The sequence below is a fragment of the Lathamus discolor genome, chromosome 3 (genome assembly GCF_037157495.1).
Source record: "Lathamus discolor isolate bLatDis1 chromosome 3, bLatDis1.hap1, whole genome shotgun sequence".
Lineage (NCBI taxonomy): Eukaryota > Metazoa > Chordata > Aves > Psittaciformes > Psittacidae > Lathamus > Lathamus discolor.
Window position 1 is genome coordinate 21,069,398 of NC_088886.1, and position 260,681 is coordinate 21,330,078.

General features: G+C 46.1%; 7 protein-coding genes and 1 long non-coding RNA gene across 27 annotated transcripts; 1 reads left to right on the top strand and 7 right to left on the bottom strand.

Annotated features, from left to right (window-relative positions):
* Positions 1 to 1,233: 1,233 nt before the first annotated feature.
* On the bottom strand, positions 1,234 to 13,894 carry VAMP4 (vesicle associated membrane protein 4). Its single transcript, XM_065673977.1, has 8 exons — positions 13,788 to 13,894; positions 13,325 to 13,436; positions 11,381 to 11,427; positions 10,974 to 11,024; positions 3,599 to 3,699; positions 2,947 to 3,026; positions 2,753 to 2,804; positions 1,234 to 1,689 (listed from the first exon to the last, which is right to left on the bottom strand). Exons 2-8 carry the CDS (start codon positions 13,388 to 13,390, stop codon positions 1,661 to 1,663), a joined length of 426 nt encoding a protein of 141 aa, XP_065530049.1. The 5' UTR covers positions 13,391 to 13,436; positions 13,788 to 13,894; the 3' UTR covers positions 1,234 to 1,660.
* Positions 13,895 to 13,979: 85 nt separating this feature from the next.
* Positions 13,980 to 16,853, top strand: MYOC (myocilin). Its single transcript, XM_065673964.1, has 3 exons — positions 13,980 to 14,862; positions 15,399 to 15,518; positions 15,649 to 16,853. Exons 1-3 carry the CDS (start codon positions 14,364 to 14,366, stop codon positions 16,431 to 16,433), a joined length of 1,404 nt encoding a protein of 467 aa, XP_065530036.1. The 5' UTR covers positions 13,980 to 14,363; the 3' UTR covers positions 16,434 to 16,853.
* Positions 16,854 to 23,994: 7,141 nt separating this feature from the next.
* PRRC2C (proline rich coiled-coil 2C) lies at positions 23,995 to 102,425 on the bottom strand. 19 transcript variants are annotated; one of them, XM_065673931.1, is made up of 36 exons: positions 102,277 to 102,425; positions 85,140 to 85,307; positions 83,769 to 83,946; positions 80,659 to 80,765; positions 74,813 to 74,950; positions 72,748 to 72,983; positions 72,286 to 72,365; positions 71,249 to 71,382; positions 71,079 to 71,166; positions 70,661 to 70,802; positions 69,506 to 69,580; positions 68,130 to 68,763; positions 67,112 to 67,281; positions 66,235 to 66,481; positions 61,960 to 62,173; positions 58,847 to 61,210; positions 57,340 to 57,548; positions 56,575 to 56,729; positions 55,762 to 56,101; positions 55,201 to 55,286; positions 54,054 to 54,242; positions 53,862 to 53,906; positions 51,078 to 51,329; positions 46,290 to 46,379; positions 44,471 to 44,572; positions 40,147 to 40,363; positions 39,342 to 39,545; positions 38,490 to 38,611; positions 37,768 to 37,904; positions 35,593 to 35,827; positions 35,010 to 35,132; positions 33,352 to 33,570; positions 31,245 to 31,348; positions 29,412 to 29,538; positions 28,163 to 28,399; positions 23,995 to 25,884 (listed from the first exon to the last, which is right to left on the bottom strand). In XM_065673931.1, the coding sequence occupies exons 2-36, from the start codon at positions 85,252 to 85,254 to the stop codon at positions 25,618 to 25,620; spliced, it is 8,382 nt and encodes a 2,793-aa protein (XP_065530003.1). In that variant the 5' UTR covers positions 85,255 to 85,307; positions 102,277 to 102,425; the 3' UTR covers positions 23,995 to 25,617. The 19 variants fall into 19 exon arrangements, with proteins under 19 accessions (XP_065530003.1, XP_065530000.1, XP_065530006.1 ...); XM_065673928.1 differs by having other exon boundaries at positions 67,112 to 67,278; positions 72,748 to 72,998; XM_065673934.1 differs by having other exon boundaries at positions 56,575 to 56,648; positions 72,748 to 72,998.
* Positions 102,426 to 102,916: 491 nt separating this feature from the next.
* LOC136011711 (dimethylaniline monooxygenase [N-oxide-forming] 4-like) lies at positions 102,917 to 114,104 on the bottom strand. 2 transcript variants are annotated; one of them, XM_065673960.1, is made up of 11 exons: positions 114,016 to 114,104; positions 112,294 to 112,366; positions 109,488 to 109,679; positions 108,132 to 108,269; positions 107,638 to 107,826; positions 107,108 to 107,270; positions 106,559 to 106,704; positions 106,025 to 106,224; positions 105,493 to 105,845; positions 105,105 to 105,174; positions 102,917 to 103,779 (listed from the first exon to the last, which is right to left on the bottom strand). In XM_065673960.1, the coding sequence occupies exons 2-11, from the start codon at positions 112,294 to 112,296 to the stop codon at positions 103,392 to 103,394; spliced, it is 1,842 nt and encodes a 613-aa protein (XP_065530032.1). In that variant the 5' UTR covers positions 112,297 to 112,366; positions 114,016 to 114,104; the 3' UTR covers positions 102,917 to 103,391. The 2 variants fall into 2 exon arrangements, with proteins under 2 accessions (XP_065530032.1, XP_065530033.1); XM_065673961.1 differs by lacking the exon at positions 112,294 to 112,366 and having other exon boundaries at positions 114,016 to 114,096.
* LOC136011723 (flavin-containing monooxygenase 1-like) lies at positions 110,003 to 125,947 on the bottom strand. Its single transcript, XM_065673979.1, is given in 13 exon segments — positions 110,003 to 111,060; positions 112,293 to 112,366; positions 114,016 to 114,026; positions 114,028 to 114,366; positions 114,903 to 115,027; positions 115,030 to 115,073; positions 115,076 to 115,085; positions 115,411 to 115,553; positions 116,855 to 117,029; positions 117,109 to 117,297; positions 117,449 to 117,609; positions 119,006 to 119,377; positions 125,574 to 125,947. Coding segments are annotated over 11 exon segments (1,587 nt in total). The 5' UTR covers positions 117,575 to 117,609; positions 119,006 to 119,377; positions 125,574 to 125,947; the 3' UTR covers positions 110,003 to 110,709.
* Positions 125,948 to 127,018: 1,071 nt separating this feature from the next.
* Positions 127,019 to 138,898, bottom strand: LOC136011725 (uncharacterized). The gene is made up of 3 exons (XR_010611446.1): positions 138,781 to 138,898; positions 134,350 to 134,535; positions 127,019 to 127,666 (listed from the first exon to the last, which is right to left on the bottom strand). It is a non-coding gene; the product is annotated as an uncharacterized LOC136011725 (long non-coding RNA).
* A 19,687-nt stretch (positions 138,899 to 158,585) lies between these two features.
* Positions 158,586 to 199,327, bottom strand: PRRX1 (paired related homeobox 1). The gene is made up of 4 exons (XM_065673980.1): positions 198,766 to 199,327; positions 165,174 to 165,349; positions 164,390 to 164,571; positions 158,586 to 159,691 (listed from the first exon to the last, which is right to left on the bottom strand). Exons 1-4 carry the CDS (start codon positions 199,004 to 199,006, stop codon positions 159,553 to 159,555), a joined length of 738 nt encoding a protein of 245 aa, XP_065530052.1. The 5' UTR covers positions 199,007 to 199,327; the 3' UTR covers positions 158,586 to 159,552.
* A 24,584-nt stretch (positions 199,328 to 223,911) lies between these two features.
* On the bottom strand, positions 223,912 to 234,836 carry GORAB (golgin, RAB6 interacting). Its single transcript, XM_065673982.1, has 5 exons — positions 234,482 to 234,836; positions 232,745 to 233,093; positions 230,229 to 230,330; positions 228,273 to 228,413; positions 223,912 to 225,676 (listed from the first exon to the last, which is right to left on the bottom strand). The coding sequence occupies exons 1-5, from the start codon at positions 234,543 to 234,545 to the stop codon at positions 225,205 to 225,207; spliced, it is 1,128 nt and encodes a 375-aa protein (XP_065530054.1). The 5' UTR covers positions 234,546 to 234,836; the 3' UTR covers positions 223,912 to 225,204.
* Positions 234,837 to 260,681: the final 25,845 nt, after the last annotated feature.

Here is a 260,681-nt window from a genome sequence, read left to right on the forward strand (position 1 = left end):
CTGGCAAGGCTGTGGAGGAAAGCCAGCTCTTCCAGGGAAGGAGCCTGCTGCCTGCACTGGGCCTGTTCCAGTGCTGCTAGTACTGAAGGATAAGTCCATGGTAGCAGGCAGGCACAAGACAAACAGTCCATGGTCAGGTGTGCTAACATTTTCACCTGATTTTCTACGGATCCAGGTCAGCTGGAAACCACTTGTGCCTTTCTGAAGCACCACAGTGCCAGGATGGTGCTAATGACAGCACTTTTGGGGGAGGATTGGGGGGGGTGTGTGTGCTAATGACAGTGCCTGCACTGATGAGAGTTCACTACCTAGAAACTCTCCCTAAAGACATACTGCTGACAGAGATCTGTCAAACCCAGCAACAACAGGACTTGGAAGGCATAGCAGCAGCTCCAAAATTCAGCATCTATAAGCAGTTCTTTAATACAGCATGGTTGCCGTGGAACCTTCATCCTACCAGTACCCTCAGACATATGCAAAGCAGGACAATGCTTCTCTCCTCAGAAAAGAGACAACAAAAAGAACCAGGAGAGCCTGACCTCAGCTCAAGAACAAGGGTGTGAAAAATAAAGGGCAAACAGAAATGCCACCAACACCCCAGATAAAGGCTGGAGACAGCCCAAATGCAGCAGTACCACCCATGGATGGAGGGGCTCAGCTCCTGCTTAGTTCAGAACAGGGGCCCCAACATCTCTCCACACATGTGTCTGGGAACAATCCCCACCCCACAGGGCAGAAAAACAGGCTGACATTCAGAATCACCACATTAAAGTGAAGAGCTCTGAATATGAAGTGGATTTGTTCACTGCAGACTGCTTTCAGGAGAGTTGCTGTCCTCCTGCTGCATCTTTTGTACAATCGAGCTGGGCTTTACCCACTCTTCTTGCTTTTGGTTAAGAAAACACTGAAACGGCCCTTTCCTCAGGACTTCTGGCAGTGGAAAGCTCTGAATGTCCTCCAGAACTTTATAAAGATATGCAAGAACTCCATATATACAGTCAAAAATAGGTTTACTGGAATGTCTTTAGTCACAGCTGTAAGCAGCAATACTGAAAACACTGAGCTTGTGCATTTCCATAGCAGGACCAGAAAGTCTTCTGGACTGTAAAACCCCTCCCTCCCCCCCCCCCCCCCCCCCCACCTTTTTTTCTTGAACAACAGAGAAAAAACACCCTTGCAGTTCTCCACAGAAGGGTCAGTTCCCTGTAACATAATGGTATGCTTCTCTTCAGACATTTTTTCCCATCCTTTATTCCAATGAAGGGACAGTCCCCTTAGCCTGCCACAGCAGGCAGCAGGGAACTGCTCAAGTGGTATTTTTATTATTAATATTACAACTCGACCATATATACAGATAGACCATAGTGGCAAGTAGCCAGTTCCAAACCAGAGCCTCAGAATTCCACAAAACTGGAAGTTTGGAAACAGAATCTTCTGTTATATATAAAAGAAAAAACGAAATCTCACAGCAGGAACAGGTACTCAACCAAAAAAGGGTCATTTGGCAGTTCTTAAAACACTGTTAGAACTGGCTACTTGCCACTGCCTCCTCACTCCTTGGAGAAAAACAACTTCAAAGATATATACAGATATCTCACTTAAATTACACAGCAGTTTGGTTATCCCAGAGCCAGCTCCACCAAAGTCTCCAGCTGCCTGGTCAGGTATGGTACTTCAGGACTATAGGTACTGGAAAACAAAGAAACAAGCTCTCAGCCACACACCTTTGCATGCAACAACCCTCCCTGCTAGAGATTCCCCTCCATTCCTGTGGCAACAAACAAACATCTGTGAGGGAGAGTGTGTTTCCAAGCTCAAGCTAATGCAATCTGTGCCTGCACACATGCTAGACAACATTCCTACCACCTTCATCTCCTTCCAGCTTCCCTAACTGAAACCAGATGGGATTTTCCATCAGTCTCTCACTCTACAATGCTCTGGCACTGCTGCCAGCTCTGCCTCTCCTGCTGCAGGCTGTGTGTCAGCAGGACAAACAGGCTACTAGAGTTTGGCTGAAGTAACAGAAACAGTTACAGAACTGCCCCCACCCACAGTGGGCGAGAGGAAAACCCTCCAGACCCAGTAGCACAGAAGAGCTGTGCTGCCATGGAGGGCTACTGGGATCCCTATAGCACATCATTCTGCAAGCAGAGGGCTGAACTACTTCTGCCTGGAAGAAACATGCTCTGGTTGTTATTACCTATTTGGTAGGGAAAGCAGTGGCATCACTGCTCTGGGGAGCTCCAGAGAGACTGGGAAGGACAGAGGGCAGCGGAGGGGACCAATGTCAGACCCACAACAGCTACTTGCTGAAAATTAAGTGCAGCAGTTTTGGGGTAGAGCATGTGCACGGAGTAGACCCATTGCAAGTTGGCTGATAATATGTGGAGAGGTCTTTGGAAGCCACTGCTCTGGTCTGAAACTCTTCCACCTACTCCCACCAGCCTCAGGATCTATGGGTGCCAGCCCTGGATCTGTCCAGTGTTGCCTAGGCAGCACTGGCTTTCTTTAGCTACAATCAGCAGGACTTGGTTTGAGCCTGCCACTCTGCATGCACATTTAAGCCTTGCAGAAGAGGAGCACAGAGTGATCTACAGGCACCACTTAGGACATGTTAAGGCAGAGCAGGGCCTGACACAGTGGCTCAGGTGCTCTCCCACAGGGACAACAGCACTGTGGTTGGCACTCACAGTGTGGAGTGCCACGGGTAGTTCTATGCCAGACATGGCTGAGGTGACCCGGAGCTACTCACCAATGATCACAAGCAGAAGAATGACTGCCACCAGTGCTATGATTGCCTTCATCTGCAAGAGGAGCACAGAGGCATGTTACACAGGGTGCCATATGTAACTGCTCTGACCTTAAAGAAGGCCTTTGCCTTCTAGCATCTTTTCAGCTAGAAAGCAGAGCTTCTCCATCCCCTCTGCTGTTCCTGTTGTTGCTCACCTTGCAGCCTCGCCACCACATCTGTCTCCGAAGCTGCTTGGCTCTGTTGCTAAAAGCTGTGGCATTGTCTGATAAACTTTCTATCAAAGGAAAGAAAAGAGGTGATTCAGTGGCACACAGAGGGAGTTGGAGCATCCGCTCATTCTACTGACTCCACTGAGTTTTAAGCAATAAACTGCATTAGTGGAAAAGACCCAACCACAGCGTGATTCACCAAAGCCACAGCAGACGCCAATGTGACGCCCTTTGCTAGAGCACACACAGACCTGCCAGAGTCCCACTGAGCCCCCTTTGTACTGGCTGTCCTCCGAGGACAGGATTTTGATCTGCTAGCCAGCAGGGGAGCAGACAGCAGAAGTGCTCCAAGCCATTGTGAAACAGATCAATCTACCTTTGCTTGAAGGACCAACCATATCACAGCACCCAAATGCCTCCAAACTAATGCCCCTATGCAGAGCAGCAGAAGGTGGAGGTGAAAAGGGAATGTCAGCAGAAAGTCAGATCTGCGGCCAAAGGCTGTGATACACCTCTCCCAGGAAGGGCAAACATACAAGCCCAGGTCTGTCATTCTGAGCTGAAAACAGGTAATCTGGCCCAGCAGCAGGGAAGAGATGTGGGGAACAGATCAGCAGAGCCACATTTAGCATCGCACCTGATTTGTCCTGCAGGTCATCCAGCCGCTCGCCTCTTTCAATCACCTTTGTGATATTCTCTTGCATAACGTCAATGACTTCGTCCACCTGATTCTGGACACTAGAGCAGAGCAAAGGCAGCATGAGGAGCAGAAGCAAACACCACCAGCTGTACTCTGCAGCACCAGCCCTTGCTCAGAGCTGCCCAGGCTGGTGGGATCCCTGAGCTCACTGACAAAAAAACAAGGGGACGACACTGGAGGGAGGTTGATGGGATGCCAGAAAGCAAGAGGTATGGCATCACCTGGGGTGGGTCTCTGGCAACCCCAGGAAGGGTGAGGGAACACAAAGGGCTCAGAGGGTACTGGGAAGTCAGTAAACGCAGGGTACCCTCTGTAACATCTTCAACACCCAAACGCGGTAAGAAAAGGCACAAGTTGCTGTTGGTGGGCACCTGTGCTGCAGAATAGCTCACAAGAGTTAAAAAGAGTATAAAAATTATACCTTATCTTTCCAGATTTCAGAGAACCTTGCAATGCACCTTTGCTAAGTAACCAGGGGAAAGTAAAGCAAGGTGCACCCATGCCTCTGGGAACTGATTTGCTAAATGAACCCCATTCTGCCAGGGGTGTCAAGAGGACAGTAAAGAAATTGGGTGATATGAACTAAACCAAGTTATTATAATTCATCTTCTCATAGGTTACGCAACTCTGTGGGTAGCTGCTTCAGTGAACAGTAGCCTAAATCACACCCGCAGGGTTATTATAAATGCATTTATTCATTCCATAAAAAAAGTCACATTGGTAAGAGAGAAAAATTCTCCCGGTGGAAAAATACTGCTACATTCTGGTTTGTATTTTGGAGCTAATACACTTTGATTTTCCTGGAGATAGAAATAAGAAATTTCTTGGGGCCCTAGGGAGACAATACATTGTTTGAGACATACCGTTCCCAGAAAGTAAGTGGCAACAGTAATGTATTGGAGGTAACGCGACACACACACAGGGCAACAAACCAGAAATAGCTCCAGGCCACTCACTCTGCATAAGTCTTAGGTTTGACAGCTTAGGTTGCCTCGATTAAAAACATTTAAGCTCTTTAAACATATCAAAATGCATCCAGGATTTGCTAAATATGCAGCACAAACAGGCCACTTCAGCAGCATTCCACATTATCATAAATACATGCCTCCTATTAACAGTGTGGCACTGGTGTCCCCAAGGGAAAGGACTGCCATCACCTTGTCTTTAGCACCTGCTTAGCATCCACAGTCGTGCTCCCCAAATTATCTAGTCACACCACCCTCTTCACAGCATACAAAACCCTCTCCTCCCCGCTGCCATCTCACAGATGCAGAAGCTCTATGTTTTTTGCCAAATCAGGGTTTTTACAGCAGCACTAGACCCAACCCACCACTCAGAGAGCCATCATCCAGCACCTAAGCTCAGAGCACTTGATATGATGATGACAGTATTATCCTCCACCATGGCGCAGGAAACCAGGGCCAAGAGAGGCTCAGAGCAATTTGCCCATGGCCAGTCAGTGGGGCACTGCAGAATCAGGAGCAGGGCTCTGTTCCAGCCACCAAACCACTAATTAATTAACTAGAGACATAGGTTCACATTGACCTATTTCTCATGTCTCCCTATCAGCTACATGCCTCTCACGGAGCAGATCACAGAGGAAGGTGTAGGTGTTTGTAGGAGGTACAGAGCCCCCAGGTTCCAGTGAGATGCTTGCATCAAGTGATGAGCAGCTGCCACAAGCAGTAGTGGTCACAAAGTAAAAGCACATGCCTTGCTCACATTGACTTATGATTCCAAACACAGGCAAGGAATATCATTAAAAGGCTTTTTTTTTTTCCCTACCCAAAAGCTCTAGAACAAGCTCCAGATCTTTGAATATGAAGGGGCTTCCATCTTAGCATTTTAGGTCAGGCTCTGTAGCACCACTGTGGCTTCCAGAGCTGTAACAGTCAGGCAACACCTCTGAAGCCAGTTTCTGATTTAACAGCCCTCGTGGCACATGCTGGATTCCAGCAATGCATGTGAAAACTTGCTTTATTTAGGATACCACAAGAAAGGAACTTGCCTTCCCTGTGCTACATCACAGAGTCTGTGGGAGCAGCATCTCTGAATCCACCTACACTGTGCAGTGGCAACCACCTGCCAGGAGTTTCTTATCTGGAGGGGGAAGGCACAGATAATCCCCAAACACCTCTCAGCAGGAGCATGCCCTGTGCCCATGACCCTATCCTGATCCTTTCACAAGGTAGGAGGCAGAGCTGCCACCACTTAGAAGGCATAGAAAGTGGCACTGAAGATGCAGGCAGATGCTGCCTGGGAAACATGTGGTGGTGCCTGTAGAATAAAGTGTTCACCACACAGAGGACACGCACAGCCCTGTGGCCCTTTCCTGGGGCAGCAGGTGAGGACATGAGTAGGAGGCATGCTCTGCAAAGGGGGTTTCCTTACCTCAGCATAATGGACAAGTCCCAGCTCAAAGCTGCCAGCAACGCTGCTATAGCTTGGGGTGAGAGAAGAAAAGCGGAAACATCTGCTATTTTGCTTGGCAAAAACTAGAATGCTTTAAACATCACTTTCACAGGCAGAAGACTACATCTGCAGTATGTAAATGTTTCTAGAACAGTTTACTGGCTGCAAAATAAAGAGATTTCCTCCCACAACAGATTTGTGACCAAGTTATCTTGGTACAACGATCAAGTGGGAGCACACACAGTTACGATGCATCTAGGAATGTGCTGTGCAAGGCACCAGCCAGTATGCCTCAAGTACAAGTCAGCATCTGGAGAGATGCTTCTGTGGTCCTGAGGCACCCCAAAGTGTTCAAGGCAAAGTGGGCAGGTATGTAATTTGAAGCTGCTCTGGTGCATCAAGCATTTGGAAGAGACCTATGGAGCACAGACCCTACTGCCCAAGCTGCATCTCAGCATCCCACCTCTTTTCACTTGAGCTGCTGGCAAAAAATGGTGTGCCTCTGCTACCTGCTCATAGCCTGGGCATGCTGTTAGCCATCCCCAAATGAACAAAGCATTTCACAGATGGAGAGTGAAAGCACAAAGAAATCAAGGCTTAAACTCTCGCAAATATTGAGATGTTTAACTCCCATGGAACACTGACACATTTGAGCACTCCAGTACTTTCTGGTGCTCAAATCAATCTGATGCAAAGAGAACCTGGAAAATAGCAAGGAAGAAGAGACCAAGCCAGGGAATGAAACTTTGTTCTCCACACAGTGCTCTAGCCAGACCTTAGGCCAGCCCTTGCTTTCTGCTCTTTCCCATCCATCACTGCTGCAAGACATGCTTCTCCGGGAGGGGTCTGAAAGGTGCCCAGCCTATTCGTTAGCCCTGCAGTTTCACAACAAACTCAGAAATTCCCATTCGTTTGGCATGCTTAAGGTTGGAAACTCAAGTCACATCAAGAAGAAAATATTTTCTTGTTTCATTTGGCAAGAGAGAATGAATCTTCTAATACGAAACCTATTTCCTGTTAGGGAGATACTGGCGTTTGACACATGTATTTCATGTGCTCCACTCCGGCCAGATTTCCACGAGAAATGAAGGAGATTACCTGCCAGGAAAGAAAGCAAGACTAAAGCATAAAATATGCCTCCCATGACCCTCCTTCTTACTAATTGCTGCATATATGATGCTTTTAATAAGGACAGCAAGTGTACACTATCAAAGCAACAAGAGACTCAACAGCACTCATCTTGGTTTAGGCTCCTCTTTTCTTAATGCTTTGCTGGGTCCAGAGTGGGAGGAATAAACCTTCCCATTTTGGCTACTCCAGGTTAGCTACTGAGAAACTCCCTGGGATGGTCACAGTGTTTGCCTAACAACAGTGGCACATTCTTCAGACACCATAAACAGCCCATGCACGCACCATGGGATGCGCTGCTCAAGGCTGCTTCTTGTCTCCAAGCTGGCTGTTTACAGCTAGCATGACACACTTATATTTTCCACCCCAGCGATATTAATAGTGCTATGTATTTTGGTGCAAATTAAACCCAAACATCCCTTGCTGTGGCAGTAACCCAGGGAAGAGGGAACAGGACGGAAAGCCAAGCCGGATGGACAGGGCAAAGGCACAAGGCCAGCCGAGCACAGTGTTCTCCAAGGCATGTCTCTCTGCAGAGAGGCTGCCCAGCAGAAAGCCCTGTTGTACCCAACAATGGGGTATCAGCACTGAACCATGCCACAGATAACCGGGGTTTTTTTGCTGTTTCATCCCAGCTGTGAGGAAGACAGCAGCCAATGCCTCCCTGAAGCCTTCAGTCCTTGAAAGGATTATACCTAACAATAATGCCTGTCAACATGGTCTCAGTATCACCTTTAAATGAAAGCTTGGACTATGGCTGGGGTCCACAGCACAGCCAGCAACCTGTGATAAGGTTGCGTGAAGACCTCATAGCAGCCTTCCAGTATCTGAAGGGGGCCTATAGGGATGCTGGGGAGGGACTCTTCATCAGGGACTGTAGTGACAGGATAAGGGGTAACGGGTTAAAACTTAAACAGGGGAAGTTTAGATTAGATATAAGGAAGAAATTCCTTCCTGTTAGGGTGGTGAGGCACTGGAATGGGTTGCCCAGGGAGGTTGTGAATGCTCCATCCCTGGCGGTGTTCAAGGCCAGGTTGGATAAATCCCTGGGTGGTATGGTTTAGTGTCAGGTGTCCCTACCCATGGCAGGGGGGTTGGAACTAGATGACCTTAAGGTCCTTTCCAACCCTAACTATTCTGTGATTCTATAAGCAGCCAGGCCCTGTGAAGCTGCTGTCAACTCTTGCCTTGAAACCATTCCCCAAACCCTCCCGCTCCTCCAGATGTAACTTAGAGACAGACAGAATCACTGAGGCCGAGCTCCAGTGCTGGCCACCCTCAGCAATACAATCAGGGAACCACAGGCTCCTGGGGAACCATGGCAGCATGCTCAGCCTCATCGCCAGCACAAGCAGGGCCAGCAGCAGTCACCTGAAAGCAGAAACATCAGCAGTGTAGGAGGTGAAGCAGCACAGCAAAGGGGGTGTTTTTAGTAGTGTTTTTGAAAATATGACCTGCAACACAAGGCTCCTGTTCTGAATAAAACAGGTGGAAGATGAACATCTCGCCTTCCCTGAAAAGGCAGTAAGAGCTCTCATGACACACACTCAGTACTTCTCACATAGCCTGGAAGCAAAAGCAAGAGAGATTAGCTCTCCCTTACCTATTCTTTGTAACTTTTGGGAAAAGGATAGAAGCCTATTAAAAGCTGCCTTTCATCTCCAGCTCTCCCCAGGGACAGCAAGGTCTCAGAGGGAGCCTAAGGAACCTCATGCAGCCACTTAATTACCAGGAGTGTCTCCCCCAACCCAGCAGCTGTTGGGACAATAGAGCTTGAACTTCCAGACACATCAGGACAAAAATGCAGCACAGAGGGGACTGTGACACTTTCTCCTGTTGCTGGCTCTAAATCATCTCTTTCCCCTATGGGATTTGCAGTGTTCCCCACCATCTCTTTCTGCAACTGAGCCAGCCTTGAGGATCTCTGCTGCCAAACTCACCACCCTGACCCAAGTCCCTTTGCTGCCAAGGACAATTAGGAAAAGTTTCCAGTCTTGCCTCACATCCAACATATTTCACACCTCTGCTCCCATAATCCCATCAGCTTTTCCTCTACCCAATCCTGCATCCAGTTTCCCTTTACGCCTGTCTTCACACCTTGTTCCTCCAGACACAGCTAGTCTCTAGCTTTATCCAGCTATGCCTCAGCTCTCTTAATGCTCAAATTCCTCCTTAAAATGTCTTTTCCTTACAGTGTTTCAGCAACAACTGAAAGCCAACCCTCCTTTTCCTCCTCTGCTGAAACCAGAGCCAACTGAATTATTCCTCTACCTAAGCCCCTCCTTTGGAGGACAAAGACATAGATGTCACCCCCTCTATACCTTTTTAGGGGGCAGAACCCCACTGATAAAACCAGATCTCATCCCTCTCATCCACTCCAGATCAGCCTGGCCCTGACCTAGAGGGAGGCTTTATCCACACTGGCTTATCCTAAGGACCAGCTCACCTCTATCAACAGCATCCTCACACCCTGGAAGGAACAGAGACCTCCTGAAAACATCCATCAAGGTAACGTGGCAAGCGGGCACACAGGCAGGCACTAACACTGACACTGGCAATGAGTCATCTCAGAGCTTGCTCTGGCTTTTTCCTGGCATGAAAAAAAATCCCTAATGAAGAGCAACACTCAGGCTGCACACAGGTCAACACAGTCTGAGTAATGCCTGGTCATCAGTCCCTGCATACATCTCTGTTCTGGCCCCATGAAGATCAGGAAAGGAAACAGTGCAACACAAATCTGTGAATATCTCCCCCTCTTTTCCATTAAATCCTACCATTGCATCCCTCATAAGTAAGAGCAGGACAAACTGGAACCCAGAACAAGCATCATCCAGGAAATGACCCAATAGGAGGGGGATCCAGAATGTTCACTCCTTCCTTCTTGCCCTAATACAGTCAGTAATCCTCCTCCAGCCATAATGGTTTCCTGTTTTCCAGCTGCTTTGACCCCACTGAGTCATTGCTTATCTTCAGGTGACCTATATCAGGTTTTTAGCTTGAGAAGAGGCCAGAGAACAGCTACTGTCCAAAAAACATGGTCTTGGCATGTTCCTGACCACTTGCTTTCTTGTAACACTGAGGAGCAAGTTACAGGATGAAATAAAAAGCAACAAAGAAAAAAAAAAAAAAAGTGGTGCTAGCAAAGGTTAGAATTCAGAGTTAATGCTCTAGAGAGTGAGCCTCGCAAAAGCAGGAAACAGATCATCACCAGAATACAGCAAGAGCTTTAGAAACTCCACTGGCCTACTGCAATACAATCCTATCCCTTTGCCTCTGTCAATGCATGCCTTCTTGGTAACTTGGATCAAATTTGAGATTTCCCTTAGCTGTGGACATGTAGGGAAGGAAATGCCCAAAGAAAGCAAGTACAAGCCATGTTCATGTTCTAAATTACAAAGAAATACATAGTTAAGACAGCGCAGGAGCTCACAGTGCCAGAATAAAGTATTATTTGTGTGACACTGAGGGCTTTTTTCAGTGATATCCAGTGATAGGACAAGGGGCAATGGGTGTAAACTGGAACATAGGAAGTTCCACGTTAACATCAGGAAGAACTTCTTTACTGTAAGAGTGACAGAGCACTGGAACAGGTTGCCCAGGGGGGTTGTGGAGTCTCCTACACTGGAGATATTCAAGGCCCGCCTGGACAAGTTCCTGTGTGATGTACTGTAGGTTACCCTGCTCTTGCAGGGGGGTTGGACTAGATGATCTTTTGAGGTCCCTTCCAACCCTTGGGATTCTGTGACTCTGTGACTCTGTAACAGCAACTTACTGCCTGATCTTGTCATTCCTAGGTCCAAATCTTGGTCCAGAAGGCCCTCTCCTGCAGGCAGAAAAGAGCAATCAGGATGGAAGGTACAATGAAAACATGTTTTTAAACCAGACTCAAAAGATACGGAACAGAGAATCAACGCCTTGTGGACAGAGGATTGTTCTCATACCTCCCATCAGTCCCTCCCAGGTCTTAGGATATGTGGGACACCGCAATCTTACAAAGGTCACACCTATTAAATCTAATTTATGCTCGATGCCAAACCTCATCTCAAAGGAATAAAAGGGCTGGATTCCCAAGCCCCCCCTACAAGGCAAGGGAGCAGCTTTTGGTATTAGACACCTGCAGTCTTGGAGCTTAGGCAGTTAAGACATTGCATTCCCTAAAGCAGCCATTCAGAAACTCACAAGAAAAAGTCTTCCTCTTCATCTGAATCTTCTTCCAACAGGTTCCTCTGCAAGCACAGAAAAGAGCCAAACCACATCAACAAGCAGCCACCATTTCCCATGCACACTTCCAGCTCTTAAGACACAATCAGCATCCTCTGACTGCAGGTTACATGCAAGTTACATGGAGGGATTGACAGTAGTCTTGTTTGGAGTCATTCTGTTTCTCTCCCGTTGTGACCAAGGTCTGAACTGGATGTCTCTGTGCTGCTATTATCACTTTGGCAGTGTTTGCTAACTCTGCAAGCACGGACTGATGCATAGCTCTGCAGCTCTGACTCGGGACAACTTGCACCTCTGCCGCTGAGCCAAACTGGATTTATATCAATGGCCAGTTGCCTGCAAAGGTTCAAATGCCGATTCCAGGGATCAGTACAACTCCCTGTGATGCAGAAGCAGCCAGTGTCAGCAAGCAGAAAGCAGAGCCCCTGCGCAGGCCAGCTGTGGAAGGAAGCTCCCATTTGTTCACGGGACAATCTCCAGTGCTGCACTTTGTCAACGGCAGCTACTCAAAGAACATCAGCCACCCTGAAGTGTCCCATCCACGTGGGAAGTTGGATTCACTCCGAATGTGGAGGACACTGGGAATGTCTCCAGCCATCTACTGGCAGCAGATGTAAGAAGGATGACTGCAAGGAAACACGCTGGGCTCCCTGTAAGGTACGTCCAGAGAGGCTGGCCCTTCCAAACCCTCAACTCAAGCAAAAGCCATGGCCAGACTGGAAAGCAGAATGGTCTTGTAGCTCCTCTGCTTTGCACCAAAGGGCTCCTTCCTGGGCTCAGATTTGCTGTTCTGCTGTACTGCATCAGACAGTCCAAAGCCTGATTTCTAAGAGCAACCCCACAATCACAATCAAGCCTGACAGTTTCAGACAGACAGTACTAGAGTTCATTCCTCATACCAGGGCAGCACAAACTCTCCAATCGAGCCAAGAGCTCCCTAGAACATCTACTTAGGGTCAAAAAAAAAAAAATCAAGAGTGGGAATGGCACACTAAACATGTGGGTCTAGGAACACACTGGATTGTCCTTACGGTATTGAGAGCCGCTTCCTCTGTGCATAAGTTGCAGCTCCCACCTGAAATGCAGTGCTCTTATTTTAAAGCTCACCTACATTTCCATCCTTGTCACATTTGCTTAAGCAACTTCAGCAAGCAGCAAGACAACGAAATAGTTTCAGCCACTGCCTCCCTCAAGGGCTGAGCAAACTGCTCTTGGCAACACAGAATCCTCATCTTGCTGATGGCTGTCATGAACAGCAGCAACATTTGAGACTACAGTCTAAACTCAGTTTTAGCACAGTATGACCCCAGGACAAACACATCACATTCAATCCACTTTGTCTAAAACAGGCAGCTGCACCACTCTGACCCATATTCAAGGCCTGAAACATCAGGGGAACTTGGTGACAGGGAAAAAAAATAATGACCTGTAAAGCACAGGGTAACTTCCCAAGCATCCTTCAGCCAGTAACATGTGGAGGAGAGCTGTGATGCCCAGGCCTAGCTGTGCAGAGGCAGGAAACTGGAGCACACCAGGATCTCAGAGCCTAAAGGAATTGAATCAGGCTCCCAACACAGGATCTCCAAGTGAGGTTTGTTTTAGAACACGCAGATGAGGCTTGCTGCACAGACAGTGCCCCCACTAACTAAATGTCATTATCGACAGCGACCTGGGCTTCTAGGCCCCGTAGCTACGGGACACGGCAGCAGCAAAGGGAGCTGTAGCGCACCTTGCACCGGCCGACCCAGCGGCTAACGGCACGGGCACTGCGGGGGCCTTAGGGTGCCCAACGGCGCGCTAACAACCACCTGCCCTCCATGCGCGCCTACCCCGGGCACTGCTCCGGCCCATAACGGCCAGCAGCACCGGAGGGACCGGCCGCCCCGCAGCGCCGGCACTCACCCGCTCGCTCTTCACCGATCCCGTCACCTCGTCGTCGTTCAGGTGCCGCTTGAATTTCGGGGGCATGGTCTCTGCCTGCGGGAGAGGCGACTTCGTGCCCGGGAGGAGAAGCCTGCCGGGGAGGTGCAGACACGGGCCGGGTCAACCCCGCTGCTCCAAGACTCAACCGCGCGGCCCAGGCCGCTCCTGGCCAGGCCCAGCAGGAAGTGGCAGAGCCCGGCGGGCACCCGGGGAGCCCCGCACGGTGTCCCCGGAGGGGGAGAGGGAAAAGGGGAAAAACGGAACAAGGACGCAAGAGCGGCAGAGCAGGGGGAATGCAAGGGCAGCCGGAGCCCGACACCCGCACTTTCACCCGGGCCCGCCGTTCCGGCCCAGCCCACCGCTGCCACCAGCAAGCCAGTACCCAGGCAGAGGCACCCAGCCCCGCGACGAAGCAGGACCCCACCACGGCAGCCGCACTCACCGGGCTCCACTCCGGGCCGGGCCGGCGGGAAATGGCCGGTGCTCCGGGTGCGAGTCAGCTGTCCCATCGACCGCCTCGGCGCTCCGCCCACCGCGCCGAGCGCCGAGCAATCGATTCCCGAGCCGAGGGAGGAGCCTGGACAGTGCCGGGGCGGGGCCTCCCTGGGGGCGGGGCCTGGGGCGGGAGGTGCCGGGCCGAGGGGCGGCCCCAGCCCCAGCCGGTACCGCGGGAGGTGGCCTGGCACCCCGGGGCTGGCCCGGCCCCGTGCTATGCGTCCCTGCCAGCAGCTGGGGGGTCCGGCCGCCCCGGCCCCCGGCATCACCCCTGGCACACGGCCCCGGCAGCGAGACCGTTGGCGGCGGCCGCAGGCTGCCGGAGTTCGGCCAGCGGCCTCGGGGAGTCCGGGCGGGGGGGTGCCGGCTGCCGCTGGGCGAAAGCCGCGGCCGCCGCCACAGGCATCTGGAAGGTTCTGGCTCGTCCGTCCCCCCTCCGCCCTGGCCCTCTCCCCTCCGCCCTCCTGCCCTATAAATGCGGGCGGCAGCACGGAGACATCGACGGCATCGATAGTGCGGGGTCATGTTGGGGGCTTGGCTTGTTCTCTTGGGGGGCCTGGCACTGGGCTGCTGCGGCGAGACAGCCTTTCTAACGCGTGCGGATGACAGCACCGGGCATTGTACCTACTCCTTCACGGTGGCCAGCCCCGTCGAGGCCGCCTGCCCCAATGCCGGCGGCGGTCCCGAGCTGCGGGCAGAGCTGGCCTCCCTCGCCGCCCGCCTGAGCCGGCTGGAGAGCCGGGAGCGGGGCGCGGGAGGCTCGGGGCCACGGGGGGTTGAGGCGGGGGGAGCACGGGACTCCCAGCAAGCGGCCCCGGCCGGTGGCCTGGAGGACGCTTACGGCGAGCTGCTGCGGGCCAAGTCCCGGCTGGAGGAGGAGAAGGGGCGGCTGGAGCTGGAGAACGCAGAGCTGAGGAGGCGGCTGGAGAGCAGCGCCCAGGAGATCGCCCGGCTGCGGGCCACCCGCTGCTCCCCCGGCGGCGAGAAGCCCGACCGCGAAGCCCTGCGTGTCCCCGGTAAAGGTAAGGGTCGGTGCCGGGACCCTGTGAGCAGCCCTGGCACCGAGTCTCCGCAGAGCCTCTGTACTGCCGCCCGTGCAGTGCACCCACTGCTGCCCCGTTCTTGGGGACCCCGGCAGGGCGCTCCTCTCCTGCAGGGCTCAGCCGGGGGCGTCACAGCCCATTGCAGCAAACCCCCTCCCATCCCTAAATCAGGGCTGGCAGCCCGAGCCCACTCATCCCACCATCCGCCCTGCAGCAGAGGGGGGAACGCAGGAGACTGTGCTCGTCTGGGGGCTTAGGAGATTCCCTGAAGGAACGTTAAACTCCAGACCTGAGGGATAACAGCATCAGCGGCTGCAGAGCAGCACCCCCATCAGCGGGTCACAGATGTGCCCCACTGCAGCAGAAGCAGGCACTGGGCTCCTGACAGAGGTGTTGGTGTTGTGGTGGGGGGGGCAACAGTCCATCGTGGAAACCCTCAACGGTGGGGAGGGCAGGTGTGGTGGTGAGGGGAGCTGACTCAGACCCTGCTCACATTGCACCTTGCCCCACCACAGCCCCTCGCTGGAACCCGCAGCCCCTCACGTACCAGGAGCTGCAGTCGGAGAGGACAGAGGTTCCCGCATCCCGGATGCTGGAGGAGACTGCACTCAGCCGCCCGGGGACCGAGGACTCGGGTACTGCCACCGGCACGGGCGGCCCCATGCTTTGCCGCTAACAAACACCACCTGGTCCTCCTGAGGGGCTTACCAGGCGCAGCTACTGCCAAGCAATAACCCCTTTCTCTTCCTTCCTGTTCCTGAGCAGGCTGCGGTGAGCTGGTGTGGGTTGGGGAGCCTGTTGTCTTCGGCCGGGCAGACTCCATCGCTGGCAAGTACGGTGTGTGGATGAAGGACCCCGAGCCCGTGCCCCCCTTCACGCGGGAGACCACCTGGCGCGTGGACACGGTGGGCACGGAGGTGCGCCAGCTCTTCCAGTACGAGGCGGCCGAGCAGCTGGCCCAGGGCTACCCTGCCAAGGTTCACATCCTGCCGCGGCCCCTGGAGAGCAACGGCGCTGTCATCTACCGCGGCGCGCTCTTCTTCCAGCCCCGCCGCTCCCACGCCGTGGCCCGCTATGACCTGCGGACAGAGGCCATCACCGCCGAGAAGGAGATCCCTGGTGCCGGCTACCATGGACAGTACCCCTACGCTTGGGGGGGCTACACCGATATTGATCTAGCCGTAGATGAGACAGGGCTCTGGGTGATCTACAGCACGGAGAAGGCTCGGGGGGCCATCATCCTCTCCAAGCTGGACCCCGAGACACTGGAGATCCGGCAGACCTGGGAGACCAACATCCGCAAGCGGGGGGTGGCCAACTCGTTCATCATCTGTGGCACCCTCTACACCATCAGCAGCTACTCAGCACCTAACGCCACCATCAACTTTGCCTACAACACAACCACTGGCACTGGCCGGGCCCTGAGCATCCCCTTCGAGAATCGCTTCCGGTACCTCAGCATGGTGGACTACAACCCCACTGAGCGGCAGCTCTTTGCCTGGGACAGCTTCAACATGGTCACCTACCCCGTCCGCCTCTCCCAGGTGTGAGCTGGGGCCATGCTGGCTCAGCCCCTCTGACCCCTGTATGTGCCTCAGTACCCTGCTTTGCTCCCCTGCTCCCCCCAGCCAGCCCTAGGCAATGGTGGGGGCCACATGCTGATCAGCTGCACCATTATGGGGCCACCAACATCCCCAGTGGCACCTCCGGCAACAGCCCGCTGTGTGTGAGTGCAGTGGAGAGAAATTAAGTGCTTCTCTAGAGCCTGGTCAAGCCAGTGGAGCGTCTTTCTGGGTTTCGAATGAACCACTCCTGCATCCTCTGGAAGCAGCCGTGCTGACCCCCCTGAATCTGAGGAGGGAGGGCTCAGGCACAGTGAAGACTGGGCAAGGCAGTGGTGGAGGTAGGGAGAGGCTGTCTGGGAAGGTCTCACCTTATGAATAAAAGCTTTCCGTGGCTGCAAGCAGCAACCTCCTCTGTGGGACCAAGGTTTGTGTTTCCAGGCTCTGGCTGAGCGTGAGCACCACTGCTGCCCCCCAGACTCCCCTCAGCAGCAGCAGTTTTGGGGTGGCCTCCGCAGTTCATTCCAGCCTTGCAGAGGAGAGCAGCATGTGCCCACCACCAGCAGCCCTACAGAACAGAGCTCCCTTGCTGAGAGCCCGTGAGTCCTGCTGCATCCCACACTGCAGATGCCTGGGGCATTCCAGAGCTCAGCCACCTCCAAAAATTACCTGTTGGGATCAAATGCAGCAGGGAGTATGGGCACTTGTTGCACAACCCTTGTTTCACTGGGGAAACAAAATAAGCCAAGACAGCAGTGGTGAGGAAGGCTGGCAGAGCATCCTGCAGCCGAGCAGCCTCGTGGTGAGCCCAGCCCCTCTCAGCCATGTGCTTCAGGTTAATTGTCCATGCCTGGCCACCTATGCACTGTGGCCACTATAGCCCCACTCCCCATGCCAGGCCAAGCCACGCTCTTCTATTTGTTATAGAAAGTTTGTAGAAGGCTGTTTCTCCCTGCTTCCCAGGCACTCGGGACAGACAGGACAGCAGCAGCCCCATCCCTGGGGGGTGCACAGGTTGCCAGCCCAATAGATGCCCACCACCACCGCTACCTTGCACCTCATCTTTCCAAACCTGGGTTTTCCTAGGGGTTGGTGGGCCAGTGCCCCCCTTGATGTACCAAGAGGCTGAAGGTGCTGGGAGCAACCAGTAAAGCTTTGGCCAGGAAAGCACCACATTTGGGAGGCAGCTGCTGATGCAGCCAACCCCAAGAGCACCTTTATTTAGCGTGCTGTGACATGACCACAACATTGAATTGGAATAAAATCTAAAGCTTCAGCACTAACCCCCAGAGATTTACCCCATGGGGAAGATTAGTGAGCTGCAGGTGGCTGGGGCCGGGGGCAGTGTGGGGTGGAAGGGATGAGGACACAGCCAGTGCTGGGGGGTTTGGCTGCTCACCAAAGGGAGGGGCCCTGGCTCAGAACCGACCCTGTTCTAGAAGGGCAGGAGACAAAGGGGTGCCAGGGAGGCAAGGCAGCAGATGCCAGCTGCAGGCATCCCACCTCCTCCATTGTGAGGGCTGTCCTGGTGAGTCCTGTCGTGGTGAGTTCTGTGGGGGGACCTGGGGGAGGGCCCTGCCAGACCACTGGGAGGGGCTGGGGAGGTTGTGGGATGGGACACATCCCGTGGGGTCTCTGTTGTGTTTTAAACCCTGCTGGCAACTAAGTACCACATGGAGCATAGCCACCACAGAAGAGACAGTATCCAATATTGTACACCATCATACAGCATCATAGCTTAATTCATTGGCCATTCTCACCCAAAATCAGATCTCCTTGAGGTACACTCCAAACTTCCCCATCCTCCCACATCACCCACCAAGTGCACCCAGGTCCCGAAGCAAAAGCAATCCCATAAGTGAGTTTGACTTTGCCTGAGGCAGGAATAACACAGACTGGTTTCCCCAGCAGATTCTTTATGTGCACCACAGGAACTTTATCCCTCTCTACAGTGTGTAGAAGTTGTGAATGGACTGGGCCAGCCCTGTTTCCAGATCCTCTGGTGTTGACCGACCAGGTGGCCTTTGCCAAGTGTGTATGGATCCAAATGTTTGAAGTCCCACCACCCTTTCCTCTGGGTGGTCCATTTTCAGTTCGATCTTCCCAGAGGCTGGTGCATGGTAGGGGATGTGATATACCCACTCGATGCTGTGCTGTTTGGCCCAAGTGTCCATAAGGTTATTCCAGAAATTAGTCCCGTTGTGTGATTTTTTTCTGGTGTTTTCATCTCCCCCCACAATAATGTCATCAGTGCTCTGGAGCTTGCCCCTGCTCCAGTGCAGTCTGGATCAGTGCATGGCGGACAATAGGACTCTATTTCCACCCCTGGGGCGGTCAGTTCCAAGTGTAGTGAACAACTTCTAAGTAAAAGCAAACTGTGGCCTGCACTCTGCTGCCAAAGGAATTGAGAGAAATGCATTGGCAATATCAATGGTGGCATACCACTTGGCTGCCTTTGACTCCAGTTCATACTGAAGTCCTAGCATGTCCGGTACGGCAGCACTCAAGGGTGGTTTGATTTCATTCAGGCCACAATAGTCTACTGTTAGTCTCCACTCCCCATTAGACTCTCCCATTGGCCATATGGGGCTATTAAAGGGCGAGCGGGTCCTGCTGATCACTCCTTGGCTCTCCAGCCTACAGATCAGCTTATGGATGGGAATCAGGGAGTCTCGGTTGGTGTGATATTGCCGCCGGTGCAGTGTTGTAGCCGTGACTGGCACTTGTTCTTTGACCTTCAGGAACCCCACAATGGAAGAGTCCTCTTTCGCTACACAAGCTGACATTAGTGTCCACTTCTTCCATATAGGGGTGATTGATAGCAGCACAGACTGGTCCTTTGTTTCATTTGCAGTGCCTGCTACTGGGGTTGGAGTGGCTGCAGTGTCTCTTGACAGGGCTGGAGTAGCTTTGGTGTCTATTCCTTTGTCATCGAATGCAGAGACCTTCTTTTCTCCTTGAGGGTACTGGATAGTGTTGAGCAGGGCTCTGTAGGCACGGGTCAGGCCCCAGCACGCGGCGGTGATTTGTGCTTCTCTGGCGTTGCCAGGACAACAGCATACTTTTTCCAAATGTTTTACTAGTTTTTCCAGATTCCACACTTGTTCAGGGATGAAGTTCCAGAGCACTGGAGGGGCCCACTCGCCTGGGTACTTGCCTATATTATCCCGCACACCATGCCACTCATAAGTAGCCAGCCTCGGGGAAGATCTCGGGGGGTTATTCGTAGATAGTTACTTAACCTTAAACAAGACCTGAACCACACGCAGCAGCACACTGGTTCCTGGCAAAAGAGCCAGGTTGGTTTCAAGGGTACTCAAAATGTCTGAAAATCTCGAATGCTGCTGTAAATAGGCTGGTGTGGGAGGAGAAGCTGTGGGTGAATGTCTCCTGCAGAGGCTGGTCCTCTGAGAAGGAAAGGCAAAAGATGGAACTATTCATAGTTCCTATTACGTGGCTGCAGTGCCCAGTACAGGCACCGCCAGATCAGTTTCACAGCCAGCAATTCTATCATATCAGAAGCCATTATTAAAAAGTACAACAAAGTGAGAGCCTTAGCTCAGGCCCCATAGGTGACAAACATCGCGGCAGGGAACACACACTGTGTTACACAATGTGACTCTAAGAGCAAGTGCAACAACTCAGAGAGCAAATAAATCAACATTGTGACAAGCGACTATTAATGCAAAACAATGGAAGCTTATAACAAGCTTTTTTGACACACTCTGGTCAGATCTGTCATTTTCTCAACCCTTCGTGCCTCACGTTGGGTGCCGAAAGGGACTGTCGTGCTTTAAGCCCAGCTGGTAACTCAGAACCACACAGCTGCTCACTCATATGCCTCCCTTCCCCGGGTGGGATGGGGAGAAGAATTGAAAGAATGTAAATCCCATGGATTGAGGTAGGAACAGTCCAGTAACTAAGGTATAATAAAATACTATTACTAATAATAATAACCATAAGGGAAACAACAAAGAAATATAAAACTGAAAGGGGAAAAAAAAACCCACCACCAAACCAACAAATGCAAGTGATGCACAGTACAACTGCTCACCACCTGCTGACCAGTACCCAGCCAAACCCGAGCAGTGATCAGTCCCTTACAGGTAACTCCCCCCAGTTTCTATACTGGGCATGACGTGCTGTGGTGTGGAATACCCCTTTGGCTAGTTTGGGTCAGGTGTCCTGGCTCTGCTCCCTCCTGGCTCCATGTGCACCGCCTCACTGGCAGAGCATGAGAGACTGAAAAGTCCTTGATCAGGGTAAAGTGCTACTTAGGAACAACTAAAACATAATAATACAGCGTTAGGATCAGACTAAATCCAAAACACTGCACTACACCAGCTCCTGGGTGAAACCAGGACAGGGACCAAGCTGGGGCTGCAGGCTGGACCCCAGCACATGGAGGCAAGATGCTGAAGGACCCTTTCTTGCTTCCTGGCAGGTCTGGTGCAGGGCTGGGACACTCACCACGAGCCAGCACCAGCAGAGGTGTCCCCACGCCAGCGATGCGCCCTGGCAGATGCCACGGGGCAGCCCGGTGGCCCCAGCAAGTCCCCGCTGCCCTGCCAGCGGCCCGCTCCTGCTCCGTCTGTGCTCCATTAGCAGCCGCGCCATCTCAGCCACAGTGCTTGAGCCATGTGGATCGGCAACACCTCCCGCCAGCCGCCATCAGCCACGCCATGTTCTCCAGAGCCAGGGGCCCCATGCCATGCCAGGAACCAGAGAGCGTTTGGAGCTGCATCACCTACATGCTGCAGCGGGTTGTGTGCTGCACCCTGGATCTCACGGGCTGTGGGACGCTGCTCACCATGCCCCAGCGTGACTCCAGCTTCCTGATGGCGGGCAGCCGTGCCTCCACTGTTGACCGCAGCCCTACCCCTGCCATCTCAGCCAGCTTGGCAATGTATGAGGACAACCCAGGTCTGCACTGAGCTGGGGGCCCTGGTCCTGGTGTGGCGAGAGAGCACCAGCTGCCACCGACCGCAGCTGCTGCAATAAACTGGTGGTGCCTTATGGGCTCTCTTGGCCCCAGAAAACATGGGTGCATAGGCCTGCCCTGGGGAGCAGTCTCAGCCCTGCAGCATCCCTCTGCCCTGCAGCAAAAACCCACTCGGGAACAGGCAGTTAGAGAGGAACAAGGCAAACAGCAGGGTGATATCCAGGGCAGTGACGCTGGGGGTGGGAGCCAGCTATAGGGGTCACCCAGGAAAAGGTAGGGGCTGTCATGTTTCCACTGGGGCCAGGAAGAGCAAGGCAGGCAGCCCCTGCCGGCACAGCACTGACCCCAGCCAGCCAACACGCAGAAAGCCTGCTGCTGAGGGTGGCAGAATGACAGCTCTGTCCCAGAGCAGGATGGGAGCAGAGGCTGGAGCCCCACTTTACCCCACAGCTTCCCAGAGGCCAGACTCGAGCCCCAGCATGAAAGGGGGGGCTTGTTCAGAGGTCCCTGGGGAACAGGAGCACCAACAGCTTCTCCCTGAGTGGAGACACCAAGTGCAGACAACCCCAGCCCTTCCCACCGTCCTGTTCTCTGCCAGCACCAGGGTCTTTTCAGGCTGGGAAGTCCAACGCTTAATTAACTAAGCCAATGTACACAGGAGCTGCAGAGCTGGGCTGGAGCTGAACAGTGCTGAATACATGGCTCTACTTAACAGGCTTTGCAAAACAGCCCCGAGAGCTTCCCCCCTCCTGCACCACAGCAAGAAGCCAGCCTGGGCCCAGGGGGTTGCTGGATTCTGGCCCAAGACACATTTAACCCTTGCCCTCGGGAAAAGTTATCGTCTTTTTACAGACTGAATATTATTAAGGGGGGGAAAAAAGGTGAATTCTCTGAACAAAATAGTTCCGTAAGTTGTGGGGGGTTCAGCACAATTATTTGTGAAGGCCAGAGCTCTGGATTACACACAAAGTCCCACTCAGATTAAAAAGGCAAGATCTCTCTCAGTGCAACTGGCCAGTTATCTAGTTAAACGGCATACAAATATTCAAAGAACCCGGGTCAGTGACTAAAAGCTCAACCTGGTCTTACAGGCAGCTAGAGTTTGCGGCTGTTTAAGAGGCACCCATCAAAACCGAGTTATTCAGATGCAGAATATGCCCAATCATTTGCCTTTCATGAAGTTTCTGCGAAACCATTATCCTTGCTCTGCTCAGCACAAGAAACAGCCGATAGCTTGGTATGTTCCCACAGCCGGCTGTGGGAAACGTGCCTGACTTTGCCAGTAGCTTTACTGGAGAATTCAAGATTAATCCTTTCAGTGGCATTTCCTTAAATGTCAAATAGTCTGGTGGAGGATATCCCATTTTTAGGATGTCCTTCCACGATGAACCAGGCTAAAGATAGCCTCAAACCAGGGAAACATCTCAGTTACTCTTCTACAGCACATTTGTAGATCAAACCACCATCTATGACTGCCAGCTCCCTTCATCCTCCTCTCCCTGAGAGCTTACTGTAGTTGTGTTTGTGCAGCTCCTGTAAAAACAAAAATCCTGTAAAAACAAAAAAGGTGCTTTACCTGTGATGGCACCTACTCAGAGGCTGCATCTGCCCACTGCTCCGGTTGTGGATTATGGCTCCTTTGCTTACTCCATAGTGCTGCAGTTCTACCCCTTGACAGAACCAGCCTCAGCAGGACACTTGCCCCTCTGAAGCCCCTTGAACCCAGCCAAGCACAGGCAGCTCTGCCTGCTCCCACCCACTGCAAGGCTGGCAGCAACACCCCTGAGCAAAGGTGATCTGCACCACAACCAGCGGTGCTTCACAGCCACCCCTGGCTGCCTTCTCCTTCCTTTGCTGACATGCAGCACCAGCTAGTACCTTCTCCCAAGGCAGGAATTACTTCCCAGAGACCACCAAACAGTGTTTCTGGTGTTTGGTACCAGGTTCCCTCTGGGGTCCAGCTGACAGCATCCTGCTGCTCCTAACCCCACAAACCCACGGCAGAAACCTGGGATGCTTTCCCCCCTGCAACTGAAAGACTGAAGGATGGTCAGCCCTCTTCCTGCCCCACACTTAAGGGCTTGAGTCCATAACCGAATGTTCTGAAAATGTGGTAGTGAGTGTACATCGCTTGCGAGCTGGGAAGGGAGCAGTTCAGGAGCAGCAGCAGAAGGAAGCCTCCTGCATCCATGTGAAGGATCTGATTAAGGCTCCCTCCTGCAGGAAACCTCTTGCCCCTTACTGTGAGGGTTCAGCTGATGCCTGTTGTCAGCCACCAGCTAAAATGAGTAACCAGCTGTGCTCACCCTCATCTCCTCTGGCCAGCGGCTCTTCTCTAGGAAGCCAGCAGCTCACCAACATGCCGCAGAGGTAACATCTTGCAAACACAAGCTGCAGGTCCTGTCCAGAGCTAGATGGAAGCCACATCTCTTTGCTGCAGGATGAGATCAAAAGCACCGGGGAAACAGAAATAAGCCGTTTCAAACTGGTTTTCCTCAGCAGTCTGTTCTCCCAAGCTGTCACGCACACTCTTCGCTCGGCACACGGTGTTCAGGCACTCTCCGTGCATCCTGCAGCACTGCGCTAATCACGAGATTACCCGGGTGCTTTATTTAGAGAATACTTTATTAGTTTCTGTAATCAAACCCATGTAAATAAGACCGTACATATTTCATACAGTGCGTTACCCCTGTACAAATGGAAAAAAAAAATTAAGTTTAACATTTCTAGACCAATATGGCTGTTAATTTCTGTACAATGCCAACTCACACTACAAGTGGGATACTTTTTTCCAAAGTTGACATCACAGCTAAGTTTCCAAAAATTCAAATTATATATATATTTATATAAAAAGATAACCAATAGCGATTCACTACGCATCGATAGCAGCAACAGCCTTCCCAGCTTCTGCAGTCATTTGAACAAAATTATACACATTAGACTCTCACCTCTTCCTTCCAAAACATGTAAAAAAAAAAAAAAACAAAACCAAAAAACCAAGGAAAACAAAAAATCCCAGAAAAAAACCAGCAAATTCTGCTACTGATGTGGTACCTGGTGCTTTTTATTAGCTTTTTTTCAATCATTGTCTGGAAAAAAACCTCTAGAATAACATTATTAAAAACAGCTCCAGTATAGCACAGTCACTACTACATATCATAAGCAGGTACAGGGTATCTTACATTCACAGAAGTATCATACAGTACTGTCCTACAGCTATAATACTAGAGGATACAATTAAAAAGGCATTTATTTGACTTGATTCTACTTTCCAGCACACTGTGGGCAAGGAGGTGGTGCGATGTAGCTCTGATATAAAGAATGCACCTTGTAGATTAAACTCTCTTTAAGCCAATAAGGTTTCTTTTATTCTCGTGGCACAGTTCGAAGTGCTCGCTGCTGTATACAGACATAAACTGGAAACCGTTTAGAAATCACTCGCATCATATAAAGATAGCTGGACAGAGGTGAACAGAACAAATCTGACTATTGATGCAATGAACCTTTCAATTCCAGAGGTGAACAACCGAGGGGGCAGTGGGTGCAGAGAACAGGTGGCCAAGTAGCATTTTCATACGGTGATCTAAATGAAATATATTTTCATCCAAGAAGCAGCAGCCAGCAAAGCACTGCCTTCAGACGGAAATTCAACATCATCAGCATTACTCTGTGTTATGTTAGGTCACACAGCAAAGGCAATTTTGCCAGCTGTATGAATCCCTCTCTTTCCTACAAGAGAGAAGCTTCTTAAGTCACTAAAAACTTAACACATATTACTTGGCCCAGCACCATCTTCAAATCTGCATGTTCTCAATTCATGGGTTTATAAAAAGATAAATAGCAGCTGAAGATCAGAGCCTGAAGAAAATATTCATCTTGTCAGCTCAGAAGCCTCCCTGACCACCTCCCCGCCGTTACTACTGCTCAAATTTTTTCACTTTGGGAAACATACAGGTGTGTAAGCCAGTACATGTGCACACGTGTAGAACGTGCACACACCAAAAGCAGCCTCCATGCTGTTAGAGCAGACACAAGCCCAAGGAGCCTAGAAGCTCAGCTGGATATGCAGCAGTTTGCATCCGTAACTGGTGAAGGCTTCTATGTCACTTTACACTGTTCAGAGCCCTGCAGGGAGAGAACACTATTGTCTCTTCCTTTGGGCTAGAAATTCATGCTGCTGTCATCTCTCCCACCCTCCCCTCTCCCCCCACCTCCATGGAAACACAGCCTCTAAGATTTTGTTTCTTCGGTTTTGATTGCCTGAGGTTTGATTGGTCCAGTTCTAACAGGTTTTGTTGCTGTAGCAGGCGCAGGGGCGGGCTTTTCCTCAGTTTTGTCCTGGCAGCCTCCTGAAGAGTCAGCAATTGCCTCGGTGGGTTTGCTCCCATTCTCATCCACTTTCTGCGCTTTGCCTCCTATGGGTTTGCTCTGTTGCTGCTGCTGCTGCTCAGAAAAGAATCTCTGGGTGGACTGAAGTACCTCTGCTCTCTGCTTTGCCTTAAGAAAGGGAGAAAATATGTTTACTGAAGAGAGGGCATTGGAGTAAGAGTGACTTCACAAAAGTATCTCCTAAATGAAAAAGGAAGGACTGACTGCAGTGGCAACACTTTTCTAGAAAGGCAGCATCCATCCAGCTGCTTCCTAGATGTCACTACACCTGTGCTCTTGGCTCCTCAGTAGTAGCTTAACATCATGCTGAGGTTTCCCTTGCTCTTCCTAATCATCAACCCAGAAAAGAGGATCAAGGACAATAGTTTGAAGCATTATCTAACATCTTTTTATGACACTATTGTTGCACAGTTCAAGAAGTGTAAGCACTACCTACAGCAGGCTCACAACAAAGCTTCACTCCTCAGTGGAAGTCAGACATGACTAGAAGGCATATATGCCTGCACACTGCCCATGCCCCAACACTACCGTCAGCACCGAGGGTCATGCCAGCTGTCATTTCTGCTGCTGTGTGGCCTGGACTTCTTGAGTGCAGGAGCTGTGTATCACACCAGCAGAATCTACACTCAGCACCCAAATTCCTCCCCCAACACATGTCTCTGGACACAAGACTTCAGAGTCTACAACAGGCATACAAGTGAACCAGGTTCAAGGTTGTGTTCTGTGTAAGCTGGGGCCTTATTTGCTTCCCACTCAAAATGGGCATTCATCCTAGGAGCACGAACTACTGCCTGGCTTATTTCAAATTCCTCCTCTGAATCCTACCACTAACCTCAAATTACACCTGTGAAATTCAGGCTTTGTGACTATGTGTTTTATTTGTAGGTTTTACACTGTGCTGACCAGAGGCTTCAGAGATCAAGCACTTCGCTTTCCTGTCCAGGCTTAAGCAAAAGCAGGAGTTGCAGTAAGAGGTCAGTCTTGTGGAAGCTGCACAATTAAGTCCAGTGCAGTCAAATGCCTTTTTAAAACTAAAAAGGTGTATTTTAATACAAGGAGACTCCACTACAATACAGTCACTAAGCTTCCACATACCTCTCCAAGTATTTTATGCTGTTTTGCAGAAAACAGGGCAGGGGGGATGACACGCAACAGGGGGACAAAAAAGCAAAAGCCTGGAACAAGAGGTCTTGGCTTTCATACCGTGTAGTTGCTCCAAGTAACTCAACCAGCAACAGAATAGAAAAACTGTGAACTCCGGTGTGCAGAACTGCACCAACAGTCTGTTTTTACTGGAGCCAGATGGACACCTGAAATCTTCTGCACACATTTCAGCCATGCCCTGAAGGCTAGAAGTCTGGAGGAACTGATCACAAGTAACCAAGTGTGACAAAATAACTCAGATTCTTTTGAGCAGTGTTTTCAGGGAGATTTGGAAAACAGGACTGTATAGTCGTATTTGCTATGACTGTCTAAATTAAATTTGTAAAATACTCATCAATATACTAAGCATCACCTGGTAAGCATACAGCTAATAAACTGGTGGTAGAAAACCAAACGGACCAAGTCCCTAGAATTTAAGGAGTAATCACCTGTCTGGGGTAACTGTTCTCCTAAAAGCAGACATAACCAGGAAAAAACCACATTCCTTTGCTTTTACACCTGAATGCATGGGTTGTGGCAAATGACAGTAGATGAAGGAGCTCCTTAGCACCATCTATCTGTACAAGCAACTTATTCTGCAGCAAACCTGTGAAGTGTACAATGGTGTCCTTGCACAGACACCCCATATGGCAGTACTGCCTTGGTAAGAAGAGTTTGCCTCAACCTGAAGGGTCCCAAAGTGCTTTAATTCATCACCTGCTAGTGAAATGCAGCCACCTCTTCTGTGGAGCATACCACGTTACTGCATTCTACCACAGACACTTAATCACAGGCATTTCAAACCACTGAGAGTTGAATCTCCAGAATCACCAAGTAATGAGGCTGGCTGGAACAGTGGGGTTCAATACTGGTGTTCAGAGCTGGGGAAGGAGATGTGAAAAGATAGCTAGCAGCAAGGTTTGCAGGCTTCATCACTTACTCAGAAAATCCAGGCTCTTGAAATCTAATTGTCAGATTGCCTTTGACAGCAGTGGCAGCTTCACAACTGCTGACCACAAGACCACTAGAGAGAGGAAGCTCCCTACGCTATTTTCAGTCTAAAGTTCTTATTAAAAAAACCCCCAGGGCTTAGAGGAGGTCTCTGTTCAGGTATTAGAGGCCCAGCTTTACCAGCTTTGGGTCCAGAGGCATTTTACTTATGACATGATTTGCAGACACATTCCTGCCCTACAAGCTGTCAAGACTGAACTGGTGTTAACAGCACCGCTGTCCAAATACTAACCTTCATGTCTCGTTCAGCCTTCATCGCAGCCTGGGCCTGATTGCCTCTGGCTCCAGATACTGATCCACAAAGACCTCTGGCCACACGCGGTAAACGAGGGTGGCTCATAAGGCCTGTGGTCATCTGAGACGGCATCTGACTATGCAGTACTACTGGCAGCCTCTGAACAGGCGCTGGGAAGGTGTTAGTATATGGGGCTCTTACCAATGGAGGGAGCAGGTTAGGCTGAGAGAGAATCTAAGTGGGGGAAAAAAACAACAAAAAGAGACATTTTGCAATTAGAAAACTGCCAACTAGATTGCATGTTGGCATTATTTTAAATGGGGAAAAAGGTGCTGCTCTCCTGTCACATTCATGTCAAGAAAATAGGCTTTTATGTTAAGAGAGGCCATGTTTGAACTCCAGGAAAAAACAGCCCTGTAGTGCCGCTGTACCTGAAAGTAGGACCAACTTCCACCCAGTGTGTAATAAGGGAGAAGACCCATGCCAGGCAGTGGAGGACTCACTAGTGAAAGGCAGCCCTGGAAAGGCAAGGTAGTTCCTGCTAGTGGCAATCCAAAAATCAAATCTCGAATCCTACAATCAAACACTCCAAATGCTGAAGACAGACAGAAATATCCTACATTTTTAGAGAGGCTGGATTTCCCTAGCAGCCTGGCTACAGTCACTTGTAACAGGGATGCACCACCCTTGTAAACTGTGCTCCCTGGAACGCCAGAAGCAAATTAAATCCTTTGTAATCAGCCCTGCTTTGTTTGGACTCCAGAGATCCTTTCCAACATCAACTGCTCCACCAATACTTTAGAAATGCATCTCAAACAAACAACTGCAAATCAGCTTTGTCTTCAAGCATTTAAAATATGCACTGGGACCCTTCTGAGACACAAAGCTGCTCCCCTTCCCCAACCAAATGATCTGGTTTTGCAGGATGAGGAGCATTACAGCTGCATGGGGAAGCCAGCGGAACAACAGTCTGTTCTACATGATTCACAAATTGTATTAAATTCCTCAGTGTGCAAGAACTCTCAAAATTAAACACACCACAAAACCTGCACTACTAGTTAGCAAGATCAGAGAGGGTTGTTTGTTGGTTTTTGTTTTTCTTTCATCTTGAAATCATGCCATTTCATTTTAAGGATTTAATTTTGTATCTCCCTATGATAAAACCTGAGAGAACACAGCCAAGTTAAAGAGTCACCAGGTCATACAGAGAAACGGATTTGCTTGTAAGAAGCCAGCAGTCACCTACCTGTGGTGCAAACTGTGCAGGAAACGGCTGTGTCATTCTCACAGCAGCAGCTGCTGACTGAAACTGCTTCTGGTAGACGATGCTGTTCATTTTATTGGACTGATTGTTAGGACTTGTAGAACTGGCCCTAAAGAAAAAACACACCAGTTAGAATCACACTGCTCTCATTCAGATGTTTTTGCTTTTAGTTACACCTTAACTAGGAATTCAGCATCGGACAGAGAAAAATAAGTCTCTTGGAGAAGCTGGTATTAGATAACCTTCTGTATCTACCATTAATTTAAAATGCAAACAAAATCAGAACTTAAGAATGCAAAGAGAAAAACCAGACATACTAGGATATGGAAATATCCCAGGGTACAAAAGAGACCTTTCTCAAAAGAATTCGTAACACACACTGATGTCAAAAGTGTTGCCCTTCCTATCCTTGCTACCTTATGTTTAGTCCTACCCATCTACAATGTTTGCTCTATTGTGCCAAGTTCAGAGCTTGTCACAACAGGCATTAAGCATGTGCAGCAGAAGCTCTGACCTGCTGTCTAACATTTCAAAACACACTTGAAACATTTCAAGAATTCAGGGAAAACGCTCTCCCCTTTTCATCTGGCTAAGAACATGACCCTCCATTAAAACTTAAGAGGTGCTGAATCTCTGTGAATTAAATAAAACCTGAAAGGTTATCTGAGGGAAAGGCACTGAACAGCCCTCAGAAACGGAGGAGCGAGCAGCCTACTTTAGGAAATGAAGCTTTTATCTGCCGAGTGTATGGGTGATACTTGTAATGTAAAATGAGCAGCGGGGCTCCAGTGGCAAGGAAGCCAGCCATGCTCAATACACACCAACATTTTATAAGCTTAAAGAAGTCTTTGTTTAGTTTTCACTTCAAGCTCTTGAGATCTACTATGCTTCTGTCGATCTTCCCAGTACTCTACACTTCAGAGCAAAAGCTTATGTTAAGCCCTGCTTTGACTGCTAGGAGAAGAGACATCTCATGTATAATCTCTAAGATATATACTATCAAGACAATTGTCTTAAATGCTGACTAAACTTGCAAATCCAAATTTCTTCTCATCCCTTCACATTTTACTCAGGTAAAGTATTGGAAGCATGACTTGAGCACTGAGTTCAAAAATCTCATTTCCACCTCACTAGAGAAGCATGAACACTGTCAGTCTGCTACAGTGAAACCCATCAAACATCATTACTATGCACAGGAGCACAATTTTCAAGAACAGAGCTATCTTGTAGTGAAGCTTTGTTTTCAAGTTCTTTCAGCCCACTAACTTAATCCACAAGCAGCCCAACAGGTCTACCATGAAGTGCATCTGTGTACGAGCAAGATACTACCAATTCTATTGATTAACCAAGCGAACCTGCAAACAGCTTACTAATTTCACTTGTGAGAGGCCTACAGATCTTGCAGTGATTCTCAGCTAACAGAAACCTTGCCACAACTGCAGTGTAAGCCTTTAAGTGTTTTTACCTTGAGCAGTGCAATTAAGATAAACTGTCGTAGTTTTACACCAAACTACATCTTCTCTACCATGCCTATAACTTTCCTGGTACAATCCCAGGTAATTTTACATGCCTTGTTTAGTGCCACTTAATAAAAAAAATATTTTATTGTTTTATTTCAGAGCAATGTACTTTTGGCCAACTACAGCGTATCTGATGACCTACTGGAATGCTGCTTTTAAGCTAAGATTAAGCACTGCGTTTTTGTATTAGTATTAGTACCCCCATACCTCATACCTTTCAGAATTGTCTGCTCATGCATGACTAGGTACATTTTCTAGCTCTGATTTCAAGGAATTTTGAGCTTAAGAGATTTACCGGAAGGGACTGGAAGTTGGAGTAGTACTTCTACCAGTAACTGGTGGTGTTCCAGGTTTAACATCAATGCCACCTCCAAAAGCCTTCAGGTCCATTTCTGATATCTGAAAAATAACCAACATGTTAATTCTAATTCAAAGAAATACTATATTTACTAAGAAACTGTTAGCTTACCTCACATTTTTCTCAGTGAAAACAGGTCATTTAAGGGGAGGTGAAAGCCAGATTGCAAAATGGCTTATTATTACTAAGACAGCTCCAGCACCACAAGCACCTCTGGGTACAATTTTTCTGCACTATTTGGCACTTCGAGCAATGGCAATGACTTTCTAACTTGATCTTCGTGCATAATGAAAAGGGATTTGTGACTTACTTATCTGGCCCTAAAAAAGTGCTTCAGGGTTGGTATTTCCTTCCCCATCTCAGGTATCACATGAAAATTTTTAGGTATAATCCTGAAAAATGCTGAAGACTGACATAAAATAATCCAATTTCATAAAAGAATTAAAAGCACAGCAAAAATGGAGCTGTCATTTATGCAAAAAAATCTCTAGACTAATTGGAGCAATAAATCTTGTATGTTATTTTTGCAAGTACACTCGACAGAGTAAGTTAGTCTCTGGGACCTTTCCGCACACAGCCATAAAGCATAACAGCAGCAATAATCAGTTAAGTACAAGTGGCTGGTTTAAGCTGACTTTCTTCAGCAGGAAGATGATGGAACCCTTAACAGGCAGGGAAGTCACTTAAGGCCACCATACCACTGCAGTCCTTTCTTATTTCTTGTTGAAGTGTTAGTTTTCCAATGACAAATTACTGTCTTCCAGCCACAGCAAGAAACACGCTGCTGCTTAGACAGGCTCATAAAAATTACAGAGGTGAAAATATTTGGCCAGATCCTATGAAGGTAGAAAACTGCATGGTGCAAAAATCTCCATATACTCTGGTGGGTGACAGGATGAAAACTTCATTTAGGTCATCTGGAATTCTGTTTTCCATTACTGCTGAAGAAATGGAATTAACAACTTCTAGAAATTTTTCTGATCACAGCTGTAAACCATTGGGACAACAGGGTCATTTTATACTAAAAAGCACCCTAAAATGTAGGCCACGAGATACAGGGATTTCAGGTGCAAATCCAGAGTTTATTCCCTGCACTGGTGAAAGACCTTGCTGTAGCTGACAAAAAACTTAGCTGTGCTCATGTCCACTGTTGCCACCCACTGCTCACCTGAAAGCATGCTGCAACTGCGTTGTGCTGCACACTATCTGAAAATCCCAGGTGCCTGTAAATCTGTGATTCTATCTAAGACAAGAGACCTTGATTGGAAGCCAGCACCATACATCCCCTCATTAACAATTACCACAGCAGCTCCAGACAAAGGCTAGGACACGACTCCCTCCTAGATATTCAAGTTTCTTGCACTATTTCAGTGTTATCTCCTTACTGGAGCTCTCACTCAAAAAGAGTTTTCTTCAGCTGCAAAACCAGCCTTCTACATATCAAAGGTCCTGCCTTTCATACAATGCTGTGTTCTCAATATACACCTTGCTGTGCTATTCGGAAAAGGAGGCCTCCAGTAACATTAGAAAAGTTTAATTCTGGTTTAAGGTCACAGCTGATACAGAGTCCATTGAAGCCCCTAAAACTTCAGTTCATTGCACTGGAAAGACTTTATTGCATACAACTCACTCCTTTGTGAGACCAAACAATGCAATAAATACATGCACGACCAGAATCATAAGCCAGCCCTAACAGTATAATGCTGTTTGCCTGCTGCTCTAATAATGGCTCTGTACTATCCTCTGCATGGTTTCTACATGAAATATCCTACACAGAATCATTATCAAACTAGATATTCCTGCAATGCAAATGGACTAGTATCAGCTTAGCTACAAAAACCTCACCTAAACCTTTACAAAATGCACAGACCCAGTGACTAAGGACCTAACCTTGACTGGCTTTTATACCTTCCCCTCCCTACCTTTTAAAGTGAAAGCAGATTTTTAGATGCAAGGTCAGCATGGGTTGCCATGCCAGTTCTGTAAAACAGGATACAGCTGTGCTTTGTATTAATTTTTGTACTGTAGACACCAATACTGTTACCTTTCCAGTTGCAGCAATCATGCTGTGCTGAGTTCCTGCTGGGATCAACCCTCTGAAAGGCTGGGTTACTTGTGCAGGTCTGCTTAGATTCTGAGCCTGTGCTTGTGGTGGTGTGTGCTGTAGTGGTGGTTGTAAAGATTGGGGTAGGGCAATAAGTGGCTGTGCTGTGGATCCAAAGTTGGGCAAAGAAATTTGTGATCCTGGCAAAGGTACCGTCACCTGGAAGAAAGTACAAAACCAACAGTAACGTATACACAGGAGCCATTATTTAACTTTACTAGCTCTATAATTTCTTAATGAGTTTGTACATTTATCCAGAGAGCTGTGAAATGTTTAGTCTGTCTTTATAATCAGTTTTAATGGCATTAGTGTCTTTGCTTTTCAGAAACAAAGTTGCATGTTAGTTCTTAACTCACCATTCAACACGATTTCATTGTATCAAGAAGTAAATTTATTTCAACTTAAAATTTACTTCAAATACTTTCAGTCATCATAAGGACACACAGTTTGAGATGAAAACTAGATTTTACTTTCCCGGACTCCCAACAACCAGCAGTCCCTGCTTAAAGAAAGCCACCACCAAACACCATGCTGTCCCTTGCTTGCATTAGCAGGGAGTGCTGTGGGCTCAAAACACCACAGAATGGTAGTGATAAATGTGAAAATACCACAGCAGTGACCTGACTGACAGGAGTTACTGCATTTCCTAGTATGACCATCAATCCACAGCCTGCAAAATTATATTCCAAGTGCAACCAGAAGAATGATATTGTCCAGATGTGAAAGACTTCCTACAGTTCTGAAGGGTAACATATTAGAAATACAGAGACACACAAGCTTGAACACATTAAAGGCACTAACCTTTCTAAAATATCTTTAAAATCTTATGCTAGATTTCCAACAGAAATCTTACCCTTCTAGATTTGTTTTGGCAACTTTTCATATATATACATATATTATAATAAACCAGTTAATCACAGAGCTTCTGATTTCTAAGGCTACTTAAATAAAAATTGCACCAGAAGATGCAAACCACTCGACAGCATCCTGTGAATACAAGAGACTCCTTGCACACATCAAATCAGCAGTTCCTTCACAAAAGAATAAAAAAAAAATTATTAAAATTCACTAGAGTTTATTTTACAAGCTTCCTGATGTAGGTTACTGGTTACTGACTTGGCTCTTGTGTTTGCATGTATGAGCATCTGTATGCTTTTTTTTTTTCCTGCATATTTGGTATCATTGCCATATGCAGCAGCTCTAAAGTTTCATCTCGGTCAGATTTGATGTTAACAACTAGGCTGCACTAAGCATATGGAGTTTGTCTGCCTCTTTCTAGATGCCATCACTAATACCTGTCCTCATAAAGGCAGTATATGCCTCAAGCAATTAGTGACATCACTATACCAACTAAATTTTTGCCTGTCACTGGAAAATGAACTATTTAAGAGAAGGATGCCACAGACAAATGATCAACGTGAACTTGCAGGCCATCCAACTTGCTCAGCAATTCAGTTTTTTAGTGCTGCTGTAGTAGCTCTCCTTAGCTATCAATTTTGGAAGAATTAAAGATTGTCTCAGCCCCACATCCACCCCCATCCCACGAAAGCCACCATCAACAACATGCTTTTAAGAAGAATACAATTTAGGAAATTTACCATGCCACAGTTTACCTGCTGGAGAGCACTGGGAGACTGTGCAGTGTTGTAGAAATTGCTCTGGCCAGGCTGTTGAACTTGCCCAGAGTACAGATTTGAAGCTTGAGTGAGTGTAGCTCTGGCCTAGGAAGAGTGAGACACACCACAAATTAAGAACACTCAGGAGAGCAGTTCTGAGACAACATGGCACATCATTCTGTGTTTCAGCCAGTACAGCAGAAACCACAGCACAGGAAGCTGACAACCTGAAGGTTTCAGTGTGTGATAAAGCTCTCATTTGCAAATGGTATAACTGCCTTTTAATCATCTGCTGTAACAAAAATTAAACCCGAAGCTCCTGTTAGCAACTGAAATGCAAGGAGGTATGTAGTTTGCAGAATAATCCTCCATTCAGAGATTATGCTAATACACCATTATGAAATTAAATGAACATTCTCTTTCAACCATCTTAAGTTTCCTGCCACCTTGACTATCATGTAATTACCATAGTTGAGCTTATCCCACGATGAGCAGTAACTGATCTATTATTGCAGTATCTGTATCGAACTACTGCAGAAGTTTTGCATTTTGGAGCATTTCCTACCTGGAGAATATGCGTATCAATCAGCTGTGAGCCTCCCAGTCCTGAAGCTTGACTAAGTTGATGTTCATATAAGATAGGAATAGGTTGTGTATTAGAAGTCTGTTGAAATGCCAGGCTTGACTGTGCCTTAGCAAGCTCCTGGTGTTGTACTGCTGGGAAGTTGTGTAAGGCTGTACCAGACAGAACTACTGGCGATGGCTGAGACAAACCACTTTGCATAAAAGCTTGCTGGGATCTGTAGGGAATTGAAGTATTACACATAAAAACGCAGACAGAGCTCAACAATGAGCCACTAAAAACTGAAAACACAGGTTATATTCTTTAAATGGAATTAAACCACTTAGCTCTATTGAACAGATTTTCACCTGAGAAAGGTATTTTTTTTTTCTATTTACTTTGCACACAACAAAATAATGAATGCTACTAAAGCCACAGGAAACAATGGCTAGGCTTTTATTTAAATCTTAAAGTACACTTGGCTATTTAGATGTGCATGCTAAAATATTTTTTGCATAATTTAACAGTAACATAGAGAAACTACCAGTTCTTAGTTCCTCTGCTGTAAGGTAAGACTGTGGGGAAGTACCACGTGAGTAGTTCCACTTAGTCATAAACTGCTTTGTTCACTTCACGTATCTTGGTAGACCAGCTTTTAATATTTACAGGTTAAATCACTGGATGATGACAATTGTAGCTTCCAATGTTTTGACTTAAAAATAGTAGCACAGACAACACAGCCTTTAATTTTAACCAGATATTCAATTCCCTTATCGCCACCATGAGGAAACTGCTGTTTGTTTAACCCCCCCCTTTCACCCCCATACAAGGTACAGCAAAGCACCATAAATAGGTCTGGTTTTAGTTCACCAGAAGATCTATCCAAACATTTCTTTTAAGAGCCTACTGAGCAGCCACTTTCAGACTGAAGAATTAAGTTTTTTAGTAAGTGGCCCATTCAAAACTCTTCAGCTCAGAGTAGAGTGTTTTTGATGGGAAAACACTTTTCACTTTATCACTTAATATGCATCAGCGTTAACACTGGTCCTGTTAATCTGCTACCACAGTGGCTACATATTTGCTCAACGGAACATCCAGGTTAGCTTTGTTCCGTGCCTTTCCTTAATTGCGGAACAGCTGCACTCTGAGCACTGGAGAAATTTTCCCAGAAGGTATGCAGGGGCCTCTTGTCAATGTAGCCAAAAAGATTCTCTGAAGCCTTTCTTTATTTTAAATCCAGTAACCTATGTATCTCAAAGCTTATCCTCCTCTGCACCTTTAATGATGTTGGGAAGTATTCATACTCATAAATAGCACAACCCAAAATTCCATTAAATACTGGGTTTGTGTGTGACCAGATCAGCCAACATCATTTATATAATCTGGACCACATGCCAGACTGACTGTATTTCTGTAACTAGTCAACTGCTTGCAACAATTTCTGTCAGCTGTGGCAGGACAAGCAATATTTGGTCCAAAGTCAGCCAAGCACAAAGTCAGGATACACATGTAGTCAATTAAAACTTCTGTGGCTTCAGCCTTCTGCACTGCAACAAGCAGGTTTTTCTACAGCACATGCAAAACCCTGTAATTATATTTTCAAAGAACCTTTCTCAAAGTAAAACTAACATTTGTCAGAATTACACCACTGTGAATCAGAATTGACAGGAACTGCAAGGAAGCTTTTGGAAAGGCCATTTCAGATACTTGTCTTCCTACTGTCTTCTGAAGCAAACAGAAAACATTTATTCTAAAACATACCCTGAACATCTGAAATTAAGTTTCTATCACCTATGGGGTTCAAAGTAGGATTTCAAAGTGTTTCAAGGCTACAATGTTTGTCTGATTAGAAAATAACAAAGTTTTGAATTAAAGGGACAGATTTCCCCCCCCCCCTTTTTTTTAATTCTCTTCGTATGACTGACTGATGCCTTCAACTTTTTAGCTTGGTTTCCTAAAGGTACAAAATATCATGTGTAATTCTTGAACCAATGATTTCATAACTACATCTGCACATACAAACTAGCCAGACAACCCACATACAGAGTTCTCGGCCAGACAAAAGGTATTTTGGGGAAAATGAGAAGATGAGGCAGCTATTGAACACAGGTCTGCAGAGAAGTGAGTTCTATAAATTCTGCCACTCAAAACCCAAATAAATTCATATATGCTACCTACCTGTAAGGTTGTAAGGATGAGTTGAACAACTCTTGGGCTTGTGATACAGCTGGTGCTGCTCCCAAACTCAGCTGAGCTTGATGCTGTCCTTGTAGGGGTGCATAGATGGGGATGGGGATCTGCTGAACTGAAGCAGGCTGCGTAAAAAGGAAACCATTAAATATCCCAAGGACAAAAGTAATGCAGAAAAGCTACAGTTAAATGTGTGCTAGGATTTGTGTAACATACAAAGAAAACAGAAAACTTCAAATCCCAAAGCTGCAAGCAGAGCTGGCATTGCTCCCATTCAGAAAATTACTTTCTAGTCAGATTTTACACTTTTCCTTGCAAATAACCAGCAGAAACTGAATCAATCATTTAGATTTGTACACAAAACAACTGCACAAGATTACATGCAATTTTGTACTACAGAAGTTGAATAAGCCTGCACTGACACGGCCAGATAAACACCTCCTTTGAATATGTACTTTTACATAAAATGTATTTGTGAGTGAAAGCTTGTTCTCTCAACTTTCATGACAAATGCTTTCATTCTCAGGAACAGAAGAGATCAAACACTGCCTGCATGCATCAAAATGAAATAGCAAAGGTAAGCGTGACCTCATTTTAGCAGCCTTTAGTCCCAACTCTCCCCTGCCCCAATTAACCTCATTAGTAGAGCTTTAAATGCAGTATGGACAAGGAGGGGGTATAAAAAAAAGAAGTAAGATATCTCCAAATACCTGAGAAAGGCCTGGTTGAAAGCCTTGCTGTTGAGCCAGAGAAGGTGGTGCCAAACGTGCATGTTGAGTATTGAACAGATGACTTGTATCCATATAAAATGCTGGGATTTGAGCTGCAGTACCTCAGGAAAAGCAACAGAGTTAGTACCTGATTCTAAACATCTCCCTGCTACAGAGGTTTTTATCAAGAATTAGTGATGCAGCTACTGTTGGCACTTCCCAGTGTGACAGGTACCAGACAGACTTGGAGAAGAAACACAACTGAAGACCTAGGCACCTAACCAGCTTTGGTATCTTTTCAGATTCACCCCCAGGATCTATTGGTCTTGCATATGGATCTCCATCTCCCCCCAGGATCTATCTGTCTTGCATATGGATCTCCATCCCCATCCAGTTTTTGGGGGATGAGCACTAGCTCCTGGCCAAAACTGGCATTTGGGTGAAGGAATGGGAAGAACATGCTAAATTACGTGGTCACGTGATTTAGATTAACGATATGCAGGGTTTTCTTTAAAGAGAAAAGCCATGATTCTAAATTATTGCAGCACTTTAAGAAGTCAAGACTAAATCATTCTTGGTCTTAAAAACAGTGATTTACAATTCTGGGACAAAAAAATGCTACATTAAAAAGATTCAAACTTACTTTCCTCAACAAACTAACAAAACAACATTATATTTACCAACAGAACTTGCACATTTAGCATAAGACACAATTAGTGAGTATTTGCTTACAGAATGTTCTCCATCATTTTGTTTTTACTGCAGATGAAACCAGAACTAAAGTCAATTTTCAAGCTTCAAAACTCAAAAAACCCCCCAGATTCGTGGCTTCTTAGACACAAACACTATTACCTGCTGCAGACTGAGACACATAGACCTGGGAACTTTGCTGTTGCTGGGCAATGAGGGATGGCATGCAGCTCAGCTGGGAAAAGTGACTGGCAGAAGCTAGGCTGCTTGTCTGCAACTGCTGTGGTTTCACTTTACATATATTAGGAGGGTCTGAGGTGCTTGCAGTCTTTGTACTCAGTGAAGAGGTTGTATATGTTCCAGCTCCTAGGAGAAGAGAAACAATAAATCAACAATAAATTCTGATAAATCACAAACCAGCTAAAAATATTTCAAAGCCTCATCTTTCAGCAGTCATCATCTTTTGTTTGCTGTGAAGAACCCAGGTGGAAACCAGAGCTACCTGCAAACAGCAGCTGGACATTTGCTCTGCCTATTGCATAGGGGTTTTGATATGAGCTGTCAAAGCTTTGACTCCAAAAGCAAAGGCACAAATGAAAGTAAGACTGCTATTAGCTGGATATCAGAACTACCATGTGCTTGAAAAATCAACTTGCTTGCCTTCATTCAGCTGAACAAAATGAAACAAATAAGACAGCCAACAGCATAAGTTTACCTCCTGTTTCAAGTCCATATAAGTAGTATAGGTGGAGAGATATCTTAATATTCTACACAGCTGACTGAAACAGGTGAATTATTGCCTTGTTCAAAAGGTTTTGGGGAAGCTGCTGTTCAGATCCAACAATTCATACTAGCGTAAAACTTTTGTTAGCTTTGCATAGAACATAATTCCAAAGGGAATCTAATCTCTTGAAAAACATAACCAAGAAACAGTACAACAGTATACTATAATCTTGACTTCTGGTACCTGAAAGCGAAGTTGTCGGTGTGACTGAGGCCACAGGAATAGGAGGCATTGATGCACTAGAGAAAGAGCTGTAAGTACCAGTGCCTGGCCCAGTGCTGCTGCTGCTGTTGCTGCTACTGCCGCTGCCACCAGCAATGGGAGATGCTGCTGAGGTCACTGGCGAACTCTTATCCCCCATGTTTGGGGAATTCTCCCATGCTTTGCGTGCAGACTCCATCTGTTTAAAAGAAAATAAATTTCCCCATTTATTAGGAAGTTTCAACTAGTCAAACAGTCATCTTTTTAACAGTCTTTCTTAGTACAAAAGGCAATTCAGGCTTCATGCGAGCCTCTTTTTAAAAAGTCACCATGATCGTGCAACTCTGTTCATGCAAAAAGCATACAGCCTTAAGCTGGAGCTTCTTATCTGCTCCAACTGCACACGTGCACAGTTCAATGTCTTAACATTCAACACTCAAAAGAGAATTCACTCACACTAATTTGGCTTGGTTTTGTTTGACATGAAGAGCAAAAGACACAGTCAGCAAAAGAAAGGTAAAAAACCTCTAAATATTTCCACTAAGTCCTTACTTACAAGTTATTTGGGCCATTTAAATGAAACAGCCCCTCGCTTTCTCGGTAAATCATCCACTTTGAGTGACCACCAAAAATATCTAACACTTATTTCAGTAAACATGAGTAGTCAAGTTTATATTTCCAAAGCATCTGCTTGTTCAAGTAGCAATGAGAGGCTGACACACCTTGTGCACAGTGCTTTACATGAATGCTAAGAATGCTTCATGCTCCTTATTTCTGCAATCATTCTGAGTTTAAGTCTTCTGCGACAAGGAAGATGAAACTTCAATTTAAGTATTTTATACACAATTATCTTCCACCAAAAGTGGAAAGAACTACTGGTTTACTGCAGCCAATAACCTAATTATTGCTACATTAGACAAGCAATGCCAAATCTGAACTGAGACAAAGTTGAATGACTACTGAAAAGCAAATATTAATGTTCAGACTACACTCACTAATTAAAGGCTCAAACACTGTCCACGGACTTCTCTACAACCTTCAGCTGCCCCCAGTTGAAGAAAAGGTTTTCCTAGCAGAGGTGCATGTCATAGGCTAGAATTCCTCATGTGGCAACTATAAGCTCCTCAAGGCCAGGTTCTGTCTTTAATGGTATATGTAAAGGGACAAATACATACTCACCAACAAGTCTGACCTTGGATGAACAGAGGCCCCTAACAGAGATTTGCAGTCTCTGAAAGTCATACTTTTAACCTACCCTGTTTTATGTGAGTTAGGCACACGGACAGACCAAACACGACTTAGGATATTTGTGTAGATGCTTCAGAAGTTATAAGAAAAGTAAAGCTATCTCAAAAGAAGTGGGTAACAGGTGATCAGTACTTTTCCATGCAGAAAGTGGAGTTCTGTATTCCTCAAGAGAATAAAGAGTAAGGAGGAAGACTTTGTTACACATCAAAATCATTCTCAGTTTCCCATGCACAATATTTTCCTCCAAACTGGTTCCAGTTCTTGCAGACAGGGCAAACTTCAGAACTGATTATTAATCTGTTGAATTTTGCTGAAGGTGGAGTACAGGCAAGACTACAAGCTCCTTTCTGAACATCACAGGCTCTGGCAAGACAGGGTGAAGTGTACTGCACTAGTATTAAGAGGAAGTGAAGAAATAGCTGAGAATGTCTGCACAGAGAACAAGTGTAGAAGCTTCTATTATGTTGAATGAGTTTCATGATGTTCTGGAGAAATTATTCATAGTACAAAGTTAACCTACACACTGCCTTTTATCTTCCATTTTCAAATTTTTATTAAAGAGCATATAAGATGGTCCTGAGTTTTCTAACAGCTCTGCTTTCAGAGAACTCCTTAACAATCTCTAACTTCTTATGCCAGAAAAAAAGATGTAAAAGAGACCAGTACTCTAAGAGTGCCTATGCAGCACCATCTACAGACCAGATATGGAGTAAGAGGCTTTAAATTAAGTGAGGCTGAGGACAGTGGTGTAGTTTCACTGTTTGCTTAGTTATGGGAAAATAAGAGCACCAGTTGGAGATCACAGTTGCTTGAGGCTTCTCTTCACCGTTGACCCAGTGGGGCCTTCACATTGCAATGACAGTGCAGTATGTATTACCCCAAAACTTAGCTGGAGACAAATACCAATATGCACATCCTTAAGTATGACAAAGTTTAAGTGACCAGAAAAAGAAAGTCAAAACATGTCAGATTCTGGACCAGATTTGTATAAAGGAATTTAAATGGAACCTCAGAATGTCAAAGAGAGCCAAGCTGCTCAGCTTAAGATTGCTTTGAATTTAATTTTGCTCAGCTCCTTACCTACCAATAGCCCCATCAGCTAAGTCCTTAAGAGGATGTCTGCCTTGGCGAAGGTGTGTTTAGCAAAGCTACTCCAAGGAAGCAAGAGATCTCAACAAGCCTTCCCATGAGACTGCCTCATACCTACACGCTGTCAGAATCATGCCAAGCAGTGGGAGCAACTGGGGCTCAGTTCTCCTGCTGAGTCTCCTCACTAGGAGCTTTCCATGATAGGGTACTGAGGAAAAAGGAGGGTCAAGAATTACTCCTTTATGGAGGCAGAGCCTGGAGATTTGGCTCTTTTAAAAGAATGATGGAAAACCTTTCCTCTCTGCTGCACCAGAAGTATTTTTTAAAAGAAGCAACCATTATATTGAAGAGGAAAACACAAACAGCAGCTTTGCTCTGTCTAGACCAGAAGATAGTCTTGGTGCATGCTTCAAAACAAGATTTTTGCCTTCAGTGCCTGCAAAAAGGAGGTAGAGCTCCAATGGCTGGAATAGAGAACTCAGAGACAAAGCTGCTTCCAAATGCCTTTCCATTCACATTCTGGTCAGTGTTCTTCAAGGCAGCCTCAAAACACGGATCTTTGACATACTTTGTTAGCACACATCCAAGACCTGTCATTGACTGAGAAGGCAATCAAATCAGTGACATCAGAATGGCAGAAACTGTAGGATGAATGACACATACACCACGGTTTGCTTTCTAACCGAGCAGCGTCACATTCTCTGCAGGATCATGCTATAGTAACATTCCTACCTGTATTACATGTGAGCCACTAGTTAGAAAGTGCTATTTTCAAAAAATGCTTTCAGGCGCCAGAAAGTCAGGTTATGGTAATTTCTTAAAAAGAATGCAATAGAAAACCAGTTTTTTGTTAAATTACTTGTCCCTCTCCAGCCCTCTCCCATTTTTGCTGGTCTACTGTTTTAAAGTAAGTTGTTTTTTTTTTTTTTCAGGAAATAAAGTGTTAAAAAAAGAAAAGCAAAGATTCAACAAGAGATCATTAATAACTATAATCTGTAGAGAACACTAGCAAGCAGCTGTCAAATCATGCCAGTGAGACAAGTCTCACTGGGACTGACAACCAAGTTTCTCCGAAGTGTTAGATCTGTATCCAATCCCTAGTTTCATTTCCTCTTTTCAAAAATTAGAGAAACTAAGCTCAGACATCACTCTTCCTCAATACTAGAAGCAGCAATAGTATTTCTACTGGTTCAGTCACCTGTGGTCACAATCGCAAACAAATCTAGGACACCAAAACAAAAAAAACCCAAAAGGACCAAAACCTTCCAGAGATACAGTAGCAAAGCTAGAGTCCAACTCTATGTTAGTGAGTTATACGATGCACACAGTCCAAAATCCAACAAAACAGGAAAATCATTCAAAATATTCTACATACCTGCTCTATGCTGGAGAGCAAAAAAAAGCATAGCACAACAAAACACATTCTGACTAGCTGATCAAACTGCCCGTCATAGACACCAACATACCACCTACATCTCATTACTCAGAACTTTGGCCATTCAACTCAATATCACATTAACCCTGCACCAAAATCTTACAGCTAATAGAAATCAAGTTCAGCTTACCAAGCAACTCCTTACAGCCTTCAATGCTAAACCAGGCAACTTACTTTCAGCTAAATTCTCAAAAACCCTCAGTCAGATTCTGATGGTTTGTCATGAACACTATGGTACAATGCTAAAATACTAGGAGTTTCTTTTTTTAAGGCATTTGGAGCCAAGATTGGTTGAGATGCCAAGTGTTAATGCAAAACGGGGTTAGAGATTTATAATTTAAATGCATCCTTTGATAGTCTTGTGTTCCAGCCATCCATTTATATGCAAAAGCAGTTCAGCAGAGGAAATAAAAGGAAGGCTCTTGAGAGGGAAAAAAAAAAAAAGAAAAAAAAAAAAAGGTTCACCAGCAAGTTCTCCATTAACTTTTTCCCCTGCATGCAAGAAAACGACCCTTAGAGGGATGTGGTACATACCTTGAGGGTGAGGTCGACGGTAGCGGGAGAAACTGGAGTTAGGCTGGAGCTCTGTTGTAGAGTCTCCCTCCTAGGGAGGGGAAGGGTGTGGGGCAGGGGCACCTGAAAGGCAGGCAACACACATCACATTCTAACTATGTCTACTACAAAAGCCCCAGAAAAGCAAAGCTCAAGCTTTATTAAGTGAGCTACAATTTCTTCAAGGCTTGAGCAATTTGCAGGGAGATTTTGATAAAATAAGGTAAAAAACTGGTAGGTGGGGAAAGGCCATTCAGCAGGTTCTGAGATGCTTGTCATCTCTCTTTAAAAGGCTGAATGAAGACTAAGGTTCTAAAATGTCCATGTCTTCTGCATAAACAAATACCAATTTTCTGCTTTGGGATTTAAAGTATAATTTCAGTTTACTGATATGAAAAATTTTTCAAGCCAGGTTTGTCCCCTTTTGTACAAATACAGTACATGGGGCGTCATGACCTTGAGTTCCGAGATTCAGTTTCTGAAAAGAGGAAGCTATAAACCTCCAAAGTCACAGGACCATGAAACAAACAAAAATGGATTTGCCATCCAATAACTGAATTCAGTTATCTTCTCTTTCAAAAGATGAAAGACATGAAACTTAAGGAAATAAATCTGACATAACGCTATTGCTCTCTTTGCCTAAAAAAACACTTAATGATTTCTTAGAAGTTTTAAATGAAGTGGGTAAAAAAATACTCCCGTGGCCAGTCTGTTACTTCTAACCATTTCGTTCTCCATTCAGAGCACACCTAATGGACTTCCACTGGATGAGATAAGGCTGATCCAAAAGACACAGAAACTGAAGCTTTGAAGCAGGTAATAGCACAGATCCTATGTGGCCAGAAGCCCCTATATTCTGTGCTGGAAATCCAACTCCAGCACCCCACAAGGGAGCACACACTAACATCACTAACACAAAAGAATTCAGTCTTCCACACTAACCACCAAAGGCACAAACCACAACACCACCAGAAAACCCAGCAGAAAAGTTCAACCAGTATTGCTTCCAAATGGCTTTAAAGGATGCTGCAGTAAGCTGAAAAGCATCTTCATAAAAACCTGAGATCCTACTGTATGATTCTTTCTCTCCTCAATCAACAAGTGACTCAACTCTGAGCTGTAATTCTATTTCTGCTACTCAAAACAACAAAAATCACAAGATCCAAGCTCCCTGACATTCCAGCACACTCAAGACAAACTTGATTTCACTGCAAGTCACAACCCAGCTGGTCCTCTCAATCGTTACACTATGCTCACAGCCAGGATCATTGGTTTTATGAGGACCATGAATATCTCATCTCTATAGCAACAGAACAACTGAAAGCCTACTGTCTGCTTTCAGAAACCATGAAGCTGCTCCCTTTACATGCAGCTGCTGTGACTTCAGGCTACAGTTCAGAACTGCCCTGTTTGTAAAAGCCTTTCTTCAAACTCACCTACAGGGCTTTGCTACTGGTACTAGATTCAAGTCCCAAGTGCTGCTGAGAGCACACTTCCTCATTTAGGCCTACCTTTTAGCCTTTTTTTTCTTTTGTTCAGAATTGCCCCTAGAAACATCTCCATTTTCTGTGCTCTTTAGCCCATTTTGGCTGATCAGAAGGCAAGAAAATACCTGAAGAATTCCAGAACAGATACTAATCAAAACCAAATCCGCTTCAGAGTAAGATTACTGAGCAATGCAAATCTAGTTAATATGAAAGAAACCCTAGTGACTTGTTTACTGAAGGCACTATTTTGTGCTTTAAAGTGTGAAAATATTTTCTTGTCTTCAAAGTCAAGATGATCACTGCAATAGACTTACGTTCGTCACCAAAGTCTCCTCCATTTTTGTACTGCTAGTAGCCACTGTGTTAGGATGAGAAGAAGGTGTAGTGTAGTCTGTTACAGACTCCTGTGAAGAAAAATAATTCCATTAAAATATCTCCCTTACCTAAATTAGAGTTCAATTTCTTGGACAGATGTCAGCCTTTCTACAGGAGGAGTTCACCAGGCAACAGAAGATTAGAATTTCGTACAATTTTTTTTTTTTTCTTAGAAGGCACGTCCAGCAATTTTTATTGCTGAACTGCTACTGAGGTCAGAAGAATTCTTGATAGATTACAGTTTGCCTCATGACCTCATAATATATGTCTGGAGACAAGCCAAAATACAATCTGTAAAGCAAGAATATACAGAGTGAAGTACTGCCTGGACACTAGGCACTGAACTGTTGTAGTATAACCAGCTAGCCACCTTTAGGCATTTCTAGCCTATTGAAAAAGTAAAATGTATTAGCGGAAAGCTTTCTGCAGCTTAAAATAAGAGAAATTTCATGGGTAAACCAATGACAAGTAAGGCCTTCCAGATTAAAAAGAACACACGGGAATGGCTGCAATTTGCAAACAATTTTTCTTCCTTTAAGTCTTCTCTCTGAAAGTCACAAGTCACAGTTTCTCTGGATGGTGAAGTGTGCCTTCTGATTTCTGTACTGGGCAGCGCTTCCAAGAAGAAAAGGACTGAAGCTTCCATTCTACCCAGAGGCTTTCCTTGAAATTTATTTGTCACTAAGTGGACCTTAATGTGCTCAATGAACAAGTTCCAGTTTCATGGACGGAGCTGTAGCCAGTATTTCAGCTGCAAGTATAAACTGCCTGATCAAAGTGTCTCACTGATAACACTGCCAGCTATCTAGAGAATGACCCACAATGAACAAAAAGGCACTGGTACTTCTGCAAAGTCATCTCAAACACTGGTTTTTATTTCTTATCACTAGGTATCTACTGAGCATATTCTGGACAGGCAAACAGGTGTTACCAGAACCTGACCCAGAAACTCTGTTAGACAGTGTGACCCTGAACTAGCCAAGATCCGCTCTCTAGAAGCACTGCAAACTCCAAAGCTTTTCATGTCTGAAGTCCAGAAAAGGCTCCACCATTTTTACAGAATCAAACACCAAGAAGTAACTGAAGAACAAATTAGCAGCAGAACTGTTGATGAATGCCTGGACTTTCCAACACATGATTCTGAAGGCACAAACCACAAAATGCTTAATTGAATCCAAGCAGTATGATGGAAAACCACTAAAAAAGAATGCACTCAATTTACTGCTCAAGTCTAAGCCAATGTCTCCTAAAAGAGCAATTAAAGCACTAAGATTCTAACAAAGAATCTCCCTTTAAAGGATGAGCTCACTTTGGTAAAAGAATAGGACAAGCTAAACAATTATTAAAATTCCTTCAAGGTCTGGATGCAATTTTTACAGGGTCTCAGCACCAAGATTCCTTACAAAAGAAATCAGATCAAAGTACTGCTAACTTTCTCACATTGGAAATGTACAGCACAAAACTGCTTTTTCAGTATAATTAAAACCAAACCGCCATATCAACTCTGACACCTTTAGAAGTATATATACAATGCTGAACCATCCTGTAAGGATTGCTCACGTGCAGGTAAGACAGTGGTTTAGCCACCAGAACTGTAGTTTAACAACAATCCTTCATTTACTAGTACATTATGTCTAGGAATCTTTGTTAGATATTGTTTATCACCATAAGCTTCTGTAATTCAATTAAAGTGATTCTCCTCTACAACTGTTTTACTGAAGAAACCAACTGATTATTATAAACCAGTAACAGTAATAATAGCTAGAACAAAAAAGCTGTACATGCTTTTTTGGAGTTATCTGCAAGTTACTTGTACCTGAAGAAAAAGAACAGGCAAGATTTTAGTAACTACCTAGTCTGCCCCAGAAAAAGAGATCACAAAACCTGAAGTGACTTTATGAACAAAATGACAAGGCAGACCTCAGAACTGACCTTGCTATAAAGGATCAGTGCTTTATATGGTATTACTTAGCTATTGATTTGTTCCCGATTTACATAAATCATCCAAGACAAAGTTTACTCTCAAGTACAGCCTTTGTGCTTTTAGAAGCATCTCTGCAAGACTGTTACAAACTCCCTGTGAAACATTTCATTGCCATGTCTGTAACCAGGTATTCACTGTTCCTGTGATTTGAAAGATTCAGACCCTTAGGCATGGTAGGGTGGGAAAAGGCATGGGGTAAGGTGTTTTACTCAGTTCAAAGACCTTACACATCAGATTGCTGTTACTGCAAAACATATTGCAAAACCTAAGAGACAGCTGCAGTTGCTTTGGAGCATCATGTTTATGTTCTGAACTTAAACATCTCCCCAGTATGGGCTGATTTCAATTTATACAGTTGCTAAGGTAAAGCAGTTTTGTAAGATTAAATGCACGTGATTTTAAGATGTTTGTTCTGGGATGGATACAGTTCTCTTACAAAACTTCTGCTTCTGAAGGAGGACAGTTGGCTTGACTTCTACAGACATTTAAATCACCAAATACACTAAAGAAAGTGTGCCTTCCTGAAAGCTGAGCAGCAGTCTCCAAAAAGAGCATTGAAGGGTGTCAAAAGAGAAATCATTTAGGTTTGCTAAAACTTCAACACTTGACATTGGAACATCAGGTTGAAGATGTCATCACTTCTTCCCTCATTAATGAATGCAACAAAGACAAGAGAAAGCAGCTGTAATACAAATAATTACAGGAACTCCAAGGCCAGAACAGTATTTGCACCCATTTTAGAACCCAATTTAAAAAGTAGCAAGAGTGGTTTATACCTGCAGTTTGTAGATGAAGCTTATCTTATCCAATAAATCTGCAGGTTGTTGGTTCAACTTCCATAGAATACAAAATACGACCAACCACCCAAATCTTTCGTAGAAAAAGACTTGCTGATGCCCCAGGAACTACTCATGACAAATGAATTCAAAAGCAAATCTGAAACGGTCGAGGCAGCAATATTTAGGCCTATTATTAAGTGATTCTATTAGCAACCACTTAATGAAGAAATTCCTGGGGATTTTCATGCCCAGCACAAACTGGAAGATTTCCTTTCATTCTGGTCTTCCCTCCAGAAGACAGAAGCTTGGCACTTTGATCCTGTGGTAGTTCTAAGCCCAGAAAGGCACAAAATCCAGACTTCCCTTTTGAAGATCTCATACTTTAAAAACACAACTGCAGTGTGGAAATTATGCTGATTTTAGCTGAGCTACTGTATATCAAGTTAGCCTGGAGTAATCAACAAAGATGTTTCCTATTCTGTATGTGACTTAGAAGAAGCATCTCCTCTGATCTTGAGCTCTGTTAACAGGAGCTTGAAAGACAGTGAGAAAGAACATGATACCTACAAAGAGCCCTGTTACCAAATACTTGAGCAAGCTGGTGTTGACAGCTCTACATTTCTGATTCTGCATCTAAGAGGGGTACTTTATCTGTTTCCGGTACCAATATAAACTCTTCACATCTACTTACAAGATGGAAACTACCATGAAAGACTGGAAATCCCAGCACTGAATTTTTTTACATATTTGCCATTCAACTCAAAAATCAAGTCTGCACCTACCGCACTGGGCACAAGTATGTGCCTTAACACCTGCTCTGTAACACTTCATTGAGATAGCATCTTCTGCTTGCATGACACCTTAGCAAAAGAAAATCCAAAACTTTCCTCCCCCCGCAATGACAAAGATAAATTGTAAGTGATCTGCATTTCAGACTACTTTAACAATAAATGTAACTTCTGCAGAGGATCAGTTTTCCTAAATGGCATCAGGAAATTTCTGCTTAAGACTAGGAAAAGGAAGATTGAGACACCATGCAGCAAACTCAAGCCTAAACTCACAAAACTGCTTTAAAAGCACAAAAGCAGCATTTTTCTTTTGCCAAAGCAGATGTAACTATTAACTAGTAGCTAGTCAAACTGTAGTTTCTTTACATTCGAGAGATGACAGCCATAGTTCTTCTCAAACACAATGGTGCTGCAGTGAAGGCAGTCCTTGCACAGGTCCTTAGGCAAAAAGTAGAGCACCTCTGTGGATGTTTCTCAGCCAGTGCTATCAATGCACCACAGCTAAAAACTGAGCTGTAGAACAATGAATCCTGACAGCAAGTCACCATCTCACTGTTGAGCAGTTAGAGAAGGCAAGGTAGCTCCATGCAGACAACTATGATGAGTCTTCAAATCCTGAAGGAGTTCTGCATGTGGTACCTTAACAATATCCAAGACAACAGGAGCTGACATACAGACCTTTTAGGTAACCAAGCAAGCCTTATCCAAGCCTTTAGCTTTACAGATTTCTTTTTTTCCACAGAACAGCACTTAATTCACAGCTTCAATTCACCCATGCACTCAGCCAATGATTGCACACACTACTCCAGTTCTGTGCTAAAAATCAAGCACTCATCTTGCATATATCACATACATGTGAATTTACAGAATCTGCGTATACCAGGCTCCAGCACTACTCTCTGCAGTACAGCTCAGGACAGAGTTTCCACATTCATAAGGCAGCAAAAAAGAGTTTTAAAACCTTCCAAGCTGATCTTTATACAGGGGCATGAAAACAGCACGTCACGGTACAGCTTCTGGCAAACTGTTTAATTCAAGCAGTACCACTATGTTTCACATCTGCTATTCAATGGTCTCTGCTGTCCAGGTACCACCAGCAGGCAACCAGATGTAAATCACATCACTGTACTAACACTTTATATATAGTGCTCAGTAATTTGTCCGTACTTCTCTTACCTTTGTGTTTGTTCCAAACTCTGGAGCAGACACAGATATCATCGTTCCTATTTCCGTGCTTAGTTCACTTGCTGCTTTGGTTTCCTTTGTAGTGACAGGTTCTGGACTTCTGACAGAGGTGGGAGATGGCTTCTCCTGTCCCTCAGGCTCTCCCTGTTGGGCATCCTTCACCTTCCTGTTCTTTAAAGAACGCTCTTTCCCAATAGGACCAGGTTTATATTCTTTGTTTTCTACTGGACTCAAGTCTGGAAGCTAAGTTAGTGTTAACTTGTCAGTTATTTCTCCCCCTCCGTGTCCTATTCCACAAGAATATTTTAACATGCTTAAAATAATTTTGTTTAACAAAACTTTTCTGAAGAATAAGGATTTTCTAACAGATAAATAATTTGCGGCTAAGGTAGCAATACGCACATGAAATGCGTTCATTTTGAACATTAAGAATCTAAACTCTTGTTTACAAACAATACATGTTTCTTGTGAAGTGACAGACTTCGACTAAAGATCTAGTTAAAACCTATAGCAGAAAGCCAGCTTGACTCTCCTTACAAAAAAAGCACAACAAAGTATAAAAGCCACAACACTTCATACACATACAGGTTATTTAAATTTTCAGAGAATCAGATTTTGCAGGGCCCCAGGAAAACTAGAACAGAAGACTCTAACTTCATTTAAAGATATCTTGATGTATGGATGTTTGCAACATTTTTTCCTAGGAACTGAGCTCTAAGGGAACAGCCAGGAAGCATAAAACACCTACACGCAAGTGTTGCCTGATATGGCAGAGACACCATGGCTGGAATAACTGTTGCAATTCAGTAGTTCCTTTTTGTGCAGCTGAATTAAAGCAGAATGAAGGGCCTCAGGGAACCTGAATGCTCTGCCACATCCTTTCTGGCAGAGACTAGTCAGCCCTATTCACTACAGAGCAGCTCAAAAATTCCTTAAAGGCAGTCCTTAAAATCTTATTCCTTTGACAGTGGAAAGAGCAAAGCTACTGGCGTATTGTCTCCAGAAATACAGCGAGCTGCATCAGGAGTCAGACGAAGACTCTTTACAATACAGTGTCTTTGGGGCGGTTGGAGCTTCCCTGGAGTTATTTGGTACCCTCAGGAGGTCAGCAGAGACTAGCTTTCTGAGGGAAAGAAGAAATCAGCAATAAGAGCAGATGCCTGAGCTCTGTGATGCAGCCATCAGGAACATTAGACCCACCTAAACCCAAGTATTTTTCGCTCTAACAGTTAGCAGAGGCAGAAATCTCTCCAGACACTTTAAGGTCATACTTGGAAAGATAAATTGTTTTGTTTCACGTATCATCCTCTTACATTGCCTGTATTAGTTCAACAGTACTCCAGTCTCGAACATAAACTTGTACTTAGGCTTCATGGAGAACAATATCACAATGAGGGTGGTGGGTGTGTAGGAACTGTTTGTTTGTTGTGCTTTTTTTTCTCGTGAGCAAGACAGTTAAAGGATTACAGCCCTCTCATTCAGAAGAGTGCACAAAAATATTAAACCCCAATGAATTTACCATTTAGTAACACATTTGTCTTTCAACAAAATCTACAGGAGTCTTAATGAAACAGAAAAGAGGAACTTAGTGTAAACTCTCTATGTATTTAAATTCAGGGCTCAGCATCTTTTAAGTGATTTCATAGGGGTAGTTTTAAGCATGCTGCTAGTATATCTGAGGTATGGGGTTTTAATGTGCTGGGTTACTACAATTCACCAGCAGTATTAACTACTGCCTATTTCCCTGCAGTATCAGTTTAATATTTTGCAATAAAAACCATGAAGTGTAACATACCCACCAAGTGCCTCATGCAGAAGTTAAATTCATTCTGTATGTGACTGCACTTTCAGATTACAGCTTTTTTGCTGAAAAAAACCCAACCCAATCCAAACACAACCAACAAAAGAAACACCCAGTCTTCTAGAAAAACTAAAGAAAGGGCTTTAATTACAGGACTGCTGCCAAATCTCAGATATCGAGAAGGATTGAAACAGCTAGTTCTTTAAGTCCCCAGCCAAGTTCATCTGCTATAACCATCTCTTTCTGGGAGTAAGAAGCTGGTGCTGTGTACTAGCAATGCATAGATAAATATGCACTGGAGGTAGAAATAACGAAAATACATTCATTAACCTGAAAAATCACCAAGTGTAATCTAAATGACAGGAGGAGAAAGTATTACTCCTTATGAATGTAACTGAAATACAAGATGACGATAACAATCAAATGGAGTGTCTAGATCTCTGAAGGGCAAGTGACTTTTTTTTTAGGTTGAGATAAATTTGATCAACTATTTAGTCTTCCTAGATTAGCTGCAAAAAAATTAATTAATTATCCAGACACTGGCATTAGAATTTGAGACTTCAAATTAGTGCCCCCACATTCTTCCCTTTCCTCAAAGCACGACTTTTCCTGTAACTTGATGTATTACTTATCTTGGTAACCTGGCTACAAAACTAAGCTGGGCCCCATGCACCATTTGGAGAAGGATGAGGCAGGCATGGTGGCAGGAAGAAACAGAGAAAACTGTGTAGATGCAGCCAGGGCAGAAACAGGATACTTGCTTCAAAACTGCTCTCAAAGCCTGAGTATAGTAAACTCAAGAAAACACCAAAAATCCCAAACTACAAAACAAAACTGTAACACTCCACCACATCCACAGTCTCCCAACAAAGCTATTGCACATCTGTACTCCCAACCCTGTTCTAGCCACGTCCTTTTCTCCAAACACAGAATCAACGGACAAACTCTGCTAGGCAAGGATATTGTTTACTTACACCTGCTTCTTGAACTGAATTTCCTGTCTTCTTTCCAAGAACCAACTTGTTGTTTTAGGAAATATAAAAGGGAAATGCAATTTTTATCAGTTTAGTCCTAACTGAAGGAGTACTCTATTCCATTATTTGTAACCTCTTTTCGCCTGAACTTCTTGAAGTTTAAAGGTTTGTACCAAAGATAGGACCTTTTACCTTTTGTGCTTTGATGGGTCCAGCCCGAGGCTGTTTCTGTCTTTGCTCTTTTGGCTCTGGTAGCTTATCAGTGGACTTCTCAGAAAGTACAGGGACAACTTCATTGTCACTGCCACTGGAAGCTGGGGCTCCAAACTGAATAGTTTCTATACCAAGATCAACTCCGCCTTCTTGCCCAGGCTTTGTTCCCTAGTTAAAAAGTAAACATTAAACACATTTTAAAAGTTTTCTAGATCAGTACAATGCCAGTGGTTCAGAAAAGACCACAAAATATACCTGTCAAAAACCACTAAAAGGGTACTTTTATATTCTGCCAACAAAAGTATTATCTGTAATTGCAACACATTTGTATGAGTAAGCAATCTATGAATGTATAATTCCTCCTCCTCAAGTTCCTAGTGTTCCTACAGCTCAAAAGTAAGAAAAAAAAAAGCAGTGAAGAAATATGTAAACAAGATCAAGCTAATGAACTGATAGAGAAGGGGGAGAGGGACAAATGCCATATAAAAATGTCCAGATTCGGGTTCACAATTCTCCTGAAAATGCAAGAATTAATGTTCAAGAGGAACAATAAGAAATTAAAGGTTTCCAGATCTCCTTATGCAGTTAAAATGGTCTCCCCTAAGAGCTATGTCACATTCTTACTCAAACAAAGTCATGACCGAAAAAGCCCAACAAAACCACAGGACTTCAAATGTAAATTTAGGGCTATGCAAATTCCATGGGATAAGTAGGGCTAACATAGAAGGAAAGCATCTACTGCTTCTTGTACCACTGACTTAAGAAGGGCACAAAAACATTTAGTTCCTTGGAGACATCCTGCTTCCATCTACATTACTGAACTGCACACAAGTGTTCACATGCAAACTAAGCAATATTTTTACTTAAAAAAATGCACTGAATAACAGCTATCAACAGAATGTGTGAATGGCTAAGTTTTCATTACAAAGAAATGTTTTTCTATGCTGCAGTCATAGGAGTACTAGCCTGTATCCTGTGTTTCTGTATTATCTTCCAACTTCACGGAATTCTACACATATTAGTTTAATTAAGTGCACGTCTCAATAAAGGGACAATCTGTACCCAATCCTAGTGAGAAATAATTGGGGTAAACTTCATATATAGCTACTCTTCCCTTCATTCTTACCTCTGGAGATGTGGCTGAACCAAAAGATGTCAAAGGCTTGTTCCAAGCACTGACGGAAGGTGGCTGAGGTGGGCTAATGGGTCCCACTGACAATTAAGAAAAGAGAGGATTAACTCCACCCTCAGTGTTGCTAAATGCTTTTGACTAAAGTTATCAATTGACTGAGAATTAAATTATAGATGTGTTTATTAATAAGCTTTGGTGAAGAAACTGTTAACCTATTTAGCAGTTTACAATATGCTACCTATTTAGCTGTTTCCAAGTGGGGCAATCATCATTGTTAGAAATACAACCAAGCCCAACAGAACAGATTTCTGACAGGAGTGAAAGCTGCTCATTCATAGTGAACAAAGAAAATACTGTAAAACACTGAGTAATATTGTACTGCAAAAATCTCTTTTCAGAGTTATTCACAGGTTACAACACTGCACTTGGGAATGCTGCCCTCTTATTCCCTGTGCATGATATAGATAGAAATGAGACATCAACAGAGAGAGCTGCCAATCAGCACTCTCTAACTACAGTGCTTGCCCTATCCCAAATCTGAAAGACACCACTTACATTTTTTGGAGAGGTCATTTAGAACTGCTGAAGGAGGCACCTTGTTTTCCCATAATTCAGCTCCCAGACCATTGTGAGCCTGAGTGTTTTGCAGAACTTTGCCTGACACTGTGTACTCTGCGCTGGCAGTTCCTCCTGCAGCCTGGTTTGGTGGCTGAACAGAAGCTGGTGGCTGACCTGGAGTCTGCGTTGTACACGGAGGCTGTGCCTGAGCTTGTGCCTGAGCTTGTGCCTGCTGTGCAGCTGCGGCTGCTGCCTGTTGCTGCTTTTTGGCAAATCTGGGTGGGAGCTTGGAATTCTGACCTCGGCCTTTTTCACTTGATCCTTTCTTGGTCCACACCTGTAAGCAGAAGCCAATTTTATTCTTACAACTGATAACTCTGTACAGACAACCAACTGTACATTGTGTTGTAGCAAAAAGCAAACTGATTAACCCTGTCTTAAAGAGCTTTATTTTTTTAGGGGTTTTAATCACAGGGGCAATGATATCTCATCCATTTTCCTCTTAGAACCAACCAATATACAAGCAATAGTATAAATCTTTATCACAGTATGAAAAATTGTGTTTTCAGTTTGCCAGTTCCACCTGCCTGTCAGTGCCCAATCAGGAAGCACAGAACACAAATATGACTAAGTAAAAATGAATATTATTGACTAATTTACTTAATTCTGAACAACTTCATATTAATACAAGTATCTAATTATATTTTATAAGTTGAAAATACAGTTTCTTTGGAAGGAAGATACTGCACACTTCACAACATTCCCAGTAGTGCAAGGAGCTCTTCCCCACTATAAATGCTGGTCTTGTACCTGCACTGTTTGTTCTTCCTTCTTTCTACGCTCTTCATCTTGCAGGCGTTTTTGTTGCTTCTTAGACACCACTTCTGTGAAACCATCATCATTCAAGTTAGATTGCGAGTCTTCAACTACTGTCACTTCAGGGTGATCATCAATGATCACAACACCTACAGAAATATAAGTAAAGGTATAGATGCTGCTGTCTTTTAACGGCTTCAGATGCAGCGCACCAAGCCAAAATCTGCTTTAGAGTGGAAGCTATTTCCCCACAGATATTGGTCCTGATTAGAGGTAAGCTTCTGCTTGCCAGAATGCTTTGATGTTGAGCTTGAAGATGAAGAGTTAATCCTTAAGAACTGAAGAATTGGAGGTTCCTGCACAAGACTCTCCATGAAGAAATAAAACATAATAATGAAAAGCCTTCCTCGCATATTAGCTATAAGGGATATCAGTGATATCCACTGCCTTTGTTTACGAAGGTTAAGCAAATTAAGAATGTGGTGGAAAACGGTACGAATGATACAGTTAAGATCAGGTGATAGAACAAAATTGTTCTTATCTTTATTGTTCATAAAAATACACAATGAGATTTGCCACTTCAGAGGCACACACATTAATTAGATATGACAAAGGTACCAGTACTCAAGTACATAATTATTTTGGTATTAAAAAAAAAATAAAAATAATCACTTTCCTGTAAGTTTTCAAACATCTAGCTCTGTATGCAGCAAATCTAGCAGGATTACAAATTCTTGTTAGGATATTGCCAATACATACTTGCGTAATTATTAAGATCAAATTGAGACAAGGCATCCGCTTTTTCCTTAGGCTTCTTTGGACCAGCCTTAGGTTCTTCTCTTTTTTTGCTAGTTGCATCCTTGGTGCTCTTTTGGCCTGCAGCAGTAACACCTCCATCCTCCTGATGCAAAGAGTTGCTGTTGGTGGGATCGACACTAGGCACAGTTGCTGTCTGCTCTTCAAATGGCCTACATTAGAAAAAAATTGAGAAAATTAATGATCAGCCATACAAAACACTCAGGAAGGAGCTAACAATCTAATGCAGATCCTACTGTAGGGCCGTGCCTACTGTGCAATTTCTTAGTAGGCTCCAAGCTTTCTACTTTCAACTCTTCAATGGGAAGCAGTTGAACAGCAAAAGCTGTTCTGGGGATTTATCAAATGCCCTGCTGCCAAGAGGAATCACAGGAAAAAACCCCAAAATGTGATTTTAAGGTCACCTCTGGCTTGATCTATGTAATTAGAGGTACCAAAGCTCAACAAGGATGCAGTTCAGTATACTTCAACTGCAGTAAATCCTTCCATGAAAAAAAAAAATAATACAAAAAACCCCTCACCCAAACCAAACCAAAAACCAACAAAACTAAATCAAACCCCAAACAAACTAGAAGCATACAGTATGCAATGTGAGCAAATATAAACAAGGTACAATATACTTACTCCACAGGCTCACTTCCCAAAAGCTATGTGAATCCACAAGTCAGACTTACAACATTCTGTCTTTACTGTGGAACCTGGAATACCCACTTTTTGCTTTAATGTCTCCATTAGGTGACTAGCCAAAGGAACTCTTAATAGATTTAATTTGGAGGTAAAAGCACTGATCACAAGTTTTTAAGCTCAGGCAAAACCTGAATTTAAGACTATAGCAACCTACAAGTACAGAAGTCTTAAGAGTACAGGGTAGGCATTCAATGGAAAAAGTTCTTGTCCTGCTTCCCACTTACCAGACTACCATGCAGTGTGGCATGAAAACGATGGGCAAATAGTAGCACTAGATAATTACCAAGTGTCAGTCAAATTTAGCACATAGGAAAACAAAGTTTAGTCTCAATGGCAAGCATTTCTCAACATGTCTGTTTATGTTAAGTGAGTGATCTTAAATGCAATGCAGCAGTTTATGTATCAGCTGCCAAACCACACACATTACCATTCTAGCTTGCATCCAAATCTTGAAAAACATAGCTCAACTCAAGCAGCACTGCAACGCTGATTTTTAATTCGGCATTTTTAAACACTGTGCATACAAGAATACTTTGCTCTTAGCTCCATGTTCCAAATGTCTGCATACAAAAAAACCCAACAAACCCAACAAAAAAACCCCAAAACTACACAGCCACAGATGCATGTGTTTCTTACTCTTTTCTGCCATTCTACTAATTATTACTAAGATTACTAAGATATTACTAAGATTACTTATAATTTTGGACCACAAGAGGACAACAGAAGACCTTGACGATGTATGCTAACAGAAGTTTGTGCTCACCCTCTTTTTCCACTTCTGGGTGGAGGACCACTCCGCCTTTCACTCCTCGGCCCTGAGAAGTTCCTCCCTGGTTTAGCTGGCCCATTGTTGCCACGTCGGTTTTGACGGTCTATTCCAGGCCGCTGACTAGAGAAACTTCTCTTGGCTATTTCCCTTTTTGGAGCTCCAGCATTTTCTCCTGCCTTTGCAGCCACCTGTGCTGCTGCATCTGCTGTTTTCTTCTCATCCCTCTCCCGTCTCTCATTGAAGTCACTGCTTTCTGAGGCTGTTTCCCACTCTTCATTTGCCTGGTCTGAAGAATTCTGGTTGGACAAGTCTGGTGTCTTACTTTCTGACACATCCAGAGCGGTGGTGGTGGGTTCATTAACTGTATTACTAACTGTGGCACTTGCTGATGTGCTGGTTACTGCCTCATTTATCTTCGATGCGGCCTCTCTTTCTTTTAGACGCCTAAAGCGTGGTGGCTTATCTTGCCTTGGAGGCCGAGCAGGCCTTTGTCTTCGTGGTCTTTCTCTATTTGGATCAAACTTTCTCTCAAATTTTGGAGGTCTTTTATCAACTGGTATAGGACCATAATGTTCGTTTCTTCTTGGAGGCTCCCCATCTTCTGGTTTAATGATCTCTGTCTGCCTAGGGTTCCACTGATTGTCTCTGTAGGCTGGTCTCCTTATTGTGGATGGACGTGGAGGACGCCCACCAGGATCCCTACCACCACGTCTATACATTCCCCCTCTGCCTCGTCTCGAAGGCTCTCCTTTAGGAAGAAATCCTGGTTTGGGTTTGTTATCATCATCTCTAATATATGTTTTTTCTAGTGATCTGTTGTCTACTCTGATACTGTTTTCAGGTTTGAACAACAGAGGCTTTGGAAGCTTCTTGCCATCAGTTCTGTCCTCTCTTTTTGGGTGCTTGCCTTTGATTAAACTGTCTTTGTCTGAAAGCAGTGTGTCACTTGCACTTTCATGAACTTCGCTGTCAGAATCTGTCTCTGAACCATGCTGTCGCCGCCGTTTTGGGATTACTTCAAAGTCAGAACTCTCACTGCGAGTTTCACTCTCTTCTCTTTGCCTAACAGGCCCTGAAGGCACATGGTCTGATCTAGGCTTAGGATCTCTGTAGTGTGGGTACTCTCTATTATGGCCTCTATTGCCCCGACCACGTCCTCCGTAAGAACCCCTGTAGCTACGACCTCTAGAATAATACTCCCCACGACCTCTGCCTCTGTATCCCTGATCTGGGAACCAGTCTCTATCCCTAGCCTCTTTCCAGTATGTCCTAGGGGGTAAGCCAGGCTCTCTTTTTACTGGTCTGGTTTCTAAGCGTGGTTTTTCTACACCCTCTTTGCTAACCACCTTCTCAGTCTGCTTTTCCTCCTTCACTGCAGCAGCTGGCTGCTGAACATGTGGCTGCTGCTGTGCTGCTGGCTGAACTGGTGGTTGCTGCTGTACTGCAGGGGGAAGCTGTGGGACAGCAGGCTGGGCAGTTGGTAGCTGCTGTGGGACTGGAGGTGTGGCTGTCTGAACCAGCGCTTTAGCTGCAGTCTCAACTTGACTCCTCTCTTGGCTTGCCAGGGTCACAGCAGTATCCTGGGTTGTCTTCTTAGCCAGAGGAGTACCACTGGAGGCAGATGTCTCTGGCTCAGTCTGAGGCAGTGGCACTTGAGGTGCTTCCTTTCTGTCACCTTTTTCAGGCTTGCTAGATTTCTCATTAGTTGTCTTTTCTCCCTCTTTCTCCTTCCTCTGCTCACGCTCTTCTCTCTGTTCACGCTCTTCCTTCATATCCCTAAGCACAGGTTTTTTAATAGGACCTGATCTTCTTACTGGTCTATCACCACCTTCATCTCTCCTGCCATAACCTGGCCTAGGACCCCATCTTGTTTCAGACTTAGGTTTGAAAGTTTTTTCAGGTTTTAGTCCTTCTAGTGTTCTACTATTGATCAAAATTTCTTTTTTAGGCTTAATCTCAAGTCTCTCAATTGTCTCTTTTGTCTCAAGAGGCCTGTTATTTAATTTAGGTATATTTGTTGCTGTCTCATTCCTCTGGTCTTCTGATTTTAGAGAGTGACTTGAACCATGGGAAACGCTTCTCTTTAGTGAAGAGTGACTTTCCCCTACAGGCACCAATTCTTCTGGAGAGCTACGTGTAATTTTCTCCTTCACTCCTTCAAAATTAACTGCTGTGTTAGATGTGTCAGTTTGGAGAGGTTGTACATCTTCCAAAGGCCTGCTTGGGAACTTTTGTACCTCCATCTCTCCTGATTCTCTGAAAAAATCTGTCTTAGGATGTGAGTCCAACTGGTTGTGTTCTACAGGATAAGCAGTGGCAGGGACAGCAACTCGTTCTTGCTCCAAGTGTGCCTCAGACCTAAGCAGCAAACAATTAAGAACATTAGGGTGAAGGAAAAAATTTTACTCATATTTACTAAAATAAATCTTCTGTTTCAATGAAGGATTAATGTCAGCCCTAGAAAATAACAGGTATTAGTTTTCATAGTGGCTGCCAGTTGTAGAGGTCAATCCTACATTGATTAAGAGTTCAGTGCCACATGCACAATCAGCTATGCGAGTCTCTTAGTGTTAATGGTCATATATGCAAATTTTAAATGGAGCCCCAAAGTTAGCAGGCAAGTATCACAAGTATTACTCAGACAGCAGTACAAAAAAGAAAATTCAGGGTACTTTAAAGATGCAGAGGAAGCCTTCCTGACCACGCATCATGCAACAAATGTCAAAAGTAACTGTCTTGCTTTATTTCATTTGTATTTAACACACCACTTCTGAAATTAATATACATCAGACAGAAGTTCTCAGGTATGGGGAGGATGCAGGGCAGATAGAGAACAGGACAACCTGTAGAATTGTTCTACAAAACTGAAAATTCAAAATATCATGGGGTAAATTGTCTTTCTACACCCTACTACAGAGCAGGCATATCTTCTGGTTTATACAACAGCACCAAGAACACTGCATCACCAGTCACAACTCCTTCTGGGCCAAGAGCAGCTATAACCCAGTAAGTTTAAACCGCGTTTTGCAACCTAAGTTACACAGCCAAGCGCGTAAATATGTATGGCTTCGAGGAGTGACATGCAGGACTACATAACTTAGGCTTACCTCAAATTGTCAGGCTCTTCTAACACTTTGGGAGGAGAGCTAGACTGCTGAGGTTCTGCATGGGGATATGGGTCTGACCCCCACATCATGCGGGGCTCTGACAAAGGAACGGTGTGCTCTCTTGCTGAGCGAGCTATATGTTCAAATGAATCTGAACTAGTTGCTGATCCCTCTATCTGGTCTCTTCTCATCAGTGGTTTTGGAGGCATAATTCCTGTGACAGATATAAGTTCAAAAATCAAAACACATTTAACATTAGCAAAGAAATCTACCTGAAGACAGACAAAGCATATCAGAAGGTACTGGAAAACATTATTCTCTCTCCTCCATCTCCTTTCCTTCCACTGTCGAAACAAAATGTTTATTCACTGCTAGGTGACCTCTAAATTACTAAATCATATTCACCACTAGCACCCTACATGCCAACAAAAGGAAAAGCTGTCTGCTTCTACTATAAGGGAAAGAACCAGGTCTGTAGACTTGTACACTTGCAGATGACCTTTCTGTTGTAAAATCTGAAAGGCAACATGAGCATACACACACATGCTCTTTTGTACTGTAGGCCCTTTTTTTTTTTTGGTGGTGGGGGGAGAGGAAGGAAAGGGGTGTAGCATTTTAAATTCAACAATTTTCACTGTCTTTGCTTAACCTGCCACTTCCTCTGTTCATCCCTTGGACTCATTCAGGGTATCTCATGCTCATTAGCTTGATAAGTTATCTCCATTACATTACATGCCAGACTTGTATTATTTGTGCACAATAGCTTTCCTAACTGCACGTCAGACAGCCATTCCACAAATTCAAAAGGACTTTTTAAGTGCCAAGAATCTGAAGACACAAATCTAGTAAGACTCTAGAGGTGCTCATGCAGAATCAAGTAACAAAATTTCATGGATTTTTGATATTATTAAAATCTACTTTCTCCCAAGCGATGAAATAATGTAGTTTTAAAAAACCCACTCATTCTCTGTCACTATACATAGTGTATAATATGTATACAGCTGTTTTGGTAGGAGGCTTGCCAGGCTGGTCAAGAAAGCTTTAAACTAGATGTGTTGGGGGAGGGGGGCATCATTCCATCCCAACACACCCAGTCAGTTGCCAGCACCTACAATAAATGCTCAGAGCAATGTAGAGATAATCCAGCCGCTCCAGCCAATGAGCCAGCTTCAATTGGAGCTTGGCTCAGATGCCTCTATACAAACACCTGTAGCACGGGGAACAAACAAGACGAATTATAGATGTGTGCACATCTACGGGTGTATGATAAAACAGGCATCACAGAAACATGGTGGGATGGCTCTTTAGAAAAGACAGGCCCAGCAGATGGGGAGAGGGAGTCGCTATTTATGTTAGGGATAAGATGGAGAGTATGGAACTGTCTGGGAACAGGTGAGCAGTCAACAGAGAGTTTGTGGGTCAGGGGGAGAAAAGCAATGGGGGACATTACTGTGGAGATCTGTTACAGACATCCTGATCAAGAGGAATCTGTGGATGAAGCACGCTATAGACACATAGGAACAGCCTCACGCTCGCAGGCCCTTGTCCTCATGGGAGACTTCAACCACCCTGGTATCTACTGGAGGAACAGTACAGCCCGGCACAAGCAATCCAGGAGGTTCCTCGATTGTATGGAAGACAACTTCCTTCTGCAAGTAATAGAGAAGCCGACAAGGAAAGATGCCATGCTTGACCTCGTGCTCAGCAACAGGAAGGGGCTGGTTGGAAACGTGACGCTCCAGGGCAGCCTTGGTTCCAGCGATCATGAGATGGTCGAATTCGAGATCCTCAGGGCACAGTGAAAAGAGTGTGCAGCAAGCTCACTGCCCTGGACTTAAAGAGAGCAGACTTTGGCCTCTTCAGGAACCTGCTTAGTAGTAAGGTTCCATGGGAAACAGCCCCAGAGGGCAGGGGGGCCCAAGACTGTTGGTTGATATTCAAGGATCACCTGCTACAAGCTCAGGAGTATTGTGTCCCGACTAGAAGGAAGTGCGGCAGGAGAGCCAGGAGACCTCCGTGGATGGGTAAGGAGTTGCTGAGGAAACTTATAGGGGAAAAAAGAGGCTTATAAAAGGTGGAAGGAAGGACAGGTGGCCTGGGAAGAATACAGGGATGTTGTTTGGGAAGCGAGGGACCAGGTTAGGAAAGCTGATGCCCAGTTAGAATTAAACTTGGCTAGGAATGTTAAGGATAACAGGAAGGGATTCTATAGGTACACTGCCAACAAAAGACAGACTACGGACAACATGGGCCCTCTCTGGAAGCTATCAGGAGAACTGGCTACCCTGGATTTGGAGAAGCCTGAGGTTCTGAATGACTTCCTTGCCTCAGTCTTCAATGGCAAGTGCTCTGACCACACCACCCAAGTCTTGGAAGGCAGACGCAAGGACTGTGAGAATGAAGGCCCACTGTAGAAGAGGATCTGGTTCGAGACCATCTTAAGAACCTGAATGTGCCCAAGTCCATGGGACCTGATGAGATCCATCTGCGGGTCCTGAAGGAGCTGGTGAATGAAGTTGCTAAGACACCGTCCATCATATTTGAAAAGTAATGGCGGCCAGGTGAAGTTCCCGACGACTGGAAAAAGGGAAATACAACCCCCATTTTCAAGAAGGGGAAAACGGATGACCCAGGGAACTACAGACTAGTCACGCAGGGAATTACAGACCAGTCAGTCTCACCTCTGTGCCTGGCAAAATCTTGGAGCAGATTCTCCTGGAAGGCATGCTAAGGCACATGAAAAACACCAAGGTGCTTGGTGACAGCCAGCATGGCTTCACTAAGGGGAAATCCTGCCTGACCGATTTGGTGGCCTTCTATGATGGGGCTATGGAACTGACAGACAGGGGTGGAGCAGTTGCTGTCATCTACCTGGACCTGTGCAAAGCGTTTGACACCGTCCCACATGACAGCCTTGTCTCTAAATTGGAGAGACATCAATTTGATAGGTGGACCACCCAGTGGATAAAATACTGGCTGGATGGCCCCACGAAAAGGGTTGTGGTCAATGGCTCAGTGTCCAGCTGGAGACCAGAAATGAGAGGTGTCCCTCAGGGATCAGTGTTGGGACCGGTCTTGTTCAACATCTTTGTCGGTGACATGGACAGTGGGATTGAGTGCGCCCTCAGCAGGTTTGCTGATGACACCAACCTGTGTGGTTCAGCTGATACGCTGGAGGGAAGGAATGCCATCCAGAGGGACCTCGACACGCTTGTGAGGTGGGCTGATGGCACAGTTAAACTTCATGAGGTTGGCAAGTGCAAGGTCCTACACGTGGGCTGGAGCAATCTTAGGCACAGCTACAGGTTGGGCAGAGAAGAGATTCAGAGCAGCCCTACAGAGAAGGACCTGGGGGTGCTGGTCAATGAGAAAATGAACATGAGCCTGCTGCAGTGTGTGCTCGCAGCCCAGAAAGCTGACAATATCCTGGGCTGCATCAAAAGGAGCATGACCAGCAGGTCAAAGGAGGCGATCCTACCCTTCTACTCTGTTCTTGTGAGACCTCGCTGGGAGTACTGTGTGCAGTTCTGGTGTTCTCAACATAAAAAGGATATGGAACTGTTGGAACAAGTCCAGAGGAGGGCCACGAGGATGATCAGGGGACTGGAGCACCTCCCGGATGAAGACAGGCTGAGAAAGTTGGGGCTGTTCAGCCTGGAGAAAGAAGGCTGCGTGGAGACCTCATAGCAGCCTTCCAGTATCTGAAGGGCGCTTATAAGGATGCTGGGGAGGGACTCTTCATTAGGGATTGTATTGATAGGACAAGGGGTAACGGACTGAAACTTAAACAGGGGAAGTTTAGATTGGATATAAGTAGGAAGTTCTTTATTGTGAGGGTGGTGAGGCACTGGAACGGGTTGCCCAAGGAAGTTGTGAATGCTCCATCCCTGGCAGTGTTCAAGGCCAGGCTGGACAGAGGTGACATGGTTTCGTGTGAGATGTTCCTGCCCATGGCAGGGTGGTTGGAACTAGATGATCTTAAGGTCCTTTCCAATCCCAGGCACAGCTATAGGTTGGGCAGAGAAGAGATTCAGAGCAGCCCTGTAGAGAAGGACTTGGGGGTGTTGCTCAATAAGAAAATGAACATGAGTCGGCTGCAGTGTGCACTCACAGCCCAGAAAGCTGACAATATCCTGGTCTGCATCAAAAGGAGCATGACCAGCAGGTCAAAGGGACAAACTGCAACTATTCTGTGATTCTGTGATTCTATGTGTATACATACTTCTATTTCAAAAGCAGGAAAGCTCAATAATCGAAAATGCTGCCAGATTTTACCTGGATGAATAGGAGGCATATCCATTGCAGGTCTTCCTGACATCATTCGTGGGTCCATGTAAGACTGCATCATAAGCCACCGTGGATCAAAGCCCATTGAAGCTAAATGCTGAGGATGTGGCTGCATGGGCTGGTAAAGGGGTCTATGCTGGGGTGGCGGGACAGGGCCACTAGAAGGCTGTGAGGGAGCAGACTGGGGAAGGACACCTTGCTGTTGTTGCTGCCACTGCTGCTGTTTCATTTGCTCCTGTGCAACAGAAAGCAGTATTACAAGACTTTTAAAACAAAGACTTGAGGAGAATTCAAATAACCCCTGGAAACCACAAGTATGGCTATCTCCAGGACACTAAGCATTCGAAAAGTTAACTGCAAACACGCATCAGCATGAACTAGGAGAAAGGGGAGTAAACCAGGCTAGACAACTTAGAATAGCTACAGTTCTGCTGATGTTCAGCTGAGACATTGAACAACCTATGCTTCATGCGTGTCATGAATGCTAAGTGCTCTTCAGACCATAGGATCCAAGTCAAAATTACATTTGTGAGTTTCACAGCTTTTAAAGAAAAGCTGCAGAAACAATGATCATCAGACCCCAGGTTCCACAGACAACCACAGAGCAATGCTCTACTTCCATCAACTGATGCTAAAACTGGCCAGTTTCAAAAGCCTCTCTTGCTTTCTGCTCACTTGCGTATTTTGCAAGTGACAAAAAATGTTCCATGCAAAACAAGTCCTGCCAAGGCCATAGATGTTACAGAAGCTGGAAACCAACAGCTTAGGCTTTCTGAAACTCCTATGGTCATGTTCTTGCTAAGCATAAGGCTGAAGACACCATTGTTGTAATGAGCTTCCTTCTTTTAATGAACTCATTAGTTACCTGCTGCCTCTGAAATCTTGGTGGTAATGATTTCTGGAACTGTTTAGAATAGCCTGAGGAAACAGCAGGACGAGGCTGAGATCCTGAATCTGGCTCACTCTCATGAGTCACCTGTGAAATTTCTTTCTCATTCCGACCACTATCCTGTCGGGTAAAGACTGCCTGATCTTCTGAAAAACAAAAACCCAACAAACCCACACGTGGGAGACAAATGTGAAACTTTAAGCTATGACAATTTCACCAGAATGTCAGATAAAGGATGTTGTCCTAAAATAAAAAGTCTGCCTGCTTAATCGTCACAGTCTTAGTTTCCAAAACTAAAATAAAGGCAAAAAACCCATTGAGAACAACCCCTCAAACAGGACAACTGCTGTTAGTACATCTCCCACTGCCCCTTTTAAACTCAAACACACTGGGTAATCAAACACTAGCATTTAGGTTGTAACTATCAAGTGATTAAAAAAAAAAAAAGGCAAAAAAAAAAGGCTGTATCACTGCTATCATATTATATTTGAATTAACTTTTTTTTTTTTTTTAATAAGAACCAAGGTTTGGTTTTACAATCGCTTTTACTCATTTAGAGGATAACGCAACCTTATTAAGCACAGTTTAGTTCTGCTGTGACATTTAAGTTCCACTACAAAACTGCATCAAATTTACCTGCTCTTTATGTCTACTTCTCTAGGCTTGCTGAAAGAACAAATAGCTCAAATAATTTACATCACTTTCTAGCAACATGAGTTGCTGAACCTCCTTTACCAGGAAAAGAAAGCCTGTTTCTCTTTCTGCATTCCTCAAAATCCAGCCTAAATCAATAAACCAAATTTTTCCTTTAACATTTTGATGAGCTGGGTAAATGGGTCTAGCTCAAAGTACAGTTAGCAGCTGTAATATGCCAGGGAAATAAGTGATCTAGATGCACTGGGTTAATTAGATATGCGAATCAGACTCCCAGATTACAACTATGCTCTGTGGTTCAGCTTTAAGGCAGACAACTCCTACTTGTGTGCAAACATACCTTTTTCTTCCTTGTTATTCCTGTTTTCACTTTCTTGTTTTTCCACTACATGTGCAGCCACAGGTTCTACAGTCTCAGGAACCTCATGTGCTGGTTTCTCCTCTTCTTTTTCCTTCTCATTCTCCTTCTCTTCTTTCTTTATCTCCTTTTCTTTCTCTTTTTCTCCTTCTTGCTCTTTTGCCTTCTCTAGTTTTTCTTTTTCTTCTTTTTCCTTTTCCTTCTCCCTTTCCCTCTCTTTTTCTTTTTCCTTCTCCCTCTCTTTTTCTCTCTCTCGCTCCCTCTCCCGTTCCCTCTCCTTTTCCCGCTCCCTTTCCCGCTCCCTTTCCCTCTCTCTTTCCCTTTCCCGTTCCCTTTCCCTCTCCCGCTCCTTCAGAGGGTCTTCCCGGGAAGGTTTTGTCACACAGCCAAATTTCTCATTTAACCGTTTTAGCTTTTCAGCACAAGCTGCTTTGCGCTGTTCTTCCATTCTTCTTTCTTCCTCTTCTCGCCGCTTACGGGCTCGTTCAACTGCAGCAGATATCTCTGACTGCTGTCTTCTCCTCTGTTTCCAAATTTCATCTTCATCTGGCACTGGTTTAGGGGGAAAGGGTCCCTGCCTTCCAGGTCCTACCTGGCGATCAGGGGGAGGAGGGTGCTGCAATATTAAAATCAGTTGAGTCAAGTTGAACATGTGTTACATAAACAGCCAGCTGAAATACTACAACTTAACTATTTATCAGCACATGTATTTGAATGACACCTTAAAAAAAGCAAGATTTGGAAGAAAAAGCAAGCCCTCACCTGCCTGCTCCAGTTCAGACTCATGCAATGAGCTCAGAAAGGAGAGGTAAATATTCACTGGGCTCATGTCACTCCTCCCCATCACCATCAGACAGCAAAGATAAACACCTTTTAGATTTGATTATAGGCCACCCTAAATCACAGAAACTCAAGACAGGTCTCAGACTAAAGTTTCCCAAGAAGCCAAAGAAATTCCATGTAGCTCAGGATAAGAGATCTTAATAAGGACTGTTAAGAATTCTAAGAAACTACTACGTACACATTTTATCTGGGACTTCATCTCCCCATCTGCCTCAGCAGACAGCCCTTCAGTACTGCTCCTAAGCCCCTGTCCTCTCTAGTTCTCAAAAGGGGTTGGATAACTGAAAGCATTTGAAGCTCTCATGCATTTCAGATAACTGCTGCTTTACACAATTAGCAGCACAGTTGCGTTGGGGTCCCATTTTTACTGGCCAAGTATTACAAGCATTTTTCTTGCTAAAGAAAAAGCTTATCCCTACGTGAAGCATATTTTTACTTTTGTTAGACTAAACCCCTCCAACACAGCATTAAAGAATTTAACTAAGGTAAATAAAGACAATTCTAATCTCTCTTACCGGTGGTAGAATAGATTTTGGATGAAGAGCAGGACCACCTCTTTCATGTAAAGAAGGCTGTGCTGGACCCCGATCCTATAGGAGCAAACACAGCACCAGGGTTAAGCAAGCTCTTAACAGTCAAGCTAACAAATTTTAGATTTACTGTTTTCCACTGCATTAAGATACCACACCTAAAGAACTACCTGCACATGATACAAATTACCACGTAAAACAATGGCAACAAAATTTCCATGTTATGTACTGATCACTAAACAATTACTTTAAAAATTCACACATCCATATTCCAGACTTCATGTTACTGCACTATTTTTCCTCAGATTCAGCGTAGCATCCAACCCTGAAAGACACATTCTTTATATAGAGAGAAAGCACAAGTAAAAACAACTCAAGATCCCCCATCTTCGTTATTACTGGTGTCAAGAGAATACATTACTGGGAAATTTTCATATACAGCCAATGGCAACTTTTCCTGGGGGAGAGAAAGTGGAAATAGATTTAAAAGAGGACTGAAGTAGGCATAAGCTGAGGTGGTTGTCAATCTTCCTCTACCAGAGAGTAAATCGAAAACCAAAACATTTGAGCTGATGCATTCTACATGGTCTGTATAAAAATCTATCTGCCTGAGACATCAGAAGTGAACTGACACATTCCTGCTAAGTTGCACTGAGGAAAGTGGATCATGATACAAAAAAACAACTCCCCAAAAAATAACCAAAACCCCACACCCTGACAAAATTTGTGGGTCAACTGGGTGCTATTTACCCTGTGCCACTAATAAAGTATGATGACACCAGAATGGCTTCATTCACAGTTACAGGGATGGACAGACAAGAGTACTGAGTTAAAGTTTATGAGTTCAGTCACACTGGCACAAGTTGAGTTCAGGCACACTGGCACAAGTGTTCTCACCCCCTCAAAACTGTGAATTAGAACACACTAGATAAAGACATGCTATTTTTATTTTGTGACCAGAACCAGCTAAGTTGACTTTGCGGCACCTGATCAGTTACCAGTCCTCAAATAATTCTTTCAGCAGCTAAAGCTTTCACTCATGTTCATAACTTTAACTGACCTGACTGTTTGTAAAGGCACCTGAGCTGGACCTTTCCTTATGAGGCTATTGCCAGAAGAGCTGAAGAGAAGAACACAAACCTGATCAAGCTGAGAACTTTTGCCGTATGACCCTTTGGCTGCTGCTGTGGAAACCTGGGTGGCAGACTTAGCACTTGTCTGGTCATCTGCTTCCTTCTGGCCATCAGGACTCTGGGAATCTTTTGATGGTGTTTGTTCATCACTATGTGCAGAGAAATAAGAAAAATGGAATGGGTACTCCACACAGGTATTCGATGGTTTATCTTCTATCCTCCATGCTTTTTAGCAAGAGCAAAAGCTCCTCACAGCAAGGAACACTACTACATGCCCACCAGCTGACTGTAGTCTGCAGGCAATTAAGCGATTTAATACAGTATTCAATTACAGGAATGTTTTTGGAATGAGTACTTGCACTCATTTCACTCAACCTTTCCAAACACTAAGTGGCATTCACACCTAATTGGCAACACCGACTCACCCACTTTCCTTCTCTTTTTGACTACTTCCTTGCTCATCATCATCACTGAAGTTCAACTGTTCAGTGTAATCCACTTCACTCTGAGCACCTGATCCATAAGCAAATATTCAATTAATCTTTAGAAAGATTCACTGTAAAAATAACAAAAATCATTACTCTGATGTTCTTACCTGCCCAGCCTTCATCAGCCTCAGCATCTAGATTATCAAATTTATCAAGTTCTTTAAGTTCACTAGCACTAAGAATGGATGGGCGCTCAATAGGTTCTGAACACCATGAAGGTGGTCCTCTTCCCCGTGGCCCTCTAAAAAAAAGGAAAACAATGTCCACTGTCATTATTTACCCACATGACTAGATAAATGGTCAGCTTGTATGATGATTATTTGAAGTATACAGTACAGTTCTCTCAATACAGTATAAATGTCATCCACATGTGCGACTGCTGTAGTTCCAATAACTACTGCTACACCAGATGGTTATTTAAGGAAGAGAAAGATTAGATGCTATAGCCTTACTTACTTCACAAACAAGCCAAACATCAGTTGACAGTAAAAAATCAAATGACTTGTAGCTTTCAAACAACACACCACATTGATCTGATATCTTTCTTGACACCAATTAATCCACCTCAGATATATTTCTACTTTTCAAGCTTTCCCACTGTCAAAGATTCTGCACCTTCTCCCTACTCCTACACTCAAGTTCTCCCAGCCAACCCTCTCAGCCTTTCTGTCCTCTTCCTGATCCCACTCAGTTTGTACCCTATTGCCTATAGCATTCCCTATTTCCTCATGCATGTGCACAGCCATCCTCAGCTACGGAGAAATGAAGAAAATAAACTGTTTAACGCATTAGAGTTCTTTAACTGGAAAGCAGTAGAGTTGAGAACCAGGAACTAACTACTTGCAAGGTAACAATGGAAGTGTCCTTTTACAGGTGAAAATACTGGCTGAAGTTTTAAAGGTGTTCCCAAGCGACTCCTGCTCTTTCTGTAATGTGCAGAATTCCCTCAAGTTTCATAGCTGAGTTGTCAAACACAAATCACTCCATAGTACTGCTCCACACAAGCCAAACTTGAGACTAACCAGTAGCAGTTCTTATGCAGTGCATGATCATAATCGAAATAGTGCAACTTTTTATTTTTTTGTTATTGAGTCACTAACAGAGTTCATACCCACACAACAATAACAGTTGTAAGGTTTCTTACCTGCTAAGCTCAGAATTGGGAAACCTTGTTGGACCTTGCATGGAGGGAGGATATGCCATTCTAGGATACTGATTAAACATCTAAGAAAGGTTTAAAAACAGGAACCATTCATTAAAAATTGTAACTACATTAAGCATACTGAGACCATCAAAAGAATCACTATGGAAGTAAAGCAAGACTCTTGAATTTGCTTAGTATCTCAAGTGTGTGACATTAAGTCACCAAGATTGAGTGATTACAAGTGTTAACCAACTACTGACAAATTGGAACTCAGTGTAGCAAGTGGCAACAGGCAGCCACATCCTTTGAGCAGTTGGTTGCAATCCCAACCTTCTAGCAGAACTGCTAAAGTGTCCCATGGAGGAAGATGAAAGGAGGGAGATGAAAAGGAGCATGAAGAAATTACACTAGCCAATAATCAATCCCTGCTGCTTTAAAACCTTCCATGTAACCATCACTTACATAAGGTGGCATCATTGCTCTGTACTGAGAAGAGACAGGTGGTTGCTGCTGGCCATTCAGCTTGGGCTGAGGGACCTGTGGTAACCGCACATCTCTCTTCTCTGCTGCCTTCTGGCCATCACTTTGTTCTGTTGGTGTAGCATTACCATCTTCTTGTCCAAGGGCCTTAGCTTCTTGATCAGTTGGAGAATTGGGTGAGTTGCTCTTATTACCACCTTCTCTCCAATTAGTAGCATCTGCATGGGCAGAATCAGTACGAGAAAAAACAAGAACAGACTTTATACTACAGATTTACATACAGGCATAATAAAAAACACATTCTTCCTTACCCACTTTTCAGTAACACAGCAATCAGTGCAGACACACATTCATATCTAGTACCGAAATCAATGACTGCTTGATAAAACAGAGGCTGTTTTCTAATCCTCTTTAGCCCTACATTCAGCTGTGCTCCTGAAGTGTAAGAGTTAAATTTATAGACCGCTCTAGTCATCCTACTCTACCTTCCAAAACACAGCACAATTTAGGAAGGATACCGATAATAGCACAGAATAGAAAACAGATTTAGCTGTGGTAAGTGGGCCACTGTTGACTCAGTGTGAAAATGCTGTCAAGAGAAAGATCAAGCCTCTTAAACAGCAAAGGCCTACCATGAAACACCAAAGCAGCTCAAAATGACATATACCTGTGCATTATCTTTCTAAGTGAAAACAGATATCCAGAGTCTGGCTTGTATCTCTGTCTGATAAGGATGAAATAGAAGTGATGAGGGCTGTGCTTCTGGGTGTGAACGTCTAGCAAAAAGTCCAGGAAAAGTAAGGTATTTTAATGACTTGTGCCAGGTAGTCCATTTTAATTCTTTTTACAGTTTCTGCCTACAGAGCACAGGTCAGGACAATAAAAACAGTAAACTTAACAGCAGTGCTCAGATCCACAGGGACCAAGAAAAATTCAGACATGCTCTGTAAAGACTGTTCTACTAGGGGCACAATCCCTTTAAGTGGGGTTAAACTATGGTCCTAAGTATCCATTACAGTTCTTCCACTTATCTTTGCTGGGGAGCACGGCTGCTAAAGGGGCAGTACTCACCAAGTTCATCAAGCTTTCTCCTGTCAAGTCTTGTAAGAAGGGCTTAATACAGCATGTACAGTGCTGACCAATACTGTAACTGCCTGTAGGAGGCTGGAAGAAACACACATAGCTATTTCCCTAATTTGGTGTTGGACATCTCCCCAAATTTCTTGGCAACTCATTCTCTATATCAAAATCAAGTAAGGACCTTAATAAGCACAGTGCCCATCTTGCCTATCACTGGCACAAGAAAGTGCTACCTACAGTGCAGGAAGAGATCCCTGGTCCACCAAACCTCATGGGAAATACTTTTAAGGAAGAAAGAAGTCCTGGTTTTCACTGGAAACAAGCACAATCCCATATGCTTTCCCATTAAAAGGATCTGGGGAAACAATACATATTTCTTCACTGAGACATATAAAAAAACAACACTGTTATGGTTGTTTTCACTAGATCTAATCCCCCACAGCTGAAACAGATCCAGCTAGTGAGAGCACCTCAGTCATGCGCTAAAGATGCGAATACCTTTCAAATTACAGTCCACTCTTTTGGTATCCTGTAGATTTAACTTCCTATTTGGAATTTTTCAGGCTACTGAGTACTAACCACTTGGAGACAACTCTAATGATGACTTCTATAATATTTAGAGAGTTCCTTAATACATATTTTAACTGTTGTGACCCCTAGCAGCTGGATTTAAGAAAATGACAGCATTGTGCAACTAACAAATGTTCCTCAGAGCACAACTGAAGTACTGACTAGGGTAGGAAAATGGAAAGTGAACTGCAGAATAGGATCAAATACCTTATTTTCCACATACCAGGAACACAGTAAAGCAAAAGAAAGTTCAAAAATTTGTTTCTTCAGTGTAGGAGTATGTTGATTAAAACAATCAATGAATCAATTTCTTTCGTACGGGACATGAGTATCCTTGTAATGAACAAGTTCCACACAAACCCATGTGATTTCACCAAAATTTATAGCATATACTTACTTTGTGGCCTCAAGCTGGGTCCTGATCCATGAAGTTCTTCAGGTGTATCTTTCTCTTTGCCTGACTTTTCCTGATCCCCAGCTGCCGGCAGACTGGGAAACTCTTGCTGGAAATAACTATTTACTTGAATAGGTGGACCTGCAGAATAAGATAATCACAAAGTCTCAGCTTTCTGTAGTCGAAAGAGTTCATAAAAGTGGAAAAAGCCTCATCATCCTTAAAAAGGGAATGTTAAAGCCACATTAATTTACTGGTAGCATTATTCACAAGAGAAATACTTATAAAGCATTCCCATTTGCTACCAAAGTTGTTAAATTTAACAGGCCAACCATCTCACCTGTTGGGGCTAAAAAAAAAAATCCAGAAGCACTGGAGAGCAGTGATGGACAACGGAACAAGACTTAACATGCAGAGTACCGAAAGTTTCTCAGCTCTGTTAATAACCCTCTTCCCCAACAAAGATTTCCCTTGTTTTTACTCTTCAACTATAATCGCCTCAAGAATAGGCAATGATGTTATTGCAAAGCCCTTAAGATTAATTACTCATTCCAATAACTAATAATTCGTCAGGACTTTTAAAGACCAAAGCATTTGTATTGTGAGTAAAGTATCAGAACTGTAGCACTTAGATTTCTACAATCCATCAAGACCAGAATTTTCAGACTTCTACTGCATCTGGGAGGAAAGCCAAATATATAGTGTTCTTATTTAGAAGATTTTGTTAGCATATGTTTTGAACCAATTTCTCACCACCACCACCTCTTCATCTACTGCATATTGACCTATATTCTACAATTCTATTAGGTCAGTGGTACTCTAGTATCAGATCACTGATAAGCTTACAGAGGGAAGACTTCTATTCCAACAGCCTGAATAACGCCCTGTTCTTACACCTGACTTAACTACTGGCTACTATAAGAGACATTGTATTAGGCTACACGACTACAGAGCAAACTCACAATAAAGGATCTGCCTCCCAATCCCCATTATATACCTTTTGTTTTAAGATAACAGCTAAACAGCTTTTTCTCTTTGAACTGTGAAAGAATCCTCTAACAATAAAACACAGGATCCTGGTGGAGTTTTTTGGGGTTTTTTTAAGATTAAGAGTCAAGCACAGGATAAACTACCTACTCTTTGTACCTTCTCTGTAAAGGCATGACAGCAAACACCATTATTTATGTATCCTAAATTCATACATATTGTGCCTACAAATTGCCTTGAAATATTACAATCTTAATTGTGACTTCATGTACTACAGATCACATTGTTTGCTGTTAATGGACACTGGATGCTGGGTGTTCGCAAGCAGCTACATCCAACGACTCGCTTAAAGGGACTGAAAGCTGCAGTCACTAACCATATGGCCTGTTAGGCAAGCAAGCCTCTTCAGAGGTCCTGTGGCATGCTATACTAATGAATTTTATGAAACTTGAAAAACGTTTTCTGCTCAGACTTCAGCAGCAACTGCAACGCAATGGCATCCTCAGTGGTCAGTCTGACTGTGCTTTAGCTATCAACCTGAAATAGCCAGATTGTCAGCCAGCAGTTCAGAAAGCAGTTAAAGAATTCGAAGATGCTACGTTAGCAATTAACTTTAAGCCAGTGCATAACCTTAGAAATAGACGCTGCCATTACATTTTAGAAGTCTCTGCTTTCTACATGGCCACCAATGTCAGAGAAGGATTCATTCTTGCCTTAACCAACTGAAGTCTTACATAAAAGCATGAGGCGGCTGGCTGAACAACTGCTGGAATGCATACAAGGCATCTGGAGAAACTAGAAGTTGTACCAGCACCAGCCAAGTGAAGATGAGGAAAGCATGAGCACAAAAGGTATATCCTGAGTTTCAAACTGAGGAGGATAGCAAGCAGCTGATGCCAATTCACATTCCATATTTCTTTTTCAACCAGCAAATCCACTACTGCATTAGTTGAATGAAATGAGGGCACCATCTGGGCTTGGCATACAAGCTGCCATGGCAACTACAAAATAATTAGCTAAATGCATTTTGAAGCCACTGAGCTGAATCACTATTTCCTGTATCATAGAGAATATCTTATCAGCTTATGTAGAAAGGCTGGTATGCAGATCACTTTGCATCAGTATTAATTCCTTTTTCTTATGCTAAAAAAATCCTGGAAAAGCTTAAAGGAGGAGAGCTATCATAGAATCACAGAATAGTGAGGTTTGGAAGGTACCCTAAAATCACTAAGTTCCAACTCCCTGCCATGGGCAGGGACACCTCACACTAAACCATGTCACCTCTGTCCAATCTGGCCTTGAACACTGCCAGGGATGAAGCATTCACAACTTCCTTAGGCAACCCATTTCAGTGCCTCACCACCCTCACAATAAAGAACTTCCTCTTTACATCCAATCTAAACTTCCCCTGTTTAACTTTTAACCCATTTACCCGTTGTCCTATCACTACAATCCCTAATGAAGAGTCCCTCCCCAGCATCCTTACAGGTCCCCTTCAGACAATGGAAGCCTGCTATGAGGTCTCCACACACTTTATCTCCTCCACGCTGAACAGCCCCAACTTTCTCAGCCTGTACTGTACACAGTACTTCAAGTGAGGTCTCACGAGAGCAGAGTAGAGGGGCAAGATCACCTCCTTTGACCTGCTGGTCACGCTCCTTTTGATGCAGCCCAGGATATTGTCAGCTTTCTGGGCTGTGAGCACATGCTGCAGCAGGCTCATGTTCATTTTCTCATCGACCAGCACCCCCAGGTCCTTCTCTGTAGGGCTGCTCTGAATCTCTTCTCTGCCCAACCTGTAGCTGTGCCTAGGATTGCTCCAGCCCACGTGTAGGACCTCGCACTTGCCAACCTCATGAAGTTTAACCGTGCCATCAGCCCACCTCACAAGCGTGTCGAGGTCCCTCTGGATGGCATTCCTTCCCTCCAGCGTATCAGCTGAACCACACAGCTTGGTGTCATCAGCAAACCTGCTGAGGGTGCACTCAATCCCACTGTCCATGTCACCGACAAAGATGTTGAACAAGACCGGTCCCAACACTGATCCCTGAGGGACACCTCTCATTTCTAGTCTCCAGCTGGACACTGAGCCATTGACCACAACCCTTTTCGTGGGGCCATCCAGCCAGTATTTTATCCACTGGGTGGTCCACCTATCAAATTGATGTCTCTCCAATTTAGAGACAAGGCTGTCATGTGGGACGGTGTCAAACGCTTTGCACAGGTCCAGGTAGATGACAGCAACTGCTCCACCCCTGTCTGTCAGTTCCATAGCCCCATCATAGAAGGCCACCAAATCGGTCAGGCAGGATTTCCCCTTAGTGAAGCCATGCTGGCAGTCACCAAGCACCTTGGTGTTTTTCATGTGCCTTAGCATGCCTTCCAGGAGAATCTGCTCCAAGATTTTGCCAGGCACAGAGGTGAGACTGACTGGTCTGTAGTTCCCTGGGTCATCCGTTTTCCCCTTCTTGAAAATGGGGGTTGTATTTCCCTTTTTCCAGTCGTCGGGAACTTCACCTGGCTGCCATTACTTTTCAAATATGATGGACGGTGTCTTAGCAACTTCATTCACCAGCTCCTTCAGGAGCCGCAGATGGATTTCATCAGGTCCCATGGACTTGGGCACATTCAGGTTCTTAAGATGGTCTCGAACCAGATCCTCTTCTACAGTGGGCCTTCATTCTCACAGTCCTTGCGTCTGCCTTCCAAGACTTGGGTGGTGTGGTCAGAGCACTTGCCATTGAAGACTGAGGCAAGGAAGTCATTCAGAACCTCAGGCTTCTCCAAATCCAGGGTAGCCAGTTCTCCTGATAGCTTCCAGAGAGGACCCATGTTGTCCGTAGTCTGTCTTTTGTTGGCAGTGTACCTATAGAATCCCTTCCTGTTATCCTTAACATTCCAAGCCAAGTTTAATTCTAACTGGGCATCAGCTTTCCTAACCTGGTCCCTCGCTTCCCAAACAACATCCCTGTATTCTTCCCAGGCCACCTGTCCTTGCTTCCACCTTTTATAAGCCTCTTTTTTCCCCTGTAAGTTTCCTCAGCAACTCCTTACCCATCCACGGAGGTCTCCTGGCCCTCCTGCTGCACGGGACATAATACTCCTGAGCTTGTAGCAGGTGATCCTTGAATATCAACCAACAGTCTTGGGCCCCCCTGCCCTCTGGGGTTGTTTCCCATGGAACCTTACTACTAAGCAGGTTCCTGAAGAGGCCAAAGTCTGCTCTCTTTAAGTCCAGGGCAGTGAGCTTGCTACATGCTCTTTTCACTGCCCTGAGGATCCTGAACTCGACCATCTCATGATTGTCGAGTTCCTGAATTTGATAACAAAGGAAACAGTGAACATAAGAAAGGAGAACAAGAAGTAGATAATTCAGAATTTTCACTTCTAATATTTATTGAGAAAAAAAAAGAGGCAAAATCATTAGATATGTGATGTTAACAAACTCCATATAATGACCCAGAAGTTACCACCATGCAATTCAGATTTACTATCCTAAGATCTCTATCCAGAAGAGAGCTCACTTCTTCAATCTGAAAGCTAAAACTGTATTTTAGAGCCAAAGAAAGCTTTTAAGTCTCAAATGTAAGGAATAAAACAAATTGTAGTTTATTTTTTATAATAGAGACATAGGAAAGGAATTCTATGTAACCGCTCACTCAATAAACATCCTGGCCTGTATCAGCAACAGCACAGCCAGCAGTGCCAAGGCAATGATCATCCCCCTGTACTCGGCACTGGTGAGGCCACACCACAAATCCTGTGTTCAGTTCTGGGCCCTTCACTCCAACAGATATTGAGTTGCTAGAGCAGGTCCAGAGAAGGGCAACAAAGCTGGTGAAAGGTCTGGAGCACAAGTCTTATGAGGAACAGCTGAGGGAACTGGGGGTGTTGAGTCTCCCTTAGTCTGAAAGGAGGTTGTAGCAAGGTGAGTGCTGGTCTCTTCTCCCAACTAACAAGTGATAAGACAAGTGATAATGGCTTCAAGCTGCACTAGGGGAGGCTTAGACTGGGTATTAGGAAAAATTTCTTCACTAAAAGGGTGATCAGGCTTTGGAACAGACTGCTCAGGAAGTGGTGGAATCACCAAAACCATGTAGATGAGGCCCTTAGTGACATGGTTTAGTGGTGGATTTGGCAGTCTTGGGATACAAGTTGGACTTGATGATATTTAAGGTCTTTTCCAACCTATTTGATTCTACAAAAATACTCAACCTAAGGTTCACGCTGATGGAAACAGTACTCCAACAGTTATTAAAAAAAAAAAAGCAAACTCCAAAGTCCACAAAAACCACCACCACCAAAAAACACCCAGCAAAAACCCCACCACCACCACACCTTTAATGCTTTTCCTACTTGAACACTATCGCTTTGAAACCAAAATAAGCAAGGAACCTATAAAATAAAAGGGAAAAGTGATGCTGTAGTAGACATTTAAATAGAAGCAAGACTACACATATTTTGCACAAAATGATCCAAAATTATGATTAGAATGACAACTGCTTATGGTTAAACCCTTTCACATCAATATTGTATGCATAATAACTATTGACTGTAATTTTCCCTCCTTATCATAGCCACGTTCAAGAGCTTACACTGTGACCACCACTTCACTGTCAAAACAAATGAGGTGATGATACCAGTCCTTTAGAAGACAGTCAGACCTGCTGCTAAATGAGGCTGTAGCTCACTTTAGTGACAGGGGACCATTTTACCTTCCCGCCAAGAATGTTGCTTCCACAGAATTTGTAGTCCCAGTTGGCCCAGTCAAGGTTCAAATTATTGCCAAGTCTGAGGGTTTCACAGCAGCATTCACAGCCTGCTAGGCCAGTCAAGAACCCTCCAACCTGAACATCACTTACCATCTTGTCCACCTGGTTTGGTGTTGGCCCACGATTTGGCAACAGGAGCTGCTTCTGGAGGAGCAGGAACAGCAGGTTTTGGCTGTGTCTGCGGCACGTCTGGCTGTCTGGAATTAGAGAGAAAGCACTTGTGAATATAAGAAGGTGGGCACAGACTAAGATCCTCAAGGATTACTACTGCAAACAAGTGAATGAAATGAGGTAGCTATGCAGCTGAAGAACCAATAGCTACTTTTCTGCAAAAAAAGCACGGTCTTATATAAAATGAGTTGTTATAGTTACAGCTAAAATTGGAATAAATTAGCCAATTCCTTCATGAGTAGATTACTCAAAATGGAGAGGAATGAATGAAAATGGCTGAGCAGAAAATACAGTCAGGCATGAACAGAATTTTAACTTTTTAACTAGTGTATGAACAATTAAAACCCAAACAATCAACAACCACGGAAGGGAATAATTTATAACAATATTCTCTTGCCTTGGGAGTTAGAGGAAAACACTTAAAAACCACTATGAACTGAGAGAAAGAAGGCAAATACATGTTAGAACTTAGGAAATAAAAGAAGCCAATAAAGAAAGCTAAAGACACTATAGCACCCATCAGTTTTTTTCATGAACTGGAGTACAGAAGCTTAAGCTTAGTAAGAACACTCTCAATTTTACTATTTTAACAATGAAGAGGCAGACAGAAGCACTCATTTTCTCCAATATAAAACCCAGTCATATTCTTGAAGATGATCTCGGTAGTCTACAGATTCAGTGATATTGTTTAGTTTCTTTCAAGTACAGCTATTTCCAAAATCCGCATATTCAGATAACTTAAGACTCCAAAGCGTTACTGTCTACAAGTCAAGACCTCCAGCTCATTAATAGTAATTTTTGATTAAACAGGAATTATAGGACAAATCCAGTATACGGAATGACTTTATTATGCAAGTAAAGACAAACATAACTAGTGCAATATAATGCCAGTCAACTTATAGTAAACAATTGCAAATGCTTTAAATAGATCCTGAATTCTAAACTCTGAGGACTGCCACTGAGAAGTTAGTTCCATTTGGGTTCCGCACTGATCAACCCAAACCGCTACACAGTAGTCTCAAAACTGACACAGAAGTAAACCTCACCAAAAAAAAACAAAACCGAAAAGCAGCCCCCTCACCCCTCAAAAAAAATCGTTGCTGGGGAGAAACAAACTGGCTTCTCACAAGGGTAACCGAATACAATTTTCATTTGTTTTCACAGATAACCATAAATAAATAAATAAATAAAATTCTCATCTTTTCAGTTTCCACTTAGTTGTACCTCCTTACAGCTGCACATTTTCTAAGCAGACATTGCGGAAGTTGTAATCTACATGGCTGTACTTTGTCACACACAAAGTGAAACAACGAACAAGACTGTTAAAGAGCTTATTCCTTGTACTTCCACTGTTTCAAATTCTAAATGCGCTTGGCTTTGAGTTACCCAAACATTGTCCTATAGATGTGCGTACTGATGTGGGAAAGAACTCAGCTAGTGCTACATGAATTCATCAAACCAATATACAACAGGCCACACTATGCAGGAAAAAGGAATACCCATAGAAAGAGTAACAGCTTGGGAAAGCAGCAGAAAAAATATTCTGGAATTATAGGAAACAAGTCACTCATGTGAACTTCAGTGCAGCAACACAGAAAAAAAAAATCCCCCCCCAAAACAACCCAATGATATCAAACAAGCTGATATCAAAATGTTACCTTTATCCACAACACCTGTGAAGGAATACCAGTACACTATACATGTAAACAGTAGCATTTATAAGCATGTTGGAGAAATACAGCAATAGTTACAACAATGTTCGGAACACTTGAGCAAATGCATTACATGGCCTGCGCTTAGAATTTACTTGTCACATGGCCATACATACCTGTTCCTGGGAACAAATCCCCCTCCCCGCCCAGCTTTACCTGTATGTGGACTTCGAGGCCTTTGTCAGAATAATGCATATGAAAATACAAACACCTTCCACTTGCAGGCAAGTGATAGCTATTTATTTGATTTTTAAGCATAACATCAACTACTGGAATACACTTTTAACACAAGCAGCAGACTATGGAAAGGCAGATGAAAGGGTGTTTTACTCAAACAAAGTAAAGGCTTAACTCAGAATTAACCAGACAAAGGGTAAGTGGCCTTGAAGTACAGGAAGATTTAAAAAAAAAAACAAAACAAACCAAAACCACACACCAAAACCATACAGAACACTGGGCAGAAAACTGTAAATTTGTAATTTCATGAGCTTAAAATAAAAAGCTAAACACAATACTGTACTCCTAAAGTCCAACAGCTTTTTGGAGACATGTCAAAAATTGACATTTAAATGTAGTAATGTATACAAGGAGAAATAAAGGGACAGCAAGAAGGGGGGAGAAAAAACCCCACCCTTTAGTCATCTTTTGCTTTCATAAGTGCTAGTGACATGCAATCAGTTCCTCTACCTGCAAGTGGTTTTCAGAAAAACTGGTATGTCAAAAAATAAACACTTAAAACGCACTTGCACTTTTATAGTGAATCATATCCCATTTAAAGTTTTTATGATAAAAACTGCTTTAAAATACTTTCTAATTAAATATTGAAAAGTTTTAGTCTCTTCTTTACCTGACCTGCTGTGCAAGTGTGAAAAACTCAGCAGATGACATTGCACTTAGCATAGGAAATCGTACTATCCACAGTATACAGCACTGCATCAACATCACTATCACTTCCATTTTGTCTGTATCACATACTGGGGAGTCTTAAGCTGCAGTAAAGTTTAAGATCTTACAAAAATGTGCTATAGTATTTCACTTAAGCAGCCATCAGAATGTACAAAACCATGTGGCTAAAGGTACCTGATACCCCTCATATGGAATTGATAAGCACACTGCTTTCAACTTAAGTGTGTGTTTTGTTACCCATTTTGTTAACTATCAACCTAACAGAAAGAACCTTATGAAAATTAACAGCAGTGCTTTTTCCTCCCTTTTTTTTAGGACAGTCAAGTTCAGCCAATTTCTTCTCAGGCCCTGCCCACCCCTGGCTTTAGAAATGGCACAGAAAAAAACCACACATCTCAATTGGTCACTTACTTTTCTTCTTCGTGCTGTTCTTGTTTTGAAGCCCATCCTGTGCCATCTTTAGGCACAATGTTCACATTAGGGTCATTGCCTTTGTTCTCTGCTTTAAGACTGGGGAGGTTAGCTGGTGGAGGCATCCTCCTTGAAATAGCAACTTTTCCAAGACTTTGTAATCCATGGCGTGCAGCAACTGCATGTGAAAACAGAAAGTCAAAGTTAACAACACTGTTAGCAGGCAGCATTCATACAAAGGTACCTAAATCAACAAAAATGTTTCTTCAAGAAAAATTCAAGAGCGTTAGAATTAGAAATTCAAAGTTCTTTATAATTTACTTTTAAAAAACAGCATTAGAAATATTTGGTCTGAGACAACTTGTGTACTCTTAGAATAGTTAATCACTAGGGTTGGCCTATACCAGAAATGAAAAAGGATATATTGCCCCAACTCTATACACACTGCTCAGTGACAGGAAGCTAGAGAACTCATTTAAAATGTGATGCTGATATCCTAATATCCTTTAACACGTTGTCAAACATCATTCTCTCACTCCTCTTGGACTTCCATGTACTCTAATGAGTCCAGGAATACCCACATGGGTGCAGCCCATTTCTTTTTTGCTGCCAGTTTCAGTTGGCAGACACCACTCTTGCAAAAACATTCCTACAAATTGCATTTACTCCAGACCACAAGTATGAAAAAGCAACATGAAGCCAATGCACTACACAAGACATTCAACCTACCAACTAATCAGGTGAACACATACACGATACTGCCTTAGACGTTGTATCATTACAGACATCTCAGTTTTAGCCTTTAAAACACATCTCTTTCACCCCCCAATTTAGGCAATATGCCAAATCAAATTCTAAGCCTTCAGAGTGTCATTCCCTCCTGATTCTCAATCCAATTAATCCTGAAAAAGGTCCACAGTAAACTTACTTGAAAGGTCAGTGTCAGTTTCACCCAGTGTTTGTCTGCAAAACAGACAAAGCACCTGATACAAAAGTGAGCACTGCCTTCTTGTTGATCAAAAATCTCCAGTAGCACAAATGTTAATATGGTAAAAAGCACAGCTGGGGAATGCCATGTCATATGCCGGTAACAAATACAGACTGCAGCTATAGAACAGTTTTTACTTACCCATATTCTACTTCCTACTAGACTGCAAATGCTGTCTGCCTGAACTGATACTCTTGTATACAGCTAACCAGATACTGTAATCAACACTGCTTTACAGAATTCTTCCACTTAACTGTTGTATCAAGCAGTTAAAAAGAAAATAAATCTCGCTGTGGTTAAGTGCTCACATACTTCGCACTCTTAATTAATACAACAGCAATGATGAAACTGAAAGAATGCAAAACTGAAGTCAGATTACTCACCTGTGGTTTTCTGAGTTTCCAGTGACTTTCCCTTGTAAGTGTTAAACAGACTGAGCGTTGCATACTTCGTTTTTCCATCCTTTGCTTTTGTACTCTGGCCTGACTTTTCCGACATTTCGATGGAAACTCATCGAGTCTGGTACCTACTGCTCACCCCTCAAATTTTGCCTGAAAAGAAAAACAACAGAAAAGTAAAGCAATTTGAATATAAGCCAATATTTAAAGAGACAGTTTATAGGATGAAAGTGGACAGCATATTTAACACCATTAGCACTGCTTCATTTAAGCATACTAGAGGTGCCATGGAACACATTAGCTCCAGAAATCCCCAGCTTATGTTAACATTTGTGATTTTCAAAGTACTTCCATCTCTACAAATTGAATGTCACGAGATCAGGAGTGTCAGCATTTAATTAATAGCAAACCCTGTGGAAGTGGTAAATCATCCATGATTTCACTAAAAAACAAAACCAAACCAAACCCCCAACACCTAAACAATAACAACACAACAAAATACAAACCCAAAAACCAAACATGCAGTTTCCACCAGCAGCTAGCTCCCCACTGGGAAGCTCAATGACTTCACCCACTCCTGAAGCCAAGTGCTGAGATACCATTACCTGTAGTAGCATTTCTGGAATCTGAGTTTGTGTCCCCTTCCTCCCCTCCCCACCCCCTGAAGTTTTCTTTCCCAAAACTAGGAACACATGGTATGTTCAGACAGAGAAGGGAAGAATCTCTTAAGCCAAGAGTTACGCTATTCTTCTTGCAGCAGTGAATTACAGGGCTGTTAGAGAAGGTCATCTCTCTCCTCCCAGAATAGCAGGACTTCAGAAAAAAAAAACCCCTAGTAATTATCACTGACACTCTGTTAGTAGTACTTAATAGGAACTTGCCAGATTTGCTGCTCATCATCAGGCAGGAACACAATATATTTTAATATACTTTCATATGAATTCCACAGTAGTTATGTATGTTCAAATACTCTTGTGTTTTATTCTAAAAGCAGAGAGCAAGAAGCACGACAACCTGTTTAAGCCCTCTTGTTGATGATCAACAAACTCCCTGGTCAAACTCAGAGCCTCAGATTATCTTCTGAAGGAACTTGATTCACATGCAAGGCGCTCATGTTAAGAAGAGGCTGCATGGACAAGCTTTATAAAGAATAAAGCATTTATTTGGTCATGACAGACACTAAACAACATCAACAGATTGGGCGGTTTCATTTATGATAACATTCCCACCTTCTTCTGTCTTCTACCTCAATTTATAAGCCACAAATGGAAAAATTAAGAAATAATGATGGCAAATAACCTTGGCAAGGTCCAGCTTCAGCAACATTTAGGCCAGATGCCATTCTATTGAAATCCATGCAGATTGTTGCAACAGGAACAATATTCAACTTCAGACAGGGCCACATACATGCCTAAGCAATACATCCTCCCCTCTCACAAACAGAAAGCAACTCCCAGAGTTTTTGCCAGACTGGTCAGCATTTGGCTATTTCAACAGCATGTGTTTACACCAGAAGTCATTCCTCAAATCATCCAAACCCACAAAATACAGGATGGAAGCAGGGTGAACCCGGCCTACCAAGCGGACCATGTAACCAGAACAGATTTCAGATATGGCTGTTGGGCCATTCCTTCCTTATCTATCAAAAAAACCCCTACATATAGAGGCTGCAAGCTTTCACTGGAAACCACAGCTCACTACTCAAGCATCACTGCAGGCACAGGAAAGAAAAAAAATCAGCCAGAAACATGAATTTAGACAAGCTTATCTTTGCAGCTACCAGTCACGATTTCAAGCAACCCTTCACTATTCCGGGTAGCCCTAATAGTTATTTGTAATTCAACAACATGTCAAGCTTTGCCCATTAGTATTATTCACGGCTCACTTTCAGCCAGTCTGGAGATCTGAATCCAGGCAGACTAGTTTATCAAGCTGGAGGCTAAGTCAGACATTAGCTTCCTCTTCTATGAGGAAACTCAGTTTATCGTAAATTCTTCAGTAAAACATCTGTGAAACAACCTGGCAGATTCTTTGCCTTCAATTCTCCAGTTACCCTCTGCTCCCAGACTTGTATTTATGATAAAGAGTCTACCACAATCATCCTGGAGCATTAAACAGAAAAGGTATTGGTCAGACAATTAGAAGCAGCACATGGGTAGCAAACAAGCCCTCTGGTGTGTATATAACCATATCTAGTAATACACTATAATTACTTGATACTTAGCTATGCTTGGACACTCTTTCAAATGAGAATAACTCATACAGTTTTAATTTTCAGCCCAAGACTCATCCCAGCCCCAGATTTCCTAAACAAGAAGTAGCTTCACAATGGTGAATAATGCAAAAATTGGCAAACAAAAAAGGGGGGAGGGGGAGAACGCTGTAGGAGAAAATTACTCAGGTAATTTCTTAGCTACTGTTTAATTTCTGCATACAATAGGTTGGCAAGTACTAGATTCACCAAGCAATTCCCAATTTGCCCTACATTGAATCTTTCTTGTTACCAGTTAAGGTGCTGTTAGTTTGAACTCTATTAGTCAAATCCTTCAAAGCGAAGTGCTGCTGTCCCCCAGGTTTAGACTCATTGTCATATGAGTAAGAACACAAGACAGCTGTAGACCTCTAAAGAACAGCAACATATAAAAGATCTCAGAACTACTTACCAAAGTTAGTAACTACTATGATAGTGAGCAGGACAGGCAACCGTACAAGCAGTAACAGCAGCTGGCAGGGTTCACTGCACTATTAAGAAACTTAAGCAAGTCAGCAGTTCATTTTGAATGACTACAGTTACTATTATGCATAATTACAGAAGGTGCAATGCTTCCAAAATTCTGGAGCAATAATTACCTTTCAGCTGCTCTGTAGCATTATCAAGTAAGTTAACTGACCTTCATTATGGCATTAAGATCTTAAGGTTAAAATTATTATATTAATTTCTGTACAAGACTATTTTTTCAGAGTGCAACTAGCTGGATTATTTAAATGCTGCAATGAACTCAGAAGTATGTGTACAGAAATTAGCACAGTAAGTAGCTGCCACAAATTCTAGATACCCTGGTCCTCTGTTAAGGAATATTTACTTGTACCTTCTAAAATACTTATAGTTGGTAGAATTGCAAACAGAATGCAGAATTATGTATTTTAAATAATAAAACCCCAACAAACAAACAAACAAAAAAACCCCAAATCCAATACCTACCACACAGACCTTTTCCACTAAGTTCAGTTCTTGCTATTGCCATGGGAAATAACTATTCTTTCTGTTATGGTCTTCCAATTAATATGTTTCCATGTACCTCTGAAGCATAGCATCCACCATCCCTCCACTATGGGAGAAAATTACAGAGAATTACTATTCTCTGTATTTTTCAGACATCCCATGCTAGCTGATGTAAGCACAGATGACTTCATAGCAAACTGTAGGTCTGTATTTTATAAGCTGCATTTTCAAACCATCGGAAAAAAAGTATTTTTTTACATAAGTGTAACCATGTCAAAGAGACAGCAATATTTCAGTTACCTTTTATGCAGGCCTATCATCATAAATCCCATATCCCACGCCTATTTAGCCTACAAGCACACAATCAGATAGGACAAGTAACCTGTTTTTTAGCTTCCTGGGACTCTGAAGTCTCAACAACAGTAAGTAAATAATTCCCACATTCCATATTTAACACAGCTATCTAGTCCCTGCTACCTCCACTCTGAAGGCTATATTTTAGCTAAATCTGGAGAAGGATGACCTGGAATGATTTAAGACAAAGCACACCATTCAAGAATCAAACCTGCTGAAGATTTGCTAGAGCCTTCAAATCTCAGTGCCTCAAAAACCCATCCATGAAGTAGGAAATGTCATAAAAAACACTACACAAAAGTTTAGTCATAACTGGGACACATCAGCAGTTCTCTCAAAGGAGAAAACAAGAAATATATCCAAGAAAGACGTGCTATTTTAAGCACTCTGAAGAAAGTGGTTAAGGGACAAAAAGCATCATATACAAATTTATCATTTGTATCAAGTCATAACTCTACTTTTCTTAAAATAGCTTTGTTCCCGGCACACTGAAGAACATGGTTCTACTAAGTTCTGGAACTAAACAATACAACTGGAAAAAAAAAACACCAAAAAACAACCCTCCCCCCCCCCCCTTTTTTTTTGCCACAAGCCTGGTTAATGTTAGAAGTAGCTATTTCCAAATTCTGTGTTACTAATTTCAAAACACCACTGTGATCAATAACCCAGATAAGCAGCATGGCATTAAAGTTTCACCTAGAAAGGAAAGGTTTCATTTCACCAGTAAGTCTGACGTATTCAGATTCGAGAACATCACTGAAGAAGTTGCCTCCTAACTGTAAGATCTGAGCATAATCTGCAGCTGGATATTAAATCCTGAAAAAATGTGTGATCTTCAGAAAGAAAAAAGAAAGACTAATTTAGACCATCTACAGAAATAAAAAGCAAATTAAAAACAAAGAAACATAGGATACTGTATTCAATGTACCTGGAAGCCAAAAAAGCCTTCTTCGTGCTTCATTAGTAAACCATTAACAAGGAACTCAGTTATTTTGAATGAACACTCAAAAACATTATGTAATTACTGAATCCATGATTTTGCAGAGAAGGTTGCACGTAAAAAATTAATTATGATTAAACATACTGACTTCACTTCTCTGACATGGGTATTTATGAACAATACAATATTTTCATTAATGACCTTCTATTTAGAGCTCTCTAGTGCCAAAGCACCATTCTGGACTGAGGTTCTCTGGATCAATTATTCAAAACCACATTTTGGCCATTTATCCCACTACTAAAAATTCGTAACAGCTTCAGCACTAGTCAGCTTAATGACAACATGAAACAAGCTTCATAAACTTCCACACTTAAGTAGCAAAAGCCTCTATCAAATAAAAGTATTTAATAAAAAAAAAATATTTAATAAAAAAAAAAAAAGAATCTAAGGTCAGGATTTCCCTCCCCTGCCAAGAGCAGTTTTGCAACAGGATTCATTGTTAAGTAGGTTCTTGCAAAGAAGTCTGAAAACTGCAGTAAAGACTTTGTGAACTTTTGAGCACCTCAGACATGGCTTTATTATCTGCAAGAATAGAAGCTCTTCAGATCTTCAAAGAGTTCTGGGTAGATTTCACTACAACTCATTTTTGAATAAGATCTATACTAAGTTTTATCTATACTTAGAAAGCCAAGCTACTACACATTTCCATCTCCATTTTTCTTTCCCATCTCTAGATTTTGGGCTCACCAGTTTTCAGCAAAGATTGAAAGAGGGTACACAATGCAAAGATTGCACTGATTCTATAAATTCTGTGAAGGCAGATGGCTGGGTAGGAAAATAAAACCCTTCTAAAAAACATCTCTTCTGCATCCATCACCTCAGCAGAATAAAACTGTAGCACAGGCTGAGACACTAGATAATCTGTAGAGCATTCTTAACAGACACCAAAAGGAAAATCAAATTCAGTTTTGCTCCTTAGAACCAAAGCACTGTCATGAGACAAAGCTGCAGCAAAGAAGGCTTTTCTGGTTCCATCATTCTTCAAATTACTTCCCGTTAAAGCCTAAGAAAGTCTTTACAAAACACTACCAAAACTAAATATGATGAGTTGAAAACAGATCATGACAGAAGAAAGCCATTCTAGGTCATTATCCCACAGATGCATCTTCTAAAAATGTATTCCACGGATGCCAGAAATGAGCACCCACAAATGTATCTGCATCAGTTCTGAGACACCTAACAGTCTAAGTAGAGCTACTAAGCTAAGCAATGACAAACCACCTTAATTAGCCAACCGCAAAAAGTCTACACAGAAACTAACTGCACCACAAGGCATATGTTAAACTAGCAATGTATAGAACAAGCATATCTTTTGCTGCCTCAAAGAATGCAAGGCACCTTCTTGAACTGTCTTCTGTGAGAAATACCAGTCACCTAGACTATTTCTTTCCAACAGGACAACCAGTGACAAATCGTATCTCAGGGAACTTGTTAAGAGCATCTCAAGTCTAACACGGCACTAATAGCAGTGACTAACACTTTTAAAATAAACTTTTAAGATACATCCCATGGCAGAAAAATATTAGCACAGATTGAAATAATCTGTCAGTTCTATTCATATTTTTCCAATGCATTCTTGACAGCAAAAGGAAAAATTACTTAAGAGCATCTGGCTGAAGTGAAAAACCACAGATAAAAGGACAGCAACCATGCAAATATCAAATTTGTCTCTATCCACAGATTTCAATATAAATTTAACTACATATGCATGAATATTTTACTTAACATGCACAGAAATCACATTTCTGTGGAACAGCCCTGCCAAAAGCAGCTTGATGCATAGGCTCAATCATTATCAGCATGTCTTTTTGAATGTCCCCATATAACAAGGGATCAAAGAGCCACAGACAGGATAAATGCACACTGGCAATAAAACTGTCAAAAACGCTTAAATATTTTTATATGTCACACAGACTTGTTCTTTTAACTAATATAATTTCTGACACCTGTGCTGTTTATGAAATCTTCTCCTTCTGAAGTGACCTCAGGTAACAAAGAGATTATGGTCTCCTCCCCTCAAGAGGCAGAGGGGTGCCAATGCCGTTAGTTAAGACTCTGGGAAAAGAAAGGACAGTTTTCATTTCATTTAGCTTGTGGATAATTTTTTTGCATGTTTTTATTCAGAGTATAAAATAATGCTGTTCAATATTTTGACAAATGTTATCTAAATATTATCTATGGCAGTACTCTTACCCAGGGATTCAACGCTATCAACACTTACGTATATTGTTTTCTTCCATATTTTATACCAGTGGCTCAGTTTTGGTCTCCCACTTTCTAATGGATAAGAGAAACTATTCATCAACACAGCTCTTGAACTTATTTTTGCCTTTTACAAGGAAAGAGATAATGCAAAAAGCCAAACATACTATTTTTATGAACAAAATGCTGAAATTATAAAGCATGTCCCTAAAAATGTTATTCAGTTCTCAACTATTGCATATGCAATACCTCTGCCTACTTCAGCTTTATAATTACACTTTTCAGTACTCTTCTGGCTATAGATTCTTCCACATTTGAGACATAAATACAGTTTTATCACTAGAGGAGGTCTAAAATCTAAAGTGCACAAAACACTATCAATGAAACATTTAAAATAAATGGTGTAAGACTGGCTACAGAAGACGTTGCAAATTCATAGAATGACATGATGGTTGGTGTAGGAGGGAACCTTACAGATCATACAGTTCCAACCCCCTGCCATGCGCAGGGACACCTTCCACTAGACCAGGTTTCCCAAGGCCCTGTCCAACCCAGACTTGGACACTGCCAGGGATGGGGCAGCCACAGCTTCTCTGAGCAACCTGTGTCACTGCCTCACCACCCTCACAGTAAAGAATTTCTTCCCGAATATCTGATCTAAATCTACCCTCTGTCATTTTAAAGCAATTCCCCCTTGTAAAAAAGCACTGGTCTCACTGGAAGAGGTCGACGCACTGAAATTCAATTTCAGTTTAAATTTTAGACTAAAGCCACAGTGCTTCCAATCTATTTAGGCATCTATCTCCTGCTACAGTCGAGAAGAGTTCAGTTCCTACATGGTGTGATTTGAGCTGAACTCAAAATAGCAGAGTGGCTGGTACCTTTTTAGGGGTAGTTTCACTGTTACCGTTCATAAGCTCACCAACAGCCTGCAACGTATTTTACTTTGTACTACTAAGATACAAACACTGGGGCTTCCCAAACAACAAACAAGATTTGTAAGGGAGGCAGCACATCACCACAGGAAAGGAGACCTAAGAAAGAAACAGATGCTCCCAAGGAACAGGCAGGCAGTGAGGTCTGAAGTGCAATAACAACTAACAGCAAATGAACAGGTGACTTACAGAGTTCAGGACCAACCACCATTCAGCCCCTGCCCTTCTTCCCAGCAGGTAAAACACTTCCTCAAACTACTGCTGCTATGGCTTTACATTATAGTTTTTCACTCTTCCTAGTCAGTTTTCTAGAAAATTTACATCTTCTGTAAAGGAAGGACAAAAGCTTTGTATTGCAAAATTTACAACTAAAATAGATTTTATCATTTATTCAGAATTTCAGAATGAAACAGTAGGAGAATAGAATTCTTTCATTTACCAGAAGTTAGAAAATGAAAAAGGGCATAATTATCACACCAGAGTTTAAAAATGGAAAAGAAAGAAAAAGCCTCTATTATTTTCTACAACTTCCTAGTCTGGAATTTCACTAGACTTATCACTACACCTCCATTTCCATCACTCACACAAAGCCACACATACTCCCCCCCACCCCGAACACCCAAAGTACAGTTAAGTAAATTGAAGCATACCCACATAGCTTATACTAAAGTGAATATATAATACTCCCTAAAACTCATTCCGCTTAAAATATCAGCATCACAATTCTTCACTTAAAATCCAACATCTGCTATCTCCAACAGCAGGACCTTTAGACACAAAAGACTGCTACAGAAATCCCCTCCCATACTTACTCTAGCATTCAAGTATCTTCAAGAAGTGAAACATGCAGTGTCCAGACTCAGCTGTCATTTTCTAATCTTCTGTGTAGCCTCAGAAAACGGATGACTGGCTTGAAAGACGTTGACAGAAGTGCTTGTAATCTGGCTTCTGAGTTTAGAAAATTTACTTTGGACATTTTCTGCAAGCTGCTTTGCAAAATGAGGCATAGCTCTTTACGCCAAGATACTGATGGCGTTTCCACAAAACCAAATAATAAAAGAGAACAGACTTAACGGCTGAAGTTGTACACCATAGTTGCATGTGTCACAGGTACCATGAAGTGATGAGAATCAGAAACCCTGTATGTGTCAATAGACCAAATACACACTGGGTTCAGCATTCAACTCCACTGGAATGGACCAGAACAATCTTGGTGTAAAAGCACGCCAATCTCAACACTGATCCAGAATATCTTGCTTCTGTCCTTACAGTCATGATTTTGGAAGGTTGCCTTCATCCCACATAGCTTCCCACTGATGACTGAAGCAAACATGGACTCATGCTTAAAGAAATAGTTCTCTGTATGTCTGCTGGCAAACTCAAATAGTAATGACTGACAGGCTAGCGGAAGAAACTTACTTTTAAAATTCCAACTCAAAATTCACAGTTTAGATTGAGGCACAACAAAGCAGCAACACAAAACAAATCTTGTTTTTCACTGATACAGCAATTAAAAGCTTCCAGAGTTTGAAGAGACTACAACCTGTATTATATGAGAACTCCACAGTTACTACCTTCACAGTGAGGTATTACAGTGACCACAGAAAACATACTACAGCCTTCACTGGTATTATAAGCATCTAATTCATATACTCTACATAAGCCAGACTAGTGGGAAGAAATTAATACCACCACCACAGCTCAAGTAAAAATGATAGACTGATAACTACTAACTGTACTGTATTAGCAGCATTACTTCAAGACCCAGCCCTTCTTCAAGTTGAAGTATATTCAAACAGCTTCTTTGCCAGGATTTTTCGATATTCCAGTAGAGATTGACAGTTCATGCCGCACATAAGTGAGTACTAACACACCATAAACCTAATGCACTAACATAACACAGCTATTCTTGCCATGTTCTGATAATCCTCAAACATAAATTACAATAATTTAGATGTTTTGCAAGATTACTGAATGCATTTCAATTAAAAATGTAATATTCAAAATTTCTTTAGAGATCATGTTATAGGCAGGCTATTTTATTCCTTCTTAGTGTGACAATTTCTTTACAAGTCTTTATTTCTTTTTCACTAATCATTAGAGTGAATTTTTGTAGGACAGATTTTTTGATTTTCCAGTTTCATGCATATGGTTAAGAAATTTCATTAAATTGCAGTATTTTAATTGTGACAGAAGTTTTGAAGTGCTGGGAAAAAGCCAGGACAGGGATGGGAGAGTGAGGGAAAGAACAGTTTCTATACAATTAAAGAATTTTTAAAAAGCATCATAATGATATGCATTCTTGTTACTTCTGGGAACAGAACAATGCAAGGGCTTTCACCCAATTAGCTTTTCAACTTGCAGATGCCAAATGAGACTTATTCTCAAGATTTGCAAAAGCATTTATTAAAGAAATTTCCATTATTTAAAAGAATGAGAAAATGTCAAAGCTCTCAAAACTTAATCGCTGTCTATTTGAGAAAAAGATAAGGGAATAAAGGCAAATTCCTGCAGAAACAAGCTATGTACCTGTGATTAAAGTACTGTATTCAATAGGTCGGTAGGCAGCACTTTTCCCTGATTACAGAAAACTAATGTGATCTGTTTTACCTATCAGAATACTTCTTAGCTGAAAAAGCTACAACTATTCACTTGGCTTCTTACAAACTAATTTAGGTCAGTTTATCCCAACCACAGACACTCTAAAGGCATTTGTTAAGATTACAAGCAGTCCCTTAAAAAAACTACAAAGCATTTAGCATTCAGTCACAAGTACCACTTTGTTTCTTGCTTGCACACCATCAGTCAGAAGCATGGAAAGGCAAAAGTTAATAGCATTTCCACTCTTGTCACACACAGAGAAAGTGATGTGGGGAGTCTCCTTAGCAGCATCCCAAGTAGTGGTTGCTCTGTTAGGCTGAGAACAGGGAAGCAAAAGGGAAGTCCACAACAGAGCTGCAGAAGAAGCTACACAACTGATGATATACAGATGTCTCCACGTCTGTTCCAATGAGAAAATATTCCAATGGTCAGCACTTGTCCATACTTGTTACTTTTAGATATAACTGCACGGAAAGAATAGTCAGACCTGGTGGGTCTGATGATGGTGGGTTTGAGGATCTATTTGCAAGAATAAAGCAAGCAGAACTTCTTGCACGCTATAGCAAAAAAGGTATGAGCAAAAAATCTCCATATATTACTGGATTTTCTAAGAAAAAAAAAAGTCAGAAAACTACTGCAGTTCCCTTCTTCCCTTCTGGCTGTACTTCAGCAGATCTGATTCCAGCTGCAGGCTGAACAGTGCTCGGGATCTGCTCCTCTGCAGGCGGCTGTCTGGGATAAGTTACCAGAAACAACAGCTGAGCTGAACAAGTGTTGAGTCCTTAAGTCAGTCACAGTGCTTGGTGCAAAACACTTCCTTTTAGGAAGCTGATGAAAGATAATCAATAGGTACATAAAAATAGACCAGATTCCCAAGAGATGAGCAGCAGAAGTTGCAGCTATTTAAAATTACCCATCTCTCCACTGTTTCGTTTTTCCCTTTCATTTTAATACTCTTATTGCAAAAGACCTCACACTTCAATGCTATAAAACAATGCCATTTAAACTGATGGCATACTTCCAACTCTCTCCACCCGCCCCATGTTGAATTGACAGTGCAAGAGGGCAGGACAGACTAAGACAAATGTAAAGCTACTTCTTGCTGTGAATAACTTGAAGTACCTTTTTCAAGACTTCCATTTCCTGTTCCTTTACCACAATTTCCAAGGCTCACTGTAATAATTAACATTTCTTGACAGAGGAAGCAACTTGCAGTTTCCTCCCAAGGAACCACAAGTCACTGAGCATTTCTCTCCTTCTGCACCTTTAAAGTATCCCTGACCTTAGCTGCACGTAAGTAAAACTTCTTATACAAAACCTTGCTTTTCCAAAGCCCCTATTAATAGATCAGTTCTTAAGTAACATAAATAGTTACAGCTAATGTTTTTTACTTCAGGAAACAGTTAGATGTTTGGACAAGCTGTTCTGTTCATGAGCTCTTTCCGAATATTTTGGAAGTGTGTAAGAAGCACTCTAGGACTACAGCCTTAAGGATTTTCACTCCTCTTTAGAAGAGATGTGCCAAAATGAATTCCCTCTTCTCTAGCTATTTTTTCCAATTTTTTTCTGTTCACCTTCTTATGATACTTTTGTTACTGAAGGGTTCAATCTGAAGATGGAAGTACACTCATAAATGGTAGAAATGTATAGAATAAACAATTTTATACAGAGTTTCGTACAACCTTAGCACAATGAAAAAACCTAGTTCAGTTACTCTAATCACTTACGTAATGACTTAAAGTGACTTGTCACCACCACCCTCAAAACTTCTCACCTTGCTCAAGAGCCAGATTTCGTGTTGCCTGTAACTCCTACCATATTTCGAACCCAATTCATGTACATCAAAAAATGATCATAAATTCTCCTCTGTATTAAGAAATATTACAGCATATTTGTTTTTAAGGCTTTTAAGATACTCCCACTGTGCTAGTGTGAGCCAGGACTGCCAAATGTGCCAGCGTATGACACACCATTGACAGCATCAGTAAAAAAAAACCCTTCTCACTTCTGTGCATACAAAAGTGGTAGAATTTGTTCCTTGGTCTGATCCAGCTTGGGGAGAATTCATAGCTGCTCATAGTCTCTTCTACCTGCTGCCTGCCATCCTCCAGATATCTGGTTACATGTTTTTCCCTGTGACTTGCTAGTTTCTTGGAACGGAGACCATCTCCTCCTTCACTGAAAGGATGCCCAATGTAACAGATGCAGATACACTGAACAACAGCTCTGACAACACAGGTCAACTTCAGCCCTCTGCTTTAGACTGGATTCAATCTTTTTTATTTTTTTAACAAAACATAAGATGAGCTAAATCAGAAAAGCCTTATCAGCATACCAAGATTTATGTATTTGCCTTTCAGCATTATAGAGCTGATTTTCTATAGAAGTTAAAGTGCACCTGCCAAATGGCTAGAGATGAAGTTTAACATCTTCTGTTGCTTTTGTTCTCTGTTTATTCTTCAGGATAAAAAAAACCAAAAACCAAAAGAACAAAACCAACAAAACAAAACCCCACAAGTCCCTTGATACTTGGCTTTCAAGATGCAGTAGGTAAATAATTAAGGCTCAATATACTATCAAAATACTTATCAAGAAACCTTGCCTTATCTAAAGCTTAGTGCATACTACAAAGATCTGTGCATGCCGATAGCTTGATCCTGTGGCATGAGAGACATCTCTTAAGGAAGGCAACTCCAACAAATTAACCAAGTAGCTATGTCACAAGCCAAAGGCAAGTTTTTCTTACTTGCGTCTTTCCTACAGATTATTTACACATATTGGCAAGAGAAGGTGTTATTGTTCCTCCTTACTAGAGCACTTCTGCTGTGCACCTATATGTACACCTAGATAAACTCGTACAGGAAGCACAGGCTAACCTAAACATCTTACAAAACAAGCCCTGTAAATACAGTAACTGATTTTTTTGCAAAATGAAGCAATTAATGCATTGATCTTAAGACAGTGAGGTGCTTCAGTCAAATATACAGTTACTCTGAAATAGAAGAAATACATTAAGTCCTAACCTGTATCAAGGCTTAAATTGTGAGAAAATCATTGGCCTCTCAAACAAAATGAAGCTGTTCCTGCACTTCCGCCTTAGCTGAGGATTCAAAACGGTTGAGTAATTTTTCTGTCACCAGGAATAACTTAAACGATTACCCCTACAAATACAATTTACGTCTACAGTAATTTTGATATCTATGTTTAAATTTACAAACACCGAAATCTAGGAATATTAAAGTCACATGCTCACAAAATATTAATCTTAAAACAATCTGTAGCTGTTTATGTGATTCAAGAGGACAATCTAAAAAGCTTTGATTTTGTAAGTAGACAAAGTTTGATGTGCTAGCCTAAGCAAGCACTGCAGCAAAAAAAAACCAACACCCTGGTAACCTAGCCACTGCTGGTTTTACTATGAAAAGCCATTTGACATATCTGAGCATGACAAGCTATGTCTTATATCCCAACTAAAAATTGAGTAAAGCTGCCATTTCACCTGGGAATCAACTGTACATTGATTAGAGAAATATTTAATAGAACCCTCTTCTCTCAGTCACCCAATACTGGGTGATGCCACATTCTTCAGGCACTACTTGTGCTTTTGATGTACCTGAATATAAAGTGCAGTAACTCCCGTCTCTGATGCTATAAGCTACTGAAAGCGTAGCCTACATTATTTTCAAATACGCATCAGCTAAAATTATCACAATCGTACTTAGAAGGTATATATAATGTTGATTCTGCACTATAATTTTACTGTTAATCAAGACAGTGTCGGATATATAAAACCACAAACAATGTGAACGATATACAGCTTCTCCTTTTGATGTGTTTGTAATCTGTAACAAACTAACTCATTAGCATTTAGTTAGAATGTTATGTAATGGCTGAGGTATTTGTAATAAAAACAACATTTATGTTAGCGTGTTCTTCACAGATATAAAAGCTGTCTTCATCTGATTTTATTAGGATTTCATCTTCCTCTGCTCTTTATGCATTTTTTTCTGTGCAGTTTTCATGTCACTAACACACACAGTATTATTTCCGCCCACCTCCTCACAAAAATCTCAGCTTTAATTTTTACACCTGCTTTCACCCATGAGAAGTTTCGATGGGGTTTTGTGAAATCCAGACCCAAAAAATCCAAGGGCATGAAGCAGAGCGACAAAAAAATTTCCTACAGAAGATGAACAACTGGTTCTACCAGTAGAACACCACTGGCAGTCCCGTCATTACAAGCCCAGCATCCATCCCCAACTAGTGGAAAGGTGGTGCATTTTCAGGGCGGAGGTGTTTTGTGGTTGGTTTTGGGTTTTTTTTTTGTTTGTTTGTTTGTTTTGTGTTTTTTTTTTTAACTCAAACTCTCCATTACTGTATACAGCCTCTGAAGATACCCCACTCTTCCTTCAGCAGAAGGAAGAGGAATGTTTCTTTCTTCATTCACATCTCCAATATGCTAAACAAGGGTTTACTCTTCGCAAGAGCTCACTATAAAGGGTTTAGTCCTTACGGAAGTGCTACCTTTTTCTTTTTATCTTCACATCTAAGCTTCTTATATGCAACACCCTTATATGGTACTTAGACCACGTTTTCCACCCTCTCTCCGCTTTCACATCATTCCCATTAGCCTGGAAAATATTCTGGAACAAAAGGCTTGCACTTTCAGTAACCTGGGACACCTGGCTGAAGTCAACCCCATACAACATACCCACTGCTCTGACTTTTGCTTCTTTCTCTTACTGACATATAGCATTAATTCAGACAGAACAAAACCTACATGACAGCTCCCTTCAGAACTGCATCATCTTTTCCTTGATTGTTGTGGCCCATTTCACTTTCCCTAGTAGACTTCAGGATGTGGGGAAACAGGACCTACAGAAGATGCATACAAAGACTCCAGCAACTAAGTTAAAACTGTAGAGTGATGCAACTATTCTGCGCTACAAAAAGCTAGGGTTCCTGTTATGAAGTCTAAATGACAGTAAAGATATCATAAATTGCTACTAAACTGCAAAGAGACAAACTATTTATATTACTAAGACTCACAGAAGACACTTTGCATTTATTTATACATATTTTATAACCTATTATTTACCAAAACAATAAAATTTATGCAGGAAACATACACTAAGGCAGAGCTCTAGGTAACAGGCACACACACAGAGGCCATAATCCTAGTCTCCACACACAAGCAGTGGCCTGAGTGAACTAAGTTCTCACTTCAGTTTAAACAGATGCCTCTTAAGTACACATCTCCACCAAAGCAGTTGTACTCCTCACACGCTGAGCACAATGTTCTGAGGAACAAATTGCCTTTTCACTGAACATTTCACCAAGTTCAGAGAAGTCCCAGAACTTTGAGATTCCTTAGTCCCAAGAAGACTGTAGTAGCACCATTGCACTAAACCACCCCAAAATTACTGTTGAAGAAAAAGGCTCTAGACTATGTAATTCAGAAAAAAATGAGTTATTCAGCTCCTGGCAGTCAGTATTAAATGATAATCCTTTTGTTTCTCACTGATGGACAAATGAGATCATGTCCTGTTTCCTCCCCCCTTCAAAAGCAGTTTCTTGTCCGAGCAGAGCTCTTAAGACCAGACAATGGGTAGGCCTGATGCCTCACTGTAGAACAAACGAAGCTGTTAAAAATCTGAATCCTGTTCCTTCTGTTGGAAATTATGCTAATTTCTAATAACCTACCCATCTGACCCCTGTAATCAAAAAACAACTAGGAAAAATGATCCTTCCTTAATGACACAGTCCAAAAGCTTTCACAAAGCAACAAGCTTACAAAACACGTGTGAGAAGCAAAAAAAGAAAGAAACAGAAAAAAAAAAAACCCGAGTGTTCTGCTCGATGCCCCCTTCCCCATAAAGAGGGCCTGAACTGGAAAGTATCTGGGCCATCTTTAGCCCCAAGATTTTCAATCTCTGCATTTCTCTGTGATGGCTACCATTATACCCACTGCAGACTAGCTGCCTGAATTTCAGCAGTGTCATCTAACCATGCTCTCACCATCCTTCAAGCACTAACCATAAGAACACCCCTGACCCTGCTCACTCTACCCCTACAAATATCGCCCCTAAGAGCAGAAACAGTACCTTCCTGAACGGTGCTTCACCCAGTCCCACATCAAAACACCCAGGAATAGTACATCTCAAGAACTGCGGATGAATACTTCAGAGTTAGAAAACCAAAGCGCTGCGCGCGGCATGTGCCTGCAGCACCCCGAAGGCTCCCCTCGCCCTACGTTTCTGGAGAAAGAATCACAGCCAAAAATCGTGAAGGCAAACGCACGAAAGGAACGGCACATGTCTCATGTAATCGCCCCAGCGACCTGGGCCGTTAAAGAAAAAAAGGGGGGAGGGGATGCATCACGACACGGAAGAAAGGAGGGAGAGGGGGAGAAAACCCCAGCGCATTCGTTAAGAGCTGCCCCCAGCCGCCCCGGACACGGCAGCCCCCTTTCGCTGCCCGCGGGGGAGGCCCGGCGCGGGCGCGGCCGGCCGCAGGCGGCGATGCGGTGAGGCGCGGCCCAGGGGCGCGAAGCAGCCCGGCCCGCGCGCCCGCCGCGGGCCCAGCGCTGCGCCGCCCTTCTCCGCCCGACCGCGGCGGGCAGGGGGATGCCGACCCCACGGTGCATCCTCTTCCCCGCCGGCCGAGGCCCCGCGCCGCCACCAGGCCGGGCGGAAGCCGCCCCCGCCCGGGGCCATGCGGCGCAGGCCGCTCTCCTGCTCCTCCCAGCGCCGGTCCGCGCCGGGGACTCACAGGGCGCTGCGGATGGCGGAGGCGCCGCCGCTTTACCTGGCGCGCAGCGCGGCGGGCCGGCGCTCCGGCCTCCCAGGAGGCTCCCGGACTCGGCGAGGCCGCTACCGCTCCCGGCGCCGCGAACGCCGCGCCTCCGCCGCTTCCACACAGGGACCAAGATGGCGGGCGGCCAAGCCGGCGCCAACGACGTCTGACCTCACCGCGCCGCGCGAGCGCGCGCAGCAGCTCGCCGGCTCCGCCCCCGCGCCGCGGCGCACGTAGCCCCGCCGTGCCGCAGTCCGGCGGGCTCAGCGTGCGGCGCGCCCCCTGGCGGCGGGGGCTGGTGGGCGGGGCCGCTCCCTGGCTCCCGTCGCCCGTGGCGCGGCGCGCGCGGGGGCCGGCAGCCCCCTTGCGGGGCGCGGCTGGGACAGCCGGTCCCGGGGGGTGCGAGCGCCCAGCGGCCGCCCGTGGGTTTGCAGCAAAAGCGGCCGGTGAAGGCGGCCGCGGGTGCAGCGGCAGGCTCTGCCTTCGCCCTGTGGGCTCCAGGGTTCCCACGCAACGGTGGGCCCGCTGGACCATCTGGATTCGTCACTGTATATACAGGTTTTAGGCTGCGGCTGTGCCCTCTGCGATGACTAGCAGCACTGGGTCCACCTGACCCCTCCGCTGATAATAACCCATTGATAAAACCACTAGAGAAGACCAAATCCATGAGGTTTATTTGTGACTACCGACTTTACCTCCCAAAGACATACAACAGACGCATAAAAAGACACATACAAAGATCTCTACATCTAATGTTTCAGAAAAATCTCAAGGTGGCGTGGATTTTGATGAAATTTCATAGAGGAAGCTCTGGATGAGCAAGGAGGAGGGAATGCTGGCCCCATGAACACCAGCCTGTCCCAAAATACCTGTTCCCAAAAGCCCTCTGGAGATCCAGCCTGGTGCTAATGCAATGTGGGCACGGATTGTGGCACGTTTGGGGTAAATGCTCTGTACGGCCCTTGGTGGGTGTGAGACACTGTTAGCAGGAGGCCAGACAACAGACAGCACTGGCGTCTGAGCTCCTGCGACACTGGGTCAGCTCCAGCCACCCTGACAGCACCCAGCAGCAGCACAGTTTAGCACCATCCACAGCTCACCCAGGACTGGGTCTCACCAGGTTTCTTCTACAGCTGGGGACCTGCTTGGGGGCTCCAGCACAGCCGAGGGTACTTAGAAAAGAGGAAACCTGCCATGAGAGCCGCTGGCAGGACTAGGAGGCACATCCAGTGCCAGCTGGAGGAGCTGTCAGAGGAGTCATCCACCACCCGAGTTCTCAAGGGCTTCAGCGTCCGCTGCCATTGAGTCAGGATGGCGTCTCTGGCCCCTCTCCACTTCCCCTGTCCCACCAGTCTGTACTGGTAGGGTGAGCATGGGCCGAAGAAGATGGCCAGGGCCAGCCGGGGGTCCGTCAGGAGCAGCTTCAGCACGTTGGGCTTTATGCCAGCACATGAAGCAATTTCATCAATGTAGCTGATAAAACTCATCTTCAAGTTCTTCCTTTCAGACGGATTACTTCAATTGGACATAAAAGAGACAAAATCAAATAGCACCATCCCATCTCAGTTCCCAGTTCCGTGAAAAGCAAAAGCGCTGGGCTCAGACACTGGCCGAGCCCTGGTGTCCAGGGCTGAGCTCCCATAGCCTCAAATAAACCTAAAGGCACTGAAAGAGCCTCTGTGGGGTTGGTCCTCAGTAGTTACCTGGAGCAGGGAATAAGCAGAAGCTTGCTCTTTCTCTGCAACCCAATTGTGGTCTCAAAAAACTGTTCTCACATGTCACTGCCATCATTGTAATGCCACAAATGCCCATGCTGTGTCCTTCACCAAGGTCCACAGGTGTGGATTTGGCCAATTTTGAGAGGCAGAAGAGTAGACATTCACAGCTAAGACTGACAAGGGGACTGGGAGAATCTGGGAGGTGCAGAAACCTTCCCATACTGGGAGGGACATCCAGGATTTTTCTGCTTGAGGCCTGATCTCCCTTGCAGGAGGGAGGGCATGTGCTGAATCTACTTCAGCAAGGCTGGGACAGCCTCGACATTGCCTCTGTTGCACCTTAGACTCTTGTACTTCTGTGTAACAGCATGGCACCTGCAATAGCCAGGGCTCCTGGTGACAATCCCCATGCCTCTGTTTTCTCCCAGACTTTCATCAGTGTCCTATGAGCCAGCTCCGCCTTGCTGGCAAACCTAACCCAGCCTGCACCCCACCTGGCCTGAGGCCCTTCCTAGCTCCTGAAAGCTGCTGCAACGCAGCATGTCTACCATCACCTTTCCCACATCACACGTCTCCACCTCCTGTAAAATCCAAGCGTCAACAGGGCAGGATGGTAGCTTACATGTACACGATGGATGAACAAGTTCCAGCCTTATCTAATACTCTTCTCGACCTGTCAAAAACTGCCACCAAAGTGTCCTCCACCTGCATAGCCTGACTCTGATGGGGTTTCTAGGTAGGGCTTCGCGCTGACCCCACTGCTCCCGGCTGCCTGGATTTGGGAGGGAGAAGCCACGAGATGGCACCCTTGGTCTGGAAGAAACCAAATCTCCATCTTGACATGATGAGAATAAGGACATGGCCTGGGGACCTAGCGGAGGGGATCTGTAGGTCCTGGGTCTTGCCATGAGCTGCTCCAGAGCACTGTACCCTTGGTCATCCATAAAGGAATCACAAAAGTATTTCCCTACCTCGCTATGAGTGGTGAGGGAATAAATGCATCCAAGAAGCGCTGGGTGACCCAGGGGTGTCCTTCACATGACTGCATTGAGTTCCCCCTTTCCTTGGGTTAACCCTGGCACATGGTGCCCATTGCACCCCAAGTGCAGAAGTATCACACACCTTTCGACCAGAGGCTTCTGCTTTAAAACATCAGCCATCATCTTGCTGGTGGGAGGGAGCTTGTTCCAGCCTGGGAAGGGCACAGAAACCAGAGACTTACAGCAGCACTTAAAGCTGAAAAGTTCACCCCCTTTATATGCTCCCAGCCCCTTTACTGAGTGTTCAGTCTCAGTAACTAGCTTGATGGTTACAGCAGTGTGTGTGGAGCAGCAGGAATGCGGGGATACACTTTGGGGGGGGGCAGACACTAGCGTGCTACTAATGCCCATGGCTACCATGGGCACTGTGACAGGAGCCAAAATATTCCCTAGGCTCAGAGAGAGAAGGTCAGGCTGCCCCAAACCTCCCACCCTAGAAGATTACCCCATCCTTGCACCCTGTCTCCTACCTGCAAAGATCCCTGTCACCCAGCGAGCCTGCATTTCTGCTCCCACCATCACAGAGCCGGTCAGCTGGATTAAGCCAATGATGGCCAGTGTTGGCTTTTCCAGCTGGGGAGGAAAGATGCGTTTATAGAGGGAACGGTTATCATCGAAGAGGCTGCGAACTGACTCTTCAAGGAAAGAGAACGGGAAGATGTAGCCTGTGGCAAACAGCACCACGTCAATGTTTTCTTCTGTTGTCCCATCTTCAAAAACAGCAGAGCTTTCAGTGAACTCCTTCACGTTTGACTTCAACACAATGGTCCCAGAGAGGAGGCAAAACGGCAGCTCTTCATTGGTAATTACCTTAAAGTTGCAGCTTGCAGGTGAAAAAGAGGATAGCAGTGTTAGCATCCGGGAGGGACGTGAAACATCTTTTGTGGCCACAGTTCCCCTCCAATGGTTTGCTATTCCACAAATATCCCCTGAACTTCAAAACCGAACATTTCACACCATTAAACCCCCCTGACTAACCAATGAAATAGTTAGAAAAAACACCTTTTGGTGGAAGCCAATCCATAGTTTGCATGGTTAAACCATGAACTGAACTTCCGAAACCTGATCCTCCTCATGAGTGCTGATGGGAGAAGCCAGTCAAGAAAGTGGTTGAAGCGGGTGGTGCTGATCATGTCTAAGGGGAAGCCTTGGTCTGAGAGCCGGCTGACCACCCATGTGCTGCTCCTGATGCTGAGGAACACCTGGAGGAAAAGGCAGCTCTCAGCCTCTTGCCCAGACATCTCGTTGCCATTTTTGCCTTGAATGGCAAATCCCATCTCCTGCACTTGGGAGCCAAGAGGGTTATCCAAAGGGAAAAGGACAGCATCCGGATGAACCGAACAGCTCGTGGTGGCTTCTGCAAAATTCCAGCATCTGCTGAATGGCCACTCCTCAGGTGGCCCAGACTCTCCAGGAATTGCAGAGCTTCTTCAATTGCCCTCAATTTGAAGTGCTGGTTTTTGCTGGTGGGAAAAGCTTCCTGCTTGTACCCTGAGCCATCAGCTCTTCTGGCTGAGCACCATTGCAGAACTGTACCTTTGCAGCCACATGGCTCAGCTCCACAGAGAGGTCACCACCAGTGTTGCCAATGCCGACCACAAGGACCCTCTTTCCCCGGAAAGCCTCCGCATCTTTGTATTCCCGGCTATGGAGGTACTGCCCTTTGAAGCGAGTGTCTATACCTAGGCAGAAAGCAGGGAGCATCTCCTATTGCCAGATACATTGGCTTGCCCGACTCAGCTTCATTCCTGGACCCTTTGCAACCCCTGACCCTCCACCACCCCCATCTGCTTGCAGCTGAGAAGCTGTAGAGATCTCAGCTCCCGGAGTGATGCCACCCTCCTGCACAGTCCTGCTTTGCAAATTCTCACGTAGGAGCCTAGCTGCGCCTTTGTGAGGTGTTTTTCCCAATCCCAGGAATGCTCCCCACCATTTCTATGGGGTGAGGGTCCCACCTGCCCCAGCGTGGAGGCTTCATGGAGCAGGCAGGCTTGCAGAGGAAAATGCAGCCAAGTGACCCATGGCTGCTGCATGAAACCCTGGGGGAGAAGCCCCAGACCCCCTTCCTGCTGAGGCAGGACTTACCTGGGAAAGAAGCCAGTGGTAAGTAGGGCTCCTGGAAATGGCCAGTGCAAACCATGACGGCATCAAAGATTTGCCGCTTCTGGACACCGTCGGTCTCAGTGACCACCTCCCACTGGCCTGAGGTGGCGAAATCCGGGCGCTTCCTCACACTGAGAACTGTTGTCTTGCACCAAAGCCCAACAAAACAGCAGTCAGGGACTGCACTGCATTTCACAAAGGACCATCCTGCAAAGGGTGGGGCTGGCAAGGACAGGCTGGGTCCCTGGGGAGCTGCATGTCACCTCTGAAGCTGTTAAATCCCACACTGCACCTTTCCCCTGGTGACGGCATTGAAGGGGGGATGAACCAGGCAGCCCATATTGGAGCGGCCTAATTTTAAACATGGAGCCAAAAAGTCTGTGTTCAGGATGCAAAAGGGACACAGACCTCAAGGATCACATCTGGCATTGCATTATCCCACCTGGGTGATGCCCTGGTAACTGCTGCCACTGGTGGCTCTACTGCCCCTGATGTTTGGGGTCCCCACTCACCTTGAAGTGTATGTGCCGCAGGAGGTCAAAGTGCCGGGCATACATCCGAAAGTACTCCATGAGGAGACTGTGGGGTAGGTAACTGGGAAAATACTCTGGGCAGGGAAAGTCGCTGAAGCAGGACATCTCCTTGGAGGTGTTGGTAATGACCGAGCGGTACACGCTGACTCTTCTGCTGTCCATGGAGTTCTGTGTGAAGCCAGCAGTGCCATTTGCAGGTGTATGGGGGAGGAGTTTCTCCCCCCAAAGTACGTGAGTATTTTTCCTGCTTGTATTTGGGTACAAGGAATAAACCAGGATTAGCACCTGGTGGCCATGCCTTCCACTCCCTCTGTCTCCTGCTCCACCTTGGAGTCAGGTGGAGCCCTGTGCCTGGGACAGCGACATTCTGCAAGGTCATGGCCACATTTTCCCCTTTGCAGCAAAGCAAAATACATCCAAGGGAGGGGATAAACCCAGGGATAATCCTCCCCATTCTCACAGAGCCCACTGACCGTGTAGCGCCAGAGCCCCCCGATGTCCTCACTCCTCTCGAAGCAGGTGGGCTCCAGCCCCTCATCCAGGCAGCATTTGACAGAGGCCAACCCGCTGACCCCGGCCCCGATAATGGCCACGCTCCGCACCATGCTGTCCTGCAGCGGGCAATAGGCCATCATGCAAGCAACTGGAAATAACTCAGAGATTAGCAGAAACACCAGTCCCTTCCTCCTATCCCAGCAAAACATCCCTGGTCTTCTCTGCCTGTGGGTCTCCACAGAGGACAACTGTCGTTGTAGAAAGCCATTGCCATTTCTTGGCTTAAGCATTACAGATGGACATTGCTCATTACCCTTCCTGCTGTGCTAAGTTGCACTGACGGCCCAGCAATTCCCCTCCTGCAGGTGGGGGAAAAGGACTTTTAAACCTCGCTGTGCTGCTGCTTCTATTTATTCTATTTCCTGGATCAAACCAGGGCACACAACGACGGGGAAGGGGCTTGCAGCTATCTGCTTCTGTTTGCACAAAATTATCCTCCTGACACTTTTCCAGGAAACAATCCAGCTAAGCTGGCTCGTTTTCATGCTTTTCTTTTTTAACTTCCCATTAAAGGACGTTTTCTCATAAACAAAAAGTTTGTGGTTTTTTGGTTTTGGGTTTTTTTTAAGTGATGCCTGCCTGAGCAGGAGCGCAGCTCAGTGATTCAGAGGTTAGACAGCACTGTGAAAATGTGGCTGGGATTACAGAATATACAAAAGATAAGAAACCCAGGAAACGCAGGGTATAAATGGAAGGAACTCAAAGCTCGGGTAACTGTGTAAACTGAGCTGTACCGAGCTTCACTGGAAACCAAGAAAACTGGGAAGAAAATGACCCCATGTTAGCTTTGATTAGATAACAAACACTCCTGCTGCAGACTCTGAAGAAAGAGTTATTTATAACTTTTTCCGTATCCGTTTTGTGTCAACAAGTACGTTAGTGTAAACAGGAACTGGAAGAAACTGCAGAAAGCCAGGGGAAAATGAGGGAGGAGCAACAAAACCCTTCTGCATCTGAAAGCCTAGCCTGAGCAGCCCCTTGATCTGCAGAAACAGGGAAGGATGTGCCACCCCCCCCACCCCCACCCCCCCCACCCCCGTTTCTGGAGCCTCCCTTGGCTTTGGCAAAAGGCAGCGACGTGGCCGGGATACTAAAGTCACCCCTCTTTTCCAGCGCTGCCTACAGACAGCTTTGCTCTGATAGGTCCCCACAGCACCACCATCTCCCCCCACCAGCAGCAAGGCGAAGCCAGCGGCCAATACCAAAACCCGACAGAGCTGGACACCCGCTTTTAAAACCTACAAAACCCAGCCAGAGAGAAGTGAAGAGCAAACCTTGCAGGGCAGTGCTGTGCCTTCAGTGCTTGAACTTTGCTTCAAGTTTCTCTCGCCGCAGATTTGAAGGAAAGGCTGAAGTTCGAGCACCTCGCTGCACCTCTTGCACCACTGACCTTTACACTCACATTCCCCTGCTCTGCTGTGCTTAAATGCGCTGACAGAAAGTTCACAACATCCCTGTGGCAGTGCCTGGTAGAAACATGCACTGTAATTACAAAGGGGCCGTGCTTGCAAGGACTCTCACACTGCAGCTCACTGCTGCCCCAGCAACAGACTGGGGTTGTCCTGATTCATCCCCCATGTGCTGCTTGTGCTGGACAGGGGCTCACTTGGCATCCCTGGGAAATCAGCAAAACACATTCTCTGTGACCCCAGGCAAGCAGTGGTATGGTGACATAGTGCACACTGCAGCCTAATTTTGGTTGGTCAATGAAAGTTCCTGCAGACCCAAGCTTGTGGGCTGCCCACAGCACCTGCTGGCATGGCCCCAGCCCACGCACGGGGACCCCCAGCTCTTCCAGCGCACAATGAATAATGAGGCGGCAGCCTAACATGCTCCTGCTGCAGTCAATGAAGTTTTATTGATTGAAATACTCTGCACATACAAAACAAAGTCCCAGGATTGTCCTGAAGGTGTTGGGGAGCACAGGGAAGCAGAGCTGGAAGTGCTCAGCCCTACAAAATATCAGCCTTGGTCTCAGGGGTGACAGATCACCACAGCCAGGGCTCTTCTGCTGAGAAGTTGCACTGATTCAACCCAAACAGGGATTTTTCAACAACAGGATTTAAGGTTGGAGGAAGGTACAGCCTGACCTGCAGACCCAGCCCAGAAAACCCCTTGCTGGACTAAAGACCCCAACTCCCAGGTGATTTGGGGCAGGGCTAGGCACTTGTGGTCCTTTCGATCTGTAACACCTAAAGCTGTTTTCAGTAGTCTTGTCCTCACTGCATCCACACCAGCATGGTCCCAGCACATCCATACTCTGCTCACCACAGCAGGTGGGAGAGCAGCAGAGGGGCAGAGGCTGCTAGCCCCAGGTAATCAGGTCTGCAAAGCTGTGGCTGGGAGGGAGCTGGAGCAGAGAGAGGTTTTGTGGTGCTGATTAAAAGTTTTAATCTGTTGTGATCTGCTGAAGTTCCTTTCCCCTTGTCTCATGGCACACTGTGGGGCTGTCTGACCTGAAATAACATCCACAGGCACAAGACAAGACCCTAAAATCTACTGGAAACAAAGCAACAGGGCAGCCATGAGCAGGAGGAAACCCACCACCATCAGGAGAGAAGGGAAGGGGTTGGAGATGCCGGTAGGGACTCGTGTTCTTGTGGGCTTCAGGGTCCGGTCCCACTGAGTGAGGATGGCCTGACGTGCCCCCTCCCAGCACCCGGGGTCCCTCAGCCGGTAATGGTATGGAGTGCAGGGGCCAAAGAAAACAGCAAGGGCTAGCTGGGGGTCTCTGCAGAGCAACTCCAGCATGCTGGGCTTGGCACCAATGAAGGAGGCAAGCTTGTCTGTGTAGACCAGGCAATTGATTTTGAGGACAGACCAAACCTCAATGAATGGGAGAAGAAAAAGAGGTGAGAGAAGGATTGGTGTCAACAGGGCTGAAGGGAGCTGAAGGTCAAATCCTCTGCACAACCACTGATATTGCAGCCAAGCACAAACGGGCTCCTCTTAGAAAAGCAATAGGTGCATATGCAGTGCAAACCTGGGTCTGTCTGGGCCTAAATTGTGCCTGTGATATAGCATGTGTAAAGTGATGCTGGATCAGGTATACACTTTTCTCACATGCATTAGCCGGTCTTTCATTTCATCACACAAAGTTGTGTCTGGTGTCCCCTTCATTTTGGTGGACCTCTTTGTCAAACCAGTTGGTTTGGGGTTGTTGGTTTGGTTTTTTTTTTTTTTTTTGGTTTGTTGGTTTGTTGGGGTTTTTTTGGTGGTTTTGTTTGCTAGTTTTTTTGGTTTTTTTTTTTTAAACCCTGGCTTTCCCTTTGCTCTCTGCAGAGAAGTCACGTGCAGCATTAGAAAGGCAGCACTCTGGCACCCTTTAGTTTCTCTCACATTCTTTTCCATCAAGTATTGCAAAAAATGCAGGGTAAATAGCAGAATTGCTTCCAGTTTTCCTTCTCTGCAGAATTCACAGCTTCATGTCCCACCTTCAGTGGGAAAAGAGCCATGTGTGTTTAGCTTTGTACTGTAGAGCAATCATCCTGTGCAATTCTGTATTTTACTCTTCTATACCTTTTCTGTTGTAGCTATCTAGGTGAACTATGGATTGACATATCACTCATTTTCCTAGTTTTACCTCATTCATTTCCTTCTGTTTCTTAGCCTTTTATTCGACCCTTTGCCTACCCATGAACTACATGCCAGTGTGCGTAGTTCACAGTGAGTCATCTCTCCATGCTGAGAGGTGAGGCAATTTGTATGTACACCTCAGGTAGGAGGGTTTTTTTTCCCCAGCTGAATTACTTTGCATTTATTACCATTAATTTCTCTGGCATTTTATCTTGCAGTCCCTGGGGAACCTGGCACACTTCCCCAACTCTCAAGCAAGTTTTAGTTTTGACTACCCTGAATTCATATTTTCCTGATATCAACAAGCAGAATATCTGTCAAATCAAAGCTTACATTGGGTGAGTGCAAGTAAAAGGGGTGGCTGGATCTGGGCATCTCTGCCTTGTCTCTGCTATACATGTGGGGAGCAGCCACAGAGTGTGAGCCTGCATGTTGCTACCCCTCAGACTCCAGCGGCTTGTCAATCCACTGAAAAAAGTTTCATGGCTCTGCTGAATGGCTTACCATTGTACTTGGTTTTTGCTCTTCTCATGTACTTCTTTCTCCATGACAGGCTGAGGAGGCAACTGACACAAGCCTAGAGGTGAGAGGAGAGCATCCTGCAGAGTTTAACTCCTGGGGGAACTTGTGCACTCATTCAGATACAAAACATGGGAACCCCTTCCAAGGGAGGCAGGAAAGCCTCGTTGCTCAGATTTTGCTCAGCAGTAGCAATTCTGCCAGAGGCCAGCCCTCCACAGTGGTACAAATTCACCTGGACTTTTTCCTGCTCTTACAGATTTGTGCTGTCATAGCACAGGCAGATGATGTGGGGTGAGATGGGTTGTGCAAACCCTGGAGTCTATAGAATTATAGAATCATAGAATAGTTAGGGTTGAAAAGGACCTCAAGATCATCTAGTTCCAACCCCCCTGCCATGGGCAGGGACACCTCACACTAAACCATCTCACCCAAGGCTTCATCCAACCTGGCCTTGAACACTCCCAGGGATGGAGCATTCACAACCTCCCTGGGCAACCGATTCCAGTGTCTCACCACCCTAACAGGAAAGAATTTCCTCCTTATATCCAATCTAAACTTCCCCTGTTTAGGTTTTAACCCGTTACCCCTTGTCCTGTCACTACAGTCCCTGACGAAGAGTCCCTCCCCAGCATCCCTATAGGTCCCCTTCAGATACTGGAAGGCTGCTATGAGGTCTCCACACAGCCTTCTCTTCTCCAGGCTGAACAGCCCCAACTTCCTCAGCCTGTCTTCATACAGGAGGTGCTCCAGTCCCCTGATCATCCTCGTGGCCCTCCTCTGGACTTGTTCCAACAGTTCCATGTCCTTTTTATGTTGAGGACACCAGAACTGCACACAATACTCCAGGTGAGGTCTCACAAGAGCAGAGTAGAGGGGCAGGATCACCTCCTTCGACCTGCTGCTCACGCTCCTTTTGATGCAGCCCAGGATACGGTTGGCTTTCTGGGCTGCGAGCGCACACTGTAGCCGGCTCATGTTCATTTTCTCATCGACCAGCACCCCCAAGTCCTTCTCTGCAGGGCCACTCTGAATCTCTTCTTCTCTTCTGTTCATCCCAAACAGAAACCTCAGAGCTTCCCCTGGCTCTGTGGAGGAGCCTTAATGCAGCCCTACACACCAGCCTAGTAGGAAGTTATTTTTATAAAACAACAAAACAACCCCCAGTGGTATTTTTCTCCTTACACCAATAATTACAAATAATTCCTTTTGTGGGGCAAAGGGACTCTTCCTTTCTGGTAGCCACAGTGGACAAACAACCCTGTCCCTTACAGAGCAAAAACTTCTGCCAGAGTGGACCCACCACAGTATCTTAAAGACAACTCTTATTTATACATCCAGGTTTAGATATCCATCTCTGTGCTCTGACTTCTGAGATATTTTAGGGAAAAAATATTGTCTTCAACAACATAGTTTAGACTGCGGTTTGCAGACTCAGGTGCAGGACTGCACATCAGCTGGGTCACAGTGAAGAACAGAGCGCACACTCCTGGCTAGCAGCAGGCAGGTACAAAGCATTAGCTTAGAAACATCAACTTAACTGGTAAAATAAAAGTGACTTAAGGGACGTGTCATGAACTTGCACGTAGCTTGGACCAAGCATACACTCATGTTGCTATAGCTTAGCTGAAGTGAAATAACTTGGGAAGTCTGAGCCCTAGAAATGCTCCCTTGTCCACACTGAAGAGCTCACATTAGTTCTCCTACCTTTGAAGACGGGTCACCCAGCGTGCTTGCATCTCTGTCACAGGCATGATGGCTCCAAGTGGCTTGATCAGCCCAAGGATGGACAGAGTGGGCTTCTGCAGGTGGGTTGGGAACACATATTTGTAGAGGGATGCGTCTTTGTTTTCCACCTTGACGACTGCTTCTTCTAGGAATGGGAAGGAGACATTGTAGCCTGTGCAGAAGATGATGGTATCAACGGGCTCCTCCTCAGGACAATTGTAGAAAACAACTGAGTTGTCCTTGAACTTCACGCTTGGCTTGATGGTGATCCTCCCTGTCAGGATGTAGCTTGGAAGGTTGTCATTGACCACAGGCTCACGCACCAGGCGGCTGTGGAGAGCAGAGGGGCTCAGAGCATTGGAGACCATGAGCAAGCCCTGCTGGTGCCCCTGCTCCTCATCCCCTCGGCCCTCCAGCCCCACAACCTCTCAGTATCATTTGCTCAGAGCAGGCAGCCCTGCCCCTCCCTTCTCCAAACACTGACATATTTCACCCTTGCATGAGTGCCACCCTGTCCCACAGCCTGAGTGACTCATGGACATCTCCTGCCTTCTTCCTCCATTCACTCCATTACCCTTTAAACCATCTCTTCACAGAGCTGATCCATGCTTTAAGCCTCCTCCTCTTTTCTCAGGGAAAACTCCTCTGGTCCTTCCTGGACTTTTCCAGTGTGCTCCATCTCCTAAGGGGGCACACCTAAGGGTGCTACAGCTTGTCTTCTCCTGCTAGGCTATAAACTCCCCAGTGGAGACCACCCTAGTCTGGGTGCTGATTGCTGCATTGGTTGATGTTGGTTGCTGGAGATCTCCCCGGCCCACATCACAAGCCCTGTGATACCACATGGGATGGGAGACACCAAGAAGTACCTCTTCTCTGGTTGAAAGCCATAGTTTTCATGCTTGAACTGCTGGTTCACCTTGTAGTTAATCAACACCCATGAAAAGGGTCTGGGGAGGCTATTTCTGATCAGGCTCATAAGGCGAGTGTTAAAAAAACCATGTCCCATGGGTATCCATGGTTAAACATATGACTGAGCAGCAAATGGTCACCTGGGAGAGAGTGGAGAATCAACAAGTTAGGTGATGAATTTGCCTTTATAAAGCAATCCGAGGGGTAAAGCACAAACAGCTTTGTAATGAAAAAGCAGCAGCCGCATCTTTAAGAACTCTCGGCAGCTGGTGATGGAGGTTAAACAGGAGAGAAGAAAACAACCAGCTTGCTTTAAGGATTTTGACCAAGAAATACAGATCCAGAAATACTGTTTGGACACTACACAGGGTAAACCTAGCTTGCTTTCCCTGCAGTGATGGCAAACTCAGCTCTTGCCTCTCACATCACCCTCCCTGAACTCCTGAGGTGGCTGGGTGGTTGTACCTTTGTGGCTACGCAACTGGCCTCCACTGCAATATCCACTCCTGAATTGCCCATGCTGACCATGAGGACGTGCTTTCCCTGAAACACATCATGATGCTTGTACTGCTGACTGTGAAAGTACTGGCCTTGAAACCTCTCGATGCCTTGAGGAAAAATTAACAAAGCTTTTAACTACTCAAGCATTTGTAGGTTTTGTTAGGAGACCTGGTATAGACATAATCCAGATGGCAAGAACAAGGAAGTGCAATCCCTGGCCAACGGGGATTTGGGAAGGTACAGAGCCCCCATCTCACACACATAGAACTGGTGCTTCCTCTCCAAAATGAGGTCTCATGCATCCATGCAATCCAGTGAGCAGTGGCACGTGCTGGATGGGACTTGAAAGACAGTTTATGTGAAAGAGCTGTGCTGGTGCAGTCTCAGGATTCAGCCTTTACAAGATGAAGATACAAAGATTCAGAAAAGGCAGTAATCCTCTTCCATTCTGTGAGCAACTTCAGAAGCACTTGCCAATGCTGATGACAAAGCAACCCTTTCTATCCTGACAGCTGGCTAGGTTCATCACTGCAGTGCTGAGTACATCTCTGTCAAAAATGACGGAGCTTCGCTGAGAGGACCTGTCCCATCTCGCATACTGCGCAAACAGTTTCTTCTCTCCAAATTATCCTATCTTAAAGGTTTATTCTGAAGTGCCAGTGCCTGCAGAGACAAAGCTGCTGAAGCACAGGGTGTATTGCTGTTCATTCCAGGAGGCTTGAAAAGCAGAAGCAAGTAAAGGAAGCCTTTTCCCCAAGGAATATCTAACCCTTTTACCCCCAGCCCGTAGAAGAAGGTAACCACAGTGTCGTGGTTTAAACAAAGTCAGCCATAAAATCATGCAGTCGTTCACTGACTCCCCCCCTTCTTGCCCTCCCCCTACACCCAGAGGGATGGAAAGGAGAATCAAAAAGAATGCAACTCCCATGGGTTGATATAAGGACAGTTTAGTAACTAAGCTATAACACAAATCACTACTGCTACCACCAGTAATAATGATGCTAAAGGAAATAACAAGGGAAGAGAATACAACGCCTCAGCACCAGCCGACCGATCACTCGCCCAACCCCACCCGACCGAGCACTGACCGATACCTTGTCCAACCCCGCAGTCCCCTCACCTTCCGGGTAACTCCCCGTTACATCCTGGGCATGACGTGCTGTGGTATGGAATACCTCTTTGGCTAGTTTGGGTCAAGTGTCCTGTCTCTGCTTCCTCCCAGCTTCCCCTCCTCCCTGGAAGAGCAGGCTCAGAAAGTCCTTGGCCAGAGCAAACATTTGAACAGCAACTGAAAACATCGGCGTTATCAGCACTGCTCCCAGGCCAAAAATCAAAAGCACAGCATTGCACCAGCCACTAAGAAGGAGAAGAATTACTGCTACTGCTAAACACATGACACACAGGCAACCAAGTACTGTATCAGGAAAACAGTGCAGGTGGAGGGATGGCTCATAGAAATTGCCACTGCAAACCATAACAGCATCGAAGACATGTGATGTCTTCTTTCCATCCACCCTCATGACCACATCCCGCTGTCCTGTGATAGCAAAGTCTGGGCATTTCTGGATGCTAACAATGGTGGTCTGAAATATGGAAGCAGGGTCCTCACTAGCAGTCAGCATGTGTGGGAAGCAGGGCAGTGCCAGGGCACCCACCACGCACCTCAAATTTGATGTGCTTCCAGAGGCCAAAGCGCTCGGCATAGCGCTGGAGGTAGTCCAGTAGCAGGGCATTGGGTAGGAACGCTGGGAAGTCCTCAGGGTAGGGGAAGTAGGAGAATTCTGCCATCTCCTTTGAGGTGTTGCTGATGACTGACGGGTAGAGGCTTGGCCGGCTGGTCTCGGTGTGCTCCTGGCATTGCACCCCAGGGTGCAGGAGGGAGAGTTCAGCGCCCAGCAAGCTCGTGCACCCCTTCCCCACTCGCTGGAGCCCAGTTCAACCCGCTCCCCAGCCTGCAAAGCTGCAGCTCCTGCCAGAAGCAGAACAGGCACTGCTGACTCACCGTACAGTGCCAGAGCCCCCCGATGTCCTGGCTCCGCTCGAAGCAGGTGGGCTCCAGCCCCTCATCCAGGCAGCACTTAGTGGCAGTGAGCCCACTGACACCCGTGCCCACCACCGCCACTCTCATCCCTGCTGTCTTTGCTGGGATCCCAGGGACTTAACCTAGGAGAAACCCCGCAGACAGTCACCATTCTCTCAGGGAGCAGCTGCTGACATACCCCCTATATGGGAATTTCTCTACATGCCACCCCCAAACCTTCATTCCCTCTACCAGCATTCTGGAGTCTTCAATTAGAAGTTTAAATCTTCATTTTCTCATTTTCTTCCTATTTTTTGGTTTTATTTTAATAAATCCATCCACTTTTACAGTGCACTCACCAAGCTGCTTCCAAAACCCTGCAGCTGCGCTGAAAACTCTCTTTGAAAGTATGTAGTCAAGCCACAGGTTCCTGCCAATATTTATTTACAAGCTGTGTTTAAACTATGCCTCCTTAGCAGTCTTGCAAATATTTGTATTTTATCTTTGGAGACCTGCCCCTGCCTTTCTCAGACAAGAAAACAAAATGCACACCAGGACTACTGAGTCTCCGCACCCCTGACTGAGCCCTGTCCTCTATCCCCAGGGAAGACGTTACTGACTGACATGGCTAAGGAGGCTGATGAAGGGCTGGGAGTATAGCACCGCTTGGATTTAGGGCTGCTTTTTTTGTCTGTCTCCCAAAGTCAGCCCACTGGGGATGTCAGGGCTGCAAATAGTTTAAAAGACAGCAGCCCATGGCTTGATACCTAGCCCCATGAGGGTCACAGGGTAGAGATGATGGTGGACCCAAAGCCCTCTTGATACTGCCAGGCAGTGAAACTAGGGATGATGGCCAGGCAGCTCAGGCTGGACATTGCCGGAGCAAGGACCACCACACAGTGCCCTCATCAGTCTTTGCAGCAGCAGTCCCTGGTTTAACCCCAGCACCATCAGGTAGCACTGTGTTTGACTGAGTTAGTTATTAACCTGGTGCACTGTGACAGCACTACAGCTTGCTGGCAACAGCTCTTCTGCCCCAGGAAGCAGTTTCAGCTTCCGTCAGACACAGAGGATGGTGTATCCATCACAAAAAACCATAAAGTCCTCAATAGAAAAATGGGGTAGGACACTATTTTCTAAACCCCACCAAATTCCCCATGAAGAATTTCATTTTTCAGTAGGAAGGCAGCACCTAATGAATACTCCACTTTCCAAGGTTGGAATGAAAACTGAACTTTTTCCTTTTTCAGTGAAGAAAGTGATAGAATAAGCTGCTCATTGGTAACTATTTTGCGGGAGTGTTTTTTGCATAGTGTGAGTTAACTTTTACCACAGACATCTCCCAGCTATGTATGCTATTTAATTCCCTACCCTTCTGCAGAGAAGCTAGAAACAACAATTAGGAAACACCATCTCAGCTACCCCATGCCTGTTTCTGCCACACTGTCTCTGCAATTATGCGTAGTAGCGAACCTTAGAGCCTCAAGACGTGGGGCAAGGAGGGATGGAAGGGCTTTGCAGCCACCCGGGAACACTTACCTCCTAGCTTGGCTGCCTGTGCTCTGTCTTGGCCGCTGCAGCAGGGAGAGCCCCCTCTCGCTCCTAGTTTGTAGGTGAGACACGGCACTTTGGCAGAGGCAGGGCAGGGCAGGCAGCTCCCCTCGCACAGGCACGGTCACCCCACTCACACAGCGGTTGCACAACCGGGGTTTGCGGTGGGAGGAGTGGCTGTGCAATTCTGCTGTTGTGCAGAGTGAGCCGGATGGCCCGGCTGATGATCCCTGGAGGGGTTATCATGTTGGTAGGAGAGACCAGAGTGGTCCAAATGTGTTCCGCAGTCATGCAAGAAGTATGTATGTGTGTGCAGGGGTGACTCCAGCTGTGGGATGTTTTCACTTGCCTCATGGCTGCCTTTCAAAAAGGAGACAAAGCAGTTAATGGACAGCAGGTTTTTGGCATGAATTTGCCCCTAGAGCATTCTTCAAAAGAAAGCAAACGAGTGGTCATTGCTCCCGGGCATGAAGGCTGCATTGCACCATCAGCCACAGGTATTGCTGCTGGATGTGGGCAGGAGGCTCCCCACACAGGTTGGAAGAGCATGAAATGGCCACAAACACTGGTGTACCAAGGTCCTAAGCACAAAGAAAGTGGAAATGTTAATTGAAATATCAGTGGAGGACATAGTACCCATCCAGGTATCTCCCAGGGGTAAATGATCATGGAAATGCAGCAGACAAGGGTGGCTTTGGACAGGGTTTTGTTCCCAGCTACTCAATATATTTAGGAGTGACTGGTGAGAAAGTATGAAATCTCTGCAAATGAATACAGCTGGACACAGATGCCATGGAGAAACAGTTGATAGAGGACTGGGTCTTTAGGGAAAACAGCATTTAGAAAAAGACATAGTGATATTTGTGCCATGGGGGTGACAGCAGATTGCTTACTGGGGCTCTGCAGTGTGAGTGCAGGGAACATGGTGAGAGCTGATGGCCCCATCAAGGCATCACCTTGACAGTGACAAAGGCACCCCCAGAGCAGTGGGCCAAGATTTTATATCAGCTCTTTAAGCAGTTTGAATAACCAAGGAGGCTGCAAGGAGGGGCAGAAAAAACCATTTGAGGTTTGCAGAACAGAGGGTGGTAAACAAAGCAGCTCCATCCAACAGAGAAATCTGTTCAGAGCCTGCTTTCAGATCTGCAGAGGCACTAGATGAGCTTATACCTGAAAGTTGAAACTAGAGGTGGAAATAAGATGCATATTGGTAACAAGGAAGGTAATCAGCCATAGGAAAAGTCTGCTGAGCTCTGTGGTGAACCCAGCCACTTGAACAAAACACCTTTGTTTTGTGGAGGACAGGACTGACTGCTGCTGTACTGGGGCGCTGCTGGGAGTACAGCAGCTTGGGCTGCCACTCACCTGCAGCACCCAAAAAGAGACATCAACCTTCTTTGGCTTCCCTGCCCCAGTGTCTGCTGCTGTTTCTGCCCAATGCCTGGCTCCCGGGACTGCACCAGAAGCATACTAGGTTTACAGTATATGCCCAGTCTGGGGCTGGCTATGCCAGGCACGCTCCAGCACAGCGCAGCAAGCAGTGGCTGGGAGCGATGCATCTGCAGGGGCTGGAGCCTGAGAAATCAAACTCATTAATTTGAGTTCAGGTTTCAGACCACTGTCAGAAGCATGAAGAAACATTCGGATTTTGCTGTCCCAGGCCAATAGGACACAGTTATGGAGGCAGATGGGCAAACAAGCCTTGCACATCTTTGATGCTGCTGGGATTTGCATGGGCTATGTCTCCCAGCTCTCCCTCCCACTGGACTCTTCTGCAGATGCACTAAACCTTGCACCTGCAAAGATGCTTGCCAGCACTCAGCAAAAAAATATTGTAAGCAAATATAAATAGGCAAATATTTTGTTCTTCACATGCTCCTGCTTTTCTGAGTTTCCCAGCAGGCACTCAAGTGACTCACAGTTAGGACAGTGTGATAGCTTCCCAGGAGTGGTGTTAGTGCTTTTGGGAGGGCAGTTCAGGGAAGTTTTCTAAAAGAACAAGCTGTATTTTGATGTAGATGAGCTACTGGCATAGAAACGGGGCCAGATGCCTTTGCTGCAGCTGCTTACAGTAGTGGCAGCTCTGGCCATGCCTGGTGGAGAATCTGGTCTGGAGGTGCAGGACAAGATACAGTGCGTGGTACCTCATGAGTCCACGGTAAAAACACCTCCATAGCCTGAACACCCTGGGATTAAAAGTCACTTTCCTGTCACCTGCCCCAGGTCAGTGGCGTTCCTTTCCACAAATAGCACTGTAATGGCCTGGAAAAGGTAAGCAGAATAGAGTATTAGTGGAGATGAGCAATGTGATAGCAGGGAGGTAATTACTGTAATAATTACACATAAACATGCATTCCCAGGACACTGAAAAGTCCTTGGAAACACAGGGGACTTCTGGTTGCTTTACTCAACTCTGCTGCTGGCATGACAGTGGATGGCATCCTGGGACACATCTCACCAGCTTATCTCCAGGAGCAGTCTGTGTAGAGCAGAGATAACATGTCAGTGGGTTTCTATAAGTACTCAGGGTTTGAAAATGTCTTCATGGCCTGGCATTCAAGCAGAGCATCTCTTTGTACCCTCAGGCCAGTCTCCCTGAATTTCTCTCGTTGCGAAGACAGAAGAGGACACAGAGGTTCCTGTCCCCATTTCTGAGCAAGTGAGATTTGCTGTCACCCCATCAGGGAGGGAAGGGGGGCCCTGCCATTACTACTGCACATACACAAACTGGGGGGGAAACTGGGCTTTTCACCAAGGGATGGTGTGAGGCCAAGTGAGGGCATGTAATTTGGGGAACTGTTTTACCACCTTCCCTCTACCCAGCCTGGGACACCAAAAAGCTGGGTCTGTCCACATTCTCACACACTGGGGGAAAAGCCCTGCTAGATGCCGGGGGTGTATCAGTCATGAGGGACCATGGGGAGAGCCAGGATAAGTAAACTGGTGGTGGCTGAGGACAAGAACTGGGAATAGGATGCTCATGCACCTGCCTGCTGGTGACCCCCTTCTCCCCTAGAGAAGTAAAGCTCTCTAGTACCGTGATGCAAGCCTGGGCGCTGCAACAGGCTTTTTTATCCCTAAAGCAGAGGGAAAGAAAAACTTAATATGCCCATTTAATCTTAATCAGATGGGAAAGGAACCTTCTTTGCAAAACTCTGGCACCAGTTTTATCATCTCTGTTTAAAATAGCAATTTAAAACACGGAGGGACAGATCTATGTGTAAACAACTCTCAGCACAGCCTGCTTTGCTGTTTAATAGACTTGTGCCAGCAGCTTTTAGCATGTGTCATGGTGAAGAGAGACAAGGAAAGGAAAGAAATAAGGCGGAGTTTCTTGTTAAGCCTGTCTCTAAGCAAAGCAGGGAACTCACTGTCAAGCAGCTACTGCTAAACGTGCTCAGGAGCTGATGGGATGTGCAGTCTGGATTCATCATTGAAACACTTAATTTTCCCCTCTGCAATATTATCACTGCCTTCCCTTGCTAAACAGGTGGCTTTAATCCCCACTTCTTTACTGCACATGGAGGTGAGGCTGCTCCATAGATTGCTGTTGCTTCCCACTACTTCTTGTGAGGCTGTGTGATACGGGGATCCATGAAGTGAACAGAGGCTGTAAGCAGCTGCTGGTGGAAAAAAATCCCCCATCCCTGCCTTGCATTTCTTAGAGCCTGAATTTTGGCCCTGAAAAATTTGCTTACTCTTTGGCCCAAAGGCCAAAAGGCAGTTTCCTGCTTAAAAAATAGACAAAACTCTTCATCAGGGACTGTAGCGGTAAGACAAGGGGTTTAAACTTAAACAGGGGAGGTTCACGTTAGGTATAAGGAAGAAGTTCTTTACTGTGAGGGTGATGAGGCACTGGAACAGGTTGCCCAAAGAAGTGGTAAATGCTCCATCCCTGGCAGTGTTGAAGGCCAGGTTGGACAGAGCCCTGGGTGACACGGTTTAATGTGAGATGTCCCTGCCCATGGCAAGGGGGTTGGAACTAGATGATCTTAAGGTCTTTTCAACCCTAAACATTCTACGATTCTACAGTAAAACCTCTACCCCAGGCAGCAGGGACTGTTTTCCTATTAACTATTCCCAGCACATAGAGGACACTGCCAGTGACTAACACTGGCAGGACACTTCTGTTTCATTTTAGTCAGAGCTAGGTACGTTAAATATCCTGAACTCTTCCTGAATCCTCTTGAGAGGTATTAAGGAGAGCCAGAGGCTGTGCTGGAGCAGACATGAGCTATAGCAGCTACTATGGTAGAGGGATTCGCTTGCTAGGCAAGGAGGTCTCTGTGTGGAAGGCACAAATGTTTTACTCCAACATACTTGGCAAACTTTAACCTGATTTCATAATAAACTACCATGTTTTGCAGGAATGCAACCTGTGAAATTTGTTTAACAAGGGCTACTGCCCTTGTTAAATCTGTTGTGTTCAGAAAGCCTGGATAACTGCAGTTTTTAACTTCTTGGTTTTGGAGATCTTAAAATGTACATTTAAGAGCTTCCCCAGATAACTGCTTAAAAATCTTCACAAGAGCAACCCTGATGGAAAAATACATCCTACATTGCTTACCATGTCTTTGTAGCAGGACTCAAAGTGGATAAAAACATATGCTCCCCAAGTCCTAGGGGAGATGCACCTAAGTAACATGCAGAACTAGGAAGGGCTTTAGACCCTCCTCAGCTCTTCTGAGCCAAACCTCAATTTTAAAGGGTCTCTCTCTGTTGTTTCACCAGTAATAAAACATAATTACTGAAGAGACTATCAGAGGAAATTGGAGTTACAGTTAATGTAGCTTGTAAGAAAACAATTGTAAGAAAGGGCTGTCTGGAGAGCACATGGTTAGGACATGCACAGGCCAACCTGAAGGTTCCTTCCTACCACCACCACATGAAGTCATCCCTCAGCCATCAAATGTTTTCAAATATTCATTCAGCACAGCTGACCCATTTCTGTAAATATTGCCCACGCTGCCAGGCTGCCGGCCAGTTTGAATGGTTTCAATTCCTGCTGCCTCTCTGAGAGCATCTTGAGGGCCTCCCCTGGCTGACATTCCTGTCCTTCAGCACAGGCAGCATTCCTAACTTGGACAGAGGTATGTTCTGGCACCACCCCAGCCTCCCCCCTAGGAGCACTCTTGTGTATTTATTCCCAGAAATTGGGGGTTTTTAAGAGGACAAGGTAGAGGAGGAAGGTGCTACTCTTAGACCACTCAGCAGTACCTTGCTGAGGAGCCAGTATAGACATTGTGGACCTGTGTTAGCTCACATTTACTAGCAAATCTTCTTTCTCTTCTGATAGCTTCACCAGACCCTAGGAGACAGGATGGGAAGGGACCTCAGGAGCATCCAACACATCATCTCCTCCAAAAGCAACTCAAACTGAAACTGACCTTTTCCACCTTGTTTATGTCACCTCTGCTAAAAACCTCTGGTGATGGAGATTCCAGCATCTCCTCCATAACTTCATGCTTGCTTTTAGAGTGGCCATCAAGTTTTCTCTTATCTCCACAGCAAAAGCAAGCTGCTAGCTGACATTTGGAAATAACTAAGAAGATTTTGCAGCACCACCTCTCCATCCGTTTAAATGGGAACTTTCAGGATTAAACTGATAGAGGAGCTCTGATTGGCTCATGCCTTGGCTTGGTAATGGTTCTGAGAAGCTACTGAGCAGTCACAGGTGGTCCTGGGGCCTTAGGGATGTTCAGCACCACTGATAATTAGCCCTACAGGACAGTGTTTCCTATTTATACCATAGAATGTATTTTTTATGATGAAATTGTTCTACAGGGGTCGGAGTATTGGATTATTTCTGCAAGAGCTTCACCCAGCTAATGAGACCAGGGTTGGAAGGAGTTAGACCACTGTGGCCAAGGTAGCCAGACTGCAAATAAGCAAACGGACCGATAGCATGAGAGTATAGGCAGGAGGAGGAGAAACAATGGCGCAGAGGAGTGCAGAAAGGAGAGGTGATGCTGATAGGAGAGCTTGTAAGCTAAGCTCTGCATCTTGTATCCCCTCTGACTGAAAGGAAGGGTGGTAAGAAAAGAACCTGGGACCTCTAGTTTAATCCATATAACGTAGATCTAGAAACAGGAGCAGTGACAGGTGAAATAACCTGGCTGTACCTGCTCCTGCTGAATATCTTGATCTGAATCAGACCTGCGACAGCAAATCCTAAGACCAGCCACCCCATATCTACCTTTTCCAAAGCAACACCAGCTCTCCAGCGCTTCCTCCCAACAGCCCAGTCCTCCCCCTTCCTGAACGGCTCCCATGCTTTCGTTGAGGTTGTGAAATATGTAATCAATTCCACAATGCAACAACAAAACATCCTTTTTGGTCTGGAAAGATTAGTGTCTGGGGAGTAAGTAAGGGGTTGGTCAGGACTGGAGACAAGACTTGTCCCTTGTCTTCCCAGGGATCAATGCCTCCATTCCCAGCACTCAGAAATATCTGTAGTGTGGGACTGGAGCACAGTCCTTACGGTGAAATCACCTGCTTGTAAGTTGTCAATCACAAAGCACAACAGAATTCATGACAGAAAGTAAATAATAAATACCTTTTTCTTTTCATTTAAAGTGTGGCCCAAAGAGGTGTTGGTCTGAAGGATGCAAATGCCAACATCTTCATGCTGCATGGTTCATAATAGTTCTGTGATTACCACCACTGTATATTCTCCCTGAAGAAAGGTTGCAGCATAGCAAAACAGAGCGCCAGCTCCAGGAGGTGATCTTAGTGTGTACAGACCACCCAGCAGGGACTGTCCCCTCTGCTCTGAGGGGTCCACTTCCTCCTTGACCTCTAGGGAGAAGCCCCATTGTGATGTTCAATCCCAAATTCCCCAGACCAAATGCCAAAATGGTCTTCTTCTCACAACCCTCGTGGGTCTTGTGGAAATGCTGGCCCTTAAACTTCTCAATATCCGCAAGGAGAAGAGATGGAAAGAGTGTCCAAGGCTCCAGGAGCCTTGAACAGCACAGCTCTGGGTACACCCTAAAATCCCAGGGTGCTGGGACCCAGACTTTGGTGGTCGTGACATTGCAGATTGTATATACTCAATCAGGAGATATAGGAAAGGTAGGCAAAGCCAGGGCTGAGCTCAGGGGTCTGTTTCGTTGCCTGCTTCAGTATCAGTGCCTGAAGCACCAAATACACCAGCCTTTGCCCAAGCTCAGATGCTTCAAGAAAAACACATTCATCCTTGAAGAAGAAAAAAAGGAGCTATTATATTGCTTTGGTAAAGAAGCAAATGACTGTAAGTTTCCTGGAAATGTTAAGTTTCCAGGAAAGCATGTAAAAGACCTGTAAAAGCTATTGAAACATTGTCTTGCTGCTACTGAGACAGCAGGAAATGGGAGCTGCTGTGCCAGAGCACCACTTTATTTTTTGGCAGATGCTTAAAGATGGTTGAGGGAGGTGAGCTGGGAACACATGCTCCTCTCTGACAACTCCCCTGCAAAACATAGCATCACACAATGATGGGACCAGCTTAGAAACGCAGTACTCCCCACTGCCCTCTTCTCCCTCAGATAAAGACCCCAAGCTCAGAAACTGTCTCCCAGTGCCATGCTTCCCTACACCCCACACAGGACTTGCACAGCACTGCTACTGCAAAATGGCAGGGACATGCATGGAAAAAAAGCTGGGCTTATGAACAGTCTTTTTGCAGTAAACCTGGATAATACCCCCTGCCTTGCCCAGGGGGTGGGGTTTTGCTTGCATCTCCAACAACAGGCTGTGACAGGGATTTAGCTGATAAGAAAGCTGGGAAGCAGGTACAGCGGCCTCTTCTTGCAGCTAGCCCTTCAAGACAGGCTGACTTCTGGAAAAGCGTGTGAGCAGCATAGTAACCCATCTGCGGACCATGGGTCTGCATCGCCTGCCTCCTGCTTTGGCTCCCAGTAAAAGCTACACAGTCCCCAGGAACATCGCCAGTTCTGGACTTTACTAACGAAATCAGAAACAAGCACAAACAGCTGTGATATTATTTTCAAAGTTCCAAGTTTCATTTTGTGAGGTGTAAGGGAGGAGTAATCCAAAAATGGTGAATCATCCATCTCGTGCCACGTGGCGTTTTTGTCAACAGCCAAGAACAGTCACTATAGCCCAGCTGCAGCACTGCAGTGCTGGATGCAGCACCAAGGTATTGGAAGAGGATGTTGCTGGCTAAGCATTTGGGCTGTTCCCCTGCTTTTCCCCAAACCATGCAGGATTATGTCTTTCCAGCTTTGTAGCAAATTTCCATTTGCTTCCAGCCAAAGACAGGCTAAAAGATTTGGGTTCAGCCCCTCCAGTGGGGCACAGGCTGCATCACAGGCACCAGCAGTTCTGGCTGGCTGCAGACAGGCCAGCTGCTTCCCTGGCTTCCCACCTTACAGCTGTGCGGCCGGTATTATTCTGCATATAACTTCCCCATCTGGTACATATGCAGCTTGTTAACCCTGCTCCTAGTTATGTGCCTGTAGCAGCACTCTGTAAACAGCCTTTACCTCAGATGAGCACCAGCAGGACACATGGATGTATATGGCAACCAACACCAGCCATCACAGCATCAAAACCGGCCAGGTCCTCCTTCCCATTAGTTTCAGTGACAACTTGCTGGCAGAAGGTTGAGAAGTCCTGGCATTTACTTTTTCAATCCGTATGACCAGTCTGAAAGAAAAGCATAGCAAAAGTATCCGTAAGTGGGTCCCCACATGCTGTGTGATGCCAATGCATTAAAGGCAGAGCTGGGCACTCAGTTGCACTTAGCATCCTCCCTTGTCCTAAAACAGCAAAGCCAGTGAGTAACGGGTCAGCTCCGGTCCTACTGGCTTGTCCTCCTTGAATTGGTGGCGGATTTCTGGAAAAAAAAGTATTTATCAACTTTCAATTAACAAAAAAAACCCCAGACATGTAAGGATCTTGAGTGGTTTTGACTTCTCCCCGTGATGATGATATTCTGGTTTGAAATTCTCCATTATAAATACCAAAAAATAATGCCAAACTTTCCAGAGGAATTTACTGGAGCCCTCCTCAGAAAAGAAAACATGTGGTCCATGTTTTAACATGAATTAAACATTTCAGATCACCTAGAACAACCTTTTTGCCCTTCCCCTCTGCCCCAGGGTTTAACTCACATGGGCAAAATTCCTTTCCCTAACAACACCCTGCACTGCTCCTGCAACTGCGATCATACTGCAAACCATCCCCTTGGCCCCAGCCTGCCAGCAGGCATGCAGCACAAGATGCCTCTGGATCCAACTCTTTAATTTTCCTTAGGGCTCCATTTTGGCTCTGTGGTGGACAACCACTATGTAAAAGGATGCCAAGAGGTACCCTGAGCAGCAGTGAGTGCTCCCCAAGTTGGGGTGACTGCTGGCAGCCCTGAAGGGTGACTTTTGCATGGCCTGTAAAACCTGCATTTCAGAGTTGTCCCTGTCTCCATGGTTTTGAGGGGTACAGAGGCCTGTCCTCAATGCACCCTGAGGGGTTTGCAGCCCCTTAGCTGGGGAAGGCAGACAGTTCCTCCATCCCCAAAGGAAAGGGACTGGCAATTTCAAGGGGGCTCAGCTCAGCAAGGCACGGGATAGTCAGGCTGTTCTCAGGTTACAGGAAAGTACCTGTATTGAACCCTCCCCACAGGCAGCCGTCTGAGCAGAGCAAGCGCATTCAGGCATGCAGGCAGAGTGCAGCCTCCCAGCCCTGGGGACACAGATTTCCCCAACCAGCCCTGAAACCAGGCAGCCAAAGCCTCTCACTGTGTAGCACCAGAGCCCCGTGATGCCCTGGCTCTGCCCAAAGCAGGTGGGCTCCAGCCTCTCTTCCAGACACTTGGTGGCTTTCGGCTTGCTGGTACCTGCACCCACCATCACCGCGCTGTCCTGCCTGTGGGGGGAGAGCAGAGACTGGCCAGGCACACTCACCCAGGAGGGTCTGCAGTCCCCAGCAATGCCCCATGGGACCAGTCCTAACCGCCTCCTCCCCAGCACAATTCCCTCAGCTCTTTCAATAACCCAGAGGGTTTCTTGCTGATCCTCACTCACCTGGTTCTCACACAGCACCTAGGCAGGTGCGTAGGAGTTTCAGGGAGAAAAGAAGAGCTGAGACTTTCCCTGGTACCCAGGGGCTCTCAATGAAAAGAGCAGTGGCTCAAGAGGAGCTCCCCTAAACGAGTAAAGCTTTTTTATGCAGCATTGCTCCGTAGGGCCCACAGAAAGGGGTTGTTTTGATGACAGTCTTACGTTGTTTGTACTTTAGCAACCCCTGTGCCCACGAGGAGGAGCTGCGGGCACAGAGCTCCTAGGCTAGGAAATGAAGTGTTGTGGACTGAAATGATTGCAAGAAAGACTCCAGGGCCAGTGAGGAGCAGCAGCCACCTCTGACCATTGGGAAGAGCAGCATCTCCCATACGTGTGTTCACTCACCCCACCCCCCTCTCCAAAATGGCATGGGAATGCCTGTGTCATCAACAGCAGGTACAACGAGGCCGCACAGTCTTGACCATCCTTCCACCCCAACACTGCAGGTACTCCCCTACCATCCTTCCACCCCAACACTGCAGGTACTCCCCTACAAAGAAGGCAGCTAGCAGTGCCACCCCAGGGACAAGCCATCCCAGCATTGGACAGGTTTCTGTACAAAGTGCCTGACCACTTTCTCCCCACTTCTAATAAATGGGACTAGTGTATTTCAGAGGACATCCACAGGCAAGTACAGAGGAGTTTGCCCACAAATCCCAAACCATGTCTGCACGTTTCATCTAAGTCTCATTGTGTGAGTTCATCCATGAAATCCCTGCCTCCAGACAGGTCCCGGGGAGAACTATTCAGCTGCAAACACACCTGTTTGAAAGCCTACAGTGTGCCACTGCTGGAGCCTCGAAAGCTGTCTAAACTGGGCTGTTAATTCATGCTAAATTTACTTGAAATAAAATGGAGCAGAGAACACCAGAAAAATGGTCAACCAACCAAACTGAAAAGGAATGAAATGGCAGATTTTTTCCACTATCTGCCAGATTGGTTGGGCTTTCCAAGGGATGAGTCATGGTTAAACTGCCTTAATGCAAATAAACTGCCAAGCTGGCTTTATGGATTCCCAGCCTAGAGAAGGTGTGGATCCTCTCCTGCAGGATACAATCTGGAGGATGACTTCTACGGACTGAACCTTCTGTCAGAAAACAACACCCAGGAGCAATGTGCAGTGAGAGAGCCGCCTGCTCTTCACCCTGGCATGGGAAAACCAAGGCAGGAGGTGGAAACAAAGGTGCAGGAATTTATCATTTATCTGGAGTGACACAGCTGTCAAGCATCTGACAGAGGAAAAGGTCATGGGCCTCTTCACCCATTGTTTCCCAGCTGCCACTTTCCTCAAAGGAAAAAAATAATATAAAAATTGGACTTCTTTCCCCCCCAAAAAAGGGAAAACAGCTGGAAGGAGAACTGCACGTGTGGGAAGGCAGAGGAAAGGAGAACAGTTAACGTTGTTCAAAAACCCCTGGGGGAGGGGAAATAAAATAAATCAAAAGTTTCAACATTTTTAAGGGCACTGGACACTAGAGGTAGTTCTGCTCAACACCTGCAAACTCCTGTTTGACTTTCTATCATATGCTACAGGAAAGGAGGAGCAGAAGAGGGCTCCTAACCTCCAAAAGAACAAGAACAGTTGAGAAAAAGCAGTCTCTGCTATAAAAATCTGCCTTCAAGGCCAAAGCTGCTTATCACCAGCAGCACAGCTGAGGCTGGATGGGGTGGCATTGCTCAGAGGGTGCCACAAAAGGACAACCAGAATCCTGTGACAGGATTCTGTCAGTGACAGGAGCTAAGAGAGGCAGATGGCACAGTTTGCCTTGATGCGTGCCATGACTCTGGCCCTATGCACAGCTCTCATGATTGTAGCTCTGTCCTGACTGCCATCAGGGCTGCTGATCTGCTGCGCCAAGAGACACTGTATTCATTAATCAAGGGCTGGTGCAGACGGTGGGTAGAGCACTCTGGCCAGTAGAGCTGGTCTCATGCAGTTAGAATCATAGAATCATAGAATAGTTAGGGTTGGAAAGGACCTCAAGATCATCTAGTTCCAATGCCCCTGCCATGGGCAGGGACACCTCACACTAAAGCATCCCACACAAGGCTTCATCCAACCTGGCCTTGAACACTGCCAGGGATGGAGCACTCACAACCTCCCTGGGCAACCGATTCCAGTGCCTCACCACCTGAACAGGAAAGAATTTCCTCCTTATATCCAATCTAAACTTCCCCTGTTTAAGTTTTAACCCGTTACCCCTTGTCCTGTCACTACAGTCCCTGACGAAGAGTCCCTCCCCAGCATCCTTACAGGCCCCCTTCAGGTACTGGAAGGCTGCTATGAGGTCTCCACGCAGCCTTCTCTTCTCCAGGCTGAACAGCCCCAACTTCCTCAGCCTGTGTTCATACGGGAGGTGCTCCAGTCCCCTGATCATCCTCGTGGCCCTCCTCTGGACTTGTTCCAGCAGTTCCATGTCCTTTTTATGTTCAGGACACCAGAACTGCACACAATACTCCAGGTGAGGTCGCACGAGAGCAGAGTAGAGGGGCAGGATCACCTCCTTCGACCTGCTGCTCACGCTCCTTTTTTGCCCTTAACCCTCCCCCTGGTAGCAGGAGCAAAGCAGAGAGTGAGAAATCCTCCAGTTTTGATCCCTTTCCTGCCTGCAAAGTCTCCCCGAGGCAGCAGCCGGAGGGATGCTCAGCGCACACTGGGCGGCAAGCTGGGCAGTTGCTTGCCCATGTGTCACACCACTCATGGCACAACACACAGAGCAAGAGCCAGATGCTTCTCCAAGGAGAGTTTCAGTTGAAACAGCTGGGAATATAAGATCCCTCATTGTACCAAAGGGGAATAAACCCCAGTGCAGCACCTTGACCCAGGGCCAGCAGGCACCATGCCAGCCAGGAGCAGCCTCAGGCCTCAAGGAGGGAGCACACATTGCCCAGGACTCCTCTGATCTTGCTGGAGCATGTCACCACGTGCTACCATGGAACTGCAGCTGGGCTCCTGACTGCCTTGGCAGCCAGGGATGAGCCAAAATTGCCGGAGGCGCTGCTGGCCTGGCTGCAGAGCAGTGGGGCCTCAAGCCCCACAGGCGCCCATGACTCCCGTGGGGCCCGAGATGGTCTTCCTCTCCCGCATCCTTCAGCCCTTTGATGTGCAGCTACATTGTTCAGCCATCTTTGAAGTGTGAAATGAGAAACACCCGGTGTGGGAGGCTGGGCTGCGCCCTCCGGAGCAGCAAACTACGCCACGGCAGCCGCAGGGACAATAAATCCGCAGTTGGAGCTGCACAAAGCAAGGCACTAAACAAAAACATGCACCTCACATTTGCTCTGCACCAATTGCCTTGGGGCGCTTTCCCAGCCAGCTCTTGTCTTCCTTAAACACAGCTAAAGATTCATTTGTCATTTGCTTTTCCACACCCTTCTTCTCCATTTTTGTTTGCAAGCAAAATCCCTCAAGGAAAGGGCTGCAGAACCGTTCCCATTAGGTTTGTGGATGATGTATGAAGCACCCCAGGGGAGCCTAATGCCTTGAAACAGCGTCTCTTAGCTTGCCTTAACCCTCTGTCAGCCCTGAAAGCTGGCTTTGCCGTTCCTTAGGGAGCTGTTCTGATCCTCAGCCTTTCAGTGGAGGTGGGAGCCCCCAGTGGAGCTCACCCTCAGATTCACAGCTCACTAGTCACCTTCCCAGACGAGGACAAACTAACCTGAAAACCCACCATGCCTCCTGTGAAATCTTTTTTAGGTACAGCAGTTGCAACAGAATAACACATCTCACTGCATCTATCTCAAAGACATCTTTCCTCTAAACCCTTTTCCCCTACACTACCATACAGCCCTGGAACTTAGTGTCTCCTCATACCTCCAGTCCATCTCTGTGTCTTCTCTGGGACAAAAACATCTCTGCCTCCCTCTCCCCTCCTACATTTTTTCTCCTGCCCATGTGCTGTTTTCTAGAGGTGCTGTCCAGATGCAGGCAGGATGCTTACAGCACCCAGAAACAGATGAGAGCATCAGGGGACACCCCATGGGAAGCCACAACCACTCTGTTGCAGCGTAAGCTGCTTGAAGGTACCTGGCTTTCAGAATATCACACCAGATCATCCATTCCTTGGGCAATCACCTGGCGCGAAGTCAACAATGCTTACTTGGCTTTTACTCTGCTCCAAGCCTTACACAGCCTGGCAGGGGACAGCAGACATTCACAAGGACACGTGTGTCAAATGCCTTCAATGCAACCCAGGCAGAGTATCCTTCCAGCCACTGATACCCAACTCTTGCCATGCAGAGGGCTACTGCCATGCTCACAATGATTGCTGCTGCTCGCCTGGGGCTAGAGGTGCTGCAGGCACCGCTAACCCATGGGATGTGCTCCCAAATGTGGGAGTGTTCCCAAGGGCTGTTATTCCCTCAGGTAAACCACTTCCTCCTGATTGCTTCTCCTGTGCCTGCCCTGCCGGTATTTTGGCAGGGACCTCCCTAGGGAAAGGGCTGTCCCTCACAAACATGCAAGACTCGCTTGGAGTCCCAAGACTTGGTGACGTCCCAGGCTGGGGTTGCAAGGTCTGAGCTGTTTTTCTGCACACCTCTGCCAGGAGAAGGAACAAACACAGCCCTTGTTCAGCAAATGGGACTTCAACAGCTGAAGTCTTACAGAAAATTGCTCTGGGGTGCTTTGTGACCAAACCTGTCTGGAACAGGTTTTGTGGCTATAACAATCACATCATTCCTGTTAGTTAACCATGCTTTCACTTTCATCCTTGGGAAAGGGGTACCCAGCAGAAGGCATCTGGTTTAATCACCTTGAAGCAGGAAGGCAGACTACCCCCGGAGCAAACCTCCACGGGCACATGCTCATCCTCATCTCATGCATTCTAGCTTTGGTGTGAAGAATGGGGTTGGTTGAAGAACAGGGTTAATTGAAGAATGGGGCTGATTGAAGAATGGGGTTGTAAATAAGTAACTTCAAGGACATTAAGCTTTGTTAGCAACTATAGAGATAAGGAAATGGCTCAGATAAGCAAGAACTGGCCAGAACTAGCCCGGTGGTTACTGACGTGACAAGGATCCTAAAACAAAGTGGTGAAGAGGAAGATGATGAAGAAGTAACCACCAGGGGTCCCAAAGCCCGCTACCACATTTTAGTGCACATGTGGGAGGAATTCTTTAGAAGTATGATGTAATGTAAAAGTAACTCAATGAATATGTATGTAATCTAATTAATATGTATGTTTAAGGACAATATAATCACAGCCTGGTTGGCGCTTGGAGGAAACACGCTAGAAGGAGCTCCCGGTCTCCCGGTGCCACAGTAAAGAATACCTGCTTGTCAACTTTGCTGGCAAGTTCCTGGAGATTTCTCTGAAACAGGTAGCATGGGTGAGTTGCAAGTTGCCATCCATGCGATGAACCACTGCATTCTGTGCAGCTGCCTCATGTAAAGGCAGGGATCTTCTTGTTTTGGTGGAGAAATCTGCCAGTAGTTTAGGATGTTCAATGGGATGAAGGCTGCAAAAGAAGGAAGGCTAATTAAGTTAATCAATTAACAGAAGGAAGGCTAATCAAGCCCAGCACATCCAGTGCCACCTTTCTACACTGGTGGCTCTTGTCTCATGTCCTGCAGTGAAGATCACAAGACCCAGAGTGCAGGTAAGTGCAAACCCAGAGTTTGCAAACCCTTCCCAGGATGCTGCTATCACCAAGGGCTGGCATGATAAGGTGCTGCTCAGGAGCCAGAGAAGGTGAGCTCTTGCAAGCTGAACATCTTCAATGCTAGCCTGGCTGCTTCCTCTAAGGCACAGCAGGAGCAAAACATCCACCCAGGTCCTCATGCTTGGCTCTCCCAGAGCAAAGCACAGCACAGGCTCTCTTTTCCTCTTTGTAGGCATCACTGCTCCCCAGCAGCAGGGAATGAAATTGCCTCAATGTGGTTTTAGAGCTGCTAATTGCCAGTTACAAGAAACCCACCTGAAGAAGTTATCCTTTCTCCATGCTGAAAGGCTGCTCCAGCCCTGAGGACATGCCAAGGAGATAGTCTCTGGGTGCAGCAGCCTGAATCCACTGCACCACTCTGAGCTGTGAGCAGCAAATTTTCTTCACCAATTTCACCTCTCTGTGCACAAATCAGCTGTCGACATGGCCATTTGTGAGGGATGCTAAGGAAGAAGTCATGCAAACCCTCCTAGAAGATTCCAGCTTGCAGCAGCTCACAGGGTGGAAGGAGAGCAGAAGCGTGCAGGTGGGATCACATCCCAGTTCCCCCCAGGCTGGGAACAGATCAAGTGCCAAGGCCTCAGCCTGCCATCGGGAAAGCTAGAGGGGTGTTCCCAACACGGAAAGCTCCTGACCCAGCTGATGAAAAGACTTTTTAGCCTCTAGAGCTGCTTGGAGCAGAAGCCAGGAAAAGTGAGCTCCTTGAAAAGCCAAGCCACAAGTCTTAATCTAAGCAGACAGGTACTTAGTGCTTTGTTTGCAGATGGTCTTGAACTAGATGGGGAGGAAAGAGCCTCAAGCAGGGCTGCTCAAGCCCCATCTTCGGGGCACAAGCTGTTAAAGCGGAATATCAGCTTTAACAATGGAGATTTCAGCCTTTATGCCTATTGTGAAGAAAAAAATATTGACCCTCTTTAATACCTTGAAGAAAAGCCTAAAGTTCATCTCTAGCTCCCTCTTGTGACTTCTGTACGCAAGCTGCTTTAAACCTGTCTTGGATAAAGCGGTAATCCTACTGTCACTGTGGGAATGACTTAAGCAAAACGTGTCTAAATGCTTAAACGGTCACTGCCATCACACACATGATCCAGTTTGTCTGGTTTCTATGCCAGGCAGCCTTGGAGAAACTCTGAATCAATAGGTGAAATCATGCTGCCTTTTACATGCAAAGTCTGGATCACACAAAACCCCACTTGCATTCTGTCTGGCTCTGTCTTTTCAGGATGTTAAATCACTGCTGCCCCAGGGAAGGCATCCCAAAGGAACCTTAATGTGCAGCCTAGATTTTATTTGCCCTGTAGATTGCTTTCTCCAAGTTGTATGTGGTCATGTACCCTTTGACTCTGAGCTGGTTTATGTATTTACCTATTTTATAATGTCCCTGTATCATACATTGAAAAGCAATATCCCAGCCACTAAGATGTCTCTATGCTTGTATTATTTATTCTTCTCACCTTTGCACATGATCTTGCTTATACTTGCATGCCCTTCCCCAGATAGTCCTAGTAACTAGATTAGTTTTCAAGTGAAAGTACCAAATTCCTCACAGTACAAGGCAAAACACTTGACCAGACATAGATGCAACACAGCCCCCCTGCTCTTCAGGACATGCATTTCAACACAGCTACATACATACTTCTTCCCCCTTTTTCTCCACTGCATATCTAATATGAAGTTGATGGTGGCTTTTGAGTGAAGAGGACACATGGCTGTCACTTCTCTCTATGTGCTTCCCTGCAAGCAGACCTCTGCTCCATGTACTCATAAGCTACATACAACCTAGGAAGCTGGAGAAAAACATCTCTGCATGGCAAACCATAGCTCAGACTCTTTCTCTGTATCTTGCTGCCCCAAAAGCTCCCCTGTACCCAGATGGATAAGCAATTCTGTTGGCTAAGCTCATCACAAGCCCTGGATCTGTAGGACTGATTTCCTCCCCTGCCAATGCCCATTGTCTTCTTGCCATTACTCTGCCAGTTGCATGAAGCTTGCAGAAATAACCTCAGAACAGTTTCTAGCTTCCCCTCTCCTCCCCTGTAGGGGTATTGCTAAATCATATTATTCTTGCTGTCATGGTGGGAAAAAATATATCCACTTCAGTACAACCATTAACCATAATTAGTGCTCAGTTACACAGACAATCAGGAATGGGGGGATCTGATCTTCTGCTACCAGTCAATAAATCTCTCCAAGTACACAGGGAGCAGACAGCAAAGTGAGCAATCACTCATTTCTGCTCCTGTAACTACTTTAAAATGCCCCAGCAAATAAGCTCACAAAGAATATTTTCCACATTTTTTCTGTACCATTAGTCTCTGTTTATAGCCAATGTCTCCTGCCTTTAGATTTCCCTGAAACACCAGCCTGAGAGACTGAAAACCAAGCACTTGGGAAGCCCTAACAGATGCAGCCCTAAGATGCTTGGGTATCTGGGGGAGAAAAGACCCCAGCCTCTTAGCAGGCTGCTCCTGGCCCAAGCCTGGACTGCTGGGTATATGCAACAACATGACTGTGACTCAGTTCGTGCTGTAACTCACTGGGCTGCTGCAGCATCTTCCCAAGGCTACTTCCTTCCTAGCAGACCCTTTGTAAGGCTGCAGAGCCTCTAAAATCTCTGGCTCCTCAGTAGCTGGCTGAATAAATAAATAAATAGATAAACAAACAAACAAATAAATAAAATCACCAAAACCCAAACCCCTCCCCCCCCAAAAAAACCCCCAACCAAACAAAACAAACATAAAACAACCAACCAAAAAAAACCCCAAAAAAACCCAACCACACAGCCCTTCTAAACCCTCTCATGACATTACAAGACATTGCTCATACTGCTAATACTGCCACAAAGACTGCTGCTCCCAGCTCTTTATGCAACACCATGCAGGTTGGCTGCATGACAGCATTACATGCTGCTGCAGGTGAAGGGCCTGTATTCTGCAGGGGTTTTAAGGATCTGATGGAAGATGCTCCCTCTAGGGTTGAGTTCATCTGTATTAGCATATCATTTAACTTACCTGTTCAGTTTTCAAACCTGCTTCTGGACCCTGGTTCCCTCCATAAGTGGTGTAGAAGTTTTTCTTCATAGTTTGCTTTTCCCACATTGCCTGGACTGTGTGCTGGAACAGCAGGGCTGGTTGCTTTCCAGGTTAGCACAGGCCTTTGCTAGGCCTGCAAGCATTCAGGTTCAGCCAGTACAGCGCTGGAACACATATCCAGCCCTAGCAGGGGACTTCACGGTGCCATCCAGGCTGAATTTACCCAAAATTCCAGCTCACTTCCCTTGGCTTGGGGAGGCATCCTATTCCCCAAGAAGAAAAAAACCCAGACTCAGTAGGAAGGGTGTCAAAACACAGTCTTCCCTACTTAGAATCTAGTAGAAACAAATGTTAGGAAAACAGTCAGGAAAGGGATGTTTGCACCTGAACTTTCAAATGGAGCTTCTGGACACCTGGCAGTGGATGTGTGTCTGTGTGTGTGCAGGGAGTTCCTGGTGAGGCTGCCTGGGACAGTTAAAGCCCATTAGTGCCCTCAGGACCTGGATACTCAGACTGATGAGGTCAGTTCCTTCCTTAGGTTTAATCATAGCGTCAGTTAAAGAGCAGGTGAGAAGTTATTTCAGTGAACCAAATCCAGCTCCTGTCCAAAATAGCCCAGATGCAGCAAGAGGTGCTTTTGGCAGAGAGGGTTAAGAGCCCCAGACTCTTTCAAGTGTGGATGCAGTCACCTTTCTACCCCAGCTCCAGTGATCCAGAGCATGTCCAGGGTTCCTGGTGCTTCCAGAGCTGTGGGCCCCAGCCAATGGGTAACAGGGCAGTTCTGCCCCTAACCCCCACCCTTCCTCCAGCCCGGGCAGCAAACACGGGTCGGTGGAAAGCACAGGGAGCATACACCCGTTTTTCCCTCCCTCCTTCCTCCACCCGCAGGCACCAAGCACTCCTATACCCCGGGTACAGCTCCTCCAGCAGCCCCTATAACCAGACTCGCACCGGTACATCAGCACCCGCCGCAACCCACGGGGGAAGGTTGGGTGGTACCTAACTCTACCTGGATTGCTCTTCAGTCCGCCCCGTGCCCCGGCGCTGGGCTCCTCGGGAGCCGAGCGGGCACTGGAGACGTAGCGGCAGCCGCGGACGTTCAGCTCCCTCTGCAGGCTCCGCCACCGCCGCGGTCTCGAAAGAAGCTGCCCACGGTCCAGCACGGAGCTGCAGCATCCGGGCTTGTGCCGAGGCGGGAGGCTCCGGGTGAGCCGCCGCCCCGCTGCTACACTAGTCCCGCACCGGAACCCATCACCGTGTGAGCTTGGGGATAACCCCACGTCCTTTTGCGTGACAGCATCACCCAGCCCCATCATCCTCACAGAAACAGAGTTTCTAAGAGTGCTAAGATTTAAAGCCCTGTTTAAGTGTAACAGTGCTCTTTATAATTACCTGCTGGTGCTGCAGTGACAGAGTTCTGTTTTGCCTTTGCTGTTGTAAGCAGTCTGTGCAAAACCTCACAGTCTTGGAGTCCAGCTTGTGTGCCAACCCCAGGGCTGGGAAATGCCCTATCAGCCGCTTGCTCTTACCTGCTTCCCTCTTGCCATCTGGGCCTTTAAACAGCAACCTGCTTATGCTGGCATTGCTCAGGCTTGTGCACTGGGGATGCGGCATGGCAGCTGCTCTGCTGCACATCACCTGCTCTCCACCCAGAAAAATCCCTCTCCTAAAGGCCAGGTCCTCACCTCTGAAAGATGATGGTGGCTCTGGCCAGTGGCTCATCGCTCCCTCTTTGTAATATGACCATGCAGGTTTGTAAAAACACCCTAAATGCAGGTCCTTGTATGCCAGCTCCATCCTACCCCAGAAAAAAACCCCCATGTCATCAGCTCAAACTGCCCTTAAAGTCCTGAGTTTTCGCTTCAGAGCAGGTTTCTCTTTCCTTTGCATCAGGTTATGGTTGCAGCCCTCGTCAGCTATTGACTGCATTGCCAGCCTCAGCCTTTCACAGAAGACACCCGTGTTCATCAGCAAGGACTGCCACAGTACCCGTCACCTGGGGGTGAAAAGGGGATGGCACTTCTCCACCAGCCCTCATCCTCGGGGCTGCTTGGATGTGCCCCAGCTCCAAGGTGGGGGAAGAAATCTCAGAGAGATGTTTCTGGGGTAATTAAAGTTAATTAGCTCAAATTATGACTCTGAAGGGAAATGTTTCTTATTTCAGGCTCCCGCCAACTTGGGCCCAAGCCTGGTTTTCATAAGGCCAGTAAATGCAAACAGATAGGGCCCTTTCATTGGAAACAGGCAGCACAGGATATAATCAAAGAAGTATGCACTGGCATCTCGAAGAACCGTTTTCAATTACTGCTATTTCAAGAGGATTAAGGGGAAATATTTTAAACAAGACCACTGCAAAAATAGATTTCGTTTGTCATTAGCTTTGAAATAATATTTGACTTACAGGCTGAAATTTCCATATGATAGGCCTGCCTCTCTGGTGGCACTTTCCCTAAGGGCTGGGAAAAGGGTGGGTGATTCATAATGGCATGGGAGCTGGGCGCAGAGCTCCCAGTGTATGGCCCTACTTCCATGTGGGAAATACCCTCTTTTTTCCCTGACCAGTTTCCTCTGACCGTTGTGATTTGTTGCTGTATCTCTGCACAGCATGAATCCGTAGGTGTGAATTTGGGCCGGTCTGTTCTGCTAGTGGCCACAGAGGTGGCCTGGAAGATGCTGTTTTGCCATATTTACCACAGTAGCAAAAAGATGCTACCTTCAGCCTCCCTGTGTCTCTGCCTCTCCTGGCTCAGGCTGTACGTTCAGAAAGAGAATGAAACTGGAGCTAATTGCAGGAGGGCAGCAGCATCCGTGACCCTTTACTGGGCTGCATGTGTAGAGCTTCTGCACAAGACTAGAAATAGAGCCAGAAAGGATCAGATAGGTTTGCTCTACTTTCCCTCTCCAGCTTACCCATCGTGTAGACAGGACACGTGCCTGGGGTGTGTGAAACCCATGGTCACGTGGGGCAGAAGTGGGCAGCAGTCACACTGTAAGCACTGTCATGTTCCCAGGTAGGATGTGGACCATCTCACCCAACCACAGACATCTCTGTGCCAGCATTTTTTTGAACACCCTCTAAGATACGTACCATAGGACAGACAATCAGAAGTTGATTACTATTCATATGAAAGGATCACAGACCCATACCTGCAGGTTCAACTCCTAGTTATCAGGCAACTCAAGTTCAGTGGGGGTCTCCAAGCTTTATCTGGCACGTGCACTTTCATCCTCCCTCTGCAGGGCTTGACTTCCCAGAGGAAAGAGCTGATTCTAACAGCACCTGGGACAGTTGGGCTCCTGGCTCCTCAGGGACTCCTGAAGGCATGTTTGAAGCCAACAGCATAGGAAGGGCCTGGCCACAGAGCAGTGAGAAGTGCTCTCCACTGACATTTGCCCAGGGAGTTTATGAGGCTCAAGCAACAGAAACACTAGTCCTAGCAGGATCATGAGAAATAATTTCTCTGAGCTATTTACAGCAACCAAGGACATATTTTTCTTCTCAGAAACACCACAAGGAGGATGTTTCTCATGGCTATTGAGAAAGAGGGGTCCACCTCGGGGAATAGCATGGGTTGGGGTACATAAGCTTGGAGCAGCAAGGCAACAGATCAAAGAGAGCCAAGGACACCAAAAATGGAGTTTGGCCACTTCCATGTCAGAGTGCAGGGCTGTTGGCACCAGCTCAGGCTCTTGCACATGGGAGGAGTGTCAACAGGCTGCAGAGACATCTAACGAGCAGAGGCACCAGGAGATGGCTCCTCTCCATGTGCATGAGCAAGAGGCATTTCCAAATACATAGCTGTTGGGTCCAGGGTACACTTGACAGCTTCCCTATCGCATAAAGCAACTGATGGACTATGAAAAGGCTGTAAGCGGTGGGCTTCCTGCCATGTGAATGGTGCTCAATAACAGGGTACCCAAACTGATTCACATCTCCTGAGCTGCAGGCTTCAGGTGGTGTGAGAGGCTCAGAGGGCTTCATCTCAGCCACGAAGCTTCCAAACACACCACAAGAACTGGTGGAAGAGAGAAAATAGCATACTGAACCAGACTGGGTCAAATAGGTCTAGAGCCATGGAGATTTCACATTGTTAGCTCCCAGCCCAGGAAGCAGGTACCAGGATATGCACCTTGTGTTGTGAGCTTAGAGTGAAATTAGAGCTACAAAGACCTGCAAAAATAACATCACCCAGAAGACAGAAAGCAGGAAAGGAGGGCATATGTAGGAGGCAGTATGTCTGCAAAGATGGGGAAAGAAAATGGACAGTTCAAGGAAAAAGCAGCATGAGCAGAAGGCTGAAGAAATGCTGCTTTTCCACATGCAGTATTCCAGTCCCTGTAAAATCCAAATGTATTTCATCATTAGAGCAATCAATTCTCCTGTGGGTAATCCAGCATCTTCTAATGTAGCCACTTCCAGTGATTTCAGGTCAGCCCTGTGCCCATGCTGACAGGCAGCGCAGCTGAAAGACACAGCAGGATGGCAGCCCTTCTACACAAACCTCACCCATGCGCCTCATACGCTGCTGGGTGCCATCCCACCCCATCAGTCCCTCCTGACGACTGGTTTCCAGCAAGCCAGTAAGTCTCAGATGGTAGCTCTGTGGTTTCTACTTCTGCTGCCCCCTCCCAAGAGTGCAGGGGCATGGCCTCATCCTTGTCCCCATTTCCCCATCTCTATCCCTGTCCCATCTCTATCCTCCACACATTCCCCCTGTCCTCTCCAAAGAGCTGTTGTTTGACCTCTCTCCTCCCAGCTCTCCCATGCATCTCTAGCCATTCCCACTGCCCCTGTCTGGTCTTTCACCATCTCTCTTGGGGTGAGGCAGAGCCAAGGCTGCAGTACCAGCCTTGAGAGCTGCAAGTCCATGCACAGGCATTGGCCCATGATCCTGCGTCAAATCCCAAGGGGTCACGCGCTAGCAGGGGAGGGAAGGACACAGCTGGACAGGCATGTTGTTCTTCCTCACTCTTGCCCACCTTCCTTCCCGCTTGTACCATGGCTCCTCCAGTCCCTCTGAATCACAGCAAGGCATCGATCGGCTGATAAATGTGCTCTGTATGATAGCTGGCATGGGCTGAGTCAGTCCTGGTGCTTGCCAACCATTTATAAGACAAAAAAGCATCACCACGATCCCTGCTGGCACTGATTGCTCCTGCTGTGGGGATGGGTGGCCTCTCTCAAGACTCCTATGAGCCCTCCAGGAAATATCCTGCGGAGAGCAAAATTAGATGTCAAACAGCAGAAGCATTTCAGTTCCAGCTGAGCTCTGGCAGGTCCCCAAAGCTGGGAAGGAGAAAAGTGTTATGAAAACACTCATCAGAAGGCAGTGAGAAATTAGATGTAGGTCACCTGAACTCCAGCCCTGAGGAAAGGGGTCAAGCCCCCAGAGTAAAGCCCAGCTGGATGGGAGGAAGCCAGAGAGTTTTTTGGAGAAGGAACTGCTTGGTTTGTTAATTTGATGACATTCCCTAGGCTGGGTTTTCCTCCACTTGGGATTACAGGTCTGGACCCAAGTGCTCACTCCTGCTTGGTGGGGACAGCAGTGCCTTTCCTGCCAACACCATGAAGCAGCTCATGCTCATGTGTAGCGCTTAGATTTTGGTCACAGGCCACCCAGCTGGCAGCACCATCAGGTGATTTTACTAGACAAAGCACAAGAGCTGCTTGCCTATATGATGCAAACAGGTTGAGCATTAACAACATGGTCCAGCCCAAGAGACAGTAGGTCTGGTCATACTGCAAGTGGCAGTATGATGTGAATTGCCATTTAACACAGATTTTTGGGATCGAGGAGTGGTTTTCTGACTGCTATTTGACACCTTTTGCAGATGCCAAACTTCCACTTTCAAAAGCAATTGATTTTCAATTGGGACTTTTTTTCCCAAGAGAAACTTCCTTTTAAAAACAGTCTCCTAAAGCTCTTGGGACACTTACAAGATACTTTGCTTTTATATTACAATCTTTAAAGAGCCTTTAAAGAAGGATGTGGGACAATGGATAGGACCCCATGAACAAATTAAGTTATCAGCAATCTTTGGGGTATTTTATGTGGAAAAATTCCTTTTTTCACTTTCAAGCATTTAGAGTGGCTGCGTGTACCAATGGAGCTGAGAAAATGGTTCAATTACCTGGTCTTGCATATTTTGAACATGCTACTGAACAGATTAACTGATGGGTTGACCTCCTGAACTCCTCCAATAACATTGTAAATGTTTTTAGAGGGAAGCAGATCATCTCTGGAGATGAAAGAGAAGTATTTATTGGTTTTGATGACTTGCATGTGTGAGTACTCACTTTGAAATCGTTGCCTTTTGGGGATGCGATAGGTTGACTACTAATAGGATGCTGATTTCTACCTCGAGACATCTTGAGTGGATGTTTGGACCAGTCCCGAATCTTCCCCTGGGGATTCCCAAAAGACAGCATCTTCTCATGCATCCCCCAGGAGGTTGCTCTATCCAGGTCCATGCAGAGCTGATCAGCAGGTGAGTTTATTCTCCCTCTGCTTCCAGCTCCAGCTTACACTAGAAAAATCAGCATGCCTGCAAGAGCTGCTTCTTGAGAGATTTATAGCTTGTCTCAGCAGCCGTACACAGTTCAGAGTTTGCATAAATGCTGGGCACAGTCCCAGCACTGGGTGCTGATTCAGGCGCCCACCGATGCAATGCTCCAATGTCACTGGTTCTAACAGGACTCTTGGAGCAACTGTACTGACGTTTCACACTGTCACAGACTGTAACAGTCAGTGGAGTGGCCAAATCACAGGGCTTCACGTCCTGGAGAGAAAGGGCTTTAAATTTCCCCCTCCCCATCCCCTGACCTCAAGCAAACAAAAAAAAAATGGGTTGCTCCATTTGGCCACAGGTTTGATTCTTATTCCTGCAGGGAGATCTCTCTGGATAGTTGGACAAAGGGGCTCCATGGTCCCAGCTCAGTTTCCAGTGCCTGCAGATGGATTTGCTCCTGGGAGCCCCCACCACAGCCCACAAGAACCCTAACCAGGCACCACCAGCCCTTAGGACACAGTCACAGGTCTTTGATGGTGGCTCAGGAAGCTGATGCATTATAACAGTCTCACCTGTGTTTCTGGAGGAAAATAATCTCCACTGCAAGAAAAAGCAAATTGTGAGAAGCAAGAGACACTCCCAGGTCAAGGGAGAAGGGCACTCTTGCTGCAGCTGCTGGAGAAGAGGGTAACAGAATAGGATACTGCAAGCCCCCCTCGTTACAGAGATGCCCCCTGTGACTCTATGGGCAGATTCATAACTTCCAGCCTGGGTGCTGCTGTTACAGACTCTGCTCCAGCTCAAGACAGGGATTTGTTTGCAGCCCAGGATGCTAAAATATGGCATAAAAAGGCTTTTTTTTCTTCCCCCTCCCCTCTTCTTTTTCCTACCCAAGCTGTCAAAAATCTCCACTATGTGTTACTTTGCCATAACAGTACCTGGTATTTAATTTCTCAATTCACATTCAATACTCCATTTACCTGGAGTATTGTGTGCAGTTCTGGTGTCCTCCACAGAAAAAGGACATGGAACTGTTGGAACAAGTCCAGAGGAGGGCCACGAGGATGATCAGGGGACTGGAGCACCTCCTGTATGAAGACAGGCTGAGGAAGTTGGGGCTGTTCAGCCTGGAGAAGAGAAGGCTGTGTGGAGACCTCATAGCAGCCTTCCAGTATCTGAAGGGGACCTATAGGGATGCTGGGGAGGGACTCTTCGTCAGGGACTGTAGTGACAGGACAAGGGGTAATGGGTTAAAACTTAAACAGGGGAAGTTTAGATTGGACGTAAGGAGGAAATTCTTTCCTGTTAGGGTGGTGAGACACTGGAATCGGTTGCCCAGGGAGGTTGTGAGTGCTCCATCCCTGGCGGTGTTCAAGGCCAGGTTGGATGAGGCCTTGTGTGGGGTGGTTTAGTGTGAGGTGTCCCTGCCCATGGCAGGGGGGCTGGAACCAGATGATCTTAAGGTCCTTTCCAACCCTAACTATTCTATGATTCTATTCTATGATTCTATGATTCTATGATTTTGTATCTCACTGGTTTTCAGAGCTACCCACTTCTGAAGAGTGCCCCTCCTCACCCGGGCATGTGTATTTCTCCCCTCCTGGGAAGCCCTCCTCTCTTTCCAGAGGAGAAGCTGCGGATCACACAGCACCATCTGGCTGCAGCAGAAAAATGGTCCTTCCTGCAGCAATGAGGCTCGTGCTCCAGCTCCTCACCCTGAATCTGAACAGACCCTCCACCATATCTACTCTTCCTGGCTATATCTCCATTCCTGGAAATTACAGGCACAGCCAAAAGCCGTAGACCTGTTTATGACTTGTTGTACAAATGTGATAAATGGCTGCTCAGAAAACATTTCATCTGTGCTGCTCCTCATGTGCTTCTTCGTGCATTTTAATAAGCTTATGTTTGGCAATAGTTAAGTAGCTGTCTTGACTTATTTAACTCGATAGCCACAGATATTTTATTAAGTTGATGCAGGATTTATGTCTCAATAGTGCAATAATGTAGTAAGCATTGTGGTTTTGGGTAAATTTATGTCCCATCAGCAGTCTGAGAGGGATTTACAGGGCCTGTCAGAGGTAGAGTTACAGAGGGTGCCATCTGAGAGACACCAAGAGTGCTGTGTCTTACTGCTTCAGGGCAATTCCTTGGAGAGAAAAGTCCTGGAGCTTTGTAGCCTGCTGACATATTGTGCCACTAATGTTTTCCATTAATAAAACCAAACAGCTAAGGGAGCTGCCTGGTGTTGGAAAGCATTTTTGTAATGTGTTTCCCTTGTTCCAGCTCTGTAACAGGTAAGGAAGGATGGTAAGGAATCTGCTGTGACCCAGCCCCAGGAGAGAGGCCATCTCCCTCATCTAGTATGTGCTCTCTGAGAAGATGGCAGTGGTGACTGTGCTGCCACCCTTCAAAGGGTCACAACCACCCATCGAGAGCCTGGGGACAGCAGCAGGATTCCTGGAGCAGGAGCAAAGTCCAGGAGGCAGCAGAGGGGCTACAGGACACTCAATTCCAAAAAATGGAGAACGACCATGCCTCCCAGTCGCACTTCAAACCAAACATTTCACAACACTGCCATTTAAGTGCAAACCGTAGGAGTTGGGAACAAGCTGCATTATAAGCAATTGTAAATTTGGTGTTGGCTTTTCAGAGCAGTCATGGCACAACAAATCCCCCATGTCTGGGCTTTCCTAGAAGATTCTGGCTAGGAAAAAAAATCCTCATCTCCAGCAAGATCAGGAGATCTTTCTCTCTGCTGGGACAGCCTACTTAGGGGTTTTATTTTTTGCCTTCAAGAGGTTTGAATGGTATCTTTGCAATTTCCCTGCCAGAAATCAAGCCCAAGAGATTCTTGAAAGTATAAAGGAGGGGGGGGCTGGTGGTGGTGGTGGTGGGGAATTCCTTTGTTTAGAAGAGCTGGCAAAGTCTGCGTAGACTTCTCAAATTGTGTCAGACCTACGAGAGGCTCAATTGCAGGACATGAGCTCTGGAGCATTGCTTTTCTTTAAGTCCCAACAGCCAATGTACTTCCCAAGACAAATTTCTTTGGGTTGAAGTTGCTCCCTCCTGGGTCTCAGCCTAGACATACATCATCAGCAAGACTGACATAATTAAAATAACTATAATAGAGTGATTGATTTTGCAAGCAGCAGATGCCAGAGGGAGAAACAAGGCTCCAGAGCAGAGTGTTGGAGCTGCTGAGCTGAAGGACTACAAGGCTGGGTGCTGCATGGTCTTTGCTTTCCAGCTGTCATGGTCACAGAATAAAACACGTCAGGTTTGATGAGAATGAAACTAGCTTTAGATGCTGTTTTACTCCTGGCATTTATTAGGAGTTTGTGTTATATTAGGAGTATTATATTGTCAGGTTTTACTTCTGCAAAAAACAGCATTGATTTTCCTGTAACAGAGAAGCATCATGACTTGTTCAGCCTCATCAAGAGGAGACCAGGACATGCTTTGGCTACTCTGTTCAGCAGCCATTTGGCTTGAGCATAGCATTTACTAATTGCAGAATTGTGTAGATACCTAGACACCCTTCAACCAGAGCTCAGCTGGGAGGACAGAAACCTGTTGTGTGGTTGGATACATCCATACAACATCAGGATGAATACATCTCATCCTGAGAGGCTGAGACATGGAGCAGAGCAATTTACACCTCCTAGGAATGACTAAAAAAAATAAAAGTAAAGGGTATAAAGAAAAAAAGCTAAAAATCTCCTTCCTTGCTGGCCAGTTTTTGATCAATTGCTCCAAACAGGCTCTGGCATCAGAAGGAGCTGGCAGTCCACACGTTAGCAAGCCAGCACGCCATGCCTTGAAACCCATCTCCTGCCAGCTCATCGTAACATGGGAATTGCCATTATACACCAAGAGTACGTTTCCCTGTTACTCATTCATAACAAGACATGGACAACCATGCTGTCATTCTGGCCAGCACACTGACATCTTCAAGCTTTGTTTTCTTAATGACCCATACCTTGAAGATATCCCAGGAAAAACATGCTTACGCAGAGTCACAGGGTGTCAAATAAACCATGAGTGCTAGAACTCACTGTAATAGTGACATTTGAGTACATAGGAGTTTTGGAGGGGGGTTTTACATTTTTAGTCTTCTTTTGAAAGATTTTGGATTTGGTTGCTCAATGTAATTTTTGGCCAGGAAAAACATTTTATTTTTTTTTTTCTTTTCTAAACAATTCCCTCCAACTCTGCTTGTTTGTTTTTTGGGTTTTTTTACTAGGAAAGATGAACAGAGTGACATAGAGAGAGGTAAGCTTTTCAGCCACATTAACACAAACACACACTTCCTCCCTTCCAGAAAATGAACATTTGGGACGAAAGACCCCATTGCACAAGCTGGAGGCAGGGATGGAAGGGCTTATGCCAGCTGTCTCCAATAGAGTCCTCTAGCCCTTGCATGGTCCCAGCCTCAACACACACCAGACCCTCTCTCCAGGCCCTGCTCACATTCATCATTCATCCCATCCCTCTGTAGACCTACCTTCTTTCCATCCCTTTCTCTTCTTCCTATTGCTGCCCCAGTGGAGCTGTACTACCTGTTAGTGTTTCATGAAGAAAAGGGCATGTAGGGTGGCCAGATCGGAGAGCAGAGCCCAGACCATCAGAAGGCAAGCACAGGCATATCAGTGCTGTGAGCTCTCAGATGGAGGCAACATCACAGCTCTGTTTGCAGGTCCACATACAAACCAGCCCCCATGCAGCATGTAATGCCTGCACTCCACTGTAAATGCACTGCTGAGGGATGCTCACAGTGGCTCATGTCCTTGGTCAAGGTCCTGCTACAGGATGAGAGCCTGCTGGAGAGAAGATATGTAGACCAAACAAATCAAATCTCACCACTGCTGTTCTGACTCTTAACACCTACAGCTGCAACTCTGCGTGTGGCGCAAGCAAACATTAGTTGCATGTGTGCTGCACATGCAAGGCACATTTTCCAAGCACATTTGTGGGCACAGACACCTTCCCACTGCCGTTCAGCATGTGCTTTTCCCTGTTGGTTTCAATAAATCAAATTCATGCAAGAAAATTAGCTTGAGGTTACACACATGCAGCAACGCCATCTCCTCAAAGCTATTGAATGGGACCCACCTTTGCCTGCACAGCTTCCTCAGGTTGTGTGCAGAGGGCATGCACATGTGTGGCCACATTTGTGCTTATACCCTCTCTGTGCCACCTCAGTCTCCTCTGTTGGGACATCAAGGGCTGAAGCCTGACCACAGTGAAAAGGCACTGCCAGGGCTTCCATCCAGCAGAAGGAGAGCAAATGTCCTGGCACCATTAGTGGCCTATGATGTGGTTTCTTAATTAGGAAAATAACACTTTGACTTTTCTATTCTAATCCTGTCCCATTCTCGGTAATGGCTCTTATTGTAATAAACAGCATCCTAGCCCAGCCTCGAAGGCTGATGACTGTTGATGGGAAATATTTTGTTTCATAACAGCGGCTGCAGCCAGCAGGGCACATGAGAACATTTTTTCAGGAACATGGAAGAAACTATTTTTAACTGTTCTCCACCATATTTATGGTGTTTGAAGGGAAGATGCGCCAGTTTAAACATGTTGCAGCAGTATTCACCACTTAACTCTATCTGTGCCATGGAAAGAGGGTGTGCAGAAGTCTCAGTCTAGTGGCTAGGCAGTGGGACCACCATGCTTATTGTAGGCTGGTTTCCTCACTGTCAATCCATCTACACCATGACTATCAATCACTACCAAGATATGACATGGTGCTCTATTCACTGACACCCAGCACCAAAATGCACCTTTTGGTGCTGGCTTGGGGCCAGCAGCAGGATAAGAGCAAGGCCAGGTTGTGCTGAGCACTGCAGAAACCCAGAGCAGGATATGAGAGCCTGGGCAGAGCAAGAAATGGCCAGCAAGGACGATCATCAGGTAGGTGCAAGTTGCCCAGGTGTCACCCAATGCATTCCCCCCTTTGCTGGCATCCTTCTGCCCCTCCTGAAGCAGGGAGCAGACCCCATGCCTACTGTCTTTCCCACCCAGCCTCCTTTGGGATTACAAAGCCCCATTCAGCATCATGGCCTTCATTCCTTACTACATCACAGACACACCAAAAAGACAGAGTTGCTGAGGCTGGAGAAGCTCCAGTGTGAGGCTCCAGTTAGGCCTAAGAGCTCCCAAATGGGACATGAGTGATGTTGCAAACCCAACAGCATTAATGTAGACAGAAGCGGCAAATAAGAGCCTAGTCAGTTGAAACCATGTTCCTTGTGTCCAACAAAAATACATTCTTAATAGTCAATGGAGCTAAACGGAGTCAACCCGGAGTTATGATTTCCTTTAAGCAGATACTTCATCTTTGGGCTGTCATTTTCACTCAGGCCATGATTAAAACAATAAACCCCAGAGAAGCCACCCTGCCCCCCATCAACAGCTGCTTCTCCTCCACACGCTGGAGTGGGAGCCGTTCATCACCAAAAAAGAGGGAGGGGAAATTCAAAGACAGATTATCATCATTTATTATTCAAAGCTGCCATGTTTGGCCAGCAAGCTCTCCTTGGTAAAGGGAGAGTGGCCATGGCTACCTGCCTTGCAGATGTTCATCAAGGAGGAGAAGTTGGCCTGTGGTGTAAGGGGCATGTTACTGCTCCACAGGCTCAATGCCTGGTCTCATTCAATAGGCAAGTCTTTGTATGGGAGTATTCCCTGTTTACCTCTGAAAACTTTGTTGGACATTTACATTCTATCAGCGGAAACCCACCTTGACAAACAGCTTGCAAAAGGAAAAAAGTCAAGTATTCTGCATTGTCAAAATAACCAAGAAGTGCATCACTGTAGCTCCTGGCCTCGATCACCATGATTTTGGGCAGCCTGTTCTTCTGGGTTCTATACTTCCCACCCCATGTCACAACTTGGATGGCACCATGGGGTCCTCATGGCCTTCAGAAGAGCTGATGGGGAAGGAGCCCGCATTGTCCTCTGAACCTGCAACAAGGTTCTGTCTGTGCATGCAATTATTGTAGAGATGACAGGCAACATCCAGCCAACTGCGCTGACCACAGGGTTCGTGGCACAATCAGAGAAGACACTAGCCCATGGCAGAGTTGCTAGAAAAAACACATCCTGCCAAGCTCAGGACCTGAAGTGCCCCACTCAGACATTTTACCTAGGCCACAAAGACAGGCATTGCAGAAATGCAACCGTTCTCTTTGAGTTTCTTTTCAAAGGCTCAACATGCTTCATTTTCAGTAATGCTGGAAAATCTATCCTGTTAATGCTCCTGCCATGCCTGTGCATATTTGCATTTTCCTTGCAGTATTTTCAGAGATTTCCACTCCTCGGCCTGATTTGGGATGAAGTCAAATATGTGAAGTCTTGGAAGCTGCCACAGGAAAATAAACTCAACTTTTCAGCCAGCTTTAGATACAGCCTTCAGTCACGGCAACACATCTGCCAGTCTGGAGAGCTGCACTCGCCTCCCAGATAAGGGCCTAAATGTTGTCCAGAAGGTCTTTGTCCCCCAGCCAGCCTAGGGAGGTGCTGCCATCCCATCCGTGGGAGGATCAGCAGAAGCTTCTCACAAGAGGCTCCTTCTCTGATGGGAGGCAACAGCAAGAGAAGCACATGGCAGAGCTCCCTGGCTCCTTGTCCCATCAGCCCTCCCAAGCCAGATGAGCAATCTCACTGTGCTTCATCAGCCCTCCTCCAAGATATCCCCATTCCCTGAGAGTCCTGTCTATACAAGACTCACATCTTGTTGCTGAGGTAGTGGAGGAAATTATGGTGCTGGCTTGGAAGAAGCTCAGTTCCCAGCTCTACAGAAGGACCAGCCTCAGCCATGTCAACCCATATGTCCAGTGAAGACTCCCCAGTGCAGCTCCTCCAGAAACCATTTCTACCTGCACTGCTGCAACAACCAGGCAACTTCATAGGGTGTAGACCTATAGTCAAAGCACCTGCTGTAGGAGTAAACACCCTTCACTGTGAGATGGACCTGGTTCATCTCACTGGTCGAACACATGAATTTCTGATCCGCACCAAGCAGCACGGCCCTCATCCGAGCTTGCTCTCCTGTGGAGAAGGAGAACACCCTGGGCTACGTTCACAGTCCTCCTGGCAGGGGATGAAGCAGGTTGGAGCTGCATTAATCCTGCTTTCATTTCCAGTTTGACCACAGCGCATGTGTTACCAGGCCAGTCCCAAACCCGCACATCTGCTGGAGAGAAAGCTACCGTGTTAACTCAGCAGTGTTACGAGTTCCCACCTCAGAACCATGGTGTGAGCTTTCATGCCCAGGGACTGGCTTTGCTGAGAGCACCCACCTGTCAGCCCCATGGTGGGGATGGGAGGAGTTGGCAGAGGGAAACCCACACATCCCACACTCACCTCGAGGAAAGCTCACTACCTCCTGCACTCATCGGGGTTGACCATGGAGGAGTGCTCATCTCCTTCGCGTGCAGCTGCTTCTCAGGCAATCAGGACTGGCCTCACTACCCAGCCACCAAAATGGGGTGTTCTGGGGTGTTGCAAGATGCGGTTATAACGTGGCTAATTTTAGCACCTCCCATTTGCATGGAGGGCTCCATCCAGCCTCGTACTGAAACCACCTCTGGGCTGGAAAACAGCAATGTTGAGACAACATCTGGCACCACTCGGACAGGCAGAGGCAGGAAGCAAAGGAAAACAGCATCTATCCAAGGCTGCTGAGGGACTCCAACTAGACAGAGAGCAGAATTTGGCCAAGACACTGGAAAGAGTAACTCTAATCTTTAAAAGTTATTAAAAAGTGTAAAGGATGAGACTTTTTAAGATGCTGGTTGCTGTTTGTTATCCATCCTGCAGTTAACTCCCACCACACCTCTCACTGCCATGACAGAGATGTCAATGCTCCTGCCCATCAAAATCATTTGACGCTTCATCTTCACAGCTGGAGACCTTGGTGCCCCATCCCAGCATTGCTCTTGGGACCCCAGCACATGGGCAGGCAGGTTGCAGGGGAAGCACAGGGCAAGGTCCAGGCATCTCCTAGCCCCATCTTGAAAGGGGACAATCCCTTACATTTCAGCTTCATTTCAAGATCAACACCTAGCTCTCGGATGATTGACAACTTTGCCAGGGTTCCTCCGGTTGGGGCACCCCAATAACAGCAGCCTCACAGATGCCCTCCTGCCCAGCAGCAGACACCAGGGGTGTGGAAGAAGGGTTGGGCACAGTATATGGTCCTCTCCAGCCCCCAGAGAGTGATTGCTGGCCAGCTTTCCCTCCCAGAGACCTTTTTTCTTTCTGTAAAACTTAACTTCTGAACAGCCTTGGATGCACACCACGTATGTTAACTGCCTGTTGGTAGGAAACACTGGTGCTCCAGGCTTGTGAAAGGCGCTGGGGTTTCCCCACTCCCTCTATTCTGCTCAATTTCGCCACTTCATGTGATTTCATCACGTTTGCTGAACATGCGGAAACATACAGGATAACCCACTTGAGCCACACTTGGCTGAAAGGCTTAAAAAGATGACAATATAAGAGGTGTGTTTTAGGAGCAATAGGGATATTTCCAAGGATGACTTTTAGACTGCAGGAGTCAAAGTCACTCAAGCCTCTTTGAAAAGCTTTGTAAAATCCATATACTTCAGGCTTTGGGGCAAATTAAAGTGCAAATGGGGATTATTTAGGGGTAATATGTCCATTTTGTAAAGTAATTGCCAGCAAGAGAAAACAGAGACATGCCTCCCCCCAAAGCATTGCTGAGCACTGCCCTGGTGCCAGGGTGCCCTGCCCTGGCCACAGGCTCCAGATCTCTCCTCTTCCTCTCCAGAGTCATACTTTCACAACTGCTGCCTCCTGAAGACAGCACTACAGTCACAGAGCTCTATAGCTGCACATCTTTTCTTCATTTCACTGATGTTTTAAGCATCTTCCCCTTTCCCACCAGCACAGACCAGAGGAGGGGAGGTTATGGGCCAGCCTCTGCCCTTGGGTAAAGCAACAGCCACTCCAAAACCTCAGGGCCAGCTCTAACCCTCTGCTAAACTGGAAAGGTTTCACCCCTCCTCTTCACAGCTCTGCAGCCCCTCTGCACTTCCAGGATGGTCAGATGTCCAGGAGATTCCTGCAGAAGCAGTATGTGGCAACCTCCATACATGCATGCACCTGCTGCTGTGTGCAGGGAGGCTGCCACACACTACTTCTACCATAGCTTTTCTGGTTCTGTTAGGAAATCCAGGCCAAATTGGGAACTGGAGCTCTATGGGGCAGTAACTTCTGGTGCACTGGTGACTGGCAGCCATCAGGTCAGCAGCCACAGCACAGCAGTGCCAGGTGGGGAGGAGGACACCTGCCCAAAGACTAGCTCAGATGAGCCAGTTGCAGGTCCGGATATCTGAGGCTTGTTTCAACTCAGTCCAAACCACTCCAGTCTCAAAATCAACTTGGAAGCTATTCTATTTGCGCATGTACTTCTTTTGGCAACCAATAAATAATAAGGAAAAAGCTAATATTATTATTATTTCAGCTTCAGAGGGGCAAATAATCAGCTTTGTAAGGAATGCAAGCTTGGCTGACTGCTGAGGGCTTTGCAGAGATACCTCATTAAGGGGAGATGGGTATCTCTGTAGGCTGGACTGCTGAAATTTAACTGCCCCTTGCATCCAGCCTGGTTAGCAACCCTAGCACACAGTGCCCATGGAGGGTCAAAAGCCAGATCAGCAGGGAAACAGGCAGCTAACCCAGACACACTCCAGATTCCCAACCTTTGGCTCAGATCTGAATGAATCGCTTACAGACCAATAAGAGAAGTCACAGAAACTCATCAGACTTAGACTCCCAGCATCTCCTTCCCACCCCCAGCAGACACCTGCTCTCTGAAGCACAACTCACCAACTTGATGTCTTTTCCCTACAAGAAAAAAAACCTTTCCCCACCCCTACTTTAATAGCCTACACCAATTAGCCCTCGTTAGCCCCTGAGCTCTTTCTGACCATCACCCTTGCTTTGCAGTTGGGTGTTTTCCCTACTAAGCCCAGCTCTTCCCCCCCAGCCCCGCAAAAGTGGTAGGATTCAACCCTTTCCCTCCCGCTGACTCCTCCCTGCTGGTTACCCACATGGGGATGCCCAGCCCTCCCTTCTCTTCTTCCTGAGTGAATACCCTCCCTGGACCCTTCCTGCCCCACTTTAAGCCCCATGCTGGAGTCTGGCCAGCCTGGTGGGGTGTAGGAATCTGGGGGCAAAGCCAGAGGTGCGTCTGGCCTCTTCCTGAAAACCACCTCATTTCGAAGTCTTTGTGGATGCTTCCTGCCTTACGCTCCTGCTGAACTTGTTTGCAGCTGCCTGTGTTGACAGGAGGATCCTGTGGCTCAGGCAGGATCTGGACACAGTGTCCGTCTCTGCCTGGCTCACTGTCCGCCTTGCACAGGTCACGCTGCAGAGGGGTCCCCATCCCCACTGGGGTCTCTCTGCAGTCCTCCCAGCTGTCTGCATGGCGTTCCCAAGATAAGCCTGCTGCTCAGGCAGCCCCAGGCCCTGCTCCAAGTGCCCCAAGCAAAGCTCCAGCATGTTCCCAGCCCCAGCCAATGCTGTAGGACACCTCAGGGCAGCAACACGTGACACATGTGTGGCAGCTTATGGAAAGCATCGGGGAGTTTTTCCCCCTTTTATTGAAAATGATAATTTCTATTCTAGTGCAAACACTGTACATTTTACATCACAAAGCAAGAGATAATTTACAGGATACACTTCCGTCTGGGAATACCTCCCATGGCTTCATGTGTCAAGCTCCACCAGCCTTATCAATCATCCATCCCTGTCATGCTCAATAATTCCACTTAGAGTGAATCAGCCACATATTTCCGGGGTGTGGGGGAGGAAGGAGGGCTGAGAAAGCAGCATTCTTACAGAGCAGCCATGAGAAATGTGCCTCAAGAGCTTTTTCTCCCCTGCATGGTACCTAAACTCGATGATAACTGGGGTAACCATTGCAACTTCATGGAGCTGTAACTGAAAGTGTTAAAACCCTGGAGAACTCCATGCTTTCAGGACAAGGCCCTTAATTTGCACATATATTTACATGGTTCAATAAAATACAGATTAAACATATAGTCACAAAATTTTGCTTTGGCTTGATAGACAGCTAGATAGACACTGCCCATTGGCTGAGATCATCAGCAATTAAGAAACAAACAACAAAACCTGTCCATTCACCCAGCTGGACTCAGCTCAGCAATCCATGTAAGCAAAGCAATATTCTCTTGGTTGCTCTTGATGTCACCCAGCTCAAAGGTGGTGTAAAGCTCTCATCTGGACTGACAACAGCCGAGTCAGCTGTGATGGCATTCCCAACCAGGAAGCCCAGCCCAAGGCAAGACCCAACTAAAACTGGAAGTGCAAAAGCTTACACAAGCTTCCTGCAGGAGCAGCCCCATGCAAGTCAGTTCAATTCCTCACACAAATAAAGTGAGGAGGGTGAAGAAAGGTTTGCACAGGCATTTATGTGAGTCCCTCCATGTAAACATCACAGGGTGGGGGTAGGGATTGGTATCTCTGTCCACAGATGAATAATGGGAGACCAGGAGCTCCATGCTCTCTGAACCGTCTCTTTGTTAACTTCAGAAACAGATGCCTGAACACAAACACCAAGGAAAGTTGCTCAAGGTGATTTTAATGCTGCAGAAAAGGTGAGCAAAGACTAGGGGAAAGCCACTGGCCACCAAGATGCTGAAGGAAACAGCTGAAACATCGAGGATGAAAACTCAGCGAACTCTGGCCACCATATGGGAGTTTGTTCAGGCTGCCGTCACTGCTGCGATGTTGGTGTTCGCATAGGAGGGCAGCAAGGCAAAGAGAGGAGAAAGCACCAGGCTAAGGCACTCATCAGCTTCTGAATAATGTTACATTGCACTGGGTCATTTTTGTTTCTGATCGTGCAGGACATGTTTTTCCATAGCCTTCTCTGTTTGTGTAGGCACAGAAACCAAGCGTGAGTTTCTAAGTGAAGGCTGAGTTTTCCAACATGATCACTTGGCTTTAGAAGCTGGAACCACACTACTCATGATAGAAATATTTTGGTTTAGAGACCTTAGAGACATTAGCTTCTCCAGACTACGGAAGGCCAAAAAAAGGGATTAAAAAGAACATTATGGATTTCATTAAATGTAGTGCTTGCCCAGCCTCACTTCCCTTGCTGGCGTTCTATCTACAAGTGTGATGTGTGATCTTTAGCTTTTTGTCCTGATCACAATTAAATTTATTTCCTCCCCTCCCCCAAATATCCATACAGGGAGAAAAAAATAATCAACAACCCAGGAGCAACCCAGGAGCAACACACAGTCACGAATGTAACTTACACTAGTTTGGATTTGGGACTTTTTTCTCAATGTTAGCTCAAATACTTTGGCTGGATTTCCATTCATTCTCTGCCAGTTTAATTTTCACCTTCACTTTAAATTTATTTATTTCTCATTCCCTGCAACGTGCTGGTTTAGCCTATCAAAGCCCACTCACAGACATCTACACATGCCCAGCGTGTCTGCAGGAAACACCATGATGGAAACCTAAGCCACTCTACCGGAAGTATCCTTCATGACTGCCCTTCACTATCCTTCCCCTATGGTCCAGCCTGGATCACAGAGTAGCTCTGCTGCCTTCAGTGGGACTATTCCATGGCAAAATCCTACTCAGTCTGGGCAGGTCTCCTGCATAAGCACTGTTTGCAATGAATATGTCCAATTATCCCCCCAAATTTGAAAGAGGCAGGCATCACCAGCAACATGAAAGATCCTCATTTCCTCAGGGTGCTTGAAAAGAAGAAACCTCTTTTGGGTTGCATTGGGTCTGTTTTTATGGAAAGAGGGAAATCGGCTCCTAATCAGCTCTGCAGACTCCAGAGGGAGAACAGCAGGTAAGGAGGACAAAGGACAGTGGTTAAGACTATAGGACAAGTCATAGTGGGCAGTGTTATGGGAACTGGAGGGAAATACGGTCTTCATGTGGGATGCTCCCTGCCGAGACATCACTTGTCCTCAGAGGGGCTGGCTGAGACTTTCCATGGGGATGTCCTTGAGTGTTCTCAAGAGCCACATGAACCTAAGCAACTGGAAAGGAGATCCTTGTCTTATTCTATAAAGCTGCAAATTTCCATGGGGAAAGTCTGCAAAGGACCATGGCTCCCTCCAATGCCATATCTTTGGAGTTTCTCATGGGAAGATGCGAGGTGGCCATTTCAAGTGCTGCTCAAGGCTACAGAGAAGAGCCCTGACAAGGGCGAGAGTCTGTGGCTGGAATTTCAATGCACAGCTCCAGGAACCTGGATGCAGCACAAACATCCCAAACATTTTCAATGGATTTTATTTTGTTTAATAAAAAACACCAACCAAGCTTGCATGTATTATCTTATATATATAAATATATACAGTATATATAAAACAAATGCATCTGGACAACGCCTTTCCCTGTGGCACAAACTGTAAGGCATAGAAAGGAGTGTCCTAACAGTCCTATTCTTGGCACTACAGAGCGATCCCTCCGGAAGGCCCCCCTCCCACCTCACACCCATGTTGGCTTTTCTTTCTTCTTTGGCTTTTTGAGGGAACAGTGCTGGGAATACTCAAGAAAGCAATCAAGCGCTGCAAAGCCTAAGGAGGCCTTCCTCATGTATCAGACTGGTCCAGGCAACCCGGGCAGAATGACCCCATCTCGTTGCACTAATGGGTTTCTTGCAGACTAATGGTAACGGTGCTGCCTCTGTGGCACAGGGGACTGGAGGGATGGAGGGTCAGGTGGATACAACAGAAAGCTGTGACCAAAAAAACTTCTTCTTCTAGGGTGAGCTGGGGCAGGGGGGAGAGGAGCAAGCTTTGTATCTCAGCATGACGGTGGGTGGTATATGTCCATGGGCTGAGATCAGCAGAGGTTTTTTTTGCAGTCCCATAAAAAATGGAAACCAACAAGGGTGAGACTGTCCTTTACTGAAGAAGCTCATAGTATATTGAGCAGAAGCAATAAACCTGACAATTACAAGAAAAATAAAAATGGTGGCATTATCCCAAAAGGAAGGAGGAACCTTGTTACTCACGAGCGGTTCAGTTTGCTCCCAGTTTGGTCCCCATGTCAGTTCTGGGTTAGGGTTGACTTTTTTTAATCTTTTTCTTTTCTTTTTTTTTTTTTTTTTTTTGCTTTTTTTGTGTGTGTGTGTGTTTTTTTGGTGTGTTTTTTTTCTCTTTTAGCACAAAAAAGTTGCAAAGCAGGACGGGTGCTGTTGTATTTTCTCCTTCTGCAAAGCAGATGCCTCCAGTCATTAATTGACTGTGGGCACTTGATTCCTCTGTAAACTATATTCCTTTGCCTTCAGTCTCAGGTTGGCAATACTGTTGGCCATATTCATACCCTGTGCTGGGCTGGCATTGGTACACGTGGCGGAGTAAGTGGCCATGGCACTGTGGGATAGAAAGAGAGAAACGTCATGTCAGATTGGTCTTCACACCATGCAGAGAGCAGACATGCACCAGAGTGAGGTTAAACGCTGGGGTTTCTGTACCTGCAGGATGTGAGCAGGAATGATCACTACTTTTTATTTAGCACCCCTGTAAATCTCTCCACTGCAGTTCACTTACCCAGGGATAGCCGATGCCAAAGCTGGTTGAAGTCAACAGGAAAATTTCCATTTCCTATTTTCTAACCCAAAAGGTTTACAACAAGGTCAGGGCTCCCAGCCCGCCACTCAGACCATTGTCCTTATAAGTATTCCTACTGGAGGCAATGTCTTTTTGATGAGAGCAATTGCTGGTTTTATTGCTTGTGAAATCACGTCACTTCTGAAACACATGTTACATTAAAGAAAAGCTCTGGGAAAAACCCCTTTCAACAATTGTGATGCCTTTTGGTTTCAGCCTTTTGGAATGAAAATTTCCACATTTTTTTCCTTCAAAACTTCAGCTGATCATAAAGAACATGCCCTAAAGGCTGAGGGAAAAAAGAAAAACCAAAACATATTTTCTCCCTTCAGATCATGACTTTATTCATTGAAAACATTACTTTTGCCAGTGGAGGCTGAACAAAGATCTGAGTTCTTTCTTATCCTACCAAATATTTGCCAATCTGCTTTCCAGACCACTAGAAAACTTGTTTAACCAGTGTGTCCCAGGTTTCTGGGAAAAGCAACCCTCATCCCCCCAAAAAGCAAACTATCTGACCCTGCTGCATTTCCTACACAGGGGTCCACAGATCAAACCCATTTGAAAAACACTGCATGAACCAGAGGTGCCCATTTAACACAGCCAGCATGTTCCAGAGGAAATCACAAATCCGCTCATGGAGGCAAGCTCAGCTCTGCTGCTGACCCCTTCCATCTGCTTGCCTGGGTGGCTCCCATCTCAGGCTCAGGGAAAGGCTCTCCTCCACCCACAGCCTAAGAAGACCTTTTTTCTTTTTAATATGCTTTTTACACTCTTTTTTTTCCAGCTCTGACCTCCTCGACTGGAAGAGCCTTTGCAACAGCAAATATCCCTTGAGGGACGTAGGCATCTGCTGCACAAACAGATCCAGTCTGTGGGCATGAATGTTTGCTCCAAAGCACTGCTGGTATCTCTTGACTTCACAGGACAGAGCTAACCTGCCAGGAATTTAAATGCAACCCAGTACTGTCTGAATCCTCAGCCTCCAGGAGATCCAGATCACCTAATACTTGTAGGTCCCATCTCAAGCCAAATGACTCCTATTTTTCACTTTAGTATCAGGGAAAAGAATATCTTCAGGGGAAACTGTCATCTTTGCTTCAAGACCAGTGGAAACACAAGAGCTCACGCACATGGGAAGAACAGGTAAGACCCGTACATATAAAGCTATTTATACCTATTCAGGGGAAAGCACTGAAAACTCCACAGGGAAGCAAACATTCAGGACACTTTGAGAATCTCTAACAGGTACTAGAAGGACACAGAGATATTAGAATGCACACATCAAGATACAGGCTTGACTCAGCACAACTTGGGGTGCATCAGCTGCATTTTGCCAGGGTCCAGGACGTGATAGATCAGGGTGCCTAGAGCCCTCCCCAGGCAGCTCTGCACCCCCTCAGTTCCCTCTCTGTGGCTGGGTTGGTGACTTTACCCTCTCCTCCCCCATAAGTCAGCAGCAATGTGAGAAGAAGCCAAGTCCTGCCTGCAGAGGCATTGCAAAGTTTCAGGTGCATAGCTGATGGCTGCTCAAGCACCCGTTCCCGCCTGCTTACCCAGGGTGCATCCCCACCATGTTCTTGTGCTGGAAGAAATTAGAAGAGGCTCAAGGATACTCTAGATTAGATACAATCAGAATTTTCAGTCTTGGCTGTAAACTGTCCCCATTCAAAACCAGACTGCTACCCAAGTCTGGTCCAAAACTCCAGGAAGCCTCCGGCTCTCAGCCCCCCAGAGGTGTAGGGAACATTACAGTTGTCCAATGAAATCTCTGCTAAACCAAAAACCTCCAGAAACACTCTCGTTTAGCAAGTTATTCCACAAGGAGCACTACACAAGAAGGCTGTCTCCAAACATCGGTCTAGCTTGATGGTTGCTCCGGAGACTCTCCAGGTTCTAATAAGGGTTGAATTCACCCTCCTGCCCCGCTCCCTCCACCCTATTCAGGCACAGAAAGAATCTCCATCCTCTACTCAGCTGCCTGCTGTCATGAAACACAGAGGAACATGATGATCTTAAGGTCCTTACCAACCCTAACTATTCTATGTTTCTGAGGCCTAAAATCTTTCTTTCAAATTTGGGTTTCAGTGGCCCATGGAGTCAAAGGCTGTTGGAGTGGGAAATGCAGGCTGACAGCACGACTGCTAGTCTTGTTTTCTTAGGAACCTATGCTAAAAAATGTCTAAGCAAAACATTTCAACTTCAAAAAAATAACAGTATCTACTTGGCTATCTATGTGTCACGGATCTGCAAATAGCTTTGGTTGACCTGTGGCTGAATGTATTTGGAGAATAAACACAGTGATTGAAAACTTTCCCCAGATCTAAGAGTAAAACCAGCACCAACCACGCAGCACTCAGCCCTCTCTGGGACTAGCTGTTAAGTCAAGGGCTGGTACAGCAGCACAAGGAAGGTGGGGAGGGGGCAGAGGGCCATGCAAACACTCTGCGTGGATGTTTTTCTCCAAGTGTCCAACACTTTCATAACACTACTCAGTTCAAAGCTTTAATGAAGCTGTGACAACCTGGCCCAAGTGCCTTTGAATACAAATGTGATTGCTAGGAGATGACCAGTAGGATTAGAAAGCCTAGGGAGCATAAAGTGTCTGAGAGTCCTGACCAACCCACAGCATGGAAACCAGCTTCTCTGCTCCTCTGCCAATGCCTCCTACTCTCCTACCCCTACTCTCTACCCAGTGGGAGGGTGACAGTCCATCCTGATTTGTCTTGTCAGCCAGCAGGGAAAGCTGTAAGCTACAAATGTTTTTGCTGAAACATCTTGGCTTAAGACAAGATATCAAGACTGTGAGGATGCATCTTCACACCATGGAGAGAAACAGCCAGGTCTGGACCTCAGGGGGAGAAAAATCATCCCTAAGGCTTTCCATTCTCTCTCGCTCTCCTTTCATACATCCCAAATGGCTTGGGCTTCTCATTGCCCAGAGTGGACCCAGACAGCCCAGAGAGTGTGCCCCCAGCAGTTACCTTTGCAGGGTCTTCTCCTAGAGGCTGCTATGAAGCCCCTTGTGTAAACAACATCTTGGGAGGGACGATCTATTTTTAAAAGTGTGAGAGGTAGAAATAAGTCACAAGCATTCAGTAGGGACCTGGTACTGGGACCAGAGCAGTCTCTGCTGGGTGGGGAAGGCCCTGTGCTTCTCTCCCCTGCACTCACCACCCAGACTCCTCTCTAAGAAGCTACACTAAGGAGCAACTCACAGAGTGAAACCTTAACCCCAAAAGGGGGATTTTGCCAGACAGCAGTCCTCAGCTAAAATCCAAAGGATAAGGGCCATCTCTAAGACCACATTAGTGGTCATCAAAATCATCCTTTTCAGTACCTGGAGTGGGTGAACCTATGACTTCTTGTTCTGGGTGGATGAAGACCACCCCACCTCATGGCACTGAAGCAACCAAGGAAGAGAGGTCCTGGGTATGGTGTGACTCCTGAGCTAGTGGGAAGATGGCTGTGACCAAGCCAGATGAACACGAAGAAATCCAGCCAAAGGTTCCAAGGTCCTGACCAGCAATGAGGCTGCTGTGCTAGTAAATACCCACCAACTTCATTTTTAACTGCTTATAAGCCAGCTGACTCCCCGCAAAACAACACAGCCTGTGGATCTTGTGTCCGCACCCAGTTCCTGCTGGGCTGTGCATGGCATGGAGGAGGACAGGGAGACCTGTGATGTGCTTGGACATCCCAGATCCTTTGAGCAGCTGGGGTTGCCACATCTGCACTTCTTTCCTGCTGCCCCTTCAGCAGCACTAGCCACAGATGGACACTGAAGACCAGTCTACCATCCAGAGACACCTGGTCCTTACTGTGGGTAAACCACAGCACAGCACAATGGCACACCTCGTACATACACATGCTTGTTCTGTAGCAACTAGAAAGAAATTGCTCACCAGTTCAGTGCTGACCACTGATGGGGGGATTGGGAGCAATATGCACAGAACAAGTTCCCAGCCCTTCCATGCATCCCAACCAGTGACTGCCATGATACAGCCACAGAACTCCCTCTTCTGGCCGCTGTATGGCGGCTGAGCTTCCTCAAGTCTTCTGCCATCACTTTCCCCTGGACCTGTGTGTCCCACGGAAATGTTTCTTCCTTGCTCTAAACCGGATGCGCTAGGGAAGCAAGTGCAACCCCTTCTGTTTCCATTTATTTATACCTGATCCTCTCTCGAAATTTCCTGACCTGCAGAGGGACACCACCAAAAAAGAAGCCTCAATCTCCCAGAAAGCCACAACAACGCTGAACCAAGCCCACCTTGCATGCCTGGCAGTGAGATGGAGTGGAATGCGAACAGGTAAAGAAAATCAGTGCGGTGGACAAACTGCTGTATCCTCCAGTTGCCCCACGTAAACACAAACATCACTTTAGAGCTGTCTGAGGGCCACTCTCAGGCTGCTCTATACTGTGCCCGGAACTGGTCAGCCCCAGAGGGGTTATTCACTCACCTGTAAGGTGAGGCTGTACCCCAGGAGAGATAGTCAGTGGGTCTCGGAGCTGGGCGAGGTACTATGGGCTGCTCCACAGCGGTCACATCCCCTGAGTAGGATTTGAGCAGAGAGGCATTCTTGCTGGCCAGCATCGCTCTCTCATTCCGGCGAAACTTGGCTCTCCGGTTCTGGAACCACACCTGGGGTGGGAAGCACACAGACACACAGGCCATCACAACCAGCTCTGCTGTGACACTCACTCTTTCATCACACCACCTCTGCCCTGCTGGGCAAGACAGGACTCTGTAAAAGCATGCTGTTTTGGCATGCCTGTCGCTGGAAAATATAATGACAAGACAATCCTTGTGTCTGCCCTGATAAAGACCTTACACAAGGAACTAGCTCAGTGAGCATACTGTGGGACTAGGTCCTGTGCTATAGGCAGCAAGGCCTGGGAGTGCTGTAAACCGTCATGTTCTATGGTTTACCATGACCTTCAAAAGCTGCAGGCTTGCAGGCTAAGAGCTGAGCGGCTCAAGATAATGTGAGCAGCCTGAGCACAGGACATACAACATCTTGGCCTTGAACACATCTGACAGGGCAGGTGGTAAGTATGGTGGCAGATCAAGTCTAGCAGAACTCCTCAAGGCATGGCACGCTTGGGTTTGCATGACAGCATGACCCGGAAGCTTGGTGACCCTAGTGTGCCATACAGACCTCAGGGATTTCTACTGCCGTACTGGAATGGCCTGATAACCCCTCCCCAGGTGAGGTGTGTCTTGATACAAGCTGTGGTGATTACCTGAACTCTGGCCTCAGTGAGATTGACTCTGCGTGCAAGGTCTTCCCGTACAAAGGCATCGGGGTAGTGTGTCCTCTCAAAGACCCTCTCTAATGCCTGGAGCTGGCTGCTGTTGAAGGTAGTTCTGTTTCTCCTCTGCTTTCTTTTCTTCTTCTCTTCCGAGTTCAGCTGATCATCTAGGAGAGACAATTGGAGATGTGAAAGGCTAGAAAATTCAGGTCCCACAGCAGTGGGGTGAATAACCTCAACGGTTTCAAAGCGGAAAGGGCTTAAGAAGAGGTTTGCAAAATATCAAGACCACACCTTAATCATGCCATGTTAGTCCTCATGTAGAAAGGAGGTGGAAAGTACATTGACCCCCCGCACTTATTTCCCAGGATAACTGTGTAAGACTTGTACCAGCTCTTTCAAGCTGCCCCACACCTCAGATTCCTTATCTCTAAAAAGAAAAAAAGAGTCCAAAATGCATCTTAGCATTCCCAACAACCTTAGAAACATTTTCTAACCATAAGAATCATGAACCCCTGGTCTCTTGGCTTCAAATTTCCAAGGACTGCTCTTACTGGGACATAATACAGCTCTCTGGGGCGAGACTGAAGAACAGCTGTGCATTCTCCATCACACTCTTTGCCTTGCCCAAGCCAGCAAGGTGGCAAACCACAAACTGTGCATCCCGTAAAAGCTCATATTGTTTTGTACCTGATTTCTATTTACTCCAATAATAAATCAGTATATCCACACATCCGGAGTCACACATATCACTACTACCTGTGCTTACCTACAATCACTGGAGTAACATCAGTGCTGAGGTAACTACAAAATGGCTTTCACTAGCAAATACTTGCTCTGCACCACCTCTCCTTTATCCAGTGCTGTTGCACATGCCACGGTAGCAGCAGCAATGAAGGTATCAGTGCATGGCCACTTGCAGGTACTGGTAAGCAGTGAGATCCAGGGGTTTGAGTGCTCTTTATTAGGGCAATCAGAGGCTGCGACACTGGTTTTGCTTCTGCCTTACTTGTACTGAAGTATGTTCACTCATCACACCAGTCACGCACAGAAAACACTTCAGTTACTATGAGAAGCCACTCCGAAGGAAGTGGAGAGCAAGGCACCAGCCTGCGGGAGCAGGAGGGCACTGCTGGCTCTGTAGAACAGCCCCATTCAGGGTGCAGGATTAGCATGACATTCCCTTGCACTCGTCCCTCTTCAAGTTCTCCAGTGTGTGGGATCTCACCAAACCATCCAGGCTTCTTGTGCTCCTGCAGCCCCAGCTGCTCACAAGCACACTTGGCAGAGCCCCAGCTGGGCAGTGTCAGCATGGTCCCACTGCCCTACATGGCAGAACAGTAGGTACACCTGGGAGGATCTGAGCCAATACATATGCCAGGATGCATCAGATTTTATCAATCATTGTACCTAACAATGCATACGCTAGTGCATTATATTTTAAGTTAATCACAGCGCACCTTGGCCCAGATGACAATCTCACCACTGAGAGTCCAAGGGCTCGACCTGCTATATACAGTTGCAGAATGTCCCCTCGATAGTCATTTCTTTTGTCATATACAAAAATGACAGCTCCCCTCATCCTCCCGTTCTCCAGGGGGTATGTAAGGCACAGGGAGAAGCTGACAAGGAAATTAAAGTCTGTGGTTGTTGTCCTCACCACCTGTTTGTGCTGCTTTTCACAGACCATCTGGTAACAGTTAGGGCACCTGAAGGCCTTTGGAGCAAGGCCCATCCATGCAGGAACAAAAGGACATTCCTCTTAAATTAAAGTAGGTTTTTCAAATTCCTGCAGGTTTACGGCTCCTCCGTTCCCAAGCCTTCTCCAACAGCCTAAAGATCCCCAGAAGACTCTTTTCTAGCTTGGGGATTCCTGGGTGCAAAAATACAACCTCGGTTTTCTTGTAACTGAGAACAAGTATTTGGAGACCTATTTTAAACAGCATATTGAATTATAAAGCTGAGCTGGGAAGGAACTGGCAGAGGCAGGAATGTGCAAAAAGTAAAACCCCAAATGTGCATGGGAGTATCAGGACATTAAAATAAGGCTACAGGTGACTGTATCCTCCTCAGGTGGTGGGAAGCAAAGCGGTTGATGCAGAGGGATAGGATTTGACCGCGGCTTGTGCAGAATACCATGCATGCATTTCTATGTGGTGTGGGTTTTAGTGCTGTCAAAGGGACTGTCCCTTATAAAGAAGCAGAGAAGTCCTGCACGTTCCTCTCTTGGCTCATCATCAAAGCCTTTACAAAAAAGGTCAGTGATTTTCCCCTGGTTCTACTGGACAGCTTTGACATAGTTGTGTCACTTTGCACTACACAACACAGCAAACAGCGAAGAATGAATCTCAGGGCACGATCATCCCTCTAAATGGCAGAAACATTACGAGACCTTACTGCCGTAGAGGCCAATGTCAACATGGGTGTCTGGCCTCCTTCTGAGTTATCCATTTGATGCTGCTTTATGATCTAAACTCTGCCTATGTGGACTGGATGAACAAATCAATAAAAGCTTTTGGGACCCCTAAGGAATCCCCTCTAGGCCTTTGAAGATGACACCTGGCTGGAGGGAGCCCAAGCCCAAGGCCGTCTGGCCATTGCTCAGATCCTGTGTGACAGTTACACATGAAGAAGGGTGAGCACATCACTCTGGGGAGCAAGAAGAAGGGCCAAAGCCTGTAAAACACTGGAGAACAAGAATCCCTCTTGCCAGGCACGTTAACACAACTTGCTTGGTTTCCTCCCGGCGTACAGCGAGACACTGGTGATTCACAGCTCACCTCGTAATTACTGGACCCAAAAATAGTAGGGCAAAGAAACGGAAAGTTGCAGGCAGCGGCCACGTTGCAGTGACTCACAGTTGGGTCACTGTTGGCTAATGCACCTCCAGCATCGGCTGGTGTGGAGCAGGGATATGAATCACCCCCTTTTTTAAACAGGATGTAGCTGGACAGAGGTGGTTCAACAGCAAAGAGCAACCTGTTGACAGGCGGGTTGGGATTTTGAGGTCTCCTTTCACCACACCTCTGAAACAGCACAACACAGCTAGATCCGAACATCTACAGAAGTCACATGGGTCGCAGGAAAAAAATAGTAATAGCTGTATTAGCCTGGAGTGCTGCTAGGTTGATCATTCCTTGCGTTTTGCCATGCAAACATGCCATATGTTGATTACAAACTGCTAACTAGGGATTGCAGACACCTAAGCCCCAGATGTCTGCCAATGTCACCTTGCTCACAGCACTCACTGGCTGCCTTCAATATGTCAGCGGGGTATTTTTTTTTCCCCCTGTCATTATTTCTTTATCAGCAAACATCGCTGAACGCTGAAAAATGGTATTCCTAAACAGTGTTGACAGCACTAGTGACTGGAGTCAGCAGAAATGGAGAGAAGAGGAAAACAGCACTAAAACTTTTTAGATAGGTCAGAAGTCTTTCACCAACATTCTTTTAATCAGAAATATTTTATTACAAGCAGCGTTCTCAAAAGTTGAGCTGCCTACAAATGCATCCCCCAGGGAGATCGAAACGCACGCTCTTCTCTCAGGAACGTGATGTTGGAAAATGTGGGAATTTAATTTCAAAATCCCAACCTTTCATGTTGGGCTGGGGGATTTTGTTTCCTGTTTCCACATTTGTGTTTTCCTGTGTTATTTCTAAATTCACCCGCGACATGCAAATTCTGGCACTGTACACAAACACACTCCTGGGATGCACCAAAGCATTTTCAATTGCTCCTAAATGACACAGTATGAAATTCCCTATTCTTTTTTCTGTTGCTCATCACGCCTCCTCTTGCAACGAGGCAGATCCACACTTGAAGACGTTCTGATCCATGCTTATTGCACAGCAGCTGTCCTAGTGTCTGTGACTATCACTGACGTACCATCAGATGGCTCCTGTTGGGATGCCACATTGAAAATTATATGCATTATAAAACAAAACAGAGTCGAGAACTAAATGCCTACATATAAGTTACAAGATCAGTAATTTTTCCCACCAATATTTGCGACCACAACATATTCTGGATTTCCAGTTTGCAGGAATGCTCATGCATACTTGCTTTCATTCCAGGTCAGAACAAAAACTGATTTCCAGATGGGAGTTACTGTGTGGGCAGTTTTGAAAAGTCTTGACCAGTTCTATTAAGTCCAGAACCACCTATTATAATACATTAACTGGATATGAATTGAAAGTAAACAATTGGATTCAATTAAGTGAAAGACTGAGACGCTTAACCACAATATCATATACAGTAAGGCAGGAAAGATTTGTCACATCAGTTATATAAACTGTAAACTGAGAAAGGATTCCGGGAATAAAATACGGAATCACATTATCATCAGAGCCTTCCAAATAAGAATTTACAGTGAAAGTTTGAACACAGATTAAAGAAAAAAAAAGACAAATTATTTCACAGGAAAAAAATAATCTAGAAACTAAAACCACAGCAAATAAAAGCTATTAAAAAAAGAAAAATAAAATCCTGCAAGCCCAAAACCAAAGAGGAAGTTTTATTCAGAGTGGTGAAGAAAGAAAGGAAAAAGTAGAATCAAAGGGAGAGGAACAGGTTTTTTATTCGGTTTAAAATTAAATTTGAAGATGCTCGAGTAGAAATACTTCCACAGTTCGCCCCCGGCTCCCGGCAGACTCCTCTCCCCAACATCAGCCTTCCAGGCAGTTACGGCCCTTTGCAGGCTCATGTTCCCGTTTTATTCGCGATCTGCTTTGCTTTCGATTCATTATATCCCTTCAAAATATTGCAGCTCTTTGAGTGCAGGGCAGCTTTGTCAACTTATATAATAAAAAAATTGAAAAAAACAAACCCCAGATCCGAAAGGTTTGATGAAAGCTAAAACAAGGCACCAGAAAAGGGAGTGGGAAGCAGGAATGGGAACATTCAAAAGCCGATTGATGACAAAGCCTTGCCCTTACTGCTTTAAGAACGGTCTCAAGTGATTTTCCACTCATGGAGGATACTGGAGATGAGCCAGTGTGTCACAGAGCAGGGCTACCCATGGGCAGGGATTCCCACCACCATTGCTTGTGCAAAGACGAGATTATACCCTGTCTAAAAATCTGACACCAACACTGCTCAGCACCGAGATCTACCAGAGCAAGGCTCACCCTAAACAAACCAATCTCAACCTGAAAAGCTACTTTCCAGCCTGAAAACACCACTTTGCAGAAACAGGGAAAAGCCTCGCACCTCTATTTTCCCTCAGCTTGTTTTCCATGTCTTTGACCAGGCTGGACAGCCAGATCCACCCTGGAAGGGAAGCTGCTGATTTTGCAGCTTCCCTTCCCAAGCATCGACTGGAAGGACTCTGCTTCTCCAAGCAGCAGCAGCCCATTGCCCAGCAGCATCCGTTGTCTTCACCAGATGTGAGTAGGGACAGGAGAGTGGCAAGAGGACAACATTTCATGCTCAGAGCTGCCTTAGCTGTCAGATTTTCTAAAAGCTCCCAGGAGAAAACGAACTCCAGTTTATATGTATCACCATGCAAGGAAAGTATTTTCAAATGGAAGTAAGGTTTAACTTCAGAGTATGCAAATGCTACACAGAGAAGTTATAATTACCCTACACCAGACATCACAAATTTAGGCAACATGGAATGAATATGACTCCTGAAAAGAAACGAAGTATGTTAAGGTAGCAGATGCCTATTAAGTCATGTACTGAAGCTAGCTCTGATGAGCAGCGATAGCAAGCCCAGCTGTACAACTGTGATAACAGCAGGTTTGTATTTGAGATTACAGGTCAGACTATGGAGATTTTTGAACTAGCATTTTTCTCCCGTTACATAACACCAGCTGAGCTTTTTTCTAACCTTTGCTGTCTGTTTGTTTCCGCACGATCTGTTCACAAGTCCTCAAATTATTTCAATTATACAGAAAATTCAAGTATCTGAAGCTCCAGTCTCGTTAACATCACCAGGAACACAGGAAAAAACAAAACAAAAAACCCCAAAGAAACAGATGCTACATTCTCTTAAAAGCCTTTGGTTTTGATTATCTCTTAATCAGGTTCATTTTTTTGCACATAATAGGTTACTTTGTGCATGAGCATGGAACTTCAGAGAGGAAATGCTGAATTTTTCATACAAACCCTAAGTTTTAATATTAAATGGAAAAGTGTGTGTGTGTGTGTATTTTCAGTGTTTCATAGCGGGACTATGGCAGTTCCTATCCAAAGTGTCTGCAATGTGGAACCTATCAGGATAATTTTTAGCTGACCGCATACAAACAATTACATATCATTACAGAGCTGTGAATAGCTTTTGCATGGATAGCGTGCCTACAGTCTCCTGTTGCGTTTGGCTCTGCCTGCCAGACTCAGGGAACTTGCTTAGGTCCTGTACAACCATGGCTCACCAGCACCAAGGGCGAAACGCTTGTTGTTTTCCACCAGGATAGGCTTTTGAGCAGAGGGATCTCCCGCCTGTGCAATGGCCTAAAGGGACATTTCCGGGTGGGTTTCAATTCACAGCACCAGGCAGTGACTCTTGCCCATCAGGAACAAGGTCTTGGAATTGCGGCTTTCCCAGTGGAGAGCCTACAGACACCCCTGAACTCCTGTGGGCTAGTTTCTAGCATGCAAACAGTCTTCACCTGGACTTAAAAGATGCTGCAGGCACATGAGTGCAGAGGCATCCACTGTGCTCTGCTCTGCACTTTTGCAGGTCTACAAAGCTGGGGATCAGGTCCCTCTGCAACCCCAACCTGCCCTGCTCCTGATCTACAGATAGGGCAGCATGAGCTCCTCCTCAGCAGCTAAGAGTCCTATCCTATGGGAAATGTAAGACAAATCTCCTCTTCAGGGTAGTTCTACCTCTGGTGCTCGGTCTCCCATCTGGTTGGAACCTGCAGAGCATGTGGGCAGTTATAGCAGCTGTGTGTCCTCCCTAACCACGTCAACGTTCCCACTTTCTGGAGTTGATAAAGAAATGATGTTCGGGTGGGGTGGGGGGGACAGGAAACCCAAACAAACCAGTAATCATGATCCAGTGGAAATCCAGAAAGTCTCCCTGGAAAGACATGACGTTAAGTATTAATTACTGGGAGAACAATATTTGTGGGGGCAAAAGTATACATCCTTCTCCAGAAATTGGTATAAAGCCATTGAAAGTCCCCCTAGATCCCACAGACCAGTCTAAGTTCTGTTGTACAGCTCTGCTTTCATATTCACTAGGGTTTTCCTTCTGGGCATCCTACAGCTCATAAGGCACATGGCTTAGTCCTGCTCTTCTAACAAGACTTTCAGCTGGGTCTTGGGGTCAGAGTGTTCCCATAATACAATGAGTGCTATATGGATCTCATAAGCTCCAAGACACAGTATGTTATGCGTTTGGAATTCCTTGTATGCTTTTATACTTTGTTTTACATATTGTAATTTTTACATGCATTACCACATTGATCCTTGGAAAATTAATTTAAAAAAAATATAATCAAAAGCAAACACATATTTTAAAAGCCTGCCAGCAGCAAATCATGTTCTGTGAGACTGCACTCTGTAACTGAGAAAGAGACCAAACCACCAGATCATGGCAGCAATCCAGCAGGGTGGATTTACCATGCTTGGGAGGCGACGGGATCCAAGGGGGCTGTAGTCCACCCCAAGTCCCTCGTTAGGGTACCCCAATGCCGCAAAGCATTGGATCCATGACAGATGAGCAGAAATGCGATTGCACAGCTCCGCCAGCCAAACCCCACCACAGGTATCATAGCCAAAACAGGCTTGTGCTTCCCAGCACAGCACTCAGCTGCAATGACATCCAACTGCCGGTGACAGGATGACTACCAGATCTTCCCTGGAGAGCAGGTGCACCTCAGCCTTCACAGGCCGTTCCTTACTCTTGGTTAAGACCCAAAATCACTGCATGTGGCAGGGCTGAAAACGTGTGAAGTCACAGCTTTGCAAGGTCAGGGGTATGACTTCCAACGCCCACATCCTCTTCCCACCAGTTCCCCTTCCCATGCTATGTGTTCTGATGTTTCATCTTAGGAACGGCATTCATGCAGCCAAGATCGAACTTCCTAAACTCCACCCTACTCCACTGGCATTTTCTCATTTACAAAGCTGCCCCTCTGCTCCTGGCCCACTTCCTGCCCCAGTTCGTAGCAGATAACACCTTTCTCCTCTCCAGCACCCCTTCTTGTCCTTTCTACAAAGGCTTTAAAAGCCAAGTTGTGAAACACCACTCCTTTGAATTCAAACGTGCACGCAGTGTATATCCAAACCGGCACAACAGCTGAGAGTATTGCTCTCTGTTCTTAGCTTGACCATGTAACAAGAACGTCCCATGCAGGAGCAGACTGGTGCACCAGGAAGTATTCACATCCAGATGGATACCACCAGCTGCCTCAACAGCAGCGGCAAGAAACTATCACAACAATTAGGCAAGAGCACGTTATAAATCTATTCTCCACACTCATATCCCCAGCAGTGAGCTCCATAGGGTTACATGTTATACAAATGGCACACAGTATTAATTCCACATGCTTCCCTGTGGGATTTACCTGGTGTCTCCTTTCTCTGTGTACAGAGAAAGAGACCCACAGACCTACAGCTGGACATGAATCACAAACGTTATCACCTGTGCCCCAGGTTTCAGGGATCAATATGCCTTTTGATGCCAAAGTGCTGGGACAAGACTTTAACAACAAAACACAGAACGTGTTAGGGAGACTCATCCATTGTAGGGACCAAGCAATGGGATGGATTTTGATTCCTTCCATGGAAAGTGGTCCCTAAGAGAGAGCAAAACGATGCAGTGCTGATGCTTGGGCTGGGGGAGAAGGGGGTGTACTGGAGCCAAGAGCACAACAGGGACAATACTGAGGCTGCTCCAGCCCTTTGGGATGGCACACTTCAGTCTTTTTCGACATCTCTCCAGCTCTTGGAGGTTTTCCTGAGACCAAAATAGATAGAAAGCACTTTCACCCTCTTCTCATGGCCACAGGTTCAGAAGGTTGAGCTTTTCTGATAGTCCTCATGTAGAAGGATGCATCAGCCTGAAGCAGGGACCCTGCAGTCCTTCTCCAACTGCACACCCACCTGAACTCTGGACAACACGGCTTTTATTAAACTTGGTTTTCTATTTTTAAAAGTGCCAAAAAATCCTCATGAACTTCAGCTACAGGAACCTTCTACTGGGGAAAATCAGAGATATTTTTGCCAGAAACAGATACGTGTCAAAAAAACCCAACAAAAAACAACCCGACCTGAAAACCACCACTATCAAAAATAAATAAAGGGGGATTTCAAAGACAGAGCAGTGCTGCTTTCAGTGGGAATTTCCCTTCAGCCCGTATATACATCGCAGATGAACCACTTGGCATTTCAGGCCTTTCAGCTGGCTCATCTCTAAATGTTGTGGAGGCACAGGAATCTGCAAACATTACCCAGTGATCTCCCGCCCGCACCAGGGAAGACTGACTCAGGCTGACCGGCTTTGTGAATGTCTCCGCTTGGTCAGGTCTCCGTGGAAGCCCACCGTACCACTGAGAAGTGCCATTGTTAAATAGCCCCATCCTGACTGGGTCTGGAAATTCACTTGGATGTGCTTTTTTGGTATGTGGGACCCATGTGAGCAGACAGACAATGACCGGTGGGATGCACACGCCAGCTGGCCCCACTGGTAGGCAGAAACACTGTTCTCAATGGATATTTCATCTGTTTATTGTTGAAATCCAGGCCTGCAAACTGTATGGCACAGAATGACCATCCTGGGAGCATGGGGCGCCACAGGCCAGGAGAAAGAGAAGTGCAAATGACACTGAGAACATCAAAACCAGCTCTCCAAAGGCTGTGCTCCCCTCTCATTAGCATCCAGGAACAAATGCGGTTTGGCCAAATCAGTCCACCAACGCCATCGCTCCTACCAAGAAAACTGGACTGGCGCTGCTGCAGAGCTTTGCTTAGAAATCCAGATTTTGACTGCTAATGCATTTTATGGGTCCCTTTTGATCACAACTGGAAAAATGATGGCATCTGAGATCCAGAAATAACAGAACTTGACCCTGGCTGTCAGCAGCCAGCCCACCTGCCCCTTCCAAGGGCTGAGCATCCTGACTGGAGCGTGCTCCTCAGATGAGGGATGAAGGACCTTTACATCCTGCAGTGCTACAGGAGGCAAAGGGATTACAGCATGTAAGGCCATTTGAAAACAACTTTATCTCCTTCTCATGTCCACAGTGAAAACTTGCTCTTGTAAGGCCAGGGAAAGGGAGGAGGGACAAGGCTGCTGCTGGGCTCCAAGGGCTTTCTGCTGGACACAAGGATATTAAGCAAAACAGGAAGGTGGATAGGATAGACCATGGGCTCCAGGGGATGCAAAGGGAAATCAGGCTCAGACCCACCTCCATCCTTAGCCTCTTCTGGACAGTGAATGCATTTCACATTAGGTAATAAATTACTACATCTTATGTTTCTTAGTCTGCTGGAATGATGACTATTTTGGAATGTATTTTGAACGGTTCCCTGCCAGAGTCAAACAATCAGCTAGAAATTTTAAATCAAAAGGCTGAAAAATGGAAACCCCTGTATTTCCACAGAGTTCATTGCAGTTCGAAAAGCACAATTCCCAGCAGAGGAGGCAGAATTATGATTGTCAAAGCTCCTGAGAATTGGGGCAAATGTGCGATATGCTGGAAAAAAACAATTCTTAATACAGAGTAATAATCTTTGCCTCCAGGTGAAGAGCAGATTATAGGATATCTGCTTATTACTGCTCTTAATCTGGCTGAAATGTCAGATACTCTAACCCAGAGGATGTAACAATTTAGAGGACCTCTTCGGAGAAGAAGGATATCTCAGCCACAATACACTGCTTTCAGTCTGGTGCAGGGTTAGCAGACAAATGCTGCCATTCTAGCACAATTTAACAGAATTTAAGTCTTTTTAAAGGCTCTAGCTAATGAATCACTCCAGCTGCCAATCTAGCCACATCCTCACTTAAGAGTTGTATCTCAAAACCAGGAAAAGACTTGATGGCTCATCCAAGCTAGCACAGCTGGAGAAACTATGCACCATGCTGCACCACAGCCCCCTGCTCCAGCTGCTGCATCCTGCCTGCTGCGGGAGCCCAGATCAGTTAATGTGGATAATCAGTCAAAAGGCAATGACAGGTTGAGCAAGCTCAGCACAAACCCAAAGCTTGGATGGAAAGCCTCTGCTGATAAAGGAGACCATAAGTGGTCTGGTCTCATCAGAGCAGCCACAGATGGAACAGGTCCAAGAAATAAGCTTTTCTCTCCCTCATGGAGATGGGCTGTCTAGACACATTGGCAAAGCTGTGCTGCCAAGTTTGCAGTGCTGCATCCTTCTTGTATACAGCCTGTCGAACACAGCAAATTCCTGTCCCCTGGCCTGTGAGCATGGGCATTTCTTCAAACTTCCCAGTGTCAGTCATTTCCAGAAATGCCAATTACATTTAATGAGAATTTTTAAAACATTTTTCCACCCTCCCTTAGGAAAACATCTTACAATTTTTTTTGATCAATCCTCTGGCAAAATCATTTGCTGGTTATTTCAATACGCATATTTTTACTAACAATTAAGGCAAAAATAAAATCAGTTGAGTACAAAGTATTTTTAAGCCAAGAAACACTGATACGTGAATATGAATTGCAATGGAAACCTGAGAAAAATGTTCTCCAAATAATAAAAAAACAAAACCTATGGGAGTTGATGATGTTTTTCACTAGAAAAACAATTATGTTTCAGAATATTTAGAGAGAACATGCCTAGCCTCAGGGCCACATTCAAAACAGAGTGTACATGTAGGTTTAAAACCATCCAGACGAAAGCCCTCCTGGAATAAGTAAATGATTTTCCACCAAATTAAAGATTACAGGGCTGATTAGTGTATAGAATACAGATTTCTCCATCATCAAGGGTCCTTCAAACGAGCTAGAGGAACACATGTCAGGGCTGACAAAGGTCAAACAGCATGTGCAAATTCACTCTTGCACTGAGGTTAAGGTGGACTGACGCAACTTCATCAGTTCTCTGCCAGACTCGTGCCCCTGGAGCCCACACCATGTTCCAGCTCTTGGTGAAGCCGTATTTGGGAGAGGAGCTTTGGGGGGGGGGGGGGGTTGGAAACAGGCAACAAAACCAGTAAAAAAGCAAAGCTGGGGCCAGGAGGTATAGGAGCAGGGTGGGATTTGGCAGCCAGGAAAACTCCCCAGCTCCAGCTTTCTAAATGACTGTAGGCAAGCCAGCCTGCTCCTCTGAGCTTCTTTTTCCTTCCTTGCTTTGCCTTGCCCATCTGTTTAAACATTTCTCTCTTGGAAGATGTGTTATAGAATCACAGAATAGTTAGGGTTGGAAAGGACCTTAAGATCATCAAGTTCCAACCCCCCTGCCATGGACAGGGACACCTCAGACTAAACCATCTCACCCAAGGCTCTGTCCAGCCTTGAACGCCACCAGGGATGGAGCACTCACAGCCTCCCTGGGCAACCCATTCCAGTGCCTCACCACCCTAACAGGAAAGAATTTCCTCCTTATGTCCAATCTAAACTTCCCCTGTTTAAGTTTTAACCCATTACCCCTTGTCGTGTCACTACAGTCCCTGACGAAGAGTCCCTCCCCAGCATCCCTATAGGCCCCCTTCAGGTACTGGAAGGCTGCTATGAGGTCTCCACGCAGCCTTCTCTTCTCCAGGCTGAACAGCCCCAGCTTCCTCAGCCTGTCTTCATACGGGAGGTGCTCCAGTCACCTGATCATTCTCGTGGCCCTCCTCTGGACTTGTTCCAGCAGTTCCATGTCCTTTTTATGTTGAGGACACCAGAACTGCACACAATACTCCAGGTGAGGTCTCACGAGAGCAGAGTAGAGTGGCAAGATCACCTCCTTCGACCTGCTGGTCACGCTCCTTTTGATGCAGCCCAGGATACGGTTGGCTTTCTGGGCTGCGAGCGCACACTGCAGCCGGCTCATGTTCATTTTCTCATCGACCAGCACCCCCAAGTCCTTCTCCGCGGGGCTGCTCTGAATCTCCCCTCTGCCCAACCTGTAGCTGTGCCTGGGATTGTTCCAATGTGTTGTGCCATTCTCTTTGTAACACATCTAGTAGTCCCATTATTACAGTGTTTAGACAAAAAGCAAATCACTTCAAAATACAGCAGGAGTGGGATGCATTCACTTTACAATTGTGCCATTCATGCTGTTGAGTTTCACAGCATAAAGAATAAATTAACAGCAAGTAATTAAAATACTTTTAGTATATGGTAGAAGTGTACACAGCAGCTATTTCACTTCAGTTGCATGTGCAAATGCTAGCTGTTGTATTTGCAAGTATTGCAGACTGCATTTCCTAGCCGCCATCAGTGCTAACCGTGAGGTCTCACATCAATGCTGGCTCTGCTTTTAACTCTTTGTGGAAAAACTGTCAGGTTTGATGCATAAATAAAATGGCACTCAACAGCTGATGGGCACCACCACATCCCTGTGCTGGTACCTCCTCAGGCTGAGGCAGTGCCTAGCTTTTGAAGCTCAGGCTCAGTTGCCTCTGCGTCAGCCACAGCCACGTGATGGCAGATTAACACTAAGCATCACCAGCATGGGCCACTAGATTGCCCCACTGATGCCTGTCTCCCTCCCTCCCATGCACTGATGGTGTCTCACTAACCTCGTCAACCTAATGAACCATCATCCTGAGGTTTGGACATTTGGGTTGATTTAGACAGAAGCAGCTATGGAATGGGCCTTCCACTCTGTTCCACCAACAGCATCCCTTGATGGGACTTCTAAAATCACCATAGGAAAGAAAGCTCACTGGCTGCTCACTTAGGCAAAGCTTCACTTAGGAACTCTCTGCCAACCTCTCTGGGTACAGGAGTGAGTGTGCAGGTGACTCTGTGTCAGAGTTAGCTTCCTCCCTTCTCCTCCCCATGCAGCTCTCCATACATCTCTCAGAAAGGGATACCAGGGCTGGACTCCACGGCTCAGGTTGAATGTTCCCTCCTGCCAGCCACAGGTCCCAGCCATGCACTGGAGGTGCTGGCAGTGATGCTGAGCTAGGACTAGTGAGCAGCCGTGAGCAGCCATGAGCAGCCAGACACAAAGCTCCTGGACATGGGCCACCAGGGGCCCGCATTCCTGTGGGCATGTCCTCCAACCAGCCCCACATCTCAGCCCACTCAACCAGCTGTCCAGGCTCCCCCTTGATCAAAGAAATTGAATTCAAATGGAAAGATTGAGCCCCCACCATGGGAATCCAGTGCTCTAAATGCCAAGAACCGTACCTACAGCCTGGACAGAGCCTGGATTTTCTGACGTGTCAGCTGCAAATACCCTTCAATCCTGGGCACACAGAACACTTAGAAAGTGGTACTGAGTGGACTGAAACATCCCCCATGCAGGTCCTGGAACATGTAAATTGCTACGCAAAGGACCATTGCCATGCAGTGTCGTATGACACAGATCAGAGCATCCAAAGAGCCCTAAACCAGCTCAGAGAGAGCTAAAGCGGAACGGTCTGGTCCTGAAATAGGCCCTCTTTTAAGCACAGCCCATTAAATGTTTGCTGGAAAAACAGAAAAGCATTTTCCATGGAGAAGAGGACATCCAAGAAAAGCCCTTTCGGACATAAATTGGCAAGAGTCTCCCAAGCATTTATCTTCAGCATAGAATGTGCTCTGTCAGGAGGGCTGTAACTAACAATACGCTGAAAAACATGCCACAGACTTCCACAGTATTTTATTTGGCGCTAAGGGGTTATTCCTCAGCACAAAGAATTTGCAACTGGCATTGGTTAAACGAGAAATTACAACCTTCAAAAGACCTATTTAGCGTCAGCTGCAGAAAGTACGGAATTTGCCATCGGCTTCAATGACAACAGATTATGCCCCATAAAATGCTGCAAACACGCTCGGCTACAATGCTTGGCATGAGCTGCCAGTTCAGTGGGGGGACTGGGGGACTCTGCACTTCCTACTCCTTCTCAGGAGGCTGCCGCTTGCTTTAGGAGTGGTGACATCCCCCCTCCCCAGCTCTCTGGGTCGTGTGCCTGCCAAGTTCAGCCACAGGATTCAGGACAGGGCAAGCTGATTTCTACAAGGGCCTTACTGAGCTCACTGACTGGCAGCCAGCAGAGCCAGGCTTGTGCTGGCTCTAGTTGGGCTGCAGGGAACCTCCAAGCCACACAGCAGCATCTTGATCCATTTGGAGCAAGATACCTCAAGCTTGTTAGCCCTACAGCTCATTAGTGCTTATCAGAAAAAAGAGGGAAGTATCCCATTCCTCCAGGCTGGATGTTCAGCTGGGACAGACTGAAGTCAGCAGCATGGAGACCAGCAGGTAGGTTACCTGGCTCTGCTTCCAGCATGGTGATTTGGGAGCCCTATCGCCTCCTGATCCTGCACAGCTCAGCTTTGTGCTAGGACGAGAGGCAGCCATGCTGCCCCTGTCCTGTGGGATCATTTCCACCTCCCCAAGAGGAGCAGAGCTCTGCCAGAGAGCTCACCAGACCCTCAAACCTTTTCCCCCTCCATCTTGCCAAACACCCCAGAAAAGGAAACCTGAGTCAGGAACCTTCCTGGTGTTTGCTCGGCATGAGTTCTGTGTCCATGTAACACACGTGGGAGTGCTCTTCAGCGAGCATGTGTGTATGGGAAGGGAAAGACTGTCACTCGGCTGCCGGCATCAGGCCAGCACTGTCTTGAGTTAACCTGGAAAAACTGACAGAGATTCTTGATCCAGAAGCAATCTCTGCCTCAGCTCTCAGAGGGGGCTCTGGAGAGGTCAGCCTGAGCCATGTTTTCCTGCTGCAAACCCTGCTCAGCGAGCTTTAAAATGCTCCGTGTCCCCATGCTCTGCAAGAACTTTACTGTTTCCTTCCGCAGCCTGAGTCAGAGGCACACGGCTACAGCAGATCTACAAAGACAGAGGTTTACTGGGCAAAGACCCTTCATTTACCTTGCCCTGGCAGGATATTTAACCATTCCCTGGACTTGTGCAACAACAACAAAAACTAAAGGGGGAAAAGGAGTCTTTTTGCACATTGCTGCAGCCAGCAGCAGGCAGCCTGCCCTGTGTCAGCTCGCTCTGCTCCAGCACTTGTAAAACCCAGATGCTTGCACGGCAACTGCAGCCTTTGAGTTAACCCCTGCTTCTGCAAGCCCAGGAATTGTCACCTGGCTTGAAATTAAGCGTGTCTGTGAGCCTTTACTGGGCTGGGGGAGAAGGGATAACTTGCCCTTGGCTTTGCCACCCAGCTTTGTTCATGCACAGCACGACCAGCCAAAATGGGATGAACCTAAATGCTCACTCACCTTAAGTTGGACCCTCTGAGAACTGCACAATTGCCTCTGTAGAAGACTGGCATCAAGACAGGCTCTGGACAGACTATGCCTCCTCTCAGTGCACCCTCTGGAAGGTGGCTGAATCGCATCCTTCTGACTAATACACATTAGCCAGAGAGGTACTCTTTCTCTTTTTTTTTATGCCAGGTTTTCATGTGGCCCCAGAATCTGGAGCTTAAAAAAGCATTAAGAGCCATGGTGCTTCAAGAAGTTCACAGCTGAGACTGGCATAGCACATTCATGCACTCTGCGATGGTCCTCCCATAAAGGCTTTGGACACTACTTGCGAGCCAGGCAAAAGCTGGCATCTGGTAGTAATGGCCTAGCGTTATCCAGCTGGCTCCATTTTAAAAGCTGAAGTGTGACAGCTAAACCCATCTGCAGAGCCCCTTGAAGCTCAAGCCACTTGCAGTCAGGCACATTAACTACAGGCTGAAATGCCCAGCTCGAGGCAACTACACAGCAAAATCTCAGCCATTTCCTACTCCAGAAGTCAGATAGCATTTTCGACAGGGCAGACCCTGGAGTCCTCTCCCAGCTTTTAAACAAGCCTTTTACATTTACTCTCCTTATACAGAGACACACAGGGGGACCAAGCCAACATCGTCAAACGTTTGTATCGGAATCATGTTTTATTTCCCAACATCTGAAGGGAAGAAGTGTATCAAACCATATGTCATCTGCTGCCACTGGCTCATTCCTGAGCAGGAATTCACCTGCCAAATTTACAGTGGACCACTCCCAGCTTAGACACCACTTTTACACTGCAGATAGTTTAAGTGTCCATAATGAATAGAGATGCTTTCCTGAAGGAAAAGCAGGAGAAAGAAGAAAGTCTTCACATAAAGTAAACCCAAGTAATACTTCAATCAAATCTGTTCCTAGCATTAGGAGGACTGCAGGAGCTGGAGATGAGAAGCTCCTTTTAAACTGGAAAATTCATCCTTGATAAAGTATGGATGAGGTACTAAAACAAATATTACATTTCATTCTGGATAACAGAACTCTGATCTTGCCCTATCTGAAGAGGGGAGACAAAAGTGCTCGCAGTGATTCTCATTTATGCAAGGGTGACTTCAAGTCCTCTTGCTTGCTAAGCCCAGGCTGTGGTAATACGTGCAGATTTCTTGCATGAACTTCTTCTGTTGCTCAGGCATTTGTTTTGCAGTTGCTCTGACAGTTTTATTGGATCAATCACCTCAGCAAAGACGTAATAAAGTGCTAAATCTCTCACCCCTGGACACAGGCTACATCTTTCCCTAGTTGCCTGCTAGCCTATAGCAAAGTCAAAAGTCATATTCTCACCGCCTGCTTTGGGAGACCTGCTGCTGAGCTCACCGAGAGCCATGTCCAGAGAGACGGGTGTCCACATCCACCCTAACCACGTCTGCCTTGTAGTTCCACTACCAGCTTCACTAGCATTGACTGAAACAGGCCAGACTGCCCCAAACCAGTACTGAATCCCAGCAACCGGCTCTGGGTTATCCCCTCCCACCTGGCAGTCCCCAGTACCTGAGCATCAGCCTTTCCAGCTTTCAGGCACAGTCTGTGTCCAAAAACTCCCCATGTCTCCAGTTTTCACACAGAAATGGCTCTGACTTCTCTCAAATCATTCAGGAAAATGAGCCTGGGAAATTTCAAGGCTTGAAACGCAAGCACTTTGAAAAGTTACCACTGACAGTAACCAAAGGGGTAACACCTCCTGTGTTTGCTAGAGCAGACAGTACATTTGCATGGCAGAGACAGTGCTCTTGAGCTATCAGATTTCCTGCTGTGGGTCTTGCCTTTAAACTGTAAAATAAAGTGCAAAAGGTTAACAGAAAACCCCACTGAAGATCTCTTCCCCTCTGCCAGCTTTCCCTCCTCCTTGCTCCCTGTGGTGGCTGAGTTCAAGGCAGGCTGTGTCTTGCTCAGAGTATGGCTTGCCACGTTAGAACGAAGCAAGTTGCGGAAGGGCCTCATCCCTTTGAAGCAGCCACAACAGAAGAATATCCTGTCCCCAGGGATGCATGGCACGGGGCTGGCCCAGACACTGGGAAAGCAAAGCCAGTGTGCAGTGTGTGGCAGGAGAGAGGCTGCGACAGAGGAGAAGCCACGGGGCAGAGCTCGTACCAGCCCCCCACGAGAGCTGAGCACCTGCGCTCCCCCTGGCAGTTTTTGAGTTGTTGGCTAATATCGACCACCATTTGTCGATTTGAACAGGAGCTGCAAAGATAATTCAGCTCCTACAATTTTCCCGAAAAACCGGTGGCTCAGTGAAAGGAAAAAAGAATTATTAATAGTGGCAGCGAGAGATCAAGCTGCCGGGCAAGTCCAAGCTCTTACAAGACATACAAGAACCAAGACCAGTGCGTATCATTGCTCTGGAAAGGTGAAGAAAAATCGCAGCAGACCTCAGTGCTGATTACTCCAGACATCCCAACCCAGAGGTGCACAGCAGCAGAAGCATCATCGCCAATGGCTATCTCCTTCACGTGGCATTGCCTGCCTTCCTCTGCTAGGCCAGACCTGGAAAAGCCGAGGGCTGAGACCAGGCACCCTGAGCCCCGGGTTTTGGTACAGCTGTGCCAGTCTAAGTATTAAACCAGGAGAAAGTGGAGCCCAAGGCGACGGCGAGCGCAGCACCAAGAGCACTCCTGTGCAGCAGGGTGAGCAGCCGCTGCTCCTGCGGGACCCTGGCCACACCACATCGTCCGTGCTTTCCTCTCGATTTCCGCTGCCACCGGCATTTCTGTGGGCTCAGACCAGTAGATGGCACCAGAATAACAGAAAAGCCCCTCCACTCTGCCTTCCGAATACCCGTATTCTGCCGGCAGCCTCGTACCGGCACACGGCTGGGCACTGGGCTCTGGCAGCAACCAACGGCTTTCGGCTCTCTACTTCTGAAAGCTTCTTGGAGTGGACCTCTAACATGACTTCTTAAAGTTTTAGCAAACAAATTCAGGGGTAAAAAAAAAACAACAAAAAAAAAAAAACCCAAAAACCCCAAACAGAAAAGAAAAAAGTCAAAGTGTTTTCTTTCCATTTTGAATCTTATTAAAAAACCTATTCCCCCCCCTCCAGCACAGATACTGTTTTTAAATGGAAAACAGAATCAACGTATTTACCCAAAGCATTTGCTTTCTCCATAATTGCTTTAATTTGGAGGAGGTTCCCCCCCTACAGCTGTATCTGACAGAAATTTCCTGCCTATTGCAGTTGACCAGAATCTGCATTTCTCAGCGTAGAAAAAATTCACCCAAGAAGTGCCTGGCCACATTTTTAGGCAGGAAGGTGCTCTTCTCTTTGGCTGTTGTGACTGTCAACATCGTTAAAGGAAAGGTTGGTACTTCTTCCCCAGCAGCTTCTGCTATTAGCTGATGACATAGCAGTCCTTCTCCCCTGCAGGCTGAGCATCCTCTCCGCTCTCTCAAAACAAGCAATAGGATCAGCTTGGGTCACAGTAACCATTTTACCCAGGAGGTACCTGCCTTTCTTGCACACTGGGCATGCAGGAATTTTTCTCTTTACAGAGAGGCTGCCCTAAAGCAGGATCAACAGCCAGAGTACAGCCTGCAGCAAAATCCAGCCACCTCACGGCCAGTTTAGGATGACCCTATTTGCATCCATCCCTTAAGGTACCTCCTGATCACAGGCAGCGGTGGATAGCCATGTTTTCAGAAGAAGGACCTGGACAAAGATGATGGTGGTCTCCAGGGATGCTCTCTGCAGACCCTCCCAGCACCTGGCTCAGCTGTGAAGTATGACGGGGTGTACGAGAGGACTGCACAGTAATGCCAAATGCCCCAGGGCAGCAGCCATGGCTCTGCCTGAGAGAGGTTTAACATGCTCACAGAAGCACCAGTATTGTTTCAGAAGCTTGAATCCTGCCTGGAGTCAATCTGGGACAAATTCAGAGACCTTCTGACTTTTCACGCCCGGGCTGAGTTTTGAACATGGCTCAGCCCAGCGAAGTTTTAAGAGGGGTTTAATTATTTTGATCTTTCCTCTCATCCCCATTATTAATCATACCGAAGGAAAGTGTAATTCCTCCAAACCAAACCGTTTGCCAAATCATTTCTCGGCACATTTTTACTTAATGTCCCTTCTAGGAACAAAGCACATTTGGAAACCTCTGTGCTCTATCCTTCTTGGCCAACAGCATAGCCTTGAGCATGTGACTGCAAGCACTTAACGCTGCTGCTGGGAAATGCCCAGCCTGGCGGGACAAGAAAAGGCTCCTGTCCCAGCAGAGAACCAGCCATGACGGTTTAGTAATACAAACGCTCCCAGGGGAGCCACTCTTTGGCCATTCCTGGTTTAGTGGGCTCCTCCCTGGCTAGTGATAAGCGAATACAAAACGGAGTGCAGACTCGGGTGGCTCTCTGATCATCGTGGCCCTTTTGCTCCCTTTCCTTGGTGCTAGCCCTGCAAAGCCATCTCTGCCATTCCCTGCCGACTCAGTGCCCCTGTGTCCTGTGAGGATGCTGAGCACATTTATCTCCCTCCCCACCACTGATTATATTTGCAGCTCTCCACGTTTTCCTCATTTTACCCAGTGCCAACAGGGTTGCGGTTACAAGAGGCAATATTCATATAGACTCAACCTGGCCAGAAATACCAGAAATTTCAAGCAACAGCCTGTTTTTTTTTCAGAACTGCAGTAAATCAAGAAGAGGTCCTGAAATATGAGAGCAAGTTGAGCTATTTCCATGTCTGACATTTGTCCTTTGTAGCTCTGCAGAGGCTTTCCTATCTCTGATATTCCTAGCAGTGGGATTTTGAAGAGGGGATTGTCCTATAAATGGGTGTGGCAGCTGGTTCACATAACGGCCTGAGTTAGAATCAGAGATGAGGACATTGCTTTCCTTTTGTGTTTCTTCCTATGTTTTGGTTCAAACCTGTAAACAGACTCACATCGAGTGGATCTGCATTCTCCATCTGGTCCTGTGATCCAGTTTCCTGGCAGGAATATTCCTGACATCGAATTACACAGGAATGTTGCAGTGCATCCATCCATCCCACGGCCAAAGCTGAGCGCTCTAGTTTGCTGGTTTCTGTGCAAGACTCAGCCATAGCATTTCACCCAGTTTCCCCGCTAGCGAGACCAATAACTCATGGCTGACAAAAGCTGCTCTTCCAAAAGAGCTTCCAGACATTCATGGATGGAGGAGCCAACACTCTCCTTCAGAGTTCTTTCTAATGATTACATAGCATCTCACAGTTAAAAAATGCATGTTTTCTACCCCCTTTGAATGCATGTCTGGCTTTTGCTCCCAGCCACTGGCTCTTGTTCTATGTTTCTCTGATGGATTAAAGAGGGAAAAACAAAAAAAGAAGACCCCTTCCTAAAGAGTCATGGAAACAGGGATTCGAATCCATCATCACAAATATCTGGAATGACTCTCAGCTTTACATGGCCAGAGAAGGTCAGCGATACGTCACACAAGCAAAAGCATTCCCACTTGGAGCAGAGACCGGGAAGCACAGCAGGGAGCAAAGCCTTTCCAAGGATGCCTGGGGAGCAATGCCATGGGTGTAGCAAGAAAGACGGGGAGAACAGGGAGCCTGGCACCACTGCTGGTGAAAATCAGGATTCAGCACCCAGCTCTGCACAGAGTGCTTCAACACTCTGAAAACAAGGTGTCCTCTCCACTTGCTCTCTGTAAGCTCCTCCAGACACAGACTACCTCTAACCAGAAGCACACAGCATTTGGAAACGTAGACATGAACCTGCCCAGACTGATGAAGGGCAGCTTTCTGGGGTGATTTTCTTGCTAATCACATCCTAGTTTGTCTTCCATCACACCAGCTACTTCCAGCCCACAATACTCAAACCAAAAGGCACATCTAGGAAGTCTGTTAACTGATTTCCCAGCAGTGGGTCACCCCCCGTGACTGTGTCCATTCCGTGTAATTCCCTTCAGCTGGATGCGTCCCTCTTGCCACGCAGGCACCACAGCTGAAAACAGCATAGCAACCTGCTTGGAAAGCAGGAGAAAACGGGAGGCAGCACCACTGTGCTGGCCAGGACAGACAAAATGCAGGGTTAAGCACCCAGGCATATTCACATTAAAGTCACTCAGCCACTGAAACTTGGGAAAAGGACTCCCGTCTCAAGGCAGGATAAGCTCTACACTGTTTATTCCTTCACATTTTTGTCTCCATCAGATCTGCACTTAGGGTCTTGGCAGCACCCTCACATCACCCCTTCTCGGGTCTCCCTATCCTGACTAAACCCAGGAGGATTTCCCTACTACCTCACTTACATGTCCCTTGCTGCAACAGAAGTAGGTGGGCTTGGTGATCCACCTCTTCTGGAGCTTAAGCACCAGTTCTTTCCTCCTAAACTGGATGCTGGAACTCTGCTTACCGCTTTTCTTCTCTGGACATTTTTTACCCAGTTTGTGACTTCCTTGACATGCAGCTTGCCCAAACAGAGCTCCCTCTGGAGCTCCCTCTATGCTGAGCACGAGAGGATGTTCCACAAATGAGGCAGAACTACAGAAGATGCTGGGGGTGAAAAACATCTGCCTCTCTTCAAAAAGATGCAGTTTTGCACTGAGCCAGGAGAGTTGGTTCAAGGCCAGGTAAGCAGATTTGCAAAGGGCACAGAGCCACAGCGCTCCAGCATAGGCTCCTTACGCTGAATTCATTCTCCTTTATAGACAGCAGGTTGATGCCTGTGGCTACCATGACACCCTCCTTTACACAGCAACATGCAGAAACACACTGGGCTGTGATGTTGGGGAGATCTGCTCTGTAAGCTCATCAGATGAGTGAGACCAGCCACGCTCCCCAGCAAGCCCAATTTTCCCACTGGGAATCACTGGTGGAGATGAGACAGATCCATCCTGTGGGGTGCCCGTGACCAGACCTCGCAGAGCACATCCCATAGGGGATGAGCTCTCCCGCAGCTGGAGGGCTTGGCTGGTGGGGGAGCATTCAGAAGAAGGGTTAGCACCAAAATAGGTCGTTAGTGAGCAATGTGGATTTCTCCATTCTTCTCTGGGCCCCCCATTTTCCTAACAGGAATGCCTCAGAACTTACAGTTCTCTTCCAAAGACCAGTCTTTGTTTGTTTGATCATTTTTTTAAACGATCGGGTAACTTGTGAATACATTTTCTGATGATTCCCACATCCTCCCAGCTGGAGAACAGTTCATGAACAGACTCCAAACTCTGTAAATGAGCTTGTTAGTCATAAGCCTTCAAACAGGCTTGATAAACAACTTTCAGCCTGCAGGATATTCATCAACCATTCTGTCTGCCTGGTCTCCTGACACTAATTTATTATTTACAGTGAGAGATCCCCCTCTTAAATCACAGGTGATTGTTTCTTTTCACTGATTAGCTGATTTTTTTATTTATTTTTTTTTTAGGAGAAACAATGAAAACCAAATCCCAAACAAGCAGTGCGTCACAAGCACTTACTCCTGAGCAGTTCCCCTAGTTTCCATGAGACGGATCAGCAGCTGTCCAAATGAAACAAACTGTAAGTAAAGATCTTTCTGGCCAACTTTCAAGACCGGGCCAGCAGAGAAAAAGAGCACGACCATCCCAACCAGCCACTGGGAATTTCACTACCTGCCACCAAACGCTCCAGGGACCTTACAGCTGACCAGCACGCGCAGCTCTTTGCATTCTTTGGGTTTGTGGAGAGCCCAAGCACCACAAGATGTTCAGGAGATCTGAGTCCACATGCAAAAATCTGCCACAAAAACTGTGTCACCCCGTGGATGGATTCATGCAATAAACACAACTTGCCCCAAGGGCAGGGGGTGCACTCAGGTGTACCTGAGCAGAAGGTGGGTTCCCTGCAGGAACAAACTTGCTAGAAGTTGCCCCAGCTCGCGGAAGTGGATCTCCTCAATGCTGATCAGTTAACTAACCCAGAAGGTGGTCAATTCCAGAGAATGCAGATGAAATTGCACTTTGCTGGGGGCGATGCAGAGGGAGAAGAACCTTCATGAATCGCTGTTGAAGCCAAGCTCTTATATAACACACACCCAGCTGATTTCAGAGCCCTTACTTAGGGGGCCAAGACTGTACCCAGTTATACGGGTAGTAAAATTGAGGTACACCAAGGTGAACTTGGTCATGTTATGGCAGCAAATACACAGAAAAAAAGACCTCAGGACCCTGTGGCCAAGGCACAAAGGCATTTTGAAGCAATGAAAGACAGCCTGGGTTTATCCTGCTGGTCGATATCAACTGATGTTTGGAAGGGGAAAAAAATCCCAAACCCTCCTGTTTCAATATAGACTTGGGTGCAAGCCTTTTTTGCATAGGCTCCGGCAAACACTATACCCTACAAAACCTGCCCTGCTGTACCCCCAAGCTGAGTAATCCTATACTGCCTGGGGAACACATGGAGCACACAAATGCCCTCCCCAACAGGCTGCCTTGTGTGTGTGCATAAAATGCAGACCTGTGTTTCCATGACCACCTTAGCTCTCTGTCCCTGATTCACAGAGAAGTACAGACTGCCGTTAGCATTCAGAGTGAAGACACTGGGATGCAAAGCTCAGCTCTGGACTGATCTTTAAAGCTCTTTTTCTCACTATCACTGCAAAGTCACCAATACATTTGATCTGACAACCTCAAGCACTCAAGGCTGCACAGGCTACCCTACTGGCTCACATCTAGGACAGGTTTCCCAGTGCCAAATGGAAGCAAACATGCTCAGAAAAGACACAGACTTGTCACCAGCTTTCTCCAGCACTGTCAGCACGGGAGTCATCCATCCCAAGCAGCAACTCAGTGCTGGACTCACAAACCTCTGCTCTGTACCTTTCATGTGGTGAAAAAATACAATGCTGTGTAGGACGCAGAAGGATAACAGGTATCAAGTGCTACTGGCACTTCAAGCCACAGGCTGGGGGAGAGCACTTGTAAAGCTTTACAGGAAACCAGCCCAGACTTCATGGGGACAGGAGCTGCCAGCAGAGCCACTGTCTAGGGCAGCCCTTTCCGCAGCACCAGGCCCAGAGCATTAGCACTCCGTTTTCACTGTTACGGCTCAGGCACTTTTCCCTATTAAAGTCCAGTCTATCCCTGCAAATCCCCGACTCTGCTGAACTGACACACAGAAATGATGGCTCTTTGGAAGCCGCGAGTAGGATTTTTTTCTTCCTTTTTTTTCCTCTTCTCTCCAAATGTGTGTTGTATTAGTGGTGCTTCCAAAAAAGAGGGCGGTTTCCAGAAGCACTGAGCGGCTTTGCCGGCACACCGGCTGCAGCTTAGCCCTCCACTCATTCAGCAGCCACAAACACAACAAAACCGAGATTGAACAGCAGATTACTAAAGGCCCTCATGGGTTCAAAATCTACCTAACCTTGACTGGTCCAGCACTTACACTGGCTACAAGAGATGACTGGAAGCTACATGGATGCTGCCTTCTGCAGTCACCTAATCTGCCTCGTCACCCCCAGCACCCTCCTTTGTTCCAAGTGACCCTGGGACTGCTGGTCCCCTTCAGAGCTGGATGCAATTTTCCTTCCCCAAGCCTGCCTGCTCAGCAGCTGCAGTTGGCAATTTTGTCATACCCCACATGCTCAGGGACATGGATAACTTTGGGTTTACTTTGGTCACGGAGGCCACAGGAGAAGTTCATCCATTGGTGGGCTCAGAGCAGGAAGCAATGTCCCCAGGCTCCTGATGAATTCCAGCTCTCGGTGCAAAAGCAGTTTTGCTGCCTGAGCAGCTCATCAAGATGTGGAGAGGGTCCTAGCCAGACACTGAGCGGCTCTTTGGACTTTTGCCCTGCCCAGCAGCCCTGCTGACTGGCTGGAGTTTCTCCTGTAGGAAAATTTCTCTAGCCAGAAATGGGGGAAAAATTGCGTGGAATATGAACTGGATGCTGCAATAGGATGTAGTGACTTGTTAACAGCATAGCTGGCTGCTCTCACCTCTTTTCTAACCTTCCCTTCCAGGAATACAAGGCACCAAGACGTCCTGGGCTGCCACCTCAAGGTAAATGTTCACTCCATATGGGCATGATAAATCCAGACTGTCTGGAAAGCTGCTTTAAACACTGGTATAACCTTTTCTCGGCCTCTGGAGGTGAGAGAGGAGCCCAGAAAGCTGTGTAAGCTGAAATAGACGCTCACTGGCTTGCTCATCAGGCCTTTCCTCCTAGCTTTGGCCGCTGCAGACTCCATCTTGCAGATGCCAGGCTTTCCATTGTAGGAGGTGGCCCACAGTCCTCAGCTTCGGCACCACTGCTCCCTTCCCTTCCCAACCAGCATCCTCCAGATGTTCTTGTTTGAAAGAAACTTCTCTCAAAATTACGCTACCGTAGTCCCAGCAAACACACAGTGCACTTCTGCTGGGCTCCCATCCCCACTTCACAACACCTTCCCCAGCTACACAGCAGACCAGCTGGGTCCAGCAGAAAGCGTGAAAGCAGGAAAGGAAACAGCAGGTTAGGTGCACATCACATGTTTACAGATCAGTGCAGGAATGATAAACGTGAGCAGGGCCAGCAAATCTAGGAGTAAGAACTGCAGGACTGTCCTGGAGGACCCCTGGACCACTGGCTGTAAGAGTGCTGCAGTCACAGCACAAGGTGACAAAGGACAAGCTACTACAGACCTGTGCTGTAGGGCTGATGGCACCTTGCTTCTATGTACACATGAGCTTCCACTAACAGAGTCTACAACACAGTGGCTAGTAAGAGGCTGAACGTGTGCTGCATCTGCCCCTCAGGAGGGGGCACTGCTGGCATCCTTCTCCACACCCCATCAGACTACCATAAGACCTGCTAGGATTTCACTACCCCTTTGAGGTGTCTGTTCTCCCCCCAGAGCAGCCAGTAGGTTCAGAAGATATTTCCCATGTGACCATACAGCAGGTTTTTCTTGGAGGAACCAGCTAAAAACCTATGCTCTGTGCTCCACCACCCGAGCACAAGTTTAAACCTTTCTGCGCTCTGTGCTTAATGCCACAAGGACAGTTCAAACAGAAGATTAAATCACAGCCTTGGTCAACTGCTCCTCCAGCTAGGCTGTGATGATTCTCCCTTCACATCTCCATAATCTGCCCCGAAATCCAAGCCTCCTTTAGGAAAGGCGAGCAGGGTGGGGAACCAGCAGTGCAGTGATTCATTCTCCCCAGAAACAGAGGCCCAAGTCTGGAATATTGTGACACTCGGTAAATATTCGTGATGTACTTCATTATGCAATGGAGGCTCAGCAGGAACACAGCTCCCTCAGGGCTATTTAATATGGGTTTCAAAAGCAATTAAATATATCATAAACAACTTGCAACCAGGAATAAACACCTATAATCCCATCAAGCCATTCTGGTGATGTCCAAAACCACGGGACCAAACTCAGTTACCAGGGAAAAAAAAAAAAGAAAAGAATATATCCTTTAAGGAACCATGGCTCTGGAATTCTGTGTCTGCGCTGTCAAACACTCAATTCTCCCAGCTACCCCTGCTTACACTCTATCCATGCTCTTGCTCTTTCTTTCCAGGCTTTCTAACATCACATGCATTGATGCGTGTTGCACCTTTGCTGAAAGGCAAAAGGGTCGTGGCCCTGAATGCAGACAGCAAAACTGTTTCATGCCTTCGCAGAAATATTCCACCAGCCAGGAAAAAAAAGTTTTTTCATGACTCAAGGCTGCTGGTCAAGTCTTTAAAGGCTAACACTCGTCTAGTAGCATACATATAAGCAGCCCATTGAATCGCATGCAATGACTCCTGTGAGTAAGGATTGCACAAATTAACCCTGAGATAATATTTTCCCATGCGATCACTGCTTTATACATCATCAAAAAGATGGAAAATAGACTGGCTGGTAGTGGAAACTCAGTGCAGATGACAGAAAGCTGATGTTCATTAGAAGTGTTCAAGCAGTTTAGACCAAACGTTTAAGTTTTATGAGAGATTTCAAAATCTAATTTTCATGGAAACGTTTTCATTACATTAAGGAGGAGGGGGGGAAGTAAAAACCTACAGCAAAATCTTTTTCAAATTAAAAAGTTGGAAGCTTTGTGCGGATGGATTGAAAACACAAATACCATCAGCAAATTATGAGACCATGAGAACCAGGAAGCAAAACTGATTATGATCAAAAAAAGTGAAATTCACAAACAAATAAAAGTCCATTTTTGCACATCAAAAAGAGAGCAGCATGGCCAGCACCTGAAAACTGAATCAGCTCTCTCCTGCAGATTCACATGGCTGTTTTTTCTCTATTACTAATGGTATGTTTTCCATTTTTGTTTGCTTTTTGGTGCCTGTATTTTCACCTTTTTTAAGACACCATGTTTGTGGCAGTCACATTTCCATCTTTGGTCTGCACCCAGAAGCTCTAGAAATTTACGTGAAAAACACAAAATGTTTCTCCACTTCAAACTGTAGAATTCAGGGGTATAAGAAAAATACCCAACATTGTGAGATGCTTGCCGAAATAACCATGCGCCAGCCAGCCTGAGAGTGAAATTAAATAGATCCGCCCAAGGAACATAAAGGAAAAGAAGTTACTCAAACTTTTAACAACGGCTCAGTGTTAGTTATCTGTCTGTTATTCAACCTTTACTCAAGCAAACTTCTTCCTGCAGGAAGCCTCTAGGATACGCACGGTACAAGTGGCACACATAAGGATTACTCCTGTAAGAAAAAGTAAGATGTATTTTGCATAAACAGCAAGTGACTTAAAAATAATATTGACCTGATCCTCAATTTTCCCACATCAGTTGCTGGAAGAAGAGAATTGGTTCTAGAAAGTCTTTCTCGGCAGCACCTTGTAAGGTTGCTCATCGCTGCCGGTTTCCCTCGCTCACCCGTGTGTAACCTGTGGACAGCAGCAGCCAGGTGCTTCCTGCAGACCCTCCCTTGGTCCATCAGCTCTGCAGGACAAGAGAGCAGGAAAATAGCTGCTAGATTGAATCGATTTAGCCTGCATTTTTTCCTTTACTTTCTATTCTTCATACATCTCCGATCTACAGTCTCAGCATTTTCTGGGAATAAGGGCTGTGTTTTACTAACAAAAGAGCCACCTAGTACTTCAAGATAAACCAGAGGCTTGCAAAGAAAATCCCATAGCTGTCCCTGGCGCTTCCTCGCGGGTTCATGCTCCATGCGACGCCAAATCGCTTTTCACATTTCAAAGTAGTGGCAGAGCTTTTCCACCTCTTTTTAACAAGGCATATATTTTTTTGTGAGGATGGGAAGGCACAACACCACAGACAACCTCGGGATCAGAATGGGGAAAAAAAAAGGAAAGAAAAAAGAGAAAATATTTACACACTCCTGTAACAACCTCACCTATTCTGATTAAAAAGAGGCAATTAAAGCATAAAGAACAGCCATGCGGGAGCAGATCAAAGGTCCTTCATTTCAGGATCCTGTCTCAGACTGCCAGTAATGACAGTCAGAGGGTATAAGACTAGGAAGCAATGGAGTAATCTCTGCCCCAGCTCATCCTTCCAGCCTCCGTGTCCGTGCCTTCCTGAGCTGGACACTGCCTCCATCCACTGCTGCAGTGAAGAGTCATCCCTGAATTTGTCTTGTCCTTTCTTGAAATAATTTCTATTTCCAATATCTGAAAAATCCAGCAGCAACAAGATTTATTACCAAAAAATGTGCCTGCTGAAAAACCCCTTCCTTGTGCTCTCAACCCACTGCCTGAGAAGAGGGGACTGAAGCCAGCATGGATGCTCTGCTTGACCCAGCCTAAGCAAAAAAATCCACCTCCTCCCGGCTGCCCCTGCAGGGTCGCTGCTTCCTTGGGAAGGAGCAGCAGCATTGCAGGGTAATGATGACCACCGAGACTGAAGAAGTCACAGGGCGCCACAGGCAGCCTGTGCCCCAAGTTTAATTGTGAACCAGCCCTGACAGACCGGTGTAATCTGCCAGCCTGGAAGAGAAGCACAGCCCTCAAACTGCCATTGTTTTTATACCAAAGAGAAATTAAAGGACAGTAATAACTCCAATACGCAGAACTTGTGCAAGTACTGGACCAAAGCGGGATGTATTCATTCCTCACAAATGAAATAAGAGCATAACAATTTTTCTTTTGCTGCTCAAGCTTTCTCTATACCATTTAATGCGCCATCATCAATGAGACTCAAACTAACCAACCAAAAAATGCAGAGGTCAAAAATTCTACGTTAAAAAAAAAGAAAACCAAAAGAAACCCCAACCCAACCTAATAGCTTACTAGCCCTGGATTTGGGGAATTAGCTCTGGGAACCCACAGGCTATCAACAGGTTTCTGCCACCCCCAAAGGGCATGGGAGCAACAGGAGCTGAAAGCCGCTGCTGGGAAGTTCAGGGGGTCTCCTCTACTGAGCTGTGATCCACATTTTCATCTGAGCTTCGGCGAAAGTTAGTGAAAGTCCTGCTACCAACACAAGAGTTGGTTGTATCTGAACAGGTGATTTTGCAACAAAGAGGAACTCTGATTGCAAAGTTTCCTTGGCTAAAGGGCAAAGGCAGGGAGGCTGTGAATTGTGTCAGCTTTTAGGGTATGGTTTTCAGAGCTACAAGTTGAGAGTGACAGCTTTGCAGCACCACTGAAAAAGGAACTCCTTAACACGCCGAGAGTTCTCCCTGTAAATATTATAGCCACAGCTGGTTTTTTTCTTTTTAAAAAGAGCCATGCTTTCTCCCGAACCTCTTTCAAATGAGTGGTGAAATAGTTCCTTCAATATCAAACGTCAAAATAAAACCCTTTGTAATTTCCGCACCAAACTTCTCCCCTTAATTTTGGATTACAAAAATAGCACCAATAATTTGGCTTTTCAGTTCAGCTGGGGACAAACTGGCTGACTTTCCTCCAGGTTGGAAGAACATTTTCAGTGTTCTTGAGACATTCCCCAGTTTCTCCAAACAGCTTTTACCTTCCCTCCATTAGTAAATGGAGAATAACCATTCCTTGTGTTAGCTTTTCCACTGAAGCAGCTTCATTTTTCACCGAGAAAAGCTCACACCTCTGTTGTACCGCCTAGCTCCAGCACAGTCCTTTTTCTGCGCAGAACGCAAAACACTTCACAAAACACACGCAATAGGTGGGGAAACTGAGGCACGGAGACTCATGGGATCTGATAAACCCGTCAGCGAAAGAGCCAGAAAGCCCAGATGACAGCTTGGCCCAATAAATCAAGGACAAAATATCCCTCGTGGGTTTTTTTCGTTGGCGGTGTTTGTTGTTCGGGGTTTGGTGGGGTTTTGTTTGTTTGTTTGTTTTGATTACTTCAGAGTACTTTTAAAACCTTCTAATTCACCACAATGGCATTAAAACTTTTACAGCATTTAGAGACCTTCTAATTTATTTGGAACTGTAGTCTGGTTCCTGCTTTGCAATGCCGGCTGGGAAACACACCCTTGGATGGGGATTTGGGGTCCTTTTTACGCTCTGAAAGCAGGGTGGGTATAGGGAAAACACGGCCCCTCTTTTCCCGGCTGACCTAGGTAGCTCTGGAGAGCTCAGCAGTTGGTAAAGGGCAACAACAGAAGTAAACCAGATCCAAACAAAATATGATGAACAAAACCGAGGGGGAAAGTAGAAGGGAAGAAGAGTTGTCCACGTAACTTGTTTAGCATCTTGGGGACTCCCCGTCGGCAGTACTGCAGCATAGGGAGCTCAACTGAGGGGAGCAGCTGCTACCGCCTTCCCCGCTAAAATAACACCTTTAGAGGCAGATATTGCGCTTTTCAGGGTCCTGGGAAGAGAGACGTTTTGAAGCCATCTCCTAGCGGCAGCCGGTCCGGCTCTCGGGAGGGAAAGGAGCCGCTCCTCAGCCGCGCACCGCTCGCTCCCTTCCCGGCCGCGCTCCCTCAATAAACCCAGCTCGGGATGCTGCTTCCCCGCCCGGAGAAAACATCGTGTCGGGGTCACGCTCAGGGATCCCACGGGCGGTGGGTCAAGGAGAGGCCCCTTCCCCAGCTCGGCTTCCTTGGGAATACCGAGAAAGCCACGTCGGATCGGCGGGGAAAAGAGGGCGGGAGGTGACCCCCGGCGGAAAAAAACCCAACCCGACCCAATCCAACCCCAACTAAAAGCGAACGAACGAAAATCGCAATTGCAGTTTTCGTTCGCTTTTCGGTTTTGCTTTTTGTTGGTGTTGGTTGGGGGTTTTTTTCCGCCTTTCGGCGGCGGCCGCAGAGCAGCCCCCCCAGTCCGGGTTGGGGGCTCTCTCAGAAGCTAGCCCGTGTCAGCAGCTGCGGCCCCTGCCCACCCCAAAGGGTGCACGGCGGGGCCGGCCCCGATCAGCCCTTACCCACAGCAAAAATCGCGGCCAGTCCTTGCGGCCGGGGAGATATATATATGTTGGGTTTTTTTGAAACAGAAAGCAGAGGAGGGTGAGGGGGGATTTTCTGGCCCTGCACACCCACCTCACCCTGCTCGGCCGCTCTTCGCCCTTTCTGACAGCGCTGGAAATAACAAGAGCACTTGGAAAACGCCGCGCAGATGGCGCCCATCCCAACTGCCCTCCAGCCGCGGGGCTGTTCTACGCCTGCCCGCGTTCCCAAGCGAGGACAACTTACGAGGGACAGTTCAGAAGCAGGTCCGCGCCCTGCTGTGCCCTTCCCGTCGGGCCTGCATCAGGCCCGCACCGGGAGAACCGGGGCTCGGGCTGGAGGGAATCGGCGGCTCCACTCCGCAGCCGCACACGCACCCTCGGGGTGTTTGCGCACCGCGGTGCTCCGCGCAGGCCGTTGAACAACCGACCGGTTCCCATCCAGACCCTAAAGCAGTTTCCCGGTGTCCCGCAAACTACGGTGCCGGTCCCAGCTCCGACGGTCCGGAGGGTCGGGTGTGTGGATGGACAGAGGACAGCTCAGACGCCTGCCGCGGCTTGCCCCGTCCAGGCAAGTCCTGCGCTCATCCCGCCCGCCCCGGCAGGAGGTGGGAGAGAGGCTTAGCCCGCGGGCTTCATCCTGGGAGCCCGGTTTCCAGGGCTGCTCTCCTCCCGGTCCCCCGCAGGGAGACGGAGCAGCGCGTTACGGGACCCGACGAGCGCGGCGCGGCGGCGGCGAAGAGCAGCTCGTCGCGCCCTCTTTCCCGGGAAGCGGCCGCGGAAAACAACCGTTTTCGCAGGCCGCCGGGTGCCGGGAGAACGCGGGCTCCCCGCAACGGCACGGCGGAAAAGACCGACTCGGGAAGCACGGCGAGCCAGCCCCGGGACCGTCCGGCGCCTCCGCCGGCCGCTCCACCTCGGGAGCCCCCTCGGGGCCAGCCCCGGGAGCCGCCGCAGCTTCCCTGGCAGCTTCGCTCCGGACCAGGAGCGGCAGCCCCTGGAAGGGATGGAAGGAAGGGTGTCCTCGCACTTACTGTCCTGTTGCGGGGTGTCACTGCCGCTGGTCAGCCCAGGGGACTCCAACAAGCTCCGGCCAGCCTCTCCGCCGCCCTCGTCCGCCTGGGCTGCCACCATGTCGCCCGCCTCCTCTAGGTCCAGCAGGTGACTCACGGAGAAGTTCTTCTTGGCTTGTAAATTGTCCAGGCCGGCGGGGCCGTCGAGGCGGGCGGGCAGCAGGGCCTGCCTCTCCATGGCGTGGGCATAGCTGGACGCCATGGTGCCGAGCGGGGCTTTTCTGCCCTCGCCCCCCGCCCCCCGGGCGCCCACTAGCTCCGCTCCCCCCCCCCCCAGCCGCCGGCCTTTCGAAGGGGTGATGCGCAAGGACCGAACGGGGGGGGCAAAGGAACGGGACCCTACGGCGGCAGGAAGAGAAGCCCGAAGGGGAGCGGGCAGTGCTGGGCTTAAAACATGCCGGAGGGGAGAGGCGGCGGCCGGCCCGGGGAGCTGCCGCCGGCCGAGAGGCGCAGGGTGGCTGTGGGGCTGCTGCGCCCCGTCCCTCCGCCTCCGCTGCCGGCGGCTCCCTCCCTCCGCCCCTGCGCTGCCCTCCCCTCCCCTCCGCACCGCACTTCAAACGGCGGGGGCGGCTCCGCGGCGCTCCGGCCGCGCCGGGCACCCGGGGGAGGGCGGCCCGCGAGGCCCCGCCGGGACGTGGCACCAGCGCGGCCTCCCCCACGGGCTGGGTGCGAGCAGCGCCGGCCCCGTCACGCTCATTTGCTTCTCATAGGGGTGGATAGGGGAGCCCCCTGGTAGGGGGGTGCAAAGGGGGTGTGGGGTCCCCCAAATGTGAGCTGGAGCTGCACCCGGACGGGAGCGCGGGTGCAGTCCTGGGGCCGAGGATGGAGCGAGAGAAATAGAGAAAATGAGAAATGCATATGAAAAGGTGACAAATAGAAGAGAAAGCGTGAACAGGAGAGAGGAAAGGAAGAGGAAAAATTGTGAAAGAGGAAGAAAAAGCACAACAGAGAACTAAAAGACTGGCCAAAAAGAGAGGAAAAGAGCCGAAGCGGGGGATACCAACAAAAAGAGAAACAGCAAATTAAAAAAGGGCAGGAGGAGGAGGACACAACTCAGAGCGCCCCAGGCCAGCAAGCAAAGAGGTCCCAGCAGTCTGGCCTGGCCCGGCTGGTCCCCTGGCCAAGGGCAGGTAGAGGTACAGGGAGGTACCCCGACCCCTCCCGCAGAAGGGCCCGAGGGCAGCAGGGCTGGCAGCCAAGGCAGGGTCCTGCAGGCCAGGAAAGGCTTCAGCTTCCCGGTGGCTGGAGCCTGGGCTCTAAGCTGCCACAGCCAGCCCAGAATTTCCATCCCCCCTGATCTGGGGAAAGAACATTTGATGCCATCAAAGGGCTCCAGATTGAAAACAGATGTGCTTCCCTGAGCCTCTCCATGCATTTAATTAAGGCACAGGCATGGAGGAGACATTTTCATCATTAGTTTGCTTTCGGCCTCCCCCCCCCCCCACCAACTCCAGGTCCCAGTTTACCCTTTGCAGTCTCTAAGACCCCAAGCGAGCATAGCAGAGCTGTGGGACTCTGCTGTACCTAACCTGGAGGCAAGCAAAGCTGGTGGGCACAGGCTGGAAAGGCCAGAAAAAGCACCGGAGCAAGGCTGTGCGTGTGGACAGAAACATGTGGGTGTACATACACCCAAAATTCCATATATGCATCTATGTACACAGCAGTATGTGCCTCACTGCATACCAGTGTGGCCCTTTTTCTGCACATGAGGGAGCTTTTGTGCATGATGTCCTGCAGCACATGTTGGACGGGGAAGGGGCTGCATTTTCACATGGGTGTTCAAGGCTGTGTCTGGCTTGATGTGAGCAGACAACTCATACCCTGGCTCTCAGGGTGTCCAGGTTTAGGCATGGCAGGGTGGGTGTACACACTGCCATGCTGTGAGGAATGGTTATCTGTGCACACCTCTGCACGCTGCTCAACACATGAAACACCCTTTTCTCTGACTTTCCCTGACATTTGTCTGCCTTCTCGGTGAGCTAGGTTTTACCTTCTTTCTCCCACTTCTCAAATGGATGTTGGAACTAGCCTGGCCTTCCTGAGCGAGTGCTGTGCACTCCCAGCCATAAATATGCCATTCTACTGACAGTAGGGTCTACTCTTAGCCCCTGTAAACCCCTGCCATGGGCGTGACAGGAGAAGCCACAGAAGCCACAAGAGCTCTTTGTGCTACCTTCACTGACATCCCACTGACATTCCTGGTAAGAAGTAGTTCTCCTTAAAACTCCTCATGTCTAAGGGCATCCTTCAGACAGCACTACTTCTCAGTCTTGAGATTTGGGAATGCAGCCCAATACCAGCAAATGCCCTGGAAATACGGTGGATGAAAGCAAGTTGGCTCTGTGGGTGACCACATCAACATGTGTGCATCTGCTACAAAGGGACGGTCTCACCTGCAAGGCAATAAAGGGGCCCAGCTTCATGACTGGCTACCGTGGCTTTCCCCCTTAAGCCTGCCACAGAGCTCCACGTGCATACAGCACCATAGGCCGAACAGCAGCATGGGATGCCAGATTCACATTCTGGCAGTGGCCTAAACACCTCCTTTTCCCCGATGCCTCCTCCTACAACACAACTGGATTTCTGAGACTGGGGGGAGAACTCTGCTGAGGGACAAGATAAATCCAAGGAAAACTCTTCCAGCTCTGCCTCCAAAGAAAGAATTCTGGGAACAGTGAGCTTGATCAGCCTGAGCTTGAGGGAATATAGGTGGGATGGGTGAAGGGACCTTGTCTTGTACAGGAAGTAAGTCAGATGAAAAGAAAGTGATGGACAAAAGTGGCCCACGAAGATCATGAGTAAAAGACAAACGGAAAAGAAAGAATTGGAAAGGTGAGTAGAGGGAAGGCATGAAGAACATGATCTCTGTGCTCCTGGGTGAGCAAGCCAGGGCATCCCAGGACCCTGCATAGCTGCGGATCGCAGCCAGACACTAAATCAGAAGTAGGACCATTTTTACAGGACAAGCATGAAACATCCTTTTGTTAGCCATTTCCTTTAACTTGGTTCAAACTTTTAGAAAACTTCAGGTTAGAGTACTGGCAGGTATTATCACCTTACCTGAATGCTGAAGAGTATTACTGCCTTCTAGTGTTCATCTCTTCCCCCTCCAGCCACAAGCAGTGAAGGTAGAAGAGGATGGGGCATTTGCCATCCATATCAGATGTATTAAATTTCTTCCTGTGGAAGTGCCCTACTGCCAGCCCATGCACTCAGTCCAGGGCTTCCAGGAGTTTCTGCAGAATAAACAGCCACAGGGATGGGAATGATCCACACCATAGCTTGCTGTAATCCAAAGATCTCAACCCACTTTCACCTGTTTTGGATGAGGAAACTGATGAAAAGACAGCTTTTCCTTAGCATCAAACCCAAAGCAAAGGTGATAGAATACCCCAGTTCTCATGACCCTGAGGCTAGGAAGGATGCCACAGATGGCACATGACAGCAAATGTATATACCATTTCAACATCCTACAGGCCACGAAGTTAGGTCATGGTAAGCTAGACATTTATTTCCCACCTTACCACTGGCCTGGTGTCATGTTGAACAGGCAGTTCCCATTCCCCACCATCTTCCCATCTCACCTTTCCTTTCCAACAAGTGCCTGCCTGGCAGCTGCTTAGAGCCCCATTCCTCCACCTTCCCAGGCTGCCCATCAAATGATTGCCTCCTGCTCACGCCCCCAGCAATGCAGGGACCTCTCAGCCTCTGCTGCCAGGGAAGGAGGAAACCCAAAGGTTCTGAAACAGAAATTTTCTAGGTAATGCCCCCACAGTTGAAGGGCCAAGCCTCATGCTGCAAACAGCAGCCAGACCCCAGTTTGGCCCTTCCTGCTCCCCAGAGTGGTTATCATTATAAAGGATACCAGTGAGACTCATGCCTCAGTGGGGCTCTGCCTCAAAACCCATCTCCTATGCTGTGACCATACACGATGCTCAGAGGTGAGGCAGAAACCACAAGGAAGCTCTCCATTCTCCTTCCCATAGCTGCATATCAAGGGGGCGAACACCAAAGACCTGCACCTCTGCAGAGGACCAGCAGATTTGCTTCTGCTTGCTTTTCTCACGGAAAATTACAAGCCAAATCTGCAGGATCAGTAAGAAAGTCTAACTTGAGTATTCACACTCATTCCTGAAATTTCCCATGAAACCCATCCTTGGCAGCTCCAGTGGTTCTCCAATATATGAGCTACCCAAGTATGCTATAAGCGCTCAGAAACATTCCCTTCACCTTTGCACCTATCTGAACAGGAGCTTCCTTGTCTTGGGAGCAGTTTTCAGGTACAACAAACAGGAGCTGAGATGACCACCTTCCCAAGGGTCTTGCAGCCAGCAAGAAATGCACAGAGCAGATGAATAGCTGGGCAGAAATAACATGCTCAGGGCAGCTCACACTCCTTGTAGTTGGCATTAGTGGGATGGAGGAAGACATCAAGCAAGCCAAGCCTGCTCTGCTCTCACATTTGTCTCCACCGCACTACCACACCACATGCCTTTCCCAGCGTAGACTACCCACTTGTTTCAGGTGCCCTAAATACCTTCTCTGCTACCTAAATTAAAAACCAAACCAAAACAACAAAGAGGCAGCAGAACCTGTGGAGGCTGAGACACACAGGTGTGGATTCTCAACTGTCTAATAATATGGCACTAAGGTGAAGCATTTTGTTCAGCAAGGGAAAGTAGTTTGAGTATCTCTCCCCTGCCTTATTTTCACGAAACTTCTCAGCATGTAATGTCTCAGGGCCCTTTTTCAGTCTGCAAATTTGTTTTAACCTAGCAATGTAAAAATAATATTGCAGGAGAGCAGCAGAGAGAAGGAGGATATAGGAGCCAGTACCATTGCACAAGCCTGTGCGATGCACACACAGTTTATTACAGTTTTGTGCTTCTTGGTCTTAGCCATGCAAGGTGCTGGGGACCCTACAGTCCTGATCTGAGGACTGCACCGGAGTGCGAGCAGATTATGTGATTCAGAGGACAGGAGGGCACAACCGTGCCGTACTCCTCTCTAAGGACCATAGTAGCAGTTACTTCGGAGGGGAAGTGCTCCAAGATGGACCTCCACTCCTTTGCACCCCAAAACATCAGCCACAGCTCCTCAGGGGCAAGCTGATGAGCAGCATCAAATCAGATATCTCTGCTGCTGGCCACTTCTCAGGCTGCATCCATACTATCCCATTCCTTGCCCACCCCAGTGATACCCCCACTGCTGGGCTCTGTTGTTGAAATCCAGGTGCTGGGGAGCCAAACCAAAACTCCTTGCCCTGGAAAGTTTTCCTTCCATCACCCTGTCACGCTGGTTCACTGAAATGTCCGCTCTCAAGCCTCTTTGCACTTTCTCTACCCAGGGCTGGGTAAGAACTATGCTGATCTGGAGACAGAGCACCTGCAGGAGCATGTGCGTGTACATACAGGTGTATTACCTTACATGGGTGTGTGAGAGTTTGGGTATGGATGCACACATTCAAGTCCGGAGCCAGACCTCTCCCCCACAGACTCCTGCTACACACTTGGGCCAAATCTCCCTCTTTTCTTTCTTCCCCACCCAGAGGTGTGTTATTAGATCGGTGGGGATCAGGTTGTCTACAGTCATTTCAAGCTGTAAACTCAACATCAGGGTTTCTTTTAATCCCAAACATCTTGATATCATCTGGAAATGCCAAGAGCGGTTTATAATTAGGGTTTAGCATGCAGATTAATACCAGCAGCTCCAGGGTGAACAGACCATCAGAGTCTAATCAAAGCTTAAATGGGGCAGCAATTTAAAACTGAGATTTATTATTCCTCTGCATAATATTTTGAACCAGGGACTGAGTTCACATCGCACACAATCATTCCTGGAAGTGCTATCACTTCTCCAGTCAGAGCAAGGTGGCTTGTTACTGGTACATGGGGGTGATAAATAGTAGGCCTCGGGAGCTTATTTAGGAATATCGCAGCATTGACACCGTATGAGATTTAGAACCTGAGGCAGGAAAGCACTGGCACACATGTACAGCGCATGGGGCTTCAGGCCCACATGGATGGTGGGGCAAGGCCACACACTTTTTTTTACTGGGTACCAGTTGTAATAAGGGAGGTGGCCCCAGGATACGAGCTAGGGGGTTCTCTGTTTGGCATCTCCTCTGGCCAAGGAGTAAGGAAAGATGTGTGGGTAAGGAAGGATGGAAAAGTATGCACTATTCAGGGTAGGGGAAAAGCCAGCTCACAGCAACAGACCCATCACAGGAACTGGCACCATGTAAGCAGGCTTGGTGGCGTGCTCAGCTAAGGGTTGGGGTGGGAGTTCTGGGCCAAATGCAGTCAGGGAAATCTCCTCCTGAAAAGTGTTTCTGCAGAGTTGAGTTTGTATGGCCCGGGGTGCACCCCCGAGTCTCAGAGGTTTGGTTTTCAGGGTGGGGCAGCTGGGCTTTCTGTGCAGCACCTGCGTTGGGGTTTCCTATAGCACGGCTCCTACCTTTACAGATCGGCTTTGCTCAGACCTCCCCCAGCCCACTTTGGGCTGGAGCCCTTCCCTCAACTTGTCATTTATAAAATACAAGTGGAGGAGGGGGCTGGGAGGGCGGAAATTCGCTCATCAGTTTGTCTGTGCAAGTCCCAGTTTTCAGATTTCAAGACAGAGCTTCAGCAGTTGCCACCTAGCTTTCAACAGAGATGACAAGCACGTTCTCTCGCTGGCAATGCCAGGAGCTGGTTTCTTATCTTTTTCTGTAAGTTTTGCTGCAAATGGAAGAGGGGCTATGAGGACACGAATGTCCTCATCTCCAGCATGGACTTGAATCAGAGTTCAGCACTTCAGTTCCCTGGCTTTGCTTTTGCTAGGGATACCTGCGTAGATTGCAGGTCTGCCTCTGGCCCTGGCGGCAGGTGTGTGTCAGCACTATCCTGACATGATCCCAAAGATACAGGTTCATGGATTCCACCAGGAAACCACAGCAGTATCAGCACAAACATCTCCCTACCATGGCTTTGCTCCAGCATGTTGGGTGTCAGGACATAGTCCTGCAGGTGGGTGGTGTTTGTCTTCATCACATTAAGCCTGCTCCATCCCCTTCAGGGATTTCAGTGGGATTACCTGCCTTAGGAACCAGGACTCTGCCTAGCAAGAAACCAGGCTGTGGCCCTTTCAGGTTGCCTACTCACCTACCATGGCTACCTGGGGGCACCAAGACGGCCACCAGGAACCCCCATGGACCAGCTGAACAGAGCTAGCCAAGCTAAATTAGAGCTAAACTGCGTGTTCCCAAGGGCTCAGACTTGAGCTGGCTCCAGAGCTGGCTGCGTAAGGAGCCGTGGGTTTGGATAAGCCAGCCATTTAACTGGGGTTTTATTACCAGGCAGGGTAACAAAAGCACTCAGAGGTCACCGGGGAACTTTAATCAGCACCGAGGGTCACTGGATAGCAGGCTAGGCAGGAGGAGGGCAGGGCCCAGGGCACACAAATAAATAAATAGATGTATTGAAACCACCTCCGTTCCTCCAAGGGATCTCCTCTCTCTCTCTTCTCCATGCTCTTTACAAACAGGCATTCAAATGTTCCTAATTTCCCCAACTCCAAGATCTCCAAATTTAGCCAAGAAGTTTATCCACAAGGTTTGGTTGAGGGTTCTTTTTTTTGTGTTCAAATCCCTCACTGCTGGAGATGAAAGTTCAGTCTGCTGGACTGCTCTTGGGCTGGATATCAGATATCCCTCACCCCAGAGAGAGACAGCGTCCCACCAGCTTCTCTCCCCTGCAGGAAAGAAAAAAAACAACAACCCTCCCATAATCAGAGTCTGGGCAGACAAATTGGCACCACTGTTTTCGTCTTTTCTCCCTCCACCCCCCTTTCTGGAAGAGGACTAACCCTTCGGAGCGCAGTCACAACTCGCAAATATTTGTGGGTATTATATTGCAACAGGGAAAAAAATCCAAACGAAGGTAACTGCTAAAAGCTTAGTCCTTCTCCTATGGAAAGTAGCTTTATGCACATCCATAAATCTCCTTTGGAAGTGGCCATTAAAATTGCTTCTTGTTGAATTCATTTTTTTTTTTAAGGTCGTTTATACACTTTTTCTCATCCTGCAAACGAATGATGTCATTGGCAGGCCCAGTAATGAACTGAAAAAAAAAAATCAACTTTGTCAAAAAGCAAACATTTCAGTACCAGTCTGCTAATCCAGCCAAATACTTACGCATGTGCTTAACAACCAACATGTATTTAAGTGCCTTGCTCCCACAGGGACATCTGTCCACACTCATCTTCATGCACAAATGATGTGCTTGAAGCAAGGAGAGTGCTTAAACTGTTGCAGGATGGGACTCCCTGGGCCTGGCTGCTGAACGACTCCTTGCACAGGCGGCACAACACGACTGAGACCCCTCAGCAGCTGTGCATAGGTGCCCTGACCCACTCGCTGATGGTTGACGGTCCTCCCTCTCCTACAGTCTTGAGACTCATGTCCTCAGGGTTTCCTGCGTTGATGCTTTCTTTCTAACAGTCAAGCCCACCTCTTTTTGCCCACTGTTCACAGGACAAATCGTTCTCCAGATGCCACAAAGCAAATCCTCTCTAACCTGCATGGCCCTTTGCTTTGCAGATATCCCCTTGGCACACAAAATGCTGTTTAGTTAAAAGCCTCGTTGCACGATACTTGTGTTCTTTGGTTGGGGTGTGTGGATGGGGATTTTAGGTTTGTTTTTATTTTTTTGGAAGCTGTTTTAATGAAGTGGAAGCAAAACCAAATAGCAGGCTGCGCAAGTGGGGAAAAATAAATGCAAAACTTGAAAATGAATAATTGGCATGGTTTTAATTAAGAAGCGGTTAACTGTTTCGGGGTGAAGAGCATGGGCTTGGGTTGACACCGTCTGAACCCTGGAAAGAGCACGTTAAGCTGTTCACCATGCTGCGGGTTAAGAAAATGGGAAATAAATACATCCCAGGCTCTTGGAAAACTAAACCATCTTTAGTTTTCAGCTGTAAACTTTCTTCAGCAATTTATTAGAATTCCAGAAAACACTTGTTGAGTAGCCTTGGCCTGTAATAAATATCAGTCCTTGTTTGTTTGTTTTTGTAATGGGAACAAAACCACATCTTTTTCTTTCTAAAGTGGGTAATTCAATTACATGGCAAGAAACACATTCATTGTCCAGAATATCCAGAGAAGTTTGCCACGAGACTTGCAGTTCAGTGGAGAGAGGAGGGGAACAGAGCCAGCTGATACCCAGGATTGGTTTCAGGGAAGATTTCCTTGTGGGCACGTCCATGTATGCAGGAGGTGACAGCAGCACAGGATTGTCATTACAAACGGGAGGCAGAGATGGGCACCTCTGCTCATCCCAGGGCGTGGAGCTTCGGGGTGGCAAGGCAGATATGAATGAAAGAGAACGAGGGATAGTGAGGGGAAGTGACTTTGTGACACACAGCAGCCCCGAGGTGGCAGGGGAGCTGAGCTCCAGCCCTCTGCTGTGGGCACTCATGGATTTCTTCCAGAAAATGCAAACCCCAGGTTGCTGCCTGCAGTGCCAGCAAGGAGTCTGTCACATCCATGTGTCAGCACCGCTTTGGGAGCCCTGCTCAGCTGCTTGCTGACATGTTCTGAGTGCCTGGTAGGCGCTCAGATCCAGTAAAATGGGTGTTGTTTGAAGGCAGAAATCCACCTCTGTCCCTCATCTCACATCTGATCGTGTGCTCTTTCTTAAACCCAGTCCCAGTCCAAAAAATACCAGTTTTTAATTCTAGATGCCTAAATACTTCAACATTTCTTGCTCTGCAGGCTGTCACAGCTTTGGTGGGGACTGGTCCTTGCCTCAATGGTAGGAGGCAGATAGTGGCAATGATCACATATATGTCTGGAGTCAATGCCCTATAAGATCAGGGAGTGCTTGTGAGCATCCATTCCCTTCTATGGCTCCGTTTTTGGGAGCCTGCCTTGCAAAAGGAGAAACAGGAGTCAATGCTTTAAGATCAGTTCTTGGTGGGTTTGGTTTGTCCACCCTCTGCAGGCAGCCTGGCTCTGGGTTTAATGCTAGAAAAGTCTCCGAGCTGAAATAGCTGAAGGGAGGTACTATCCAGATAAGCAATTACCCAGGGTGCTTTCCCAGGGACAGCCCAGCAATTATGGCCAGCAATAAAGAAATCTGACAGTTGTCAAAACACAGACCCTCATTCCTCCAAGCTCTTCTTGAGGGGCACAATTAGCGTGCTGATGTGATTAAAGCCATGTTCAGCCCTGTGATAGGAGAGCCAGACGCACGCAGATAACTCCTCCAAAGCCAGCCGCTCAAAACTGAGGCGTTGGTTACCTGATTTGTAGCCAATCAAGTAGAAATCAACCATTCCTGTCCACATAGCTACATCATGCCGTTAAACAGCCAAACCCTCTTCTCTTACATGTCGTTGAGGGAGATGAAATCCATATGGCCCAGAGAGTGAGCAAAGGCTAGGGATGGAAGGAAGGACAGAAACAGCATTTCTTCAGGACAGAAGACAATGGAAACGTTTCCACTGATTCCAATAGGCTCTGAATCAGCGGCTGCAACCAATTTTCCTCCTAAATGGACTTCCATATGTCTAAAAAAGTCTTGTAAGCACTGGAATTTGTTACAGAACAAACCTGTACTTTATTACTCTGCTCCCCAACTCTGAGTGTTTCTCCCTTTAAATTCCTTGCTCAGCCATTTCTGGGCTTCGGGGTTCACTTTCAAGGAATGCTTTCACTTCTAAAGCTAACATTTTTCCATGACACAAAGAAAAGTTTCCCTCCTCTGCTCCCAGACTTCACTCCACTTTGCTGGGGTCTTGCATCTTTAGCTTCAGCAGAAAAGTAAGTGGCTCTATGCGCAGAGGAAAACATGGGGAGGAAGTCAAGTTCACCAGACCTGAAACCTTCTTCACTCTACAGATAGCCTCTGAAACACAGATATTTGGGGGAAAGCCTGGCAAAACTTCTTTTTTTCTTTTTTACCAGAAATTTTCCATTTTCCACTTCTCTTAATACAGAAGAGATTTTATTTTGCTCTCTTTTTGACAGGCATCCTTAAACTAAAGATTTTTCTCTTTCCTTCTTTCATTAAATTGAAAAAAAAATGGCAGAAGTGAAGTTTTCAATTTTTTTTATCAAAAAGTGTTTTGTAGGGAGAGTCACTTTCTTGCCCATGATATCCTGTTTGTGCTCTGTAATGCATTTAAAGGGGCTTAGGAACCTATGTACCATTTTGAGTAGTGGTTTAGGCACGACAAGGGACATTTTCACAATCATCTTCATATCCATATTCCAGCATTATCAGTAAAGTTTAAGCATTTAAATACCTTTTATCTTGTCCTGAGGTGTCAACAAAAGCCAGGCTTTCTACAATGTCTTGAAAATACAACTCAAGTTTGATTAAGCTCTTAAAACCTAGTAGAATATTTATAACTTACTCCTAAAGCTATACCAAAATGGCCATAAACATTATAGTTTTCTAATTCATCTATCTGTGCAAAAATATTTTCCATTTCCTTGGAAGAATGAAAACACAGGAAGAAAGTTTCAAAGCAACTCCCACAAGGAACATCCCTAAGGTCTCGTTTAATTCACAATTTTAAGTTTCTAAGCTTCCAAAGTATTTTTTAGTTGTTGTTAACTTTAGCTTCGGGGTGTTGTTTCAAAATGAAATCTCAAAACATTTCATTAGAAAACAAAGCCAAAACACTTGGATTTATTTTTCTTCCTTTTTCAGAACAGTTCGTCGAGTTGATGTGAATTCACAAATATTTTCAGCCAACTTAAAGCACAATTTTTGGCAAATAAATAATTCGCCTAAAAAAAAAAAAGGAAGTAATTGTCCTCTTCTAAGAATAAGGATAAAACTCATCCGTGATTTTAAGTGTTCAGACTGAACAGTGATGGAGTATTTGCCCTGATGACAGAAAAAGAGAAATAAATTTTGCTTATTACTTTATACATATGTTGATACATATCTCAAACTTATATACACCCACATACACACACGTCCCTTTTCCTCCTACATGAATGTTTTCAACACAGAAAAAGTAAAGAGAAGAAATTGAGTGCTGATTAGAACAAAAGTCGCACTGTACCTTACAGATTTCAGCATGTCTCATTAAAACTGGGCTTGAAATATACATATCCTTTAATAAATAAAGCTTAAGGTACATAAACACTGCAGCGGATATAAATTATTTTAACCAAAGTATGTAGGGAAAAAAAATTACTGGAACACCACGATCCAGGGCATTTTACAGTAAATTGGACTTCATCAGTGCTTTTGCATTTTTATTTGATTTTGGAGTTCCTCCACTAAAGCTGTAAGTTTTGTAGAGTTTATTTCACACCTTGTAATTTAAAACGTTACACTCCATCGAAATTCCTCTCAAAAAAAGGACCCGAGTAATTAATGTCTTTGGGCTCAACATTCGTTATACCCCACTAGTGTGAAAATTCATAAAAATAAGACATGGGATTAGGAGCTTAACAGCCTCACACATTTGCAGAGCTGCTGCATTGGCAAATATTTCTCTGCTGTGTCGGACTGGAGCGCACTCCCGGCTGCTTTCATTTGTTTCGCTGGATCATCCAAGTCATTAGAAAGTGCCTGAAAAGTAACCTCATGTCTCATGCTCATATTTTTTCTTGGAAGCAGATAAATAAAAGGGGTTTGGGCCATTTCTTCCCATGATCGTCTATTTCCTTCATTTGGTAGGATGTGCTTTACCTCCTCATAGAGACAATGGGAATTTGGGCCACTTACAGCAAGGGGACTCCAGATGCCCTTGGAAAGGAAGCAGGACCTGGGCTTTGATTACTGAGAGCTGAATTGCTTCCTTTATGAAAATGCCCTGGGTTCTCCTCCCTGGTTCCAAGGAGGTGGAACAGCTCCGGGTTGAATCACAGGCTCCGTTTTGCCCTTGGCGGATTCATAGATACAGTGGGTGAATTTGTGCAATGAACAGTAACTTTGACCAGAGTTTAATTTTGGAGGGACATAAACCATTCACAAAGTTGGGCTGAATTTGACAAGCACATTTTGCCAAAAAAACAAACAAAACCAACAAGCCTAATACAGGAGGCTCTTTTTAAAACTTCAAAACATTTCATTCCAAAGTGTTTTCAGAGCAAAGAGGTTGACTTCATGTAGGTGTTTCTGAAACGAGCCTTTTGGAGGTTTTATTGAAAAGCCTGACTTTAGAAAAAAAAATGAAATGAAACTGTAAAACGGAACATTGTGTTTCAGATCAAACACCATGTCCGAGGTTGCCTCAATATTTCTGCTTTATTTTATCTTTTTTATTTTCCTTTTCTTAAGACTCTCTTGGATCAAAACAAACAGAATTGCTTCATTCCTTGGTCGCCTCCCTCAGGTATCTAAATCTGACCACAGTACAAAGCATCCTTTATTCACCCAGGTTCAGTTATTCACCCCAGGACACGGCTGGCTACAAACTCTAAGGGGTAGATCAGTACAGCTCTCCCTGCGGGTCTGGCTACTCAATTTCCTTCTAAACTGGGCAATTGCTGTAGTGCTGAAGTCACTCATCACGACTCCCTCTATAGCCGACGGTGAGAAATTCCATCCCAAGATCCTTAGGACAAGCCATACTACAAATATGCCACTTGATTTTTGAGGGAAACAAGCTGTCCAGTTTGGACTCAGAGATACTTTAAGTGAGGGGATGTGAAGTTCGCCACAGATCTACTCTTGGGCAGAAAGTACCACTGGAAATTGCTGTTTTCATTACTGCACGTGGCTGTGGAAAGGAAAACCATTTCCAAGATAGATCAGCTATTCCATCTGCCCTGGAAATTAATCTGTCAGCAGCAGCTGGGAAAAGTGCATCAGCATTCAAGTACTTTGCTGTCTTGTGATGTTTGGGGTCACATTTGCATCACCTTTCTGCCAAGTGCTTTTTGGCTGTAAGATGGTGCACAGTCACCGATCCAGGGAAGTTCGGTTTTTCAAGAAGTTCTTTAAAGAAAAGCATACCAGAAAAAAAGACTTCTTTTATTTCACTCTGCACATTTTTAAGCAATATAATTAATATAACTGGTTTAGCATTCTAAATGAAGTTTGCACATTTGACCCCATGAACAATGTTTCTAACTTAAGAAGAAGTTAGGACACTCTTAAAAAATTAAGTAATTTACACATCTTCCATGAGCTTAATGAAAGAAACTTCTACTTTCAAGCTTGACCCAGACGCTGTGTTTCAGCCTCCCTTTTCTCTCCAGCCTAGGAAGCTGTTTTGCACTCAGAGCAACCCACCTTTGTAGTGAAAGGATGAGGAGATTCTAAGGAAACATCTGGGCTTCTCAGATGGGTAAAAACTGGGAGATCTCTCAGCAAAGTTATTCTTTAGTTTGATCAAAAAATCTGTCATCACATACGCTGGCTGGTGAAGAGGTGATAAAATCATTCAGTTTTAGGACATGGAGTGGTTCTCAAATTTAAATCAGATGGAAAGAGAGACAACATGTTTTCAAAAGTAGTTAGGCTCTCAGCTAGAATTATGACTCGTATCATTTTCTTGTAGTTGCAAATTGAGCGTGTTTCTGAGTTTGAATATAGCAGCAAATAACCACCCCACCATACCTTTCTTATGAGCTTATCTTACACCGTAGCCCTGTGCCCTCACGAGCACAGCAATTGTGAAACATGGTGCTGTTGTCCATGTGAGCAAGCAGTGATCCAGTGCTTTGCTTGCTCTGAGGATATCTACATGAGTTGATGCGCAAGCATGACGATGAGTCACAGATGGCTCGATTAGTGTTGGAAGCTCAATGCAGATCTGAGCAACTTTTGGATGCTTCCCACCATGCATATTTCACTCCCTGTCTCACTGGAGAGCCTGCTGTGCAAACGCTTTAAAGGGTAACACAGGAGGAGTTGTGTGTTGGGGACTGGAAAAAACATTCTCCTCAAACACAGTTAATGGGGCAAGAATACCCAAGTTTAAACTGCAGCAGTGTAGTTTCCAGTTAGACCTTGGACTAACCTTCTATGGTTGACAGCCAGATTCTCTGTCACTGCAGGGTGTAGAAACTATTGGACAATTCTCTGTCAGAACAGACAGGGTGGACTAGGTTGTGGCTATGAGTTACAGGACATTTTGAGATCCTTTCCTCTTCTGTCATTTCGGAACAGGTCAGCCCACCTGAAGTTTAGTATTGCTCGGAAGTTGCACCCTGAAAACACATAGTCTACAGGTCATGTCTGCACACAGAAGCTACAAAAGAAGCAATCTAAGAAATAACACTAACCTTTCAGCAGGAGCAGAGTTCACATTTCTTCAAGGAAACATCCCCCATGAGCATCATACGTATCTGAATGGTTAAGCAGTACCGAGATAGAAAATTTTGTTTGAGGGTACCCAGGACTGGATTAAAACTGCTGTGACCCCATACAGTAAAACATTGATGCAGTGTATATCACTCTGCCTAGTCAAATTTATCCTCTGAATTGTTATGGGGCAACTTTAGTCCAACAGAATTCATGCCAGATGAGGTATCATATGTCTTCCTGCAGCCAGTGTAAAACATGAAGCCAATATAAACACTATATAGCATGTTGTAGTTAATTCAACACAAAGCAACAGTGTACACACACCTGACCTGGATCATATTTATCCTGCAAGGTGATTTTGCAATACATAGACTGAGTGTTAATGATGTGGAGTCCTAGTCCCATCTATTGCCCTGGCAAGCCTTCATCTAGTGTTTCCCTCTTAAAAAGACCTTCCTGTCAGCTCAAGCTCAAATGCAGCGTTCAAAGATACTAATACCATCCTGACACGTTATTAATGATGAGTTTTCTCTCTGCAATCAGGCTTAAAAGTGGGGCCTGTAAGTAATGAGGTTTATGTCTCTTAGCAGAGATGCAAGAAAGAACATTGATATTCAGCACCACTACAAAAAACCAACCAGCAGCAGAGTCCCAACTATCAGCTCTGCACAGTGTATGAGACAAGCAGCCCTTGATCTGCTCTTGACACTAGACCTCACTCAGGGCCAACTGCCCATGTTAGTGGAGCTGCAATTTGAAGCAGGTCCCCACTAACCTGAGGCTCTACATCATGTAGCATGCAAATCCAGCACACCTGCTGTGCCCAAGGTTAGGCCCTAGCAGGGCTTTCTCCACCTTCGGCTACAGACATCACACATGCCCTCCATGTCCCATCAGCTCCACTGAGCATCTTGCAGTGATCTCCTCAGATAGGGCTCAACATGCAGGACGCACCAAGGCACACTTGTCCTCCAAATATATGTTCTTGTGTCCTCCGAGAGCACCTTCCCCTTCAGCTGGGTTGAGAGCCATCACCTGGTTCCTCCATTGCCACAGGCAAACCTGCTGCCTGCTTGTAATCCAGGTAAGATAGCAGTGTTGGATTCACCTCCACCTCAGGCTGTATGCCACAGCTTACCTTAGACACCCCAACAGGCCAGCCATGTAAATGGAACCAGGGCAGTTTTCCCTCCCTCTCCAACCCATATCTCCAACCCTATGGGACAACTGTCCCTGAACTTCACACACCTCTGCTATGTCGCAGTTCTGAGTCCAACACTACAGACTGTTATCATGCCTCTTGGCCCTGAGATCAAGGAAGGGTCTAGAAGTGCTACAGCTCCATCTCCTGAAAGCGATTCAGTTACCAGCTGAGGGCTTGACTAAGCCTGGTTAAGTTTAGACAGCACAGAAGTGTCAGTGGCATGCTATCCCCCAGCTTACATGGAAACACATACCAAATGCACAGTTGTAACTGCCTTGGGCTTGCACAAAAATCGAGTGGCCTCTTGTTTCAGGGTTAGCTGATCATTTCTTCTACAGAAACTCCTGTGTCAGCAAATGCAAATATTTAAAATTCTCAAGCTTTCTTGACTTAGTTGTTTCTGCCTTCAGTTGGGTTTTTCTTAAATATTAGATGGTGCTGAGTTTCCAAGCTTTTCTCTACAGGGATGAGGCCACCAGGTAACCCACAGTGTGGACAGCCAGCCAAAACTCTGTGGAGATGGGATGAGAGCAGGTAGGGCACGGGGAGAAAGCCCTAGGAAGGAAAAAGGAAGATCTCATTGTGAGAGGTTTAAAGAGAAAATCTGTAAATCAAGAGTTTACTGAAGGGGTGGATAGGAAGGAAAATTTTAGAAGAGGAGGACTTCCAGGCCTTACTTTATGTTACTGACAGCAAGGCTGTGTCTAAACAGACCACGTACCTCCTCTGAGCATGCAGTGACTGCAGAGGCGATACCTGAGCAGACACACTGGAGAATTGTGTGTCAGGTTTCCATCTGGGCTTTGCCAATGCCTGTCTCAGCACTGATTATGAGAAGCAATCTCACTATCCAGAAAACACAGAGGAGCAAATTTAGTAGAGGAGCCTGGGGAGGTATTGTCAGTACATCCCGTTTAAGGATATAGTCCTGACAGGATGTTTAGCATCTTTTCTTTCTGATAACTGCTATAACTGGGAAAAGCAAACAGAATAAACCCAAAGAAATATCAGCCATTCTATAGGTGCAAAGCAGAAGCAGGAATCTTCAAGGCCAAGCAGGACCAGGAAACAAAAGCTCTGAGAAGAGTTAGCTGTCTACCAGTCAGTCCTGTAAGAGAAGCCGAATTTCTACCTTGCATGGATTCTCTGTGCTCTGGTGTGCAGCTGAGCCCCTGCCGTCCACAGTGTGGATGTTTTAGTGCCTGGCTCTTTTTAACTGGCACATGTTAAGAGCTTTGAATTAGCAGGTGCATAAAAACTGTCAAAAACCACTTAGCTCTCAAGACAGTCTGTCGGTTGCATTAAAAATATGGTTTTACGTAACCACATTCTCTCAACACTTGCTGGGTATTACGGCATGGGAAAGTCACTTGCCCTTTCCAAATGAAAGCAGCGATGTTTTGACTCTCCTACAGAAAAAGAAAAAAAGAAAGAAAATGAGAAAGGCTACAGTTCCTGTGATCTTGCCAGGGAATTGCTCCCGTTTTCCACACTAACGTTAGATTTCTTCCAGCAAAACAGGACCGGCCTAAAGCTCCATGCTAGAGGCAAGCACCCCAGGATACTAAAGGGCCAGTGTCTTGCAGCCTTACTGAGCTGGAAATGAGGGATTTTTGACAAATGAATGGGAAGATGTCTCACTTTCTGCCCGAGGAGGTGGTATTTGCTGCAAGTGTGATCTGTGGTTAAAAAAAAATAAAAATAAAAAAACCCGGAGTTTTACAGGGGTTTAGAGCTAGGGAAAAAGCTATTTGTGCCCGTGTTTCAGAAGAGGTTTAGAAATGGTTTCAATTCTCACTCTCCCCATAGTCACGAGTCCCAGACATCTGGGACCCCAGAAGCAAAAGCATCAGGTTTCCAGAGGGGAGGGAGTTATAAGACAAAGGTCCAGGAGAATTTTTAAAACACTCCAAAGGACTTCTGAAATCAGCTCCCTTTCAAATATGTGGCAAATACATTAAAGTGGATTTTGGATTAAAGTTTTACTGCCTCTTGATAAAAGCCATTTGCACCTTTGATGTGTTTGTGGATTGCAGCCATCCCAAATGCCTTCCCCAGCACTCACCCTCATCAGGAAGTCTCCCTCTGGCTGTCTCCAGGAATGCCCGGATGGGTTATCATCTGTCACCTCTCTAGAGGTGATCAACTCAAACCAGCCACCTCTGGGGTCACAGACACAGTAGGTGAAAGCAAAGATTTCTGAGCGCAAGCATTTAAGGGGTAATGGCGAATGTGGATAACCCCAAAGCCTGTGAGAAGTGGAAGGAGCAATAGGGATGTAAGCTTCTGAAACTGGCTGCAAGTTTAATGCTACTGAGTTTTAATTCTATGAATCAAAACACTTCCAGTATCACCTTGCACTCCCCTACATTCTGCTCAGCCTGATTGCTTTGAAAAGCCCTGGTTATTTCCCTAGCATGGAGGACTGATGGGTCCAGGAAGACTCTTTGCATCTGCTAGAGGCAGGAAGGGAAACTAGTTGGACAGAAGGAGAAAACTTATTGGTGGCTTAGGATGGTTTGAAAAGCGGATGACTCCAGTGCTACAGGCAGTTGGGGCAAAAGAGATGGACTAGACCTTGGAAAGTGTTTCATGATTCCTCCCCTATGAAGTGCAGATATAGCTTTGTGGATGTCAAGGCCAGAAAGAATCATCATGAATGTCCAAGTGCAATGGCCAGGATAAGGAAAATAATTTCTTATAGCTTCTCAGATTCTGCCAGTGAGAGCATCACCCCGAAGAGACTCACAGAGGGACTGTCACTGGCAATACCAAATATGCTGAGCAAGTCCAGGAGCAGGAGCCTGCCTGCTTGGCGGTGCTGGTTTCCTGCAAAACTGGTTAATGTCAATGAGACTGATGAACACTCCACAGTAGTCAGGGGATGCAGTGGGATGTCATGGAGAAAAGTCCATTGCTAAATATTTTGATTTGAGGAACGTAGAAAAGAAAACAATTGGTATTTTAGCAGAGAGGGTGGTTGTGGTGGGGAGATCTGGAAGCAAGAAGAAAATCCTGCAGGGAACCAGGCATGATGTTTTAAAACAGCCGCAAGATGCTCTTCATGAAGAATCAGAGAAGCACGTTAGAAAAATGCTGAAATGGACCTGGTATTTTATGAGCACATCCTCACGCTAACAGCATCATCTTCTCTGCCACGAGGCTAACCACCAAAACATGGGACATTCGAAGCTCACACGACAGCAAAGCCAGATATGCAACCACTAGGACACCATCAGCAGCACTACAGAGTATGAAATATGCACAATCAGCAGCAAGAGTCATCACCTAAACAGCTTACAGAACTACTCAAAACATGATGCAGGGTTTTGGTGATACTCAAAAACCTAATCCAGAGCCAAATTGGGAAACTTTGAAGAATATGATGTCTGAATTGGATTAACCCCTCTCTGGGACAGAGAACCTGTCTACTCTGGAATGGGAAAAGTAACTTGAGCCTGCAAAGACATAGCTGTTTCACTTCAGTGAGCTCATGTTGCAAAGGCAGTGAGCATACTCGGCACAGATTTCAGCACAGGCTCACAGCATGAGTCTCCAATGACATTATAATTTGTTGCCCAAACTAACAATCTGAAGGATAGCCAATTTGTGCCTTTTCAGCCACACCATACACAGACTAGTGAGGTACCCCTGCTGGGCTGATGATGACGTACCTCCTAAGGCTGTGGTAGTGCAACACAGTTCTTCCACGTGGAGAAAGTAAGGAAGATACCATGGCTTGCTGAGACACCATCTGCTGGATACCTAGCTCTAGCCTTTAGTGACGGAGTCACACCAACAGTGACCTGCTGTTATCTGCTGCCCAGGAATGACTCCCAGGGTTCTCCGTCCCTAGAATACCAGGTTGGAGGGGACCTCAAGGATCACCTGGTCCAACCTTTCTTGGCAGGCATGACCTAGAATAGATGACCCAGCATCCTGTATAACCAAATCTTAAAAGCATCCAATGCTGGGGAGTCCACCACATCCCTGGGGAGATGGCTGTTCTCATTGTGAAATATTTTCCTCTAGTGTCCAATTGGAACCTCCCCGGGAGTACCTTGTACCCAATTACTCCTCAGTCTTTCTCATGTGACTCCTTGTAAAAAGGTAGTCTCCATCTTTGTAGCCAGCTCTCCCCGGGACATAGTGGTTCGCAGCCGTGTGGAAGCAATGGTCAAGGTCATCTGCCCTTTAGCTATGTGGTAGGTAGCTGAAGGGTGCTGCTGGACCTTGTGACTGGAGTGCAGCCAGGTCCTCAAGAGAGTCCCAAGCCACAGTGAAGTCAGAGCAATGCCTTCCCAATAAAGAAGTAGACTGAGATCTTCGGGTCAGTTTGGCCCTGCATTATCAGGTAATGCCTGCAAACCAGAACAAAGACCCATTACTCTGCACCACAGAGAAATGTCAGAAAGACATTTGAAGGGCACAATCAGCACTGATAACAAGAACATGAGAGAATCATACCAGATGATTCTATGTTCAGATACATCACCAGCACTACGCTTCAGAGAAAAGCAAGAAACCTTACAGGGGGAAAGTTAAAGAGTCCCTGTTATTCAGAGATTTATTTATGACCCATGTTTCATTTTAATTACACACAAAGCAATTAAGGCTGGTTTGGGTGTTTTTGTCTTACTTGGCTCCAACCCTTGCAACCAGACTCAGGGAGGGCCACGGTTTCAGCCCATGCATGGTCTGGGTCAACAGCGATTCTGTTCCTTAACTCAGCCACATTAATTAATTAATAAATAATTAATTCCCACATCCTCCCCCATTCTGCAAAATACAAGACCAAAGAGGTGTCCCTAGCACTGCAGGGACGAATTCGTCACTGCTGTGACGAATCTCCAAGCTTTCGTCTTACCACCTGCTCAGATGGATCCCAGCGCTCCTCCAGGTGACTGGGCTGAACAGGACTTGCAAGGCAACCTGTCCCATCTCAATCATCTAACAGTCTCCAGAAAATAGCACAGCCCTTACATGGCAGAGTCCTGGAAAAGGGAGTCATGTATTTGCTACCCAGCTCTGAAGTACAAATGCAATGCCTTGGCCCCCACACATGCTTTTGAGTCCCAGATACCACAGCAAACGGCATCCCTACTGCTGCTGAGCACCACTGCCTATTCAATAGGACACTGTCCACGTCCTCTGAAGGATGGTGTGGCATGGAATGCTGACACTGTCAGAACTCTGAGGTCTGCTTTACTTACTGTGCAAGAGCAATTTCTCCCAGTTCTCACCTCTTGCACATATGTGCCAGGTGTGAAAGCCAGTTCAGACATTAAAACCCACTGCTCAGATCTAGCAGTGTGGAAAAATAAAATCACTGGCTGATCAGCCAAACAAGCAGGTGGGAGTGGTATGGATAGAGGCAGGAGAGACAAGTTACTAAACCTGCCCAGTGCTCCCAGCCGCCTCATTATACTGATTTATGTTTAGCTAATTGAGAAAATGACTCTAACTACACAATCCAGGCCCTAATTCAGAAAGGCCCAAGCTTTTTAGTGTCTCTACCTGTATCCTAAAAGGCATGATTTAAACCCTGTAACTAACAGGCTGCCAAAGGCAAGGATTTGAAGGATCTAATGTCCTATCATGCCGAGGGCGTGAGGCTTGGCTAACTTCTCTCGTTACTTGGTCTTTCCCCACTGATGTAGAAGTTTGCTGCTGGGACATAAATCAGGGGAAATGATGAAGGAAACCAGTCTCGTGCCCCATCAAAGGAGGCAACACTCGCTTTAATAGGACCATGCAGACTAGCCTAAATAGGGCATTTAACAAACATGTGGTTTCTATAATACCAGCCCACATCTCTACACCCTGTTTGCACTGCCACTGGCAAAACCCTTTGTCTCTTGCACACCACACCTATATCCACAGAATCAGAAAAGGGACCATGAAACAATACCAAAGTGTTGAACATACAATTTCTGGGTTGTATCAGGCCTGCAGATAAATTTTATCTAGCTCTCAGCAACTGCATGAACCAGAGTGGAGCAGAGACTGAAGATGCTGTGTCTACACAGAATCACACAAAAGTACCAAACTCAGTCCACGACTCACAGGTACACAAAGATCCCACACGAGGGGGATCTGGTGAAGTACAGGCCTCAGGCTGGGAAAATTGTATCACAAGGGTTTTTATCCAAAATTGAACCTTGACAAAAGGATGTTAGGAACAGGAAGTCTATAGATCCTGCTGTCTTAAGCAGAAAAAGCAGAATGGAAGGAATCCCAGCATGGGAGAGAGTTCAGTAGTGCTCTGCCCCTTCTCTGGTTCCAGAACTTCCCCAGAATAGTAAAACTGTCTCATGAACAGTCCTTTCTAGCACAGTCTTAATACAGCTGGTGGGGAAACACAGTACCCCCAGCCACTAGGCCAGTCACTACTTTTCGTTGTTACTAGTTTTTCCTAATTCAGTTCAGATGGGATACAGGCTCAAATGGAAGACACTACTGCATCACAGAAGGTATTAGGAAGAAGAATAGTTGAGAGAGAACGTGAGTCTCTCCCCAGATAGCTACCGTAAGCTGAAACCTCTTTAGAGCCCAACTTCATCTGGCTGGATATACAATCAGACTGGGGATTGTTCAAGTGTTTTACACCATGCACTGGACATTCATGGGAACCCCAGGCTGAGCCATGACCATCTGTGCTCATTTAAACACTTCTTGACAGAGGAGGGAGTGTTATTCTCAACATCCTGGCCAAACTGCAACATGGGCAATTATAACATGCTTTGTAACATTCTCACAGCGGTATACATCAATGTCTTCCACTTCTTCTCACAGTGGTAATGTGGTGGCCCAACACAGAAATGGCTATATTGTCACAGGAGATTGCAAGTCCTCTGTGATAAGCCCTGCAGTGTTATTGTCAGGTATCATGTGTTGCTCTGTTTTCCCTGCCATGGGTGTTCAACTCCAGCATGCTTCACATTCAGACTTCTACCTCTACCTGCAAGAGGCCCTCGCTTAAAAATGTGCCCACCCATTTGTGAGCTATGCTGAACTTCTAATTTTTCCATTTTTCTGAAGAGATACACCATACCAGCTGAATGGACAGCACACCCGCCTTCAATGCACTCCAGTGACAACAGCAACAAATACTGTCCAACAAATACTGTCAGACTCACCAGCTACTCCAAAGATATAAATGGCTTTTGCTTCAAGAGCCTCAATTCCAACTGTTCTCTTTCCTTAAAACAAGGAAAAAAAATCCAATCCTTTTGTTGCACCAAAATCATCTCCTGGCATTTCTGACCAGCACACATGTTGTTACAATTATGACTGGACTGCTTGGCTCCGGCACAGGGGGAATGTTAAACCGGCATACTGGCACCCATCAAAACATTTGAGAACTTCCAAAGTGGAACTGACACCATGGTAGTGGTTTATATCACATGTCAGAGAAAGGCTTCATAACTCAGATCAAACAATTTAACTCTTGCGCTCCCTGTCTAGGGAGAGCAACCAAATGTTAGGCTGCCTATTGTATTTCACATGGCTGTTTCTTGTGGCTTCCAGCCAGTTCACTTCATTTTGCAAGCTCAGAAGTCAGACAGATAGAAATGGGCAGAACTTCGATGAGGGACTTGTAAGAGAACAGAAACTGCCGATTGTAACAACAGCATCTTTCCTGTCAGGCAGAAACAGCACCAGCACTGTCAGGATGGCACATGAGAACTTTCAGTTTCAAAGTAGTTTTGTTGGATATAAACCTACCCCCTTCTAGGAAACTCATATTCTTAAGTAGTTGTCAAAAAGAACTTTGGACTTACAAAATTTTGCCTATTTTGGTTTGAGGAGTTCAAAAAGTAATCTCACCTGTGATAACAAGGCGCATTCAGGAGGACTATTTTAGCCGTATTTTAGCCTACTAGAGAACCACAAATTATATGCAAAATGTATGCATGTGCTTCCTGTAAACACCATTACAGTTCAACTCTTCTGTCAGACGCTCTTCCGTATGTCCCCTGATGAGCTGAATACAATTGTAACAAGGAACAGACCTATCCACTAGGACTCAGACTCACTTGAGGAGCAACTGGGGACAGCTGCAGAGGATGGAAACAAGAATGGTACAATTAAATTATTATTGCACTTACTCGCATCCAGTTTTAAAAGCCATAATCAGGTTGCTACAAGCTGTTCTGCAACTGCAGACAGAGCAAAGGAAGTCAGTCACAATTTTCTCACAATACAGTAAAATCTTTAGCTTTTAGACTAGGTCTTCCAGCAAAGTAACAGGGAATGCAGTGTATCAGCAGCAGTAGAGCAGTGCTTCATACATATCTCAAATGTTATTTTGGAGTTTTCTAACTTCAATCAGCCCTGATAGCGAGCAGCTAGGAAACAGATTTCTCTTTCTCCTCTGTATGGGACTCACCTGTAGAGATTTTCCACTCCTGCCTTGGGCCATAGTTAGTTGAAAAGATTCCTGCCAAACCATATCCTGCCATGTCTTTGCTTCATACGTTTCTGTATTTTGGAATGGCCTTTTTCAAGGGTTTACTTTCACACAGTGGCAAGTTGCCAAAGAATATATCTGATTCTGTCATTTATCTGCTCCTGTGGAAAAACAATCCTGAATACATGTATTAGTGTCAGATATCACAACTGAAAGTAAACACACTGTGGAGAAGATGCACCGATTTATTAACAGAATGAAATGTAGTGACATGTTTTTCCACTATTAAAGCCAGAGACAGTGTCCCATTTATATACTTGATGCCATCATTCAGTAACTGATTCATAAACTCTGACTGACATGTTCAGGTCAGGTATTACAGAAACCATTTCCACAATGAAAGCAGCCTTCCTCTGTTACAAAGTAGTTAATTATGAACACAGTCCCCATGGTTTGCAGCTGCAATCAGTCTATGGGAGGTTTGCCTAGGTCCTCTATTTTAATTCCTGAGACTTTAAGGTCCACCTGGAATAGCTTTTTAAAGCCTTTCAGTGGCAAAAGAACAAACCAGCTGAACTTCTTGTGGGGTACACACTAGCACTTCAGGCAAGAAAATGCACTGAATGTTATGTGAAAATGGGCTCAATTCCAATATCCTGTGGGAATTATTACTTTTGAGATCCCTAATTATTGGAACTTTGAGGCAACCATGACAGAGTAAAAATGTTTGTAATGGAACAGTTTTAATTGTAACATACTTTCTTTTGTGTGTTTCTACTTCTACATGATACATCCTACAATGTCTTAAACTGTAACCCATAATTTTTGCTAAATCATAGCTGCTGTGATTTCATAGATAATGTTAGCAATACATAGCTTTTGTCTGATCTAGTGTCATCTGGAAGAAATAGGCAAAGTGATAAATAGGAAATATTACAAATGACTTTGCAATTTGCCTCAACATGCAAATTTCCTTTAAATCAAGAGAGAGGATCAGCTACAAAGACAATTAAAGCAAGCACTTGGGTTTTAAAGGATTAAAAAACATTGAAAACTGATCCCTTAAAGATACAAAGGAAGACAAACATCCTAATGCAGTTGTCAGGGGATGGAATGTGTTCAGGAGCAGCCTAAGTTGTGACGTTCTCTCCTGTAGATATGCACCTCCTGCACACTGTTTGCAACAGGTATCTGTAACAGCAATACACTGAAAGCCTTTGGAAAAGCCCTACCGTTTGCTTCCAAGTATCCTCTTCCAGCAAGGTACAAAGCCCCATGAAAAGCTGGGCATTAGAACATGAACTTAAACCAAAATGATGATGACAGATGGTAAACCCCAAAAGGGAGTCTTGTGAGGAAGAAAAAGAAAAAAAAAGGCACCTTTAAAGTTTGAGAACCATATTAAAGGAAAAGAGAAATCAAGTGCATATTACTGGCACTGCAGAAGCCCAGATAACATACAGCACACAAGCCTGCAGAGAGTATTTCAACCATAACTGGCCGGCTTATCTGAACATAATAAGTCATGTAGCAGAACAAGCTGGGGAGTTTCCTGGAGTCACATTTACTGCCTGAGTTTGGCTGTCCATATTGGAGAGGGATTTGGTACCAGAGTTTTGAGACTGAAGCAACTGTTCAGAAATAGCAAGAGAAGTAACAGCATGATTAGCATGTTCATTCTCTTGCACCGTAACACTGGGAGTGAGGTTTTCCTTAGCTGTCCCAGCATGACTGTGTGACTGGCTGGCTTGTCTCCCCGCTTCGGCCTCCTGCTGCTGCAGCATCCGCTCCACCTCTATCTCAAGTTCCAGATTTTCCTCATCTGCCTCCACTTCCAGCTGCTGCATTAACTCCTCCAGCTTCCTGGCCTTGCGAAGTTCATTCTGCTGTATGATTGTGCACAGGTGCTCCGTGAGGTGCTCCTTAATCTCTGTCTTGTGTTGGAGGTCTAGCTTGGCTGCCACATACTCCGACTCAGCCTTATCATACCGCTTCCTGCAAAAATCGTAATAATTTCTAATGGGTTAATTCTCAAAACACTTTACAATCTGACACACTGACAGATACTTTAAGCATCCCTAAAATGCAGTGTGCTCTGCAATGCATTATGCCAGCTATTTATGATATGTTTCTATGTTAGTAAAAGGGAAGAAAGTAAGTGTGAATTAATCAAATCTTCTCCTCTTGACACTTTAGCCTCTCCACTGCTGCTGTATTCCAAGAGTTAATTTGCTTGTCTGAAATCTACAGACTGAATAATGAACAAGCATTTTTACTGCCTATTTTAAGAGATGCATCACTAGCAGCAGAAAGAAACCATCAGAATTCTAGTACTTTACAATTCTAATGAACACCTACCTAGTGAACTGAAACACTGCAAAACAGTTCTGTGGTTTTTCTAATCCAGCCATCCACCTGACAGTTACAGATGCTACAGATTCAGATCTGATCTAAAATTCTACCCCTCCAGCCACCCGTATGTATATTCAAAAAATCATGAGCAGCACACACTGACACAGCATATGACATCAACAGTGATCACAACTTTGCATGGCAACAAATGTAGAATTTTCTTGTAAGCACCCACACAACACACACCTGCCAATTTGCACTTCTTGTCATCACAAACACAGCAAAAGAGAAATATTCCAAATATTTGTTGAGATTAACACCTCCAGAATATCTAGCACTTTAATGTTTAGTGACCCCATTAGCGATGCATCTTCCACTACATTCAGTGAATCCATACATTCTGATTCACTTAGTAGAAAGAGATGCAATCTTGCTCATCAGGAAAGGGAACATGCAAAAGCTTTTGCAGAATGACTACATGATGTATCTTACAGCGCATTCATTAAACTAATATTAGTAAGGTGGTTGAATAAAGAATTCAGCTGTTTTATAAAACCAGATTCAAATATCTGGTTAAACGAAGCTACAAGAAGACAGAGGAAATTCCTTGCTTAGGGAAACGGAAGTAAGACATAGAAACCCCTTCCCAAATACGCTCTGTTATAACCACAAAACTTTGACCCAGCTGTAAAGGCTATGTCTGCAGTGTGCAGAAGATGCCCACTTATGTTTCCCTCTAAAGAAAGTAAAGATTTCCCTGGCTGAGGTATCTGAAATGGAAAAACTAACGCTATGCTGGAAGCTTTTGCATAGCTAAACCTTTGAGCTGAATTCACACATATTCTTCGTATCATATTTATGAAAATTGCATTCCCCAGCAATTGTCAAATGCCCCTAGCTATGTATGTGTTCAGGACTATTTAATAATGTGCTTTTTGACCCAATGAAATTATTTGTGTTTAACCCTAAAATACAAGGCAAGAATTAAAAAACTGCTTAAAAAGACACCAATTAAAAGTAAACCAGCTTTGGCTCATAATGCATAAAAGCTATAACACCAAAGTACCTAACTCACATTTCCAAATCCCTCCCTCACAAAAAGACAGACTTGCCAAGTTCATGAATGTCATCAAGTATTTTGTAAAGTTTATTGTCATACCAGCATGCCCTTTTGTTATCTTCATTAAAAATTATTTTCTAAGCATGAAAGCCACTTGTGTTATACACTCCTAAGAGAGTAAGCATTTCAAATAGACAAATTATTACCAAATATTGGTAAGGAAATTTCGAGGAGCACTTAATGGTTTTAGAAATCAGACTTAAACCTAAAATAGATTGAAATGTTTTTCCTCTTGAAGGTATGAAATTCTGTATTAATATGAACGCAGCTACTGAAACTACCGGTAATCTTAGATATTTCAAATGACAATTATGAAAAAGAAATACTTATTTTTTAGCTACTGCTGCTATTTTTTCAAAGACTAATTACCATGTTTATTGGCCTGAGGTCAACGTATAGCAGAAGTCCTAAGGAGAAATATACGTTTAACACATTGAACTGTGAACTAAAAACCGCACCCGAACATTTCCATTTATTAAATGGCTACATAAATATGCCGATGTTTATCTACTGATGTTGTGGTTTACCCACAACTAATAGTGTGTTCCGATTAATTTCTTGCATTTCAGGAACTCATCAGAACCAGAGTGATTAAAGGCACATTGTGAAGGATGAAAGCTTGCTTTTTTCTTCAATTTTTGGTCCCAGTTCCAAAAGCATTTCAGCAGTGTTACATGTTTTAAGCTTAATTGGTCCCATTGATTCCAACAGGACCAGAGCTGTCATCAACAAGCAAGTTTCCCTGAAAAGAACTTTCCTTTTAGGAGTTTAAAAAACCTCAGCTCTTTCCCCCTGAGAAGAAATAAACAACCTTGAAACACTAAAGCAGGGCTTATGGACAACTGCACAGTTAAAGCAGTAAAGTATGTCTTGTGACAGCACGAAGCTGGAAAGCACAGTCTGCAGTCAGAAAAGCTCTTCAGTTTCCAGATTCCAAGGGAAAAATGAGGAAATAAAAAGCACACTTTTACATCAAGATTTGAAAGACCCCCAGACTGTGACCACTTTAACTATGCATTATTACAATGACAAAACTCCATTACTGTTTTGGTGACAGGAAACAGCATTTTCTCTCTCCACTCAGGCAGGACTATTCCCTCCTCCCTGTTTGTCACCTACCGGGCATAGGAGTAGTCCAAGCTGGCCTGATCAATGCGGTTCCGCAGGATGCCAATGTCAGCAGACACCATGTCATCCAGAGCTTGTAACTCCTTCTGAATCCTTTTCAGTTTCACTGTTTCAGCTTGAGTTCTTTTAGATCTGTAAAAGGAAGATGCTTTTTCTTTTTCCTTTTCAAGCCTATCTTCTTGACACAACAGGCCCCATTTAATTTGCAGAGCAACTAACTTCTTTAACAGAAGGTTTCTCCTTTATGATTTAAGACTTTTGATCTTTTTTAATATCCACAGGGATCTAAAATGCCTGCTATTAAAGGACCATGGCAAAATTATGTAATGACTATAATCAAAGCGCCTAAAATGGATTGTGTTTCTTTACTGTGGAAACACACAAGAAGCTGCTGTATCTAAGTAGTTCTCAGTGTAAAGAAACAGGAAATGGCTTGGGGGGGGAAGTGAGAGGGGGAAGGGTATTTAGCCCTACAAATATCCCCTTTCAAAGAAGCCCAGTTAGTAGGGGCCAAAAAGTCACCTAACCTAAGCTTGATTTCCATTTTGTAAAATTATTCCCAAAAGGCCTAGCCAAATCCCAATGAAGTCAATGGAAAGTTTTACATCAAACACAAAGGATTTCAATCAAGCCTTACGCAACCTTTTTCAACTCAGCTTATTCATTCTTAAGTTCTGAAAACTAAATGCTGCTAAGGGCAGCAAGCTTTGACAGATTTTACTCCCAAACAAGCTAAGTAACTTTCAACAAGCTTTTACACCAGGTCACTTTGCTGTCATTCATCACCACCACCAAAACAATGCTTTTTAGCCACTGCTTTAGACCCCAAAGCAAGTACTTGAAAGCAAAACTAGATGTGATCTTTATGATCTTTAAGGTCCCTTCTACAACCCAAACTATTCTACAATTCCATATGTAGGAAGTAACATCATCTCTCATTATTAGACCAGCTGATGCAGGTGGAGAGAAAGAGACATCCTATAGTACTGCCGAGAGACTGAAGAAGGCCTTCGAATGTCAGATAACTATCACCTCTCAAGTCCTCTTTCTCATGCTCTGCTTCCAGGAGGAAATACCCAGCCTGGTCACACCCATGTTTGGTGTCCCAGCATGATTCAGATTGAATGTGTTTTATCTCTGCCTGGCAAAGGTAAATAAAACCTTCAGAACCCCAAAGAGAATATTTTGCACAGCACTAGCTATGTTCACCTGTGCTACTGAAGAACTTCGATGGGCAGAATATATACCCAGGAGAGCACTGTGAGCCTGAAAGCTTCACACCTCCTTCCTTGATACAGTGTTATCAGCTGCTCTAATATACTTCCTGACATACCTTGCCTTCCCTTAGTCTTAAAACTATCTTGGTGGACAACTCTGTAACAATACCTAAAGTCTGGTCCCCTGAAAAGCAAGAGCTAACAACTGTGAGCACATGTGAATTTTTATAATTTCTAATCAGCCAGAGGTACAATGATACCTTCTTAAAGCGGATCATCTTCTCTTTTCAACACTTTTCACATACTAGTAAGTCAAAAGCCCAAACAGGCATAATTATAGTTTCCCTTCACAGGTTAGGAATCAAATAAACTTTCTTTAAATCCAGTGAAAACAAATAAGGAACGGAGCAGGGATGAGCATCCGAGCTCAATTTCCAAATTTGCCCTTACTAACAGGTACAAGGATGTCAGTTAATTCTCAAATTCTGAGATAACTTTTCCATCTGGGCACAGAGCTGCAGCTTTGAAAGAATGAAAAGCTTGTCATAACTTCTTAGCCAGCACATGTCATCAAAGGGAAACATCGATCACAGCTGCTCATTTGTGGAGCAGTACATACAGAGCATAGAGAAGAGGAAAAAGTGAGATTTAAACAGAAGATATGCAACTGGTTGCAGGTGAAAAGTAATCCCTTCCTCGGCTTCCACCCATGTTTAGCATAGCCCCTTACCTCTCAGCAATAGCTTTGGCCAGGAGTGCCTTCTTCCGTTTATTCTTCTCTTCTATCAGCCGTTGCTCTTGCTGGAGGATTTCCCATCGTGACTTTTCCTGCCTGCTCATTGACAAGAAGAATAAAATTAACAGAAAGTTCATTTCTCCACCTGTTCCCCAAATGACACGAATATTCACCATCATATTTCCTAGAGTAAATTCTAAAAATGTCAAAGGAACAATGAACGGGTTTTGGTTCTGAGGAAAGAATAATCATCTGCAAGAAGTCTTTCAGACCAATAAAACACTTCCAGGTGAAATCTGCTAATCAGAACAAAAATATTCATAGGCAAGTAAGCAGCTGGTTAATTCAGCTTTGCTAGAAGAAAAAGCATGGACCACTTTTTCAGAAATTGACTGAATTTTTCATTTAAAGGATGTGCTTCACCACTAGGTAGGAGCAGTTTCAAGTTTCTAGACCTGCTACTAGTCACCATTTGTTCAGGCTGCCAAGACAGCCTCTTTTTTGGAAATGTTTTTTCCATAAACCAGATCATTTCACAGATATGTTTTATAATACAGTCCACAGATAATTAAACTGGTACAAATGAAAGGCTGGTAAAAGTTGCAGTGAAAATGAGCAACAAGGAAGAACAAGAATTCAGTTTTGCTACCAGGGAAAGAGTTATATGGATTCCACTTCCTAGGCTACATCTACTAAGAGATACAACTAGTCCCAGAGGATGGAAAGCAAGAGGAGACAACATGTGTCAACACAGCTGCGCAGGACTAAGGAGACACAAAACCTGCTTTGCCACATTTCTACCATGTTGTATTCTTCTTATCCTCATTCAAGAAGTCTCAGTTTAAAAACAGGTTAGCTTAAAAACACCCAAGTAACTCGGCTATGTTAATTTTAACCATATCTGCACAAGAATATCTCTTCAGAGTTCTCCTCAACACCCTATTCCTACAACATCATATAAATATTTTCAGTAAGACTAAATTCAAATGCACAGGCTAAGATTAATTTAGCAGGTTCAGGGGGTGGTTGTTGCAACTAAGTGTCATTTGCTCCCCCCAGAGGGAAAACCCCTCTGCAAAGCTTTAGCTATCTTTTTCCCAGTCAAACAGTGTCTATTTTTCCAGTACTAGGAAGGAGCTGAGCAGCCAGTACTACTGTGAGCCGCACCCACAAGAGGAATTTTAGCACCGCTTTTCAAAGTGCTGCTCTTCTGCTGACAGGACAGCTATCTGCAGGTAGGTGATTCCAGCCAGGAGCTCCTCAGGTAAATGGCAGCAGCATGGCCAGCAGCTCCAGACTCTCAAGGTAAACCTCTGCAAAACATAACCTCCTGGATCCTTTTGAGTTTTGAATTTGAGAGAAGCTATGTACTGTGTCTCCACACAAGTGCTGCTGACTGCCACAGTCCCGCCTCTCCAGCATGAAGCACCTTCACTCACCTCCGCGAGCCTACAGACAGATCTAAGCAGCCATTGGGTCTGGCACACCACACCTGGAAAGCTGCCCATCCCTGTTTTGGGGGAATACAAATCATGCAAGGAAGTTTAGTGGGCAGCTAGTGTTTGTTGATTATACTGGGCAGAAAAGTTTGGACCTGCACAGGAACTCAAGGCTGCAGCAGCATTGTTTTAAAAATAGAGTGTTTTAAAAATAAACCATATGCCCTAGAAAAAGAATTCATCCTTTTGCCCCTCAAATCTTGTTTTGCCTGCTGAGGAAGAAAATACAGTTAGCATGCAGATACACACAAGAAGACAAACATCAAGAGGTAAAACCAAGTAATTTCTCACACTGGAAATGACTGCCCTCTCTAGCAGTTAGCAGCTTCCTTTTATAGGCTATCATCTGAATTCTGGGTGATGAACTAGTGTAATTGCCACATTCAGTCAGACTCCTAGGGAGCCACGTTCAGAACTTTTTCCTTTCTCTTACATGTATCACTTCGAAGCTTCTGCAGGAAGCAGAAGCAACCCGCTGCTGGCTGATACACAGGGTGAGAGCCTTGAGATTGGTCTCATCTTGAATCCTAAAAGCTAGAGAACTGCTTAAACCTGAAATTTTACATCCTTACTGAGACTTTTGACATTCACAGATCTGCAGCAGTATTGTAAAGGGAACACAAAGTTACACAAACCAGAGCATATCTTCCCCCAGAAGGGCTTTCTATTGTGGCTGCTGGCTTGCATACACAGCACAATGGTGAAACGAAGTCTTCATAAACCATTAAGACAATCCTACATCTTGGATGCTTCATGATGTACCGTTCTAAAACCACAGGAAATTACCCGAAGACAGCATGGTGCATATCTGCATGGATTACACTTTAGAATTTGGTCCTTAGTCAGGTTTAACACAACCAGATGTGAAACCAAAGGTTCAGTGCAGAGACAGCAAACATGATCTCTCAAACCTTCCTATTAGATACACAAACGTTCACTTTAATTCACAACAAAAGAATGAATCAATACAGAACAATAAAACCCATCCCCTGATTTTACCAACTTACTAACAATTCCACTTTCTTTTTTTCCACTTTGGAGTTGGGCTTTGCAGGGTGGGTCTGGACACTGTCACTGCCATTACAGGGATCTACCGGTGTCACTTCCTTCTGCTGGTCTTGGTTGTCATTTTGCCTTTGATCTCCTGCAGAAGGAGGGTGAGGTGGTGGCACAAGCTGCTGAGGATGACAAGGTTTGTGTTTTGCTACAGAAAGTAACTGCTCAGGAGGCACAGAAGCTGCTCCACCCTGCAGTCCCAGCTTCTGACATTGCTGCTGGAGAGCTTTTTCTCGCAGCGATTGCTTCCGACTCTTATTTGCAGTGTGGGGGCGATGCTGCTGCTCTGAGGGCTCATACAAATCTATCAATGGACAAGAGGCAAAATCAAGATTAAAACCAAGTCTTAAGATCAAAGATACACTCTGTGAATAAGCTTTTCTAAGCAAGCCAACTAGTGCAAAACCAACATAAGGAAAAGACATGCAGGGTGTCAAGGGAAGGCAACATATGGGTATGCCCAGGAACCTGGAAATACTTTGTTAGCATAAGAATCAAGAGTTTTAAAGGATCTGAACATACAAAATGAGAAGAGGCCTGGACTATGGGACTACGAAATGAGAAGAGGCCTGGACTACGGGACTAAAGGAAGGTAGGAGTGAGGCAACTCTTAGGGCAATGATAGAGAGATGGATCTAGGCCTAAAGAGAGATGTCAGACAGTCTGGTGGACAAACTGGGGGTTTATAAAGTGAAGAATAGGGAAGAACAAGTTGACAGACACAGAGGAAGCTACATGTTAAAGGACATGGAACTGTTGGAACAAGTCCAGAGGAGGGCCACGAGGATGATGAGGGGACTGGAGCACCTCCCGTATGAAGATAGGTTGAGGAAGTTGGGGCTGTTCAGCCTGGAGAAGAGAAAGCTGTGTGGAGACCTCATAGCAGCCTTCCAGCACCTGAAGGGGGCCTATAGGGATGCTGGGGAGGGACTCTTCATTAGGGACTGTAGTGACAGGACAAGGGGTAATGGGTTAAAACTTAAACAGAGGAAGTTTAGATTGGATACAAGAAGGAAATTCTTTCCTGTTAGGGTGGTGAGACACTGGAATGGGCTGCCCAGGGAGGTTGTGAGTGCTCCATCCCTGGGAGTGTTCAAGGCCAGGTTGGATGAAGCCTTGTGTGGGATGGTTTAGTGTGAGGTGTCCCTGCCCATGGCAAGGGGTTTGGAACTAGATGATCTTGAGGTCCTTTCCAACCCTAACTATTCTGTGATTCTATGATTCTATATGGAATCCACATAGGAACACGAGTGGGGTAGTGTACAGGAAAATGGAGGTGCAGGGCAAGAGCTAGAGCATCTGGAAATGTATCAGAGTTTTTGCGGGTTGAGAGACAGAGGCGCTGGATGGGAGACAGACGGGAGCAGTGAGAGAGGGAGTATGGGAAGGGAGGGGCCGAGGGGCTGGGTGGTGGAGGCAAGGGAATCCCTGCAAAACCCGAGGTGTTTGATGTGGGAATGGTCTGGAAGAGCAGAGAGGATGGACAGAGGTGTGGATGTAGGGGACTGAGGGGCCGGGAGGCTGAGGAGACGGAGGGAGGTAGGTGTAGCTGCGGCGGTTGACTGGGTGCCAAGGGCCCGTAAGCTCCTCCGCGCCGCTCCCAGCACCGCCACCCCCCGCTAAGCGGGACAGGCACTACGGCCGGCCCGGTCCCGAGCCCCGGTCCCGCCAGAGCCCAGTCGCGGTCCGTACCTGGGCGCTGGGCCCGTAAGCGCCGCAACTCCTCCTGCGAGAAGCCAGCCCAAGCCTCGGCCATAACGCTTCCTCCTTCCGCTGACGGGGCGCCCGGCAGGCAGGGCCCGCGGCTGCCCCACCACCGCCGCCCATTCGCCGCAGGCGAACGCCGTGGACAGCCCTGGCAGGCAGCGCCGGGCAGCCTCGCCCCTCCACGGCAGCACGACGGGGGCGGGGCTGGGAGGTGGCGTCCTGAGGTGACGGGGAGGGAGCTGGGGCGTAAGGGGCGGCTTCGGAGGTGAGCGGGCGCGGAGGTCGCGGGCTGTCTCCGGCTGCCGCTCACCGGCCGGGCAGCCCCAGCGCTCAGTCAGTGGGCCAGAGCTCCTGGCGCAGCAGCAGGGCGCTCGGCACACGGCATGTGCAGCTCCGCTGTGCGTGGGGCGCTGCATGGGGCACCTCCCAGGGGCTCCTGAGGGTGCAATGCATGAAGAGCTCAGTGAGTCCCCGCTAATGAGGCATAAGTGGAGAAGCCGCTCACAGACAGAGCAGTCCTCAGGGAGCATCACCGCACACACCCCCGGTCATTTATGGTTTGTAATTAAGCAGGTATAGGAGCAGGTGCGTTGCCTGCTTCAGCACATCTAGAACTGCATTTGGAGGGTATACAGAGCATGTCTGGGACCTGTGTAGTAAGGGAGCAGTAAGGCCAGGACATTGCACAGCTGGGTAAGTGCCGGTGTGATTCAGTGAGTTAAAGTGACACCAGCATGAAGAAACCAGCAAGGAAAAGTATTACTTTACCCGTGGTCATGTTTCTGAATGTCTGCTTTGACCATTATGCACAATGGATGCGCACACATATTTCCATCCTTAGGTGTAAACTGAAGAGATCCTGCAGCATACGGCAGTATTCTCTCAGTAGCTACCAAAGCGTGGTTTTTTTTCCATCCAGCCGAAACTCTGTCCGCTTTAAGCCTATCAGAGGTCTTGCAGGCAAGCTTACCTCCCACTGGGAGAAAGCCGGCTGGAACACAAAGGCACGAGCCCCAGGCTTAACTGAAGCAGTCCAGGGGACTGGAGGCTTAAATAATACATCATCGGCAATAAACTGGGGACGTTTTCAGTGCCTGACCACATCCCTCCCCGTTTCAAATCTGTAAGGGATTAGTCAAGCTCTGAAGTATTGCTGTCTCCCAGACCAAACTCATAACTTGATGACCATGTATGACTTCGCAATTTATCGCAGCAGCACTTTTAACAACTCCTGCGTGACTAATGCATCCCATAAATACCAGCCCCGGCCAGAGGAGAGGCGGCCCTGAGCTGCCACTCACTGGCAGGCGTTAAATGTTTCTGATCGGATTTGGCTGAGTGCCTTTGGGGAACAGAAGTGCCACCATTTTTCACTTGCACTTTAGCTGTAGGCCTTGATACTGAGTGGAGGCATCGGGGGCATCCATCATAGGAGAAGGGGACTGTGGTTATCTTGGTTTTGTCAGCACTGACCAGGAGGTCCTTCCTGGGTGAGCCTGGAGCAGAGGGGTGCTGAGCAGCCCTTCAGACAGAATTATGGCTTCCATTAGGAAGCCTGACTTCTGAGCGCAGAAGAGGTCTGAAGAAGAACCATCACCCAGCCTTGACTCAAATGCTCTCAGGGAGTCCAGAGGGCAGAACCAGGTGTCAGTTTGAATTTTACAATGGATTGGTGTTGGCCAGCCCAACAAGGGTTGGCCAACAACAGGGTGCAGGCACCTAGTTCTCTTCTAGATGCCTGTATAAGAATTTGGAATCTATATCTGTCCTGATATCTAGATCACTGCACTGGGCTGTACCAAACCCACAGATATCAACTGAACATGCTCTGCAGAGTACAAACTCCAGATTTCATTCTTGAACCATAGTTCTTTTTTCTCTTCCAAGTTTTAATGCTACAAACAAAAATGAAGCACCACATTCACTTTATTGCCATAGATATTCCAGGCATAAAACTTCCACGTGTTTTATAGAAAAAGTATAAAGGCTTTTGAGTTGTTAACTATAACACTGTTGGCAAAGCAGCAATCCATTTTAACAGTTTCCATCAGCCAAAGGTTTAATTACCAGCCGCTGGGCCAGCTTTCTCCAGGAACAGTTGTAATGCAGTGAAGTCATTTCATGGCACACTTACCAACAGCAGATTTAGAAAACGGAGGCTGGCTGTGATCTCCAGCTGGTTAAAGTCCTATGAGCATAACATGGCACTGCACATTTGCCACCTAGGAATAAAGTTTTCAAGCAAATGTTGCTACAACATCTGGCCAGATGAAGAGAAAATAGAAACCTTGGGACCAATATCCCAAGCAGCAAAGCAAACCTTCCTTTTACATCTGCAACTGGATTTAGTATCCTGTATCTTTTTTGCTTCAAGAGCTACTATCTTGCTAGCAGACCCAAAGACCTCCATGACTGCTACGTCCATTTTCTTTTGGTCTAATTGGCTGCTAGAAGCAGCACGGACCAACAAAACCATCTTATTTTCTTTGTGCAGTTCGCAAATCAGTGTGGAAATAGGCTGGCAAATTGGATTCTCCAGGTCAGACCTCAGGGTCAGCCCTTAGATGACATAGCAACCCAGGACAGATGCAATTTGTACCAGGACATAACTTCAATTTGTATCGGTGTCATGGTTTTAAGCCCAGCTGGCAACTCAGAACTACGCAGCCGCTCACTCACTCCCCTCTTTATTCCTCCCCCCATTCCCGGAGGGATGTGGAGGAGAACCAAAAGAATGTAGCTCCCACGGGTTGAGATAAGGACAGTTCAGTAACTAAGGTATAATGCAAATCACTACTGCCACCAATAATGATAAGGGAAATAACAAGGGAAGAGAATACAACCGCTCACCACCCACCGAGCAATACCCAGCCTGACCTGAGCAGTGATCTGGGCCTTCCGGGTAACTGCCCCCAGTTTATATACTGGGCATGACATGCTGTGGTATGGAATACCTCTTTGGCTAATTTGGGTCAGGTGTCCTGTCTCTGCTTCCTGCCGGCTTCCACTCTTCCCTGGCGGAGCATGAGACTCAGAAAGTCCTTGATCAGAGTAAACATTACTGAGCAACAACTAAAACCATCGGTGTTATCAGCACTGTTCTTAGGCTGAAAGTCAAAACCACAGCACTGCACAGCTACTGAGAAGGAGAAAAATGACTGCTGCTGCTGAGCCCAGGACAATCAGTTTAGTTCATATTGAAAATGTTTTGTGTTTTTAAGAGACAAATAAGCTCTTCCATCAGTCTCCCTGACTTGAATGTATATTTTAAACCCAATTCTGCTCATGGATGTGTGTGCTGTAACACACAAAGCAACATTTTCCCAGTGAAAGCCTGAGTCCTAATGTGAAACAGGGAAAGACATGCATAGGGAAGGACAGTTTCCTTTCTGCTTGTGTTTCAGACCCTTCCACAAGCTCCCGAGGACTTTGACACACAATTCAAGAAGCATGGGGAAAAAACATCCTGAAAGAAACAAAGTCAAAATCTCTTAAATCTGTTTATTTCTAATGAAAGAATCTATCGAACTCTACCTATGTCAATACTATCTCATCTTTTACCGAAACATAATGCAGGCTGGCTTATGCAGTATCACCGTGTCCAGCCACACCTTGACGCCATGTGAGCAAAGAGCAAGCCCTGTCTTTTGAGAATAACCTATGATTTAATTTGCCTTTTAAAGGACTCTTGACATCCACACTGTGTAAGTTTCTTTTGCTTATTCTCTGCTGAACTATCCAGTCAGCTTCCAAGCCTGAAATGCGTAATTTAATTTCTTAGCATGGCACTGAAGGCTGCAAACACCCATGTATGGAGCTGTAACTCCTCTGTAGATTGTTGAAGGCAATCAGGTTTTGCCCATTTTTTAGTGGGCTGTGGACTAGATTCTGCCTGGTCTCTGTACAGTGAGGTTTTTTTACTGGTTAAAACACCCTGAAAGCTGAGAGCTGTCCATTAAGGAACACCAGAAACAGAAACCAAGGTGGAAGTCAGTTTGGCTGAGCCTTGCCTGCAGGCCCAGATCCAAACCAGCATATGTACATGTCTTTAACCTCAGTCACATGCTAACACCCTGTTCTTTAGTCGGGCCTTACTGGGCAGATCTGCGGAGTGCCAGGATACTGGCTTAGCATCAGCTTGCTCTTAACCATGTGTTTGAGGCTGTAGCTGCATCCGGAACTCAGACCTCTGCCCACCGCAGGCTGTGACTCTGAGTACAAGAAGATAATGTAAGTGTTAACAGTGGGTGCTGTGTGTTTTACTTTGTCTCTTAGCTGCTTTAGTCTAGATTTAAAACCATAGCCAGCGATTCAAACCCCTCTAATACTGTGAGAACACAGCCCTAGCACTGTCCTGCAGTTGCCATCTGGACTGCAATGGGCTGGCTTGAGGATTTATAAAAAAATGCAAGTATCTATCTCTAATGGAAACTGAGTTTCTGTTGTAAAATTAATTAATTTCATATTGGAATAAGGTGAGAAAGCTGAGAAAGCTGAATTAAAAACTACAGCATTAGCCTGTCTCCCAATTTTCTGTTCCCCTTTACTGCCCGGTGAGTGGAATTAAGTCAAGACTGTCATTTCTGACACTAAGGGAGTCTTTTTGTTTGTAAGAATTCCTTAGAGGGGAAAAAAAAATATTCACATATCTAAAGAGCTACTGAGTGGAAAAAAAACCCAACATTGGAAACCTGCTTTTGAAACCAGTGCTTTTCCACATCTTTTGATTTGTGGATCTTTACACATTTTCTAGTGCAGAGTCTTATGCAGCAAGTTTAAGGCTGTGACCTTGCTTCCTCTGTGTTACCTTTTACAGAGACCTTAGGGGTAATCTCCTGACCCCTGGGCTAAGGCTGTAGTTTGAAACCACAGCTGTTTTACTTTAAAAGGTCCAAATTTTGCTTCTCAAATCCCAGTGAAAGGGGGGAAACATCCTAGCAGGGTTCCCCAGCAGATATTTTTCCTCTCCTTGGGGATGCTGGAGGGCTGTCTACAGCACCAGTTGGGCTGGGCCAAAAAACCCGGAACTCTCATTGTGACCAGGGGCATGGCATATGAAGACGCAGTGCCCGGCTAGAAACATCAGTCTGATTTTTGCCATGGACTCCAGCATGCTGCAAATTCCCCATCCAGACCTGCAGACACCTCTTCTCCCTTTCTGAGAGTGCCTGGGGCTGTCAGGAGCCAAAGCAAGGGGACAGATAGTCCCAGGGGCACAGGGGCTCCACACCATGCCAGGGCTAAACCCGTTCCTCTGTGCATCCTGAGCAGGGCTGGTGACAAGCGGAGCTGGGTGGGGAGAACAGCGTGTTTTTCCAGGACATTTTTCATTATGGTGATACGTTTGCTTTGAAACCGAGCCTCAAAACATTCTCAATTTTTAGGGCCCCCACCCCATGTTTTCTTGTTTCAACTTTGAGCTTTGTCATAGAATTGTAGAATAGTTAGGGTTGGAAAGGACCTTAAGATCATCTAGTTCCAACCCCCCTGCCATGGGCAGGGACTCCTCATACTAGACCATGTCACTCAAGGCTCTGTTCAACCTGGCCTTGAGCACTACCAGGGATGGAGCACTTACCACCTCTTTGGGCAACAGATAAAGTCCTTAAGATAAAGTCCTTAAGAGAAATTCAGCTTTCAGAAAATAAGATCTGAACTGAAAGGAAGCTCAGCATTAAATATGAATGTTTTCTTTTTTTAAAAAAATCAAGTTTTACTGACATTTTTGGGGTCTTCCTTACCTCATTGAGACTACTTAAGATAATTTTTCCATGCAGACAAAAAAATATTCTGTTGTAATTCCTCATCTTAAAATATTTGCATGAAAAAAAGAGAAAATCTGAACAGGATTAAAAGTTGGATAAATAAAATCACCTTAAGAAGAAAGGTGGTAAAATAAAATAAAACTTATCTTGAGAAATATCCTGAATATTATAAATCTACCACTTTGGATGGCAAAACCAGAGCTGAGCAGTAAAACAAGTGAAAATGAGCAATTACTGATATATGTTTTCACATAGCTAAAGAAATATTTTTGCAGCTAACAACTTTTAAAAGATACTTTCTAAATAGATTTTTAAATATCTTTAAAGGAATAATTTTAAACCCCAAGTTAAATACGTCATGACAGTCCTATAATGCTTTTAATTGCATTGCTCAATGTGAAAGTCATAATTCAAACATTTATATAGAAAAATTAGAAAGCAATTGCTTCAATTTGAACCATTTGTGTAAAAATTGTAATCTAACTGTCAAAACAGTTGATAAAACTAGAGATTTGAAGAGAAATTTGCTAAATGTTTGTTATCTTTGGCATAACATGAGTGATTAGAACCATTGCGCTAAACAAACCGAATTTTCATCAAACATACTTATTGTTGTTACATGCTCAAGTGAATGAACTGTGGTTGTTTAGTCTGGATGGGAGAGAAGTGTGGGGGAGAAGACATGATAATTGTCTTTGAATATATAGAACACAGCTGTAAGGAGACAGGGGTGACATGTTTTCAGTGTCCATGGTAGATAGGTAAAGAAGAAAGTGAGATGCAGGCTAGAAACTAGGAGTGGCTTCCCAGCAGTTATGGCAGCAAAACAGAGAGAACTGACTTAAAACCACTATGGAGTGTCCATCACCAGATATTTTTAACAACAAACATCTGTTGAGCAAGGCAGAGGAAATGTCAATGAAGGCCTGGGACAATGAGATGCAGTTTTTGGTGATTTGGGCTGTGTGGATCCCCACGCAGGTTCTAGAGGAGATGAGGACTCACAGACACCCCATGGGTGCAGGCTGCTGTACAACTTCTTTGACCTTGCTTTGCTGAATCATTTTCATTGGCCCACTTGAGGTAACCCACATCCTATCAGGGTGTCCTGGCAGCCAGCTGAGGACATCTGAACAGCTTCTGAACAGCTTCTGACATCTCTCCCAGCCTTGTTCCTGTGGCCATTCCCACCTCTTTCCACTGCTGTCTATCACTTTTCTCGTAGGCACACACATCTGCACCACTGGTTGTACCACTTATGGTGCCAGCCAGCTCTTTAGCTCCTGCCACCTCTGCAAAAGTCTGTGTGGGAAATCATCATCTTTTCATGGCAAGACAGGACAGACGGCTGCCAAACCCAAGAGCCAACAGTGTTTGTAATACGTACTTGCAGTAGAATATTATATGATGCGAAAATCACTTCATTACTATAAAGGGCCAAATATCCCCAATGGGACAGCCAAATCTAGTGTGTGCTAGGGCCAGTTGATGTATTTCCTTCCAGCTATGCAAGCCATGTGGTGGAAGATGCTGTCCTTTCACCTTCTCCAGCTCAGTGCCACTGTAACTCAGCAAGATGGGATGAGGCAGTTCCCTTCTGCAACTGGTGACCCTCAGAGAGAGGGACCCTGCTACCATCCTGTTGCACCCTCACAAGGTACCTCAGAAATGCTGCTGCTCGTGTGATGAAGACATAGTACTGAGTCAGCATGTATCGTTTTGGCTCATTTTCAGCCCAGGTGGCTGAAGGGACACCCCATCAGGTCATGTATTCAGTGCCAAAGGAGGATGTGACACAACACCTACCTATTTGCAAAACAAGCTGTCTCCTCACCTTTCCTGTGTCCTTACCATAAGATACTGGACATTTCTCCATGGAGCATAACCACCCCCTCCTCGTTCAGGGTCTCTGGAGGTGTCTGTAACACAAATGTTAAGGAAGAACAACCAAGCATCTCCCATGGCAGAGGAACTCATTTGAAGACCAGCAAATTGCAGGCTCTTCAGAACATGTACTAGCTTGCTTCACCTCCCCATCCTGCGAACAATTAAGCTACAGTAGACAGATGTGTAGGGTTAGGACCTTGCTGTCGCCTCAGCTGCCTCATACTGCCCTGATGCCGCAATGAGAGGCTAGAGGAAGCCAAATCAGCCAGGCCATCCTCAGCACTGTAAACTTGTGCTTGGGGATAGCATGACCAATTTTGTGTGCAGCACTCCAGCATTACTTTGAACAAACACTATCTCTAGTGCACCATGTCTGGGAGTGCTTGCTCCCGTGCACCGTGTCTGGGAGTGCTTGCTCCCGGTCAACTCACGAGCACTCACTGACCTCCCAGGGCTGCTTTCACCTGCAGCCTTGTCCACTAGCCATGCCGCAGATTAATTTGTGCCACAATTTGGAAGTCTTAAGATGAAATGTTGTGTCTTTCCTGCAGTAAAGTTCACAAAATGTTAACGCTTTCTCTATGCAGCAAGCACAAAAAAATAGTTGTAAACCTCCATGTGCTTATGGATGTTCTTGGTGAACTGTTACTCGCTGACGCTGGATCTCTGAGGAGGTTTGCAAAGGATTGCTGAGTGCAGGGCACTTGGCTCTCACCAAGGCTTTAGAGGTAATTTCATTTCAGCTTCAGTGGGTAGCATGGCTTTGGAGAGTCACCCCCGTCAGTGAGCAGCTGCTTTTCGCAATGTTAGTGTAGATGTTTTTCAAGTTTCCTGGGGAGGAGAATGTTGGGGTTTTTAAAATTTTTGAATACTGTCACGTCTGCACACGCAACTGACACCCACAAGGCTTACCAGGGCCACGTCCTAATGAAGATTTCTAAGTGTTGGTGTCACTTGCAGGGTTTGAGCTGTAGCTATAAAGACTATAAAGAAGCAGGCTGATGGCCAAAGAGGCTTAGTAGCTCTTTGATGAGGTATCCAAAATAGTTGCAGAGCAATCTGTACCATGCTCTGTTTGCAAGTGCTGATATCACACAGATCTCAGCCTTCAAGAAACTGATAGGTTAATAAAGCAAGTTCTGATTAATACAGGGGCAATCTAAATGAGACTTTTTACTGCTGAAGCAGTAAGGTGAAAACAAGGATGACTGGTTTCTTCTAGTGGTGGAAAATTCTGGGTTTGGAGCTGAGCTGAAGCAAAATGGCTTGGTATAATGAAGAAAGCTCATTTAATTTTAGGTCAAACAAAAATATTTTGCTTGACCAGTAACAAAATGTTCTGGATTACTTGGAGACTATTTTATCCCCCCCTTTTTTTTAAACAAAACAAAACAGGAAAAAAGAAACCCACCCCACAACTAAAAAACTAAAACCCACAACTCTTTTGCTTTCAAATTTAGGTCCATTTGAAAATTAAAAAAAAAAAAAAAAAAAGAAAGAAAAGAAAAAGGAACTAAAGTAATATCTTCAGGTAAGCAAACTGCTTCAGTCTGAAAATGCTGAAGTAAAACATTTGAGTATTTAAGGAAGGAAAGAAGGACTTCTGTTGTTGTGTCTTGTCAGAGACTGACTTCAGCCCAGATTTGTGAGTTATTTTGGTTGCCTCCATTTTCACAGGGGGCTTCTTTATAAAAAAGAACCAAACAACTAATTTAATACTGTCTTGCAGTTTGAGGTACAAATGGTCAGGTTCAGCAAAGGTTCATAAGAACATGATGGAACCGACAATTTGCACAAATATCAGGCAGACACTTCGGGTTTCTTTTCCCTTTGCATTTCAGTTTTGCTTTGAAGTTGTACCTGAATTTCAGAGAAGCTGTGGACTCCTCAGGACTAGCGACCCCTGAAACATGCACAGAGCAAAACTGTCAAAGTATGTGTGCTCTGCTGTGTAACCTGTGCACCGCAGAAATTCAGATGCCATCTTCAGTCCTGCAAAATATTAAGACAGGCATTTAAGATTTACCCGAGTGATTAAGCATGAGCAGCTTGTAATTGTTTCCAGATTCCTCTCCTAGCAGGAGAAATGGCTCTGCAATCCCTGTCCACATGCTCAGTGTAGCAATGCACTCACAAAAAGAGAAATTGAAGAAGACAAACAGATATCCTGTGTTTTGAGAACAAGCCAGTATTACCTTTGAATCCAGTACGTACTGTCCATCTTAGAAAAGCAGGATTATTTAGCCAGCATATATCAGGGTGTATCTGCATCCTCCTTGTAGCAACACCTGTGCACCAGCAACTAGATAACCCTCTTAAATACACATGGTCAGATTCAGTCATGTGACAATTTTTCATCTGGCTTGGGAGTGTTAAATGAAGATCAACTGTTTCAATCAGCTTCATTTGGGGAATCTGACTGCGCTTACAGGGAGGAACTTTGTCCTTCAGGTTTTAGATAAAGTCCCGAAGATTGCAGACTTTCTGTATAAGCCACAAAACAATCCAGCAAGCATCTGGAGAGACTTGCTTCACATCCTAGACTCTTCCCTTCATGCAAATCTAACAGTATAGTTTTTCCCACAGATTGCTTGGTCATGAAAAGAGATCTTCCCAAACTTGCTCAGGGTTTCAAAAATCTTAGCAGCCCCAGCAGAAGTTTGAAAGCAAATTCAAGGGTTCGCCATTACCTTTGAACACAGCGGGGATCTGCTCCAACAGGTTAGATCTCGGGGGCCATGCTGCTCCCAGGATTTAAACCAGACCACATGTGAAATGGCAACTCCCTCTTAATTTTCTATTTTATTTTTAAATAGGATAATTTAGGGGCTTTTTTTTTTTCCCATTATCATTATTACTATTTTAATGGCAAATTCAGTGTGCTGCCTTCCCTCCTTAATGAAGAGGACCAGGGACTGGTGCTCAGTTTCTCCTGCTTTCTAGAAATAGTTCCTACAAATCCTTTGTAAAAGTATAACCACAGTCTTTCTTCCCCCTTTTCTGTCTCCTCAGAGAGGGGCTTTCATTAACTCAGACCATTTTTCTTCCACTAGCTCTTTGTCTTAACCTTTTCTCAAAGGTTACATTTATTTTCTGAGATCCATGGCCAGGACAAGGATACAGAGGGTGCAGAGTTTGGTTTCTGAGGGTCGCTGTCAGCACTGCAAGAGGCAAAAGCCTGAGGGGATGACTGTCTCTGAAAATGGCCCCTACCTTCATCCAGCCCAGTATGCTGCCCGGTTCACCCAGTCAGGCCCCTCCACAGTGGTTGTCGTTGCCCATCAGAGCACGTCTGTGTAGTCAGAGCTGACTCCTGCACTTGGATTGTGCAAACCCATTTTTTCTCTCTTCCGCAGTCCTGGCTGTCGTGTGCACATCTGGATGTTTCTCTGAACCTCTCCACAATCATTGCTTCATCTCTGTTCAACTCCAGGCTGGAAATGTAGCTGTTCTCCCTCCCCAGAGACATTGCCTTCTTCTCTCTTAGCTGGAATAAGCATGCAATGGCTCATGCCATCCGTTCCTGTGCAAAACACCCAGAGAAGCGTCTTTTTCCAGTATGAAAATCTTGGCACACTCCTGGAGGAGATGACCTCAGACAAGCCCACTGCACCCTCTGTGGAAACTTTGCAAGGTCCGGTCTTCATCCTAATGGCATTTTATTCTTTTTTTTAGTTAATTTGAGCAAAAGTGGTTCAGTCTTTACAGTGTGAGAGAGGAGTGAAAAAATGCATTGCTGCTATTATAGTGGAGTGAAAAAGAAAGGGGGGGTTCAGGCTTTCTTTTAAGAGCCATGGTGCTGAAACAAATGAGCTTCCCTCTTTTGAATTAGATGAGAATGGGTTTTCTAGCAGAAGTGGCCTTTTCTCGCTTCAGTGAGCTGGGGTGAGTGGCATAATTTGCCATCTCCTGCCTAAGCCTGTCTTTCTGCAGTTGGGGTGGTGGCTGACAAATCTGGCACAGACCCCAAGGGACTGAGTGGCAGAGCCAGAGAGATGGGACATGGTGCTGCCATTTGTGATGAAAGGAGAAACATCTGCAGCAAGGGGCAGAGCTGAGCCAGCACAAGAGCATACAGAGGTGGCAGCTCCTGCCTGCAGCAGCTTTTAACCACATTTGCACACCGGGGTGCAGCGGGAGCGCTTTCATTGAAGCATGTGCGTGCACAGCCTCAAGATTGTCTTTTACTCAGCAAAAATGGATTTGTTGCTCATATGGACAGAGAAAAGTTTTCACTTGTGAACTTACCCATCCACTCATGGCCAAAGGCAACCCAGTTCTGGTTTGTAGTGCAGAGTCCTGGCCACACTGTTCTTTGGCTCCCAGTCTGCCCTAGTGTGTACTGGTGATCTCCAGCAGCTCTCTGTGCTGACAGTACCCGTGGGCAGTGCAGTGGCCCCATCTGCACCATGACCCAGGGCTCACAGTTGAACAATAGCAATGGGAATCGCCTGCAGGGAAGCCATTGAGAAAGAAAGGATAAAAAACTGCAACCCATACCAGCCAAGAACCCATCTCACTCTTCCACACACCTACCAAGCACTGGGATTGTGGCAAAGCCAAGCCTAAAGGGGCCACTCAGCCCCTGTAGCATCTTTAACTGTGCTTTTCTAGGTCATCACAAGCCAGCCCTGACAGTGATATGAGAAAACAAATTTGCTGCAACTCCCGCCAGTGCATTGCCTCCATTCCCTGTGAGCTGATCTGTGGACTGCTGCCTCCAAACAGCATCACCCGTGAGACAGCACCTTTGGCTCAGCCCCATCCTTGCAAAGCCATCGGGGAAAACACAGGGCAGAGGCTCAAGGTTAGCACAGCCCCAACAAGGCTTCTGGGATACCTGCACCGCTAATTTGCCAGACACCCCTGGAGCCCAGCTTGGCAGCCCCCCGCTGGCTGTCGCAGTGTGGAAGCCATTAGCATTTAAAAATACAGGAATGGGAAAGTCGAGGGGGGGGGGATAAATGGTATTTGTGGAGGCCCATTCCTCAGCACACTTTCATGTGTGCCAAAGTTTGTTGGCATGGCTCTGAGTTTGATAGGGAACATCTGGGCTGCTGTTGCTGCCTGTATATTGGCTGAAGGCAGCGAACAAAAGGGGTTTGTGCAGGAATGTGCAGGGAGGGGTGTGGAGTGTGCGCGCATTGAGGGACAGCTGTGAGAGGCGAAATGCAGAAATACTCTCTGGAGAAGAAAGCCTAATGCACATCCCATGTTCCTGCTTTTTAAAAGGGGATAAAAGCCTTCCCCTCTGCTTCTCCTCTCCACTCCCCTAAGGCACGCCAGGGTACTGAAGGCAAATGGAGCTCAGACTCAGACCTGTGCCCCACTACCTCTGCTCACTCGATTATTGTCACAGTCTGGAAAAACAATTGGAATGGAGGGAGCAGGTTAGCTAGAATGTGGGGAAGTCCAGACCTAACAGCAGAGTGCAGTGCCAGCACATACCCAAGAGACAACCAGCAAGCTCTTTGCAAGCAGCCCAGCTCCCTGTGCCTTCATACCACTGTGGGAAGAAGGACTCAGTGACAAACCACCTCTGAGGGCAGCAAGACTGGTGACATGGACCCACTAAGAACAGCACTGGTTGAAGTTTCCTTCACTTCTTGTGGGGTTTTGGGGTAAGAAGCTGAAAATTAGCACCATGCTACTGCCAGCCGCACAAAAAAGCAAGACTGCGTCCTGCAGCACAGGATCCTGTTGTACCTCAGGCCAGAGGATGGCGTGGAGGGATGAAAAAGGAATGGATTCACACTTGAGAAACTCTGATCTGTTGGGAACTATCTGAAAATTACAGGCCAGGTGCAACCCTTGGCTCTACAGATCACAGCATAAATGCTCTGTCCCCAGGGGGTCACTGCTGCCTGTGATGGACACCAGAAACCTTTAATTAAACCTAATGTTACTAATGCTACATTTCTGACATTCTCCCTTTTGCAGTTCCTTTCCACCATCCCTTGCACGCAGTATTTTTACCCAATGCATTTGCAGTCTTCACAAGTCTTTTCAAAATTTCACCCCGTGGACTTGATCTCTTACTCAACAAGAGCATCACTGGTGTCATTTCTCACCTGTTGATCCCTCTTTGCTCATCAACATTTTTCCCCAGCAAATACCGTGGGGAACGCTTTTGAGCATTTCCAAGTTTTTCTATTATCAATGGGGTATTTTTCTCTTTTATTCTTTCTGGTATGTGCATTTGGCTTGAATCCTACCTAGCAATTTGTATCCACCCACTTAGCTCCAGTCCTTAGCAAGGACACACATTGGTTCTGCTACCCAGCACAATATTACCATTGTCTCTGTCTCTGGGCTTCCTCGGAGTTGCTGGAGCCACCCTAGAGAGGGTGCTTGGATATGCACTTGACACATCCCTCTTGCTACCCCCTGCCTTGACAGGGCAGTCCTCTGGGAAAGCCCCAGGAAGCAAAACTTAAAGACAAAGGGGTCCAAGTCAGTGAAGACTCTTGGGTCTGACAGCCAAGGCAGATTTTTGCAGCCCTCATCTCCTTTTCAGACCTCAGCAGCATGCTTACAAGCCATTGCTTTGAGCTCTATGACTCGTTGAACACCATCCACACAACCCTCCTGGCACTGCCTCAGGCAGCAGGCTTGCACCGGGGATGCTGGCTCCAGAGCTGGGCATGTTTAGAGATAAGCCTCTTCCAAAGGTACTTGGATTTCGATTACATCAGTGTCAAGACAGGGCTTTTCACTAGAGCAAAGCAAGCTCCTGCCATGCCAAAGAAAGCAGCCAGGCTGGCCAGGGGCTGTGCACAGCCCACTGGGGAGGGCAGCAGTCCCTCTGCACGCTCATGCAGAGGCACAGTGGCAGGGAAAGCCAGCTCACATGGGGCAGCACAGGCGGCAGATCCCCCTCCCTGCGCCCCCCAGCTGCCATGCAGACAGTCCTAACCAGTCATCTCTTCTGTAGTGGGTTAGGAGAGGAGCTGCAGAAAACCCAGACGGTCTTTGGAAACTCCTTAACAGCAGTTGCTGGGGAACGTGAAGCCATATATAAACATGCAAACAAGTTTTGCAGTCAGTGCCCCATTTTAGAGGAAGAAAACAGTCTAACTGCTCTGTTCAGTGCTAGATGTCCCGTTCATCCACTTCTGAAAAAGAGGTGGTTGAGAGTGGCCAATTTACTTCTGCTTTATCACTCATTGCCATTGCCAACATGCATTTGCCATCTCTCAGGGATAAACCCCTGTTATTGATCAAATCTGTGCCTCCGTTCATCTTCCACATCCTTCTCCAGGACACCTTTTCAGACCTTTTTCTGTCTGAAAAACAGCCCAGCGCACCAAGTGACATGATGCTACAGAAGCATCACTCTCCAGCCCTACTCCCATTTGACCCCACACCTGCATGTCCTTCTTTAATCACTGCCACTAAATGAGAAGAACAAGCCTCAATGAGGACTACAAGCATTTTTCAAAAGCACCAGAACAATTTAAGAGCCTAAATCCCACTTCCCAGTAGATCATCCTAGATACTTTTGAAGGTTGCAGAGGTTTGTCTGTATCTTCGGCATCTTAAGGGGACCCACATGCCTTTGAAGTTCCTCCTGACAGATCCCGATGGTGGCAGCTGGGAAGGAGGACAAATGCTTAAAGCCACCCAGAGCTTTTTCCCTGAGATACTTACAGTCAAGAGTCCACTGAAATCTCAGAATGGTTCAAGTTACTTCTGCCAATGCTGTTCCATCTCATTTGCCCATCACTGCATCTTATCCACCATCTAACATGAGCCAGCTGGGAAACTCCCAATGCAATGGGCTTGGGAAGGGGAGGGAGACTGGTGGGAAAATGCCCATTTAACTTTTCGCAGATGAGAGTGGTTCAAACCGTTGTTTCAACTTGAAAAAAAAACACTGACACACGTTTCCAAATTGTCCAAATGTTTGGCTTTTACATTTCCCTCAGTGACACATCCCAGGGTTTTAGTTGAAAAGACCTTTTCTCTTCAGAATTGGGCTGCTTGTAGGAAAAAGCCTATCAAAACAGGAAGCTTAAAATTATCAAAGAAAAATATTTTCATTGACCTGAACAGATCCTATCCTTTGGTTTTTTAGTTCACAAAATTTTTCAGGACTGACTCTTCATCCCCATGAGAGATGAGAAATACTGTCAGTACCTCAAAAGTGCTGCCAGCAGGAAAGAGTTATTAATTACCAGCCCCTATTTATAATCTGCAACCAAGAGTGACTTCTCTTGGGTGACAACCAGATTCTCTTGAAGTTCTCATTAAGGCTTTTAAGTCAGAGACAGGATTTTTTCTGATGGGACATGCCCCAGGCACTCTGCAAAGCCTACCCTATTGGTTTCCAAAGCACGCATCAGGTATCACATGCTTTTGCTATCCATCCTCTTAGAAAAATTACAGTATTACCTTTTTCCCCCACCTATATTCCCAGCAAAAAAAGTGTTATTTTTTTCTCTCCCTCCATTCTATAACTCAAAAAGGACGGGGTGGATTTTACTCAGTTTTCAAGAAAATCTCCCCACTGGGTAAAGGCCAGGCGTGCAAAAAATTAACCTGAAAAGTGAATGTTTTCAAAAGTTATTAGCTTATGAAAAGAAGGGATATAATGGAAACTGGTTTATTGCCATGACTGTAACACCACAAACAGAGCCTGCTGCAATATATAACATTATCAAGCGCCTGTCAACATTTAATAGAACTCTTAATTAACTGCTGGGGAGCAACTTGGCAAAAACATTATTTTCAGGAAAACTTTTGGGAACCGAGTAATTTTGGGATTTTTTTTATTTTTTTATTTTTTTAAGTCCATCTTGGTTGGAGCCTTAGTACAGTTCATAGAATCATAGAATAGTTCGAGTTCATAGGACAGACTAAACACAAGACACAAGCATGTATCTTGTTGGCATTACTTAATGATAGGATTTTCATTTCTGTTAAACTGCATAATCCAGGAACAACAATAATGTTTGTGTTGGGTTGGAGCCAGACACTTCAGAGCTGGATTTTAACTTTCCCCAGGTTTGGGGTTATTCAAAGCCAGGGGCTTGATTCAGCTTTTTAGGGAGAGGCTCATGTGTAACCTGTGGGGCTGACCTGCCTCTGCCGTTTGCTTTCCTCCCCACACTGCACCACCCCAGAGATGTTCTTGCACAGGGTTTGGGGGGATCCACATCTCATGGTAGAGTTTTACAGCACAGCAGTGCCCAAGCTCCTAGGCTGGAGATCCAGGTAGAGAAGAGGTGTGGGGAGGGCCAAGCACAACAGTTATAAAACCATTGTAATTAATTGGCTTCAGAGGAGATAACCATTTCAAAACCAGCCTAACCACTGGGTGTTTCTTCTCCATTGCAAATCTGGGGAGGGGGTGCATAGGAAGGCTTTTGCAGCCTAGTCTCCACACACGTCCAAGAGCTTCCTTCCATCACACCTTCAGGGTCCAGCCCCTCCATCCCATGGTGATGCCCTGCCAGTGAGACCCTGTCTGGAGCCACCAGACCAGGCTGAAGAGGTGGGAGTGGGGTGAAGAGTGGGGGCAAGCCCAGCCCTGGTATGAGCCCATGGCTCAGCTGCAGCCAGCAACAGGTTTTGGGGTGCCTGAGGCACAGAGACAGATTTGTATGAAGCACATTAAGAGGAAGTTCTGCAATCCTGGTACCCAACTAGACAACGGGCACAGAGGAGACATCAGGGTGGGTGGGTGGTGATCCGCCAAGATTAAACCGAGCTGCTGCTGAGCCAGTATGTTAAACCCAGCTCTCCCCACTCCCACACCTCATCCTCCCGACCACATTTCACAAACCTTCTGGCAAGTGAAGGGCTTCTTGGCAAAGCAGGGCAGGTAGCACTGGACATGTCACACCGTGACAAGCACTCTTTCAATCCCACCTAGTGGCCCAAACTTATTTTTACTCCCTTTTTTTCCCAATCTACCCCCTGCCTGGCCCCGGCAGCAAAGCAGCCCCGCACTGTGAGCTGGCAGGCCACATCCCTTTCCCTTGATAGCGCCGATAGCCCGACAGCTGCTCTCTGTCCCTTTGGAGATTAGTTTGTTTTCCTAACACAATTACTGCCACGTGGCCCTGCTTTCTGCTGGGATCAAGCCTCGATAGAGATAAAGCAGCGATAAGATCGTACGCTGTTCCAGACCCCTGCACAGCCTCCCCAGCCGCAGTTTTCCTCGTCGGCACGCGAACACCCTGGCTGCAAGTTACCTGCTCCCCATCAGTGCTGGGCCAGGGAACTCTGCAAGCTTTATGGCACTAAACCCCGAAGATTTGGCTTCTAGCTTTCAGTGCAACATAAAGGAGTTGTTTTACAATGCAGCATGGAGATGCTGCAGAGTTGCAGCCACACCAGTAAGCTCTCAGGATATGATAAAAGCCATTCATCAGCTGTGACATCCTTCTAACTCAGTGCTTTGGGCAAGCACATCTGGCTCCAAGCTGACCTGCCTGCACCCAGGTCAGCTGTCTCTGCACAGTCTCTTCTCCTCCTACCTGGGGTCAGCTGAAACTGAGCTCTGCCTGTGTGTTACTATCTGGTGAATGAAGAAGCTTTACACCACTGCAACTGCTCTGCTGAGCATCCAGCAGGGCTTGTGCTGGTACCTGCAGCACTAGCAAGGGGCTGGTCGGCTCTGGAAATATCAATGGAGCAATCACAGAGGCAGACTGGTACAACCACTCTCTTATCACATCGAGCAAAGGAGGTCTCTATCCCTGAGACCCGCCTGTGGGAATCCTTGCGCAGGGAACCACTCCTGGAAGCCTCTGCTGGGGCGGATGCGGTGCACGCTGGGAGAGGACACTCAGGGAGCCTTGCTGCCTTCAGAGAGACAAGCATCCTTGCCAGATGTCTCCCATAAAGCTGCAAGTACTTTATTTTAATAATAAGCCTTAATGTAATCATTAAAGGCTCCCAGTGACCTGGGATGAATTTCCCCACTATTGTAAAGGGCTGTGGGAATCTGGAAACCGCTGCATTACAGTTAATAACTTTTAATTTTACAAGGCCCAAAATAGACAACTGAAAAAATACACAGACTCACTGTTTCCAATTAAGAAGGGATTTCTTCTAATTCTTCTGCCACCGGCGCTCTTGTTTAGCAAACAACATCAACAGATACTCAACCATAGACAAGGGGAAAAGCAAACAGAGAGAGCTGCTTTATGCATCTCCATTACAAGAGCTGAGGAAGAAGCTGGGACCCTTCCTCACTGCGTTATCAGTGCATGGAAGAGCCGCAGCCTGGTCAGCAACAGCAAACCCACACTGGGGAACCACAGATAAAACTTTTAACACCTGCTTAAGCCTGGCAGACACCAGAGGGTTTTGATCAAAGGGAGATGATTTCCAACCCATCTTCTCCCTGTTCCCTTCTGAGGGTCCTAGCTAAGGGGAGTTTGGTGGGAGTCCTGAGGTGATGGGAAACCACCCCAGTGGCTTCTGACCATCCTGCTAGCATCAGGGACTACCGGATCTCCAATTTTAGGGTCAGAAAGTAATATTCCCCCCAGATCAGCTTGGCAGAGATTGCCATGGATTTATTTTGCCTGCCTCTTTCTTCCTCTGTCAAATGAGGGATAGACTGTTTCCCAGGGAAAAAAAGCTGGGAACCAAAACCAAAACAATTTGTCCTGATTTTTTTTTTTTTTTTTCATTTCTGGGAATATAATGGTTTCCAGCCCCAATATTTTCATTTCCAGTTTGGTTCTTTTTGGTTTTCCAGTTAAAACTGGAGCTCTTCAAAAAGAAGACTGACATTTTATGTGGAAGCATTCATTTTGCCACAAGCCAAGCCTTCTGGGGTGGAAAAAAGACATTTCAAAGGCCAGGTTTTGACCAGCATACAAGTCTGGCTGTGTTGGTGACTGCCATCTGCCTCCTCACACATACCCAGAGCCATCTCTTCCAAGTTCATGCCAAGGTGCTGGTACCCTCCCTCCACTCACAGCAGGGACACACATACTCTCCTTACCACCACCCTGACATCAATCAATGTTAATTAAAGCAGGCCAGGTGAGAACAGCTCCATGCCTCAAAGCGAATCTCAAAAGCTTCCTCTGCAGACTTAGCCTGACACAGGAAAACAAGTTACTTAAGAACCACAGGTGATCTCAGCCATGCAGATCCCAAAATGCTCTCCAGACCACCTGAAAAACAAAGGAGAGGTCCCATCCAGCAGGATGGAGCACATGCATCCATCCAGCCCTGAAACCCTCACCTCGCCACTGTCCTCTGGACCAAGAGCTGCCTACGAGCAGTGCTGAATTCACATCACCCCTCACATAGGAACAGATTGAGTTTTCCAGCCAAACTGATAAAAAATGAAAAATTATTTTCATATGCTTGGACTCAATTTCCCCATAAATAAGGCAGTGATGGAAATTGGGGGAAGGGGGTTGTCAAAGCAGTAGGTCATCCGTCAAAGCCACACTGAGAACACTGATCTAGCCCTTGTCCAAGGAAAGCATCTCTATTTAGGAAAGCTGGCAGGCACATCTCTGGTCTCCTTTGAAGCCACTGGGAACTCAGGGCCAGGAAGTTTAAAGATATCAAAATGCCTAAAGGAACATTAGATAAGACCTAGATACCAGCTGGTAAAACCCAGACCCTCAGAATATATTTAAACACGTAAGGTTTTTAATGGCAATTAAGAGCTTACATACCTTTGCCAATATGGTCTCAAAAGGCACACTTCAGCAACTTTCCTGAAAAGAAGAGATTTAGGCACACATCGTGTGCACCAGGGCTTGTAAACCTTTATGTTACGATATAGAATCACCTGCAAGGGAAAGCCTAACCTCCAGCTTTGCTGTGATGCAAGACCTGCAGCATGATGTTGATGCAACAGGATGTCTCCGCTCTAGACATCCCCAAATCCAGGGAGACCAGATCCCATGCTGCCAGCTGCAAAGTCCTGCCATTTCAGGACACCTATGGACCCCTGCTCATTGTGCATCACCTCCAGCCTCCCTCCTCTCCTACTCCTCATCTGAACTCCTCCTAGAGCTATTTGACCAGACATGCCTAAAGACAGAGGAGCTAAACAGCCATGCTTCACCGATAGCACCAACAAAGACACAAGCTTCTCTGACCCTCCAAGCATACATTTCCTACTCCTGCCTGCAGCTCCACAACTGCTTTTCTCACATCAATGCCCTGACTGTGGCTGCTTGAAAAACTTCCATCTAAGCAGTTTTTAGCAGGTCATTTTTCAGTGACAGGCAAGTTAGGAAAAAAAAACCCCAAACACCAAAGAAAACCTCTTTTTGCTGGAAATCTGCCTGACCTGCCTGAAATTTCAAAAAACCTAGGGAAAAGATTGAGTTTTGGCCTCGAGTTGCAAAATCTTGGTTTAGCAAAAAAAAAAAAAAAAAAAAGCAATTTTCAAGTTTTTTTAGTGAAAATTAAAGAAAACTTCCGGAATGCTTTCATTAAAAATGTTCATGGTGTGATGGCTACACTCAGAATTTCAAAGAAAGCCCACCTCAAGAGACCTTTAAGGAAATTAGTTATGTGAAAGGGAAGGAACTTTTCAGGATTATAGTCTGGCAAAGGAGCAAAGGTAAATACTTCATTCTCAGCCTAAACGCTAGGTTAACAGCTGGGCATCCCACAGCTCTGCTCTGGGATTTAATATTTATCAGTGATCTGTGTGAAAACCAAGGTGTAATGCTTGCAGGCAACACAAGCCCATGGGGACTCAGGGTCCCACCACCCTGACTACACACTGTCCTATCCAATGGTTATGAAGCTGGCGGGAGACACAGGTCCAGCCCTGACGCCGGGTCCCAGGACCAGTTTGTGTATCAGCTAGTGGCGCTGTCCAGCCTGGTCTTCGCTTTGGTCCCATGGGAACACTGGGCTGTGGATCCATCAACACGTGGTCCTGGGAAACCTTCAGCATTGCAAGCCACTCTCCAGATAGGCAGCATGGGTATGGGAGTGCCGCGATACAACCCTGCCATGCCAAATGCAAACACCCAGCATTGGGTGCCAGAGCCCATTTAAAAGGTTCACTTCTCTTCCCCAGGGTGGGACCAGGGCAGCCACATGCTGGGGTGGCTCCGACTGGAGCCTCCAGCACCCAGATGGGTTACAAGTGAACATGAACTCTCCCTCCCCATCTGGAGCCCATGTACAGCAAGTGGCAAGATTTATATTGTGCTGAAGCATTCCACAGTTTTGAGCACAGAAATGATTGAACTCCAGATGTTAACAAGATGCAGGGCCCTTTTTTATTATTAAAAACGTGATTTCTTGTTTTGCTCATGACAAAACCCATCAGATTAACTTATTAGGAGCAGAACTGCCATCAGGCTGGAGGAAGCAAAGACGTCTCTGGCTGCCCAAGGGCTTGCTGGAGAACACAGGAAGATCAGGGCTCCTCAGGAGCAGAGCTGCATCCAGCTGCTCTCCTGCACTGAGCCAAGAATGCAGGTGACCTTGCTGCATGCCCAGTGGCAAGACAGGGACATCTGTGAGTCCCTGTGCCTCAGTTTCCCCATCCCTTAGGAGGAATGTGTGTTAGAGCTGAAAAGGAAATCCCTGAGCAAACACACATTCTGCAGCCATGTCCAAATCAAATCAAATCCCCATGATGAAGTAGCAGAGCCTTTGCTAACAAGCACCATAACCCAGGCCAGAAATAAAAACCTGCCTGTTTTCCTCAGGCTTCTCTGTCTAATCCCTGGAAGGATGAGGGGGACTCAGGACCGTAGCTGCTGTGCTGGGGCAACTCAGCAAGCAGCTCTCATGCCACACTTTCCTTCACAAACTTCACTTCCTACTAAAGAGGAACCAAATTCCCAAATACCTCTAAAAGTCTTAAATGCTGTTAGCACAGCTCTGCTGGGAACATCCACCAGCAGTGTGTGGAGTGGCACGGCCAACATCTGCATGCCAGAGTGCAGGCTGGGATGGGGGCCTGTCTGGAGCTGTCACATCTTCACTGCTTTATCACAGGAACTTTATCACAAGCTCATAACACATACATCTTTGCACCATGAGATCAAACAGGTATGGGATGGCATTGCAGCCTGCTGTCACAAGACGGCCCCCAGGAGCTAGCACGGCTCCATGCTGTGAAGGGAAAACATGTTGTAGCTGCATGGTAGAGAGGACCCACATATGCTTGTCCTGATGTTGTACAGCCATACCAGCTCAGGGAAATTACCAGCACAAAGCCAGCCTCCTGCTAATCCCTGGGAGGCACAGCATCCTTCAGCACCAACACATTTCCACTTACCTGTAGCACACGTCAGCTCTAAGGGCAGTCACATCTGTCCGCGCAGAGGGAGAGAAATGTTTCTGGGAACTGCAAATGTCCCAGCTTGGCCAGGCTGACCTGGGGACAAGCTGGAGCCATGCAGCTTCTCTACATACCACACACACAACCATCCTCTCCAGTGGAGAGAGGGGCCGGAGGGTGGAATAGCAGAAACCGCCTTCCGCATCAAAACTGCACTTATCCTGCAAGCCCAGGGAACTGCTCTGCTGAATAAGATTGGTACCTCAAAGCTGTCCTTGTTCCAGTGAGCCCAGATGCCAGCCATCAGGAGCGAAAATGCCTCTGGTTTCAGTGTGGGTTTGCTATTACTGTTACTGCTACAGCCTACCCATGGCTTCCACCTCCCTTGCTTCCCAACACCCTGGAGATGAGTGCTTGCTTGCCCAACATGCCCAAGAAAAGGCAGTGCCTGGTTCCTCTCCCACTCAGGGACCCCATTTCTCTCCTGTCTTGGTGCAGGAGACATAGCTGCTCTTCCACCAGCCATGCCCGCTGCCAAGCCAGGCCTAGGACAGCACACACTACAGCACATCCCTGTGAGCAGGAGGATGGTGTGTGCACAGGATAGCTCTCCCAGGACACCTGCTTTGAGGTCAAGACTACCTGGGACTGGAGCTCTCTGCCAGCATCTTGGGAGCAAACCACACCAAGAGCCACGTTCTTCCACAGCCAGGCTTGGAAAAAGCTTCTGAAGACCAAAGCAGTATTTATTCACCCAAAGGGACCCCTTAAACAGAGCTGAGAGCCTTGTCACTCTGCCTGGCCTTGTTTTATTCCTTCATTGCATGTACTGGGGGAAGCTTCTTCCAACCCAAACCTATCCCTGCTAGGTGGGCAGACTGAGCAATGGCGCTCCCCTGGCTCTGAGTCCAGGCACATGGTGCTGATGTCCCCCAGCCTTGCAGAGCCACCCCAATGGGAGCTGGGCGATGAGGCTCTTCTCCAGTCGAAGAGCTTTGTGCCCATTCCCTTAGTGATGCTGGATGCTTGCAACCTGTATTCATCACCATTCCCTTCACCTCTCCCTCACAGCCTCTGATTTAATGCCACATTCCCAGGCATGGTCCTTTAAGTGTGCTGCTCCCTCTTTAGTTTCCCCCAGACTGACTGAATGCAAACCTGCTTTCCAAGAACAAGAGCATCAGGTGGAAGGATAAGGTGTGTTTCAGGCTTTTTGGAGAAAGATCCCCAAAATCTTCAATCTTCTCCCTTTCCCCTCTCCCAAAAGCCACTTATTGTTGGGGGGAGGTGGGGGGGTATAAATGCAAATGTAATCAGGCAGCAGTGCTAGTGAGCAGAGGCCATTACCACCACAGTCAGGGTGTAACATCTCTCAAAAGCCCCACATTCACAATCTGACCTGGGCACAGGCAGTGGATTTGTCTGCAGAGGACAGATCCTGCCGGACCCTCATCCCCCTGGCTCCTCCCAGGCCAGGGTGAGTGGCCCAGCGTGCTGGGACTCTGCAGCATCTGGGAGGTGCAAGCTCCCGGCTCTGCTGACACAAATAATTTCTCCCCTGTTCTTGGCACAATGTGTTCTGCTCAAACACACTTCAAAGAGGCAGCTCTGTAGCAAGAATGTTTCAAAAATATAATATTTCCATCTGTTATTCCAATAGTATATACTGTGGGACTCTCCTCATGGATTATTTGCCATTCTTTCCTCCTATTAGATGTAAAAAATATGTTATGAGCAAGCCCTTAACACTGGCAGGTGATGCCCTAAGCCCATAGCATCCCACAGCCAAGCCAGCAGGTCCTCTTCTCCTGCAAGTCTGCTCTGTACACCTTAATGCTTCTCCAGAGATGAAGGTGCAGGCAGGGAAGCAGCTTTTTCTTAACAGCAGTAATGTCTCCTTTACCTGATAGCTTTATTTTCACCCTGAGAACAAACAGCACCTGCCTGTGCTTATCCGTATTCCCTGGGCTGTGCTTTGTTCAAGGCAGAGCAGCCCAGCATCACTTCCCAGCCCCAACAGCCAGCAGCACCCATGGATTGAAACCATAGGGCATGAGCTCCAGACGTTCCATGTTTGATGCACACCAGCCTGCCCTTGGCAGGATATCTCCAGTGCTGCTCCACTCAGCACTTCCTGTTTCTCACAAAACTCATAGAAACCTAAACCTCTGCCTTGCCGAAAGGTGGTTCAAATCTGGAAGCAAATTATGGGGTGGAAAAGGGGAAAAAAGGCAGAAAGCTCTTTGCACAGGACTCATTTTCTTGGGAAAGCAGACTAGAAACACAATAAGCACAGTGAGCTGTGAGCCTGCAGCACTAAAAAGCACACAACAAGCTGGGGTTTTAATACATCTTGGGTAGGGCAAAACTTAGGGGTAGCAGAAGCTGGATGCTCCTTCCCTGGGCTGGGCTGGGGACATCTTAAGGCCATGCTTGACCTCTCCCACACTGTGGTTCATTTGGTCTGAGAGGATCTCCCAAACCTGCATGTGAAGCAGAGATGTCTTTCCATGGCGGCAAGGGCTGCTTCTCCATTACTCCCTCATGGCCCTGAGCTACCTCTCCACACAACTCTTTCACCCATGGCTGTCCAAGGGCATCCAAAGCAGATTATCATGGCCACCTAAAGAAGCCAGCCCTACAGGGAAGGTCTTTACTAGACAAGCAAAGCCTTAGTGCTCCAGGGTCAGGTGCTTAAACTGCACACGAGTTCAGTCCTTGCCCTCCACATTACTTTGGGGCAAGCTGTCCTAGTGGACAGGATGCTTGAATGCTTGATGCTTGCCTCAGTCACCCACTCTATCCCACAGTGAGGCAAACCATGGTGAAAAGCTGCTTTCCCGAGCTCTGCAGCTGAGAAGCCACATGCAGCTGCCACAGCCGTGACTGAGTTACCCACAATGGCTGTCCCACCATAGGTCCCTGCTTGGTGACTTCAGCACAGCATTCAGGAGACTTCCTTAAGACCCATCTTCCCCTGAGAGAGCCAGCAAGGGAGAAAGTTTTCCAAAGCAGAGATTTAAGGCTCTGCAGCCCCAGAGTACACGACCTGCCCCTGCTTCCCCCATTTCCCATCCTGAGATCCAAAGTTTCATACTACAAAGATAGCAAAGGCTTCCCAGCCCCTTCAGAGAGTCAGAGAGATGATAACTTCCACTTGTGAGCCACAGCCAGAACAAAATGAGTCTTTATTTTTATGTGGCCTATTATAAGTCATTATTTAGTGCTCCCAGGTGCCCTATACCATCAAAGACACATTCCTTAAGAAGCAGCCATCACAGGCGGCACTGGT

What these genes read in the sequence shown, in the direction of transcription:
- VAMP4 (XM_065673977.1), bottom strand. Translation starts at nt 13,390, where the DNA reads ATGCCCCCGAAATTCAAGCGGCACCTGAACGACGACGAGGTGACGGGA. An exon ending in TGACCTGCAGGACAAATCAG is followed by an intron (nt 3,027 to 3,598) that starts GTGCGATGCTAA and finishes TTCCTTTGATAG; the next exon opens with AAAGTTTATCAGACAATGCC. An exon ending in TCTTCTGCTTGTGATCATTG is followed by an intron (nt 1,690 to 2,752) that starts GTGAGTAGCTCC and finishes TTTGTTTTCCAG; the next exon opens with TACCTATAGTCCTGAAGTAC.
- MYOC (XM_065673964.1), top strand. Translation starts at nt 14,364, where the DNA reads ATGTTGGGGGCTTGGCTTGTTCTCTTGGGGGGCCTGGCACTGGGCTGC. An exon ending in CCTGCGTGTCCCCGGTAAAG is followed by an intron (nt 14,863 to 15,398) that starts GTAAGGGTCGGT and finishes GCCCCACCACAG; the next exon opens with CCCCTCGCTGGAACCCGCAG. An exon ending in CCCGGGGACCGAGGACTCGG is followed by an intron (nt 15,519 to 15,648) that starts GTACTGCCACCG and finishes GTTCCTGAGCAG; the next exon opens with GCTGCGGTGAGCTGGTGTGG.
- PRRC2C (XM_065673927.1), bottom strand. Translation starts at nt 85,254, where the DNA reads ATGTCGGAAAAGTCAGGCCAGAGTACAAAAGCAAAGGATGGAAAAACG. An exon ending in CAAAAAGAGAAGGAAAGTGG is followed by an intron (nt 70,803 to 71,078) that starts GTGAGTCGGTGT and finishes CTCTGCACATAG; the next exon opens with TGATGAACAAACACCATCAA. An exon ending in CAAAATCTATTCTACCACCG is followed by an intron (nt 68,764 to 69,505) that starts GTAAGAGAGATT and finishes TTAATATTGCAG; the next exon opens with CACCCTCCTCCCCCTGATCG.
- LOC136011711 (XM_065673960.1), bottom strand. An exon ending in GGGGGCTCTGGCGCTACACG is followed by an intron (nt 107,827 to 108,131) that starts GTCAGTGGGCTC and finishes GGCTTCACACAG; the next exon opens with AACTCCATGGACAGCAGAAG. An exon ending in TGAGCCATGTGGCTGCAAAG is followed by an intron (nt 106,225 to 106,558) that starts GTACAGTTCTGC and finishes CTTTTCCTCCAG; the next exon opens with GTGTTCCTCAGCATCAGGAG.
- PRRX1 (XM_065673980.1), bottom strand. Translation starts at nt 199,006, where the DNA reads ATGGCGTCCAGCTATGCCCACGCCATGGAGAGGCAGGCCCTGCTGCCC. An exon ending in TCACTGAGGCCAGAGTTCAG is followed by an intron (nt 164,572 to 165,173) that starts GTAATCACCACA and finishes TTCCCACCCCAG; the next exon opens with GTGTGGTTCCAGAACCGGAG. An exon ending in GGTACAGCCTCACCTTACAG is followed by an intron (nt 159,692 to 164,389) that starts GTGAGTGAATAA and finishes TCTATCCCACAG; the next exon opens with TGCCATGGCCACTTACTCCG.
- GORAB (XM_065673982.1), bottom strand. Translation starts at nt 234,545, where the DNA reads ATGGCCGAGGCTTGGGCTGGCTTCTCGCAGGAGGAGTTGCGGCGCTTA. An exon ending in GAAAAAAAGAAAGTGGAATT is followed by an intron (nt 230,331 to 232,744) that starts GTTAGTAAGTTG and finishes GTCAATGAGCAG; the next exon opens with GCAGGAAAAGTCACGATGGG. An exon ending in TTGGACTACTCCTATGCCCG is followed by an intron (nt 225,677 to 228,272) that starts GTAGGTGACAAA and finishes CGATTTTTGCAG; the next exon opens with GAAGCGGTATGATAAGGCTG.